This window comes from Gallinula chloropus, assembly GCF_964237585.1.
Source record: "Gallinula chloropus genome assembly, chromosome: 1".
Classification (NCBI taxonomy): domain Eukaryota; kingdom Metazoa; phylum Chordata; class Aves; order Gruiformes; family Rallidae; genus Gallinula; species Gallinula chloropus.
This window is the reverse complement of record NC_140085.1, coordinates 72,013,407-72,301,764: the sequence shown is the minus strand read 5'-3', so window position 1 is coordinate 72,301,764 and position 288,358 is coordinate 72,013,407. Positions and strand designations below refer to the sequence as shown.

The 288,358-nt window shown below is 42.6% G+C and overlaps 2 protein-coding genes across 5 annotated transcripts; one reads left to right on the top strand and one right to left on the bottom strand.

The window, feature by feature from the left end:
• Positions 1-6,623: 6,623 nt before the first annotated feature.
• On the top strand, positions 6,624-62,018 carry LOC311200658 (rho GTPase-activating protein 8-like). The gene is made up of 12 exons (XM_084274944.1): positions 6,624-6,713; positions 9,354-9,491; positions 18,269-18,356; positions 21,020-21,151; positions 24,525-24,611; positions 27,832-27,930; positions 29,057-29,167; positions 39,631-39,704; positions 51,421-51,498; positions 52,163-52,291; positions 55,020-55,123; positions 61,794-62,018. The coding sequence occupies exons 1-12, from the start codon at positions 6,677-6,679 to the stop codon at positions 61,989-61,991; spliced, it is 1,275 nt and encodes a 424-aa protein (XP_084131070.1). The 5' UTR covers positions 6,624-6,676; the 3' UTR covers positions 61,992-62,018.
• Positions 62,019-82,369: 20,351 nt separating this feature from the next.
• Positions 82,370-248,531, bottom strand: PHF21B (PHD finger protein 21B; the record flags this gene model as incomplete). Of its 4 annotated transcripts, XM_084263996.1 has the most annotated exons (15): positions 248,278-248,531; positions 247,560-247,592; positions 247,205-247,270; positions 149,537-149,863; positions 124,734-124,826; positions 109,233-109,583; positions 107,418-107,540; positions 101,933-101,984; positions 94,807-94,883; positions 91,692-91,746; positions 88,045-88,067; positions 86,486-86,644; positions 85,391-85,466; positions 84,282-84,385; positions 82,370-82,594 (listed from the first exon to the last, which is right to left on the bottom strand). In XM_084263996.1, the coding sequence occupies exons 1-15, from the start codon at positions 248,329-248,331 to the stop codon at positions 82,370-82,372; spliced, it is 1,818 nt and encodes a 605-aa protein (XP_084120122.1). In that variant the 5' UTR covers positions 248,332-248,531. The 4 variants fall into 4 exon arrangements, with proteins under 4 accessions (XP_084120122.1, XP_084120124.1, XP_084120123.1 ...); XM_084263998.1 differs by lacking the exon at positions 149,537-149,863; XM_084263997.1 differs by lacking the exon at positions 247,560-247,592.
• Positions 248,532-288,358: the final 39,827 nt, after the last annotated feature.

Sequence of the window (288,358 nt, the reverse complement as noted above, 5' to 3'; positions counted from 1 at the left end):
AGCAGCCAGGATTTCGAGGTGGCCCTAAGCTACGCTGGATGGATCTGGTTGTACAATGGTTTGTGTTTCAAATGTACAATGCAGATGTGCTCTGAGTGGCCCAGGAGTTGGAGGAGCAAAGCCATGTTTCTGTGTGGCTTCAAAATCCCAAAGGAAAAAAGCAAGTCCCATATTTGGGGGTTTGAGTAATTAAAGAATAATGCTTTAATGTTTATCCAGGACTAAATACTGAAAAGACTGCTGCACGAACTTGGGCTTCTTTCCAAGTTTAGGACAATATATACCATTGCCAAGTCAATGCTGTTCTCCTATTTTCCAAATGCTGAATGGATAAGCCTGGTAGAAAATTGCTTTCAGAGAAATCAGTGCTGTTTGATCAGTGTGTAACTTGGTATGATAGAGCACAGAGACTCTTGACAGGGAGACTGTCTTCCTTTCTTTCTGATTTTCAAGGCCATGTCTCAATCCATCCTAGGAATTAACCTTTGTGTGTGCCCCTTCTGATCATTATATGAAAAGAAGTTCAAAATCCCCCACAGTAATGTGATAGAAATAGGATGAAGTCTTCAGCTACTTTTTAAAGCCATATACATCTAATTTTTATTTTTACTCTCCTGTCACAATGCAATATTTTTCATCTTAGCCTTAAAAACCAGGTAAGTTGTAATGTTATTTCTGGGACAGAGTAGTGATGCTACAGCACAGTGCAATTTTTTGTGGAGATGGATAGTTTTAACCACTATAAATTCTTTACTGGTTTTGTTAATTCTGAAAAAGCAAAAGTATCAACTTAACATGTTTTGTGTTCTTCCATGAGAAATATTATGTGCAAGGTTAATTATGCGCTGAGCAGTTGTAGGAATATTTCTAATATTTTACTTTAAATTTTAGTATGATATTTTTGTGTATTAAGTGATATGGACATTTGTTTATAGAGATGAAATTTAAGAATAGTGTTTATATTTTTTAAGTTGATTGAAACATTCATACATAGTTGATAACCTTTTGTAAACTTTTAGAAAACTATTATCTAATTGTAAATATTAATTTACTAACCTGTATAACCTGTACCATCATCCTTCAATTTCTTTGTTGTTTCAGTTTGCTGACTTACTTTTCTCCTTTGAAAATGAATTTTTCATGGAAAGTTTGGTTAAAAAATGTTTTGACATTGCAGAGAAATGTTGCCAGTTCTATGAGTTTGTGTATATTTATCTTTACTGCACCAGAATTAGTGGAACTTGCTGCAGCAGTAAGGTTAACTTGGGGTTAGAGCCCAAATGGAAAATTTAATAGAATTAAAGCTGTTTATATTTTAATGAATTTCAGGGTTCAATACCACGTCATCAATATTGATAGGTGGAAGTAACACTAGAATATTTACTTTTCTAGGCATCGTAGTATTTTTGTTTTGAAAAGTGTATTTTGGTTCTGTACAAAACTGAAGACACAGCTGTGCAGCTTTGCTTGCTGTGTGCAAAGCCTTGTCCTTGAAGAGTGTGGGAGTCCAGGCTGTTGGCTGACTCTGTACTGCCTTTCAGTGTGGAAGGAGTAGTCTTTGCAGCAGGCAAGAGACCGCCTTGTTTTAAAAACAGTTTCATATTGTTTTACCTGCTGCCAAGTGAAATCTAAGTTTCCATGGTTTGATAATCTGTGGAAACTCCAAAGAAGAAAGGATTTTCCATACATTGACCTGTGATGCAGATCTCAAATAACTCCAATGCTAAGAAAGACTGGTATTTTAAAGTGAGTCTATATGCACTCTGTTCCCTCAGGTTGCCTGTTCCCACAGCATTTTGCACAAAAGTGGGAACAGAAGCAAGAAGAACAGGAAGAGTTGGCTGGGCCTAGGTGCTGCTGCAGCTGAGGCAGCTGGGAGATTGGGGCTTGCTGGAGGAAAAGGCTGGTCTGTGAAGAGGCGCTGAGTAGAGAAGGAACGCTGACATCAGCTGCGCTGCTCCTGTTAACGTCCTTGAGCGTGCAACTGCTCCGCTGCTGAACCAGAGTTTCCTTTTTAGAAGCTAATCCATATATTGCTTGTGTGGAAATACAGTAATCATGATTTTATTTAGTCTGTCACAAAAATGGGTCTAGGTTTTGAGGCACTGAGTAGGTAGGCAGGCTTTTCAAACTAGTTGAGCTAGGCCCAAATAAATCCTTAAGATAAAGGAGGCCTAAAGAACCACAGGCCTGGGCGCTCTCCTCTGTGTGGTTACTTCCTGTGCATGGCCTCGCTGATTTTCACCAACGTATTGCCAACAAAGATAGGTAGGTCAGTAAAGAATATGAAAATAAATTGTCAGATATCAGACAGGCTTTGGTTTTGGTAGACATTGTGTAGGAAACACACCAAGGAAAAATATTTAGTGGAGATAACCTATGGGAAGTAAACCAGGATGCTTTGAGTAGTTTTTTCATTACGCACTGATCCTATGTGTTGCTGTGTTTATAAATTCCATAGCAAAGTTCCCATGGTATTATAAATAATAAAATATTCTTCTGAAACTTCTCTACCTGGTTTTGTAGACGATGCCCCTTAGCAAATACTGGGTCTATGTAGAATTCTCATCCTATCAAAATGTAAATTGCAGATTGCCGTTACACAGTAAGCTCTGTCACACCTTTTAGAAGTAACAAAGAATATCAGTGGAAGGCAAGAACATTAGGAGGGAAAAAAGGAAGAGAAACCACGCTATTTAAATTTGAAGAAGAACGTATCTGACAGCTGAGTGAACAAAAAGAATAGGCATCAAAGACGTCTGCGCCTTGATAAATGTTGGGAGGAATCCCTTGCCTTTGTTTGGACTATCCATAGATGCGAGTTCATTATCAAACAGTTCTGTGTGCATGACTGCCTTTATTTTCCAGAAAGTAATGCTCTTTTAAGGGTGTCAGTAAGTAATAACCTGTGCCTGTGGAGGGATATAGGATGTGGTGTTTTGTAAAACACTTCCAAATTTCTATTATTAATGAAAGGCTTGTAGTTTTGCTCTATTCAGGGCTTTCTTTTACTGCCTTTTTGGTGGGGTGAGGTTGGGGAAGGCACTAAATCTGACCGTTTACTAGAAACGGTGTTACATACCATGGAACACTATTAAGGAGATTATGTTATCTCATAGGAACAGAGAATGCTGCGGTCAACGGGAAATCAATTTCCGAGGGTGCTACAGTAAATTTGTCTAGTAACTGGAAACTTTCTAATTGCTGCCCCAAGGGAACACTAAGCTGAAAAACAGGCAGATGGTTTCTTCCCCATTTCCCTTCTAGTTTGATTCCATCTAAATTATTTCTAGCTTCCTAGTAACTTTGTGTGTTAAACATTTGCAAATGTTTTAATGCCATCATAGTTGCTCTCACTTGTACAGTAACTTTGATGTTCAGAAGCCAGATGTTTTTTGGCAGATTTTGGGAGAGATTTAAATATGCCCTCTTTAGATGGAGCCACTGCTTCCAAGTACAGTGTACAATTAGTATGAATGAGAAATTGTTCTTTTATTCCATGCTATAGAGTAGGATTCTATCTTTTTTTTTTTTTTCTTCAAGAGAAGACTCAAGGAGATAGTGGGGTTTTTTTTGGTATTCCATCAGTTCATGAGACTTTCATTGCTCACATCACCTGAAAAGCATTCTAGTGTCAAAGATACAGCTTAGTTTTTTTGACTTAGGATTTTATTTATGAATTGCAGTTAAAATTCAATAGCGTGGAAAGGCCTTGTGTAAAAAGATACATTAATAGGAAGATAGTGTCCAATTTCTTTATAAAAGCTTTGAGAAATTTTTGGTTGGGATGAAGTCTGTGAAGATCAGATACATGGAACATTGGCTTTCTTTGTTCTAAAAGTTTGGCTGAATGCATGTGGTAGCTGGCAGTGGGTTGGCCCTGGCTGGAGGCCAGGCGCCCCTAAAAGCCACACTATCACTCCCCTCCTCCGCTGCACAGAGGAGAGAAAATATAACAGAAGGCTCCTGGGTTGAGATACAGGGAGAGATCACTCAGCAATTACTGTCATGGGCAAAACAATCTCAACCCTTCTTCCTGGGCTTAGCTTCACTCCTGATTTCTCTACTTCATTCCCCTGCAATGTCATGGGGGAAAGGAGAATGGGCATTGTGGTCAGTTCATCACACATTGTCTCTGCTGTTCCTCCCTCCTGAGCGGGAGGACTCCTCACACTCCTCTGCTCCAGTGTGAGGTCCCTCTCACAGGAGACAGTCCTCCGTGACCTTCTCCAATGCAAGCCCTTCCCACAGGCTGCATGCAGTTCTTCACCAGTGCTTCAGCACGGGTCACTTCCACAGGCTACAGTCCTTCAGGAACAGACTATGTTCCAGTGTGGGTGTCCCATGGTGCCACAGGTCCTGTCAGGAGTCTGCTCCAGCATGGGCTTCCCACGGGGTCACAGCCTCCTTCAGATGTGCCTTTCTGGCATGGGGTCCTTCTCTGAAAACTAAATTTAAAAACATAGCAGAAAAGTAAGCTATGAAGATCTTATTATGGTAAAGTTCCAGTTTCAGCAAAGAGCTGAAAGGCATGCTTGAAGTACTCAGTAGAGTTGGAGGCTGAGGTGTAAACACAAATTTGAACATTTTGTTAAGGAAAAAAAGTTGGGAGCAAATTGTTTAGTAAGGTAGAAAAAGACAGCTTTCCTTACTTTGCTTTAAAATCATTTTTGCTTAAAATTTGTTTATTCAAAGTAGATACTTCAGTGACATTTACCTCTGACCATCACAGGTACTCTTGATAAGGTAATGTAGCAAATACTTATGAGCTGAATCTGGGACAATACCTGCCACAAATTAGTTTCTAAATAAAGCAGGAATCATCAAAAAAGTTGCTAATTCTAAGTTCTAGAAATGTCTAAATACCACTCAGAAGAAGAATAATGAAAAATTAATTACTGGTTAGAATATCCATCACAAAGTGCTTTGTTTGCATCATAGTTTAAAAAGAACACTGGATTATCGTTTTGAATGCTATGCATTAACATGAAATTAAATATATCTGGCCTGGAATTGCTGTCGTTTGTTATGAAAATTGTTGCTCAGCAAGAAATTGCAAAAATTTCTCTTTTGAACTTAATGGGACTTTTCCCTCTGTATGTCATGTAAATTAAGAAAATTATTTTCAACAAGAAACAAAATAATTGTTATAAAATAGTTGGTGGGTGTGGGAAAATCTTTGAAGTTGTTGAAATATGTTTGTATTTTGTCTGAAGTGTGAGTTATGGAAATGCATGGTTGCCTCTGGTCACAATTACATTAGTATCAGGTCTGTGAAATATTTTGAAAATTTATGGAAAACTTTCATTAGATATCAGATGCTCTAAGAATGTTAGTGGGTACTTGTTTTACTACAGTGCTGAAGAGTTGTAGTCATATTCTAGGATGCAAAGGATAAACCCAAAGGATAGGCTTTGCCTTAACTGGTTAGAATCTGTCTCTAGTTTACACATGTAGTACCAAATGTTTAGTTGCTTTGTTGGTATGCGTTTTATTTCTAGAAAACAACTTATATATCTCTTCTCTGGTTAACAAAAGGGGTGTATCTGGCTTTCAGACTTGTGGGTCTGGATTAAACCTTCATAAGCTTTGGGATCTTCAGGGTGGGCGGTAGCAAGCAAGCAAATTGGTCTCCTTTTGGTCCAAAATTTCCAAGTTTCAGTGCTTTGAAGGAGCAATAAAAAAACAAACCAAAACAAATATCTTTGTGTATGCCTTTTCTCAACCTCCAAGTCATGAATTTGCATGTTTGCTTTTTATTTAATGTGTTTAGATGAAACCAATTTGAAACTGATATGAAACAGGGTGGTGTGTGTCTGTTCATTTAAATAATAATAAAAAAAGGGTTATAAAGGCTTCATTTATTTCTCACCTCCACACCCAAGTTTGGATTTTTAATTTAAGAGAAGTACTCATTTTGCCTTCTGGAGCAGCTGCTTGGGAAAGCAGATCTTCTAAATCATGTTCTTTGCTCCTGATGCTCGCTTTGGGTGTGTTACTTAGCATTCTGTTTACAAAGCGCTCCACGGAGGGTTTGACAAAAAGCAGTGATTATGCACAGGAACTGCTGCTTTTTTCAGGTTTTTATGTGTTAATGCTTACTTGAAATTTTCATGAAGCTCTTTCATGTGACATGTGGGGTAGAGACTGTTTCCTGTAATCGAACTGCTATAGAATAAGTGACTTGGGTGTGAGGGTGGGGAGTGTATCTATCTTCTTCAACAGAAGAATAAAATTAAGGAAAAGAAAATAAGATTTAAGTTGTTTCCAGATGTGAATTTATCTGCAGTTCTGGTGTTTATCATTAAAAACATGCAATATATACAGATTTTGAAGAACAACCTCCCTGAAAAAAAAATTAGGTCGGTTTGTTGAAATTCTTCTTATTATACATAGGTTTTCTTTATTTGATTGCTCTTTTAAAATACTATTCTAATACTCTGTGTTGTAAGAAAATGATGCCTGAATGCAGATGAGCTGGTTCCTCACCAATAACTGGGCAGTGGGATTTGTGGGTGAGTAGGTTGTTCTCTTTTTATATCTGTGTAGTGTGTATAATATGCCATAGTGTGATGACAGCTACTTTTGTTTATTTTTCTAGGACTGACCCAAGGACCATTTCATCCTGCAGGAATCAGTTAGCAAGATCTGCATAGGCTTGTTCCTAAGGGGAAACATGTCCGAGATTGACTACGAGAAGTTAGCTGAAATAGGTAAATATCTTTTATTATACTTCAAATGGCATCTGTGTAGCCTCACAGGTGATTTAATAGCCCATCTTCCGTAAGTGAGAGGCTTCACCAGCATTTTGTAATACTTCTTGGAGCAATCCAATATGAGTTACAGCTACTGTACTGATGTGTACCCTATTAAAGCCATTAGGGTTGAAGGTTAGTTTAATACATGCAGCTTTTATGAATTATTGGTAGACGTTCCTACTGCAATTCCAGGCTATTGGAATATCACCATCATCACATATTGTGGCACAAATGGGAGTCATTACTCCAAAGAGACAAGTATTGAATGAGCATAGAGATTGCTGTATTGCATGTTATCTCCAAAGATGTTAGTCGAGCTGAGCAATATGACCATGGCATTAGGGGCCTCATCATTTTGAAATATCAATGTTGCTTTTTTCTTTTTTTCTCTCTCTCTGAGTTTTTGAGGATGCCAGGTTGAACCACAGAGTAAGAGCCTTCCAGAGCTTGCCCCCCACCTCCTTCCCAGTCTCCCTTTCCCTGTCATTTACATTAGCTCAGATATCTCCACATCATGACCTTGAGTAGCAGCAGCTGGCTGGCTTTTTACTCCTAGGGCCTGATTCAAAATCTGCTGAAAGCAACTCTCCTCTTTGCCTTGGCAAGCTCTGAATCAGGCACAGTATGTTGTCTCCCAGCCTGTGTTGAACAGTGATAACAGTGTGAGTAGTAACAGATGATCCTCTGCTATGGGTCACAGAGCAGGGCAATAAACTCCTCCATCGTTTGCACGGGGAAAATGGACCTGTGGTCTTCCTCAGTCTGGAGCAATGAATCATCTTTTTTATTTGTGTTTATTGCAAATCATCTCTTGAGCTCCAGTCCTCTTGCTCACATGTTTAAAAAAAGAAAACCAAAAAGGAAGAATAGGTGAAGAGTTATCTTACTAGGTCAGGGTAAACTAGCTTTTAAGTAGCTGTTAGGATTTCTTTAGTCACTGGGAATGACTGCAGTACAAATGGGTGTGTGTATTTACTTTGTTTCTCTCCTTTGCTAAATCTCAAAGCTTTTTATTTATTTATTTTACAAACCTTTACCCCTGCCTTTTGGAACCATCTCTAACTTTATGCATAGTGCTAAATGTTTGTTTTTACAGAAAGAGTTAGGCTATCTTCCTCTGTAGCAAAGACTGTAGTTAACATATACATTTCTATTATGTTTAGCCTGAATATACATTTCACTTTTAATAAAGCCTGTTAAGTTTCAGTGAGTTCTAATAAATGGTATCAGTTTCTATTTCTTTTACTTTCTCCCTTTTGCAACTTTTTGTTACTTCAAGTGATTTTTTCTACTGCATTGTGCTTGTATTCTTCCTGGTGCTTGTGACTAAAACATTCTTTAAAGTGAAAGAATACTTTTCCATTTAAAGTTAGTTTACTTTTTCATATATGTTATGCTTTTAAATGGTAGAAAAAATACACATTTTGGCGATTATAATAAACATTTTGTTTCTTTTGTATGTATGAAGAGGAATCTAATGGCATATTTCTTGAAAGCAGATTTTTTTTCTTCCATATAGGGCTACTGATTTATTTTCTGAAGACACTTTAATGTGAATACAGACAGAAAGAAATGTAGAAGTAGTACATATGTTCCTGACTCCTCTTTGTCTTTGAAAAGCCCAGCCACTAGTGGAATTATTCATTCTTGTGAAACTCATTTTTGGTAGAAATCATGTTAAAAGTAAAAATGAGACAAAGTTTTCATGTGGTTGTTTATAGGATAGAAAGATACTGGGAACCTGTGAGTGGAAACCATTCCAAAATACTTAGTAGGAGTTTTTCTCTAGCACTGATCAGTTACTGGCACATAAATCTGGGTGAAATCAACACTTAATATTTCTCTGCCCTAGTGTTCCTTGCATGGGGTCAAGGCATAAGAAATATGGAGATAACCAGAAGGCAAAATATGCAAGTACTTCTTGAAGTGACACTACAAATAAAAATCTTTATTCTACTTTATTAAAGATTGAATGATGCACGAGATGGATGATGTACAGGGGGTGGTGCACCTTATCAGAACACTATTTTTTCTCTTTACTTGTGCCTTTTCTTGTTTGAAGCTACCAAGGCACATGTGTGTTAATGTGTCATAATATTATTCCAGTCAATTTGTAGAAAACCATTCAAGTAAATAGAGTAGAAATGTTTGTGATAGTAATTGTCCCCAAATCTGTCTTCATCTGGATATGTATTTAAGATCAGCTCTTTTTGAATCTTAAAACAATTTGAGAGAAAAAAACTTTGGGGAAAAAACCCAGCCCAAACCCAAAAACTCTGAAACAAGATTGATTGCCCTTGTATTGCTGATTTCAGTTTTAACTGAATTGCTGATTTCAGATTTAACTTGAAGATCTAGTACATCAGATAGTAATCTTAAGGAAGATGTCAAGGTAGCTTTGAGGTATTCAAGGGTTGCTTTTCCCACACATGACAGAAGGTAAAGAACAAGAAACTGATCTGAAACTTCAATGAATGGTGATAAACACCAGTGTTTTTGTCCAACTGATCTAAATTTCAACCCTTTGATAATGTGTCACAGGCAAAAGTTTCTCTTTATTCACGAGCACTTAAACATTCTTGCTTGCTCCTTCAGAACTGCAGAAAGATGAAGCAGAGGATACCCAGTCAGAACAGGAAGAAACATACGTGTCTCCACCACTTGAGGATCCCGAGTTAAATATCAATCACCCCTACTATGATGTGGCGAGACATGGCATCATCCAGTTAGCAGGTATGTTTGGAAAATACTACGGCTTCATGCTCACAGACCCCTTGCCACATTCTTCTTGTGTACTACTCAAGGTGATGCATAGGAACCATGTTGATTCCTTCATCCTGAAAAGCAGCTGAATGTGTGAACTCAGTGCTTTTCTGCCAGATGAATTATGACCCGAATATTTGAGCTTAATATTGCTTTAAAATATAACTGTAGCAATATATTATAATCTAAAGCCTAACTGTGGGTGTAACAGATCTTCACTTTATTTCAGTGATAAGATGTTTTGTTTACTGAATAACCTGAAGTGTTGTGTAGCTACACATCATCATTTTTCTACTCTGCCCTGGAAAGGGCGTGCAACTGTGAAGAGATATGGGTTACTGTATAAAAACTAATAAAAGGCAGAAAGGAAGCTGTTGATGTAAATACTAACAGCATTTATCACACGACTTTCTGTTGTGACATGGAGAGAAGCTGTGGGTACATAGCGTACGAGAGTATTGGATCATTATAATTAACAGTTTCTGATTCTTAAAACATTATGGCAACATATAAGACACATGGGCATATTTATGATATCAAAGCACCTCTTTGAAGTATGCTTCGTATATATTTTCCCTTTGGCTTATTTTTGGCATCAATGTGCTTGTTAAAATCGCATTGATAACCACGATCCTGCACTGGAGAGATGTACAGTAAGAAACAAATAGCGGTATTTAGCACTGCTTGTCCTAATGAAGTCTAAGACTGTGTTGCGTTGCACGTACTTCTTGTCCTTCATACTTGCTGAACCTGGATTTTGATTTTGCAGGAAAATGATTAATTCAGGTTATATACATTCGTAACTTCCTGAATTTGAGCCATAAACAGTGTCATCCAGGTGAATATGAACTTCAGCAAAACCAGTCCTTTAGCAAGGTATAATTGACTAGGACAGTGAAATCCATGGTAATTTGACTTCCAATTATAGCAGAAGGAGAATTTTACCCATATTTAATTTCTGTTTTTTGGAGCTAATTATATACAGAATAGTAGTTAGCTTTTACCTTCTTTGAACCCTGCAAAAATAAGACTGAAATCCATAAAGCAGTAAGAGATGCACATTCTTATGATTCAGAAGCTACCTGTTAACCCACTAGGATGTTTCTCACTTGAGCACCAGTTTTGGGATGTGGGAAAAATACCAAGATAAAGTTATTAATGAAACTATTGAAATAAAACTGAAAAACTGAGATAGATGTGCTAACAGACACACTGGATACACCAGAGTCACTGTAACTGTCCACCTGAGAACCTTTTCCTTCTGTGGTACTAGACAGTGCTTCTTGAAAATGCTTTAATGGAGATCTTCAAGCTTTTTTTTTTTTTCCTCCTATTAGTATACTCCACATTGAATTGTGATGGTGAATATATTTACTGCTTCAATTTTAATCGTGCACAGCTATTTAGTAAATGTTTGTTGTTGTTCCTTGTTCTCAATTCACTCAAAGCTGCCTTGGTAGTTATAAGCACTTGGAATTTGTCTGTTTTAGCTGATGTTAATTGTAAAGATGCCTTGTGTGTTTATTTCCCTTGGAAGAACCATCATCACTTTTACAGCTGTGGGCAGAGCTGCTGGGAGATGAGCTGAAACCCCTGAGTGTGCCCTTATGCAAAGCTCTTCGTCTCTCTAGACTGGGGAAGAGGGGATAAGTTGGCAATTGTAGAAAGTTCTTGACTGACCAAGAAGACAGTCCTTGTTCATTTAAAAAAAAAAAGTTTACTTACTACCAAGGCAAACAAAACCTTTAACTCTTTGTAGTGTCAGAAGGACTCTGGGTTTTTTGACTAGGAAGAGTTAAAATGGTGAGGGAACTCAAAAAAGGGGGAAATTTTGGAATGAGAAGATGAAATAGAACTGGTGCAGCTCCTTTTAAAAAATTCACACTTTTCCCATTTGTGAACCAGAGGCCATGTGGTGGGGACAGAATGATAACCAGCCTGCCCTTTCCTGAGCAGTCCCACCTGGCCTCATTGTATGCATTTTCTTTATTGCTGTGTTAAGGTATAGGAATGTGCTTCAGTATGGTGGATCAAAAGCCACAGTGGTTTTTAAACAGACCCACCTGTAGCTTCCATAGTTTCATCTTGTAACTTGCTCTGTATCAGTATTTGCTTGGAATAAAGTCCAAACTTTAGCTGTACTCCTAGCTTAAATTCAAAGCAAATGGAGGTATTCACAGGATAATCTTGGTTGTAATGTTGGATTATCTCTAATGGTTTAGACCTTAATAGTGTAGTCTTTTGTCTGGAGGTGAAAGGTCCACTAGCCATTGATTAAGCTCAGAAAAGAATGACTTTAGCTGCCATTTCAGTCAGAAATGGATGATGGGGTTTTGGAAGTCTCCTGGACAATTTACATGCAAAGCACAAGCCAGGAGCTGTGTTTCAGAGGGCAGTCTCTCTAAACCAGCTCTGGTGGTGGGATGTAAGAAGAGAATGCAGTGATGTGCATAGATATGCAGAGCACAAGGAAGGTGAAATATTGACCTGAAGACATGCTTCACCTCCACAGAATGAGACCTCTCTATCCCTAGTGTTAACTGGTGTAGAGTCAGGTTTGAGAGTTTTCTGGGTTTAGATTCAAGTGAGAAAAGGCTGAGAGAAAGACAAAAGCTCTTCAGATCACCCTCCCATCTTGGAAGAGGCCAGTTCCTTTTGAAACAAATAGTTTTTAAATTATTTGTACCTGGTTTATAATGGTTTTAGTAATCTCTTTGAATAAGACAAAGTATACTTTCAGTGTTTGGAACAGCTGCTTTAAAGCCATTCTGAAAGCTGCATCCTCAGTTTTAATTCTATGATTGAAAGATAATGAGATGTAGTGTTTGAAATGATTGAAGAAAAAGAAAGAATTCAGGTGAAAATATTTGCAGTAATTTATCCATCTCTTACAGTGATGTTGTTTCCAACCCTTGATATTAAAAAAAAAAAATCTAAAATTCCCTCTTGTGTCTCACAGATTAAACTATCCCTACCTGCTTTCAGTAACAACTGCTTTGACTGTATGCAAAGGAGATTATTTTTTTCAAGGTGTATTCATATAGCATGGAACTAAAATTATTTAGATAAGAATACAGAACATTTTAAAAAAAGCAAGCCTTAGTAATTCTTTATTAATGACTGATTTATGTCACTAATACCAGTGTGTAGCTAACTAAGGATATGTAAATGCAACAGTGCTGTAATGCTTGTTCTTTTTATTTCTATTTTGAAGGAGAAATTTCAATCTGTTGCCTAAAAAGAAACTCCAGATTATCTTAGTGGCAAAAAGAAAGAGACATATGAGGATATATGATGCATCAGTCTTCCTTATTTTCTGTAGTTTGCTTCTGTGATTGCTGACAATGTTTTGCAGTACCTTTTTTTGAATATATCCTTATTTAGGAGGACTGTCTCTGATGATTGTGTTTCCATGAACTGACACTGACATCCTTTTATATCTTAGATAAAACTTTCTGATGGAATCAAAGTCCATCGCTGTTTTAAACCAGCATTTCCCTTCTTAGCCTCTTATTGCTTTTCTAGTTATAAAGATACCAGCTATCCATCATGGGTCTTTGTAGAGACTATTTTTCTCCAAGATCCAGTAGATTTCATGCCCCTTTCTGATTTTGAACGAGTGCATAAGAAACTGATTAGAATAGTATTATGTAGATAAGACTGTGAAAGGTAAAGTTGTAATTTAGTGTTTGTAACATGTAAGGAGAAACTCTAGGGAATTACCTAATAACCCTAAGACACAAGTTCTAATAATTTCTAGTTCATCTCAGTGACAGCTTTGCTAACTTCAGGAGCAGATCTATGGTTTCTAGATTGCAGTGCCACAGGAAAGAACAGGGTTTAAAGATTATGTTTATTTATTATATTTATTTTGTGACACCATATTTCCCTGAGTTGTAGAGAGTAGGAGGAGGCTTGGAAGCAGAGTTTGTCTTGCCATTTAACTTAGTCTAATTGAGGTCCAGGCTCGCTTTCTCTTGCTAAAATACCATGAAAGAAGCAAATGTGTGAGCAAGTGTTTTCACTGTTGTGGCAGGTCCCCTGGATTTTGAACCTGCTTCTACTCCCACTGAAACCAATGGCAAAACTTCTGTTCACTTAAGATCTCCCTTTGCTGTAGTGTGATAATGACAAGCTGCAGCGAAGTGATAGGATATTTCACTTTTCACTTATAAGAATAGTATTGTTTAGTATCATCAAAAAAAAGGGTCTTAAGTCATGCTAAAATTACAGCATTCGAAAGATCTCATTTGTGAAGTAGAATGAGCTGTATCATTAGAAAGAAACTTTTCATTTTCCAGAAGCAGTTAGGAAGTGCTGTGCCATCCAAATTCTTAATTAAAAAGTAGAACAATATCCTTTCCCCTTTGCCCTTCCCTGTGTCTTAGCTGTGACTTTTTGTTTGTTTGTTTTCTACTGCAAAGTTTGGTATCAGAAGCCATGCATGATTCATACCTGTTTCAGTGAAATCCAGACAAAGAAAACCTCAGCAGATAGCTTGTGTTTTAACGTGCATAAATCTCATTCTGGACAGCTGACTCCACACACCCCACTTTACTCACCAAGCACAGAGGACGGAGGCTGGCGTCACCCTGCTGTGCTCCCAGGAGTGGCTCCATGGCCAATCCCCAAGGCTGCCCAGGGACATGTGTTTGAATGATAGCATGTGGCTAGTCCAAAGGCAGGTGCCTGCTAACCATGGGTGAGAGAATGCAGGTTCTGTCCATGAGGGCAGAATCTGAGCTAGGGATTTTAAAAAACAAAACCAACTGTAGGTAGGTGGCTAAAGGAGTGTGAATGCCCAAGCAGTTAAGTCAGTCTTTGGGAATGCCTCTGGAATATTAGGAGCTTAAAAACAGTGCAGAAGTATAAGGGAAGGGGCACATTTTCCAGAGAGGATAGAAAAAGTTACCAGCTTTCATCTGAAAGTGTTTGGTGACATCGGACTGTTGATTGGAGTAGGTCAATATGAAACTGGTTTTGACCTAAAAATGAGACATAGAATCGTAGAATGTGTTAGGTTGGAAGGGGCCTTTAAAGTGGAGTACATCTTCATCCATCAAGCCTGACCATGGATATCTGCAGGGATGGGGCTTCCACTACCTCTCTGGGCAACCTGTTCCAGTGATCCACCTCCCTCATTTCCTAATATCCAACCTAAATCGCCCCTTTTCTAGTTTAAAACCATTGCCCCTCATCCTACTGCTACATGTCCTTGTGAACAGTTCTTCCCCAGCTTTCTTACAGGCACCTTTCAGGTATTGGAAGGCTGCTGTAAGGTCCTTCCAGAGCCTTCTCTTCTCCAAGCTGAACAAGCCCAACTCTCTCAGCCTGTCTTCATAGGAGAGGTTCTCCAGCCCTTTGATCATTTTCGTGGCCCTCCCGTGGATGTGCTCCAACAGGTCCATGTCCTTGTGTTGAGGTCTCCAAAGATGGACACACTATTCCAGATGATGTCTCACCAGAGCAGAGGGGCAGAATCTCTCAATCTTCTGGCCACGCTTCTTTTGATGCAGCCCAGGATGCAGTTGGCCTTCTGGACTGCACATGACCATTGGTGGCTCATGTCCAGCTTTTCATCCATGAGGACCTCCAAGTCTTTTTCCTCAGGGCTGCTTTCTAGCATACCATCTCCTAACCTGTATGGATAATAGGGATTGTCCCAACACAGGTGCAGGACCCTGCACTTGGCTTTGTTGAACCTCATGAGGTTAATCTGGACCCACTTCTCCAGCCTGTCAAGGTCCCTCTAGATGGCATCCTATCCCTCTGGCACATTATCCTCGTCACTTAGCTTGGTGTTATCATCAGCTTGTTGTCAACATCAAGGAGCAAAACTAAAGTTGCACTTTGTTTTTGCCTTGTCCCCTGTAGAGAATGAGGCATCTTTCAGTTCTAACTTGTAATAGGTAATAGGTAATAAGTAATAGGGAAACAGGGGCTTTGTGGAATAAAAATATACTTTGTGTTGACTTAAAATCCACATGCTTCCAGTTGCACTCTCCTTTGAATGGGCACATAACTCCCACTCCCCACTTTACCATTCAAACTGCACATTCATGTTTGGGTAAAAATTCTATCCTCGAGGTCATGGGATTCAAAGTGTGTAAATGTGATGGGAATTTCCCAAGGTGCTCAGTCCCAGCCTTTCTCAAGGAGGGCAAGGGAAGCCTGCTTCTGTGTTCATCAGCCCTTAACATGTCATGTTAAAACCTGATGTTGTTCACAACATTATTGATGCCTGTGAAGACCTAACAGCTTATTCATTAATTGTCATCATTAGGAGGAAGCTGGCATTGCTTTATTTATTTTTAAAAGAGTTGATGTTCTCGGTCACCTTTTCTGGGTTACTCTTGTTGCTTGTGGGGTAGTGTAGGGTGGGAGAACAAGGTGCTTTGCTCTGCTGATAATTTTGAGGAAGTTTCCCTGCCTCAGTTTTCCCATTATTGAATCTGGGCAATTATGTTTATGTTCTGAGTGTGTCTCCAGTCTTTTACAAAGCTGGTTATTTTTTCTGGCTTTTAATTCAAGCAGTCAGATGTGACCAACAGTAACAATTAGTGACTCATTTAGTAATTGAACTGGAAACCTCTCTTAGAATTATTTTGCTCATAAAAATTGTCTCTAAAAATTTAATGTTCTACAGTGCATTGTAACACATCATTCTTTTCACAAACAAGTCGTGATTTAGAGAATAATCTTTTATTAATGTTTTAATCTAATTTTTGTTCTTCATTCATATTAATGCATGTCATTATAATGCCTTTATATGTACTCTAAGAATATCAAATAAGACACTTTAAAATAACTTCAGGAAATAAATTATTGTCTGTTTAAGAACAATATGCAGACATGCCTGAGTACATACAATGGTGGTGTTGCATATATTCTTCCCTTAGTGGTGCTCAAGCACCCTCCTTAACCCAGGAGTCAGAATTTATTTTTAACATGGGAAGGGACACCAGGCCTTGTGGGATGAAAACACATCTGTGAGAAAGATAATAAAAATAAGCAGACAGCCAAACAGAGAAGGAAGAAAGAAGCAGCCAGCAGAGAAAGCTGTGTTTTGGAAGTCAAACTCTACAGGACTAAAGTGATAATTACTAAAATTCGAGGTGAGTTAGATCTTTAAAGGATGTTAAAGCAAATAGCAGAAGGTTCTTTGGTCATAAATAAGAGAGAAGTGATCTTCTGCGAAATAAGAGCAGGATAGCCATCAGAGATAGTCCAGCTATGGCTGTCAAACTACATTAATAGTTCATCTTGGCTTTCAGTGAAGGCAGTGATGTTGATATTATTAGGAAATCTTTTTAAGTCTTGTATGTGATGTTTATTTGCAATGTGTTGTCTAACTCTTGTCACCTGTGGTTAGGAAAGATGTATTCAGACTGGAGCAATGTAGAGAATAGCTGGGTCAGGGAAGAGATTGAAGATCTAACTTGTTTACAAAGAGTAAAATACAGGCTGAAAGGGGATATGATTATTGTCTAGAGACTCCTTTCAGATGGTAAATAGCGCTGGAGCAGAAGCACTGCTTCCGCTGAGTGATGTCACCGTCACGCAAACAAATTTGTACAAACTTGCTGGAACTTCTAGACTCCAGAAAGCAGGTTACTGGTCATTGAAGCAATGAGCAGAAGCAGCAAGAAACAGAAAAAACCTATCTTGTTTTTAAGATAGAGCTCAACAGGTCAATGGAAGGATTATGTGGTATGGTTCCTGGTGATAACACAGGCTTGGTACTGATAACACAAAAAATGTCTCCCACTCCATGGTCATACACAATAAGTCATTAGGTGTTAATCTCACCTCTTCCTTTCCTCTTTCTGCACCTAAAATAGAATGGATTTAAATAGGTGCTGTCCCATCATGGCCTCTGTAAGTACCATTGAGCCACAACTAGGTAGGAACAGGACTAAGCAAACACAGGAATTTTTCTTTTTCTTAGCATGGAATCTGTCAGGTGAAGACAGCCTCCTCTTTCCGAGTTTAATGAAGAAAAGCAAAATACTATTGGTGGTGGGTTTTCATGGAAAATGTGTGCTTGCAAAGCTGGCAAGTGTTCTGTGTGTTCAGGTCGTGTAGTTTGAACTAGTGTCAGTAATACAAATCAGAACAGCTTAAGAAGTGGTCTGAAGCTGTTCTACCCGGTTTTCATAAAATGCTGCTAGGATTTTATTTATTCATTAAGTGACTCCATTACAGATTTAACTTCCCCCACTTTACTACTTTTTGTGTGTCTTTATTCCTTACAGATACTTACTTAATTAGGAGTGAAAGGGAAATAACACAACTAGAGAGAATATCTAAAAAACCCTAATGTGTGTCAAAGCAGATGCCCAATGTACTTGTAGACATCGTGGTATTCTTACAAATTCCAGAAATAAGGCATGAAGAGTTTGAAAACATGCCACCACCAAGACTACTAGGGAAAGCAGGCCTATTTTCTTACATGCCTGAATGCTGCAGGACCAGGAGCTGAGCTGTATCACCCATCTTTGAATAGGACTTTTCTCAGCTGGGCTTCCTCTGTTGCCCAGCAGCTGCTTCATTTCACTGCAGCAGAGGCCAAACCACTTTCTGTAGGCAACATGTGACTTGCTAGTGAAGTTTCACATTGTGTTTTGAGTAATGATGGGAGATACAGAAGTAATCCCACATATCAGAAGGTACAAGCCATGCCTTCAGGTCACTGAGGTCCCACAGCATAAGTAAATGAGTGTTGTCTTTACTGTTTTGTTCTCTAGGTGATGACAACTCTGGAAGGAAGGTGATTACCTTCAGTTGCTGCCGTATGCCCCCTTCCCATCAGCTCAATCACACCAGGTTGCTGGAGTAAGTTCCTCTATGGACTACTTTACATTTTGCCTGTGATCTTCTGCTGGCTTCTTTCCAGGTGAATGAGCTTTCAGAGAGGAGAAGCAGGGGACAGAGAGTGAAGGGAAAAAAGCAGGCAAGACCTACTAGTGTTAATATTACGTGAATGAGATGTTAATGAAATTGACAGTTACCTCACCTGGAATCTTGACTAGATGAAGCAATTTACTGTGTACTGAAATTAACTTCTTGTCTTGATTTCTTGAACTCTGATAGTATTAAAAAAAATAAATTTATAATGAGGAGCACTGGAAGAGAAATTCTAATATTTTAGTGGCCCCTACATATGTTCTCATGAATCGGAGTGTTTGCCTTAGTTTGCTATACTGTATCCCCTAAATCACTCAGCAAGAGAGTTGCTTAGTTATTTACCTCTTAGTGGTTTTCCTCTTTTTATAAAAAAAATATCTGCATTGCATACAGTATATTATGCTTAACATTTTCATAGGTATGTCACTTTGAATATGTAAAATCACAACATTCTTACATACAAATTTGCTGCAGCAAGGTGCCAGGATGTTTCTGCCTTATAGTTTGCCACTACAAGGCAACCTATTCTGCCATGAGAGTCCTGTCTTTATTAAACATTTTAAGACTATTTGGAGTTCTTGTACAGCCTCCATTGCCAAAACATTTGAGCACCTTTCATCCATCAGTACTTACCACCTTTGGAAAGGACCAAAGTACCGTTACCTCAACTTTTCAGAAACAGTGATTAGAAGGTAGGTTATTTAAGAGGCATTTTTGAAACCATGTTGCTTCAAGACCCATCTCTTAGCAGCTGGGATATTTCCACAGCCTTAAGCCAAAGCTTCCTGTGTACCATAGAGAGTTAACACCTGAGAGGAAGAGCCTCATCGATCAGTCCTCACTGTGCACCGATTAATAGGAGATGCCAAATAAAGGACAGTGGCAAGTTGTGGTGCCACCAGATGTGATAAACCCTCCTGAGGTCTGTGAGGAGGCACCTTGATGAAACTATGATTTCCAGCCCTCACATTCCTATGGACCTGAATATTTACCTGTTTTCCTGTATCTGAGCCCATATCAAATTCACTTGTAAAGGCTGTGTGAAGAGAGAACTGAAAGCAGGTGTCTGAGTGTGAAGCTAGCAGTGTAGCTGTCTGCTTGTGAGTAGCTAGACCCAGATGTTGAGTACTGAGGGAAAAAAATACAGAGTAGGCCCAGATGGTAGGTGTTTTGTGATGAAATCACTTAATTGATTTGGCAATGGTTTTCTAGTGTCCCTACAATTCTGTTACAGCAATGGAATGGGTATGTGACTGTACAAAAATACTGGTTATTTTATGCCCACAAAATTCTCTCAATTATTTTTAGAAGTACAGGCTTTCCTGTATGCAGCATGCCAAGGCATTTACATTCTGTAAAATAAAACATGAGGCACTCTGCATGTAAGAGTATCTGTTTGGATGTATTTTTTCAAACTCTTAAAGTCTTGTATGGCTGTTACCTCTACTTGTTCCATTAAAATACTTTTAACAGTTAAGTCACAGATCAAAACAGTGTTGTAGTAGTTGCACTGGCTGTCCTTGTCCCAGACTATTCGCAGTCGTAAGATTTACAGTGTGCTGAGGGAATAAGCAGATAAACGAGACTGTGGACGTAGAGTGTACCAGTAAAGGTTGTGCTTTTCCATGGAAAGGTGGATAGTCAAAATGGCCTTGATACTTGCAGATAGCCACAGCCTAATAAATGGCACACGGAACTATTCTACTGAATGAAAATCACATATATACAATTAAGAGCAATAGCTGGGGTTCTGTCGCAGAATAACAAGGTAGCATTGAGAATGACATGAGAAAGTTGAAATCTGACACAGCAAGAGATGAGGCCAGATTGTACTCCTCCATCATTGCTTTATTTGAATCATTGAGCTGTGTAATAGGCTCTACAGTGCTCTCAATTGTAGGAGAAAGGGAAGAGAAAAGCATCTTAAGCTATACCGTAAAAGAATGAACATGCAGAAATCTGCTTATAAAACGTGCCAGAATTATTTCAAGATGGGATAAGTAGTATAGCTCTTTAAATTAGTTTTAAGGGAAATGATCTATTAACTCTGTCTCCACAATACAAACAAGTGAAAGGCAAATTTATGCAAGAAAACAGTTTACAGTAACAAGTTGTAATTGGGAGTAATTAGAGCTAATGGATTTTTCAAGAATTTAAAAAGTTTTAAATTAGGAGAACCCAAGATTTATTCTTTATTATTTTGAAAAATCTAAATGACATAGCTTGGCTAAAAGGAAGGAATTTATAAAGCCCAGAAGAAAGCAAAATAGAAGTCACTATCACTTAAAAGCATCCTTAAAAAAATTTATTGGAAAAAAACTGTCCCATATTGTCTTCATCTGTTAATGATTCATGAGCACTATAGTTTTTGTCACTAAATAAATTCTTTCGAATTTCAGGCTTTGCAGTGATGTGGAATTATTGGCAGTATCGTCACTAGAGCAAGATGAAATTGTTGAGATTAAATAGAGACATGAATTTGCAGTCGCTAGCATTCTGTGTAAAAATAGCACATTTTCTCTCTTAGTTACTGCTCTAAACCTCTCATCCTGTAAACTGTCATAAACCCAAAATGTTATCTTTTTCCTCAGGTACTTAAAGTATACCCTGGACCAGTATGTAGAGAATGATTATACCGTTGTCTACTTTCACTATGGACTGAAGAGTCTGAACAAACCATCTCTGAAATGGTTACAAACAGCCTACAAAGAGTTTGACAGGAAGTATGTCTCCAAAATATTTGTTTTACTCTTCCGGTTATGTAATGCCCGTAAATTCCATGAAGGAAGCGTGTCATTCCTGATCCGCTTGCAGCTAACGGAGTTCATTTTGCCACTGCAGACTCTTGTAATGCTATCGGTATTGTTGGCTCTCTTGAAAGTGTCTTCTGTGCAGTACTGGGGAATGGCCTGAGTGGTTATCCAAAAGTATAAAACCCCTTGGGAACAAACCCAAGAGCCCTTCCCTGTTCAGTGTGCTATTTAACAAGATTCTCATGACAACTTAGGAGCCATTGTTCTTGATTATCTCAGAGTTGCCTTTGAACCTTTGATCATCCCAAGGCTAGGCTGTATGCAAAAAAGGAAAGATTAGTTTTTAACAGTCCATGTGTATCTCTCAACCCTTGTGCCTTGGTTGTTATATGTAAAGCCTTGAAGTCCTTGTACGTGCCTGGCCTTTAAAGTAAGAATGGTTATAGTTCATGGCTTCAGGCTTTAGCTGGTTAGGGTGTAGTGGAGGCCAAAGCTCCTAGATAAATAACATTTTAACAGTGTAAACTAAAGTTCTGATGTTTATACTCTGAAAATGCACACTTACCAGTGGAGCTTAAAGCTCCTGGTGAAGTCAGTTAGTCTTGTTTGCAAGTTGATACTTGATCTACTTGTTTGTAAGTTGGCCTCAGAGGACAGCGTGACTGAAAGCAGAAATACACACAAATAGCAATTTCCTGATAGTGAGGGTCTATGTACATGTGCATTTTGGATCATATATGTCTGATTTTTTTCCAGTTTTGGAGCTGGAACAAAAAGGAAATCTTATGAAAGAGACCACCAAAAAAAGATTATTGGGTGTTTCTAGTCTAGACTGAGACATAAGTCATAGAACCATAGAATCCCCTGAGTTGGAAGGGAACCATAAGGATCATTGAGTCCAACTTCCAGCTTCACACAGGGCCGGACTGGTTGGAGCATGGGACTGAGTGCATTGTCCTGATGCTTCTTGAACTCAGACAATCTCGGTGCTGTGACCCCTTCCCTGGGGAGCCTGTGCCAGTGCCTGACCATGTTCTCAGTAAAGAACTTTTTCATAATATCCAACCTAATCCTCTCCAGCTTCATACCGTTTCCTCTGGTTCTGTCACTGGTCACCAAAGAGAGATCAGCACCTGACCTTTTTCATAGGATTACACACCCTTCTTTGAAAGTCTAAGTTGGGATGTACACAACACCCCTTAGTGGTCTAGTGGCAGAGCTCAAGAGTCTTTTGAGTCTCACCCGGTAACCTCCTGAAACTCTAAATCTTACTAAGCAATATGATGAGGTTGTGCATAGCAGCCCTCAGAGCTGCAGCAGGCAGCTGTTAATCTAACTGTTTTCATGAGGTACGCTGCACTTTACTTGGCAACAGGCTGTGAAAGCTTGGGGTTTGTTTTTTGGTTTTGGGGCTTTTTTGCTATTAGGTTTCTGAATATGGTTAGTACAATGGATCTGTTTTTCCTGGGATTGGGTAAGGGAGAAGAAAGGCTAAAGTTCTCTGAAAATTTTTATTAGATCAGAGATTTGGACTATGATACTATTTTTGCTGTGTACAGACAATTCCTGAAAATACAGCACTGTATGGAGTTTGAAGCTTACCCTAGCATATTATTATCCTTACAGAAGAATCCCAAGCTAGATTTATAGTTGCTCCAGGGGAGAGGCAGTATGTGGGCAATATCTTCTTCAGTTTTGTTGCCTTCTGGCATGCATACATCTCAAGTGTACAAAGTAACTCTCTTTTGTGCCAGAAACCTGTTTTCTCCATTCCCCCTCCCAACCCAGAAAGCAGGAGAAGCAAAGAGAAAGAAAGAAGGCCAAGTAGCTGGGCAAAACCAGGCAACTGTACTCCCATCACTTTATTCACAGATGGGACTTTTTAGCATACTGTCACTGAGAAGCTTGAAGCACTGTTCACAGCCCAACACCCATGTTCCACTGTACTAGCCAGAGGGAAATATGAAAAAGCACCTTTCAGACGTCTTCTGTGTGTGTGTATTTTGGGGGGTCAAAGGAAAGAGGGTCCAAAGGAGACTACAAGGGATGATTGTAATTAGCTAGCACCATGAAAGCAAATGTTCAATCGGAAGAGGTTCAAAAGAATAGATCTGGCTTTGAAAGTCTACAGCAGACGCTCAGTAAAGTCTTGCGGGCATTTAATTGTCATCTAGGAAACCATGAAATACGTGAGTTTCCACAGGAGCGATGGCTTATGCCCACTGCTTCAAGGTACAAAACAAGCTTAAAATGGAAAGTTCAGCAAAGCAAGTCGAGTGTTTTGCATGTTAGTTTTTCATGTTGGTCTTGTGTTCTTAACCACAGTTGGTGCCACTTGCAGAGGGATGGCTGTTTGCTACTGTATGGTAGTGGCGTTGTGAAAACAATGCCTTTTCCGTTTCAAGATGTATGGGGCCCATTTAAACCCCAAAGTAGGAACTGTTTGTAATTGCTGAGTTGATTCCTTTTGCCCTCTTACCCTAACCTAGTACGAGAAGTTTTTTCTTAGGAGTTCATGATCACTTTTTTCCATGATCAGTGTTTTTCTTACAATGAATGGTGAACAGGTGGGAGGAGCATTTCCTACTGGGAAGAAAACTTGGCAAAGTAATAGGCAAGAATTCTTTATATAAACCCAGGATATTTCATTATGCGTTTCTCAGTTTCATTTTGTAGTAACATAGAATAAAAACAAAGTATTTTTTGTGCAGCCTGGTTTTCATTTCAGTTGCTGCCTACTAGAATCTATTGTGTATGTATCTTGATATGACACTGTAGAATCAAGCAATACTATAATGGAGAGGGGTTTTGTTTCATACAAAGGGGGCCATCCAGTGTAATCCAGCCTGCAGTTAGCTTCACCTTTTACTAATTGCTAGAAAAACAAGGCAAAAGTAGAGGTAAAAAAAAAAAAAAAAGAGATGAGGTGTAAATTTTACATCTGAAAATGTAGAAATTTCTCCAAGCAGAAAGTAAAGGGAGACTAAGGAAAGTTAATTTTTTGTAGGTTCTTTGATTTTTATTTTTTTTTTTTCCCCAAGTTGCCCAATTTCCTTTCTGTCCCCCTGGTAGTAAATGGGTGGCACAGCAGACATTGGTTAAGAATGTAATAGCTTTATCTTGGCCTACTATTGTGTTATCAAAACTAACCATTTTTAAAAATTGGGTTTGCTTTTTTTTTTTCATTTTACATGCAGTTTCTATTGAATTAGGTCTTTTTAATATATCTGAAAAACATGCTGAATAATTTTCCTGTAATAATACCTCCCATTCAGTTGTAGCTATTCAGTTCTACAGTCTATGATATTCAAAAGTCTTCTAACTATTTCATTTTTTTCCCTAGGTATAAGAAAAACCTTAAAGCACTCTATGTTGTACATCCAACCAACTTCATAAAAATCCTGTGGAATATCTTTAAGCCTCTTATAAGGTACTTGGCAGTTTATTGAACACACTTTCCCATTTAGTTTAAGGATGGTTTGTCCTCTACATTGCTTTTTAAAAGGCTTGGGGTAAAATGTGTCAGGTAACAGCACAATAGCCATTTAAGCTGTCTTGAACTAATGAGTAAGGTGAACTTAAGCTTGGCTATGAATAATAGGGTAGAGTTCTTTCTAAGAAAAGAGAGTCTCAATTCATTGTAGTTTTACTGGTATGTTAAAGTAAATATCACTTTAAAACATAGTTATTCTGTGGACCATGAATGACTTTTTTGTCCTGTTTGACAGCACTTAGCACAATAGAACTGAGTTCAGGACTAGAATTACTAAGTGGTATGGTAAAGCAGATAACAAATAGTTAACCTTCACTCTGATCCAAGTGCGGAGATGAATAGGTATGATACTACTTGTGTGTTCAAAGTTAATAGATAAGCCTTGAAGTGCCCATAAGAATTTTGAGGTGGAGGGTATAATGGTGAAGGTAGATGTATTTTACTGGTGCATTCTTCTCCTTAGCATGGTAAAAATTGGTGCTGTCTAGAAGGAACAGGCAACAAGGGGCAGGTATTGCTAAGTGCAAGGGTGATTGGGCTTTCTTAGTTTCTGCTCCTGAATTTCTGTCAAATTGAAAGTAATTCTGACATTTTGCAGATTATATTATAAATGTTCTGAGGGCTGAAGGACGAAAACAGCTTATCTTGAGAAACCATAATGAACAAACTAAAAACGTCCATTACAGTAACTTGCGATTGATTCAATTTCCAACTGGTAGAAAGCCAATTAATAAGAAATGGGAAGCTTAATTTCTAGATGGATCAGAGCATGTAAGAAACATGTGAAAATAAAAAAAGTAGCTACATCTAAAAAAAATTCCAGATTATGCTGTTCTTAAAACAAGGCTACTGACTAAGGATCTTAATTTTAACTGGCAGTAAAATAAATGCCAGAGATCCAGGACACAGACCAGAGGTGGGAAAAGTATGATAGAATCAGGAGGTCTAGTAGCTGATGGTGCCTCAGGAATGGGGATAGATTTTTGTTGTTGATTTTGTTCCTGTCTTGATATAGGATGGGTACAAAGAGCTTTCTAGGTTTAAAAAAAAACCCAAACAAACACAAAACAAACAAACGAATGAAAACCCCCAACCAACCTCCCCAAAAAAACCCAAACAATAAAAGCAAAAAACCTCTTGATGGACAGTACAGCACTTGAGTGAAACCCACTTCTTTCCCAGAGGCAGCTGAGAGCTCCTTGGGAATAGCTCCAGCATAGTGGTTTTGGGACACCAAAGATGGTTTTCAGTCTCTGCATGTTAATGTGTGCAATGGAGCCACAGCTGGACAACATCCATGCTGTTTGACTTTGGAGTAATAATTGGCTGCTAATTTACAGGTACCTGTTCCAAATACATACTTTCCCTGGTTGTTACTGTGTCTGTGTAAATAAGATGAATACTATTTTTTCTTGGAACAGTGTCATACACTAGCAATTAAATCTTTGTTTACTTTGGCTGTGAAAATGGGTGATCCTGATAAGCTTAAGCATTCATCTCTAGCATGGAAAATTCAAACCAGGACTTTTCATCTTAGAGGCGGCGGCGTCATCTTGACCTTCTGAACAGCCTAGTGTCATTAAGGTTGACTCTTCCCATTTGTACTTGACTTTTCCCACTGTGTACCTAGATACTTGTTTTGAGTCTAATTTAGTAACACTCTGTGTTGTTAAAATGTGACCAGCAGAAACACAGATATTTTTGAAAAAAAATAATTGAAAGTATGAGTAAACTCGGAAAAGGTCCACATGTCAGAAGGCAGGAATTAGCCTGCCTAATTTTCAAGCTCTGAAAGTCAGTTGATCTCCTTTCCAGTCCCAGAAGAGATGAGCAAGAAGGTAGTTAAGTCAAATGTATTTTTCCCAAACTGCAAAAAAACACCTGTAAGAGCAGCACATTTCTATGTGTGAGCTACCAGAAGCCACCCACCTGTTATCAAATTAATACACAGTGATGTGCCATTTCTAAGGAACAGTAATTCCTAATTGCCCACGATTTAGTTACAAATTATGTGTTCTGTGACATGTCCTGTATTACCAGCGTGGTGAGTTACAGAGAATTCTGCGCTAGTCCGTGACTTAGGGAAGACATTGAAATCACAGGTTCTTTTGGATAAAGACACACTGAAGAGCCCTGAAGTTGTACACGCACAGACTGATATCTGTCAGTGTCCCAGAACTGCTTATCTGTTAGGAAAATTTAGCTCATTTCTATTAAAGGTTTCTCAAATGCTAGGTGACTTACATTTGTACCATCTCCCACTAGAGGGAGTGTGTGTAGTGTATTTGACAATCCAGGGACAAATTCATTAATGTGAGAGATTTTTTTCTCCAGTTTTACTATACAAGTAAGTTGCAGCAAAGTACACTCTTATCATAAACACCTATTATTTTGCTTGGCACTTCATTAGAGGACAGATAACTTTGTGTTGTGGAAAAATCTGAAATTATTTCATACCGTGTGTATAAATGTGTCACCGAACCTTGTTTGAACACCTCAGCCTGTGAGTAGTGTATCCTGGTTGGAAACTTAAGACCTAACTGGTGATACTTTCTGCTCCGAATTTGGAAATCTGTTCTGTGCAACTTGGAGAAAAAATCTTATTATTCATGTTTTCTAGAAGCTCTCCAGCCCTCTTCAAAACAGATAAAGCTGATGGCCCAACCCTTCAAGCGTACACATCATCCACGCTTTGAAAATCTTGCCTGTCGCTTGCTGCTGTATAGTTTTGTGTCTACAGGCCCATGTTTTTTGTCTTGTGGCAGGGAGGAACAGCTAGCTAACACAAACATGTTGTTCTGTTGGCCATGTAACATCTTCTCCAAAGTTAACAGTTCTTCCAGTGAGCTTTCTAATGCTGTGTGAAAGCTGTTTTTCAGGGCCTTTTAAAGCAGTGTTTTCCATATCTATGCAAATCACAAAACATTCAGATGGAAGTCAGTTATTTTTATTCAAATCAGACTCTCGGGCATGCACTGTATATGTTTGATCATATGAAATGAAATACATCTTATGTCTCCTGCTGCTTCAATTACAGTCTAATTCTGAGTTGCATCAGCACTTACATTTTTGTAATAGAAACTAAACCCTTCGTAAATGTTCCTCCCATGCTGATTTTTATTCATCTCTGATTTTTTTATTTTTTTTTTTTTTTAAGCCATAAGTTTGGGAAAAAAATCACCTACTTGAACTATTTAAGTGACCTGAGAGAGCATCTCAAATATGACCAGCTAAATATCCCTCAAGAAGTCATCCGGTACGTGACAAGTTGAAAATATGTCGTCTTACCTTTTCTTGGGTAGTGTTGCATCCTGATCACTGTATTCCAAGCTGAATCTAATCCTATTTATTCAATGATTAAAAGTCTAATTTACTTATTTGTGCTTGGTTGGATTTAATTCTGAAAGCTGCATCGCCATTGAAGACGTGCTTAAGTGTGTCAGGTGTTTAGGGAAGAGAGTGCTGTATAGTTTCCTATGGATTTGGAGCATCTCCATCTCAGTTGTGGAGTGTTTTCTTAGCATAATTGCAGCTTCTGTGTGAATGTTAACAAAACCAATCCATATGTCATTACTGCTTATGAGTATCAGGTAATGTTCATGGGCAAAAAAAATGTAATCCTGACCTCGCAGCTTGCATATGGTAGCAGATTAAGTGACTTCCTTCTGCTGAGAGCATTCCCCGTCAGCGGTGTTGATTGATTCGAAGCTTTATGGATACATCTATTGTTAGCGGATCCATTACTTCTATAGCGTGCGTTTGTGTGCGTTAGGGAGGAGTGTTGGAGAGGGGGGCGGGAGAGGAAAGGAGAAAGAAATGCAGAGGGCTGGAATTGTCAAGTGCCAGTATTAGTATCAATAACAGTCTTTTCGACACAGCACTTTACATGGAAATGCTTTGATGTACTGACAGGAAGTGATTTTATGTCACTGCTGAATGAAAGTAACTGGAAGCTTTGATTATGACTGTTATTGATGCCTGGCGGGTTTTTACACACCTTTTGTGTAAATATGGAATAACAGAAAATACCTTACAGCTCTAAGGTTATAAATTGGATTGTATGGTTGCCAAAGAAAGGGGAGTTGTATTTTGAGTAGCAAATAGCTTTGAATTTTGCTGTTAAATTATAGTGTGTTCCTATTTTTTGGACACATTTATTACTCCATTGGCTGAAGCAAAAGAGCTCTTCTGTGTCTTGCTTAAGTATTCTACCACAAATACTACTTAAAGATTTCCCTAATGCTTAAATTAAACACAAGTTCTGTAAGACCAGCAGCATATACACCATTGTCAGGAAATCAGCATCATGAGCGATACTGGTAGCTGTATATATAGTTTCGACCGTGGTGCAGAGAAACTCAGTGATTTCTTGACTTTTGCAGACATGATGAAAATCTTCGACGGAAACAGAAAGGAAAACTGCCACCTGTGGTTAGGGTTCCTCCACCACGGCCACCTCTGCCTACCCAGCAATTTGGAGTCAGCCTGCAATAGTAAGCTGTGAGCTTTCTAAAATATGAGATTTCGCTACCCTGCAGCCTTCTTTAATGTGCAGATTCACCAGACAGAACATCTGCAAATATTTTGTTTATTGTATGTTTAGTTTCTCGTTCTCTTTGAAAACCATGGAACTATGAGGCTAGACAATAGGTGTTATGAATTTGGGATGTGTCAGTCCCTGTGATCTGCCTGGTCTTCATGTTTAAAGTATCTTAGTGGTAGTTGGTGCCAGCACAGCTGCGCAACTTTTATCCCAGTGGATAAAAATTTGCCCACATATGACAGAGCCCTGAGCAAATCTGTTGCTGGTGGATGCTGATAGTTTGAAAGTTGATAGTCTGCTGATAATTTGGAGATATTTAGATGGTAGAGAGCAAAGCCAAAGCAATTCTTCAGGCTCCAAAATGGCTGTGCAAAGCTAAAATGGATGCTTAAGCCTTTATATATTGTTGTTCTGTTGCTCACATATTGTTCTGATCAGAATTTTATGAAATGAATAAAATCACTCCCTTCTATAAATGCCCTGCCAGCTGCTTACATACATTACTGCACTGTATGGGTTATAAACAGTTATTTACTTCACACAAGGAATGGGGTGGCAATAGTACTTGCAAGATTCAATTTTGGTTAAAGAACAACAAAAACCCCCACAAAACCTTCTAACTTCCTACCTATAGTCGTTTCTGTCATCTTTCTATGGCATCCTTTTCAAAAACAGCTGAAGAAAATTGTTCATGTTCAGCAAAGGCAATTTAGGTGCTCTGATACATGGACATTTGTCGAACAGCCTCCCACCCTCAGTCTACTTTTCTGGTTCTAATCATTCAGCTGTAAATGAGATATAAAATATAATTTTCCCCTGGTTAAATGTTAAGCATTAGTCCTCTCTGGAAGGCCTGAAATTAACACAATCAATATCTATTGTGTAAGAGCTACTATGACATAAACTTTTATGATACCTCTTTAGAGTTCAGCCTAATGCTTAAAACATGGCTAACTCACTTCCCTAATTCAGAGAATATCTTGTAGGTGGGCTCCACTGGGCCATTAAGAAGAACAATGTTTTATGCAGCCACTTCAGTAGTAAAACCCAGACTGTTTGTAGGCATCAGGACACGCTCTGTCACTTGCCGCCAGCCCAGCCTGGCTGCTCAAGCATCTCTGTCGAACTTCTTGCAGGTTTATGTGATCAGACAGCATGTTGTGTGCCACTCTTACCATCTGCTGGTCATATTTTGTTTCTCTGACTGTGCCTGAACAGCAAACAGTGTCTTTTGCTGGGCTACACGTGGTGAGGGTGTGGTGGCCACTCTTCCTGGTTCTGCCACTTCTCAGCTGTGTTTCTGCCAGGAAACCACGTCCTTGCTGCATGTCTTTGCTTTCCCACGTATAAAAAGGGTAACTAACTACTTAAGAGCTTTTCTGTGGAAGATCTGTGGAAGGAGAAACACCAAGCAAGGCTTTACTGTAATTTTTGACCCAGAGATTTCAACACTGGCAATGAAGACGTGCACACAACTGCTGAGTTATGATCTCACTGGCATCACAGAGGCATGGTGGCATGTCTCCTATGACTGGAGTGTTGGAATGGAAGGATATAGGCTCTTTAGGAAGGACAGGCAGGGGAGGTGAGGAAGGGGTGTTACTGACTATGATAATGACCCTCTGGAGGACATGGAGCTCCTCATGAGGATGGATGAGGAGCTGACTAAGAGCTTATGGGTCAGGATTAAAAGGAAGGTAGGGACAACTGAAACTGTCTGCTACAGGCTACCTGACCAGGGAAGACCTAACGGATGAGGTCTTCTATACAAATATAGGAGCAGCCTCACATTTGCAAGTCTTGGTCCTCATGAGGGACTTAAGCCACCCCAATATCTGTTGGAGGGACAACACAGTAGGGCAGAAGCAGCCCAGGAGGTTCATGGAATGCATTGATAATAACTTCCCTCTGCAAGTGAGAGAGAAGCCAACAAGGAGAGGTGCCATGCTGGACCTTGTTCTTACTAACGAGGAGGGTCTGGTGGGGGCCATGATGCTCAAGGACAGCTTTCTCTGCAGTGACCATGAAATGGTGGAGTTCAAGATCCTCAGGGCAGCAAGGAAGGCACACAGTAAGTTCCCTACCCTGGACTTCTGGAGAGCAGTCTTCAGCCTTTTCAGGGATCTGCTTGATACAGCACCATGGGACAAAGCCCAACAGGAAAGAGGGGCCCAAGAAAGCTGGTTACTATTAAAGGATCAGCTCCTCCAAGCTCATGACTGGTGCATACCAACAAAGAGAAAGTCAGGCAGAAGCATCAGGAGTTCTTCATGGATGAACAAGGAGCTCCTGGGCAAACTCAAACAAAAAAATGAAGCCTACAGAAGGTGGAAGCAAGGGTAGGCAGCCTGGGAGAAATACAGAGAAATTGTCTGAAGAGCCAGGGATGAGGTTAGAAAAGCTAAAGCCCTGATAGAATTACATCTGGCCAGGGATGTCAAGAGCAACAACAGAAGCTTCTATAGGTATGTCAGTGATAAAAGGAAGACAAGGAAAAATGTGGTCTCTCCCTTGAATGAAGCGGGAGACCTGGTTACCTGTGATGTGGAGAAGGCTGAGGTACTCAATGACTTTTTTGCCTCAGTCTTCACCAGCAAATGCTCTAGCCACACTTCCCAAGTTGCAGAAGGCAAAGGCAGGCACTGGGAGAATGAATTAACTGCCTACTGCATAAAGAGATGAGGTTTGAGACCATCTAAGAATCCTGGAGATGCTCAAGTCCGTGAAAAAAGAAATGATAAGGCCCCTAGGCCTGAGGTTTCATCAGATTCAGTACTTCTGGGATGACGATTTTTATTCAGGTAGGAAAAGGTTGGTGAATGGGATTTATCCAAAGCCCTCCTAGGTGGCCTAATTTTGAGAAGATGTTCAATAATGGTATCCCAGTTATTCCTGGCTGTGGAAGGTGGTAACACTGTACTGTTTGAACAGACTTGATGGTACAATCATGTTTTATGGTTGGACTCAATGATCTCAAAGGTCTTTTACAACCTAGTGATTCTGTGAATGCGCCTCCCTAAAAGTAGTGGGCAGTGCTGTCACTGGTAACACTTTCTCATTTATCTTTTTTTCTCAGTTTATATTTGTTAACATGTTTGCTTTCCAGAGCTGTAATTAAAAATCAGAAGAGCAAAACTCAGCTAAACATTGGTTCAAAATGTCACTTTCGTCCAGCAGGCAGAGTGGGGGGGGAAACAAAAGTTTTGTTTAGGCAGCAAAATGAAGCTGAAAGAAGTTTCCTTCTAGACACTGATAAATGACTGTCTGGGACCAGTGCCTCATCGTGGAGGAATCTGTTAACTCACAAAGACATTTTTAACCTTGTAGACTCAGGTTTTCAAAATGACATAAGGCAACTGGGCATTTAAAAAAATCAAGGAAGGTCTGAGAGACCTGAGAGTATAACTTCTTGAAATGTAATCTATACTGAACCGGGTTTAATTTTTGAGTGAGCTGAAGGGTTTATGATCAGGCTAGTTCAAAGCTTTTATTTTTTTTCCTGAGTTGAAAGGGACCCACACTTATTTACCCCCTTCCTCTCAAGTTCCAAAATCTGAATTTAAATTGGCTGCATTTGATGTCTTTCATCCCTTAGTGTCACCCTAAACTCTTTGTAGGGAGGAAAAACCCAAACACGCCCTGAGCTGACTTCATATTAATATTCCTTCCAGTTTTATTTACATTTAATTGACTGTGATTTAAGCATGATAGGCACGTAGGTGAAGTGGAAAACCTTCTTCATTGTGAGCTTCCATGAGATTTCATGTTGGTCTTTGCAGGTAGAACTTATATCTCATACCAAGTTGTCCTGAATTTTTCACTAAAATGATGCTAATTCAAGCAATAGTAAATGACTTCAGTAAAGGCAGTTAAATCCTTTGAAGGGATATCTTTAGGATAAAATGTGAGGAACAAAAAAAAAAGGGGGGGGCATCTCCCTATTAATTCTGTGCTTACATGTACAGAGCAGATTTGCCCATCTTACTGACTGACTGACTGACTGTCTTCCTGTAGCATTTCTGATCCACAGCCTAGATTGCCTGGTTGCCAAATTACACCATTAAAGGTTTGAACTCACATTAAAAACTATGTGGTTTTCTTGTAAATACAAAAGAACACAACTGGATTTAATGTTCATCTTATGGGAATAGCAGACAGAACAGATCTGAGGAGGTTTTGTCCACACTTAATTTTTCAGTTGTAATTTAATGGGAATGCATGCTTGAATTTGGCAGGTATTTAAGAATGTGTAGCACAGCGTGGGTGGGATAGTTTGCATGTTTAGTGTTTCTTATGTCCTTCTCTAACTTGCTAATTCAACTTCTTAGGCGCAGATAAAGTGAGAAGAATAACAACAACTGCAATGAGCTGGTTTAAACGTTTATCCAAGTGTCTCCAAGAGAGGGCAATGGCAGGTGTTGGTGGGGAGCAGGGCTGTTAGAACAGGGCAAGTGCACAGCGATACATCGTCAGGTGTAATGTCCCAGCTTGTAGTGATCAGAGATTGACAGAGGAGAGTAATACCATGGAAATGACTTTCTGTTACTCACCAGTAGCCATCGCTTTTATAAATCCAGACATTTCAAAGAACGTTTGTACATTGTGTTGATAGAGTGAGCCTGTATTTCTGTTCATCCAGTGATGCTACCTTCGCACACAAAATGTAGAGCAGCGGGAATTAGTTATTCAGACCATGTCCTCTCTAGTTTGCGCTGCATGTCAGTGTGAAAAGCAGGATTTTTCTTCTAAAAGTAAAGATGTTACGTTTAAAAAGGCAAGGAAAATTTTGGGGGACCCTCTGCTTATGTTGATTGGATAAATACAGTTAAAAGGCACAAATGAAGCTTCCTAAATTTGCACACTTTAAAGGAATTAATAATGGACTAAACGGGCCACCTGGCATTGTTGTCATCTGCTGTGTGTTCAACAAGCTTCTATATACCCCTGTTGCTGCACCTGATTGCCTCTGCAATCAAGGAAGGCTACAGCAGACACCCAGCACAGAGCACAGGGTTGACCTTGACTAGCTATTGACATTGTTCTGATTTCTGTCACTGGTTTGAAAAACTAAAATTAAATATCTTTTGTGGGAAGACAGGAAATGTTTTGTTTTTCCATCCATCACCATGGATGGGGAGAGAGGGCAGAGAAAAATGCACAAAATTGCCACAACTGTGCAGCTTTTGTTTGTTGAATTGTTATCATAAACATTTCAGGTTGCTTTCCTTTTGGTCATAATCTTTCTTCTTGCACATGCTGTGCATGCGTGACCAGGGAGGAAGAATGCATTCTAAACCAAATCTCAGCATGTCTCAGCAGGGAAAAAATGAAAAGGAGAGGAAAAACAGAGAGAGAGAGAGAGAAAGATTATCAGCCAAGAATACTTAATGACACTTCAGAACAATGTGTAAAGGCCTTTCATGATAACTGTCCACTGTCTAGAAATGAGTCATCGGATATATAATGTGTTGCAGTAAGTAATCATATATCCTATAGCGAGGGGTACTCATTCTCCCTGGCTAGTGTGTTTACCAGAATAGATCCTTCTTGAAGCTGGCATGTTGCAGTAATACGATTCAGATCTGTGAGTCGGTTACAGAAGCTACACTGTGGGCTGAAATGCTCTGCTGTGCTCATCTCTTAGGCAGAAAGCGTAAGCGATCTCTCATTTCAGGTTGCTTTTAGTAGTGCCTGATCTCCAGTGTCGGTTTGCACTGGCCATCGTAAAGCGCAGCTGCTCACCGCACCATCCCGAGCAAGGCAAGAAAAATGCAGATTACTTGACACGATCCACAAAGAGAGGATAGAGGTGTAATTTCATTGACCTCTGAGCTGGTCTGATTTCCATTAGCTGAGGTAATGTCCCTATTATTTTCTCTCACCTTAGGCCCAGTAAACTGAACATTATGTCCCATGTTGTGAAATGCTATGAAAATATCCATCCAAGCTTTTCCCCAGTGTTGGAAAACCAGAAAAAAAAACCTTTGCATGTGACTTTCAGTGAATATCTTTTTCTATTTTAAAATACCATTTATCTTGAGGACCTCTTATATTGTATTGAGCATGAAACCTTTCCTTCAAGGGAAACAGCAACCTGGTAGAAAACGGTAGATGTGCAGAAACTGTATTCTTTTTTTTTTTTTCCCTAGAAAAAGAAAAATGATGTGTAGGTTTTATTATTACAAATTATAGCCCGGTTATTTGTCTCACCTCTCTGACAGATAAACTAGTGCTCAGCAGGAGCAAGTGCTGTAAATAATCAGTTTGCTATTTATACACTGAAATGGGAAACACATTTATGGGTAACAATAATAATTAGAAAACATTTATAAAAAGCTGCTGGGTTGCTATTTGGTGCCTCTGGAGTGAGCAGCTGTAAGAAAGCAAAAACAATCAGTGCAACTTCAGAGAGACTTAGAATGGGTTCCATGAGCTTAAATTGTCAATAATAAAGATGTAACAGCTTCCAAGCAAATTAAAGTCTTGATGATGTTCTCATTTAAGTGAATTAAGCTTTCGACTAATTTTAATAAAAGTTGCCCTAAATGTTTAGGGTACTGATCTGAATACATGAAACAAAATTACTTGACACACAAAGATTGTATTATAACTCCCCTATTAAAAAAGCTAAAATAAATGTTGGGGTTTTTTTTCCTTTACCTTGAATTGCTGCAGGCTTCTCCTCACTGGTGTCCTGAACGCTGACCTTGGTACTGACCTCATCTCCCACCCCCTTTTCTTGATTAGTCCCTTACCATGGGATATCATTTCACTGGGGATTTTAACTTTGCGTGCTGTGCAAAGCTCCCCTAGAACTTATTGCTTCCCGTGGTCTATTAGCAAGGCAAATTTATTAACAGGGCTGCAGAGCTGCAGCCTGGTTTGCTCTGTGTTCATGCAGAGGGGTTGTTGTACAACAATGATCTGCTGCAAGAGAAAATAATTCAGATAGAGAAGCTGCCTTTCAGAGCAGGGGCCTCATGTGTTCTGTGTTTGCACGGCTCTTCCCTTTGCTGTTTACATTTGCAGGGGCTGGTATGAGAGCTCATGGTACTGAAGCAAAGTTATGTGTTAATTTTTCCTCTCCATGGTCTAGGTGGAAGGCAGGGGGTCTCAGAGCTGGTCTGAGAGCACTGCACACCCCTTGCACATTGTAACACTACTGCTGACCTTCCACTCTACAGTGTCACCAGCATGCATGAAACTACTGTTGACATTGTTGAAGCTGGAAGGAGCAGGATAGCCTATAGAAATGACAGGATGCATATCCTGAAAAGGCTGAGAGCATTTTGCTGCTACAAGAGATACTTTATGGAGGTACCTGATTGTCCATATGGGTAAGAAGAGGATGCTGCTCTGAGGACTAGGTCAGAAGCTTGGTCCTGGTAGCATTTCAAGCCATGGCCTTCTCTAGTCATTGGGTTATTTTCATGAAGCACATGTGGCCTCTGGTTTAGCTCTTGTAAGATGTCAGTGATAATGGGGAAGATTGAGGTTGGACTTAGTCTTTCAAGTCAGGTCATAAATTTTTCTTCTGGCCGTTATTCTATTGTTATGATACTACAGAGAATGATTACTCCAGCAAGTCCAGTGCTGTTTCATATTGAAATTAATGGTGCCTTGCCAGTGTGTAAGGACAAGAAGGTGTATCGTTTCATCTAAAGATTGTACTTGCAAGCAGCAGCAAATGCTGAGGATTACAAATGTATTAAAGAACATCCTTTAGTATCAACTGAATTAAACTCATTCCTTGCTGTTAGCCTTTTTCTTCTTGCAACACATTGCATACGTTGTAGAATCTATTTGATCAAATGTCAAAAATGATAATGTTGTGGCCATGATTTTGTGAAACTTGGCTGTATTTTTATTTGAAATATTCCTGTTTACATCAAGGAAAACGACCCTTTCCTAAACAGTTCCTGTTAGACATAGATACAGCAGTGTCCACAAGGTAGCATCGACCCACGCATCGAGCGGTATTGAGTTTTATGCACTTTAGATTCTGGTATGGATACTTTGTTGAAAACGAGCAGGAAGAATTTGTTCAATGGATTGATTTTTAGTTAGGTTCACAGAAGAGCTATGGGCTTATGTGAACTAAATTTGACAGAGGAGTGGAGTTCTCAAATACTACAAGCTTTTAAAAATCATTGGCTGGAATTGTATTTGGTCTGCTGGTGCACCAGATAGTGTTCAGATGGTGATTAATTATGAGCTGCTCCTTACCTTACAAGGGAGTGTGAGATAGAGGTAAGGGAGGAAATGAAAATGCTCTGTAAGGGAAGTAGGAAGCAAGGTTATAGATAATAAGGAAATGATCTCCAATTGCTATGGTGAGGACAGAGGTAAAACATAGGATACAAATTCATAGCAGATCAACTTCCCTCTGCAGCTGAGGGAACAACTTCCTTTCAAACAACAGGTTGGTCTAGGTATTTGAAATAGTAGAATGAGCTCTGGGAGCTGGATTAACAACCACCTAACAAGTTCATCATTTTATATAGCACTGGGGGAACTGACAGACAAAACATGCTCAGTAGAAGGAAAAAATTGCAGTCTAGAAGAAATCTGGATAACATACAGACACACAGACGTTTGTGCCTGGGATTAGATTTCATGATAAAAATAGGAAAGAGGAAGAGTAGGGCAGTGAAAATGTAAGTGGAAGAAATGGCACTGGTGGCTCAGCATTGTGCCACTGGAGTGATGAATGAGGTCAAAATGTTTGATGATTGAATAACTGAACAGCATGAAGTATGTTCCCCTGTCAGGTTATGAGTAAGAGAGGCAAAACCACAGGGTGATTCAGTACTGAAGTCAAGACCCTTCTCTGAGTCTTCCCACTGGACGAACTCCTCCACCACCCCCATATGTAAAGCTGGGGGTGACCACCCTCCTCAGCTTGGAGATCCAAAATTAACCATTCCACATATCCTTTTCTAACTCCTGTCATAGGCATAGGGAGAACAAACATGCCAATGAAGGGAGGATTTGACAATTTCCCTACCCCTCTATTCAGACTTACATTGCTATAACATTTATTTTAAAGTAGATTTTTATGTGTAGTTAAAAACCAAAATATAATAGTGGATTGCTTGTTCCATGCAATAGTGTTGCAGAAGTCTTACCAAAAACACTCCAGTTGGTATCATTTGCTTTATGTTAATAAAGTAATAAGCAAGGCTAGACAGTAAGAGGGAAAAGAACAGAATGTGGAAAAGAAGAAGACCTAAGAGCCGTTCTCCCCCACAGGTGCAATCTCAGCTAGCAGCACTAGGTGAAGGCTGAGCTATGTGTTGTGTAAACAGCTCGCATTTCCTGTGGATGAGCTGCAGCATTCGCAGCATCTCATTATACACACAGATCTCTCTGCTGTTTTGTGCTGGTGCTTTGGAGTTTGGTGGTAAAGCTGGTCACCTTTTAAATACCAAATATGAAATCATACTCACATATATACATAGGAAGTTTACTTTAAAATCTGAGATTCAATTTTATTTGTTATTAATTAATATTAAAATGCAGCAAAATACTCAGCAGATACTGATTGTTTCTTTTGTTATACTTTTTAAAGTGCCAAATAGTTGGGTTTTTTTAATAAGGAAGATAACTTCAGAATTTTCTGTGCTGTCTAGATCAAGAAAATGCTATATTTGAATTTTTTTGCCTCAATCTCATTTCATGGGAATCATTCAAAGCATTAATAACCTCACTGCATCACTTTGCCTTCAAAATAAATAGTACAGTATCCTTTAATTATACATACACTGTGGCTTAAAGAGAGACAAACGACTAAGACAAATCTGCATGATAAAAGGCCCCTAAACTTGCAGCATCCCTTGATCAAGACTTATGAAGCAAACTCCTTCCTCGCCTGCCTCTGAGCTGCTTTGAAACCCTGTTCCACCAACAGTGTCCAGCAAATCAAATCGGAGCTGCCACCACTGCCATCACTGTGTCGTGGTTAAACATAGCCCTGCTGGGCAATGCCAAGTGGGAGGAAGTAAAGTGGAGCAAAACCGATCTCAAGTGTGGGCAAAGTTAGCTTGGAAGACCGTTCTGCTCCTCTGTCCTTGAATCCCCTTCAGTACAGTAGATAGCACTTATTTATTACTCAGCACTGTTGCAGTTATGTAGCTTTTCTAGCAAGAAGAAAGGGTATAAGAATGGCTCTTTGAGTAGGAGGCCAAGCCACTTGTTTCCGTGGCTCATTCAGCACTTGTTAGAGTTGTGGAGGACTCATGTTTGGTGCAGACATCAGGGTGTGGGATCCTTAATTTGTAGAAGTGAACGTATGCTCTGAGTTATCAATCAGGTTTTTGCTGATACTGTTGTGTCTTGGTTTTGGCTCTTTGTCTATAAACGCCATTTAAAAGCTGTTACTGTATTTTTTTTCTTTTTTCTTTCCCCTAACAGTATTAAGGACAAAAATAAAGGAGAACTAATCCCCCCAGTAATGAAGGAAACTGTATCCTACCTAAAAAGAAAAGGTGAGTCTTTCAGAGGATTTGTCTTTAAGAACAAGGACAGTAGTATGAAACTATATAATGCTCAGTATCTGTTTTGGCAACATTTACAACTACACAAGATGTTGATGTCCTGAAAACTTGAGTGGCAACTGGGTGCTGCCTTCAGAGCTTTGATAAAGAATGTTTATTATCAGATTATCATCATGCTATGAAAAATAAACCCCAAATTTTTTTTGCCCTTAAGTTAGAGAACAGCAAAATGAGAGAAGATGTCTTGAAATGCACATCATCAACCCATATCATATTGCTGGTTTGAAGTAGATCTCCCAGTAGTTTTTTTAGGACCAGTGGCCTCAAAAACTCACTGGAAAAACTAATTTTGCAGGAGCAACCCTGAAGTCTTCCCTTCACAAAATATTTTTCAAGTCATTTACAGACCGTTTGACTGCAGTCCACATCTGTAGTTACTTTATATAGAGATACAGATTACAAAGACCCACATTTAAAATGGGAACATCCAAGTCCAAGTTCCCTGTATCACCTTCCTGTACAGGGCAAGGTGAGGGTAGACTGAACCGCTGGCGGTATCACTAGGCTCCTTAGCACATATCTCACCAACATGAAGGACCAAATGTCAGGTGCTTTTTTTAGGGTAAGCACACTGTATTCCCTACAGGGACAAAGGTGTATGCAGGGAGAAAGTCAGAGATAGGGCTACAGTCTTGGAATTCCTTTTCCCAACATAATGGGATTTTACTCTTTGATCCCTGATTTTTAAGGCAATCACAGCAACATTGCCGTAGCCCTTTATGGTCTGAGGCCTCAGAGTTTCACAAATGTCTACTAAATCTTTCTGTACTAAATTTGTAGCCTAGGTACATTTGTCTTACAGGTGACAGAACAGAAACAGACCATGTGACTGCCTCAACATTACACAGTGGTAGAACTGGGAATGATTCCTCAGATCCCTGAAGGAAGGGTGTGAATTTTTAATAGATGCCTCTGTTTTTCAATAGTGGCAAGTGAAGAAAATCAAAATGTGTTTGGTTTAGTTATTTTTAAAAAACCCCACAAACTATCATTGATGTTTCACATGATAGTAAGTTTGGTTAGTGTTTGAACAAATTCTGAGTATCAGCATGATTTTTGGTAAAACTCAGATCTCTGTTGCTGTTAAATTAGTTTTATCTGAGGTTTTCCTCATTTAAAGAGCTACGTGTATTCACAGCTCACAAATAATATAAAATATAAATATTGAGTAAATTGTATTTTTCTGTAGATAGGACCACCCAAGAATCTATCTTTCACAGTATTCCCAATTCTTAATTTGTATCTTCGAGCTGCCATTATGAAAAAAGTAAATTTGCTTTCAATATTCCAATAGTATGCAGAATTGACCTCTGTTCAGTTTAGCTATTGGCACCTGGGTTTGGTCTGAGTTGGGGTTTATTTGAACCCAAAGTGAGAAATTTCAAACTTTTGATAAACTTGTACTGCATAGGCTTCATGTTTGTGAAGGCAGAGGGGGAGATGTCAAGAAAAATGGTGCTTCTCAGCTTTATTGCCGATTCTCAAGAGAAATGCTGGCTTCATTTAAATCAGTGAGAGACAATCCTGATTTAAATGACAGACTAGACACTTAGTGCCTTACTCTCATTGCTAGGCTATGCACCTTCGTGGTTTACCTCACCCCATGGTGAACAGGAACATCCAATACCTGCCTGTTTTATTTTTGTTTGGGGTTCATACCTTGGGTGAAGCTGATTAATAATATACAGAGAAGAAGGAGAGAGAGATCGACTGCATTGGATCCCTGCTTACAGTTTGCAAGCAGTGGGGCTTAACATCTCTAGGGATGGTTATGTGCAGAACAGCTAGCTCCTTGCCTCTTGACATTGCTGATTTATCTTCAAAATACCTGCAGCAGCCAAGGCCAAGTGCTGGAGTCTGGCCAGTTTTGCTATTAAAGGTATCTACTGATCTGCAGCAGATGAAGAGTTCCTAATAGACTTTATTGAAGGCCTCTTGGTCCAAATCCAGGATTTCCACTCAAGCCCATAAAGCTGGTCGGATGTGCTGTTTCCAGGCTGGTGCTAATGATGAAAACTTTGCAGGTGTAGCTTGTATCAAATATTATGGTTGGATGCAGGCAATGTAAATAGTTCACTGCTAAGAACGTTGAAGGCAAGTTGACTGGCAGCTTGAGATAATCCCTGTAATTATTATTGTAAGTGGATAATTAGAGCTCATGTAGTGTATCAGTTCATGCCCCATCTTCAGACTTTTTCATGTTTTAAATTGTTATGAAACAATCATCCTTACATATATTTAGCTTTATCTTAATAGGCAAATACCTCTTCCTCACTAATCATGGGAGTCGAGAGATAAACCGAGGGTGAATGTGCACTAACATCGTTACTTGTCACAGCTTTTGTTATTTAGAAATTGAGTGAAAATCCAGTCACTAAAATGTTAATTGATTTAAACTTTTGGCCATGCTTGGGAGGAGGGCTTCACACATCTGTTGTTTCCTTGGACCTATTTAAAGATTTTAAAGAAATAGGAGGTTTATGGCCATCATTATCTTGTCCTGGTGACCAGTAATTAGTAATTCTTGCACTGATCTGATACTAAACCTCTTCTATGTCTTGCTTTTGTTCTTTCTGGGTGTTTTGTCTCATCACTATTGCACCAGTCTCAAAATCTTCTCTTTCAACAGTTACTGAGTCCAGCTCAGATACCCATAGTTTTCTGAAGCAGCAACATTAACTGCACAGTGCAGGGAGGAAATGAAGCAAGTTTTAGCTCTCATGGTTGTGATAAAAGAAAGGGTTGGCTCAACCTTGTTGTTAGCGAATTTCTCCTAGAAGAAATGTTTGTTATTCTGAAAGCAGTAATCATCCTTGGGTTTTCTCCAAATTTCATCTTTTTTTGGCTAAAAATTCATCTGTTCAGAGCAGTATCAGCACAGTTTGTAAAGGACAGTCTCTGAAGGAGTGTGATGGTGCTTCTGAACAAAGCCCTTGTCCCACTTTGTGGATCTACACAAGTCAGTGACATGGTAATGTTGGCCACCGATGCGTAGCCCAGCCTACGCACTTGCTAACCACACTGTCTCTTTTTTCCTTTCTTCTTTATTTTTATTTCCCCCCCCAGCACTCTTTCCTTCTGTGCCTCCAAGTAAGGAAGGGAGGAAGGGCATGGGCTCTGTCAACGTTGATATTTTTCAACCAAGCCCAGGTTTGCTCAGAGCTGTCACATCCCCGATCATAAGGAGATCTCCACAAACCAGATTTCTAAGGAGAGATGGCTTGTCAGGTAGAGTGTTTTCTGACATTCTCAGCCAGCTGATGCTTGAAAGCCAAGTACCTGCCATGCCAAGGCTGTTAAGCAGTAGGTGATAGACATGCATTTTTTTGCACTTGATTATAAGTGTGCAGGTATCTGTTGTACCTGCTGTCTGCTATGATTTTAACTCTTTCTCTAAATCTGGAATATCTCAATGCTGCCATCAGCTTCAGCGAGTGTCGGTTCCTGCGCTGACAGCCCTGGGAGGCTGACTGGCAGCGTTCTTTGCACTCCAGACGTGTCCGTGAGCACAGTGAAAGCTTCAGTTCATCTTCCGGAAGTGACAAAAATTCACTGTCATTACCCTATTCCATTTGATTTTGGCATGGTTTCCAGCCTTGCAGAGTTAGCAGGCAGCGGGTTTTGTTTTTCACCCTAGGTGCAGTATTTCCTCTCTTTCTTCCCATTGCTCCATTTGCACATCTATGTAGTTGAAATCAGTTTCTGAAACTCTGACTTAGATGGCCAAAGCTTCTGTGAAATCGTACTTTGTCAACAGGGTTAAGATTTTTTCAAATATCAGAGACCCTCTGACATAAGTAAAAGTCCATTCTGCATTGCCCAGCTTATTTCTGGAATGGGTCTGATACAGGAGCCGTGGTGGTATTCAATCTAGGCACCTGCTTGCAATTGAGTACTACCAGGTGAAGGAAACTTCCAGTTCCTAAAGTTTACCTGACCTTTTTCATCTTAATGACACTGACTCCTTTGACAGATTGCTTGATCTCATGTTTTCCCTCCTTGATATTTAGATTTTCTGCTTCAGCTTCAGACAACATTGCTGGCAGAAACATTCTTCCCAGAGTGGAGACATCCTCACCTATACAAATGAGCCCAAACTCCCCTTCTTGTACCGAGTTATTGGGTGGGCTCTGACAGCAATAAGCATGTCCTCATCCCCACATGTAGAGATCCCTCTACATCTGTTTGTATTATATACATGAGGTCTGTTATGGCTGATGCCTCAGACACCATTGCAATAAACATGATAAACGAAGTTTCTTAATTTCTATAATAATGTTCAAGTTATTTTTTCAACAAAGGAAGGGAAAGTGGCCATTTCACCACTTTCATTCTATATCTACTTTAGGGTGAAAAATGTTTCTAAGATTTTTAATACTGAATTTTAAAAATGCTTAATTTCAGTTCCTGCTAACCTTCACAGGGAAGAACTGGTTTCCTAAAATGAGTTCTAAGTATCTGAGCAAATCATCAGCTAAGAGTTCATGTTCTGGAGCAAACCAGAGAAGTGCTCTTAATTTCACAAGTAAGGTATTGGTATTATCCTGAACCCAACTGACAATTTATGCCAAAGAGGAAGGAGAGGTTTAACATAGCACATTTGTCACTAGAGCTGCATAGTAACCAGCAAACCAGAGGACAGTTTTTCCTGTGCTCGGCCTCAAAACCACAACCTGTTCATCTGTCTGGTTTATAAATGGAAGGCTTGACTTGCACTAAATAAGACCACTTTCTTTTTATTTTCTATTACCTTATCTCTACCGTGCCATGAGAAACTACCTTGCTTATTTAAATATTCACTCTCTTGTCAGCACAATTCGTACGTGTTTCTAACCTGGTGTCATTCCTTTGGTAGTAATGGTTTGGTGCTTTGCTCACGGGCTCTTTTCTCCAAAAAGCCCAGCTCATGCCACAGGGCAGTAATTTTCTTTCTCTGATTAATACATTCCCACGTGTCCTCAGCAGCCTATTTTGTGCTGAAGTGATACTGTAAATGGGAGCTGCCCCTTCTACCCACCTCTTTTGGTAACCAGGGATGTAAGTAACTCCATGCTGTGGAGGATGCATCTTTGTGTGTACGGCTTCCGTAGCACTCAGGGACTGGGCTGTGCAAGCAGCTGCTGGTGCAGAGGGCAGCCCACTCCCTCCAGGACTGCCAGCCTCCCAGGCAGCCTTATCCATCGCAGGCTGGAGGATTCAGAAATGCATTTCTGCTTTTAAACTCCAGTAAGATGTCACAGCAGAAATTCTCTTTCATGTCCTTTAGTTACATGTCACTTTTTTTTTTCCTTCTCTTTTTTCCTAGAAAAGCAGGTTACAGACTGGATACAAGGTAGAGTGATAAATTAAAAGCTGTGTGGCTGGTGGGTTTAGCGTTTATGTAGGTCAGTATTAGTACAATTTACTATACTCTTTTAGTTTTTAAACTCTGACCTGCAGTTCGAGTGAACTAACTAAAGCTGTGTGGTGAATTCCATCTTTGCAACCCCCCCAAATTCTGGAGGTCGGAAGGCAGCTTTTAAGGGAACTTTTCTTTGATTCCTTATAAAGGTGAGTATAAACTGCATGGTTCAGACCTGCATGAAGATGTGAATTAAGTTACAAAGGGCAGAAATGTTGCTCAAGCCTATCTCAAATATTAATACACTGTCATTTGTTACTGGTCTTACGCAAAATACTAATTTGAAATATGTAGGTAGGATTATTTTTTTAATGTATTTTTGATGTTTTAGAGAGTATCCACAAAGGTATAAACTACAGATTTGTCAGTGTTTTAAACAATTTAAACTCAAAGCTTTTATTACAAAAATTTCCAAAATGTGATAACATTTGCATTCTGAGGAATGGCCAAATAAGGAAACAGCTACCAAAAAAAAAAAAAAAATGCATTGAGAACTGATAATTAAAGAGACCATGTGAGATCAGCAGTAGCTCAGAAGTGATGGAACAATAAACTCACAGTGAAGGAATCGCACTACAGAATTATAGAACAGAAAAGATAACTATCCCCTCTAGGAAAATTACCTTCTCCCATTGCTGAGTCTTTCTCTCTTACCTCATCTCTTCTGTTGGCTGGAACTGCTTTGCAGCGCAAAGTTCTTCTATGATGTAGTCTCGTGGTACCACGGGAGAGTCCTGTGAGATGACTAAGACTTCTAAATGAAATGGTAATAACCATCCTATAGAAGTTTAATGATAAAGTAATAAATGTCCTCTGGTATGATTATAGTGACAACTAAAGCTGCCTTTTATCTGTTCGGTAGCAGAAGCAGTGTTAAACAGCGATTAATCTTTCCTCCTCATCCCCTCCATGAAGCACAAATCTTGCTGATGAAGAAAGTTTTGGTTCCATTTTTTAATGTGAATGAATACATCCTGGTGGTGATAGTCAGGATGGGTAGGGATGGATGGTTATGCATACAGAATACATTTGGACTGCTGCAGCTTAGCGAGTTTGCCTCCTGGCCTCCAGTTCTTGTGATCAATCAAATCTCTTTTAAAAATGCAACACTGGGAAAGCTTGACATTGGCCATATAAACATATCTGAGTTCTTGGCTCTTTTGTTTTCATGGGAATGTTTTTATCTGGGGTTCATGGAGAAAAGATAAATCTCAAGACTGGCTTGTGTGCCATCAAATAAAAATGAACCTTGTAATAAGCGCAGTCTGTGTTTTTGGTGCTCAGGCATTGCAAATAAATTATGTGCAGGGGTGCCAAGTGTGAACTGAGAATATTCATTCATAAATCCAAGGACTGGAGGCTGCCATTCAGAACTGCAAGGACATGAGTACACTCTGGGTTCTGAAAGGACGCCTGGTTGTACATCCTGCTGCAGCTCAGCATTTTCATAGCGCTGGAACTGTCCCTTCTCTTCCTCTCTGCCCTTGGTCTGCTGTCCACCTTCTTGCAGTGCGAGTCGTCTTCACAAACTGCAGACATCACACTCACTTGTTCCATGTTCATTGCACAGAGGACAAGGGGAAGGAAGGAAGGAAGGCAGGCAGGCACGCTGGCTGTGCAATCTCCTCCTCAAACTTGCACTCTCTATTCTATCTTTAAAAAATAAATAAATAATCTCAAATCTGTTTTAAGCATAAAAATTCACAATTGCACTACTTTGTCCATTTAAGATGTTAGAGTGAAGATGGGCAATTAAAATATGCTATGAACTCATCAGTCCTCATATTGGAAATAAATCAGTTTGGTTTTTTATAAATCTTGGTAGAATTAGGTAATCTACAAGAAGATATCTAAATCTGTTATATTAATGAGAATAAAAACTGTTTCCAAATCAGGATGGACACTTCCTGAGACTTGGCAGGACCCCAGCCAAAAGAAACATTTCCAAACTGAATTTGGGACAGAAGGAATTCAGATGCTCACTCTTTGCTGTTTCTTTTCTGAAAGCAGACAAATTAACAAAGATTTTTGATGCCAGCAACCCTCAAATCAAGGATGATTGAAACAAAAAGAATGTAATTTTCTCATCTCTCTTTCTTTGACAAGTCTGCAGCAATGTGACAGCATATGTTGCTTTAATTTATCTTTATCAGTTTTGATTTTCTGTCTCTTTCCTGTGGGACAACTGATTGAGGGGGGTGGAAGGGGCTTAAGTATTTTTAGCAACAGTTTATTAATTCGGAGTGTGACACAGTTGTGTCATTGCACTGAAATTTTGTCTACTGTGGTAAAAGCCATCTTATTTCAACATGGAATGAAGTGCCTGCCTGTTTTCATTTATGATTACTGACATTTAAATAATTACTCAGTTAAGTTCTCAATTGCAGAATCACTTTTCATTGAATACAGATGGATACTTCACTAGTCACATCGCTACCTTTTTTCTGTATAGCACTTAATATTTAAAACTGAATTTCTCTCTTTTCAGTCTTGAGAGCTTTGTGCAGGGTAACAAAATTTCACTGATCTCTTTATCTGTGTGTATATATTATTTTTCTTTATTATTTTTAATTTTGGGGGGGCAGGGTGAGGAGCACGGAGCAGTTTGTGCTGAGTTATCTCAACAGAGGCTCTGCAGTGTGGGTATAATATATGAGAGTGACATGCAGCTGCGTGTTTATCGGGACTGGAAAGCCCAGGCTCATGTCAGTCATCCCCTCGCAGCATTCTGTCAAGCAGTGCTGCTCCAGGATTGGTATTTTCTATGGGCTGTGTTACCCAAGCTATTCATGGTGAAGTAGTTCAACTTGTACTCAGAAAAAAATATTTCTTTTTAAAGAGACAGCTGACATGAGTCATGCTGTAAATGGGATTTCATTGAAGAACACTACTAACAAAAATTAAATAGGCTACTTCAAAATACGTTTTTTTTAAAGGATAAAAATGAATGCTTTGAGCTGCAACAACCAGGATTGCCTTTAGCAATTGCCTTCACCCAATTTTATTTCCTCATCCTGTAACTCGGGTGGCTCTGGGCACGTGTTTTGTCTGCAAAAAGAAGTCAAAGTGATTAATTTTATTTACTGTAGGTACCTTGTGTTAACTTAACTATGGTAGCTTCAACAACTGGTGTTTTTTTCCCCTAGTGTCTGAAAAGGAAGAGACAGGTATTTCCTGACTGAAGAGAAAGTATTTCCCCACTGTGTGTAAGGGTGTGCGTTTATCCACCACAGTGGAACAACCTTTCCCATTCCTTATGAGACTACAGTTGGACCATGCAGCAATGCTGTTCGTGTTACATGACATGGGAAACACCAGTGTTCAAATCATGTTTTCAGGTAGCTTCCCCCCAAACACAGAAAGCACTGAGAGCAATTAAGACTTAGAGACTTCTAAAAAAAAAGGACCCTGATCGGTTCATGTGCATCACAGGAGTCAGAATAATATCTTGCAAAAGGGATGTCTCTGCACCCAGGCTTATCATTTTCCCCCTTCAGTAGCATAATTGCTGTTGACTCATATTTCTGTTTACCAGTAGGCTGAAGTTATGAACAATACTTTATTTAAAAATTGCTATACTATATTATTTTCTGGTCTGAGCATCTTTTATGGGGGAAAAAAAAAAAGTGACTCCCTTGCAGTTGGAGGTTGTTTGAGGTTTCTTTAACTTTAGAAGGACAATACAGCTTTCTCTTTTTTCCCTAGCAATTGCACTGACCTACATTTAATTAGTGTCACATTATTTGGATAGGTTGCCAGCAAATATAAAAAGGATTGGAGATACCTGCTTTGGTGCTTGCTACCTGTGTTCAAACGAATTGCTTGATATTGATTCGGTTCCAGCTGATGTGGAAAATGAATTCTGGAAGAAGCACAGATAATTGCCCATATCCCAGATTTCTGCAGATGAGAGTAAAAGTTGCTTTTTCCCCCTCAGACCTCCAAAAAACACATCAGGCAAGAGCTTAACGTTATGTGCCATTACAGTAACGTTGATGGGATGCAGGGCCAGACAAGTACAGCTGCTGTCGACGCTACAGATTAATGTCTTTAATTAGATTCTTGAAAGCTTAGCCAATAAAGGCATAAACATGTTAAAAATTGATATTTATTACAGTGCAGTTTATACAGTGAGATTCACATCAGATTAAGCCATTAACTATTAAACCAATTCCTGCAAACTGAATTGTGTTTATGATGTCCATTTTCTGAGAGACTTGTTCCTACAGCAAACCTCCAGTCTGCTGACAGGCAGCACAATATCCTCCAGATCCTCAGGAAATTACGGCATTTCTTCTGCGCCCGGGGCAGCGCCTCGGCGAGCTCGCTGCCCGCAGCTGCCACTTCCACACCCCACGGCTTTAGACAGGTCGCGCTGTAAATCGCAGGGAACAGTTTTACTGCGGCGGCGCCATTTGCCGTAACTTTATTCAACTGGAACGCGACCCGGTCAGGAATAAAGCAAGTGGTCACATAGATCATAATTATTGTCCGTTTGGTTCCTTCTGTAACCACACCTGTCCTCCTTGGATGCTGTAGCTTGGGATGTCCTGCTCCTTCCAGAACTGCGTGCGTGGACTGAGGTTTTAGTATTCAACTGGGCATTTCAGGGGCAAGGACATAAATGCTTAGAAAGTAACTAGGAGGTGTATCCAGCTAAACTCCAGCTGAGCCTCTAAATCGAGTTGGTGGAGCGCTTTCAAGTAGAGCTTGGGGTTCTTCGCAAAAGCCTCAAAAATGTCTCTGAAAATTTCCTTCAATAGTGCACTGTCAGTTCTTTTAGTACACTGATCTAAATTCGTCTACATGGTACTAAATGCTGTTTTGTAAGGAATGGCTTCGCTGAGGAATTTTGTATTAATTTATTCATTTTCATGGATAAAACATGTATGCAACTTCAGTGAATTTACAAGGTGGGGTATCGTTCAGTAATGCATGACTCCAGATTTTTCTAGAATACCGTAAAGATTCTTGGCCATGCAAATAGATGGACATGTACTTTAATTGAAACACACAAGCCTTGATTTCAGTCTGGCTAATTTCATGATAAGCATGAAAGAATTAAAAAGTCAGTCTCTTCTTCCACACACATAAAAAAGAATGCAGCAGGACCTTCAAATCAGTGGGTGGTCTGCCACCCTTCTCAAAATGCCAGAAATGTTATGTTTTGTCAGACCAGTAGAGAAAAATCTTTTAGATTATTCTGCTTCCAGTAGGAATCTCCAGTTGAGACTACATGTGAGTCAAACTGCAGTGCCTGCTGGGTGGAAGGAACAGCACAAACGGGAAGGAAGGAAAGAGAGAGAGGGATGTGCCGATATTTCCAAACTCAAATGCAAAAAGTACAAGTCTCAAGAAAAGTAAAACTTTCTTGTCCCCATCCTGTTTTGCATAATAACTCAGACTGCCTTGAAAGCTGTGGTCCAAATTAGATCCTTGATTGGATGCGTTTTATTGAGGTTTTTCCTCTGTAGCTGAAGTCAGATTTCAGTTAGGCTGAAGTCAAATGGCCGTGAATTAGATAGGTACCATCCAGGAGGTTGATGATAAAGGTTTCACAAGTACCTCAAGACTAGAATCAGGTATTTCACAGTACTGTGGGCAGACAAAGTCTTAAGTCCCGCTGACCTCCAGGGAGAGGTGGCAGAAGCAGTGGTCTGCCCCAAACTGCCTTTAAGCTAGGGAAGCCACTGTCCCTCTGATGGTAAGAAAGAGGCTCCTTGACTCAAAGATTCTATGAAACATTCCCCAGCCTGGTGGGTCTTGTCTCACCTGCTTATAGAAGAGGGAGCTTAGGGAGCCTTTGCAAACATCCTCTTTAGCCTGCTAAAGGTTTACAGTCATTTAAAAGGAGAATAGCAGATTTACAGGTGTGGTGTGGGCTCGGTTTGCATATGTGGTCAGTGAGAGTGGGTTCATAAGCAGCCTGGTGAATCTGAATCTCTGCTTCTTTGTCATTAGCTAAAAGTGAAAGCTACTTTTAAAGAAAAATGATGGTTGGCAAGACAGTCAAGGAAACGTGGTAGTGTTTCTATGAGAAATGTTAAAGAAAGTTCTGTAGGCAATGTTGCAATGTCATTTGATTGGATGTTCTGTTCTCAAGGACTTTATTTCCAAAAAATGGATGTATCAAGTGGGTTTGTTCCCAAGCCTTCTGCCTTTGTTCTGTTTTCAACTGAACTTGTTGAGAAAAACAAGAGAGAGCGCACTTTTTACAGATAAGACCTGTGTTAATTGTTTTTTCAGGACTACAAGTAGAGGGCCTCTTCAGAAGGTCAGCCAGCATCCAGACTATCAAAGATGTTCAGAAACTCTATAATCAGGGTAAGCTGTCATCATACCATTACCAGTAATAGTGTGAAGGCTCTGTTAGTCTTGGGTTTGTCAATGAAGTAGGAACGCTAGCTTTCTTGTAATTAGTTAATCATAAATCCATTTGCACTAGAAAACAACAACAGTAGCACAGAAACCTGAAATATAGCAACAGGTGCTTAACGCTTACTGAATAGCAAGTCATCAGTTGATGTCAGACCACAGCTGACAAAATCTGTAGCAGCTAATGAATGATAAGGTGTGAGTCAAAAGTGTTCTGGGTTTTAATTTCATTTCATTGTCTGTATGCTCTTTGAGTTGCTGTAGTTACAAGGTACAATGTCTTTATATCATTTTGTCTCTGGTGTTTTTCAGTGGTTACAGCAAAGAAATGCAATTTTATCTAATAATTTATGAAAAGTAGTGAAATCATTTTGAAAGTCACTGACTCCTCCATGAAATCATTTTATGAAATGCCTTTATGGGGAGAATGTCTTGTAGCAATATCAATAAAACTCTGTGAAAAATACAAAAAGATGATGCCAGGAGTTACCAGCAGCAGAAAGCCAAGAGGGTTTCTGTTCAAAATGTAATATGAAACAGTCTTTATGCAGTAGTTTGAAGAAAAAGTAGAACATATAATTGATCACCTTCTTTCTTCTTTTTCTCCTTTTAGGCAAGTCTGTGAATTTCGATGATTATAATGATATCCATATTCCTGCTGTTATCCTAAAGACTTTCCTTAGGGAACTCCCTCAGCCATTACTAACATTTGAGTGTTATGATCAAATCCTTGGAATCACCAGTGAGTATAAATAAGTTTTAGAAAAAATTATACAGCAAGTTGATCTGGATCTGGCTAACTCACAATCACTGCTGTTTGTTAACCGTGATGCAGTTATGGGTATATAATATTATCAGTGCTTCGCTGCCACCACAAATGGACAACCTCATGATCTGTACCAGAGCAAGGTGGTCACAGTTACTGGGACCCTCTGCTTTTTACAAGGTTTACTGATTTATCTATGTCTCATACTGTATTACTAAGAATTGGATCAGGCCTGTCACTGTCAGGGATCCATTTTTATGTCATGGCACAGCACTGAGTCAGTCTCAGTGATACAACTTATGTCAAAGTACCTTTAGTTTTAGCAACAGCATTGGCAGAACTGTGGGAACGCAGTTTGGTTGGTCATTTTCATGCTTCTTTCCTTTTTGTTCCTTTTTTATATTTGTGGGGAGGGGGTTGTTTTTATTGGAACTGTTCCCACGGTGTAGCATATTGGGAAGAAAGGATTTAAAGCTATGGGAAGAGAAGACATTGGTTATCTAAAATCTGACACCACACGAAACCATGAGTTATGAAACTTTAATCATATGGGCTTTGTGAGGGACTAGAATTTTACAGTGCTGGCAAGGCATTCCTAATAGGTGGGGGTTGACTATCTGAGATCCCAGAATATCTGAGATTTTGGTATTTTGCCATCCAGGCTATAGTCAAGCTACCAGGGAACCAGGAGAGCTTCCTGTAACAAGTCACAAGCCCACCTTATGTGTTATAATGGAATACAGCTTCCAACATGTTAGTATACCTCTCGTAACCAAGGGCTGATGCTGTTACAAAGTGTAGGTTATCATCACTATCATGACTCTTGCTATTTGGGTGGGTCACTAAAATAATTCAGTTTGAGGATAAATCTCAATGGTGAGATGTTTGTAAAGTGTGGAATTACAGCAAGTTTACCCTACCTAGATATACTGGGTCAATTCTAGGTAAAATTTTTTTCACTGTGTCTGTCAGTAGCATCTGCATGCACTGCTTCAAATCATTGAGTTTATTTATGTATTTCCATTTAAAAAGCCTAATCAGGTTCTGTTGGGAATCATCAGAATTTCTGTATGGTTTTGCTGTTTGCAAGTCTGTGTATTACCACCTTCCAAATCAAGGATTCATCTGTCTTCACACTAAAGAGCTCAGAGCATTGAGAAAGCGAGGCCTGTTCAAAGGAAAGTGGTAGAAATGGAGGGGCTAGTTGCTCAGAACTGGAAAGAAGAGGAGAAATTTGGAAAAAGGATGTCAAAATGCTAATTTTTACTGAATGAATCTTATGCTGAATCTCTGGACACGATACTGTTTTGTGATAGAGCAAGATGGAAAATGAGAACAAGTCTGAAAAGAGTCAGAGAACAACGCATTGTCCTAGGAGCACTGGGAGGTTTGGCTTGGCAAAATGCCTGGGAAATATTCATTCCATGTAATTTTTGTTCACTAGAGTTTTAGATGCTGACAAAATATGTTGAAAAGTGGAGTTTAAAAGAAATTCCCCTTGGGCTTTCTTCAGCGTGGCGTCCACTGTCTTTTCCTGATGCTGTGGTGATAGCCTGATCTTAAAAGATGTTAAGCTTGAGAGCCAGGCTGGACTGCAGCAAAGGCATGTTCTCTGTGAATACAGTGCAGAAGGGAGCTCTGAAGAGGTGTGATTGTAGACAGCTGCCTGGGGACGACTTGAAAATTCTCATTCTGTCTTCTGGAAGACGTCGGCGCGGTGTGTGATGTATCTATTACATCTCGTAACAGAAAGATTCTTGGGATTCGGATTATTGCATCTTACCAGTAGCTTTGCAGTAGGAAAAATGTCAACACAGCTCACCAGCTCACCACAGTGTAGCTTCATGTATTTAATCCAGAGCTGAAGGGCACATTTAACATGCTGGAATTTTGTCCATACACACACACACACACACACACATCTTCAGCTGTCTCAGGGAGAGAGAAATGCAACAAATGCAAACAAATATCAGCACAAATGGGCTGATTAGGTCAGGCACGATTATAATCATCAGACCTTTCTCCAATTTGGTGTTAAACTTCCAGTACTAAAATAATTACAATATTTTGGGGGATGGGGGAAAGTGACTTGGAACAGCATTTGAAATATTATCTGGTGTTAGTGTAATTATCACCCAGACTCTCTATAGATGATGCAGTTATAGATAAGTTTGGGGCCCAGTTCTAGTTTTGCCCATCTGTAGAAGTGAGTTCATAAACCTGCTTAGGTTTATCTCTAGAAAGTTCTTAGCCACTCAAGTGACCATCTCATAAATTTTTGCCAAGACAGAAGAATTTCCTGCAGAATCACAAAAGTGTTCTTATAGTAGAGTGCCAAACAGAATTTTGGCCAGGACTATGTCTCAACAAGAATAAAATCAGAGCATAAAAAGTATAGATGTCTGGATTCAGTGCGTGGAGAGAGAATGGGATTCAAATTGTGACCTTTGAAAGTCCTTTCTAGCAAAGACATTATATTGGTTATTTTACTGAGTTGAGAAAAATACTCTGAAAGTCAGTCTTAGATATATGATAATGCAAAATACAATAGGGTCATGCAGAGGGATAACCTTAACTGTTCCTGTGGGGGTGAAGGTCAGTTTTGCACATGGTTTTCTCAAGTGATTCCAGCAGATATAAATAAGGTATTATTTCTTGGTAATATTTTGATGTTTTGGAACTAAGACTGACTTTGACATTGCAGGTGTGGAGAGCAGTTTGCGAGTCACCAGATGTAAGCAAATCATTCAAGGACTTCCTGAGCACAATTACGTTGTTCTGAAATATCTGATATGCTTCCTCCATATGGTGAGTATAGGCAAAATTTCCAAAGCAGTGCCAGTCCTGTCTTTCTAAATCTGTTCCTGTTAATTCAACACTGAAAATCTCCACAGAAAATAAAGCTGAAGAATTTTAAAGGTATGGTGAGGTGGTGGTGCAGTTCTTGCTAATGGAGTAAGCTCAGGATGCAGAACCTTCCAGTCCTCACAAAAGTCAATGCTGAGCAATGGTCTGGACATCCCTTTCACCATGAAATCCTTTAGATTTAATGAAAACTACTGTGAAAAGTGAAATGGAACTATGCCTGTACTGGAATATTTTAAATTCCTGTTGTGTCCATCACCTTCCCCCCAACTCTACATTCACAAATGTATGTTTTTATTGATTAGTTTCTTGTTTTTTTCTGTTTTGGAGGGGAAAAAGCCTGAAAATGGTGGCTGTGTAATTTTCAGTGCCAAAGAAAATCTAGGTGAAATACCCCTTTTCCTCCAAAGTATAAATCTTGAGCAACTAAAACACCAAATAAATTAGTGTCATTTTAGAAAATTATGGAAATCCTTAATAAGCTTTAGGATAAAAATCAGCAAAATATGGTATTATTAAATCTTACAAATACCATTTTCCTGTTTAAAATAGCCTTTCATCCTGTAAGTTACTACAGTATTAAATGAAAACTTCAGCCATGCCATTTTGCAATGATTTTTGGTCTGCTTCAGGATAAGTGAATTTTTTTGTCCCACTTTTTGATTTGCTGTTTTTTTCTTCAACACAGTTTTGGAAACCCCACAAGCCTGAGGGTTTGGTGGAGCATCTTTTATAGTTGTGCAGTTAGCCTAGTCACCTCCTTTGGTTACCAGTTTATGTGCAGGAAAAGACAGTGATAAGAGTGTCAATTTCCCTTCCTCCTGCCTTACCCAATGCATTGCCTTCTCCAGACTGTGTTTTTGAAACCCAGTTGCCTAAAATTGAGTACCATGGTGTAGCTGACACCTGATTGAAGTGGTCTAGCCCTCAGAAGTCCTAAGGGCTCACCAAAGCAATTGTATACGTGGAATTATGCAGATGTTCACCGGTGAGGAATTAGCCCTCAGTAACTCTTCTCCAGCTACAATCATGTTTGCCATATTCTAGCCAGCACCATATTTCAGAAACAAGTACATTTAATCCCTTTTTCTATCAAAAAATGAAAGAAAATCAACATTAAAGGAAACACGTTAATATAACCCTCACTCCCGCAACACTTGCAAGGTGCCAGCAATACACCTGTGTTCATTTAATGTTGCTTAGCTGAACTCTAATGCCATTAAGGAAATCCTCGTGTCATTTGCTATTATTTTAGCAACTGATATCTCTCCTCAGTGTTATGAAACGTGTAAGTGACTTTGTTCCAATAATAGATGCACCATCTCAACGCACTTCTTAAGGGCTGAGCACTTGAGGTGTTAATGAGGTGTGCAAAAGTACTACACAGTGTTTTCTGTAATTGGGCAACAGAACACGGCGTTATATTTTACTGTGCCTTGTTATGTAAAGCACAGCATCAAGTTGATACCAGTGCTCAGATCTGCAATTTTTGCTGATCCATGGCTTTTCCTCCTTAATGTCTCAGGGAATATTTGCATTTGGAAAGGTCAAGGGAACGTGAAACAGTCTAGGAGCTGGAGATTTCTATTCACTGCAGATCAGTGCGCTGCGCAAGGTGCCACAATTCAAACTTTAACAGAGCACTCTACCAATAATCCCAGTTTTTACCTGCAAGCATCAACCTTCTTACATATAAGAGGCAATTTAATTCTCAGCCTTGAGTAGTGCAAGAGGTACTTGTGGTAATTTCATGAAGTGGGATGAATTGTAATCACTAGATACAGGTTTTGAACACTCAAGTTTGATACAGGCTTGTGGAAAAAGGAAAAAAAAAATCCCTATTTTTTCTCTGCAGTCTCAACCCCTTTACTTAATGAAACAGCTCCTTCTAGTCCAAGGGTGCTACAGCAAGACAGTGCAACTCCTACAGAAGTAACAGATTTGAATTTCAAAAATAGGTCTAAATCTTTAACCTTAGATTAACATTGATTTTGCCAGTAATGAGCCCAGCGTGCTGTGAAAGGTTTAAGCTGCCCATCTCCTTTGGAGTGCATCTGGTTGCTAGACAGGGATTTGCAGGGTCCTCTCCGAGCTGCAGTGGGCTGAGCTCCCTGGACAGAATTGGGCAACCAGAAGCAAGAGGGGAAAACATATTCAAAATGACAAATTTGGATCAACTAGAAAAAATGGACAGGGTTCTGGGACCCACAAGCTATGCTTCTGCTCTGTAACTGACACAGCAATGTTGAAGTCAAGTATAAGCTGGAAAAAAAATGCTGTGAATTAATGTTTTCTCTCTGTCACTTGCCCAACTGAAAAGTGTAATTAGCACCAGCAAAGCTTGGGGGTGGCTGGAGATGACGGGGCACATTGGGAAGCATTAGATGACTAAGCCTCATGGAGCAGATACAAGCAGTTGGCACGTCTGCAAGGTAGCTGAGAGTGGGGGATAGAGGCTTGCATTTCCAGTGAGTTTGTGGGGATGTTTTAATATCTAGTAATTTTCTTTTCAAAATGTTTTGTGGAGTTCTTTTCAGCCTTGCGACTGCGTGCCGTGGTTTAGCCCTAACCGGCAGCTGAGCACCACATGGCTGCTTGATTACATTTTCCTTGCCTCGATGGGATGGGGAGGAGAACCAGAAGGAAAAGTTAAAACTCATGGGATGGGATAAGGACAGTTTGCTAGGACAGCAAAAGGGAGAGGAAAATAAAAACAACACTTAGAAAAGAATATACAAAGCGGGTGCTAGATGATGTGATCTGCTCGCTGAGCAGAAACTGATGCCCAGCCCGTCCCCAAGCAGCAATTCTCCCTCCCTAGCCAGTCCTCCCTTCTATACTGAATGTGTTAGGGAATATTCCTCTGGCTAGTTTGGGCCAGCTGTCCTGGCTCTGTTCCCTCCAGCTCCATGTGAAAATGAACTCTAACCAAGCCAAAAAACAGGACACTGAGAAACCGAAGTGATGTCCTTATATTTTTAAAACATGATGGTAATTTGCTGTTTCTACACCCAGTATTTCACTGTTTGACTTTGTTAGGTAGCGTAGTGCCTGTCTGGTTTCGCCCCTGCAGTATCCATGAGGGTGCTGGGATGAAAGTATGTGGAATCCAAAAATCATCACAGTTTTTCTAGGGGCAGCTGAGTGTTTATTCTGGAATAGTGAAGACGTGTATTTTGCATTTGTTGATGTGGCACTACATTTTCAGTGTTTATTCCCAGTGATGAGTTTTATCTTTCTAGGGGACTGACTTTCAATATAGGCTGTCATTACTCAATGGCTTTTCTATACACGTTCCCATGAAAGGGGGGAGAAAACCCAACAAACTGGAGCTGTGTAGTTCTTCATTGCAATACTTTTCTGTGATGTTCAAATGATTCCTTCAAAGATACAATCTCAGTCTGTGGAGAATTGTCTTTTATTAGTTTGTCAAACTGACAGAGCAAGCGTAGTCTCATTTGAAACAGAGATGATTGTTACTAACTTTGTGAGGGGAATCAAAGGAGGAGTCACGGGGGTTTGTCCAAATGCTAAAGATGTCATTTGTATTTCTTAGATGGAACATAGCTTTGGGGTGCAGTTATGCACAGGGGTAGCCCAGAAAGAATTTGGAGGACTGCATGCTGCCCTCACATGGTCTAGTGCTGGAAGAAAACATCATCTGCTGCTGCTGGTGTTGTAGATGAAGTGGATGTGTTTATGTCATTTGAGGAAGAAATCTGGCATTGGAGGAGGAGGGGGTTGAGAAGGTGTGAAGCGTGATCCCCTCAGGGAGGGATAAAACCATTCCCACAGGTGTGACGGGGCTTCCTTGCCTGCAGCTCTTGGTGAGCTGGCTAAGAGTGTTGTGGAGAGAGTTGGATTCAGTTGCACACTTCTTCTTGGATCTGCTGAGGAAGGGATGGATCACTGTGCATTTTGGAGTGAAGCTGCATCTCCCTTGAAATCCCTGTGTCAGCCTCGTTGATGACTCACAGATAAGGCTTCGTGTAGCTGCACCTCAGATGATATAATCACTGGGTAATTTTATCTGAAAGGATTTTCTCTTTCTGGGGGGGCAGGGAAGCTGTGTCATGGGTATTTTTGTTGATCATCTCCTTGAAACGCTCCCAGAGTGGTGGTTTCATCTCGCAGTTAAATATATTATTTGAAATAATAACAAATTCTCTTTGGTCTAAAGAGAGAAAATGAGCCCAGCCTTACCAGCAAGTCGCAGTGATGTCACTTTGGGCTGAAACATCGGTCTTTGAAGGACACAGCTAGGTTCAGCTGGGTGTGTTTCAACTAGTGCTTGAAGGTAGCACTTGTACATGACTTGTGGGGTGGAGCATGTTGGGGACCATTCCAAAAACCAAGGGAAGACAACTGCAACAGTTAGTCTCCTTCCACCCTCCACTACTCTCCTACCACATGCTTCTGGGCCAGTGCAGGGTACTTTCCCTGTGTACACGTAAGGTACCTGCCTTAGGATATACAGCACTTGCCTGTGGGTTTGTGCTGTAGAAGACACAACACAATGGGCTGTAGCACTCACGTCATTTTAGAGACTTTCAGCTGAAAGAAATGCCATAAAAATGATTTGTCCTCGACCTGCAGGAGTTTCACACATACACCATTCTCCACACCGTGCGGATCAACCAGTGTGAGCCACTTCACCCAAGGGCCAGAACACAGTCCCTAACCTGGTTTTATTCATTAGTATCCAAACTCCAGCCTCATTCTCCAGCTACCTTCAGGGTAATACCTAGGTCTGTGTCTCCTTGTTAACAGGGTACTTACTCATCACTGCCCTAATCGTTTTCCTCATCAGTTATTTTGGTGGTAGCTCAGCTTTCGCTACACTGCTGTAGTATAATGAACTCTTGTTCGAGCTGATCTCATCTGAAGCAGATTAAATGAACAAGATGGGCTTGTTGGTTTTTCTGTGTAGTTAAATAGTGCCTTGAGAGCAGTATGTGAAGGTCAGCAGGTTATACGTGGTTCGTGCTCTAGAGAGAATGATGTGGGTTTTGCATAAGGTCATGAAGCAGGCATTGCTGTTTAATCTGATGACTTTTTATTCTCAAGTTGTGAAATCAATCCTTTGAAAACGTGGTTATGGCACTGGTATCTCCTTCCTTTATCCAGCCCTGCTTCATGACCTTAAAAACAATTGAAGCCTTTAATATTTGTAGCAGGAGTAGCATCGTGGTAGTTCTGATGTCCCAGAAGGGTAAAGCAAAGATTGAAGGGAAGAATAGTACCTGTTATTGGGAAAAAATTAATATGGTTAGGAAGAAAATGTTATGCATTTGTGCACATAAGTGCTTCTTTGTGTCCCCAAAGCAAAAGACTTCCACCCTGCTCACATGTATAAAGGACATTGTATCCCCTCATGGCTGAGCAAATAGGCTCCTTGCTGAGTAGAACACTGAGGAGGGTGGGAATGTGCAGCAGGAGGTAGCAGGGGACTGAAACCTGTGGTACTGGGCAGAGGGCAACTGGAGTTTATGCATACGGTAAGAAGTGTTCACGTGATCATAATGTTTCTTATGTTTTCCTCTAGTGCCCTCAGGCTTTCCATAGTGCTACAGAGCTCCTTTGCAGGAGGCTTTATGGCAAGGCAGAAGTGGAGAGACACTGAGAAGTAGAATTTTTGCTTTTCTATTCCATTTGAAATAGTAGCAGGAAGATTGAAATAGTAGCAGGAAGAATATGTGTGAGATTTTGTCCAGTGATTCCTTGTTCTGTTCTGAGATGATAGAGTCAGAGCAACCTGTACATGGCAGTTTGCAACTGCATGAGCTTCCTGTGATGGATTACTGATCAACATCTGCAACCATCAGCCTGGGAAGAACTGGCTGAATTACCTAGGTCAGGAGGAATCAAGAGCACCTTCAGGTTGCTGGCCCATCACAATAACAGAGAACTTGCCAGGTAGGACACCCAGACCATATTGGGCTGTAGATACCAGCCGTGGAATGCAGGAGAGCAAAACACACACAAATTCCCTGCCAAGCTCACAGGGAGAAAAAAAAATACTCCTGCTACTCAGTTCTGGGCTCACATCCACAGATAGAAAGAAGTAGGACACATCATCCACTTTCAGAATGGGTCTCAGTGTTGTGTATTTTACTAACAGCCCAATTTCATCTCGATTGCTTCAGAGGAATTGGGTGTATGTGGAGATACTTGGAAGTGAAGTCATGCATCAATGGAAGAAAGCAAAAATGCTTTTAGAAACCTTTACAACTTCAGAAGTCCTCAAGGTTTATTCTGTAGAGGACTTAGTACTGCAGCAGATGGGATGGCTGTTTATGCTGTCCTTCCCCAGCAGAGATAGCAATGGATTCCATATAGAAGGGTTGAAAGCAATTAATTTTCCCAGCATAAGGAAACAATTCAGCTGTTTTGCTTGACTTGCAGCCATCTGAGCTTGTACTTGAGGGACACAGACTCTGGTGGACCCACAGCTCCAGGCTGCACAGTCAGCCCTGAGGCTGTTAAGAAGCCAGTGACGCCTGTGGCCAGGGTCTACTCCCATCATGTGTTCATCCTCAATACAGGATGGTGTCTGGTCTCACTCTCTGGGGCACGTGTCTGCATGTACCCACTCATGTTTATGTTTTTCCAGGTTTCACAGGAGAGCTTATATAACAGAATGACAGCATCCAGCCTGGCCTGTGTCTTTGGCTTGAATTTGGTCTGGCCAGCGAAAGGAACAGCCTCCTTCAACGCTCTGGTACCTCTGAATCTCTTCACTGAACTGCTGATAGATTTCTACACGAATATATTCACCTCCCGAGCAGTGCCTGGTGAGATCTTACCTTAGTGCTCCCAGAAGGTAAAAGGGAGTATGGCTGCCTGTGGAACAGGTCTCCGTGCCTCAACTGGTGGGAGCTTTATGTGCAGGGCTCTCTCCTGCCAAGCACATTGCGATATCTTTCCAAATGCCAAAGACGTTGGGAGAAGCACGCAGTCTCCTCACAGGGGGGAGAACATGTACGTGAACAATCAAAGACCAACAGGTCAAAGTGAATCCCCTTACTAACTTGAGCAGCTGACAAAAACTGGTATGTTAAAAAGAAATCATGACACTGCGTGCCAGTCTGTCATTTCTTTGGGGGTCTGGAGACCTTTCTGGGTGACATTATTTTCTGCAAGGGCAGAGCTAAGTTCTGGACCACTCCTGAATGTACAGCTTTCATCTTTTCTTTTTATTTTTTTAAACATGAATACAAGTTTGTTATAAATTTCCCTAAGAAGCTAATAAAAAATAAATCCATTTTTAAGATACAAACATTTCTAAACTGTTCTTCCATATATTTAAGTGTCTTGTTTTGTACAAAAAAAAAAAGGTGTGGGCAGTTGCAGCACATCAGGTTTGCAGTTATCACAGAGAAGAAAGTGTTTCCTGGGTAAATAGAGTTGTGCAGACAGCTAAATAATTACGCTTGCAAACATCTTGCATAGGCATTTAATCACTGTAGCTGTACGTGCAAAGTGTGTGGAAGTTTTTTTCTTCCTGTAAGTTCAAATAGGGAGCAATAATCATGTTTTTTTTTTTTTCCCTAAATGCTTCAAACTTTCATCAGTGGAATTTTATCAGCGAGCTCACAGTACAGAATACAGACTAACTTTGAGAGGAGTGCCCCTAATGTTTGGGCTGTGTGCTTTTGAGTGGATAGAAATTAGCTCTTCAAATCAGCTTCTCTAGAAAGCAATAAGAGCAACAACTTGGATAATACACCTAATGACATTTTTATACAATGAATATCTATTATCAGTCCCAATGTGAGTAATTAGCCAACATAAAGGGAGAACCTCCAGTGTTTTCTAACTATGCTATTAATATCGCTTGCATTTGATGAACTGTAGCCAGTTCATTGTTTAACACTGATTGGTAACGGGGTGGCGTAACGAAGTTACCATTATAGTTGCTGGCAAAGCAAAAGAAAATTAACCAGCAGTAAAAAAACCCAGGTAAGTGGTATTTCCCCCAGTACTGTGGTCTCCCTGCTTCCGTGCAAAGCCGAGGGATGGTTCAGGCTTCAGTAAAAGCAACAGCCTCAGGAGGATGATTTAGGCATCCCTCCCATACAAACACAAGGTGTTCTGTAGGTTCTAAAGCATTAAGGGTTTGTACTTCTTAGCAGCTACGAATTGTCTGCCTCTGTAAAGGGTGCAACAAAGGCTTGGAGCAGCGGGTAAAGAGGATTCAGTTTTGTCAGCAGTTTCAGTAAATAACCGGGTAGTCAGAAGGCTGTGAACTGTGGGATGTGCCAGGCCTTCATTTGCCCAGTAGGTGTCATCTATAGCATTAGACAATGATTAAAATTTGAAAAACGCAGAGGCTTTAGAAGAGGTGTTAGGAGCGACTTCTCACATCACAGTTGTGTGTTCTCCCCAGTTCCTCAAGTGTCTTAAAGGCAACTTTTTGGATTTCAAATATCTGTAAGTAATGACCACCTATGGCTCCCATTTAACTAAAACACCTTGCATAATACAAAGAGAACAATTAACAAGTATTCATCGTGGTTGCATCTCAGCAAAAGGAGATCTTAAAGGGTAAAACCATCCTAGTTTTGTTTTGCAGCTCCTCGGTTTTACGTCTGAGCTATCAGTGACAGCAGCCTAGCCTTGCTGTGCTATGAGAACCAAACAACTGTGGTAGCACCACTGTGTGACTTGGCAGTGTGGCTCTGTGCATCAGCACCCCGTTCTGACAGGGGAGGGATTTGGCCTCTGGGAATTAACAAAAGCTGAGTTTATGACTTTGGTCAAAATACATGCGTGTTGGTTTTGCTGTCTGTAAAAAGAAGGAGCGTCTGGCAGTAGAAAAGCACTTTGGGGCTAAATGCAGGTAAGTCCTTGAAAATGGCTGTTTTCCATTTCCCCACATCATCTTCCAAACATCCATCAACAGGAAGTGGCATGTGGTCTTCAGGCTGCAGTGTGTAATGGGAATGTGAGTCCTGGATGATTTCAGCACAGTCACATACCAGAACGCTGTGAGGTGAAATCTTGAGTTCATGGAAGTCAGCTTTGCTCCAAACAGTCCCCAGAGCCTGGGGAGGGGGGTCCCTCGCAGATTTAGCTCTCCAGCTCATCCTAGGTTGGGAGAGAGTGGGAATTTGACAGCAGAAGTCATGCTGGTGACCCGAGTCCTCGGGGCACAGCTGCCTCTGGCACCTTTATTTTTACAGGTAAGAAGTACCAGTAACAAGCATCCCTTCAGCTGATCTGCCTGCCTATGGGCACACGAGATGACAGTTAAAGCCAGACACACTCTTTTGGCATTGGTCCCGTGCCAAACTGCAGGTCTCATAGTGCTTTGGAAACTGCCATTTCCCAGCGAGTTACAGCTCCTCTCGTTAGCGAATGGAGAGCACAATGGCGTTTTCTCCTCCCAAGGTGCCTCCTTCCCTTAAAGAACAGGTAATATCTGTTACCTGCCAGCACAGGTAGTGTGGTGCTGCTTGAGAGAAGTAGAGGCTCTGGTTCTGACTGCAGTTAGCAGTGCTGGGGGCAGAAGAAGGCAAGGGGACAGGGGTCCCGCTCCCCTTTACCTTCCTGCCTCCCCAGCAGGCAGCCTGGGACCTGGATAAGGACAGTGCTGACCTCCACCCCAGCCTTTCCCTGCAAGCCTGGAGGAAGGACCTTCCCAAATCTGAGGTACCTGGGTAGCAAAACCCTCAAAGTGATGAGTACCCAGCTCAGGTCCTCCCTACTCCAAAGGAACTGGCGAAGTCCCCCATCTGCAGCAGAAGCCCTGGTCTGTGTCCTGAGTGCCAGACTTAACTATGACATTAAATCAGCTCTCATGAATTATTCAGAAGGGTTTGGAGTGAAATTCATGTTAGAGAAATATATGTTTCAAATTTCCTGACTCTAAGAGGAGTCCTGGAGGTGTCCCCTGCAGTTACTTTGATAACAGTTTCTCTTTACAAATGATAATTGCACGATTGGAGCTTTTGTACAGTGTGGCCTTGTGAACTCTTCTCTCATATCAAAGAACAATTTTCAGATCATTTCCATAGCAAAAAGAAAGTGATTATGGAGATAATCTGTTGGAAACACACATGCTGGATTTCAGTTTAAAACAATAAAATGCAGTCATGGAATGAGAAATCAAGTGTTACCTAGCTGACAATATACACAGAATAAATTGCCTAAGCATTTTAGTTTACTGAGCTGTTAGGAGTTGAAAATTGGTCCCAAGATTAGTCTGATTATCAGGATGCCTCTAGCAACAAGCACTGAAGGGGGAAGGGAGTATGTGCCTACCCTGAATCTATGAAGAGCGGTGAGAAGATTGAACAATCTCATTAACCGAGGGGGGGTCTTTACAGTTCTTACCAAAAAACTTCCGTAAATGACTATCACTTCCACGTGTGCAGATGATCCTTCCGTGCGTGCCGCGCTGCGCGAGCAGCCGCCGTCGCAGCAGCTCTAGGAGCCTTAGGAGCTCTAATATATTCATCCACTAATCACAGAAAAGCCCCAGATATTTTACTCGTGTGTGAAATGTGTACTTAGGTAGCCAGCTGAACTTCTGATGGGGTTGATGGTAGAGTCGTGTGTCCCCTGCTTCCTTTCCTGAATAGTTTATCTTCACCACCCTGGAAAATGTTCAGTTTGCCAACACTCCCGCTTCTCAAGCGGCTTGTGGGGGTGTTGGGGTGTGGAGGGAGGAAGTCAGAGTTACTGCTGGCACCCGTAATTTGGGAAGTGGAAGCTCGTGGACAGTTGAAGCTCTGCCTGGTCAGTCACGTTCCTGCCCATAGTCTATTCATTTCTGACAGGTTCTGACCTACAAAGAGGAGTCAGAAGCCAACACGCCCTGCTTTAACCTGGCCACTGAAGCCAAAGGTATGACTGTGGGAAGTATGAAAATTGTGTTAAATGATGAATGTGGCTGGTGTGTGAAGGATCTTCTGCCTTTCCCAGTGGAGTAATGCTTATTTTCACCATCAGAGGAGCTGGATTTTTGTCTTTATCCATGCACATCCTGGAAAATCATGTCAGTGTCTTGCACCTAATGTAGCCAAGGATTCCAGTGTCCTCCAGCATCACCCAGGAGCAGTGGAGGATTGTGGTGAGGAGCTACAAATGCTATAAGCTTCTTTGCAAACTGGAAAGCATGAGAAAGGACTGCCTTAATTGATGAGATTACTTTGGGGTTAGGTTGGGGATTTGGACAGCGAGTTGGTCTGGAGGCTAAGAAGGAGACTTCCAAATGCAACCAGGAAAAAAGCTCTTTTCCCCAGCAGGCCTGTGAGTTCTACCCAGAATTGTCATTCTGAGGGAAGAGAGTCTTCGTTTGCCTCTCCAAGCTGGGGGTACATAAACACATGATGTTGAGTTCTCCTGTTTCTTCCTAACTGGGCTCTCTTGACTGTAGTGTTAGGAAAGAGATGCTAATTGTACACAGAAGGACTGTAGCCCTGCTATCCTGCCTGTTATTCTCCAGAATACCTGGCAGAGGTTCAGCCTCACAAGTAATTTACTGATTGGAAAAATATTTCCACTGGTACATGACAACTCAACAAAAACTTAAAATATTTGCTCAAAAGGCCACGTTTTGGTGCTTTTCTATCACAAATGGTGAAATCCTTCCAGAAAGCTGCCAGTGTGCCTCTAAGCCACAGACCCCTGGGCTCGACCAGTGCCTGGCTCTGGCTCTGCCAGCATCTGTAGTGCTCTGGAGCAGGGAAATGGAGCATCGCTGCTCCCCAGTCACGGTCTCTTTTGAGATGGCGTCCCCTTTCCATTGCAATTATTGCCAGAGGTAAGGAGGGAATTCTGCTGGAGCTGGGGGAGATGACACACATAGCTGACTGATCATTAAAGCTGACGGGGTTTCTTCTGCGGCCCTGATTTCTCCATGGTGCAATCATCGTGCAGTAGCTGCTTTCCCGACTGGCAGGCGGTCTGTAGTCTCCGGAGCGGGAGCTTGTCGCTCTCAGGGTTCAGGCTTGTTGCCTCAGAGTTGGGAGCGGCTGCATCTGATGCCTGACCCAAATGCAGACTGCAACATGCAAACATGCTTCCTTTCCTTTTCCTTCGGTCCTCAAAAGCTTCCTCTTTCCAGCTCCTGCTGGCTCAGACACTAATGCCAGTTCCCTCAAGCCTAATACTCTTAGGTCAGAGGGCTGGGGCACCTCTCCTGTGAAGACAGGCTGAGAGAGTTGGGCCTGTTCAGCCTGGAGAAGAGAAGGTTCCTGAAGGGGCCTACAGGAAAGCTGGGGAGGGACTTAGAAGGGTGTGGAGTGATAGGACAAGGGGGAATGGTTTAAATTGGAAGGGGTAGATTCAGATTGGATATTAGGAAGAAATTCTTCCCTGTGAGGGTGGTGAGGCCCTGGCACAGGCTGCCCAGAGAAGCTGTGGCTGCCCCCCTGCCTGGCAGTGTTCAAGGCCAGGCTGTGTGGGGCTTTGGGCAGCCTGGTCTAGTGAGAGGTGTCCCTGCCCATGGCAGGCAGTTGGCTCTAGATTACCTTTGAGGTCTCTTCTAGCCCAAACCAGTCTGTGGTTCTACGATTATATCAGCGTTTCTCTATTACATGGATTTTGTTCCCCTATACTGAATTGTAATCTCAAGTTATTTCTGCACTTCACACTTTAATTGTCTACAAAAGTAGTTTACAGCTTCTTACTCTTCTGCCATGAAAATTATCCCCTTAATTAATGGGACAATAAAAAGCAACTGTAAAATGCACCAAAGTGCATCATCTTTAGTAGCTGAACTGATTTGTGCAGCAGTCATGGCAGAGCCTTCAGATGGGTGGATTTTTTGCCACTTCACCCATGAATTCCTTGGCACAATGCTCTAAAAATAGTAAGATCTATAGTAGGGTACTTTGTTTTTCTGTTTCAAAAGCTTCCAAGGCATGTTTTCACCTTGCTACACCTGCCAGTGTTGTCTGGATTTTTTTCCTATTTATTTCCCATCTCTTTTATGCTGCATCCTCTGCCTATTGCCATTTGCATCCTTCATCTGCAGTTTGTCAGACTTCTGCATCAGTTTGGGGATGGTCATCACGCTCATGCATGTGCCCTCCACAGCATTTTTGTGGGCACAGGAATGGTCCAAGGCTCTCACGACCATTCTGCTGGTGGATCAGCTGAACTGAAGCCACGAGAGGTTTGGTTCTGCAGGGGAGTTTCAGAGTAGAATGTTTGGGTGAGAGAAGTTGCCCAAATCATGTTTCCCCCTTCTCTGAAGCTGAAAGAGGGTTATGCTTTTGAAAACTAGATGGAGCTTCTATAGGTAACAACCCAACACTTGTTGTGATGATGGGGACGTTAGGAAGATCTTTTCCTTTCCGTACTTCCCACTGCTCCCAGACTTCCTCATCAGCTTCTGTCGTTTGAAAAATCTACTGTACTGGTACACACATGAGATGCAGCCACAGCCAATGTCCCATAAGGCTGATATTGTATTTAATAACTGTGCCCAGAGTAGCAACAGCATCTCATCAGGCTACGTAGCTCTCCACTCTGAAGCCATGCATAGAGCTGAGCAAGGCACGGGCTGTTGGTGTCTGCCTTGTTCCATGTTAGGGGTCGTAGAGAGGACTGGCTTCCCTTTCTCCCTCGTACAAGAGCTCTCTCACCCTCACTGGGCTATGAAATAGCCCCCAGGTGCTTCCACGTTAGTCCCATCTTCACAGGGCACTTAATGCTGCTGCGAAACCACTACGCAAACAAGATGTCAAACTGCCACAAATCACTTCCACCTTTGCAGGAGGATTAGCAGACCGACATTCCGTTCCCATCCCCACATTCTATTCTGAAGCTTGAATAAATCTTCATTTTTTTTCCTTATCTTCAGCTTGTGGCTGACCTCCCAAGCCATACTGCAAGAAAAACCTTCCAGGGTGCAGAGCATACGCTCCCAGCCTTGATGGGTAAGTGGCCATGGCACAAGGACAAAACAAATCCATTCCATTCCAAAACAACATTAAAATGCAGTAAGATAATATCGCTGTCTTCTGCCCAAAAAGAGCTTTTACAAAATAATATAAATGAGAGGATGAAAATAATGAGAGGCTTTGTAGAGCTCACTCACGAGCCCTGACACCCGGCATGCTCCCGCAGAGAAGGCAATAAACACCCCATTCTCTGCATGTCACAGTATCACAACTTCTCTGTATAATTACCACTTGAAAGTTAATAGGACTCTGCTCCCAGCATGACGGCTGTGTTTTCTGTAGTGGCTGCATGTCCTGTATCCATAGCCATCACTGGGGACCTGGCTGTTGAAGCACCATCTTGGAGGACAAGTTGCGTGAGGCTTCCTCAGAAATCGAGCGATGTCCCTATAGGAAACGCCTTGGCGCTGGATAGTGCAGAGGTGGAGAGGCCATTCCTCCCCCTTGCAGGGGGAAGTGAAGCTCAGGAAGGGATGAGGCAGAGAAGGAAACCAAAGCTACCAGGCTGACATCGCAACCAGGGTGATAAACAAAAACAGCAGCAAACCCCTCAAGCTCTTAAAACTCAGCCTGGCACCTCCTGGCTGCTCTGTGCACCTAACCATAGGCATTGACACCTCTTGGTTCTCCTAAGCAACCAATGTTCTGGTCAATAGGTGCAGTGAAAACAAAGCAGGACACACTGGCCAAGGCTGATTAGAGCAGGCACAGTACCAGTCCCTTAATGACCCTTTAGTTCAGACTTCTCACAAGAGCTGCAAAAATGCTTTTTGGCCTAATAATTGTTTTGAATGGCCTTGTGTGTCCACCTCAATTTAATAAAGCACAGTAAAATCGTGCATGAGAAACACCACCTGAAAAGCCATCACAGCAGATGGAGGGTTAAGTGGTACCAATGCTAATGCAATGCAGTACCACGGGAGTGGGTTGCTTTGGTGGGGTTCCCTGGGGCTCTGCTCCTGGTGAGCCCGGTAAATCAGCTGCATCTGACACCTGTCACACACTGCTTGTGCTCCGTGACCATAGTGGTTTGGGTTGGGGAGGTTTCGAAGCACACATTGTCGGGACAGACAGCGTTTCAGCAGTTACACACCAGACCAGCCTTATCTTGTGTAAATACAACCACTGGCCTGAGTGTGTGGATCAGTGTCAGAGTCTGTCTGCCACAGCCAGAAGCCGAAGCTGCTCTGCTAGTCACCGAATCCAAGAGTCTGAACAGGTTGGTGTGAGATGTGGTATGCCAAGCTCTTCATATATTCTTTTGGTCTTTCTGTTAGGGAGTCCCAAAGTTGGACAGCAGAAGAAAAGACACCATTAAATTAATGATGTGCATCAGATGACATACTGTACACTTTGGTACACCCTTTATTCTTGGGCACATTCCTTCTGTCTCTGCACACACAGCTATATCCAAGTGTAGATTAACTGTTGATTTGATTGTCCTGTCATGTCAATTTTCTGCTCCTGGGGGGAGGGGGTTTTTTTCAAAGATACTTCTGGTTGGTCTTCATGCCAGGGCACTTCTCCATCTAGCCCTAAGAGGTTTGTGATGCCCTGCCTTGCCTCTTGCTATAAAGCGCCCCAAAACTGGCAATAGGCTGTGCTTGCTGCTCACAGCCCCTGGTTTCCTCAGCTTCTGAAGGAGAAGGTGAGGTGAGAAGGGGAAAGTACCTGAACAGACAGATTTCTGGTGAATACCTACTGAATGCTGTGAGTGGGAAACACAACCTTTTTCCTATGGCTAGTTAGGTACCTCCAGCTGTGCTGTGCCAGATTTGGCCCCTTGCACACTGGCACATCTTTCTTCTCGCCTTCCCCACAGGTACTGCCTCCTCATGAAGCCAGCCTTGGTCTTTAAACCAGTTGCTTTGTCCGTGCCTAATCCCATGTGCTCCCTTCCTTGGCCATGGAGAGCGAGGCTGGCTGATGAGCTACTCTCAGCACACTGGGATAGTTTTCATTCCTTCATCTTCCCTCACCCAGGACTTTGACCATCATTTTATTTACCAAAGACTTCCTCCTCCGTGTTGTACAGAGAGACATGACAAAGATGACTGAAAATACCCAGAAATCGGCTTGTAAAGAGAGTCAAATTAATTATCTTTTTAAAATTGAATTCCTTTGTGGCTGGTTTTTCTCTGGCTGTGCTATCAGAAACGAGCTATCAAAGAAAGCTATCATTACTTTCTAAATCGGGGTGACTTCCGAGAGCAGCTCCGGCGCGGTGGCCGATGCCTCCTGACAGCCCGCTCAGCTCTGCCAGCTGCCAACTGGCCTGGCAGTGGTGGCCCAGCCCAGTGGTGCTGGTTCCCAGGCCCACAGCATTGCCTACCTGCACAGGTGTGCCTGTGCCCACAGCCCCAGCTGTGGTGGCCATGTGGGGCACTTGTGTGTGCTGGGAGCAGCACTCAGAGCCGAGGCAAGAAATGCGCTGGGGAAAGACTGCTGCAAAATGTTGAGATGTTTTCTTTACACCACACAGAGGGTGGTTGGGCACTGGCACAGGCTCCCCAGGGAATGGGTCACAGCACCGAGCTTGGCTGAGTTCAGGAAGCATCAGGACGATGCACTCAGTCCCATGCTCTGACTTGGCTGGCCCTGTGTGAAGCCAGGAGTCAGATTCAATGATCCTTGTGGGTCCCTTCCAACCCAGGGAATTTTATGGGTCTATGATTTCTCTGCACAGTTGTTTAAGAGGCTGAGGCTGTGAGAAGAGTGTTCCCCATGCATCCCTCATGCCCAGGAACCCACCCAGCACAAGGTCCCTCCACCAGCCCAGTCTCATGTACAGCAGCTGCCGGCAGCAGGATGGTGCTGGCAGCCAAAGGTCAGGGGTCAAATCCCATGTCCAGTCAGGAGAATCTGAACTCAATGCCTGAGATAAAACATCAGTTTGGCAGCTCAGGCCAGCACCTGTGAGACAGGGGCATGCAGTGAGTGATAGGACGAGGGGAGAATGGTTTTAAATTGGAAGGGGGTAGATTTAGATTGGCTATGAGGAAGAAAATCTTCACTACGTGGGTGGTGAGACACTGGCACAGGCTGCCCAGAGAGGTGGTGCCTGTCCTCTCCCTGGAGGTGTTCAAAGCCGGATTGGATGGGGCCTTGAGCAGCCTGGTCTAGTGAGAGGTGTCCCTGCCCATGGCAGGGGACTAGACCTTGATGGTCTTTAAGGTCCCTTCCAGCCCAAACCATTCTGTGATTCTAAGGTGCTTAAATGCTTCATTTCTCCCTGGGCCTGGGAGGGGGCAGGATACAAACACTGAAGCAAAGCTTTACAGACACACTGGGCATCCCTCTGGCAAAAAGCTGCGTGTGCCCAGCCACCTGGCTGGGCTGTCACCAAACCTGGTGGCTTTGGTTCTACACCTAGAGTCAATCCCTCAGGGTCGACCCTGTCTGCCAGCACCAGTCCCAGGGTGACCCTGGGGAGTCCTTGGCCCCCTGGTATCTGCTGACCACATCACTCTGCAGACACCAAAGGAACCAGGGCTTAAGATGGTACATTTGATTTTAGCTGTGCTGTAATGAGGAGCTGGGAGCAACGACCTGTTTCTGTCTGGACAGAGGAAAAGCCCTTTCTGTAGCTTTCCCCAGAGCTCCAGCTGTTTGCCCAGAGCCACTAAAGGAGAAGCATAAGCCTGTCCTGACCGCCTCCAATGCTCCTGGCATAGCGCTCTGTTGGTCATGATGTAATAAGGTGGGTGCGTGCCTCCAGCTGTGCTAACAGCTGGAAAATAGATCTTGATGGTTCAAGAAGAGTCAGCTCAAGACTCGGTGCTTTAGAACCTGCCTGAATCAAAAATCCTGATGTTCATCGTAATTGCAGAGTAACAGGGTTGTGGGGAGGCGCCACTGCTGGGAAGCACCCCCAAAAACAGAGCACAGCAACCCAAAAGAGAGGCTTTTAGGTTAGCATTCAACTATTTTCTGAACTGTTTTCTTTGACAACACGTGTCTATGGCATTGCTAGCATTATTACTCTGCCCTGACAACACATGGGATAATGCTTTTTCTTTTCTTTTAGTAGACTGTGGCATATTTTTTCCAGGCTGTTCTGAGCTCAGAAATAAGGTCTGCCCAACCTGCCTCTGCTGATGGGCTTCAAGCTGGCACCATGTGGCCCTCTCATAGCATCACTGCAGAGAAACAACCCAGCTGGAACACTGCTGGTGGCTGAGGAGTTATCCCAGTGACCCAGCGCTGCCCCATGTGACCTCATCCTCCAAAGTTCAGAAGGGTGAAGCCCCGTCATGTTTCCTTGGCCCTCCTTGCAGCTGTGGATATTCCAACCACCATTAAGTGTCTCCTGGGGGCTGCAGCAGCTGGGGTGAGTGAACCAGTGGCTCAGCTCTGGTGAGGGACAGAGTAAGACCACCTTCTACCCAATGGTTGGAGAAGTTTGTGGAGCCATTCTTCCATCTGTCCTCAGCCATTTCTGCTCCTGGAAAGACCCCAATCAGTTACACACAGGCCAGGGCTAGCATCTCTACAGCATGACCTTTGCACACTCACGCTAACCACCTCCTCAGCAAGCTGCTGTTGCGAGTGCGTGGTACCCACATATCAACACCTCCTTACAGGTTGAGAGGTACATACACTCAGTGTAGCCACAGCAGCTCCTGCTTCTCTGGGCACATGCTGTTTTCATGCTCCCTGATGACACTGTTACATTAACATCACCTTTGCAGAGGCCACCAGCCCACACAACCAAGGCAGGATGAGCCCAAACTCAGTATGCCTCCCCAGGTGCCCTATCTGCCCCAGCTCTGCTCTCAGCCAGCCCTTGCAATACCAGTTCAAATAAACTAATTAGCTATTTCTCTCATTAAGCATGTCTTGGACCAAGGTAAGCAATTTGATGAGGGGAGGGGTAAAAGATGAACCCAGACAAACCACTTCACATGAAAGTCCAGCAATTGCCACCTACATTTCTGGAGAAAAAGGGGCTAATGCAGACTAAGTACCCCAGGATTAGGTGCCCAACCCATCACACGATGGGGTTGGGAGCACGTTCTGTTTATAAACCTCACAAAACCCCTCCTTCCTAATACACAGCCCAAAAAGGAAGGTTTGTTTTACTGTTTCACCATGAAAATAAACATTCATGTTACTTGCTAATGCTGCATCTCACCAGTATGTGGAGGCTTGATGGCATTTGTACAGGGATTTATTTGTATTTACAATTGTACAGCACTGATTCAGTGCTGGAAAGCCTCACCCAGCTCCACAGTGCTTTTAAATTTCCATATGTGGTTTCACTGCAGCAAACCCCACTACTACTTTTACACCACAGGTCTCCAGTTTTGAAGGCAAATTTGTGGAGTGAATGCAAATCGGGAAGCACCAAGTTGAGACCCCTGGAGGCAGTGACATCTGCCTGTCTTTGATAAGAATTTCTGAGAGTGAAAGTACTTAGAGTGAAATTAAAAGCTTTGATCTGTTTTTTTTTTGTTTCATTATTATTTCATGTCTGAGGCCTTTACATGTGCCTTTCAATTCTTACCTGGCCGCGGTGTTTAGCTACTGCTCCGGCACCACGTGGGCAGGGCAGGAGCTGGCAGCTGCCCAGCTGGTATTGGGCATTGCCAAGGGCTCACCTCCCAGCTCCAGTCTGAGCTCGGTCACAGACACATGTGCAGAGCAGCACTGCCTCAAAAAGATAAACCCCTCAGGCCCCAGCACATTGGGCACCCCTGTGTGACACAGCCCTTTGGCAGCCTCAAACGCCCAGGGTGCAGAGGAGAGGTGATGACAGACTCACACAATCATTTAAGTTGGAAAAGGTGTTTAAGATCATCAAGACCAACCATTAACCTAGTGCTGTCAAGTCTACCACTAAACCATGTCCCTGAGAACCACATCTATACATCTTTTAAACACCTCCATGGATGGTGACTCAACCTATCCAAGCCTGTTCCAGTGCTTGACGACCTTCTCAGTGAAGACATTTTTCCTAATACCCAATCTAAACCTCCCCTGGTGCAGCTTGAGGCCATTTCCTCCTGTCCTGCTACTTATTACATGGGAGAAGAGACCAACACCCACCTCTCTACAAGCTTCTTTCAAGTACTTGTAGAGACTATTAAGGTCTCCCCTCAGGCTTAGTTTTCTTGCTGTGGCTTTTGCTCATCCCAGACAAGAGCTCAAAGAGAGGACTGACCATCCGGTATGGACTCTGCTCTGTGTGTGTGTCTGTATGTCTGTCTCTGTCCCTTTCTTTGCCCAAAGCACTGACACAGATCACGTTTCACTTTGTGGTGCTGGACACTGCCGTGTGACATCCAGGGGACTCCCTCAGAGGAAGTGAACTGTGTGGTGTGACTTGGTTTATTTTTTGCAGTCCTGAAGTAGCTGAGAAGGTAAGACTATAACACACAGCCGGTGTGGCAGCTCATATTTTTTATGATGTAATTTTAAACCATTAGAAACTGTCTGAGTTATGGAAGCGCCTTTCAAACAGTAACGGAATTTCCACACCAGAATTTCATTTTTCTCAATTTGCTACTTCATGCACTCATGTCTAATGCCTCCCCTTCCTAACTCTCCTTGGGTTTTTAAGTAAGACAAAGCAGTAAGATTTCCATGGAAGCAGAAGGGGCCCCAAGAAGCAGATGAAGACAACTGGCAAGCGCTGCTGTGCAGAGAGAGGCAAGCCCGTCAGGGTGAAGGATGCTCATGTCCACGTCTGACAATGGCAGGGCCATGTTTTTTCTCAGCAGCTACAGCTTAAACCACAACTCTGGCAGCAAGACAAAGAGATGATCTAGATGACGGAGATAGGGGCAAGGGGGGGGCTTGGGTTTAAAAGATCTCCCAACTCCTCTGGCAGCGTAGAGATTGCCTGTGCTTGGCTACCAGGAGAGGAGGGCTCACTGCTGGTGCTGCCAGGGGCCTGTCACAGACAGGCTTGGAGCTTTGCTCACCCATGTGCAAGGCCCCAAAGTTCCTTTTGGGGGGGGCAGCGCGCGTCTCTCCTTCACGTTCCCCCTTGTGCTGCTGCAAATGAAGAGTGTGCCTGGGGGCCAGGGGGAGGAGATGTAATTTTTAAAGACATATTGGGCTCGCTTGTGAAATTATCGTTTCAAGCCTCCTCGAATGGAAAATAACGACCCCAGCAGCACTCTGATTTTCAGGGCAGTGCCTTAGCCATGATTCTGGCTCGGCACCCTGGGTTCTCCTCACATTTCCCTTCGGCTTCCTGAGAGGGAGGTAAGTGTGCGGGAGTTCAAGAGTGCAATGAATGAGCCAGACCCCCCGCTCGCCGGCCCGGCCCACCTGCCCGGCAGGCGATGGAGAGCCGCAATCACGGGAGCACTCCTGCCCCGCAGTCCAGCCACAACCGTGGCGGGGGGGCGGCAGTACACACGATCAACGGAATCAGCGCCGTCCCCATGCGGAACGGACACGGCGCCGGCACCGAGACGTTGGCGGCAAAGATGACATCACAGCAACCGGAGGATCGCTTTGTCACCAGCGAGCGGGCTGCCGGTCAGCTGTGTCTCCAGCCTGAATAGCTGAGGGGAAAGAAAGACTGTTTCTTGCTGTAGCTCCAGCCCAACGATGAACTGCAAAAGGGAATTACGATGTCCGCGGTAGCGGCTTAACGAGGGAGGCTGATAATCAAAGGCTGGGGTGCAGCGTTGCTGCTGCATTTAAACGGCACACAAGTCATCTGCAATCCGCCACGACAAATGCAAACAGCAACTTCAAAGAGCAATGCCATTTTTATTTTTTTCTTCCTTCTCCCTGGCTAGAACCTCTCTATGCCTGTGTATGCTTTGTAGTAGTTTTTCTATCATGACAATTTAATTTTTCCTTTGCTTTTTTAAGGGGGGGGGGACCCACGACAAACCAAAGACAGCTCTTTTGCTTTAATGATATTCACCGTGGTGAACTTAAAAGTGGCTTACAGAAGCAGAGTCTGGCATTTTCTGTTTGCACCAGTCAGTCGCTAGTGATTGATCTGGGAAGCCAGGCTTCGTTTTTCTAAGCAAAATAAGCTGCAGTTGGCAAAACTTGATTAAAGTGAGTGGAGGTTTATCTGATGTGGCTGTTGCCACTCATTTCAATGTAATGTCTCGCTTTTCAACTACAGAGGACCCACAGAATACAGAACAAGAAGTACTCATCAGTTTACAATGCACTCTTCTAGAAGTTTAAGTGTTCCTAATAGGCCATCAAACTGCTAGGAAACCAGTATGAGTATGTTGGCACATAAAATCAACTCCCAGTGTAGCTGTAGTAGTGTCTATGCCGTCATTCTTACACAGAGGTTTACCACAAGAGAAGCTGCTAGCTGGAGTAGCGCCACCGTTAAATGCATCACACAAAAAATGCTGCCAGTGATCATGGAGTAAATATTAAAAAAAAGAAAAGGAAATATAAGAAGCTTTAATGTTGAGCCCTAATGGCACAATATCTTAAGTATGGGATGCAGGGGGAATCAGCCAGCCCCTTTTCAGTGGTCTGTGGGGACAGGACAAGGGGCAATGGCTGCAAGTTGGAGCACAGGAAGTTCCGCACCAACATGCAGAAGAACTTTTTCACAGTGAGGGTGACAGAGCCCTGGGACAGGCTGCCCAGGGGGGTTGTGGAGTCTCCTTCTCTGGAGATATTCAGGACCCGTCTGGATGCCTCCCTGTGTGACCTGTCCTAGGGAGCTGCTTTGGCAGGGGGGTTGGACCCGATGAGCTCTTGAGGTCCCTTCCAACCCCCATGATTCTCTGATTCTGACTTCTCCCACCATGAGTAGGAAGCCCAAAAACATCTGAGACCCCGACACAAACCAGCCATGCCAGCCTTCCTCTTTCGGCTCTCTGGGAAGGGCTGGCATCACGCCATGTTATTTCCCAGCAGACAGAAGAGTCCCTTTTCCTCTCCTTCCCGAGGAAGGGGAGATGGCGAGGGAAGGAAGAGCAGGTGAAATTACATTTGAAGAGGTGCAAATATAAAACTGACAGGCTCGGAGACAACACGTTTCATTCGGATGGCTATTTGCAGAGCAGCTCCTCGGCGAGATAACTAATGGCATGTGAAAAGGTCCTACGCACAGAAAACAGTCTGTCATGTTAAAATAAAGAGCTCTGAAGCTGTGAAGCCTGGCATAGTCTGTAAAAATAACTTTCTCTTGGGGAGGGGAGGCTGGGAACCCTGCAGCTCCCGATTCTCTTCAAAGACAATGCTCGGTGCCGCAGCGAGGAACACGGAGGCTACGGTGGCTCCTACAAATCTCCACCAAAACCTTAATTTAAATTACTGTCAAAGATTAAAGGCTACCGTAAGCTTACAGTCCCTTGCAACCACATTAATTATTAAGGCAACACGCAGAGCTTTGTAATTGGCTCCTTTCTGATAGCACAGCACTGAGCTTACAGGTTAGGGTGGTGGTAGAAGGATGACGATGATGATTGCATATGATTTCTGGGTTTGCTCGTTGGGGAAGAGGAAGGGAAGGGAAGGGAAGGGAAGGGAAGGGAAGGGAAGGGAAGGGAAGGGAAGGGAAGGGAAGGGAAGGGAAGGGAAGGGAAGGGAAGGGAAGGGAAGGGAAGGGAAGGGAAGGGAAGGGAAGGGAAGGGAAGGGAAGGGAAGGGAAGGGAGGGGAAGGGAGGGGAAGGGAGGGGAAGGGAGGGGAAGGGAGGGGAAGGGAGGGGAAGGGAGGGGAAGGGAGGGGAAGGGAGGGGAAGGGAGGGGAAGGGAGGGGAGGGGAAGGGAGGGGAAGGGAAGGGAAGGGAAGGGAAGGGAAGGGAAGGGAAGGGAAGGGAAGGGAAGGGAAGGGAAGGGAAGGGAAGGGAAGGGAAGGGAAGGGAAGGGAAGGGAAGGGAAGGGAAGGGAAGGGAAGGGAAGGGAAGGGAAGGGAAGGGAAGGGAAGGGAAGGGAAGGGAAGGGAAGGGAAGGGAAGGGAAGGGAAGGGAAGGGAAGGGAAGGGAAGGGAAGGGAAGGGAAGGGAAGGGAAGGGAAGGGAAGGGAAGGGAAGGGAAGGGAAGGGAAGGGAAGGGAAGGGAAGGGAAGGGAAGGGAAGGGAAGGGAAGGGAAGGGAAGGGAAGGGAAGGGAAGGGAAGGGAAGGGAAGGGAAGGGAAGGGAAGGGAAGGGAAGGGAAGGGAAGGGAAGGGAAGGGAAGGGAAGGGAAGGGAAGGGGATCCCCCTGGTAACTGCAGCCCAAAATTATAACGGTCACATTGCCAGGAAGTAAAGACAAGGCAGTGCCTCCTCCCCAAAATACCTTTTGCCCTGGCAAAAGAAACCCAGCCCTGCTTCTGCTCTGCATAACCGTGATGCAATGTGGTTGGTTTTATGCTGCTGCAATGACATCTTGCTTTCATTTTGTGCATTTTGTTGGGAAGTTCTGTCATTTCCACTGGACAGAAAGCAGACCACTCCTGTGAGGAAACTGTGGCTCATTCTTTAGTAACTTTACAAAAACTGATTCAGAAACAACTGTACGGAACGGGCGCCCCGCTCATCTGAAGAGCCCCTGGAAGCATGGGTCTGGAATGAAAGCCCACGGGTCTGCCAGCAGACCTACTGCATGTCCTCTGTCTGCAGCAAGTGTCTCTCCAGTGACCTGCTGTAAGCAAAGACCACGCTGCCCACCACGGGCACAAAGGATGCATGGAGCGTGCACAGAGAGCTTGGCTGACGTACGGCAACACGTTACGCTGCCTCGGAGCCCTCGGTTTGCTCCTGAACCGACTCGATTCATCTCTGTTCGGGCCGAGCCAGCTGCAGCGTTTAAACTGTGGTGAAAACTTGAAAAACACAACCCACAAGCGATGCAAGAGGGAAAGGGAGAGATCTGAGGCACCGCCAACTTCTCTGTATACTGATCCGGGGAAAAGTGGCACGGGAAATTATTCCAAGAGGCAGGGGCACCAAGAAAGGGAGTGGACAAGGTGCCCCTGCCTGGGAGATGTGATAGCCCCGAGGAACAGGCTGTCTTCCTGGAAGAAGGAAAGCAGAAAGTATTGTAGTCATTGTGGCATTGCTTAAATCTGAAAGTTGCATCTCCTCAGCGGTAGATATCACGACGACAACAACGCCATTAAATTCTCAATCAAGTTTAATGCATCATAAAGAAGTAAAACTACATTGGCATATTTAAGACAAACACTTTTTTTTTTCTATGCACACTATCCACTGGACAGTCCCCTTTTCAAAATAACTACTTTTAACAGTCCAAGACACTTCTTCAGAAATTCTTCACATATTTAACCTTCCACGCTTTGCCTTTTTTTTTTCTAATTTTTTTTTTTTGTCTGAGAAGGAAAAAAAAAAAAAGAATCATTAAACCTGAAAACATTTACATTGCAAGCCACATTAGAATGCATAATTGGCATACAATAACCAATGTATAACAATTGTGTTTTACTTAGTTCACTTTGTTCATCAATAAAAGAATATAAAAATCTTGCTCGACCGAGTGTTGTGTATTAAAATAGATTTGTATAGTACTGCACAGTTTCTCCCGGAGTTGTGAAAATGGTTGAAGGGACCATGTGCTGCCTAGTGATGGGCGACGGAAAAAGCCAGTCCCTCGTGTGGTTTTTTTTTCTTATTTAAAACAAACAAGAAAGAAAAGAGATTCGGCACCATGTGAGATACGCTGATGTGAGAGACCAGCCTTGTGTCCTGCTCGGGTGGCTTCTTGCTTTCCTTAAGTACCTGTTGTGCTAATCCACGGAGAACTCATAAACGACAGAGACGATGGCAGCTGGGGTGTGTGTGTGTGTGTGTGTGTGTGTGTGTGTGTGTGTGTTTGTATGTGTGTGTGTGTTTGTATGTGTGTGTGTGACAATGAGAAAAACCGGGGTGCCCATCACTACCTTCCCAGGCAGGCCGCAGCGGGAGGGAAGGCCCTGTGGCCTACGGGTGGGCCAGGCGGGCCCTTGCAGTATCAGGAAGACTAGCTAGTGAAACAAGCAGGCGCGCTGGGATTTTCTCAGGTTTTCTAATGCTAAACGCTTCCCCCAATGTGCTAAAATCCAACAAAAATCTTAAAAAAAGAACCAAGTTTCCAAAAAAACCCCAACAAACACTTGAAATTTTCCACGGCCTGTCCCTCCCCTAGAACTCCTGATATTATCCAGTATGAGAAACAACCCCTTGAGGCAGTTTTTTAATTCTTTTTTCCTGTACCATTTCAGCAGATATTTCTGCAAACAAAAAAGAAAGAGAGTAAATAAAAAAACCCAAAAAAACCCACCCCGTGTTACATATTTTTAACAATAAAAATGCAGTACAAAAATGTAAAGTTATCTTTTTGGCATATTCTCTGTACTGGCAAGAAACAAACAAAAAAAAAATCAGAATAGTTATTTGCTTTTTTTTTTTCCTTAACAAAAAAAGAATCCAAAATGAAGAAAAAAGAAACCCCCCCAAAATAATCTCTTTAAAAAAACAGAAACCCAACCTGCCAAAGATAGCCACTATTATGGTTGATGCTAAATCTTGCACAAAAACTCCATGAGAAAAATACACCGATAGCAAAATAAGTAAAAAGGACCTGCAAAAAAGTAAGGAGTTTTACAGTCATACTTCTTTAAATACTTCGGAACGCATATACAGAAGCATCAGCATGAAAATACTTCAATATTTTACTAGAAACGCTAACTTCATACAGTTTCTTTATTTAAATATCTGCAATTCTCAACTCTAGTAATACTGAAAAAAATCGATCTTTTGTTTTGAAGGCTCTGTGAGTGTCCATGACACTGGTCAAAACGGCCCCATCTCCAGGTCACCTGAATCAACGGGGCCAACTTTGTTCCTCTGGTAAGAATCTGGTAAGAATCCATGTCGAGTCCTAAGTAGTTCAGTTTCTGTCACCTCACCGGTTCCCCTCCCACACATAGCTCTCAGCCCAACTACTTCTCTACTAGCTCACTAACTCTTTGCATTGAAAACTTCCCCCCTTGGGAGCAGAACGGGAAAACCCGCCCGCTCCCCACAAAAGGACACCCCGCTTCCTATCGGCCATTCTTCCCCTGGTCATCCTCAGTCATAAATACATTAAGGCCAACATAACGAAAAGAATCTCATAAGCACTGAAGGTCTCGGCAAATACAAAACCGCAGCGCAGCCCGCTCCCTGGGGACCCGCTGCCACAGTGACCTACAAACGGGACTGGGTGGTCTGCAAGTTCCTACGCGTATCAAAGCTGGGGTTGTGTTCCTTCCCCTCCTTCCTCGCGGTTTACTCTCTCCCCTCCACGCGCGTGTGTGTATAAAGTTTGGTGTTCCCCCCGTTTCCTCCGCTCCCTCGCAGCCGGCTCTGTCAGTTGTTACCCTGTGACTGCTGCAAGGCTTTGTGCATGGCAGCGGAGGCAGAGGAGGGTTTGATCCAGGGGACGGTTAGCAGGGAGGAGGTGGTGGTGGTCGTCATGGTAACCTGAATCATCTGCTCGTTTTGTATCAGTCTAATGAGGGTTTTGAGACGTTCCAGTGATGACTGAGTCCCTTTCTGCTGGGCCAAGAGGCTGGTTTTTAGCTCTAAGCATTTCTGTCAAATAAAGAGAAGGGGAGAGAGAAGGGAAGGCTAAGAATACATTCAAATTGGTGTCAAACATCTCTACAAACGTCCTTTTGTGTCTTGAGTGCACGTCCTGCTCAAATGAAGTATATTCTCCTTTGGGGACAGCAAAACCACAGCTTAACGAATGGAGTAACCACCAGTGCCGTGTATGCTGCAGCAGCTGTCTGAGTAACAATATTCATCCCAACCCAAATACATTCTGAGGGTGTTTCCAACCCCAATCCTGTAGACAGCCTGGCAGAAATGCCTTCTGTGCTTCAGAGAGATCACTGGGGACGGGACTGTAATAGCTGAGTTACTGGAAAGTGCCGAAGCCACACAGGGAGGTGCCGAAACCTCAAGTCAAGTTCTTTGAAAAGCACCTGCGTGGACCTGGGCAGAGGTTGGTTTAGCCAGGTGATATCTCAGGTGAAGGATAAACCACATTCTGGTTTTCTGAATAATACCATTCCACCCGAGCTGTGCACGAGAGTTTTCTCTTTAATGTAAATCTCTGTTATGGCAAATGACAGAAATGAAATTGCTCTGTCCTGGAACACCTGTAATTGTTTTTCTCCTTCCAAGTGGATATATCTCCAATAAATATAATCATTGACTGACATTACCATTTAAATAAGATAGTACAGCCCACTCAAGGAACCTGATGGTCTTTAGGTAGAAGTCTTAGTGATTTTGACAGTCCTGATACACACCTGATAGCTGACAGCATCACCAAATGCTTTTCTTTTTCCAAACAGTTCATCCCACCGTGCTCTCCTACCTACTAAAGATATTCTGTACCCCAGAGTCACTTCTTCCCACATGCGTGTGCTTCTGTTCCCCACTGTGCTGCCTTCTCATAAGTTATTGCTTTCCTTCCACTCTATTTTAAAAGTGATAAATATTTTAACGTGCCTCCTCTGGATAACTGCCATGATAAACCAACTAGTGACCAGTTACTCCTGCAGCTGCCACTTTGATTCTTCCAGCGTAAGGAAGTTTAAAATATTTATTGAGACTAACCCTTGGGAGAGGGCCTGAGGAAAGGTAACCCCAAATAAGTTCTTTCACCCATGAAGGGTAGGAATTACGCTGCCGGCCCACTCATTACTGCCAGAGACTGGTCCTCATAGCACGGTATGGGTGGGAGACATCTCTGGCCAACAGCTAGCTTTGAAACAAGCTCATGGCGAAAAGGAATGCGGATCCATTTTCGGTCATGAGGACGTTACAACGTTCAGCCTCTAAGACCTGTCACGATGGTTGTTTCTATCTAATCCCAAGAATTTTGAGCTAATGAACAAGCAGCTACCACTGGAGGACACACTAGTGACTGAACTTTTCACCTGGAGAACGGAACTGCCTTAAAGTCACCCTACAGATGAGCGATGTGCGTGGCTCTGTATGGAAGGCAGGCACAGCTGTGTTGTGGAAAGGGGGTTGCGTGCAAAAGGCATTCAGTCACTGGTGATTTCTCCTCCTGCCTGCCAAAGCAGCTTGCTTTTCTGCATAAAGAAACTCCATGTGTTCTTCCTCAGAGAGAAACACACTCACACCTGAACACCTGTAGCTTGGGAGCGTAAACCATTTTCTAGCCACAAAATAACCAGTTTTCAAGCATAAATTCTTTATAAGCATCTCTGCAGGAGACTGTGTCCCCAGTCAGGTGTCCTACCTTCACTGCATTGTTGAGAAGTCGATCTTTTTCTTCTAGCTGTCTATGCTCACTCTTCAGCTCACTGCTCCTCTTTAATAACTTTCGCTTCTCTTCTTCTTTGACTGCGGAACAATAAGATGAAGGATGCAGAAGTTAAGAAAAGGACGTATGGCAAAGCTGTGCTTGACAACACAAAGCAGAAGCACGTGTTTTGGGTGGTGAGCTTTGGGTCTCATTAGCCTTTTGTCAGCAGTTCCAGACAAATAAATCTGGAGTTTCTGCCTGCATGCCTGTGTCTATGTCAATGGCTACAACACAGGACAACCCAAGGAGCTATAGTGCACCTTTGAGACAAGTTAGAATTAATCCTTAGGCTACATGTGGTCCTGGAGGTCTCCCAGAAAGAGGTGAATGGCCTTTAAGAACAGGTCAGCCACCTGGAATGGCAATAGTTCAGTGACCCTGACACAATTGTAACAGTACCAGACCTTGGCAAAGCGCCTTAAAAATACAATCCAGTGCCCCAAACATCACTCTGAAAGAGTGCAACAAGGAACTAAAGAAGAGGAACAGTCAATACACAGATATCATACGACATCTGGTACTAATGACTGTGATATCACATGATAATGAAACAATTAGGAGCTGATATGACTGTAGTATCTGAGACACTAGTCTGGCATCACACTACATGCCCCACTGCATGGCTCTGCGAGGTGCAACTGTGTCTGCCTGCCTGCCAACCTGACAGTATTCTGCCCCAAAATCCTGTTTTCAGCCCCGCACTCAGGAAGGCTGCACTCTGATGAGAGCCTCCTCCACAGAGTGAAGAAAGATCAACCCCTTCTTCCTTTAAGACAGAAGATAGTGAAGGAGCAAAGTGAGGGCAAGGGAAGAGAAAGTGACCTGCTGTTCCCAGCCACAGGCCTTTCACAGAATTGTATGGGTTGGAAGGGACCTCAAGAGATCATGTAGTCCAACCCCCTTGTGGCCCTCTGCTTAACGATGCCATGATACCTGGTTGCATTACACCACCACTCTGACATTAGAGCCACGAAGGACTCAAATGGCATCACCGGCCCCTCACCAGCAAAGAATTCCTTGTCGTTAGCTGTGTCAATCCCTACCTGTTTTGTGAGTGACATAGGAGTGAACAATAGCCAGAGTTCCAGTCCATGGCACATTGTCATCTTTCTTTAACACCTATAAGCCCGGGAAACAACAAAAAGTTAGAACTCCACAAAGACAGGCATCAACTCCAGCCCCACAGCTCTGCCAGGACCACATCTGGGGTCCTTCTCTCAGACTTTGCAAGCTGAAAAGTAATGAGAAAATAACGTGTGCAGCAATCTCCCTTGGGCCTTACTCCTTTGCACAGGCCTATGAACTGCACAGCCAAACCGTGCTAACAGGGGCTTTCCAAATCCTCTGTTTCCTCTCTCTGTGGCTGGAAGACACATTCTGATCCCTGACCAGCAGACCTCCACACTGTCAGGAGAGTTGTCTTCTGGGCATGGGAGAAGCTGCCAGTCCATATGAAAACAGGACTGCTCAGATCTCACCCCGGGCTACTCTGCTCCCTGAAACCACATGCTAAAATTTCCCCCTGACATTTTCCAGGGAACAGACCAGTGATCTCAATGCTAAATGTGTGAGACACAAAATCCAAGCCTGCACTCTACAATTCAGTGGCACTGTACTGTTTCAGTAGTCGTTTCCCTGTTCACACAATCAGCATTATTCAACAGCAGCTAGACAAATTAGCGTTTCTGACATGGCTATGATGGATAGCTACGTGCAATAAACATGATTTAAAGAAAAGGAAGTGTCTTCCTCACAGCATTCAGATCCACTGGCGAACAGTGTCTCTTTTTGACAGTGTCTCCCTCATCTATAAGATTTACACTACTTGGCTGGCAACCCTACATCCTGGTGACTTTACTGTAAAGAAGAGAAATAAAGGGAAATGAAGAGGCAGCTTAAAGGGACAAATCTCAGCAGATGTAATTATGGGGAAGCAAAGGCACTCAGGGTACGTTCTAACCATAGGACAATCAAGATACCAGAAACAAATGCTGCAAACTACTAGAAGCCTCTCGGTGCCACTGTAGCTAACGCAGTCCCCTAAGCTGTGACCACGGGTTAGATTAGTTAAATGGCAGCCAAATTTGAGCTTTCTCCCACTTTTTTTCTCTTGGCACACTACGGTCCATGTAGCTTACCTTCTGTTGGCACTTTGGACAGACCCAAACCCCCTTGGGGGCAGTTTTGAGGGGTGGGTCCAAGCAGTTGAGGTGATATGCTCTGGGACACGTGCCGCAGGGCTGCAAGTTAACGCCCCGCTTGCAAGCAGTGCAGTGTTCATCGTGGTGGATCTCATTCTGCAAGAGAAGAAGGATGGCTTGGGTAAAGACAGCCCATCAAGAGCTTCTCTCCATAGAGCATTCAAAGTCACTATTGCAGCAGAGGGCTCATTCAAGTCAAAAGCACCCTGGCCGCTGTAGGAGTCAGAGGTAATGGTGTGTAATGGCAACAGATACAAACCAACGAGCCAGAAGCAGGTTACATAAATTGGAACAGATAGAAAGATTAAAAAACAACTAATCAAACACAGGAGGGAGTTGACTAATACAGGCAGCTTCTGACGTAGGAATTATTTCACTTGGTTCTGAGACCTTGTTGCTCCAACACACGCATCACCATGTGCAATTCTGTTTTGAAACGTGGGTCAAAGTCAATACCCAGGTCATCTGTCCTTCAAAGTCCAAAGCAGAAAGAAAGAAGCAAGGAAAAGGTTTTTTTTTGGGAAAAAGCACAGTTCCATGTTTAAAGCCCACTGCCTCAAAGAGCAGCGAGGAAAACAGTGTGCTCGAGTACCCCAACTTTTTGCTCTGTACCCTCTTTTGAGAACTCTGGAGGGTTCCTCTGCCCCTCTGTTCTCGCTGGCACTAATTGTTCTCTGTTCAGATTCGCTCTGACAACCTTCCTCCAACCGGACTGATTAGTACTTTGTCTGATGCAATATGTAAGATGAACTCAGACTCATCAACAAAGTTACAATGTCATGTAGTAAATTGCTATGCTAATCTGGTGGCAACGTTAATTACTCTTTGTATAATTAAGTGCATTTTAATAAAGGAGATACTGATTTTCAAATTCTCATGGCTTGTGAATCACTATAAAACCCCTGAAATTTTCCTAGTGCTTTTCCAAGAGCAGGAATAATAATTTTGTACTTTTGTTAATTCCAAAAGCATATTTTCATCATTAGGGATATTAATTATAATGTTTCGTGATAGTTTTAGTCAGGCTTATATCTTGAATTCTCACTCAGTCCTGTCAAAAAAAAATCAGTTTCCAAAATATTTCCAAACTTTAGAAGTTACCTGCTCAAAAAGTCTTAATTTTAAACTCAGCGTAAAGAGATTTGGCCTACACAAAATAGAATGGTTACTCATTTTTCTTAAAATGGTTACTCAGTTTTCTGAAAATTTTTCATTAAACACCCAAATCTGGACCAGCAATTTCTCAATCAGTGGCTTCTGCAAAGGGATTAAACTCCAGCCTTGCACAGGAAAGCCCAAGAGTTCACCTCTTTGAAAGTCTTACCTAGAGGCTCCAAGATTTAGTTGAGTGAGGAATGTTTCACACAAGCAGTATGAAATGCGAAGGGAATGCTGCAATTGTGCACTTTGATAGAGACTGCAACAACCAGAAGCAAGCACTGGATTACACAGTGATGAGAAAGACACCGATAGTACAGGATTTTTGCTACACATACCTTCCAGAACGGATCCTCATTTGCTAGCACGTGAAAAAAGGGCAGAGAACAGATTAGTGAGAAACACATCGCTGCAGTGAATGCTAGTTCTCAGCTATGGCAGTCATTTCAGTCAAGCTGTGATGCAGGACATCAGGACCCTGCCAGAATTAACTCTGGCAGCAAAGAAGGCAGCAGCAAGCGGTGAAATGAGCGCTCGAGATTTAAAAGATTACACTGTGGGAACCCCATGTCCAAAGGTCCGATGGCAAAACGTCTGGGTATGAGAAGCAGGCTCTGTTTTACCCCTCCAAAAATGTTCACGTGAAAGCTCCTCTCCACATGCCAGTAGACAAGAAGCCCTTCTTAAGGACTGCAGCCTGCTGGGTGATGAACAGTCTGGCCCCGAACCAGCAAGGCACTTAAGCAGGCGCTTAACTTGGAGAATGAAATCAGTGCCACTGACTTACCGTTAAGCACATGTTTAAACCTTCAGCTGATTCCCAGCCAACAACGGTCAGCTACTTGCGGGACTGAGCTTTACGTTATCATCACCACTTCATCATCCAGCTGCTCCCACCCAAAACGCCAAGCTTCTCTGACCTCTTGATGAACCGAGCCTGGAGTGATTGCGTTCACAGCCCCGATGGGAAGAAGAACCATCAGAGCTCACTGGAACGCAGGCCAAGCCTTTCATAAAATTGTTTGTGAAATTCATCACGCTTTTGTTCCAAAAATAAAAAGCGAGAAAATTTTCCCAGCTTTTGTGGACAGCGCACAGCGGGTTGTAACTTCTCCCTGCTGGTTTGTCAGAGGCTGGTGCATGCTGCTCCAGTGAGAAACAGCTGATGGAGAGAGAGGCCTTTCTTTGGGTTAAAGTAGAGACCACCAAGCCAATATTGCTGTCCTTCTGTCCTCCTCCAGCTCCCTCTGTGATCGCAGATGGGCATACAGCTGCCACAGTGTGTTCCCTCGCATGCAGACCAACCTGGGAGCTGCCTCCTGCTGCTACGCGTTCATCTTACACACTGGCGTACGCGTAACACGCGTGAAGACGCAGACACACCCGCGCCCCACGCACACGTGAGAAAGAGGAACGCGAAGAACGCTAAGGAACGGCTTCCCCCCAGGTAGACCAAAGGCTGCAGAGCCCAGCCTGCAAAGCGTGCAAGAACAAGGCAAGCACAAAATAACTGTTTCTACCACTCCAGAAGTACCTGCCAGACACCAGCAGCCTATGGCCCACCCCAACCTGAAGTTGGCATCGTAATTTTTATATCTGACAGCCTTAGGTAGATTTTTATTTTCTTCCTCCATAAAGAAGAAAGTCTCCTTTTTCCCCAACAACTGTAGCATCCTTTGGCAATGAGTTCCATAAATAATCACTGACTTTAAAAAAAAAAATCTGTAGATGTCAGTTCATATACACAAGGACATACAGAAAGATACAGCGCGGTATGACACTGCGATTACTCAGGGGATATAAATGTTATTCAGATAAACATGGGCTTGATAATTGAAGAGTCTTTTCTCCAAATGATACATGTCAGGAGATATGACCTCATTTCAGGTAAGACGTTTTCAGATAAATGAATCCTGATTAATTGACATTTTGCTGAAAATTTACAAGAATTGTTCTCTTCTGCATTTCTGGAAATGACAGCTGTTTCCTGTACTTGACAGGCTTTGGGTGGGGTTTATTTTAGTTTGCTTATTTCTCTTTTCAGCTCACTTTTACCATAAAGTTTTAAACATTTTAAAACATGTCCATTTCTGCCTTCCAGCTGCTGAAGAATTAAACCAAAGACCATTTTTTTAAATGAGTGTTTTCTAAGAGAAGGGGTGGTGAGCCCTGCACTGAAGCCAACAAGAACTCCACTGCACTACCAAGCTGTCTGGGGAAGCATCTGCCTTTGGTTCAGAGCTTACAGAGCCTCTTCTAGCACAACACTGCTCAGTGCACAAAGCTAGTAAATCCCAACTGAGGCGGGGAATCCTGCTATGATGAAGTCCAGCAGATAATTGTCAGAATTTGCAGAATCCCAGAGCCGATTCTGGATGCTGGGAAAACCAAAGATAAAGGACTCGAAGAGGAATTAACAATTAAGGAGAGCGAGTGCTGATCTCCGAGTGTCACTGAGACAGCCACATCATTGCAGCTCTGTCCTTTGCCTGCTTACTTGTAAATAAAATGGGAAACACGTGGCAGAAAGAAGGGCAGAGATATCAAGCCCTGACTTAAATGAAATCCATCCAGGGGCTAACAGCACAGCTTGCTAACGTTGCCATTCTCTCCTGCTTTTCCCCAAGTGTTTACATGGGAAAAACAAGTGCTATGATAAGACAAATAATAAATTATCATTTTAATTTTGAAGATAAAACTAAGCCAGGAATAATGTTGTTTCTGCTGGGGCTCACACAACCATGGGCTCCTGCTAAGAGACATGTCATCATAGCTGTTTACCGTGTAATAACCTCTCTTGTCCTCTGAGACCCTACGCATTAGAGGCATATGGTAAGTAGGCCAACTGCCTGCACCTAGCACATGAAGTTTGGAAGGTAGAGAGAAGCACCACTGCATTTCAGTCGGTGATCCTGCGGCTCAGGAATTCAAGGCAGGGCCAGAAAGGTGAATGTCGAGCACTGAGCCCGACACTTGACAGGGATATCAAGCAAACACTGGAAAACTGACAAAACTTCACATCTTAATTGAAATTGCCCCTGTAAATGCTTCTAATGGGGAAATAATATCTGGCTTAGAAAAAGGCCTGTCTTCCCTCACCTCTAACGCACCAACATGGAGCCCAAGGTACGCAGACAACATGAGGGGTAGGGCATAACCACATTTCTTTACTGGTTTTCTCTCCTCTTCTGAAATGCAACTCAAGCTTCTCACTTTCTCTCTTAAAATCCTGCATGGGCCTCATCTGAAGAATTCAAGTGTACTCAATGTTCTCTCTGTTTCATCTCCCACCTCTGAACTCTTTGCCTTCTCTATATGTTGCATGTTTTTTCCTGGAATGAGCTCATTCACGTGTGGTGTGAATCATCCCAAAATGACGCCTCTCGAGTTGTTCATTCTCAAAGCTTTTAACATGAAAGTTTCAGCAGGTCAGGTTCTTGTAAATACAAGATTGGAAGGCATCCTCAAGGCCAACAAATCTAGATTTATGGCTCCAGCAGTCAGAGTTGGAAAAATTGCATGAGTTTTCCAGCCCCTGATTTTAAAGCAAAAAGTATGGTGAATTTTTAGCCTTTGAGAATGGGCAGCAGTTTCTTAAAAAGCTGATGAAGCAAATTAAAACCCCCGAATAGTAACTATTTCTTAAATCCCAATTTTTCAATATATATTTTTAAGCCCTTGGTGTTGAAAACACTGCCCTCTTCAATCAGTCCTCTCACTGTGTGGTGCTTGAAGTACTACAGGTAGGATTTTCCACTGATTGCAGAGACTTCAGATCCGTTTCTCCACAATTCTGACCTCTAGCCTTATCCTTCAATTGTTTTTGCAGGGAAAATCATCTATTTTCACTGCACACTAAAAAGTGCAGGGACCTTACACAAAGGAACGCCCTGTGGTACCCTAGCAGTAATTCATGTGAAATCCTACTAATAAATATTTAACATCTCATTAGAATAGTAGTATATTCATATTAAAATATGCTTACCTCTCGTTGAAAGGAACAAGGGGTTATTCAAATAATTTGATGCAAGGCGTTTCCGCTACAAGGGAAAAGAAACCAACCACAGTGTCATTGAAAAGTGCTCTGGTTGTCTTTTTCCTTTTCACGTTAACAATCTCCACGAGCTTCCCTCCTACATAGCCAGCTATCCAGAAGCCATTTCTGGGACTTAAGAGCAGTTGCTGCTAACCCCTCAGAGAGTCAAACAGTTGCATTATGTACCCTTCTGACCATTCTTCATAGACCTGTTTGAGGTTCTATTAACAAGAGAGAAATGCAAACGGCTAATTTTATTGATTGAGTTCCAGGATATCATGGAACCACAGAATGACTAGGTTGGAAAAGACCTTTAAGATCATAGAATCATAGAATGTCTGGGTTGGAAGGGATCCCAAGGACCATACAGTTCCAACCCCCCTGCCACAGGCAGGGCCACCAACCTCCAGGCCTGGATCTACACAAGGTTGCCCAGGGCCCCATCCAACCTGGCCTTGAACACTTCCAGGGACGGGGCATCCACAACCTGTCTCATTGAGTCCAACTGTTCCAGAGGTTGGTGAGAGCAAGGCAAAAAGCAACAGTTAAGTCCAAGCCTAGCAGATAAACAAAGTCCATAAGGGAAAAATGATGCAATGAACCATCGCTGTGAGCCGATGCCCTCATTTACGCATATAGAAATGGTGACAGACTTCCCACCTGCAGAAGTAACGCCGCTACCTTCTGTGGTGTTTGCCTGCGGTTGGTAGGAACACATTTTGTTTGCAAGCAATGTATTGGGGGTCTAAGCAAAATATTTTCATTTTCAGAGTCGATGTGCACGACCCCTAGGAGCTGGCAGCAATTTCAGCCCGCTGAGATCACCACAGACTTTCGAACTTGCACACAACAGACCCCTGGAAACCCGACTGAGATGTTTAACTGATTTAATGCAGCCCATTGCCAACTTGTTAGATGGTAAAAGCTGGTGGTCAATAGCAAGCCGGGCTTTATTAACAGTCTATATAAGCCCTAATTGTTTCTCTGAGCCATCCAATAGTTGTACAGCAGGACTGAAAACAGCACCAGTTTCCTGCATTAGATGTTGTTAGACGCTGCTTGGGGGAAAATTAGAGAGGTTTTGCTAATAAATGATGTATTCTGTGGTGAGTAAAATGTTCTCTTATACACAGGTGCCTGACAGTCTGTTAATGAATTTTGAATTGATGTTTCTTCCCTCAAAAAAATTAACCCTTTCCTATGGGGGGAAAAAAAATATGAAAAAAAAGCGACCAAAGGTAGGAAAATAGAATAATATCTTGAAATCTTGTTTCTTAAAAAGGAAGCAAACAAATTTGAAAAGGAAAAGCACAACATTCAAGTGAAGACATAAGTCTGTGATCACATTGTTGTAATCAAGGAAGTTAGCATCACCACTACAGATGCTGAGCTCCTGTCGTTTCAAGGGGCATTGGCAAATAAAAAAGTCTTAATTTATATGCAATTTCAATTTAAACAATCATGAATTAAAGATCATTCAGTAGACTAACCGTAAATTAAACTGCACCAAAATGCCTGAAATGCCACAAAATACCTCAACTCACTGATTAGCAAATCAATCTGAGCAGCTAATTGATCAGAGAAAAACCATCTGCCTCCATTTTACTTGAACAGCATTCCCCATGGTCAGTACTTAATGACAACTCCTAATGAGGACACAGCTGATGAGCCACAGGACTCTTTCACAGACATTTCTTTCTCCATGCCGTCTTTCACTTTGGGATATGCTTTTGAGAATAGATATAATGAGAAGTATGAACTAGGGGTGCTGAAGACCTCCTCCACCATCTCCTCCATCCCAGCTCCAAGATAATCGAGTTTCTCACAAACACAGATCAGACTACAGCCACAAAACTCTGCTGCAAGTATCTTAATAAACTCATCAGGACAAAGAGGTTTAAGAGAAGACACCAGAAATGTAATGCTGGTGACGCTAAGGTTCCTATTGTGTTAAATGCGGACATATGGACATCAGTATTTGCTCTAAAGAGGTTGCAAGAGAAAAAGTTAAGGAGTTCTGAGGAACTGAAGTGCCCAGAGCTGCTCTGGAGCATAAAAATCTCCAATACTTTCAGAAATACAGAACAATCAAGCAACTAAGAAGCTTGACTACTGCGGTCGGTTACTTCTCAGCCTCATCTGTCCGCTGTCTGCCAACACATAAATCTGAAACGTTGTCGTAACAAAAATTATGGATCACTTGTACCTAAGTAAAGAAAAATTACTTTCTTTAGGCTTGAGGAACTCAGAACAGAGAGAAGTTTTGTTTAAATGGAGGGCTGGCTGTAGATCAGTTTCATTGCTGTAGGAGGTTCAAATAGTAACCCCAAACTGTGATGGAGTTTTAAAGGTGGAATTTTAATATGCTGAATAAATGCATATATGCCAGTTCAGAAACAAAGAAAACAACGATTTCAGGAAAAAAAAGTTAAGTCTACTTATATGCTACTTTTACACCAGGTTTACACTTCAGTAGTACATGGGACCAAATCTTGCCACTGCTATAAATATAATAGCATAAGTGTAACAGACAACAAAGATTATCCAGAGCATTTTATTTTTAATTATGCATTAATATATTTATTATGCAGGCTTCCATAACCCCTGCAGAGCACACTGATTCTTAAACCAACACACCCTTTTTATGAATGTCACTAATAAAAAAAAAAAAAAAAGCAAAGCTCCCCATTTATTATTTGGCACACAGGAAAAGAGAAATTGCAAGGCAAGTTAGAGGATAACTCATCGCTTCAGTTCTTCGGTTCTGACATAAAGGGACCGTCTACACGGGTAAAAGAGTAATTAGGTCCCATATTAATTTAGTCTTTTTGGCCTTTATTAAAACTCAGACAAATTCTAGTTTGAAGCAAGTGATGTGGTGGGGTGAAAAACCTGTTGCTTAGCTACTGAGACGAGATCTTGTCGTTCTTTTCCGCATCAATATCTCTTTACAAGTAAACGTGTGGGTCTGCATTCATATATGCTTTTGTAATAAGAAGCACTTAAACCCTTTATTGACATGAAATAGAACTGGGGTAAAAAAAAGAAGTGAATGATAAAGTACCTCTGTTTCCAAGAGTCCACTGTAGGCTGGATTTGCTGTGCTTCTTCTCTTTCTTTCCTGACGCTTGCTCTGGATTTCTGTAACCATGGAAAGAAACATGAATTGTGTGTTTCTCATTCACCAGGGAAAAATGTAGATCTAACTTGTTAAGCAAGATGCTCTTACCCTCAACCCCTTGGGTTTTGTGTTCAGTTTCAGTTTCTAAAGTATAATTGGGTTGCATCAGCAATGATATTTGCTGCAGTTCAAGGTTTGACACTAATAAGCTTTTCCTTGTAAGACTCAGAACACAGGCATTTTTTATTTTTTCCTTCCTCCAAGGCGGACTTCTGCTGCCCTACAAGATTTTTATTATGATCCCTTCAGACACATATTCAGCAAGCATCAACAGAGAGCTTTCAAAATACTATCAATGTCTGCTGTTAACAAAACCGAAGCATTTAAAGCAGTTAAGCCTTGTAATTTGTATCAGATGAAAGCACAGAGCCTTTTAAATTTAATTTACATTACTTTTCCTCCGCGGAGGTTGGAAAAAGCACGGTCAGAATGGGCTCCACTAGATTCAGTTCTAACTAGGGCGTGATGATTTATCCATCCAAAAGCATGCCATTTCATGATCCTCAGCATGCAAAGCGTTCTTACGAGCTGCACATGTATTTGTGTCACTGGAAACAGCAGTGAGAAGACTGGCTCGCTGAACTGCAGCCCTGGTTGGAAGAGGGTGAAACACAGGAGACCTCCCTTCTACTAAATGCTAACAACACCTACCCAGGACAGTGCTTGGTGAGGCAACAGTCAGTCACGTGTGTGCTTCTGAAGACACGCAGGGGAAGAGTGAGCGGATCCCTGGCCCGCTGAAATCTGCAGACTTAATGCTGCTTCTATCTGAGCTAGGATTTCATTTCCATCACGTGCAATTTCTTTTTCCGGCTCTCCAGTCAGCTCAGAACAGTGAGGTTATTCTAACTGTGTATTTTGGAGCCTAATTTTTATTTTGATAATAAAGTAAAGAGCAGACCTACTTTAGCAAGGAAAGCCACCCAGTATCCATCCCATGACATGAAGTGGGCACAGCTGGGCTGATGCTCTGTTCTAAAATGTTTCTTAAGTGAATATTCCAAGTCAAAGTTTAGACCCTTGTTAAGTCTAAATCCCCTCATGAGTGTGGTACTTCTCTCTGTCTTGCTGTAAATCAGTCTCTTGGAACAAGAGCAACTGGCAGGAGCACCAGCCCTTCAGCCCAGAGGACCAGGAGCACACCCAACAGAAGTGCAGGACGCCATCTGGTTCTGCAGAAGGTCCAGCATCTTTTGTCAGTGTTTGAGCTAGGGAGGTCTATCCCAGAACATCCTCAGGGCCAGAAAATGGCCTTTAAGATATTGAGCATCGACTCCCATTTGCAATTCCACAATAAGAGGCCGTCCAGCTTTCAAGTCATGATACATGGGAATAGGATTCCCAACATACAGTTCTGTTTTCCAGGCAGCCTTTCCAAATGCTGATCACTTCCCCACAGAGTAAAAGAGGCCACGTACCACTTTAAAGTGTTGCTACAGTAAACAGCATTAGTGTTGTCAGTCATGTCTCATGTCCCTAGAGATGAGGCCAACAGTCTGCATGGATTTTCTACTGTCCTCAGCTACAAGGTATTGATTTGGAACTTTTCGTTCATGAAGGACTATTGGCTAAGCCACCACTCTTGGAGTGACAGATGTATCAGAAGGAAACTGGATAGACAAGAAAAACAGAAGAGCAACTGCTTGCATATTCTGGCTGGGTTTCCCACTGGCACGGGAACATGTCACCTCTCACACTCAGAAGGTGTCTTCTAGGGCAATTCAAAGAGTGCAGACAGGTCTGTATTCGCAGTCTGACATGAGCTAGACATATGCTGCCATGTGACTTGGGGGAGCTATACAGAATCTCACTACCAAGAAATGTGTGATCCGAGACTGCGCCGAGATGTGCGATAAACACCATGGCTGTATCTTGTTAACATCCTTGGTGCTATGCAGACTCCACACCAGAGGATCTTGTTTGGGCAATAGTTTTGTCCCACTGTGAAAATACTTCCTGTGAACTGTTCATCTGGCTAGGTTGAAATCTCCATCCTGAAGCTTCCAGAGCCTTTGGCATCTTCTAAAGGGAATCAGGCCTCAGCAGCAGGGTAAGTGCTAGACATGGATCCAGTATCCTGCCATAGAGCCAACAGAAGAGAGATGGTTGTTCTTGATGTCAGCGCCAGTGAGTATACAGGGAATGCTCTCAAGGCCAGAAGGTGCCAGAGATGTCACAACAGAGGAACCATGTGCCTTGATGCTGGCAAGAAAACAGAGGAAGCAGACCTCTACTGACTCTTTACTTTGTTCTCAACAGGGTGAGCTGAAGCCATGGTCCTTGCAGCAACCAGCAGCAACACATGCTTTGTGGTCAGTGAATCCAGAGCTTGTAGCATCTCAGCACCCTTGTGGCAGCGTAGAGAGAATGCTGGAGTTCGGGCAGCCTGGGATTAAGTCTTTTAAAAGTGGTCACAGGGATGTAAGATGGTGATTTTTCACCAACCCAGAAAAAGAAACAAAGAATTTGACACAGCAGAGCTTTCTGTGTTCATAACTGGGCCAAATGCCTTCACAAGAGGACTGTGATGGATCTGTAGCTCTCTGCCCTTTTGGGTCCAAGGTTTAAGAATTTCTTTGGCACATGCACTCACCAAGGCAACAGAAATTTTTGATGGAGTTTGAATCACACATGTAGTAGTTACCTGGAACACAGCTTTGGAAGAGGCATTGCTACAGCAGAGACATAAAAGCTGGCTGGGGGGGGAAAGTAATAGCAGTGGGAATAGATGGAAATAAAGACAGAGAGAGAGTAATGAACTGAAATGGGCTCTGTATGTACTCCACCCTATGCAGCCATTGGGGAGGGAGAGCACAGTATCAGCACTTTATTTATGGAAACTGTGAACAAAAGATACCTGTGTTTGAGGTATAAGAAGTGTGTACATGTAAGAGTCTATCTGCAAATAATCACATGTCGCTACACTACAGTAAAACAAATTACGCATTTTTAGAACTAAAGAATTGTTTTGAAGTTTTCTTTCTACCTACTTTCTGGTTGTTTGTTTTGTTTCACTGTGGTAACACTGAAAGGTATTCTAAAGGCCTAGAGAAAGAGATTTAATATGTTACAACCATTCACGGTGTCACAGAACTGGGCTATCTTATTCCTTAGTTTATTAATTTAAAAAATAGAACCCATGCAGAAAAAAAACCCTAAACCCTCTGAACTGTAATACCTTTCACATAGATGAATACATTTGAAGACAGCTTTATGTAGGAGGCAAAACTTCAATGGGCTGCTGCCTCCATTGATAAACACTCTGTACGGTCATTCTACGAGGCCCGTAATGACAGTTCACCCTCAGTGAAAGCTGCACCTTGCAGAGTGTCAGTCAGTGGAAACATCTGCATTCATTTACAGGAAAAGGCCTCAAAAGATGCCTCACCCTTGGGCTGTGCAGAACAGAGCTCTTTTCCCAGTAAGGGGAAAGATGCTCCTCTGGACATCAGGTGGAAAGGCTGCTAGACTGATAGAGAAATCCGTACAGAAGTGGCTTGCAGCACCTTCACCACAAAATTAACGAACAAAATGAAGAAAAGCCGTAACGCTGTGAATGAATGATATTGAGTTGAATAAGCATTTAATGACCCAATCTCGATGGGGTTTAATTCCAAAAATGTGAAATAGAGAAATACATTAGAAGCACTAAAATAAACCGAACTGGGTAATGACCACTGCTTCCTGATAAATAGCGATGGCTGATCACCCTAAATATGACATAGCACTAAAATAATAACCTGTGGCGTATGAAAGCTGTAAGGGTACTTTTGTCAGCTGTAATCACCAATACTCATGAAGAAATACCCCTTTCCATAGCAAGCAGCTCTTGGTGGGAGCCATTTCTTTCAAGCTAGCAGGAATATAAAAGGGGAATGTGTCTGAAAGAATTGATTCTGTGGCATTAGTACCGGAGTAGTAAAGTTCAAAACGTGCGTCTCTGAGCTTGCTGTAGAACAAGGGGAGCAGAGGGGCACTTGGTGCTCTGAACGCCAGCGGTAAATCTGCACAAACAATTTGTTAGTTCCAATAAAATCAAAGGGCTAAAGAATTATTCAAAATTAAGTTTTCTCTGTTGTAAGCATAATTTGCACTTCAGCATAATTTCAAATGTTGTCCTATTTTCCCCAGACAAAGAAAACAAGAACCAGTCATCATTTGCTGGTTTTGGATTATAAATCTTCTCCCAAAATTGCTGTAGCTTTTTAATTTCCATTTCAATCCATTACCATTAAGGGATTAAAAAGGCCGATGGCTTAAAGTTTCTTTAAACTGCTTTCAAATTCTCAGTCACTGGGACATTAAATGATTCTCTAAAATGCAGATTTAAAGAGCAAAGACACTGAAAAAAGGCAAGACGACCAACAAAACACTTGCAGCGTATATTGAGGAGCCCACAGAATTAAGATGCTGTTTTCTCCCTAATTCACAGCCTTTCTTAAAACTGAGGAACAGAAGGCACAGGGAATCTTACTAAAAGGAAATTGAGTTGTAAAATGGTAGGTATCTCTTGAGTCAGCAAGGTATCTAAGCACATGCCTATCTCTAAAGCACATAAAACTTAGTGCCCTGGAAATTCTTAACTATTTTGCTGACAATGGTCAATGGGGTGGGAGGTAAGTGTCATTCCTCACTGTTGCAGTTTTGTGAGGCTGTGCTGCTGAGACTGTTTCTTTAAGCAGCAGTTTTCTGCCAGCCTAACTATAAACAAGGAGCAATTCAAGGCCAAAGTCGCGGCCTGAGAGATAGTCAAGCGCCTCTGAGAATCACATACAGGAGAAAACAACCCAGCAGCAGCTGCATTTTGCCACCGGAGAAGGGAGTGAGAAGATGTAACAAGCTGTGCAGACACCAAGGCCGGGAAAGGGCGGGGGAGGAGGTGGCCCAGGTGCTGGAGAGAAAGATGCCCCTGCAGCCTGTGGAGAAACCCATGGAAAAGGCCAAGACCCCACCTGCAGCCTGTGGAGGGGCTCCACGCTGGGTGGAGCAGGTGGAGACATAGAGAAGACGCTGTGACCCTACGTTGGAACAACCCTCTGCCAGCACTTGCAGTCATGAAGAGAAACAGAGACAGAGAGATGAAAGAGAGAGAGATTTGCACTGGAACAGGTTTGCTGGGGGAGGCTGGTGATCCCACAGAGGACTGGGACTAAGAGACATTGTGATTTATGACTGCCAGCCATAGCAGCGACCCACGCTGGGGCAGCTGGTGAATAGATAAAGCCCTGGGGAAAGGATTCATGTTGGAGAAGTTCGTGGAGGACTGTCTCCTGTGGGTGGGACCCCACAGTGCAGCAGGGGGAGGGTATGGAATGAATGCCTCCCCCCCTGCCCCACCGAGAGGGAAACCAACTTGCAAAACGGACTGACCGAAGCCCCCATCTCCCAGTCCTGCCCCCCTGTACTGCGAGCAGGGGGAAGAAGGGAGTGAGATCATGGCTACATTGAAGTCTGCTAAGAAGGGAGTGGGGAGGGAGGTTAGAGGTGTCTTAAGATCTGAAAGAGGAAAACAGCTCATGAAGAAGTAACCGAGAACCCCATTTTTTCCCAGTCCCTTCCCCCCTGTACTGCGAGCAGGGGGAAGAAGGGAGCAAGATCATGGCTAAAGGGAAGTCCGTTTAGAATGGAGGGGTGGGGGGAAGGTGCTACCGAGAACCCCATCTTCCCCACTCCCTGCCCCCCCTGTACTGCGAGCAGGGGGGAAGAAGGGAGCATAATCTTGACTAAAGTCTGCTAAGAAGGGAATGGTGGGGGAAAGTGTTTTAAGATCTGGTTATTTTTTATTTAAGATCTGGTCATGCTCTCAACTCTGGTTTCTTCACTGTTCTTTGTAGTTGTAGTGTAGTGTAATAAAGTAGAGTAGTTTTTCTCTTCTTCACTTTGTGTTGAGTGTTTTGCCCACATTGTTGCTGACAGAGTGATCTCTACCTGTCCTTATTTCGATTCCTGAGCCAATTAATATATATATTTTCTCCCCTGTCCAACTAAGAGGAGTAATAGACTGACTTTGGTGAACATCTGGCCTCCAGACAGAGTGAAACCATGACACTCATCAACACCTTTTGTGATCAAGAATCATTGTTAGCTGACACAGACACCAGATTTTTCTCCTTATGCTGGTGGAACCACACCAACATCATGTGTTAGCTGAGCATGTAACAAACACATCAAGCCATAGACTTTTTCTTAAAAATAGCTGTATCTTCTCTGTCCATAAGAACTACCCCATTCTGGCAAGAGACCCCCCTCACACCACTGGCAGAGTTGCCAAACAAGCTCTGGTTTTTTTCCCCCCTCCCCTATGTTTTCAGAAAGAGAAAGCTGAGGTGCACATCTGCCAACTAACTCTTGCAAGGTATTTTTGGAAGGTTGATACAGTAAACTTAACAGTATGCGATACCATGTTTAGTTTATGTGCAATGTTTGTTTGAACTCATATTCAGAAGCCTAGGAAGGCAGCTCTCACACAAAAACAAGATCAGACTGGGAAATTGTTTATTTTTTGGCTAAATGGGAGGAAACAGAGGGGAAGGAAGTCTTTGTGAGAGGTGGGGTTCTAATTTGCTTAAAATCATATAAAACAAATGCCAGATTTTCACCACTATTTTACACATTATTCTGTTGAAATCCAGAGATGACAGATGATTAACTCAAGAAATGAAAATCCACCTCACACGTGGAAGAAGAAAAGGGCACGTTTGCTACAGAAGAGGTGGGTAAACTTCTTGGAACCTTGCTGACTCCCCAACCAGATTGGTGCTAGTCAGAGCAGCCTTTGAAGACTTTTTGCTTTGCTATCATCATCCAGGATGTTGCTAACATCCTTTAAAGAACCATGGTGACTAAGCTTGTGCTTGCCAAGCTTGCCGATGCTGGCTGCAGAGGCGGTTCTTATGCCAGTTCTGCACAGGTAACGTTTGACCTCAGTTTGGATTGCCCTTTTGAGGACACCCAAGAAAAAAACATTTCACTCAAAAACGGAACTGTGAAACAACATATGTCATCTTACCTTCCAAATGTTCTGTTGTAACCAGTCCTAATGCTACCATGAAGGCAATTTTCTAAGGAAAAAACAAATGGGAATTAGATTTTCTAATACAACAATCATGACAGAAGTAGTTAAATAAATCAATCTAGCATTGACAGAATAAACCCAGTAACAGGCCTTTCAGAAATATATCTTAATTGAATGCAGAGTAATATGAAGAACTTTAACTGAAGATTTGTCCAGATATGCCTGGTCAGTCACATCCTACTTGTACGGCTATATGAAGTTAGCAGTTCAGAGACTAAGGAAGCCAATGCCATATGACTACTGATTTTTTTATTTTTTTTTAGAAGTAATTGTGTGTTATTATAATTATCTGGACATGGCACTACTTTTATTGGATGTGAGGAAGCTGTGTGAAGTGAAAAAAAAAAGACATGCATATTTGCACTGAACTTTACAACACTAAACAAGACATCTAGAGCATATGGAAAGTCTCCTTCCCCCAAACCCCACAGAAATTCAGAAATTTATTTTCCCAAGTTACAGAAAGGGCCTCATGTGCGTGAATTATGAAGACGTAGACCAATCCAATATTTTCCAACAAAGATTGAACAAACATCTCCCACTGACACTGGTGAACTCATTTTGCAGTGAGGAATACAATTTAGAGTATTGCTTAAAACTCTTGTACTCTCTATATGCATAAAACACACCTTCATACTAACAAATCTCCAGAACATGCAGTCCTGGTTTCAGCTGGGATAGAATTAATTTCTTTCTAATAGTGTAGTGCTGTGTTTTGGATTTAGGGTGAGAATGGTGTTGATAAGACACTGATGTTTTTAGTTGCTGCCAGGTAGTTGTAGTGTCTGCAGTAAGTCAAGGACTTTTCAGCTCCTCACACCCTGCCAGGTGCAGGAGAAGCTGGGAAAGCACAGCCAGGACAGCTGGCCAAGCCTGGCCAGAGGAGTATTTCCGACCCTAGAGCATCATGCTCCCATAATAACTGGGGAAGGGAGTCCAGAGGCAGCATTGCTGCTTGGAAACAGACTGGGCAGTGGGGGATAGGGGTTTTGCAGGTGGTAAGCAATTGCATTTGTGCATCACTAGTTGTATTATTATTAAGTAGTAGTAGTAGTATTACTACTACCACTACTATTGCTATTCTCTTCCTTTGTTATCCATTTAAACTGTCTTTATCTCAACCCAAAAGATTTGGGTTTTTTTCCTTTCTCCTCCCCACCTCCTCGCAGGGGTTGAGCAAGTGGCTGTGTGGAGCTTAGTTACCAGCTGGGGCTGAAACCTAACACACGCTGATGCAATAACAGAGCAAGTACTAGAGCTGATTTTATTATTTTTTTTTTTTTTTTGCCAGTGATTTTGTCATTGGGAAAATTTTCCTGGTGGAAAAAAATTTTGCTGAAGCTTTTATTCCATCTCTGTGATGGAAAACTAGAATTCTGCTGTGTTGTTCCAAGCCCAAACTGAGCTGAACTCTTTGGTCTTGGGTCATTTGTGTGGTACTGTGTGATATCAGTGATCTCCTCCTCTTGCTGCTGTGCTGAACAATCATATTACCCAAGGTGCAATTCCACAGGAGAGTCAATCTGACTACAAACCCCAAACTATTAGGAAAGAGAAGCAAGCAAAGCCTATTATCCAACTCTGATAAAGCTTCCAAAGACCACAGGAAGATGTAATTTTCATACTCACCCAAAATAAAATGTGCAGATTTAGATCAAACTAAAATACAGTCTTTAAGCAGTAGAAGGTCAAAGTGTTCTGTTTCAATCAAAGTAGTGTCCGGAGAACACATTTCAACACTTCCAAGTCAAAATTAGTTTGACCTTCCTGTTATGTTCCTTTTCCTTGTGAAGTTTTGTGAAAAAAGTTTTTATTTCAATTCAGGATAAAATCAACCGGTAAGACACAGGAACTACCATTTCCTTTGTGAATTCTGACTTTGGCATGGTAAAATTGTGAAATTATCCTCATTTTGTAGATGAAAAGATCTAGCTACGGGGTGGGTTCTTCAAAACCTGAAGCTCAGGATTGGACATCTCTATCCCTCTTAGATACGTGAAAATATCTCTGTCGAACAGGTGAACCAGCAACCTCATAAGACAGGAATATTTTCTTTCCACATTCTCTTAGTATGTTATTCTCCCTGTAGATTAAAAAAAAAGGGTGATGTAGGATTCCATCACTGGCAATTTACTCATATTAGTGCTGTAGTTCTGCCTTCCACAACTGTGGCAATGACAAGGACATGTGTTCATTTGCATGTCAGCCCTTGATTTCAGTAACGCTGACTCCTTGCGTGTCTAAAACAACAGCTAGACACAGTGGGGGCTCCGCACCTGAAGAGAATGATGAATATTTGATCCCAGATCCACTGTGCGGATCAGAGAAGAAAATTAGTCAATTGAGTACGATTACAAGCTTCGCCTCACTCCCACCAAAAAAGTAACTTTGCAGCAGCGCTCTGAGCAGAAGTAATAACATCGTTTAGGTGAGGAATCAGAAAGTTGGAACAGTTAAGGTGCAATTGTATTTTCCCAGCGGAGCGCAGAACGCCTGTATTACCCAAAGATTTAACTGCAGGGAGAGCATACATTTTCTGACATCTAAACTGAAATTATTTGAGTTCTGGAATGCTTGCTAAACAATTTCCTCTCTTCATGCTAAAATTATTTGAATACGTATCTAATTAAATGTAATGACAGCACACTTGCTTAACGTATGAAGAGCCTTCATAAATGGACTTGGTAATTATCTCACTGTTAAGCGCAGGAAGGGTTAGCTTTTACAGATATTTGAAAGATGGCTCCTCTTTAAAATATCCCAGTAGAAGCTGCATTCTTTTTTACAAGCATATTATATTAAGAGCATATTTGCTTTTATGGGTTTTGCTATTTTGCACTCATGTAGCTCGTTGGATTCAACTCAAAATACTACTTCCACTGCAACGCTCTCCTTTCAAATACCAGGGAGTATATTGTTTCTCCCCTGTGCAGGGATCCACAAAACCAAGGCTTCAGTTTCTCATTTGGAAAATCCAGGCCTAACACTAGCCTTTACTTTGCAATTGTAACGTGTCTCGCTTGTCCGTCTTACGTAGAACTAGAAACAGTCAGCTGAATAACCAGCATTTCTGGCAGCAATTTTTCTTTACATAAAAAACCTGCAAGAGTGTCCTGGAAAACGTAGCCAGAAATATACAAATTTACTAACATACCATCCTTAAAAAACAACAAATTGTGGTCAGAATCCCATTTCTTTCTGTGCTGAACTCAGGTCCTTTGAGGAAAACAACCACCCCAAACCCACAGGCATGTGTTCCTCAGAGAAGCAGCTCCCTTGAGTAACTCCTTCATTTCTCTGAAGAAGTCATTCTGGCAGGAGAAGGCCCATCACTAGACAGACCTCCAAATCCAGACAGGGATTTTACAAATTAAATTGAAAATTTAAACCAAATAAACCAGACTTGCCAGTACCCAGGAATCCTGTATGCACTTTCTCAAGTATGTCACCATTAGACTAAATCAAACCTCCTTGCATCCCTTGACTTGGCCACCCAGGTCCAGTGGCGAGAGCCCAAATCCCAGTCTGTCACAACTAACGTTTAGGTAGAGCCATATTGGAGTTCCTGCCTCGGTTTTGTGGCTCCAAGATAAATGAAGGTGTGAAGAGAAGCGCCTAGAGTGCTTATTTTCTTTTCTAAAGTATCACGGTATCTTTGTTACTCTTTGCTTTAAATTTAATCATCTGTTTAAAAGGCATGAGTGCTTTTAGAAACGCGCAGCGTGTCTTTTCATGAAGCAAAACAAAGATTTTTACAAAACCATTTCATTTTGTAATTACATGTTCTATTTATGTCATTATATGTATTTACACTAATTATGCTGTTAGTTCTAATTACACTAATTGCATAAATACATGATAATCAACTAAAGTTTACTTTCAAAGAACAAAAGAAATTAACTCTAGACCTACATATGTTTACGGCCGTGAAACACATCTATGAAAAGAACAGAACTGTCATACTTAAGGGCATAGCATCCTACCCAGAAAATTGTGCTTGCCAAGACCTCCAGTATACACCGTAGGAACAATGTTCTTGGTTACAGAAAAAAAAGGTAGTCAGGATATTCCAGTCAGCAATTTAATGAAAAGCTCATTAAATTTATGAATGCTGTATCAAAAAGCGTGCCCAGTCCCATGGTCTTTTCCTGCGTCTCTCTCCAAGACTTTTGCTCAATATTCTTTCCAAGGGGCAGAGGGTAAATCACAGGCAAAGTAACATAGATGTTTTTTCCCTGCATTCTGTTTTTAAGCAGGATCTACTAGCCTTCCTGCCCATAAGGTACTACACAACAAATAATCTTTTTGGAAATACCTCCATAAACAAAACAGGACTTACAGCCCCATTGTTCTGTGGCAATGAAGATTTGTATGAGGGTCAGATTTTAAAGTTGGGGGGTTTCCTAAGTGCAGTTCTGCAGAGCTTCCACGTAAAGCTGTGAGATTGAAGGCTAAAAGCCACTTTTCATCCTTAACGCTGTTTTAGCTGTGCAAACCTCTTAAAGCAGAAGAGTGAATGACCACCCATGTGCCCCAAGTAACAGCATAATTTTTATTATAATAATCCTCTTAAATCTACAGCTCCAAAGATGCTTTCTTGCTATACATTTATTAGGCTAGCAAGGTTAAGATTTCCCACCAGCTGAGCATTTCCACAACAGAAGTAGACTCAGTTTGTAAAACTTCTCAAATTGCCTCAAAAGTACACACAATCTTATGTGAATAGATCTAGTTAACAGCCCAAAATGCCTGGGAAAGAGACACCACATTTCTACATGGACTTCTGATGCATATTTTTAGTTTACTTCACAAATGCAGTTCATGAAAGAGATATCATCTCATAACCTGCTTTCTACTCTTTTACTCAATTTGAAGAATTTTAATGTACACCAGACTAGAAAAACTGGCGTACATGTGGGAAGAGGCGTACACAGTAAACGCAAGAAACTCTATTCTTAAATACAATTTAAAAATCACAAGATTCATTACAAAGAGATGTAAAAGCTCAGCTTACAAAGGAAATGCTAATTCCAACCATTGCACAGCCTGCAAAACCAACATTATGTATTTGATAACATAAAAGAAAGTATCTTAAGCTTGTGTACGTCTTCCACAAGAAGCACAGCTATACACATGCAAAGGGCCTAGATTGTTACAAGACAAAGAGTTCCTACATCTTGTGACACTGGGAGGTTTGAATGACGCAAACTGGATTTGTCAGAGCACTACACTGGCAGGAAACTCGCCCCCCATTTTGCGGAAACCACCCCAACTGCAGCGATTGGATAGAGAGATAAACAACTGGGAGAACCATAAGCACAATTGTGTATGCACATAGAAAAACTTTTCAGAAATATTCTCTATAACTTAAACATAATGTAGCTCATTTATTATAATAAATTAAAAAAAAAAAAATCACCTCTGGATTTTCCTCCTTTTTCTTTTTGGTAGCAGGGGGTCCCTGAGCTGACTCTTCAGGAGGTTTCTTTGTCTCCACTTTACTTTCTGTCTGGGTTTGGACTTGAGGCTGAATAATGATAACCTAAAAGGCAATGTACAAATAAAAGAAGAGAATTCACTGTATGAAACTGCATTTTTCAGCCTTCCACTTCTTTCTTCTCTGAACGGTTACTTGATACCTCTACAGACAACAGATAAAAGTCACAAGCCAAAACCATAAAAAACTGGATACCTAGGCTGGGCTTCTAAATCTATGCTTAAGTTTCCAAAAAGTAATTTTTATAGGTGCATTATAAACCACACTAAGGGAGCCACTTCAGCGCCTCTGAAAATTAGGGCACTTTCTATTTGGAGAGCTTCTGACGCTGACTCAGCAGCCTCACTTCAGCACTCGCGTTGTTGGTGATTTTAAGGTCTTCTCTTTGATTTTATTTTGCATCCAGGTAGAAGAGATGGAATTACTATGGATTCAAAAATCTCAGTTAAGTATATGGGGATGGGAAGGAAGATACTGATGTAACTGAGATCAGAGTTCAGTCCTCAGCATTTATGGGTTCTGAGCAGTGTGTAAACAAACCGCATGTGTTTTAAATAATAAACCCCCCCAAACATTCTGGTACAGAACCTACAGGAATTGTTTCCCAGATCTCTTATACATGCATGTATGTTAGTATATCTAGCTGCTCATATTGGAATTGCCATGTGAAGACTTACAGATAACAGAAACTATTAAATGAAAAGGAATGAAGGATGATTTCTGACCATAGACCTACACATGTAACTTTATACCCACAATCAAAGCTTCATGAAGGACTATGGAAGACCTTTCCAAGCTCATCTCCTTGATGAAGGTTATTAGATTTGAATGCTGGGCCTTTTCCATCTATTTCATTGCTAACTTTCAATCAATGTTACTTAATTGTTGGATACTTTATCTCAACTCAGGCACTCCAGAAGTTCTAAAAGCATAAAAAAGGGTGTTTTTCTGAACCAGCAGCCAATAACAGGAAAATAAATTATGTTAGAGAAGTGGGAAAGAGAGGCCTGCTTTTATTTACCTCACAAAGACATCTTACATACTGTCTTCTTTCTGAGCACTGTATGAGAATCTGTACTGCCAACAAGACCCAAAGCAGCAAGATCCCAGGAGCAAATTACAACAAATGTCTGTTGGGTATATTGGCAGCCTTTATTGAATCTGTTTCTGTGGTTCTTGCATTTTGGAACTGAAAAGCAGTACAAAGAGGAAACAAGTAACTCATAACTTGTTTTTTTTCCCTACTGATTCATCTACTGATCAGTTTTGAAACCCTGAGTTCTCATTTCATTTGGTCTTCCCCTGAACGTGTAGAAGGGAATGCCTGATTATTTGATACACTCCCCTGGGGTCAGTCGATATAACTAATATCACTGTATAATTGAAGAGGGAGTCCATAGGAAATTTGAGCCTGCACAGAACTCTGGGATATTATCAGCAAGGATTGGTTTAAGGAAATGGAAGATCATATGGTCCTATTAATGTCAGGCTACATCATACTGCTTTTGCTTCTCCGAAAAGTAAGTATGTACACAGATGAATGCCTGCTAGCATCCTTAAGAATTTTCCTATTGCTTTCTCATTATTTCCTTCAAAAGGAACCACTGGCATCACTCTGCACAGGGCTGTGGATGCCCAGGGGAATATCTTGCTTACATCTGCAGCGTAATCCCTGTGCTTGATAACCAAAGCAAAACAAAAGCAACCAAAAAAATTGCCAGAAGAAGCAGAACCTACCTTGCTGTCGGCACTAATGAGGAGTGGTTGCACTTTAATGCTGTCGTTGACCACAGAGACAGTCGCGCTGGTGCTGATAGGAGTTGCATTGTTGGGGGAGGTGGAAATGATGGCGTACGCCACACCTGCACTGCTCAAAGGTGATGAAATAGCTGTAGACTCGGTGACACTTTGTGACTGGCTGTTAGGCGTCTGTACATGGCTGACGGTGTTATTGGCAGTCGGGAGGGCAGGGCTGGGGTTTTTGATGCTGACTACAGTTGCCTTCTGGAAGGTAGGAGGCTGCTTGGAAGGTTGGTCTCTGCACGGGGAGATGGGGAGGCTGTCTGGAATCAGGGTCTTTGGCCTAACCTACAAACAGAGAGCTGGATGTTATTAGGCACAGCCTCACACCGCATTGAATAAATGCTGCATGCATGCACTCTCCCTGTAGAACCTCTAATTGCATCAACCATGGAAGGGCAGCATCTAGGCAAGCACAGTGTACCAATTCGAAGCAGGCAGCCATTCATTTACTTGTACATATATTCCCAGCACTCCTCAGTTGAGACATTTTGGAGTCCTCAACTCATTGCAATGCTGAACAAGAAGGGAGGGAAAAAGTCAATTCCTCACTTTTATTAGCACACATCCATACAAATGCTACTCAAGTCACGTCCAGTTCTCAGTAGGGATGGTTAAGCCAAAGCCTTTGCAAAGAAGCAGAGGCTCCAGCCGCAGTAATTTCCTGTTCTGAAGGACACAACTCTCTTGCTACAAATTAAGGAGCGGGACCCAAATCATTAAGGGAGTTGTAGGAAAGCATTTACAGGAACAGTAAACAGATATATTTACACTGGTGGATCACTGAATGAAGATCCTCACATTTTTAAGATGTGCCATGTCTAATGGAGAGGAGATCAATCATGCAATCTCCGAGTGGGAAGGGGAGGGAAGGGGAGGGAAGGGGAGGGAAGGGAAGGGAAGGGAAGGGAAGGGAAGGGAAGGGAAGGGAAGGGAAGGGAAGGGAAGGGAAGGGAAGGGAAGGGAAGGGAAGGGAAGGGAAGGGAAGGGAAGGGAAGGGAAGGGAAGGGAAGGGAAGGGAAGGGAAGGGAAGGGAAGGGAAGGGAAGGGAAGGGAAGGGAAGGGAAGGGAAGGGAAGGGAAGGGAAGGGAAGGGAAGGGAAGGGAAGGGAAGGGAAGGGAAGGGAAGGGAAGGGAAGGGAAGGGAAGGGAAGGGAAGGGAAGGGAAGGGAAGGGAAGGGAAGGGAAGGGAAGGGAAGGGAAGGGACCCAAAACCATCAAACTTCATATGCTGTTGCTGTAAGTGAAGAGCTTGTTTGCAGCTGCAGGTGAATGCAGAAGGAACTTCCATGGATGGAGGGGGAAAACTGCCAAGATGTGCTAAGGTTGTGGCTTTACCCAGAGCCTTGAATGATAGCTGCGAACAATTGTTTTCAGCTAATGTGATGTGTTTCCAGTGGGGTAATTAACGTCACCCTGTCAACGTGGCTCTGCCGTAACAACATGTTAAGCACAGTTCCAGGACTGGAAATAAATAATTTAAACCACTTCACATGAAGTTAACTTCACTCCCAGATTATTCGTTAGCGCGGCCACATGAAACAGTCGGCTTCCCCTGCGCTTATTTCATCCTGTCACTTCCCGCACCTTCCATACTGTGAGACAAAATGACAAGTTGTAACAGACAGGCATGGGAAACAGCTGCCTGTGTCACCGCACGGCGGTCGACAGGAGCCCTTCCAACCACGCCGACTTCAATCTTGAGCCTAAGTAAGCAATTTAATGAAAAGGCAGGGATTTACTGATGTGCAGAAAATCATCTCTCAAGGCTGGCCATCATCCTCCGCTGCGGCAGGGAGGAGCCATACCCCTTTGTCCCCGCAGCGCGCGGTAAGCGCGGCAACACGGGCATCGCCGGCTCTTCGGGCTTTGGTAACTCGTCCCCCAATGGCTGATAGGATCCTAAATACCTCTGGTCAGGGCAAAAGTGAATTTGAGGCACAGTCCTGGTCGGGAGCGTCACAACTGTCAGCAAGGAAGGTAAATGGGAAGGGAAGGAGGAAATGGGGATGAAGAAGAGCCAAGAGGAGGGTTTGCCCGAGGTCCTGCAACAGACCTGTGACAAAGCCCAGGAAGATGCTGACCTTGGCTCACAACTGCAGGGGAACACTGGAAGGCCTCGCAGGCCCTCTGCAAAATGATGCAAAACTCCACTAAAACACAGCTAACCATATTCCAGATACACCGAGTGTGTCATCTATCCAATCGCTTTATGTAATCACTATTTGATTTATTTATTTACAACACCAGATGAATACCCTGGCCAAGATGTTTAAAAGAGGAGTCTGTAATTAGCTTCATATCCACAATCAGTTAATGGCCTTCTTTTCAAAAGTAGTGGACAGAGGATTGGTTTAAATCCAACTCTGCCCAGGATCTCTGCAAAGCTGAAGCTTATAACATAAACAACAGCTCAGTGCAATAGGAGACATGATACTTACAGCAACTTGTTCATGCCTGTATCAGTGTCAGTTACACAAGCAAATCATGTAATATCTCCTTTAATATTTTCATAACAACATCCTTTCCCTCCTATGTTCTATCTTATGTAAGTCGCTCATATGTAAGCCTTGAACAAATTGCTCATCCTCATGTACTCCGAGACACCTTCACAGAAATAGTATCATTATTCAGAAAAGAAAGTCTGAGAAGCTTGGCAAAATACAGTTAAAACAAACTGTCATGGCTAAAAAAATAAAAAAATCCCACCCCAATTTAATTCTTGGCTGTTTGGCTAACAGCTAAATTATACCATCTCTCCTTCAAACAAAATAATTTTCCTGTAAATTAATATAACATCTGTTGCCAACAGAAATAGTGTAAGCACACAAACAGATAAGCACATACATACAGAGACAGAGAGAGAATCAGGAGTGCTTCAGATCAAAGATTCAATAGAACAGTCACACATCTTTAGAAAAAAAACAACCCGAGACTGACAAAAAAAATCAGCTCAGGAGTTTTTCGAGCCAAAAACTGTCATGTAGTCTACCAGGATCTACAGTATCTGTCACTCTTAATTGCACTTTTATATTTAATCAAGATCCTAATTAAAACTAAATGCCTATATATATTCCAGCTATACAATTATCTTTTCTACACTATTAGATATATATTGACTGTCAGGCACAATACCTCAATGAATCCCATACACACCCTTAACAGCACATCCTGCAAGTGGTGGATGACTGCATATTACTTTGCTATAAAATAACCTCTCCCTGCACAATTAAACAGACTTAATTTTCCAAAGCAACATAATCTCTCTGAAGCGCTGCACTAGCTGGTAGGACTTAACCCAAGCCATACAAGCACAGGAACATATGCTGGGCGTTTTCTGCCACCGTGTGCTACAAAGGAGGTATAGCTGGCTACACAGCCTAAGCCTCTGCAAATTTCCTAGCAAGTTCAGCTGACCTTGTGGGAGCTTATTTATTTGCAATTATAGAATAATAATAAGTAGGGTTGGCTATGGGGAGCATGGGGGGGTGTGGGGGTGTGGAGAAAAAAGTAACAAGAAAAAAGTTTCAGATGCTCCTGAGTTAAAGCTAAAATAAATTAACATTAAAAATAACATTTATTTCTGCAGCTTGTGGGCGTGAATCCAAAGCAGAAAGCAAGCAGAGAAGCCCCTTTCCCTCTGCAGTGCTCTAACAGCTATGAACCTTCCTCCCCCCTTGAACATAAACACCGAGTGTAAGCACTTAATAAACAGCTAAGTGAAAGACCTCTAGCAGAGCTTCATGTTCACATCCAGACTGCTACAGTAATCCACAAGAAGAGACAGTCTCGGTTGGGAAGAAAAAAAATGGAAGGAAGAAGCTAGTGTAAATTCCTTTTCCATGTGGCAAAACTGTAGCTAAAGTTTGGGAGGGGAAAGGAGGCCAGGGGCTAGAGCAGAAGTTTAGAAGCCAACTGTCAACAAAGAACTGGAGGAAAATGAGGGCAGGGCACAGACTGCACTGCACACGCAAGGTATAGGCTGCCCAGAGGGGTTGTGGAGTCTCCTCCTCTGGAGATATTCAAGACCCCTCTGGATGCCTATCTGTGTGTATCTGTGTGATATGTCCTAGGAAACCTGCTTTGGCAGGGGGGGTTGGACTCAGTGAACTCTGCAGATCCCTTCTAATCCCTACAATTCTGTGATTCTGTATTCAAAAATGAGCCTACAATTGGACAAAAGGGAGTCAGGTTGGACGACACCAGTCCCCACTGCAAGAACCACAGAAGTAAAAGGCGCAAAAGTTTAGCAAAGGAGGAGGAAAGAGAACAAATAACAGACAGCATGTATGTTACCAAGTGAAAACTGCAACTGTTGGCGAGCGCTGCAAATAACAATTCTCCTGTAGCTCAACCCTCCTCTCCCCAAATATCTTTCATTTAACTTCTGACAGCTGTCAAAACAGAATGTGATACTACCAGGGCTCTAAATGCAGGAGAAGAGAGAGCTGCTTCTTGAATCTAATGATTTCACAAACCCGTGTTGTTCTTGAGTTTCCTCAATACCCGCAGTAACAGAAACACTGGATTTCAGGCGGCGATACCCTGGTACTTCTCAAACAGCCTGCAGGTGAGCACACCGCTCAAGACCATGTTCCCAGACCTGAGAATTCACTAGGTGGGAGCTGTCTGCTCTTCCGACAGGGAAATAACAGGGAGCCCGGTCCTGTGGGATGTGCAGAGTGCTCTTTTGTTCAGCAACCTCTAATCTCATATATTTTCAAGAGCTTCAGATCAGGAGGGAATCAGCTCCTGTGATGAGTATGACTTCCTGTATATCCCATATCATTAAGATCCATCCAGATGTCCCAAGATGAAGCCCAAAGGCTTCCATTACACCGAAACATCACTCCAGCCCTCAAGAGCACAACCTGGTGAGTACCATAGAGGTGAACCTCTGAGTGACAGATGTAGGAAAGCCTAATGTGCGTGTCACCCTTGCTAAAGGCAAGTGTGATCATTGGCAATCTATTTCCTGAGCTACATCCCATCAGGTGAGCTGCTCCCACACCGTAGTAAAGAAAAAGAAGGTAAAAAAGAAAAACTCTTACAAAATAAGCCCTCAAGATCTAACCCAAACAACTATGGGAGGGAAGGAGAAGGGAAGGAAAGCACACAATTCCTCCCATCTCTATGGGCAATCCTGCGTAGTCCTAAAGGACGGGATTTAATTAGAACAGTTACTTCTGTGCAGATCTGCAGGTGCTATGAGAATTGTTAAGGGCAATTCTGGTAAACGTGTTCTCCTTATGCTTACCAAAGAAGGGAATTTAACAAGAGCACAAGGGATCATCATGATCTTCCATCTCACAGACTGGCCATAGAATTTCTCCCAGAAACTGAAGACTGATTTCAAAAGAAAATGCCGAAAACTTCTTAACAATGAATTCATCAAGAGCCCCAATAAGCTGGTATATCATTTTACTATGCTCATGACTGGCATTTTATCACGAGGTAGAATTTGCCTAACTTCAGCTTCCAGTCCCTGGATCTTGTTATAGCTTTGTCAGCAACACTGAAGAGCCCTCCCCCTCGCCAATATCAGATATCAGCTGGATCGTGCTCAGCATCAATCAGCCCTTCATACTGGCAGGGCCGATCTGTATGAGAGTAAATTTTTCAGCTCAACGCAATATCACATTGCCTTTGAGAGAAAGACCATTATTCACACTTTATTTTCACTTCACCCTTGTACTCGGAGCTTAAAAACAAAAACTCAAAATGGATTTGGCACAATTCATATGTCAGAGAGGCAAAGTGCTGGGAGCAGCAGACAGAGCTTTCATTCTTGAAAAGCTTTAGAGGATCACACAGAAAACATTAGCAATGGCTGATAAAATGAGTGCAATATGGGGTAATTATATCCTTCACCAGAATGAACAGATGCACACTGACTTCAGTAAAGCTGTGTCTATTTATGCCAGCTGAGGACCGACTCTCTCCCTCTCTCTTTTTTTTCTTAAGTCAATAAAAATTATGCAAAAGAAAAGGTTCTGCATAACTTTACACCAATGACACACCCTAAAACCCAGGTCACCCAACTGACCTGAATACAAGTATTTCCAGCTTGCTTAGTTTTTGGTTCCTCTCCTGAGAAGCTCCTATCCTCTTCAGCTTGGTCTGGGACCACAGTCCAAATAAACACAGTTTATTTCCTTAGCACGCATTTAAAAACAACACACCTGACTATAGATCCACACACTGTTCTGGGTTTTTTACCTCCTTCCCTTTTATGGGGGTCACATGAAAGGGAAGTTACTCTTCGGTCTGTATCACAAAGAAATCCCAGGCAAGATGACCCAGTTCAGTGAAACCCATGTCCACATGCAACATAAGCCTCCCCTTGGCATCCACCTGGGATATTAGCTTGGGGAACCACAAAAGAACAGTATGAAATGCAGGGCAAAACCCCAGTGACTTCTCCAGCCCACGTTTCCAGCACTGCTTTGGACAGTGATGACCAGGGAAGAAATCTTAATTCTGACTGAAACCAGGAGCAAATTGAAATAACCCAAATAATTCCAGAACTGCAGTGAGCACCTCAAAAGGAACCCTAGTCTCTCATTTTATGTGCCACGCCGCCCAAGAATCACTCTGTGGCGTTTTCACATGTACTTATATCATGTGTATTATATGGGATATCTTCCACTGGACTGTATGCTCACCGTGCTTTGGTATTTCAATTTGTCAGTCAGGGAGAGCCAACTTAAGCGTAAAGGTGACACACAGATAACGTAACCCCTGTGCAGTTTTTAGGAAGACAAAGCTATTTCATTTCAGTTTTCTTCCCCTTCAGCTTTGCTTGGTACTACAGAAATGGAAGTTTTGCTGAGAGGGATGTTTGTGTGGGAATCTGCCAGCTCTGCTTTCTGTGGATGTTGGCATAAGGCAGTCAGGTGGGAGTTCTTTATTAAAAATGTTATCAGTGTTTTGAACACAAAACTGTATTTTCACAGGAACTTGACTGACTTTTGCTAATGAAACGTACGTTTTCTCCTGAGCTACACTGACTATATTTTCTGGTTTGGCATTGCTGCTATTGAGTTGATGATTCATTAAGTGGCTCTTTTCCATTTGCAAAGGGGAAGACTACCATTAAACCAGCAAATTAAAATCAATATTATTCCAAAAAACAACAAGCAGGGGTTGAAGTTGACAAGGATTTCTGCCTTTTTTCCTTCTGCACAATCACTCTGTCCTTGAATATGCAGTTATCTATGTGCCTCTGAGGAAAGAATTTAATCCTTATTGTTTAGGATTACAATAGAAATATAAAAGCTAGACTGTGATTATACACACCAGTCAATAACTTACTGCTATTTCTCTCTTCACAGCATTACGAGTCAGCTTGCTTCTCTAGCAGATACCCATCTATGATTAACTTACTTTAATTTAAATATAAAGGGTCCATGAAGCCTTTAGGCACAAACAAGGAAGCATCTATCTGTCTTCCTCTTCTCCATATACTTTCATAGGCGAGCTGTGGACTAATCCACATAGCTGGGCATTCACTGGACTCACAAACTCTGGTGTCATTTTAAAGACCACGGATATCACAGCTCCACATTGTCCATCACTTTAATAGCTTTTCCTGTTTCTAGACATCAGGAACGGCACATTACAATGATGTGACCAGCCTCATTTACTAGACAAAACAAAAAAACTTAAAAAACAAAATTATAATAAACATAATGACAAAAAAGGGAGAGTTTTCACCTGGGGAAAAGGTACTATGTCAAGTGTTAAAATGCCTTGAATCTTTCTGAGGGGTTGTATGGGTACTTTAGGCTCCTACTTGCAGACAGTCGTGGAAATCAGTCTTTCCAGATCCTTTTCAAAATGTTCACCATGTTGATAAGATCTGAAGGAGGTGAGCATCAGTAACAGCCAGCTCTGCTTCTCCTTCCCCACCACCCTGGAGAAGTTCTCTCATTACAGAGAACTGACACTGAAACTCAAGAGAGGCAGAGAACAGAGGGGGGTACTTTGGAAAACTGGCATCTGGGGGTAGTCCTGCTTGATACACCACATGCACTCATCTTTGCCCATACTTCAAAAGATTGGATTTCTCATCAGTGGCAACCTCTGGCATGCCACCATCCATGAGGAACAGTTCTTACTGTACCACCTAAGTCACACCTTCACCAGTCCTGGCTGTACTACAGCAGTGTAAAATACATACCACAGAGCACTTCCAATGCTCCAACCAATCCACACCTCTCAGCAACAGAGGCCACCCATCAAACCCATCCACCAGTGACTTTTCAACAATGGACTGTGTTTTCATCCCAATTTTCAAAGGTCTCCCTGCAAAAAAACCTGAGTATGAAAGGTCAAGGTGGCCAAGTGTCTCAGGTGCAGGCAGTACCTACAGCAAGGCTGATGCTCATATAGGCAGGCGTCTCAACCTTTTTCTCTGCAAATTAAGGGCACAAACCTCATCCAGCTCTACAATAAACATTTTCTAGGGTATAGTCTTCTGACAGAAATATATAGTGGCATACAATTAATAGTAGCATGCCTGTTTAAAATAAGCAAACTGATAAAAAGAAACCTTAACCAGCGCTCTCAGCTGCTCGCACCTCTCCCCAAAGGGAAAGGATGAGAGAAGAAATAGCTTACAACAGATGTTAATCTTTGTGCTTAACACATTACTGGAAGATGCTCCAAATATAGTGACAAGCACAGCATAAAAGCTTATATAGAATAAAACAGATTAACAACTATATTTATTAAGGGCTACATTTTCAGTCAGGCCTCTGCCTTTCTTTTGAAAAAGCAATTTTGTTTCTGTTTTCCGCACGCACACAGTCCATGAATATTAACTACTGTGGCAAAACCCTTAGCTTGGTTATATACCACGCTGATTAAGTTACCTTGAATTAGATTATCCCTCTCCTCCTCCACTAGCATTCCAACACATCCCCCTGGATGTGCTGAGGGTTATATACCAGAAAGGTGCATGACATCCCTTAGGGGATTATAGTCCTTTTCTCCCCTGATATTGTAATTGTGACTTTACCCAATTCAATTATTCCATACTCAAACAAACAATAAAGAGCTCTTGTCTCTCCACTGCATGATTCTGTGCAACTTTTTTATGCAGACATGCGTAGCTGCCAGCTTCTTTTCCAGTTTCACGAAAGGCTGACTGGTGTTTAGTAATATTTTCCCATTTTCCAATGGTTATGCACAGTTTTAACACCTTAAAAATAGTTACTGGTTTTTTTTAGACTTGCACAATGCAGAGAGAGGCTTTGCCACAGGCTGATCTGTTAACACATTTCTTCTAGGGCACACAGTGGCATCACACAAGTCGGGTTCTGACTACAGGAACTGTATTCCTTTCAAGAAATCTCCCAGAAGCCCATCATGGAGAGAGACTGGAGTAGTGGTTGGTTTTGGTCCACACAGGAAGAGAAGCAGTGGCTACCAGTGGAAATGTGCTCATGAGAATTATCACAACAAAACTATAAAAATCAGGATGATTACGTTTGAGGAACATCTAGAGACCACAGTCTCTGGCTGGGCTCACGCAGTAGCCAGTGATGAACAAACACAGGGTAACAAAACAGCCCCAAGTCCCAAAGCTGAAAGGTGAACTCCTTTCACCTAAAGCAGTTGTGTGTACCTGTTCCTTTTCTCCACTAACATCCACTCCACTGCAGGCATCTGCTGCACAACCCTCTGCTCTACCCTCATCAGGAGCATCATGAGTGAAGCCACCCCAAGCCCTACCTTCAACCAGGACCAGAAAAATAGGTCGGGGAAATAGCATTATAATCTGATTTAGCTGCTGTTCAAATCATCACAGCCTCTCCATTAATTTGAAAGAGAATTGGATTGGGCCCAAATTACTGAATGTAAGGTTTATTTTAATGTCTTCACCAGTCCATATAAAATCTTCCATTTGAAGAACAGAAAACTGTATTTCCCACATGCCTTCAGGTGGCTGAAGTGAGACGTAAATTTTCAAGTAAAAACCAGTTCAAAATAGACTGTCTGAAGTGCAGCTGGAAATCAGAGCCCCAATCTGACATAAGGCCAACCCCTCCTTACAGCTGATGGGTGCCATAAAGCAGAGGAACACCTCAGGAGTAAGACAGTGCACTATCCACGTGTTTGAGCAAAGGATAGCCAGGATTTGCCTCAGAGTGAAGCAGAGAGTTTGCAGTTTCAAAACATCTCACCCAGTTGGAAATCTCAAAGGCCAAAGTAAGAAGGGAAGGACTATTTGGAATTAACTTCCTGAACATCACAGATCATAACAGAAAATTTATTTATTTGATGAGAGCAAAAATAACTTCATATTCTGAAAATTAAAAAAAAAAAGGTCTGCCAAAGAGGCTTATTTTGGCAAATAATGAATGCCAAAAGAAATATTGTTTGCATTGTGCAATGAACTTGTAATTAATGTTTGTTTGCTCACCATTTAATAGCAGTTCAGCACTAAGTGATGGGATTTTGCTGCCATTTGTGAATGTGTAGATTTTGAAACTTCATTCCCCATATGGAAGAGCTCCCAGGGGGTCATATCATAAACCCATTGAAATGAACAAAACAAACGACAAGTATCCATACAACTGTGGAAAATGAGAAAGCTGTGTGCATTGTTTTACATAAGTATTGTCAAGTGCCTCAGTTTACTTGTGTGCTACTTTCCTGCTTGACTGCATAGAGGTAAATCAAAAGAGCCTGTCTAAATGAAGAGAAATGAAAGCAGCAGAAATACAATGCTCCTTCAGATGTGATGAGGGGCCCTTAAATGAAGGAGTCCCCTGTTTCTTTCCAGCCAGCTGGGCAATGTTTATTCCTCTCATGCCTACATCTAAATCTAAAGGGAGTCTGAAATCCCAAAGAGATTCTGAGACTGGCTAAAAGGAGAAACGTCAGGTAGCAATCGGTGTGCTGTCAAGAACACAGACACTGACCCGGATTAATCCCACTTCTCTGTATCCACCTAAAACAAGTGCTATCTTCCTGGCTAAGAGAGAAGTTACTTCCAGACAAGTAGGCTCCTAACATGGCAAAGATTCCCAGAGAGATCCATCCAGGTCTTCCTCCCCTCCACAGACATAAGGTACAGCTCAAACCGACAAGATGAAGCCACTTAGGTGAAAAACTTAGCGGCTTAAGTTGGTAGGCATGCAGGTGGGCTTGTTGAAGCCTTTGCTGCTATGGTCTCATCGCTATTAAGGCCCTACACAATCCACTGTTAAAGCTAGACTTCACAGAGATGAAGGTCAGGGAAAGTTCTTCCCTGTTTGTAATCTAAATCTACCCTCTTTCTGTTTAATTCCATTACCTCTTGCCCTACCTCTGTCACGGCACTCCCTGATAAACAGGACTCCAACAGCTCCATGTCTTTCTTGTACTGGTGACACCAAAGCTGGACACAATACTCCAGGTGGGGTATCACGAGAGTGGAGTAGTGGGGTAGAATCACCTCCCTCAAGCTGCTGGTCACACTTCTTTTGATGCAGCCCATGATATAGGTGTCTTTCAGGGCTGCAAGTATGCACTGCCAGGTCATGCTGAGCTTCTCGTCCATCAGCACCCCAAAGTCCTCCTCATGGCTGCTGTCAATCTCTTCTCTACCCAGACAGTAGTTATGCTTGGGATTGCCCCAACCCACATGCAGGACCTCCCACTTGGCCTTGTTGAACTTCAGGAGTTTTGCATGGGCACACATCTCAGGCCTGTCAGGGTCCCTCTGAATGGCATACCTTCCCTCCAGCATACTGACCACAACACACAGCTTGGTGTCATCAGCAGCCTTGCTGAGGGTGACTCAACTCCATGGTACAACAAGTCCTACATGTTACCAACAAAGATGTTAAACAGCACCGATCCTATTACCGTACCCTGAGGAACAGCATTTGGAATCCACTTGGACATTGAGCCATTCACCCCAACTCTTTGAGTGTGTCCATCCAGCCAGTTCCTTATTCATCAAGTGGCCCATCCATCAGATCCATGTCTCTCCAGTTTAGAGACAAAGTTATTGTGCAGGATAACGTCAAAATGTTTTGCACAAGGCATTAGTTGCTCTTCCCTTATCCACCACTGCTGTAAGTCCATTGTAGAAGGCCACCAAATTTATCAGGTATTATTTGCCGTTAGTGAAGCCATGTTGCAAGTCACCAATCACCTTATTAGATTCCATGTGCCTGAGCACAGTTTTCAGGAGGATCTGCTCCAAGGTCATGCCAGGCACAGGAGGGTCTCTCTGGCCTGAAGTTTGCCAATTGTTCCCTTTTTTTCTTTTTAAAAATTTGGGTTATGTTTCTACTTTTCCAGTCAGTGAGAACTTCACCAGACTGACACAAGTTCTCAGATAGGATGGAGCATGGTTTAGCCACTTCATCCACCAGTTCTTTCAGGACCCACAGGTGTACCTCATCAGGCCCCATGGACTTGTGCACCTTTAGGTTCCTTGGATGATCCCAGACTTGATCTTCTCCTGCAGTGGGTCATTCTTCATTCTCCCAGCCACTGCCTTTGCCTTTCATGACTTAGGCAATGTAACTAGAGCACTTGCTGCTGAAGACTGGGGCACAGAAGTCATTGAGTACCTCAGCCTTCTCCACATCACAGGTAACCAGGTCTCCCGCTTCATTCAAGGGAGAGACCACATTTTCCCCCATCTTCTTTTTGTCACTGACATACCTATAGAAGCTTCTGTTGTTGCCCTTGATGTCCCTGGCCAGATGTAATTCTATCAGGGCTGTAGCTTTTCTAACCTCATCCCTGGCTCCTCAGTTTCTCTGTATTCCTTCCCAGGCTGCCTGCCCTTGCTTCCATCTTCTGTAGGCTTCGTTTTTTCTATTTGAGTTTGTCCATGAGCTACTTGTTCATCCATACAGGCCTCCAGGTTCTTCTGCCTGACTTCCTCTTCGTTGGCATGCATCACTCCTGAGCTTGGAGGAGCTGATCCTTTAATAGTAACCAGCTTTCTTGGGCCACTCTTCCCTACTGGGCTTTGCCCCATGGTGCTGTACCAAGCAGATCCCTGAAGAGGCTGAAGATTGTTCTCCAGAAGTCCAGGGTAGGGAGCTTGCTGTGTGCCCTCCTCACTGCCTTAAGCTTCATTGCCCCCACCAGACCCTCCTCGTTGGTAAGACCAATGTCCAGCATGGTATTTCTCCTTGTTGGCTCCTCTCGCACTTGCAGAAGGAAGTTATTATCAATGCATTCCATGAATCTCCTGGGCTGCTTGTGCCCTGCTGTGTTGTCCCTCCAACAGATATTGGGGTGGTTGAAGTCCCTCACAGGGACCAGGGTTTGCAGAAGTGAGACTGCTACTATCTTTGTATAGAGGGCCTCACCTGTTTGGTCTTCCCTGGTCAGTTGGCCTGTAGAAGACTGCCACTATTGTGTCCCTTGTCCCTGCCCTCCTGACCCATAAGCTCTTGGTCAGCTCCTCATCCATTCCCATGAGGAGCTTCAAGCAGTCCAGCTGGTCATTTGTCAGAGGGCAACACCCCTCATCTCCTCTACCCGGCCCTCCTGTAATCCCTCTTCAGGCTCTGGCTTCTATTGCTGGCACTGGCATCAACCAGCTACTGAGGATGGATTGAGGTTCCCATCACCCAGCAACTTTAGTTTAAAGCCCTTTAGTCAGAAGCCAAACTTTTCCAGTCATTTTTCATTTGTAGATGAAAATGTGGTCTCTCTTAAGAAAGCAGAAAGTTTTAATGGGTGGAGGGAGTTCCCCAATAGGAAGCAATACGGAAGTTTTAAACTTCCCTACAGCCTTTGAGCAGGAGAGGAACATCTACACCACATTGAACTGCCTGCCAAGGAGGACACAGCCTGTAAAAGGGGCAGCCTGTTGCTGAAGGAGGTATTGGCCTTTGGAAAGTCAGCAAAATCCCAGAATATAAAACGTGCCTCTGGTAATATGATACTACCTCTAGCTGTTTACTTCATTTTTAGTGTTGACAGAAATGAGATTGGTACGTGGTTATTTCCTGTGATATCTATGTGAAATAGAAAATTTAGTGAACTATGGCTCAGAGCTGCTGCGGAAGGGTTGGTGTTTCATTAGTATTAAGTATGATTGCATAATCAGGTCTGAAATTGAAGGCTGTTCTAGGAAAGGAGTGAAACAAAGTGAAATATACAAACAAGCAGATTGCCAGAAGCTAAGCAGCATGACAGAAAGGATATGCATTCTTTTCAAAAAGTTGAGGAAATCCCCTTTCTCCACTTTGGCCAATTCTTCAGGATTGAATCGAACACTGAATGAAAATTTTTCTACTTAACAAAAGTATAGAACATTGATGCTTCTCTAAGTGCAGCATTTGCAATGCCATCATCATGGCTGAAACATAACCTTAATGATAATTTAGGCCCCTGTTACAGGTCTTTCAGCTGCTCTTGAACCTCATCTATTTTCAGGAGCAAACTGCTCATCTTTGACACCCCAAAATGGCAGAAATCTGTGTGTTATTATGCTGTAAGAACAACTGAAGAGCAAAGTCTTGAACCCGATAAGGAAACTATAACCTTCTTTTATGTTCACAACTTTGCCTTCCACAAATGTAATTGTAAGAGAGAATTTGAGAACTTTATCTTGGAAATACTCCTTCCTCTAGGCAGATTTAGCTCACAGATCTTCTACTAGATTCTGCCACTAAAGAAAGTATTAGGAAAAAATAAAAGGAATGATCGGAAGATCCAACGGTGACTTCACTGCTAGAAAAGTGTTCATGTATGAGAAAAGGCCACACAAGGAGAAATAGACACTTAATGATCATTAGTCCTACAAACAAACAACAGAACTGCAGCAAAACCCTTGCTGAAAATGACATCCAAGCATTTTGAGAAAGAGGGCTGAAATGGGGAATAAGGAGCACAGGTAGGGAAACAGTGATGGATATTTAGAAAAGAAAACACACTTTGAAAAGACTTTTTAAAAAATTGTGAATCTAACTCTGCTTTCACTCCTACCCAGCTGACATTGCCTCAGTCTGGCTCCTGGGTTAACTGGGCCACAACTTTATACTGGGATTGACAGGGATAAGGCAAATAAGTCAATAAAAGAATGTGTGAGGCAAAATCTTGAACAGAAAGGTTAACACTTCCAGAACATTTTTAATTACAGAATTGCAAATTTTCACTTGTGATTTGTGATTCATCTTATAAAGCATAAATTTACAGTTCACCGTGTGCATTTTGTTCTTCAACAATGAATCTACAAGACATTTTATAGCATTTCATTGTGCTAACAGTATGCTCTCAGAAGTAAACTGGGTTATGTTTTTTTTCTCCTTCAAACTGGAGAAAATCATGTCTTTGCTGTTTGACTCACCGGAGGTGAGTCTTTATTCAGCAAAATGCATGTGTTGACCTACCCATGCCTGAGCACCAGACAAGAACAGACTAGAATACATATAAAATGACACAACTTCCCCATTGGAACTCTGGTTTGTACCTGAGGTAGCACTGCTGGTCCTTGTCCTGCCAACCTCTGCAAGGAGCTGACCTGAGGAACCTTAATGGGCACTGCAGTGATAGTTCCCAAAGTCTGTTGGAAGAAAAACAGTTGAACAGAGTTTAAAACATTTGCATAGCTTCCCAAGATAGTCTCTGCCCTACCCAGCAGCTCCCCTTCCAGGTCTTTGTCTCTTCCCAGCTTATGACAGAAGGGTATAATACACCAGCCCATTTGAAGCTCACCCTCTCACCTGCCTAAAGAGTCAAAAGTCTTCCTTCTCTTCAGCCTTCTTTACAAAGCACTGTTAACTAAAGCCCATTGTCTTCTGGAGCACTTTGTAATTCTCAGTGCAAACAGTCTCATTGCTGTGAGGTTTTTTTTGGTGCACAAATTAAATATAAGTGTGTTGCCATGGCTAAAGGCTGTCTAGGCACTTGCTTGTTTCCAAAAGAGACGTGAAGGAAGGTGAAACTTAAAAATTAACATTGCTAAGATGATGCATTTCATGGTAGCCAGGTCACAAAAGAAGTTCACTGTTTCTTAGTAAACAGTAAACACTGAATTATTAAAACAGAAAGCTACCTATAAATCTACTACAGCAGTCTGTAACATAACATTCAGCTAAGATGACATCCATCTGGGCCAACACAGCAGCTATTACTAGCCACATTTATTTTCTCTACTCACCCTTCTTTTCACTGTTTAACAAAGTTATTCAAAGCTCATTTAAAATAGAATAGAATAGAGTATTTCAGTTGGAAGAGACCAACGATCATCTAGCACAACTGCCTGACCAAAAGTTAAAGCATGTTATCAAGGGCATTGACCAAGTGCCTCTTAAACACTGACGTGTTTGGGACATTGACCACCTCACTAGGAGAACTGTTCCAGTGTTTGACCAGCCTCTTTGTAAATAAATGTTTCCTAATGCCCAGCCTAAACCTCCCTGGGCACAGCTTTGAACCATTCCTACATGTCCTGTCAGTGGATCCCAGGGAGAAGATCTCAGCCCCTCCCTCTCCCCCTTCCCTCCTCAGGAAGTTCTGTTGTCCTCTGGATGCATTCAAGCACTTTCACATCCTTCTTAAACTGCAGGGCCCAGCACTGCACACAGTACCCTAACCTGAGGCTGCATCAACGCTGAATACAGTGGGATAATCAACTTCCCCGATCAGCTGCTTACCCTGTGTTTGATGCACCCCAGGATGGGGTATGTCCTCTTGGCTGCCAGAGCACACTGCTGGCTCATACTGACCTGCTGTCCACCAGTGCCCCCAGATCCCTTTCTGCAGGGCTGCTCTCCAACCAGCCCTCTCCCACCTTAGACTTGTGTCCAGCATTACTCCATCCTAGGTGCCGAATCTGGCATTTTGACTTGCTGAATTTCATCCCATTGTTCACAGCCCAGTGCCCCAATCTATCAAGATCCCCCTACAAGGCCTCTGGCCCCTCAAGACAGTCAAGAGCGCTTCCCAGTTTGGTATCATCAGCAAACTTGCTAAAGGTGGATTCAACTCCTGCATCCAGATTATTGATAAAAATATTGAACAGAACTATCCCTAGAATTGAACCCCAAGGGTCACCACGTCACCAACAGAGATAACCCCATCTACTACAACCCTTTGAGCTCTGGCCTTCAGCCAGCTTTTCACCCAGTGCACTGCAAACCCACCCATCCCACAGCTGGACAACTTGCTGTGAGCAACAGCATGACAACCCTGCCTAAAATCCAGAAAAACTATACACATCACCTTCCCCTCATCCAGTAGGCAGGTGACCCTATCATAGAAGGATGTCAAATTAGTTAAACCAGACTTTTCCTTCGGGAGCCCACACTGACTGTGCCTGATGATCTCATTATTCTTCTACTTTTCAGTAGAACCTGGTATATGATACTTGAGATAGCTCCTTCTGTGAGCACAGAAACTCATAGCTCTTCTGTCATAGCTCATAGATAGTTCTTCTATCACTGCATTCTACATAAACTTTACCTTATAGATAGAGAATTAACCCAGTATTATCTTTAACCATTATGACTATAGTTGGATACCAGGAGTAAACAAATTATGTTTCTGTAATACAGATCCATGAACACACAAATCCTGTCCCACCCTGTACCCTCCCACCTAAAAATCTCTGTTTTGCTCCAACCCTTTGCCAACTTTTCATCTATCTGTAGTGATAGGGGTGTCTATAAATGTACATTCATACATTCAGTTACAGACAGTCTGAACAGCACCTCACCCACAGAGGGTCCTAAAATACTAGATCCAAGATGCTGTAAATAACTTGCACTTTATTTTCTCCATTAAAAAGCACAGATAGCTTATAAGTTTAAGACAGGGCCATAGGTGTAAAGAACATAGCTAACTTTCCCCCTTCAACCTCTTTCTTTCCTTCACTCCTCATTATTGTTCATAGTTTTGTTAACTGGCCAACTTTCTTAAGGCAAGGTTTTATAACTTCTATCTAAGGTTTCTTAATTGCTGTTGGGATGACATGGCACTATAAGCAAGCGGATGACTGTCATTATAACTGCAAGAGACACTTAGTCACTGATCACAAAAACTTATCAGGCTGCTAGAAATAGCTAATAAGGAAAGAAAAATACATTCAACTGAATTGCTCTAAATTTAACTCCTCTTCAAACAAAAAGTATTGGGTCACAGCCAGTAAAATAAATCAGGCTAATATTACCCCAATCTGGAAACAGAATTTGTCAATGGAAAGGAAAATATAATGTAATCAGCTTGAAGAAAGCAAAACCGTGTCAGGTCCATGCCGACAGGCTCTCCTCAGCCCTCAACAAGGTGGTGAACCAGTCTATTTCATCCTAACTAGTGTTTAACAGGAATACCATACATTCTGATGCAGAATATTTTTAATAAATGTGTCCTACAGAGTTTATATTTTTAACTGCTACTCCTCTTGGAGACATTTGGGGGTGTGATGTTATATATTCAGCAAAGACAAAAATTTCCATAAGATTTGCCTGAGTTAAACAACAAGGAAAGCTGCACAGTTATAAACATGCAAGACAATTTTTCCTGAGTACTCGTGGATTATCGGTATCCTGGATTTTCCACGCAAAAATATACTCCATTAAAATTGTGTCTTGAGCCAAGGGCAGAGGTGGGGAAGGACACAGGTAGGGAAAGCAGCATTTCCACCTGTGAATGCCAGAACAACTAAGTTATACCTTCCTGCAGAAGTAAATGTATTGGCGGCAGCGTAAGGAAGAGTAGGAGGTATTTCACAGCAGTCATCCCTACAGGGTGACACGTGGAATAAAACCAATGGGAAGGATACTATAAACTATCTGAATGAATAACTTCTTTGCCCTGTCTCTCGTATCACAGCCTCACGCGTTGGGAAGGACAACCTGATCAATTCCTGCATTCTGGAGAGAAGGAGAACTTGAGCTGCCACCTGCTGCTCTTGCTACTTAGACATAGCACAACTTCCTGCTTTATATTAGCATGAACTAGAATTAATTCAGGTCACTTACTTTGCCTTTTAAGTTGAGTATTAAAATGATCTTTCCAACCCACACTAGAGGAACTGAAAGTTTATTACACGTAAGATAAATATATTCCATTTGTCCCAACACTGTCTATAGATAGGTTGAAATGTCATTCACAATGTAACAAGGCCTGAGTTTTCCCTGGAAAAAACAGCAGCACCACAACGTCTCCTGGCCTCCACATATACCCTCTACAGAAAGTTGAAACACGATGATCTTACTTCAGAAGACCACCCCTGAAGTGTGGCTGCACCTCTTTTCATGTTTATATACGCTACCTCTGATCTTGACATTTTATTACTCCTGTTCCTCCAGGTACAAGTGGGTTTGCAAGGATTTTCAGACTGGACAACAGAATACCATGTATTAAAATCCAAAGTGCCAACACTGAGTGAAATTGGGAATTGACTCTAAAGATAAGAATCAAATTACTCCGAAGTCAGATAGGATACGGTTATCAATTGGTAGGATGCACAAAACCTCCACGTCTGAGCAACAAATTGCTTTTCTTGTACTAATTCAAATATCAATCACAGGAAAAAAAAAAAAACAAACCCATAATGAAACAAACAACAAACCAACCCTGTCTAGAAGAGAATGCCTCTGTCCTGTGAGGAAGGAGCTCATCTCAGCCTGGTGCATCCTTAGGCCAGTTCTGGTTTATGTTTCAAAACACTGAATGATTGAGCCAAAAGGAACAGAAACAAGAGAAGAAACAAGAAATGCCATAAAACTACTCTGCACTGTTCTCTTAGCTTCACGTGAAGACAAAGCCAGGATGTATTGTCTGTGGGTATCAGAGAAATGAACTATCATTTGTTCTGTCACCTGCACTCTCAAAAAATACGTCAGATTTATTTTCCTGTAGTTGGAGTTCTGCAGCGATCTCGAGAGAACAAAAACAAATTATAGCATTCTTAGGTTATGAAATTTTCAGTGACAAAGAAGCAGCCTCCTGTTTACAAATGTTTTTATAGTAAGGATCTGTTATTTAATATTCAAGGAAACAATCTCTGTATAAAAATCATATGGCCAAGGGAAAACTCAAAACTTTAGTCTCACATTAATAATAGCACTATAGTATGTTCAGACAGAGAAATATCTAAGAATCTATTATACTTTTCACTATTTACATTGTTTTGTTATTGTTTCCCAGCTTGGGCAATAAATAGTTCAATTTGTTGTATCAGCAGAATTCGGTGACACAAACCTCTGTACTTTTCCTGTAACACATTTCATCTGTTATCTCAGGGTACTTCACCTAGATCAGTATTATTGTCTACACTTTAGTGACGAAAAAAAAATCAAGATTTAGAGGTAAAAATAACGTTGTCAGGGCTGGAGTGTTGAACAGGTGGAAATGCAAGCCAGACTTCTAACTTCCAGTGTCTCATCCACAAGACTGATTAATCTCATCTCATCTGTTGACAGAGTCACATTAGAGTCGCTTAATCTTTAGGTCAGAGTTTAAGGATCAGACCTGGATGTCCCCATGATGGTGGGATGAAAGAGGTGAAGTATAAAAGAGAGGGAATCACAGCTATGGTCTCTGCAATGGAGGAGGTGCCCGTGCTAGAATGGAAGGGTGGGCAGTTTGGCTCTGGATACATTTTCAGAGCACCGCTTTGCTTCAGTTTGTGTGGTCAATAAGTGAGCTGAGAAAACCATTTGCCTGGTAAATAAAAGAGTAAACGACCTCATCTGATGTTCTTGGACAGGCCATGAGAACTGGACACACTCCCTCTGGCTCAAGCTGTAACAGGACAAATACTGCTCACACCCACCTTAAATACTTCAGTTCTAACTGGGTCCTCAGATCCAGCCCCCTTATTTTCACTCACAAACTGCCTGGGTTTGCCATAGTGAGCCTGGTGGATCAAAGGCCTGTCACTCACTAATTCCACACTATCATTTTGATCCATGTAGGCCTTTTTTTTTTTTTTTTCTTTCCCCCTCCTTCCTTTTTTTCCAATTTGTCCAAAGAGCAAGCCGGTGCACATTCTTATAAACCTTTAATTAACAAGCTGAAAAGACATTTTTCTGGCAATGCCTGACCTTTAAGCACTTTGTATGAATTTATCGATACCAGCAGAAACAATAATTTAAAAGGTTATTTTATGAGTGCTGAATAGTTTATGGCAGCACTTTTGTCAAGATAAATGAGTTTCTTATTACTACATTTACAGCTCTAAGCATTTTAATAAAAAAGGTCCATAAAAGTCAAAGATAACTCCAAATCTCTCCTTTATCTAAGTCTATTTGGGCTTTTTTGGTGACCCCTTGAAACACCTACAGTGTGGAGGGAGGACTGAAACGTGCAGGGACGGAGGAAAGGGAAGAGACAAGTTTCAGTTTGCTTCACAATTGTTTTGAAGCCAGATTTACTACCTTTATACTAAGACTTTTTTTTTTTTTCAAATAAAAGCAAATTCATCAGGTATATTTCCTACTGTCTAATTCACTAAATTTTACATCCAGCAGCCAAATTTTACATGCCAGGCAAGCATGTGGGCACTCATGACCCCTTGCTAACTCCTCACACCAGCCCCGCTCCAGGGCTGGAACAGGAACCTCAGCCACTGTGTCAGCCACTGTAGAAATTAACGGCTAATGAACACATATGGCTGCAACACAAACTACTTCCAAACCCCTGTCTTTGGTGACCTATAGTGAGCAGACAGCTATCCAGCATTCCAGGAACACCTTTTTTTGCTCGAGCAATCCACAGATGCCCTCAGACAGCAATCACAGCAGGCTCACTGTGTAGGTGACCTGCAATCTCAGCTCTTGGCTAAATGTCACCCAGCAGCATGCTCCGAAGGGTCACATTTTGAATTGCAAAAAAACAGGTGAAGAGAAGCAAATGAAATAATCTTTTTCAGTGGTCAGTTTACTCGCTGAGAAAGTGATAAGAATTTAAAAAAAGAAAACCAACCCCAAAGCCCAAAACCATGAGGACACAGTTGCACTGAAAGACAAAAAGCTGTTCCTCCCCTGTAACCAAAAGAAATGGAAAAATTTAGAAGGTACTGCCAAGTGTGGTTAAAAAAGAACATCACTTCTCGCCCTCATTTCTTCTATTAATATCCAATAGCACTGCAACTATTTGCTATATGTTCCTCCTATGCCTCTCCTGCGTTAAATCAACACCATCCCTAGATCAAGGCTCACAAGGAGAACTGAGGGATAGGAGTGTAGGGACAGTGGCAAGTAGAAGACATAAAAAGTGAAAAAAAAAAGAAGTATGGTATGGACAGAGAATAAGAATTCAAAGGATAGAGATGGTTGGTGGATAAAAAGATGCTTGAGGCAGAAACAAGGAAGAGATTTACATCGTCAATGATCAGACTACAAGCCATACATTCAGTTTCCTATGTCTATTATGCTGTGCCCTCCTTAGTCAATGCCTGAGTATTTAAATCCACAACTGACACGCCTTTGTGATTCTAGTAAACTTCTGCGTTTCAGCCCTGAACACGTATCTCTATATAGACACACATAGTTACACATCTCTATTTCACTGAAAGATATTTACCTTTTACTCAGTTTGGATAAATCCGTTTGTCAGACCATTGCTATGTTTGCTTTGAATTACAAATTCCTCCCCCCTCCCGCCTCCCTCCCCCCACCCCCCCTCCATTTCCCCATCCCTGCATTGGGATGTACTAACAAAAGCTTAAAGACCTGTTCCTACAACTCATTATCTGGCACAAATGGGTACATGAGCAATTTAGGATGAGATTGGGGAGGTAAAGATGTTCAGGGACACAGCTCCGTTCCTGTGCCAGAATTACACCAGCACAGACGAAATCACTGGAGTCAGTTGCTGAAGAGAACCAGGCTCCATGAGCAGCAGAAGGTTAAATAGCCACATAGTTTCAAAAGCCTTTCACTACAGCCTGTTACCAAAATAAATACTTAACTAAGGAACATATGGGTTTGTTGTATCTTTGCAGAGCAGTTCATTTATTTGAGTTCAACTGACACTGCACTGCTGTATTATTTGCAAACTATTTTCTACTGACATCAATACCGCGGCGCAAATACCGTGTTCCTACAATGCATTATAGAAATACTAATCTTTTCCTTTTTAAAGTGCATATGCATCTCTCTAAGATCTAGGTCTTCTTCATGTTGCAAATAAGACACCTAAGCTATTAAAAAAATGTTTTTGTCTGTTATGTGTTCAATATTGGCAACAACAGTTTTACAGAATGGATTTTTAATGTGGTAGTGACAGGGGAACAGATTGCTATGGCAACAGCAAAGATGAAAATTCTTAACCTGAATGGATCGTCACTGAAGTAATTGCAGGTTTTTTTACCCATTCTACATCCATTTTACAACTTGAATGCTGCATTCAACCTTGAGCTTGCTTTATATAAATGCCAAGCACTATATGCAACCTCCAAGTTCATTTGACTTAAAACTTGCTGCACCTTACCTCAATAATCCAGGATAGTTGCTGTCCTCTAGCTAACCTGAACATCTGAATGCCATTATTTTTTCATATAGTCCACCGGTAAAAGCACCGTGCACTCAGATAGAACTTTGAGGCTCCTGCAAGACCTGTGCACATGCTTTTTATTTCTTCCTTTCTTTCTAGACTTAACTTCTACAAAAATCTGTGGAAATCATTCTTCGTTCTCAAAGCACGGTGAAACCACTGTGCGTTGTATTTCTAATAATCTGGTGAAATAATGGCACGTTTCGGTCTCACACTCACACTGCATCCCAGGGAGACTGCAATCCAGGCATATTTTGTGTAAACAGTAGTTTAATTGGGATTTCGTAGAAACATAAAGATTTCTCTTCCAGCTTTTACAAGTGTTTGTTTTTTTACCCGCTTCCTTTCTCTCTACTCGGAATTCATTAATCACACTCTTGTATGCACATCTATTACTGTTACAGAGACAACCAGAAACACCACAAGTCCTGCTGCTTTTTTTTAAATATTGGTGTTTTTGAAACCACCCTTTCTGTGGGCACTGGAATTACCATTTAAACCAAGCACCACTGCAGCCAGTTAGCAATGGCTGAAGCTACACCAGATGCTTTTGCACTGCCACAGCCTACAACTGCTCCCACTGCCCGTTACAAGGCCCAGTGCTGGGGTAGCAACATGCAGCAGGAGGCAAAGCACCACCTTAAATTCCAAATCTGCTTCAAAAACTGCAGTGTGACCAAATTCTTAATTGCTGCAGAGGTATTCCTACTCAATCCCTTTCACTACCGCTCATCTGCAAAGAAACCCACAGCAGTTTCAAAGCTCAGGAGGGTATCAGAGGAGTATATGCAGAGATAAAACAAACAATTTTCTGCTTTTACCGTGGCTCTTTGGCTTTTCAGAGCACCATCTAATTTACCTCTGTTTTTACCGCAGCTCTCAGACTTTTCAGACCACTATCTCTACTTCTTGCCGCTTGCACGTCCCCATTGGGGTAAATTCAGAAAAACAAGCTGAGTTTAAACATGTTGTGGGCACATATTCTGGCAAAGGAAAAATATGATTAATAAAGCTTGTGAGTTTCCCTGGTTCAGAAAATCCCGCTGGTTACTCACTCAAGAGGACAGACCGCTGCACCGCATGCCTTTTCCTAAACACCACTTCCCATGGCTTAGCAGTTAGCATTTTCTATGAAGGCACCTGTATTTTTTTCAAGGGAAACAGCCAGGATTTTCCCTTAGTCATCAGATCACACTCTAAATTTCAGGGGGGTGCAGGGAGAGGAAAGAAGAAGCTTCACTATATGAACTACATTAGAATGCACATACCTGTCCTGTGATTTGAAGCTTTATTCAGAAATCAAATTGAGTTAATTAAGTCTCCACCTCCTGCACAAATGAGTATAGTCTCACTGAGTTGCAACAACACCACTCAGCAGCTGTGATCACACCTATAGTCTCTTGCTCAGCTGATTCATAAAAAAGAGCTGCTGCTTAACTACAAAACTGCTGCAGGTTGATGTTGTTTTTAATGACTAATGTCTTCAAATCACTTATTCCGTTTCCACAGAAATATTGCCGAGTAAAGAGAAAAGCGCCTGCACAGCGTGTCGCAGGACACAAATCCTAGTCTCTCTCCCAAACCAGTTTAAACGTGAGTAAAAATCTTCATCAGAGCCCCAGCAGTTGCTAAAGTAACTGCTGCCCTACCCCAGCTGCAGGACATGAGGATGAGGGTATGGGAAGAGGTGCTGGGAAGAGGAAAAACGATGGAGGAGACCACTGTCATTCCTTAATGATTTAGGCACGCCACCTATCAGAATGGCCCACGCAGCCCATTAGAAGCTACTGAAAAATTAAGATTATCTTCCAAATTATTCCACCTTAGCATCCGCAGGGCTCAGAGCTGCTTCTGCAGTTCCTGCTCTGAGTTTTTATTATGCATTCTTCAGTCACTCTGAAGAACTGGAAAACATGAGGGGAGTGACAGCCTGAGACAATCTATTCGCTCGCTGCCACACGGTCCCTTTTGTCAGGCCCTGAGCTGAGCTAATTCAGCTTGCTAACCAGGATAAAGAAAGTTTTCTGCTAGTTTAATTAGCTTAGGTAATTACCCAACAAGCAACAGAATAAATACAAGGGGAAAAGCAACATTTCTTAGCTGTGGGGGAGGAAGGGGAAGACAAAGCCCACAAAGACAGGGGAACATGAAAATGGAATGATAGTTCCAACCTTTCTGGAGAGAATGAGCTATTAGAGTGGCTCAGCCATAATAACTGGGTGCTGTCACCAAGAGCAACTTCCTTGAGTGTAGAACTTGGGGAATGAAAATGACTTTGCCTGAATCCCACACAAATATGGCTGATCTGAAAATCCCACCATCAGGGTAATTAGTTAGAAAAAAAAGGAAGCAATAACTTCCCCAAGAAAAATTAACTTGGATGTGTAGAGCACCCCAGAACCCTGCTTTATTTATTTTTAGGCAGGTTGCTCGGCAATCTTCAGTCGCTTGCCATTCAACAAAACCCATGGGAAAAACTGCTTCAGTACAGCACGGCTGAATTATCAACTGTTACTGAATGCTTAACGTGAGCATTGCACATAGGGCTGCAGCTGTGAAAACCCGTTGCAGATATTGCTACGTAGGTGCCGCCTTCTAATTAAGAGCAAAGACTGAAATACAGCAGCACCTTATTTAGTTTCGGAGGGTGACAAACTCTACAGTGTTCACTCACAAATGGAATTGATTCTTTGATGTTCCAAATGAAAAGGCTGATGGTTTATCTAGATTTACGTTCAGACAGGATTTGTCAAATTCATGCTTATAGAAATAATTACACAAATATTATTAATTCATAATTTAATATACATGCTATAGGTATGTGAATACACAAACACACAGTTCAGAACACAGTATTTTTCCAGAGTTAGAAGTACACTAAAACAAGCACCAGTGTTTCCCTACAATGACAGAGCCAGGAAATCTGAGGAGTTAGTAAGTAGAAAATCTCCTCTTTTTCCCTGTGGTGCATTAACATTAGTGCTAGCAGAACTAGCTTTATAAGCACTAAACTCAGCAAAGTTCTTTCATTTCAGAGCACAGAAATTGTATCTGTTTCTGGAACACGGAAATTCTAGGAAGAAAACTAGAAAAAAAAATCAAACAACAACTCTGGTCTACTATGTAGCCCATGTTCTGGCTCCTGTTTAGGATGTTTCATCCTGCTAGCCCCAGATAAACCTGGTTACTGGGTCATCTTCCAAGTTCCTAGTAGGCAGAGTTTCAGAGAAAGCCCCAAGGCGCTTGTGTCCAACAAAGCTCCAACTAGAGTTCAAAATCACCTACTCAAACCTCCCCCACTTGGTTGCTCTCAAGCCTTAAAAATAGTGAAATCCTCACGTGCTTCAGATTTAAGCATTAGTATTCTCTGGGAACCTGAAGGTTTGCCTCTTGGGAAGCCTGGAAACACCACCTTTGAGGTGTCAATGACTCAGTACCTAGAACTGAATCCCCAAATGCATGAAGGTATTGCACTTTACAATGTTCATCTCTCAGGTGCCTTACTGCAGTTCTTAATTAGGCATCCAAATTTCCATGTGTAGGGTACCCACAGAGTATGATGGGGCACCACGGGAAGAAATTTGCAAGCCAGCACCCTAGGGCAGAAGACAGAGGTCTAGACAGATGTGCTCGATGGGAGTGTTTTACTGCATTTCTGACTCCAGGCCTTGGTACGTGCTCTGAAAGAGACCTGCTTCATTCCCACTGGGATTCACCTTCCTGAGCCCCCCTGAATCTGCGTTCAACCCCTTTCATTCAAAACATGCTCCAAGAAACCTGTGCCTTCCTTTTTTTTCCTCCTTCCCATCTTTCCCTTTAACCAGTTTCTCAGGAGTTCAATTGCCTAGTCCAGAGAAGGAAGATTTTGGTTCCCACACCCACATGTGGCCCTGTAAGCCATTTAGCTACCTGAACATACCTGGGAGAAAGACTCATCTTCCAAGCTTTTCTGCTAAATTAGTCAGTGAGAGAAGAAAGAAGGTGGTCCCATGTCCCAGCAGTTAGAGGACACTTAGAGGAAAAGACAACCAACAATTCCAATCAATGCTTTGGCCACCTTGTCCAACTCTGTTAACATAACAGCAGTCCTCTCAATGCCCCAGCGCAAACATCTTGGCACACGGGGAATATGACTAATAGAAATAGAGGCATTTAAGGATTTCGTCTGTATCCAGACTTCAAAGCTGCTGAGCAGTTTGAGGATCTAAGTTGTGAACTCCAGACAGCTAGGTGCACTTCACTGAAGTACTTCCAAAGATCTAGTCTAAATCTCTCTTGCTAGAAATCAAAGGTATAGGGAGAAATATATGTCCCATATTTTCAGTCTGCATACTTTGCAAATTAAGACAGCACAACAATATTGTCTTCATAAAGCCAGAACCACGAACGTTTATGAGTCTTAACTCGGTTCAGGGAAGGTCTCTATATGTGTATCTATGTATGTATCTACATACATAGATCATCACAGACATCAGGACTTCAACCCAGCCATTGCCAGACCTAGAAATGGAAAAGCTGTTCTGGTTTTTTGTTTTGTTGTGTTTGTTGGGGTTTTTTAACTGGACAATAGCATCTTAAATCCAAAACAATTGCCAGAGAGATTCAAAGAGAATTTTATTACCTAAAATTTCTTTTAATTTTTTTAGACTGACTGGCCCTTACTCAAACAGGGTTATTTATATCATCCCATTGACCCAAAAAGCAAATTGTTGGTAAGGGATGCTACTCAGTTCCTCAGTTACCTGCTACTTGCACGCATGAAAGTTCTGTATAGTCTACACCCTGACACTGTAAATTGAAAAATTAAAAGAAAAAAAATATGTTGAACAGGTCACTGATTTTTTTTTTAATTAGAAGTTCCTTTTCAACAAAAATGTAATAATAATAACAACAATAATAATTATTAATGGCATTGTAAACCTACTGTATTGTTATTAGGAAAACGGTTAGAGACATCCTAGTGATGTAATCTCATAGATTAACTGGTATGGATCTAGCTTCACTATACTTGACTTCAGTGCAGCTATTCCAGATTCACACATTTGAAAATGCTCACAAAATATGTTGAGCAATACTTTGTTATTAAGAAGGTTTACAAACCTACATAATGTATATCAAGACATAGGTTGATTCTGGTCCTATATAATAACTTCTAAATTCAGAAGCAATTTCTGGACTCAGGCTCGAAAAGCCAGTTTGAGCTCTTCCTCAAGACTTGACAACACAAGTGTAAACACTTTGAGCCATCATAGTGGTGGTTCAAAGCCACTTACTCTGGTTTTAAAGCCCACATTGGGAACACAGACATAGCAGAAACCTGAAGCTTTTTATCGTCCCATTAGGGAGGCTAGGCTTCTCTTCCAGCAGCACTAACAAATGCAGTGTGTAATTTCCCATATAGCAAGAAATGTTAAAAAGTGATATGAGTTGGCAGAATACAGATGATTGCCTTATACTGTGAAAAGATGAGTGCAGGGGAAAATTAATATATGTTTTACTCTAGAAGAAAATGTTGTGAAATCAACAAATAGGGTGGTGGGATTTTATTAGAGAAAATGCTAATTAATTACCACACAGAGTCCTAAAACTATTTTAAAAAACCTCTAAAATCATGCCCTGTGGTACCCCTGCCGAATTTCTACAATATTCTCATCACTATTATGCCAAAATAGCTGTCTTTTGCAAGTATTTTGGTGTAGTGATTCTTTAAAGAGAAAGGAAGATTACATTAAATTAAACAAAGCTGACTTGTGTTTTTATGTTACACCCATAAGGACAGTAAGCATTCAGGTAAGACCCCTAAATCATCATTACCACTTCTGCAAACTACAAGAAACACAACGTTACTTAAATCTTATCAAAGCTGTCATGCACTTTCTGGTATTACCTATTCAATCACTGCTAGTTCAGTGATCTTGTACGTAAAAATGAACTTATCTCCAATCCAGCCAGTCTCATTGTTTGATTCAGTGAGGGGTGCAACAATTGAGGTGATTGTAATATCACAATCCATCACAGTATGTGCAAATTTGATGACACAGTCACTGAACTGGGGTCTCAATAAATTCAAACAGGAGAAACAGGCTAAACAGAGGTCTTTAGTAAGGATTTCACTGAGGGGAAAAAAAACCCCAACAAACCAAAAAACACAACAGTTGTACCCATTAACTAAATGTCTTGTATAAGATCAGTGGGGACATGTTCTTGCTTTCATGGGCCATATCTTCAAGGGTAATATTTGGCCAAAGAATTAGAATACTGAAAAAGAATAAGACCCCAGCACAGAAAAGCAGGTAAATACAAACTCAGTTACAAGCACACAATCCTACTGAAGACGTGAAGTATACACATGTTAAACTCAGGGTTATGCTCAAGTGAAGGATAAAGTTGAACGAGTTTTCTGAAATTATTTATATTGAAACCTGCTTGTAAGATTAACAAAAGAGAATTTTGGTTTGTCTTACCTTGCCTGGTACCTGGCTTATTTTTAAAGGGTCTATGTTTCAGTTTTCATAATGATAAAAGTCCAAGTCCAATGCAAGTCTCTTTACACAGAGGGCAAAAATGTGACTCGAGACTACAGCACACCTTCTGCACAAGAATTATCTGCACTGAAGGCACATCAAGCCCAAGAGTGATTTAAAAGCAGTCAAAGAAGAAACAGGCTCACGATAAATAAAAGTTAGTAACTAGTCTTTTCCCACCCATACACACATACATGAGTACCAAAAACACACGATAGAACTGCTAACAGGCATCCGCCAACACTCTGTCCTTGTCACTGATGGAAATTGAAATATATCTGTCTTGCCATTCAGCTATTCTCTAAATTTAGAGATGAACAAATTTGGTTAAATTTGGATCAGATCACTTTCTGACTCACATTACCCTGCAAGTTAGCAATCCCTCACACGTCACCCAAAAAAGGCCACTGAATGTAAAACACAATCTCTTACCTTTGTGAGGCACCGCACACAGCCAAAGCAAGGAGCACAAAAATACACAGCGCTAAGAAACAGGGAACCCGTACAAACAATTCTGATATGAACAGCAGAAGAGTGCTCATGTGTTGAAATATGCATTCAGAGAGCCAAATCTTTATACTAGTGGAAACTCAGATAACTCCATCATTTTGAGCACCATTCTCTACCTTCCCAGGCAGCGAGGGTCTGCCCTTCCATATAGGAATGTCTCCACAGACAGATTTCTTTTCTCTCTCTCTCTCTCACATATACACAAACACTTTTAATTGCTTATTGTGTAGCAATTTAACTTGAATTTTTATAAAATGGCTGTGATGTGAAGAAAAGATAACAACTAAACCCTAACATCAATAAGTGCTAATAAATATTAATATAACATAAGCACCACTTTTATTGCAATGTGAAACCAGTTTATTATCCACAGATGAAATCAAATTGCTGCCTTTATTACTGTCAGGAATGACTTCTAAGATATTTCTATTTACTACTTGAGTATTCATCAGCACTCTGTATTTACATCATCTAGTCTCCCTCTCTCTCTCTCTCCCTCTCCCTCCCCTCCCTGCGTATACGTAAAATAATTTAAGAGCAGTATTTTCTCATACGGTTTCCCAATTAATTTAAACACAGACACAAATGTACATTATGAGATTAAGCGGCAGATCAATTGCCAAATCCTGATACGGTCGTAACACCAACAGGAAATCTTATCATGCTTGGATTTGCAAATACGAACATTGAAAGGAGATAAATACAGAGTCTGCAGTCTGGTATCAAACACTCAGATTCCTGCAAATTATTCAACTACCCCACCAACTCCAGGGATAATGAAAAAACCCCACCTTTTGACGATAAATGGAACTAAGATGTTTGGCGATAGTCCAAAGCCTTTCATTTCCTAAAGTGGTGCCTTTTATTAAAGTAACAGTACATGTAGAATAAGTGGATGTTTTTATGCATCCTGTAATTTAGAAAAACCTAAGAGATGATTTCCCCACCCCCAAAGTTGATCATCTTTCATTATTACAAACTGCACTTCAAGTTTGAATCACACAGCCCTCAAATTTTCTATCCATCCCCTGGCATTCTCGCTCCCCCATTTTAAATAGAACTAACTTGAAAATTCTGACATTTTCAAGAATGCTTGCCTGGTAATTTCCGTGAGGCACAGACAGCCTCCAATTACAATGAAATAGCTACAGTGTATTACCATTTTTAGAGCATTCTTTGGTTTTTCTGAAGTGAATCAAAGCTCTCCATGGGAGCTACTCTGATTAGCGTCAAAACAATAATGTGCTACAAACTCTCGGCATTAGAACAAGGGACGTGGAACTTTGTTTTCACGGGTGATAGATAAGCATGTATAAAAATACCAGGGAAACTTCCATAAGGGGACTGCCTATATATTCCTATGTTTTAAGGCTCTCCTTACTAGGAAGTTAAAACAGCTCCCAAGAAAAGGCATGAAACTCAAGCATTTCCGTCCTTTAACTTGGTCTCTTTTGTCCCATTCTCTGTACACGGGCCAAATAATTACTTCTGGCTGTAAGGCCCTGACCATGCAAACAGGCCAAGAGCTCCACCACTCTCCTGCAGTATCAGGAATCATTGACAAAATACAAGTAGGCCCAGTTCACCTCCTTCCACAGGTGTTCCTCAATAGAGACTCTTCTCAGACACTCATTGGAGGAAACCCCATTCCATAAACACTGAAGTAGCGCGTCCATCCCTACACCCACTTCACACGAACCTGCAGTGGGGACGTCTAGTGACACGAAGGTTGCAGAGGACAGAACCATAGCACTGTCTCCAAAACTGAGACTGGCTATTCTTTTCCCTGGCCGTTTCAGTGTTTGCAGTGTTGGGATTTGTTTGCCAGCCCCCACAGAAACACGTTTGGAAAGGTTGTTCCCAGATTCTCGCAACGAAGCGTCAGGCAGCGTGAGTCCACTTCTGCTTATCCTTTCCTGCTGAATATCCACTGCCTTCACCAGGGATTTCTGGCTATGTAAGGAATGCCATGTTGGGCCTAATCAGGTTTCATTCAGCTGCTGAGAGTCTTTATTCAGTCTTTGGTACCAGTGGGTGCTTGTCCCTATTGTAGACCAAATGAAAAAGCAGATTGAGAAAAGCAGGAATCCGTGCACTTTAGATGTATTGACCATATACGTACGTCTGGGATATTTAAAAGGAAGCTATTTATAATCAGGAAGCATAAGTGCTTATTCTGAATCTGACATTTAAATATCCCATCAACAGCAACCAGCATTGCAAAACAGTTTAATTAACCTGAAAGGATGTAATTTTATGCTATTTAGCAAGAAATACAAAATTTAAAGTGCTTTTACGCGGTAAGGCCAAATCCTGCTCTTAGCTACCCATACTCAAATATGGAGTAAATTCATGTACCTCCTTTAACAAACCTGCAGCTGAGGTGGTGTAAATGCAAGCATTTATGTTATGCATCCTCTGTAATCCATCTCCTAAAATTACCATGCTCTTTACAACATCCTAATAGTAGACTTAAAACTTAGCAAAGCCCCAGTGACAGAACGGATCACTGGATGGTGTGTGGGGCTGTGAACCCTTGGGGTTCCCCCTCTCCTTGTCTTTTTCTTTATTATTATTTTTAATTTAATTTGGCTGAGCTACCTCTCCTCTCCGACATTTACAAGTATCTCCTGAAGACAACTTGCCTTAAAGCTATCAAAGGATAACCCAGGAGATACAGAATACAAATTACTGCATAAAATATTACAAAAAATTAATATATATCTCTATATAAATTATTTATATAAAATATGTATTTATAGAATAAGCCAACGTCTTTCTCCTACTCATGCTCACGATGTGGCTGACATCCTTCTGAAAGCCTGAGAGGTGTGGTGGACTGTGATGGATAAATCTCAGCTCTCTCCTGCAGTGTGACCCCAGAAGTCACTTCATCTCTCTGAACTCGGATTCACCCCAGAAATTTTTTCTCACCTGCTTGTATTTATCTGCTTTTTAACACAGACTCCCTCCAACAAGTGTCTGCCATGGAGACCAAACAGGAAGGCTAATCGAGTAGCTAACATGCTAATAAGACTCTGCTTCAACTCTCTGCTCTACGAGGGCATCTGTGTGTCCCCAGGTACCACGAGCAGAATTTCCAGTAGGATTTAGGACAGAGAATATTTTGGAGAATCTCAGTCTTCACCTCTTCCAGTTGTAATCTCAGCAAAGTTCTTGATGCAATATTCCCTACCTATGCTTGTTACGTTTCTTCACAGCTGTTCAAGTGGGATCCCAGAGAAGCGTTTTGGTCCTTTGACATCTCCACAGGTTCCTCTAACACGGCCCAGTAGGACCATACATCAAAATTCTTCTGCCTACTGTGACTCTGGTTTATGAACCCATGGGCTAGATGGCATGGGAGGTACCACAACCATCTCATCCTTGGGCCTGCCTGTTGAAAATCTTCCTGCCACATGCTTTCTGTGTAACTCTTTCCTGTGTTGTTATTTCTAGTACAACCCATACCACACCAAGCTCCACTCATAAACGGGCAGAAGCAGATAGCTCAGAGTGCTAATATGGCCCCAGCAGACCCAGCCCCCATTCAGCACTTTGGGAGATCATAAAAAGCAGTACAATTTGGGGCAAATCACCCACACAGCATAACCATTGCTCTGTTCCTGCAGGAGAGAGATCCAGAAACCAGCATAGTACCAGATAAGATGAAGCTCAGGTAAGCCCTCAACAAAACTCTTTAACATCTTGAAATCATGAGCCATCGCTGTTCCACACACACCTGGAGAAAGATATAACTGGTGTGATGGTAAGACCAGAAGCCATGGACTCCAGAATCATGATTTTTTTTGGTACACTACAGACAACCTGGTACACTTCTGATGCAAGCAAGATGGTTGGACACAATGATCTTGAAGGTCTTTTCCAACCGAAACCATTCTATGATTCTAAGACTGTTGGTCCTCCTGTAGATAGCCAAAATGACCATGGTATTCAGAATCCATAACGCAAATGTCTTCATTTTTCACCTTCCTTAGACCCATGTAGAGCCTCTGGATCTTTCTTCTGTCCTTCCCTGTGATCACAAGTTATCAGCTCCATCTTGGTACAATGAGATCATCGTGGGTGATGAAGATTGAGCAGCAGATCCAGACAATTAAGATATCCGGTAACACATCCAGATAAGCAGCAGATCCAGTAAGTATGAGGCAGATGGGTAAAGATCTATGGCAAGAGCTAAAAATGGGGCTGTAACATGCTCCAGAGACTTGTGGGACAGTTCTCACTCCCAAGGATGCCGTGCTCAGCACTGACCTGTCTGAGGCATGCTCAAAATGACCAAAAAGACTGGCAGTGGACCCTGCCTACCTAAGGCAACTCTTGGGAGCTTCCTGTGAAGAAGCATAAATGGATCCTTTCTTTCTCCATTTTCCAGCAGCAAAATGTGGAATAATGGCACCTTAGTCACAGTAACTCCATATTGTGAGGACAAATTGACTATTGCCATGTACTCAGACACTGTGCTACCATGGATCACAGAAAAAAAGCTACGTAGAGCCACATAACCAATCCGGATAAATATATCTATAAATAAAACCTCTAAGTACTACTGCAATACAAATAATAAATAAAAGCCAAAAAGACTTAGTCATACACGCAGGTGGATTTCCAATTATGGAGGAAGCACTTTTACAGAGAGCAGAGTGGAGCACATTAAGTGGGATGGTGAAGAGAAAGGTAATAAATCATTCTACAAATAAATTATTCTGAAAAATGGCCATCACTGGCAGAGGTATGTTCTTAAACTTCTGGAATGCAGTTTTTTCTAGTAAATTGAATATACAGATAGCTAAGAAGTATATATGAGCATCCTCCTACACGTATAAAAGCCTCTTTTCCCTGAAAAAAAATGGATACCCATGTAGCCTGCTCAATCTAAACACGGATACAAGTAGTTCTCTGAGCTGTGGAGTTAATGAAGCATTTGTGGAGAACAGTTTACTATCTTGCCAAGAATTTATAGCACTATAAATCCTCATACTGTATTTTACTTTGAAATAACCTCCCTGTATAGACAAGCCCCAAGACGCAACAGCACATGTGCATGGGGAAGCTTGCCAAACTTTCCTCCAGCTGACCCAGGGAATACGTGTGCAGGAAAGGAGCATGGAGAGGAGCAGGAGGCAGATTTTATGCCATTCCTTGTGGACTTCTGATGGACAGGGAGTCAGTGCCTTGCTAAGATGTTTTCTAAGAGCCACCCAGAGTAACAGGGGACAGAGCACCACACCAGAAAAGAGACAGCTCTTTTATTACAGCAGGGTCCACATGTTCTTGCACCTAATAATATCTGCTTTGCCATTTAGAAGTCTCTGGGACTTACAGGGGGTGACCAGTGCACATACAGCACAGACCGGTATGTACAGAGAACGCTGTTTATGTTGACACAGCAGAGCCAGCTCTGGCAGCTCTCGCTCCAGGGGCACGGGTCAGGTTTAAAGCCAGTGAGGTGGGGCTGTGTAGAGATAGCTAAGCTGTCTCTGGAGCTAGAGAAGTGGACCTGCCCAAGAGGCAAAGGTTACCTTGAGCAGCACCCAGCGTGCTGCTTCCAGGACACCGACTATCTCTGCAGAGCCACTCTGCCCTATGTTTCTGTGCAGCATCTTTGAGCAGCCTGTATCACGGTGCCCCGTGGCCCAGTGCCGATACGCCCTTGCAGTGCCTTTATTTTCTTCCTTCCACAACAGCTCCTGAAAAGAAGACAAGTGCTCTGACAGCTGTATTCCCCCCTCTTTGCTTGGTCTCCCAATAGCTGGCTGATCTAAGTGTCCCTCAAATGGCTTTCTGCTTTCCCCAAACCAGGTTCTGGGATGCCTGCTGGCCCTCAGCTTTGCTATTCGGGAGAAGACGAGGAGGTAGCAGAGGGGCTTTTTCTTTACCCGGTACATTGTTCCAGCACAGCAGATGGGACTTTGTCCTTCAGCAAAGCAACCTCAGATCCTGCTTTCAGTCGGGAAATGGTGGCCAGGATGGGAAATAGCAAATACCACATAAACACAGCTACAATAAAAATATAATTTGAGAGGTTTATATTATTTACGTTTTATGCCAAGAGTAGTCTGTAGGTATGGGCATGCTGATACCCCACACCTACCCAGTAGCTCCAGGCCATTCTCTATACAGAACAGCAATGGCTGCTCTCTGAAGGCAAAGCGCTCCTAGCGTGAACACAGCATATGCCAGCAAAATTCAGCTTATGCCAGCAAAATTCTGCTTTTGCCAACGTAACTCGCTCCAGATCACCCAAATAAAGCTGTAAGCTTCCTTTCTCTAAGCAGGAGAAAGAGCTATACTCGTGACATCCCTGCACCTACGCTTTCTCATCAATGTGGCTCCAGCAGTCACCCCGAAAGATCACCAGATCAACCCTGAACGGCTGCCAAGGAACAGTGTAGACCTCGTGCTAGTTTCTGGAGCTCGCTGTTTCCAGTGCTTACGGAATTCCATCTTTGTTGATATTGCGATGTCTCCTGCTTCTAATAAAACATGTGACAAGCATCTAAGCAATTGTCTGCTATCTGTTACGCATGTAGTTATTCAGGTGCTTTTTTCAACGCAGATATGGCTTCCATTACGGCCAACAACGTTTCCAAACCACTTTAAAAACCTGCTGGGTAAACAACAGCCCAAAATGAAAGTGCTGACACGCAGCTGCCCAAATGAAAATTCTGTAACAAACTGAGGTTTAATCCTATCTGTATCTGAAGGTTCTGTGTTCAGGTTACAGTGTTTGATGCCCTATTTTTTTCTGCTGAGTTTCACTTAGCATTTCATTCTTCCTGCTAGATACCACTTGAGATGACCGTATGCACATCCTGATCCCCTTAAATGCTTTCGAGCAGAAACCACTGTTCAGAAACTCATAACATTACATTTCATGCACTTGCCCTTTCCCTCACTTTGCAGATACAGAGGAATAGGCTGCACTACACCCGTAATCTCATTTACTACTATCAGCTTGCCACCTTAACCCAGTTTGCAGAAAGCTGTCATTATCCTCCATCTCACAAACTTCATACATTACACCAGAAGAAATGCCATGGAAAAAAGAAAGTAAAAAAAAAAAAAAAAGTAAATGCTTATTAATAAATGTCAACAATGAAATTTCCCTCCGACATGACAGTGCTAGTAACTACGGTGTTACTGCTATTGATTGGCAATCACCACTCCGGGAACAATCAAGAATACTGAGCATGAAGCAAAAAATCTATGATGGTTCTTTCCTTTTTTTTTTCCCTTGGACCAGAAAAAGAAACCTTGCAAAGCAAAGCAAATTTAATTTGCGTAGAGGAGTGATAATTAACATGCAATCCAGCACCATGCTTCTTGACAGCTTAGGACAGAAGGTCAGCTTGCATTTTTTTATATTTACAATTCAATATATATAATTGTTTTTATCCATGCCTGCTGACTGCTCTCAAAGGAAGAAACCGCTACAGTCCTCTGCTTCAGAAACTTGCCATGGCTCAGCTTCTTCCATAAATTACTAACATAATCACAGATACTAAATCAGGAAACCACAGTTGTTGGAAACTTGTGATGTGAAGACATGTCTAAAGAAGAACACTGGACCCCTTCCTCTAGCAAAACCAAGGCAAACCCCAAATGCCAGACAATATTCCCATGCTATTCCAGTAACAGTAAGCTCTGCTTAAAGAGTAATTCCAGGGCAAATGCTGTTTTGGGTTTGAGAGAAGATAGACTAGAAACACGTGCGCAAGCATCAGCGCTTTGCTCCAGCAAGCTGCGATGCACCACTTGGCTGCGGCACGTCTGGGGACAGGGAAGGTGGCAGTGGGACCTGTTTGCCCTTTGGAAAAAGATAAATGGGGAGCACCACAGATGATTCAACAGCTGGCCAGCTTACCGCAATGGAAAGTCTTCTCCTTGAACAACACTTGCAGAAGTTACAAGTTCGCAGGCAACTACTGGAACTGACACTGTTCTTCAGCACCCGGGGCTGTTACTTCACTGTTTAGGCTAAATACATTGACTGTTATTTCAGGCTTCTTCCTTTGCTGTTTTGATTCTTTCCTTCCTATGGCTTCTGACAGTGACAGTAAAAGATAGTCCTTCACAAAATGACAGGCCACTGAAACATTGAAACTTTCGTCTTTTATGTGATTATCGTTTATATAGTTATTTTCCAGGATTCTAAGAAATATCTGCTGGGATAGCTTCGAGTATCTTTTCAATAAAGCATAAACAACACCTTCAATAAAGGAAATTACCCCAGCGTGAATACAGAATGGAGATTCGAAATCGAATTCCCCACACAGCTACGTTAGTGCAACAGCTAAAGACAGCGCCATTTCTCCAGAAAAAAAATGACAGGACAATTTTGTTCCCAAAGTGGTTGGATATGCTGTCCCTGTCGTTAACGGGTGCAGTGGGTGGCGGTCATTCCTTGTCCGATGTTTAGGAAGGGGCTTCCTGGGTATTGAAAAACCTTGTGCATTCCACCATAACCTTGATTTACAAAAGTCTTCAGCTGCAGGTTGCCTGTTGCCCTTATCCACACGGGGTTATTCTTTCCCAATTCACGTCCTAAGCTTGTGAAGAGGAAATGAAGTACAAACTCAGACTACCGCAGCCTCTGTGTGCAGAAAGTAGAAAGGAAATCCACATTTCCAATGTTAGCAGTAATGCTTCACATCCTCTTCTCCACAGTTTTAGGAAGGCTTTGCCACTTGCTTCACATTTTGACTTCATCAGCACCATTTCCCTCTCCTGACACGCACCGTGACTGGAGTAAAAACTTCTCTCCTGTGGCTGTTAACAGACCGCACAAAACAGCGTCTCCGGCAAACTGCACCCTTTTCCCCCTCCTTTCACTAATTCAATCCGTTTATTTCATATGTAGATTACCGTGAACATAAGCATTAAACATACACATACATACATACATCTGCACCTGGAAGCAACAGCCTGGCAGCCTGCCAGCACCCGAACAGTTTGTGCTCTTGCTCCCTCTGCCTAAGCAAGGGAAGGTACCCTGGCACCGCACCAAGGATGCTTGAAACGCAGGCATAGCCAGGGACCCCCCCATCCCCACCAGGGGTAGGTAAGCTCACAGTGTGGCCACCGGCATCTCTTCACACATACCTTGTTGATTTTAAGAGCTGATTCTTAATCAGGAAAGTACCCACAGAAGGTGGACAACTGGGCTAAGCAGCAGCCAAGAGGCAAACAACTACCCTCTGCTCAGCGCAGATCCCATTGACCGGGGCGCACGTCCCGTCCACGCTGTCAGCAGTGGGGGCCCTACCCGTCCCCCAAACCTGTCGGACACCAGCAGCCCCGTGCTTCAGCCCACCTCCCCACTCCCCAGCCTGCTCAGCACCTACCCTGCCCCCGGCAGGGCTGGGGACCCCCGGTACCGCCAAGAGAGCAAGTACCCACAGTAGCTGTGGGGTGGAGGGTCCCCACAGCACCAAAAGGAGAAGCCCTCCCCCTTCCAGGGCTGCGGGGCGAGTCTCCGCACCCCGAGAACTCGTAGAGGACCGGGCAGCTCTCCCCCCCCGCCCGTCCCCCCAGCATCCCCATAGCCCTGACGCCACCCGGAGCACCCACAACACCCATCCCCTCGCACCCTCCCCCTTCCTTCCAGCCACCCCTCTCCGCCCCGTCGGGGCGCCGGCCCCGCCCCCGCCCGCCCCTCCCGCCCCCCGCGGCGGCGGAGCCCGCAGCGCACCGCCCGCCCGCCCGGCGTTACCTGGGCATTGGAGCCGAGCTCGGGCGGCCGGCGGGCTCCCACCAGCTTGGCCGTGGTCTGCAGGTTGATGGGGGCGCTCTGCGGGGGCTCCACGCCCGCGGCGCTGCAGCCCAGCCCGCCGTTGAGGTGCGCCGTCACCATCGCGATGGGAGCCTTGGCCGGCAGGACGGAGATGGCCAGGCTCTGCCCGGGGCTGCCGCTGGGGCTCCCGCTGCCGCCGCCGCCGCCGGGTGCCTTGAGGAGCGCCGGGACGCCGCCGGGCTTGGCGCTGCCGCTGGCGCCGCCGCCCACCAGCACGGCCGCGGGGCAGCTCCGCACCGCCAGCTTCTGCCGGGGGAGAGAAGGGGAGAGAGAAGCGGCATCGTCACCCGCCGGGCTGCAGCCGGACCCCGGTCCCCCGGCCCCCGCCGCCGCTCTGCCCCCCGGCCGGCCGAGCTCCCGCGGCTGGAGCTGCCCTGCCGGGCTCGGCCCTGCCAGCACGGATTCGCGGTTCTTGTCCCGTGGGGTTTTCTCCTTGGAAGGACCGGCGGGAGGGAGGGAGGGCAGGGGAGCGGCTGCGCTGCCCCTGCTCGCTCGCGAACCTGCGGTTTCACCGGGGGGGGGTCAAAGTTTTTGGGTCTGGGGTAGGGTTTTTTTCCCTTTTGGTATCTGTTTAATACCGGGAATTAATGATCCTGGCGTAGATCTAGATAACAGCGCGGCGTTATTTAATAATAAAAGGCTTCTGGACGTAAAGAATGTTACTTTCAACTTTCTTTTCCATTGGTCTGAGATTTCCATTACACGTGATCGCCTCACCCCGGCGCTTCCTCACTTCTCATATTCCTTCACCCTGACTTCCTTCGGAGTCTTTTTTGTTGGCTTGTTGGTTTCCCCTTTAACTTTTTGCCCCCCTCCCTCACAAACTTGCACCGTTTTCCCAGTGGTTTGGGGTTTGTTTGGGTTCTTTCCCTCCCCCCCCCCCCCCAAGCTCATTTTTTCCCGTAGCACCCATTTTTAACTCGTAGATCTCTTTAACAGCTGTACTTTTAAACTGAGTGGCTGTTCTGTCATCTGTAATAGGAATACATTGGTTACGATCTACTTACAGTATCTCTTATAAGACTCATATGTGAGATTTCTATAGGTGCTGTGAAGTTGCTGTACAGTGGAATGAAATGCCAGTGTCTGGGTGAAATGCTCGCTTTTAAAAAACAAACCAAACAACCAAACCCAACTAAAACTTCTATAAAGTTGTTGCACTTTAAATAATCTCAGGAGATGTTCCTATTGATGCTGTTTAGGCAGGTTAGAAATACAGGGGGAAGGTGAGGGGGGGAGGAACCCTGGTTCAAGGCTCTTCTGGTACTCTGAAGTCTTAACCATCTCATTTGTACAAGAGGTGCTTAATCCTGCAAAGATCTCTGCCCACGTTTAATTTTATTTGCTGCCCGGTCCTATCGGCTTCACGGCAACTGCATCCAACACGGACGGAGCCTTTCAGGAAACTTTGCCTGTCTAGGGCTGCTGCTGCTGCACTGTTACAGTGATTACGAGTTTTGTTGTCAACTTCACCAGTTTAAAATACAGTGTATGTGTGTGTGTGTGAAGTCACAGGCACACGCGCTTCCTCCTACAATCAAGACTGAAAATCATACTCCTGGGCATAAAGTAGAAGCCCCGTACAAAACTGACTGCCTGTTAAGAAAATGCCTTCTGTCTTACCTTTAAACACGCTATCTACTTTAAGGCTGTAAGGCCTTAACTGCCAAATAGTTTGCTCCAGGAGCTGTATGTAGTCTTCTTGTGTTTATATGAAAAAACCAAGCGTGCGCTTCATCAGAGATACAAAGAAATGACTTCTTTTATGGCATAAACTTCTTTTATGCCAGCCTTATTCTAGTAATGATGATTTCATATAAAAACCCTTTTTAAGCTTTGTTCTTTTCTGTCTTTACCTTGCACACTCCATTATCCCAAGTCACCCCAAGGAAGCAGAGGCAGTATGTTCCTTCAACTATGCTGTTGCAACGCCACAGATGTTTCAAAGAGGGAAGAACTTACTTTCAGTCCGGAGCTACACTCCTATCTGTTAGTTTAAAGTCCTCAAGTGAAAGCCAAGAAGCTCAGGTGTATCTCATGTGGGTGGAAAAAGCTGCTCATGATGAAATTCCATTACTCTACTCATTTCCTCTCCGTTGTAGCACCGTTTTCCACCGGTGTTCCTCGCCCAGGTGTGTTGCTACAGATGCAAAACGACTGCGTGTAGGAGAGAGCCTCTCCCCAGCTCCATTGAACACCACCTCCTTGCGCAGCACCTTGTTAACCCCTACAGTAACCTAAACCTTTCAGATAAAGGGTTCCTGGATCTTTGTTTTGATTTCTGTCACGTGGAAACCCTCCCAAACGCACGCACAGACTGCCAGAAAGTGCTGTATGCTTGGTTACAGTGCTACAGATCCGTTACCCAGCCCGAGTTAGTCCGGGAGTGAAATCCCAGCTCTGCTGCAGACAACCAGAGGTCTGCTGCTGACGTCAGCAGCACCAGAGTATCTCTTTTTCAATCTTTTTTTCTTTCTTTTTTTTTTTTTTTTTAGGTGGAACTGTGAGCTTACATGATCCCTGATAGGTCACTGTGCTGAAATATATTTAACTATCTGTCCTCAGAAATGTGAATATTTTGATTATGCAACAAAAAACTTCTTGGAGAAGTACTGTTACTGTACTGTTTCCAGATTTTTCACTTAAATAACAACTTCTAATATGTAATATTCTAATGGTATTAGTACAGCTTCCCTTTCCCCTCAGGTGGTTCAGCAACAATGAAAACAGCCAAGCAAACAAAACTCTGTGATCGCACAGAACACTCGGTAGCCAGGTGGAAAAGGCAAATAAATAAGCAGTAGATTGTGACTTTCCTGGCACAAATCAATAGTGATTGCTATTTACCTTGTTCCAAAGGAGGAAACTGTACCCCAAAAAATGCAAAATCGGGAATGCTGCAAGCAAACAAAAACCTTCCACACTGAAATTCCCATCCAGGCCAGTTACACTGTTCTCCTTGTGTGGATTAAGAGCGAGTCAGCTTCTCATGTCTGCACGTGACGTGTGTTAGTACCTTCCTAATAATCCAACAAAGCTGTCGATTCAGATGCACGTGATGAAAAAAGTTAAGGAAAGAGGGGTTACTGCTTGTTTCAGCCTAACCTCAGATAAATAGTCGATGCTTTTAAAACTGAACTTCCATCTCCTAAGGGAAAAAAAACCCTTTCATTTTCATTTAGGTTTTGGGGCTTTCTTAAGTGAATACAAGAAAGAAAGAACAACCAGTGTCCCTGTGATAGGCTTGCAAGGACCAATCAGCCCATGGCAGTCACCTCCCCAGGGAACAATGCCACGCAAAATTCATTTAAATAACTGCAAATTTTAGAAACTAGATATGGAAGCCTAATCAAAGGATCGGGTGCTCAAGATTACCTTCCGAAAGAGAGTTACAGAAAAATTGTCTGGTTGGGGAAAAGCTGCTACAGCATCTCTTCTGTGTCTCATTTAATCATTTTCTGAAGATGTACCTACCAAAACTTCAAAAATATTCCCCTTAATCAGATTAATGTTAATAGGAGACAAGCTAGTCTGCCGGTTTTCTTTGTAATGACTGCTTTTCTTTTATGCCCCCATGAAGACATTGATAAAGGAGTGTTGGCAGAAACAAAGATTATGATATGAGAGATTTAAAAAATCCTCAACAAAACCTACATCTGCTGTATTCTATTTCTGCCAGATTAATTAAAATAATAGTTTTGGATTTTAAAGAGGGAGAAAAATCTGCATTTTGAGAATCAGTCAGCATAACATATTCTCCGACACTTTTGGAATGATGAATAATAAGAAACGAAACAAGCTTTGGACACTGCAGCTGAAAACATGTGCTGATATAATGGAAGAGCCAAAAGAGAAAAAGAGAAAAATATTGGCTTTAAATGCTGGAAAGCAGGTCGCCGCTTCTCATCCACAGCATAACAGTCCTCACAATACACCAATTTTGAAGCAGCGCCTTTTCAATAGCAACACAACTTTCATTTTCACTGCAGGATGCCACAGGCAAACCGGAGTTTGAAATATGTATGCCAGTCACATGCAAACACACTACAATGTGCTGGAAAGCCGCCGCTTGTTTATGACTTCCCATCTTGTACGTGGCACGGTCTCAACTATTCAAAGCAGAGCTAATATTATATATATATTTTTTTCCCATATGTATCAAAATAACTCTGCCCTTTCTATTTATTTGTGCATGTGAGCCCTCTCCCCCCGACCCCTCCTTTCTATCGAAGCCCGTGCTGTAAGAGCTTTGCAGGTGAGGAGGCAGCCGGGCAGCAATTTCAGCCTCCCTCCCATCACGTACGGCGAAGCGCTCTGCTTAGTGGATAAAGAGATGGAAAGAGGAAGGGGAGAAGGGATTCGAAGGCGGCCGTGCCGGTGTGATACACACACTGAGCAACACGGTGACGCGTACGCGCACCCACGTGCGCACGGGCTCCAGCCAGCCTGGGCTCGGACAGAGCGTCGCTTTTGGCGTTACGGCTTCGGTTCCTTCATTCTCGCTCTGCCGCAGCTTACATCACCTCCTCGCACTCGCACCAATCGGATGTCAACTTTACTTTGCACGTACATCTCCAACAAGAACATGTCATACTCCGCAATAGGGGGGAATACTCTGCTGCGGGCTGCTCTTCGCCGCGGCAGTGATTTAAGGCAGGCTCCTGCCTCTCAACAAACCTTCACGCTTCCGTAGTAAAATACGAGACCTGTTTAAAAAAAAAGGGACCTAAAATTCACTGTCCATCACATTTATATTTTAACACCTACGTGCTGTAGATAGAGACTTCAGCCCCATTAATCTTTCTGGAACGACGCTCTCCTGACAAAGCAGTTTCGCTGTGAAAAACTGCGATTGGTTTCAGAGCAGTATCAGCTCTTTTCCTCAGCGGCCCCATGGCTAAGAGAAAACATTTGGCGTAGCCCTTGGAGTTTATTTAGCTTGTGGAACAACCGGCAATCCGCTTTCTGAACCGAAATGATGGCTTGTCAATTAATAATTTAACATTCGGCACTAATCTGAAGGCCCTGCATGCAAAACAGCTGAGCAGGCGTCTCCAGCAATGAGGGCCGTGACCTCTGTTCATTTACTCGATTGTCACAATAAAATTCTCTCCAACGGCGGAATAGTTAATATTCAAGGAGTGACAACACCCGAATGCACTGCAGACAGCTATGGCACTTCAGTGCAGCGTCTTAGGGTTTCGTTACAATCCCAGGAATTCACACCTATTTTTTTTTTATGTGTTTCCAAGTTGCTACTTACGGACGCGGCCGATCCGGCCTGGTCAGCGCCTTACGTCGCAAGCCAGCCACCCGCGTAACTTTACGCGCTGAAACAGGAACGAGCAGGGCTTTGGCTGCACATAGATAGGTCTGTACGCATACGTGGGCTCCCACAGGAGTCTGGTGGACGTTTATGGAGGCGAAAGGCTCCCCAGTCTCTGTTTTTATCCCTGGAATCCCACAAAAAAATGCTTCCTGTCACACCTGGCTGCCTGTGTCCATTAAAACGTGTTTCCATACAACCGAGGGTGAAGACACTTGGCGCGGAAAAGTTTTATGCACCGTTTCTGAAACACATGATTTGGATGTAATGGTGTTTGAGGCATGCAACTGAGGGGGAGGAGGGTTTTTGAGGAAGGCTGGGGCAGTTCCTCCTGCCAATCTCTGGGTAAATGACCTGTCAGTTTGATGCAAGCGCTCTCCCTGCAACGCCCAAGCTGGGGCGGGGGGAAGGGATGGGGAGAAAGCAGGGGAGGGAGGAGAAATTGCGTGACAGAAGTATTTTTAATGACCCCCAGGGAGGGGTGACCATGGCGTGGGATGATGTGCAGTACTGGGGGCAGGAAGCCTTCCTCCTCCTTCTTGGACAACCCTCCCCCTCAGCTGCTCTGTGAGCAAACCCCTATCTTTCCCTAAAGGAAGCTCCTAAACAAGCAATTAATAAATAAGAAGGGAGCGACTGCCCGACTCGGTGGAACTCGGGTGTTTAGTTTTTGTCAGGAGAATTAAAAAAAGAAATAGCTGAAGGAAATCTGGGACTCGATTGAAACAACCTTTCCAGGGGTGGACTCTAAGCTGAAGGATGCTGAGTGTGAAACACAGGCAGTGAGGTTTACGTGTGCTGAAGTACAATCTCAGCTTTATTATTTTATTTTTTTCCCCAAGCTTCTTTTGTCTGTTGGTTTCTTCTCCTTTTTCTCTTTCTCTCTCTCTCTCTTTTTTTTTTGACAACTTCCTGCCTGCCTGTCATTAGAAGTAAGAATGTATTCCTTTCTCTCTATCAGATCTCAGTTAATTAGCCATCGCTGCAGCAGGCTCAAGGATTTAAATTCAAAGTGAAACTCATTCTAATCAAAACTGCAGCAAACTGGGGGTTTTGTTTGACTTTAACCTGAAAGTCAGTTATTGTACCACTGATGTGCATACCACATTACCAGCTGAGTGCTTTCAGCATCCCTCTATCAGTGTGAAATATTTAATCGGCACAAGGATCCAATCAGCGCAGCAGAGGGGAATCTAGTGTGTGCATTAATTTACTTTCAGTTGAAAAGCAGTAAAGCAGGTCAGAAACATATAACCTTCTCCCTTCCCCCCCCCCCCGCCCCTGCCCTCCCAAACAAATACACAGCACATCAGAAGAGTTTTGGTGGCGGGGGAGGGAATGAAAGCCACCCTGTATGAATCCAGATTGGAGAGTCAGACAATAAATTAGTCGTTCTTGCCAAAGAATGACAAACACTGCCTGGAACAGAAGAGGGGAACACCCCCAGTCCTCCAAACATACCCCCCCAAAATCCCCTCTCAAATTAATTGCATTGGGTAATTGTTTGTTTTTTAATCTTTGACTCTTTTTAAGCTAGAAAGATGGCTGAATGATTACCCCTTCTGTGTATGACGTTAATTAGAAAGAAAGCAAATGCCAGGAAATAATGAAACGGTCTTTCTATTGAGGTGCAATGGCTTTGGATTTTCTGACCAGCCACGTTCTCCAGGAAAGGCTTCCATTAATGTTACTGCTATTAAAAAACCTGGTTTAGAAGCATTCCCAAGCTCTTCTACACATCAGCAGTTTTATATGTTGCAGAAGCCTACTGCAGCGTACAAAAGCTAAACTTTTTCCACTAACAAATCTACCCTGGCGTTTCTCACTCGTTCTCTGAAGACGATCAGGTTCCTTATCTCCTTGATATCGTAACGAGAACATCGACATGCTATTTCCATACAACGTGAACATTAACATGAACAAACTCATCCAATCCTGCGAGCAAAACCACCGTGCAGGGGTGCAACGACAGGCAACGACTGAAGTTGCACCAAAAAAATGCCCCCCACCCCAGCTCGACAGCCTGATGTGGCCAAAACTCTCGCCGTGGCTGCTTTCCAGGACAGGGCAGTGATGAAGAATTAGCAGATTTATGTAAAGAGAGAATTTTCCGAACTGGTAAATACTTAATAATGGTAACAGTGGGCTTAGAAAAGCACATATTCACTCAAGTGCAATTAGCCTTTAATTTCTGAAACCATTAAACAGCTTGCTGACTGAAAAAAACAACACGTTTTCAACTGTATTGCTAACTGGCAAACCACTCGTCAAAGCTCGGAATTATCTGCTTAGTGACTTGTAAACAGCACTTTTTAACTAACAAGGAGTAGGGGGGAAAAGAGGACGGTATTTAATGAGAAAAGTCAGATTCGTATTATGGAACATTCTGGAAGTGCCTGTGCATCTTGAAGGAGAGGAGGAGGGGGAGCTAGGGTGGGTTTTTTTTTTTTAATAACCTCACAAATAATCCCTCCTCCTTTCTCTCTCTCAAACCATGTCAATGATCAAGGAAATGAGAACAAGGCGCTTGATTCACAGCTGACTCTCTCTTCTCGTTACATCAGATCAAGAAGGAGCAGTCTAACAGGGGGGCCGATTTCTGCAGGGGAAACAAATCTACAAGCTGGCATTTTGTCTCCTACTCCTATTAATTAGCCCGCTTTTCTGTCAGAAACAGAGCTTTTAAAACTTGCAACGGAGTTACACGTGTGCCCACTCGCACACACGCTGCATATGTGCATCCAGAAAATCAAATATCATGCATGGGGGATAAACCCCTCCCAATAAATCTTCAAGGAAAGGGGTGGCTGGTTTCCTATTTTATTTGATGGATGGATCTCTATTCTTCCCCTTAATCCCAAGAAAAAACTGCATAGGAAACTGGTCATAGTAAGATGCTGCCTGCACTAAAGCCCCCGTTAATGACAGCCTTCGGATGGGGCGCATTGTGCTCCGGATCAGCTCCGTAGCGGCAAGACTGCGTCTCAGTCTGCACGTCTATGAGAAATGCTCCTTTTAAACCCAAACTTTACAACAAAGGAAAAGTTTGGCTTGATCTCTCGCTTTGAATACACCAGAAAGCACACAGGCATCCCCTTGGCAGGTCAGAGGAGGGTTTAAATGACTCCCTGCTGCGTAACATGGGTTCTCCCCTAGCCCCAAAGCTGGAGTCCTACTTGCCATTAGCAGCTCAAAATTTACATCCTTTTGCTGTTGCCAACTTAAGTTTCCCATGATTTGCCATGTCCCGTGCATTCAAGAGGACGGCATTCATCTGGTTTGTTTAACGCTAAAAAACCAAAAACAACTCTCTGCAAACAAACAAACCAAAAAAAAAAAAAAACCTGAAATTGTAGTGTACACCACATAAACACTAATGTGCTTCTAATTTAAGTTTTGAAAAAACAAAGGCAGAGTGATTAAAGGCCAGGAGCATGCAGCTCAGCATATGGAGCCACAGTAAGTGCCCTAGAACAAGTTGAATGTTTCCATTGTGTGAAAGACTCATTCATTATAGCTACAAGATGCAGTGCAGACATTTGCATTTTTAGAGGGGCATCTTGTCATTTTTAGATAAATCATGGGATCCAGACCCTTTCCGAAAGGCATCAGAGCTCGTGTTTCTTGATACCCTGCCTCCCTTTGTCTCAGTACTCTGCCTCACTATTTTCTTCTCCTACGCATGATTAAAGTTTGCATCCCAGTATGCCTCCAGACCAAGATGTGAACTCAGGAGCTTCTCGTTTTTGCTTTAAAATGCACTGCTGCCTGTGATCAAGCAAGGCAAAAGGAGATGCAACCGCATGCAATCAGAAAAATAAACGATATATTAGAGTATTTTATTGTATCCAGTTACAAAGCTGCTGCCTCCCGATTCGTATTCCCTCCCCCCATATTCCTCCCACCAGCCATCCTCCCCCCTCCCTGATAATATTTTCTTTGATTTCTCCCTCCTTCACCCCAGCTTAAAATCAAATTTGGAAATGCGTTTCTTCCTTGGTGTGGCAGGAAGAACTGGCAATAGAATAAACTAAGCCAAATCCTTACCCCACCCCCACCCATCCCCCCCCACCCCTTGTTCCCAGATAACACAGAATCCTCGTGAAATGAACAAATGTAACTGGAACAGATACAGACTTCCCATGGGATCAAACCATCAGTTCCTTGGTATACATATAAAGAAGAAAGAAGTTAAATGGTTGCATTTCCCCCAAGGGAAGGCAGAGCTTCAGTTGTGAAGTATTCCCATCAGAAATTCCGGGTAAGTTGCAAAGAAAAAATAATAATAATAATAAAAAAAATTTAAAGAAATCCCTGCCTCTCCTCTCCAGACCGTGTGTAGACATTTCCCCAGCAATTCTGCGTGCGCACATCTCATCCCGGCAGCACGAGCTTTCAGCATTACTGTGTTCCTCTGGAGTGATTACTGTTTTCCAACGGCAGGCATATTTGCATGGTAGTCATGAAACCGCTGGGAGCAACCTTTCAATTTCCCGACACTCCAAAGTATAGCTTTGGTGAAAGCAAACAAAGTGGAAGGGGAAATAAAAGAGCCCAAACCTCCAGCGTGCCTACGCCTAGGCACCGCCGTCCAAACCCAGGCTCTTGGGTCCGCACGGACAAGCCGCCAGCTGGCACAGGGGCAGCACCGGCCAGAGGCAAAGTCGCCCTGTGCACCCTGAGCCTAGGTGACGGCTCATTGTCAGTACATGCAGGAGACTGAGCTCCAGATTTTCTTGCAAAACCTGAAGAGAGTGCTCAGTTTGGAGGACAGAAGAGGAAGGCAACATTACGGACAGGTTTGTTTTGCAAAACTCATCAGCTGCTAGCACATCTTATTAATGAAAACCCCATGTGACTTGGCAGCAGAGTGAATAGCGTCCTTCCACCCCGGCCTCTGCCTCGACCTGTGTCTGCTTCTGGTTAAGCACATCAGAACTGAAATGTAATCGGAGGTGTCTTCTAAGATTCAGATAAATCCCTTTGCCTCAGTTTCCCAAGTTGATTTCTACCTCACAAAGCTGCCATGAAAATTAACTGGCCAGCATTTATTAAATACTGTTTGTTTATTATTAAAGGCAAGTTAAGTCACATGATCTCATCCCAATCCAGTGGGTTTATGGTTGTCCGATCATACTGTTTACCTAATCTTGCCTGCCAATATTTTCTAATGTCCTCCAAAGGAAACCTTGTGGAGATGAAGACAAGACTTCACAGCTCCAAGAATTCTTCTGAGTATGTGTGTGCCACATACTAAGTGGAGGGCACAAAGTTAATTACGTGTTTTTTCCTTACCTCAAATTGCATAAAAAAAACAATCTACATATCCAGAACTGTAGCAAAGCCCAGAGGCAGAGCTGGAGAACACACAAGTGATAACTATGCCTCTAAACAGTGGTGCTACAAGCCTGTAGAAGAAAGAAATTCAAAGAAGCTGGAAGGAATGGAAGAGGAGACACACTGGGGGCCAAATTTCTCACAGTAACTCTCTTGGAGCTCTGCTTGTCAAGGGACGGAAAAGGGCTACAGTTACAAGCCTCTCAGAGGTTTTCCTCCCATGTAATAAGGTAAAACAATTTATAATAAATAATGGAGCGCGAATGAGGAACAATCGTGCAGGTGCTTTGCAGGTATAAGTTACAAGGATGAGTTGACAATGGACACCCATCTCAAGACCTCCTGCTTTCTATTACACCTTAATATACAGTGAATGACAGCCTTGGTGCCTTTCTCTGTCCCTTCCCAGGATCTCTGAGCATCCCCACCCCGTTCATAGAAACCCCTTTGGAGCAGCAGCTCAGAGTGCCCTTGTGGAAGGAACCCACAGGAGCTAAAATTGAAGCCTCAGAGACACACTTGCATGATGGATCAAGTCAAAGCTGGAAACTGAAGCTTAACTTCACAAACCCAAAAATATAGTCAAGAGAGAACCCCCATGTCACTCTTCATCTTTGCTTTAGTTGCACCACTTGGCTTGCCAAGGGCTATCCAAAAAATAAACTGGAACAGCCAACTGCTCTTGTTTATCCAGCCTCACGGTTGAACGTGCAGGCAGGGTGGCTGTCGCAGCACTTGAGGCAGCAAGAGCAAGTGAGTAGTTTTCTCTCTTTCACAGAGGTAGATTAACAAACAATGGGCTACCAAAACCACAAGGTAATTTTCAAAACCTGGCAGAATCAATACCACCTGCTCAAATACCACCCTTACAGGAGTAGGCGATACTGGAAATTAGGAACTCCAAGCCCTCTGTCATGTTCTCAGACCGCTATGGCAATGCTCTACTTTGGGGTTTTTTAATGCGGGAGATACAATGGCCTCATTCCTCTAGGGACATGGGTGGTTTAGACAGATAAAAAGAAATAATAATTAACCTCCCCTCCCTAATCCCCCCCCCCCCAGTCTGACAAAGAATGCGGTGTGAGTGCATGCATGTGAAAATCAAACAAGAAACTTTTACAGTTTGAGAATCACAAGTAATACCACTTGACTAGATACAGATAATTGATCAGTCATCATAAGAGAGGGATACAGCATGTAATATTTTTCTTTTAATGAGACTTCAGAGAATGCATGAAAGAAGTATTTAGAATGACTAGAAGTATTTAGAATGACTGAACTGTACAAATATATTAGCAGATGTTGAAAATATATTGGGCAAATTTAAGAAACAAGGGAATGATATGCTTTCACTCTAACTTAATGGAAATGCAAATGATAAGATAATGCTTAAAGGGAAAGAAAGGTATACTGCAGCAATGTTGGGAAAGAATATTAAAAAGAGACAAAGGAGCCGCTAATGAAGCACTGTGTAGATCCTACGATGAAACTAAGACACTTCACAACCATTATTCCAGAGGCCAAAGAGAGAGTAACGAGCAATAAATAATGCAGATCATGCCAATGGCAGTAAATAAAATGGAATGCAGAAGAGAGAATGAGAAAGAACAGACTGGGCCCACTTCAAAACAACAATAGGGGAGGAACACAATGGCTAAGGAGAAAGCAAGGACGCACTACATGGTAACTGGGCCGCTGCCTTCACACATGAAGATGGGGATGATTATATAACGCGCAGATAAAGCGGAAATCATCTGCAAAAATTCTACGGTACTCTGCAGTTGTGAGGGTCTGAACTAGTTTCTAAACTACTCCCATGAACAGTGACAGGAGAAAGAAAGACATTTTGTATGATGATTTTCTTGCTACGGTCGTGGAAAGCTCTTCAGCCATGAGAGCTGTATCGGGAGCCGCGCAGAGTGACACAGATCTGTGTGTGTACTTAGAAAGGATTCAAGGGCACAAAAGAAAGGCAAGAGGAGAATGAGAGAAGCTTTGGCAAACTTTTTCACAACTTTGTTACATCTAAGGATCAGAATAAACAACATCCTCTTGGCCTTATTTCCCATTGTGTGTTTTGGAGTGCCACTTAATACAAACTCTACCTCAATCAGCCACTCAGATCCTTTTGCCTGGAACATTTATTGTGGCCGAGAGCTTCTGATAAAAGCCGTTCTGCAAAGAAGCTGAACACAAAAAATGACAGGGTGGTCAGTAAAAACCTGATGCTCTGGCTCTCCATTTCTGCAGTGCACCCAATTTTAAAAAAACCCAATTTTTTACACATTTCCATTTGGGCTAGCCTTTTCTTCTGCAAGAGCGGGACCACGTTACATCTCTTCAGAGCAGAAGGCAAGGATTAGGATGCAGCCGTGGAGTTCTGTGGCAGGTTTGTGCAGCTGCCCCTAGAGATCTGAGTTCAAATACAGGTCAGACCATGAGTGGGAAAGAAAAACTAAAGCCTTGTTCTAGTTCCCATGCTCCAAACTCACCTTCGGTGTAAAACCCCCACCCTGGGATAAGACTGGACTGCAGTTGTGTGAATCACCAAGGCACGGTGTAGAAAAAGGACAGGGCAAATAAGGGACAAAACAATGCTTTGCTCATTCCACTGGATTCCAGCTGAGCGGGAGGTGAGGATGTTAACAGCTCTCAATCGGGAAGAAGTAGCTCTCTGCACAGCTCCTCTATCGATACTGTGACTGCATCCAGCCCTGCATCATTTTATTCCTGCTTTCACCCCTGCTTTTATTCCTTTTCTTTCCTGAAGAACTAGAGCAGTTAAAAAAAAAAAAAAACAAACCTGTGGAAGAATAAAATAAAGCCTAATCATGATGGCCTCCTCTGGGAGCTGAGGGGAACAGGCCACGTTTTACCAAACATCGTACACCGATATAAAATGGCAGCACTTGCAGAGGAAACCATCTCCTGGTCTCCTGATCCTCCTCCTGTGCCATCCCGACCTATGTGACTGCACCAGCATTTATAGAGCCGTGAAATAAACCAAGAGCTCTACTAATTAAAGCTAACCGGGCAAAGAGAAAAGAAATGTAGGTTGTAAAGCAGGTTGGTTACCCATCTCAGTTCCCATCCTAGCTGCAGAAATAACTGGGCCGAGATGGCAGGAGGAGACATCAGGGAGGAAGAGTGAGGCAGGAGGGAAAAGCACCCTTCCAGAACAGCGCTGGCATGATGTTTGGGTAGCTGTGGGTGTAGGCTTGGCAACCTTGCAGCAAATCCTCAGGAAAAAGGTAAATACAAAAGACGGGATTAGAGACTAGAAGAAAGGAAGAGGACACTGGGGAGCCTGTCAGGACACCTTGGCCAAAGGAACTACATAAAAAGCCACCGTGCCCTTTCACTGCCAGGCCAACAAGTTGCAGTAATATTACTTCGGGCAGTAATCAACACTCACTTCCTTCAGTTGGCTGTTCAACAGCCTTTGTGGACACAGTCCTGTCTCCAGCAGAACGCCGCCTACAATATAACCAATGATTATATGCAGACTCAGCAGAGAGGCTAAAGACTGCATGGACACAGTGAGTAAATTACCCTCTCAACCCTCAAAGGCTTATAGGTCTCTGTCAAGTCATTTAGCTCTAAAATTTGACCTGTCTTGAAGCATTTATATCTTGCCAGGGAATACATTCTGTATCCTCAATGGCCATTTCAAGGAATATAAATTTCTTGATTATAAAAGTATTCTATTGTTCTATTTAATAATTCCAATAACTGCTACCTGCAAACAACCTTTGCTAAAAAAAGCTTATGCAACACAAGTTCACACCTCTGCATAATATATAATACACCCCCATGTAGACAACGTCTGCCCGCCCCGAGTGTAATGCTTCAAAAAAGAGAGCAATCACAATAAAAGAACTCAACAAATATTTAAAAAAAAAAAAACAAAGAGGGACAGCAAACAAGAAAGGAAACATCAATGGAAAGGCATTCAAAACTTAAAATTTTTTGACAGTATTTTTTTCCAGGAACCAAAAAGCAAGATGTGCTGGAATCCAGTGCTGTGCTGGGCTAAAGGGAAATACATTCGATTTCTCAACTAAAAGTTCCTCAAAGAAGTAAGTACAGCACCAGAGATGTTTCCTTAATGTGAAGGTGGACAAAATGCAAAGAGACAAAGAGACTGCTGAATTCAGTGGTAGCTAAATCTATAAATGGGGAAAGCAATCTGTAAATGGAAACGTTTCCAGGCTGGATAGAAAGTGAAGCTCCTAAGTATTTTAGCAGTGAGCATGACTGAAATCTCCTGCTATGTATTATATCGGTATCATCCATTAACATCGCTGCACTTAGGGGCTTATCAGCATTCCCATTCTAAAACTCAACATGATAGAAGTTTATTAGTTGATTGCTTATTGTGGATGAACAAAAGATGGCACATATGTTGAAACGGGGCACATATGTTCTCAGATGAGAGATTTGTTGGTTTGGGGTTTTTTAAATGCGCTCTAAGACATGTGAGCAATTTCCTGAGAGAGTTTGCTGGTTAACTTACAGTCTGTGAGTGTAATAGGACTTGCAGTGTCACTCATGCATAAGCTGCAGAAAACCAGAGCAAGCACAGTCCTGAACGACTGGAGTACAGGGGGAAATAAAGGCAGGGTTTTGAGCCTGACAAACGTGGCTCCCCAGCAGCCAGTACAGTCTTTATGCTGTTCCAAGAGCAACTCTAGGTCTGAAGAAAACAAAAAAACAACCCGTCTGTTTTGGACTAGCACATCTATATGCCCAGTCTAGCCTCTCTGATGGCAAAAAAGGGAGATGAGGTGCCCACATCAAGTCAGCTGCTGGGCCAAGGAGATTAAAACAGGGCCTCAGATTTTGTGATACTTGCTCATCTTCCTAGATTTAAGTCTCTGCAGATCCCTCCTCCCTGAACTTAGCACCTGCAGATTTACAACTACCATATACCTCCAGCTCAGAGCACTGCTGGACCACAATACCAGAAGAAACATTTACATTAGTTATGTGCTCACTGAGCTTTATTCTTCTCTCCTACAGCAGGCTAACACCTGTCAACTTCAGCAGAATTAGTCTTGGTTGAAACTGGCATGAGGTAAGAAATCCAAATGGATGTATTTAAATGGTTCTGCTACTTTCCCTCTGATAACTATTTTCATAAAGATTAGTTACAAGCAAGGCAGACTAGCTCAATGAGGGGCTCTTCACTGCCAATTGTGAGAACTAGCTCAAACATGGGGCAAAGCATGAGGTTCCTCAGTCACCCCATGGGGACCCTACAGACCCCACTCTGAGTTGACTGAACCACAGTCTCTCTGGGAACATCCTGCTAGTCCTTTACATGGGAAGAGATAAGCACCTCAGAGGGAGAACCACCCTACCTGATAAGTGGACTGTCCTCTGAGGAGGTCTGTCTCTCTCCACTGACATTGGGCATGTGGGCTTCTAATTTTATCATGCCTTTTAGGTAATGAATGTTGGAGAACTCAAGACCAGAAAACGAAACAGAGCACTGTTTGGTCACACAAATTCTCTCTTCTTTATCTTGGAAGACGTGTTTATATAAAATCAGGTTAACTCGATGGGAATGAGCCACAGGAATTCTCTTCCCAAACAACAAATCAGACTCATCTTTCCTTAGTCCAGGCCTTTATGCCTTAGACCTTGAACATCTCCTGATGTCCAGAGAAAACTCCTGAATAACTGATGATAGCATTTAGTATGGCTTCAAACATGTCAAGAATTAGTCTAAATGACAAAAGCAGAAGAATTTGTGTACAGATCTCAGGGACAGACAATTTAGGTACTGACAACTTTCATCCAGGTGTTCAGGTCCCAGACTGATGCAGGGGTCATGAAGGTGCATAACTTGTGATCTGATAAAACAATCCTTCCATGCCTAAACGGGATCTGCTGTCACCCTACACCAGTAGCAATCATTTCCCCCACACATGGGTGGGCTTCTGACTGGATAGCTGCTAGTATTCCCCAAGTGGGGGACAACATGGCCTGCGAAGCTCAGTACCTTCATCTTCTCCCCTTTCCAAGTTAGTTGTTCCTGCTTTTAAATGAAAGGCAAAATGCAAACCAGCTCCTAAGTCATGTTCCCCTTGGTACACGGGCGACACGCATGTGTCTCTTTGGTGCAACCTTGTGTAGAAGTCCTCCATGCCTTGGAAAGTTCTGGCTTTCCTTGAGAAGTTGCAATGCAATTTGAGAATGATTTCAGTTAGGACGTAGGCTGATACTGTCAAGGTTGCTCATGCTGAGCAATGAACCTCGGGTGTGACCTTATTAACAAGGATTTTTACAACTGTGCCTGAGACAGAGCAAAATGATCTGGACAAACTCAGTGTCTTGGCAGAGAACACAAGAACAAGCAAAAGCTGGCTCACGGAAACAAAAATCCACCCTCACATCACTGTGACTATAATTTAATGCCTCCATATTTTTTTAATCACTCATGATTCTTTTTAAGGGCTGGCAATAGGAGAGTAAGTGCCTTGCAATTTTACACAGAAATATTGTTAAAGTGACTTTTAAACTCTTGTCATGCTGAGGTAAAAAAAATAAAATAAATTCTTACAGTGCTTGGTTTCCTTCAACTGACCAGTAACTGACAGGAGATGTGCTGCAGGCTTTGGGCCCAGAGTGGTAAGAAAAAAATAAGTGAGTTTTAGGACAACTACCCTGCACCGCGTTACATTAAAATACCAAGAGGCACATACCTGCTAGACCACAAGCAAGCATTGAAAAGACATTTTTTATGAGAAAGACAAGCCCTTCAAGGGCTGTAACAAACCTTTCACAGCCACCTGCAGGAATGGGAATGTGTTTAACCCTTGCCTGCCACCACAGTTGACTCCCAACGCAGGAGACAACAGGAAGTTACGAGAGCGTGTTCATTTCCCTTGGCCTCTCACTGTTTCCTAGCACATGGGCAAGAATGAATGAGGGCTGTACGCACCTTGAGGAACTGCTGTCCCCAGAGGAGGCTATCATATCCTGCTGCTTATCACAGAGTGCTCTGGACACGACTACATGCACAGCTAAATGTCTTAAGGCAACTTTAGGATCCTTTAACTAACTGATCACATAGCAGCAACCGGAAAACCGAACTCAGGAATTCTTGCATGAAGCTTACAAATGCCTCCCAGAAGCCATTCTGTAACCAAAGTTAAATCTCAATTTAAGGATTTCAAGTAATAGCATCTACTGCTTTACTAGGTTAATGACTTTTGCTCTTAAAAATCTTCATCTTATTTGCAGCTTTAGCTTCCAGCCACTTAACGCCTTTTTCCCAGCAACAGAGAACAGCTGCCTGCTAGCCCAGATGTTCCTTTCTGGGAAGACAGACACAGTGATTCTGTTTTTTCTCCATGAGGACACCTATACCCACAGAGGGCATTGCAGTTGAAGCAGAAGATAAGGGAGAAGTTTTTGGCTGCTACAACTTATGTATGGGGCCAAATCAGCTTGTCATATTCCTGGGAAATGCAGTGCTTGCTCTGCTGATCCCTAAACCCAGTTCAATAGCAGGACAAAACCAAACAGGGCCAAATGACCCATCAGCGAGTTATATTTTACCTTCAGAATATTATGCACTGAAGCCAAATTCTCTTGATTCAGGTCAGGAGATTTTTCCCAAGATACAGTTGCCTCAAATAAAATTAACCCATTATATTAACTAATGGTGTGTAAATAAACCCCATTTCAGTTGCACTAAATCTATATTCAATGAAGAGTTATTCGTAATAAAGAGCTGAGTCAGAGGGATGCTTGCCTGTGGCACTGTGTTAAACTTTCAGCAAGATGCATTGCTCTTTGGTGAAATAGCTTTGCAAACTCTTTTAGCACTGGTTTTGCTTTTAAACCTACAAATGTAATAACAATATCTAGGAGCAAGTTAAAGGAATTTAAGCACATCAACCCGATACCTGTAACATGCACTATCTGCAGGCTTTGAAGATTTATAGGGCACTTACAGACCTATGGTGGGACTACATTAATTCCCATCCATGCAAAGACCCAGCAGTATAGTAGCAGTAGTAGTACTAGTTGTCATAGTACTAGTAGTAGCACTAGTAGAGCTGAAGGGAAGAAAACCCAGTGCACTGCCAATCACAGATTCTCAGGCAACAAAGGATGATCCAGTTCACCTAGTCTGACATCTCATATAACACCACCATAGATAGCATTCAACCAATTAGAGACTACTTATTTTCAGGTAAAGCTTGACCTTCCAGAGAAGGCATCCTACCTCGATATGAGGCTCTCATGAAATAGCAAATCCTCTATTTCCTTTGGTCACCCCTTCAAACAGTTGAATCTCCCCCTCCCCTCCTTACAGCCCTATGCCTGGTTTCTGATTTGAATTGCTCAGGAGTTTTACCTGCTGTGGTTGCTAGGTTTGCTAGGGCTGCTGGGCCTCCAGTACGGCCAGAATTTCTGACAGTTGCCTCCTTGCTCTAGCATTTCTGGGTTTTAATCAGACTTAGGGAGCCAAAGCAGGCTGAGTGTGCAGGAGCATGTGATACTCATGTGCAATGCAGCATGCAATCCAGCCTTTCGCCTAGCTCTCAGCCATTCACATTCTGACAACATCTCCCTTTTAAGTCCCCAAATACCCCCAGCCCAACAAAGAACAAATACCAGCTTCTGTGAAGCTACAGCAGAGAGAAAATGGTAGCTAAAAAAACCCTGCAAAAGGCCAACTTCAAAGTTGTTGAATTTGGTGCTTGGGCTTTGAAAAGCCTGTCATTTGGGAGGAAGGGTGCGAGGCTGCTCTTTCCCCCTCCTTTTCATTAAACGGCTCTTCAGAACTTGGGAGAGCTACCGCTCTCATTATGCATTCCTCCTTCTGGAAATAAATACTTGTGTGGGTTGTCACATTAGTCAGTAGATAGATGTCAAAAACAAATTACAGCCTGGCATGGAGCCAAACATTTTGTGTGTGTGTGTGTGTTATAACGGAGTATCTGCTATTAAGAAAGCGGCTGGTTCTGCATGTCAGAGGGTGGAGCTTTTTCCAGGAGCAGAAGTCTTATAATGAGGGACTTTCTAAAGAAGGAACAGAGAATCACGATCTTGTTTCATTCCTTTCCCCACAAGGAGATATTACACAAACTCCCCATATGGCTCATCGCTACACAGAGTAATCCTACTCCTTCAATGCTTCTTCCAAGCTCTGTGAAGTTAAAAACAAGCTAAGCAGTCCCACAGCTCACTACAGCCTTTAAATAAGCTGGGGCTCTCCAGAGGGTTGGGAACCAAGAACTTCTCTGTCCTTTCAAGGTCCACAGAATCTCTCCTTGCAACCCCCTGACCCCCTTTTCTCTCTCATTTTACAGGTTTAAATCAATTCTGGTGTCAGTTACGATAAGCTGCCACAATCAAATTATTTTTCAAAAATAAAAAAGATTTTAAAAACTCACTCAGCATCCAACTCTCACTCTGAACAACTGTTTTGGGTTTTTTTTTTTTGATCTGAGAGATCAACATCCTGGATTATTACCAAACTGGTCCCCTGTGAATAAGATGAGCCATACCATACATTGGTCCCCCCCATCCCCCTACCCCCCATTTCGCTTGTGTGTAGATATGCCACCGGGAACGTACTCAAAAAATAGTCAAAACCCTGCACTAAACCTTGATAAACACAGGAATGCTTTTGAGGACCTAAAGGCAGAGGAGCCTGAGTTTCATAATTAGATTATCTGATGAGACTATTTCAATGAATAAATGGAGTTATTTCAGTTATTCCTGGAAGAGTTTGAAGATCAGATGTTGTTATGACATGCCTTCCCACTTCCCCCAAACAACAGGGCTGTGCTACCCTAACTCCAGAACCATGCTGGAAACTAGAGCGCAGGGTCTACAACTGCATCATTTCTCACCAGAGCCAGAGAGATGCACAAGAGACCCACAGCCTTCCTTCCAGTTCAGCACATACCACGTCTCCAGTCTTAAGATACCTTTTACACCCTGGAGTGCAAAACGCTACACAGGATTTTTAAGAGGACTCCACCAGTATGGGCACTGTTCAAATACTTCTTAACCAGGTCACTAGTAGTGAATGTAAATGAACATCATTAAAAAACAAAACACAAGCCATCAAACAAACCCCCCTGCCCCAAAACTTCTTTACATAGCTTCATTTAAATTCAGAATATTGACAAAGCTCACATATTCAAAATATTGAGACTCCAGTTAATCACAGAAACAATTTAAAAATATTAAAATTTTAAAAAGCAATAAATTATAAGGTCTTTTTCTTTCCCCTCTAGCAATTAATTCTATAGGGGTGGTATTGCCAAACTTTCAAGAATAATCACTAGAAGTGCAATTATTTATACGAAGTGAGGAATTTACACAATCACAAGGTTCCAATAGCCACAGCTTTGAAATTGAAGTCTTGTGTGACACACAATACCCCTGCTACAGCTGGTGGTACTTCATTTATACGCTGTATACTCAAACTGGACAAGGAAATGAAATTTTCCAGCATCGTTTTTACCTTATGCAGCTTTTCAAAACTAGTATCTCGTTCCTTAGTCATTTTTGGGGAGTCACAAGCTTTTCAAGCTTTCAGATTCCACCCTTCTAACATTTGCGTATCAAAACGGGCCAGGGCTGCAATCACTGCAAGCAGTGACAGGGCACAAATGCTTCTGGAGCATCAGACATGCACACTTGCAGAACTCTGCACGGTTTATAAATGTGAATATTGGGTGAATTAACTAAACTGAAGCACATTTTGCACCCTGCAGGGAGCAATGCTCCTGGTTTTAGAGACTATGCCTGCCAGTGTTTGTCATCTTATGATATCTCAGCAAGGACACCGTGTCCTGGATTCACACAGAGGGGATCTTGAATTCGAAGTCCTAAGTGCATTTGTGACTCTGGACCTAAGTTTTCTTACAACGCTTAATACATTGAATTACCTGTGAGTGCTACTATGAAATACTAATATTATGTGATTAAAAAAATCCCCTCAGTTTGAGTAATTACTTTGCCATACTACACTCACACAGCATCACAATGTTTGCCCTAGCAGCAATTCAGAGTAACACAGAGGTATGTTTACTTGTAGGGGTTTTGTTTGCTTGTTTGCACAAAACTGCAACAATAAAAGAACTAATGGGCAGCATGACCTTTTGTTCACAGAAATATAATATTGCCAGATTTTATGCTTTACAGACTTTTGCTAGCTGCAGCAAAGCTCGGAAAGAATACAAAGCCATTTTTAAAACTTCTCTCCGTAAAAACAAAACAAAACAAACAAAAAAACCCCCAAAACAACCCCTAGCTAGCATCCACAACAGGGAACTTGGAACCACCAGGTAAGAAAGTATTGGGTCTATTACTATTCTTTTATTTTTCAGCGATCAGAACTAACTCCTACAGCCCATTACTAGCACAAGCATATAGAAAGGGACATATAAGAAGTGCCCTTGACTGCATCCATGTAGGTCTTTCTGTCTTAATGGTTGGTTTCTAATGAAATATTTTAAGTCACTGAGCTGTCTCACAGTATACTTCACACATAAATTCAAATGAGATAGAAAATATGAACAGTGTCTTTCAGAGAGCTGCAAGTCACTACACAGTATCTCCTCCTGGGTTTTTGTTGGTTTGTTGTGGAGTTTGTCAGCTTTTTTTACAAGAATAGTTAATTATGACTGCACTTGTAATGGTCATCAAGCTCTCTCTTTTCTCCTCACCACATCCTTTTCAGAGGCTCTAGGCTAAATTCCATGATATGCTTAAATTATGTGAGCATACTGATGACTTTTAGGAGAGGACTTGGCCTGCAGGAGCCTTTTTCTGGGTGGCATTACTTTCAGCCACGGGGAACAACCTAGTGAAGTGCTCTCATGTCTGAACATCAAATAAGATTTGGGGATCTTGAATACAGCGAATCAGATTACACCTCTCCCAATATCGTATTTAAAAAGGTATCTGGATGCTGGAATCAGGGTGGAGGAGTGAACGCCTTACTGTATCTGGCTTAATAATATTTTAAGTTCTATATTCTCCCTCTCATCTTTGGATGCATCAAAAATAACTTCGGCTCCTGAACTACCAAATCAAGCAAAATGCCTGCACTTCTTCTGCTGGGAACTCTCCATGGAGTGTCCTACAAAACGGCATCAACGCCGAATAGTCGGTCTCAGTGCGTAACGCCCAGGCTTTATCAGCAATGCTGAATTGGTTACTAAATAGGTGCTCTTGGTTTGGGGGACAGGTTCTTAACACTTTTTAGAAAAACCTGGATCAGTATACATAAAATAAGTCAAAGCAGACCGGATATTTCAGATAGCCCAGTCTCTACTGGATCCATGGATCTGCTGCTTATAAATTCAGATTATTCATATGGCTTCCAACTGTGGTCCTAATTCTGAAAATTTGGCAGGGAAGGCCAGATATCAGAAGGGGCATCTCACATGACTAAATATGTCAAATGAGGACATAGAGTGGAATTGGAAAATAGTAAGCTCAGCAAGGCCAACCTAGAGGTGTGTCTTTATCTTTGAGGGCTTATCCATTTAATAGGAGATTTGGCTGTATGGTTATCTTTCAAAGCACAGAGCCACAGCTTTGCTTGAGGGAGCTATGTTTTAACAGATATTCCAGAGAATCCTGATATGCCCGTGTTTCATGCCTGTGCACATCTGAAGTGCTTTTTTTTTTTAATTCAATTGCCTCTATCTTTCACTGAGGCCATCTTGGCATGTATTAACAGTTTGGGCACGATGAAATTGTTTTCAATGTTTTTTCTTCTGTTAACAAACCATTTGGATTCTAACTTTCTAAATTTGGTATTTTTTAATGGGTACTTTATCTGGTTCTTGAAGTTGTATACTAGGAGAAAAACTACAGACCACAGATTGTGAATATCTAGATAAAAAAGGTTCATCTGTGTTAAAGAAAAAAGTTAATGTGAAAGACAAATTTAAAAGAAAGAAGCAGCTCAAGAAAAACCTATAGACCATGCCTACTCCAAATGTAAGTTTTGCAAGGACAAAAGAGAAACAGTGTATTTATAGCATGCAATACTAAGCCACCTACATTCTCTGCTTTTCACTTTTTCTACTCTTCTACCATACTCTTCCCTCTTCTTCCTACAGAACCTTGAATCCCTCCCTCTCCCTTCCTCCAGGTCCCACAACTTTTAATTCTAAAGTTCTTCATTATTTCCTAAGTGGTGGGTTTTTTTCTTCTGAATTAGAAAAACAATTAAAGGCAAGGTTCTGTTGCAAGTCCCAACGTTCTGCATGCTGAGTACTGTTCTGATCCATCATCACAAAAGATTACTGTTAGAACTGGAAAAGCTTCAGAGGTCCAGAAGGTACTGAAATACCTTCCCATCATGACCAAAGGTAAGAAATACCTTTTATACAAGGAATGACTAGTATTATGAGTCTTTAGTATTGCATGGAGCTGACAAAGGAGAAAATGACAGAGGTTTGCTGAATGTAGAGTGGCTCAAGGAAAACCGGTGGAGACCATTGCTTATGTCTCATCTAGAAAGAACAATGGGCCATAAAACGAAACCCATGGAACCCAGGTTCAACATGGAGGAGCCTTTCGAAAGGACACTGTGTGTGCTGAAAGCTCAGATAAGGTCAGGGGAAGACTAGACATGTTCATAGTAGAGAATGCCACTGAGGGTGTCTCAATACATGGAGACTATGCCAGGCTGAGGAAACCAAGATGAAGTTGGTGCTTGGGGAGTCTTTGAAAAAGTATCCCATAGACATGTCTGGCTCTCCTGTTCGGTCCTACTCATTCACTTCTGGTTGTGAACGCAGACAGGATGCCGACCTGGATGAACATCCAGTCTGACTCAGCGCAACCATTATGATGTTCCTATAGTAGTAATCAGGCCTTTTGTTTTTAACTTGATTTTGTGGATGATGTGTAATTGAGAAGAACTCAACATGATTTGCAGAAAGCAGGATAGTTTTGAAGTTGCAATGTTTAAGAACACTATTTTTTTCAAATGCAAACCTGATTTTGAATCAGTGAGAGCTAATAAGTATGGGACTTCATGGTGCCAATTACTCTGAATCATTTTCTAAGGCTTAAAATGTGGATATTTAAAAGATATATGAGGAGGAGGAAGAGTTCAGCCCTTGCTGATGATGAAAAAGAAAAATAAAAATGTTTTAGGAGTCAATGGAACAACAGCTGCAGATTTCAGAAAGGCTTATTTCTGATTATGGTCAGTCAGAAAAATAGTTAATGAATCATTTTCTTTCAAGGAAAAAGTCTTTCTTTGTTTTCTAATGAATCTAATTCCTTTTGAAAAATCTTTCCCTTTCATCAAACGCTGAGTTATCTGTGTTTTATCTCATTGGTTACTCGGCTGCTTTCAGCCGAATCTCAATGAGCAGAACTGGAAAAAACCCCAAACCAACCCCCAAAACCAGCAAAAGAGCCTGTCAGGCCCATGAGCGGTTCTGAACCAAGTGTGAAAGCAGCTGTAAGCTGGCAAAAGTTTTGAAGCCCCTCCCGCACCTTCCCCAGGCTGACTGGGGTCACTGTGATCTCTCCTACTAGATTGGCATTTCTTCTGTTTCTGGTAGAAACTGAGGTGAAAAACATTGTGGGCTGTCCACGCAGAACTGGAGCGGAAATAAACTGAATGTCCTTTCGGTAGTACACAGCTGGCAGGTGTCAAATCTCTTCCTCATCTAAATTGGGGTTAAGTGACACAGTGGAGGCAGGGAAGGGGGACTTTTGTAACTACACATTAAATGGTAACATTTCCTGCACGAGTTCTACCTTTGAATACTCCATTTTTAACTCATTTTTTCCCCCAGTGAGCGCAAGCAACATTCCACTTTGATCAAATGCCAACGAGATTGTCAAGAAGCCAACAGCCCCCACCACTTCTGCACACGACATTTAAACAAATTAAATCAAGCTCAGGAAAGACCGAAATGTTTGACTTGTGCTGAATTGGGAGGTTGTAATCAATTAAAGCCCTGGCTGTGTCTTATATCCTGCTGTAGGACCCTGGCCTGCTTCTGCCAAAGTCAGAATTTCATCAGTAACTGCAATCAGATAGGAACCTTCACCACCTACATCCCTTTTTTTCCTCCCATGGAGTGATGCATGTGACCATTCAAAGGCCATCGGGGGGGCCCTGCTATTCCGCACCAGGGTGGTTAAAACTGTAACACTTCAAGGTCAGTCTTTACTCCATCAAAAAAGTTAACAAATATGTTTGCATTAGATTAGGACTACTACTAAAATGCATAGGGAGTTTACACATGAGACAGCAAACGTGCACCACCCCTGCACTATTGGCTGGTAGTTAAATGTTCTCAACGTCCCGTGTTTTTAGGTAACGTAATTACAACCAGGCATGCTAAGAAGTGACAGGTCAGCAGCATCTGCTGTGCTCCTAGCCTCGTGCAGCACATTGATTTTTCTCCCAACACATTTCTGAAAGAAACATCAGTACATACCTGTGAGGTAAAATGATTTTCAAAAGCTGATGGGAGAGAAATTCAAGGAAAAGTGTGAAAAAGTCTGCATTACGTTTCTCCTAACATCTCGCCTGGAAACAGAAAAGCCTTGGCTACGCACAAAACTATTCCAGTCAGGTGTGGCAATTTCAATTTACATCCTAACTTAAACAAGTGTAAACAAGCTGTAATGCTCTGACATTAAATAATGAGAACGAGGTGATAAATACACACACACACACATATATATATGTAGGTGCCTATATATTTATGTGTATGCCTGTATATGCTAAAGTGAACCACCTGAGTGATGTGTACTACGGTAATGATTTTTTTAATATATTTTGAGTACTTATTCTTACATTTTTAAAACAATGTACAATGGAGCTTGACATGTTAAGTATCATTTCAGTAATTAGGCTATAACTGCATCAGTGCCTCAATAATTGTCTCCCTACTTTGTCTTGCTGCTTTTCTGATATTAATTTCTTACTCAAGCATCTTAAATATTATTCATATGAAAAGATAACAGAAGAAACAAAACACTTGGTCTCCAAATACAAACTTTTTTTTTTTCCCCTGCACTTAATCTAGAAGTAAAAGTTTGCATCTGTGGAGTAAACCAGTGAGGCTCCTCAAAGAAATGTTTCGTATTTCTATACTGTGTCTTTTCTCCAGAGGGTTACAAAATAACATAGAGGATGGAGAAACTCTTGACTTTTCTCTTTGTCAAACTACCGCTTTTCTAAAGGGCCCCACACATGTTGTTTCTGACTCAGATTTTATATATGGTATTTGAAAGCGGATATATTTATATTTTAAGAACATTCCAATCCAGGAAAACAAAAAACATAAAATAGGCAATGCAATATGTCATTATTCTTCTCAGTCTTCCTTTGGCTACTATTGTCAATGTAACATAACAGAAGTGATTGATTTTATAGAACAAGAGTCTATCTCTGGTCTTTTACCTCTCTCATTGGCCATACATCCATACAAATTTAGGAAGAGAGGGGAGGGAAGGGGAGGGGGGAAGCAGCCTCCAAATGTCATGCCAAGAGAAATGCCAAGTTCATACATGACAGAATTACAAAAGAAGACGTGGGGCCATAACTGCAGTGACACACAAACCGAGCCTTCTAGCACTCCTCTCTGCTCTTCGCCTTTCTCCTTCCATATTCATCCCCTATTTTAAGGCGAACCCCACGAAGTAGCACTAGCTTGCTCAAATAGCCCACACTGAGCCTTTCTTGAGCCATGAATCCAACTACATAACCAGTTTCAAGGAGCATTCACAGAAAGACATTGGTAGCAGGAGCTACGCACACAGCCGACTCTGGGCCAAATGATACTAAACATTCTGTTCTTCTCTAGGTCTGTATTTTTAGAAAGAACAGCAGGTTTTACTGGAAATATGTAGCAAGTTAAAAATCAGCTTCAGACTTTTAGTTAAAATGTATCCAAAAAATAAAAAAAAAATAGTAAAAAAGATCTTACCACACTAAATATAGTTAAAGATTACTTTTACAGTTTTAGTTTGACTGAAAGAATCTCCAGTGTTTTTCCTCTGCCGGAAAGAATTGATTGGCCATTTTCTCCTGGGAGACCAAGAGTAGCACTGGCTGATTCTTCCATTCTTTTCAAGTACTACATAGAAATGCCATCCAGGAACTTTCCTAAAGCTTTATAAGTAAAAAAAAAAACAAACCGTACTGCTGTATTACAGGTACAAAAAGAGACTTTGGTAATCGATATGTTGATTAAAAGGCTTCTCGTGGATTTAATTTTATTTTTTTTAACTGTAGACTCAAATCTGTTCCTGCCACTCTGGAGACCAGTAGGATTTTCTTTGTGCATTATTAACATTTATTCAGAGCCCTTGTTTCAGCCCCAACTCTAGTCACACACAGTGGGTTTTGCATATGATGCAATATAAATACTTCACTTTTCTACCTTACTCTGACAAAGACTAATCCAATTTCTAATTTTCTCTTCCGATGCAGAATGTCATTCTGCTCCACTCTCCAGGACCCAGATTATACTCATACTATTTTACATTTTACCATACAACCACCCACTGGAGAAGCATGCACTAAAACTGAAAATTGTTTCAAATTTGAAGTGTGCTGTGTCCCTCTAGCAATACTATCAGAGGTTATTTTAACACACTCATTTTATACCTTTTAGCATCTCCTCAACACGAAGCAATCAAAAAAATACATGAGTTGGGGACAATACTAAATCAATGGCAACTGATCCAAATGAAAGAATGAAAAAAACCCCAACCAGACCCTGCTGACTCTGGATCAAGACTCATTCATGCAAGCAAAGCAACAGTGGATTGATTATTTTTTGGCCTCTTAGAACATTTACAGTTAAATTGCTTCATTTGAAATGGAATCAATATTTCTAATTATGTCAATTAGAGTATTAAAAATATAATGATCTACAGTGCAAGCGAAACCAGGATTTAACCTGGTAACAAATTCTGGATATATTCCAGTACAGTTTTCAGATCAAGATACATTCTTTATGCAAATGAAAATCAGAGCCACAGAAAATGCTGGGGCCCAGGGACCTCAGGCGGTCATCTCTGCACTCCTGCTCTGAGGCAGGCTCAGATGTGCTCAGGTATATCTAGACATTCCCCCGCAGATGTTTGTTTAACCTAGTCAGTGAAAGATTGATTCTACAGTCACATTTAAGTGACTGATGCTTTTTAATGCTCATTAAAATAAATCCGCCATCTTTTCCACCTCAGCTCCTGAACTGGCATTCCCTACTTTCCTCCTGTTTTAGAGAAGACAGGGGTTTTTTGAAGTGATCTTGTTCAGCAGCCTTTTTTAATTGCTCAAACTTAAGAGACCCTTGATTTCTAAACACTAAAATGTATGGCAGCATTTGCTGTGCATGATGACGCAGGAGACTGCCTAGGTAGAGCTCTGGTGTACGTCATGAGACTGCTACACAGCATGGAGTGCTGCGATGTATACAGAGCCTGCTCTATGCTGGCAGCACTTTTTCATGCATCTTCCATCCTGCAGACAAGCAATGTCTGCTACATCTTGATGGATCCACATCAGGTGGCTTCACTTAACGAGATGGAGTGGCTGAGGATGGTGAAAATCAGCCTGGCCATAAAGTATCTGCAGGGCATTGACTGAAGGTTTGGGTGCTGCCTATGGTCTTCCCAGAAGAAACAAACAAACAAACAAATAAGCCAATAAAAACCCAACCAAGTAAACCCAAGCAACACAAAACAGAAAGCCAATGTAAAAGCTGGAGCTCAGAAAACCAGCCTGAGAGACACAGGTAGCACGAGTGTATTCGGGAGCAAAGTCATGTTGGCAAAACCAGTGAAACTGCGGGTACAGGTGAAGAAAACAAAAACCCATCAGAGAACAAGCCATACCCAGGCATGGGGATCCCTGACTTGCTAAGTAACATCCAAGAGCACAGAGAGAACTGAACCAGGGTAAAATATATCCTAAGTATTCATTATTTTGCCAACACCTGTATATTTCTAGAGCTAGTTAAAAGGTGATTGCTTTTGTGATCCTTACAAAATCAATGTTTGCCGCTTTATGCAATGACAAATTCCCTCAGAAGAAAATTGTAAACAAGGTGTTCAATGCCCACAACTCTCCTGGAGACATGGATAGCAAATATATGCGCTCAGCACTGAATAAAATGAAGACATACTTGTCTGATGCTAATGGCCTTTACCAATCAGCTGAGGGGAAAAGAAAAAGGGGGAGGGGGTGCGCTCATCTGTACTTACTGCAGAATTTCTCTGCCCTACCCAGTGCTTTTACACACTGAGCACAGCTGCCAAGGACAGGATGAGGATGTAAATGCAACTCCACAAACCCAGAGCCAGGAAGTTCTGTTTCCCTTACAGTCGTGGAAGGGAGTGGTTCCACACCATACTTCTGGGCACACCCTACGCACTAATGACTTGCACTCTGTGCCCACATCACTAGAATTCAAAATGAAGATCGATCCAAGGGACTGATCCCAGAGATAGCCTGATGGTGAAACACTTGGCTTGACATAATTATTTTCACACCATATAGATTAATCTGAGTACTTAAATTCTGCTTGCGAGTTCCTAACTAACATTACTTGACTGCAGAATTTCTAATTACAAGAATTACCATTTCTAATCTTCTGAAGCTCTGCCTGCTGCGTCTGCATCCGAGTCATCACATTACAAGGTCCTCTATTGTCTCACTGCATTCTTCTCAGGCCTTCAAATGTTAATAAACTAGAATAATGAAAAAGGAGGATAACAGTAGGTCTGAGTGGGATGATTGTACATTTTAATTTTAAATCTAGGGCCTTCTAGGTAATGGGGGACAACTGAAAGCTAATGTGGGCTTAACATAGACAGGCATCAGGAAATGCTGAGATTTCCTGATTGCACCACAAAGAACCTGAGCTCTCTGAGCAAGCAGAGGAGAAAATAAAGGTGGAGATCATCGGGGAAATTTGGATTAAACTTATGGACTAGAGCGGCACAGAAATACATACAATATATGCCAGGAAGAAAGAAGTGAAGAAGCAAAGATAACTGACCCAGGTGTAACCAGCCAGATCCTTCTGCTGTAAATAACATCTCTGGCAGAAGTGGTATCACACGGGCCAGCGGGCGTCAGACGAGCAGCAGTAAGGACAGATTGAACCCGGGCTTCCAACTCCCCGTCCTTGAGTTCCCAGCTCTTTGCCAGACTTTGAAGTGGCCTGCATACAGCCCAGGAGACACATGGACCACCTTTTAGGTACTCCCAAACCCAACAGACAAGGAAGTGATGCGGAACGGAAGGCGTAAAGTAATTCTGAAATTTGTGGCAATAAAGCCTTATGTGGTATCAATCCAAATATGAAAATGCAGTAAAGGAAAGGCAATATAATTCCGGTACAAATCAATAGAGTATAACTGCAGGGGAAATATTAATGTTATTACACAGTTAATCCATGGCTGAATTTATCTTAGTGAATTGTTAATGTGCTTCCTAAAACAACCGGGCCAGGTCATTTTCCTCTTTATTTTTACCTTGGCAAGCTCCTTTTGTTACATCTCAGCATCCCTTCGAAATAAGCCACGCCGTGACTAGTTTTTAAATCTATAAAGCTAAAAACCTCTACAACGGGGAAGAGAAGCAGCAGAAAATTATAGTTCACATGAGTAAAGTACAGCCTGCCAAGAGGGAAAAAAAAAAAAAGTTTAATTTGTCGATGCTGAGTTGTGGATTTGGAGTGCCAAAATTATTAAGGTCAGGACACTGCACTGAGTGGCAGGTATAAGAGCTTCTCAGCGTACATCCACCAACCTGACTGTACACAGCACTGATCAAAGTCAGCTTTGAGAGGACACGTAACAATGAGATCGTCCTTCAAAGAGGAAAAGAACAGATTCTGTGGAAAGGAACCGGCCATACCCTCTATCATCAACAAGAGAAAAATGCTTGATCCCTTTGATAACAGGCCTACTGCAACAGGGAGGGAACTACCCGCTCATGCCGTGACTCCACATTGCAGTCGACTGGTAGGAACAATGCTACCACTTTCACCCTCCACCTGTAGCACTCAAGGTGAAGCTGTCACCTCTTGGAACAGGTAAAACTGGATCAAAACACATCTATCTATTCCACTTTCCTGACCCCACATCAGTCCCAGATGAAAAGACTGCTAACACTGCAACCACACGTTCAATCACTGAAGCAGCTTTATGCATGTCGAGCCTGGGGCCTCATCCTTAAGATTAACCATGATGCTAGTGAGCGGCTGATTTTATTGACCATTCATCTTGTAATCAACAACTCAAGACAGAAAGCTCAGTCCAAAAGACTTCCTGTAATATGTAATCACTGAATGATATCACGAGAGGGATAAGGTAAGCCTGTTTTGGCTTGCTTTAAGTGTGCATCTCTATAACTAAATAAAGCTTTAGGTATTCTTTGAGTTGACCTTGGATTTCCTGGTTTTACTGGTTTTATACAGCAACATCCTGAAGTGATTTTTACTTTAAGATTACTTACACATGCTTTCAAGGTTTAAACCACTTTACTATTCCCATCTGTAAGGGAACAACAGAGGAAGAAAATTTACACTTCAAAAATCTTGATCAAAAAATAGTGTGTTCAAATTCCATCTTTCTTATTTTCTGACCAATAATAATAATAATAAAATCTACTGGTGTCCCTTCTGTCCCATATCTCATTTCTTTCCCCTGCCTGTGAGATCTAACATTATCACAGACATATAACATATTCCAGCTCATGCAAACAAAAGCAGCACAAAGAATGCAAAGAAAAAAATTACACAGCAGTTTCAAATAATTCTTCACAAATAACACTAACAAATCATCATCCAAATGAGCTTGATTTTCACTGGCACCTTGATTGCCTATTATGCTAGGTAGATTTTTGTTTGTTGCCCACCAATTGCTATTTCGGAGTCACGCGGACGCCACAGTTCCGACATTTACACTGCACCGTCTTCCCCTGATATATTCCTCTTCCTCCCCTTCCTTTCCCACTTCATATCACTCTTTGTTCTGCCTGTGCTGAGGGCCCAGGCACACAGAAACCCAGTGGGACATGACTGGAGGCAATAAGGATGGCAGTAAAGCAGCAGGGTTCTGTGTAGTGAAGTCTGTTGCAAAGTCTATTACTTACCCAGGTGCCACTTAGATTGGCTCGGAGAATTCTTCCCTCTCATCCTAAAGAAATCTCCCCCAAGACTGAGCCACCTGGCTCGCAGGCAGCTCTGGAACCTCAACACATGATCGTGGTCGCTTTGGCCTGAATTCTCACGGACTGTGCTCTCTTGCTGAAAAGAGGCTTGAAGTGCAATGTAAGGCTCTTTTATAAGGGTTTTAAGACCTATTTGGGCTCAGACAGAGGGGAGTATAGGAGCCCTTAGTAAAAAAGAAACCTCTTTTCTAAGTGCCCAGTTTAACTAACAGTGTTTGTAATGCCACTACATCCTCTTAAAACCTTAATGCAAAGCGAAGTTTTTCCTATTTATGAACTCCTCTAAAATTTCCCAGTGCACGTGTTAATATCAGGACAATAAATTTAAGCATAGCAATAATATGATTGGCTTCCTCGGGCCTTCTGAGCCTTTTGTTACCTCTCCCAGGCCCCTCGGGTCATGCTGAAAATCACTGATCTAGTTACAACCTTTTCCACCGGGAAGCGGAAGCACTGGTCACAATAAACCACCAGCAATAAACTGAGTCCTAGTGAAGCCAATTTCTTCCTGGGATCTCCCAAAGAATTTCTCAGACACTGACGAATTGCATCACACCTTGTCCTTTACAAAACACCAGGATATGACTGCGATTATTACTTCTATAGAGGAGACAGACAGCTAGGTTTGGGATTATCAATGGAAACAATCTATAAAATGTGGTGTATTTCCTACACTCTCCTAAATATGTCCCAAATAAGCTACTGAGATCAAGCAGAGCTAAGGACACGTGGTACTGTGGTACATGTGGTACACGTGGTACATGTCTTTTCCAACCTCATAGAAAGAGGTTGTGCAGGAACTGAGCGAAGACTCTGCCGAGAAGTTAATTTATAAGAAATCCTCTACAGAAAATGGATCTGGAAAACCCAAATCCAGTGAAAGAGAGCTTCACAAGAGTGTTTCACTCATCTGCTCTGATTTGGGAATGACAAAACTCTTTATATCTCAGGTGATGTAACTGCTGCCCACATACTGATGTATCTTAACTACAGCAAAGGATCAGAAAGAATTAACCTAAATTCAAGCAAACGCTTTTTCTAGCCATTTTACAGTTATGTACACATTGCCCAAAAAGGATCTTTTTAAGCACTTTCCTTGCCTTAAAATGCGAAGACTAATGTGTGAAAACCGAATTTTCTACTGTTATGTTAAATCAGATCTGACTTTGGACTCTAGTTGGGAGATACAAGCGTGTGAATTACAACAGTCCCATTCTCATTCACATGCATAACGACACAGCTCCTATTAACATCACTGGAAACACAAACGAGCTTGGAAAAGGAGAGTGTTTTCTTCAGCCAATATAAGGTCACGTAAATCTATCGCCTTTAATAGCTGTAAGCAAAGCAATACCAGCGGAGGACCTTTGGCTTTAGATGTTCAGAGTTACAGCTGGAATAATACTCCCGCAGCCATTTAAAAAAAAAAAAATAGAAAAGAAAAAAGTAAAACAACACCTTACAAAATTTTAACGATGTTTTTCCTACTTGCTCCTTGCCGCCTAAAAAGTGGAGCGACGTTGCCCCGAGTGCCTTTTGAGAGCCTCCACCACGGCTGCACTCGCTTCTCCGCGTTCCTAACGAAAGATACAGCAGAGCACACGGCCGCCTTTGTCTCTCATCCTCGGGTTTTCAAAACTTACACACTTTAATTCCTGCTAGTTAAATCGGAATATCTAATAAAAACCGCGTTAGCAACCATAAAGCCAGGGTGCGGTGGGAGGGGGAGGAGAGGAGGCTAGCTTGCCGGCAGCTGGCACTTTTATTATGAGGCATTTAAAAAGCCTGACAGCTAATGCACTTTACTAAGACGCTGCGAACTACATACCTTCAGAAGAAATTATAATAGCTAATGAGGTTTGGGTTTGCTTGTACATCATATTCCCTGCTTTTCAGGGGAGACGGATGCAGCATTCTCTCCATGCTCTCCGTGCAATATGAATTCAGCCGGTCGCTGACAGGGATAGATTTGGAAGTAAGATTTATCTCAAAGTATGTTTCCATGTTTACACACTCGGCGTCGTTTTTCATATCCACCTTTAACCATTATTCCTCCTTGGCAGTAGAAGTCAGGTTCTTAATTATGTGAAATTTTTCATTGTAATGAAAGGAAACATAAAGATCCTTGTGAACACACTCACATTTATAACTTATTTACAATGTGTTTTCAGAGTTCAAATAATTCATGGTGCTTAAAGGTGGAAGACTCCACACACTAGCTGCAGTATTAATGCTTTGAAAAATTATTAGCCAAACTAGGAATTTTATTAGTCAGCTTTTCATGTTAGATGTGCTCTGCTGGGATTTTGCTTACTTCATGTTCTGACAATTTTTCTAACTAGCCTAAGATATTATTGTATTAGATGATGATTTACTCATTCTATTAAGCCCTGACACTAAATACATTTTATGCTAAATTAGTTCTTTCTTAAAAAGAAAGACTTTCTTCCTGCTAGAGAAAAAAAGAAAAAAGAACCCTGTTCCAATTAAGAGACAAAAGTATCTAGAAGATAATAAAGTTATTAATTGCCCACCCGATTTATGAAAGAAATACTTTACCTTCATGGGGGAAAAAAGAACCCCAATTGTGATTACAAGCTTTTGAGGACAAACTCATAACAGGATCTATGAATCTGCAGGTTTTCCTGCCACTGAGCATAATGTTGCAGGGAAGTCTCAGTTCCCCTTTGGTTACTTGTTCCTAATGTAAAAAGGAGCAGTATTTAACTGTATTGTCATAAAGGCCATAGGACATCAGGAGTCACAGTCTTCACTCTTGGGGTCTCCAACCAGAGGCAACAGAAGAGCAAGTCATGGCTCACTTAGTAAAGACCCTTACCTCTAGGCAAGCCCCCCAGGACCAGAGAGCACCAGCCTCAATGCTGGGCTGCAAAATCTGGGGGGTTTTGCCCATAGTAAGCCCTGTGTCAGCACCACCATAAACCAACGGCCTAAGATTCTGAAAGCAGGGTAGAGCTCAGCTGTACTACCGACGACAGGTAGGATTTTTGTACACATCCTCAAAGGACAAGGGCTTTAGCAGACATGGATCTAACAAAACCACTACTTCAGATCACTCTGCTCTTTTTTAAATCAAAAATTCCTGACAGTCATTAAAAACTTCCCTTGCTCTGAACGACTGTACTCATAAATGTTGATCAACCTTTTGCAGCCAGGTCCATGACAAAATCGGTAAAGAATCAGAGTTATTTATACATTGTTTTCCTAATGACAGAAATAAGTAACTACTTCTACTGCAATAATTACACCATTTACATGAGGAAAGCATTACTGGCTTCTTTCTCAGACTACAGTCACAGAAATCCACATTTTTTCTTATCAAAGAAAACATGGATCGATATGTCTCTTAATCTAAAAACAACAGAGAGAATGACATGAAGTGTCTGCCAAGGTATTCATCTTCCTATCATATTAAGGTTTGGAAAGGAGGCTTTCATAGTCCATTGTATGATTTCTACTTTTGAGTGATGGCTACCCAGCAATAGACGTCTGACCCTGCTCTTCCTTGCGTGCTGATGTAAAACATTGCTGCCAGACTGCTTCTGTAATGGGATTTTATTTGAATGCTGAATTTCTAAAGATCTAAGGACTTGCTTCCCCTTCAGGATATTTTGGCATAAGCACCTCAAAAATCAAGCATAAGATAACACAGCATAACACAGATCTCTTGTTCTTTGCATCCTCAGACAGGACAGACACATCCGTAGCCATGACAAACTAAGGCTACGAGATCTGAATCACACAAAGTCAGACAGAACAGAACCACTTCATCAACATTTCAGGATACCATGTGCTTTCCAGGGAACCTTGATAGTTCCTCAACTTGAATAAATCAGTGCAACTCCACTGATCCACCAATTTATACCTGCCAGTACCCTGTTTACTGACTTTTGACCAAGCATCTCATAGAAACCTCTCACCTATGCTTCCTGCCTCTGATTCTGGTTTATTCTCACAACCATGAACATTTTATAATGCGTTCTGATTACATAAACTGATACTTGGAGTAATTTATGATGAATCTGAGGTCTGGTCTACACACACAGAAATTACACCGATTTAACTAAATCGGTTTCTAAATCAATTTAGTTAAATTGGAGCAGCTCCCAAGCGAGGACACATAAATTGGTTTAAGAATGGCTACTATCATGTTAGCTTAATTCAGTTTTAAGAATGTCCGCACAAGGGGGTTGCAGTGATTTTATTAAGTTGATTTAGAAACCAATTTATTTCAACCAGTACTATTTGTGTGGAGGCCAGGCTACAGAGACAAGCGCAAACTGCAAAATGTAACATTAATTGTCAGTATTATTGCTCCCAGGAACTGAAGGAGGAATTAGTTAGAATAAAGTTTTAACTTAATCTGTTAATGAACAGCACACGTGCCAGAATAAGGCTAACAAACAATGTTTTGTTTACATGATATTTTTCCTCAAGGCAGCTGATATGCCATTAGTAATTAAAAGTCGCGCGTTGTTACATTACAGCCATAGTGTGAAAAGGTTAAAATGTAAATATATTGAAACATCTTGAGGCTATTGTGACTATTGCTAATTTTTACTTACATTGCAACACAGATGGAAAAAAAAATCCCCTTCACTTTCCATTTGTAATCTTTCTTTTTTTCCCTTAGTTGTATGTTTTGGATAAACTAATGCCTGAAGAATTTAATGCTTATTTATTCCAAGAGATATGCTAAGAAATTAGCCCTTTGTTTTAAATTATAAAACCTACAGATTAGTTAATGTTGTGGTGATAAAAGGTTGAGATGAATCCTCTTCCATCCTGATTGTCTACAACCAGCTAAAGGCATCTAAGTAGTAGTTAAAGTTGTACATAAAGTGAAGAATATCCAAACGCTTTCAGTGCTAATTCCAAGGCAAAAGGCAGATTTTAAGGTTCCTGATGTGAGGACAGTCCCCTTAGTAACATTGACCTGAGTCTGAAGAGAGGTCAAATGCCTTTTGATCTGGGGGATATCAGAAAATAGTAAGATTAGAAATCCCTTCTATTCCCTTTTGGTAGCAGGGATGTAATCATGATGTCATCTAAGAGAAAGAAGACATTTCTGTGAAATGCTGCCTCATGTTCCACAGGCCTTAAAATAATTTCACACTAGGCAATTGGAAGTGAGCGCAGAAAAACTAATTTTGTACCTCTTTCTCCATAATATACAGGAAGCCACTGAACAGTGATGATCACAGGCCATTGAAGTGTAAATGTCACTTGAATAGCCTGGACAGATGGGTCTTTTCATGGAGAGATTAGACTATGGCTGTATGTCCTGGGGAGAGAGGCAGACAAGGCTTCTGTGCGTGTATGGTAGCACATGCAATATCTCACGCCTTTTAGGTTCATAGATAGGAGCAGGTCTTGTTCCTTGCTCGGGATGCTTCCATCTCCTGCAGGTACTTTTTTTGATCGCTGCATTTAGAAAATGCCAAGACGTCTTGACAAGCTCTAAGAAGGCCTTAGAGGTGAACTGTTCACATCAGTCATGACATTCCCCCTCTCCTTTCCACCAGTCTCTCCCCAGCCCCCTCACACACACCGTATCCTTCCTAAGATTCCTTCCAGCACAAGACAGGTCTGTTCCCCTCCATCCTGTACACCTCCCAGCTCTACTCCTAGGCACTGCATGCTTTGTCGCTGCCTTGTGTCTCAAATGCTTACCTCACTTGGCTCTCTCACTGCCTTTTAAGGATCTGTTCACAATCTGATTAATTACTTAATGTTTACAAAGCACTTTGAAGATGAAAGGGACCACAATATCAATGTAAGTACCATGATTATTTACTTTTCTGGCTTCCCTCTCTTTCTCCTAGTAGAGGAAAAATTGGTGACCACCTACATTTTGATCTATGAAAAAGAATTGCATTTGGCCTGTGGGATTCAGCAGCACGTGACACGCGTGTTCTGTGTGTTCTCAAACCAAGGAGGCTCCCATTTAATTTCTGTCATCACATTCTCATGTCATGGCCAAGATTGTTTCCAGACAGCTAGAATGTTTCAGTGACAGGTATTTAACAACTAAATATCGCTGCTATTTTTACAACTGTTATTTTCTTACTTGACTGAGGACAGGGCTTAATTCTCAGCACTTGAGGGGCTGCGCACACATAGGGTCCCTACCAGCCCACAAAAGCAAGTTTTGGACCAAGCAGCGTTCGAGCAACTAGAATAATCTGAAAAACTTGGGGATGAGTCAGAAAGATACAACACAGATATAATATCAAGGAGAAGAAGAAGGAAGCAAAATGATGTGAAAGACAAAGGAAGAACTTTTAAGAGAAACTCAGAGAAGCTCTCACTTGTGTGTGAACACTTTGTCCCAGGATGGGCAGGTCCAGGTGTTCAAAAGACTTCTACCTGGAAGTGCAGTGTCCTCATCAGAAAATGACTGTGTAGTTGGTTTATGCTGTTTCATTCTTGTTCCCTAGCACACCTGAAACACCAAAGTCACAGAAACTTCTAGATGATTGCCATGACGACTTTAACATATTCAGGAATTACACTAAGCTTCCACTTCTTCACAGAGCATTTAGTACATGGAACATGTAATTTGTTTCAAATAAAAAATATCCTTTCTCCAAATTTCAGCCTTAATCTGAGGCTTTCTGAACACAGGATTAAAGAGGAATGTTGCAAAATGAACATTTTCCTTGAGGCGTTAAATGAGAACTTCCTTAAACCAACTTAGCTTTGAGCTTCCCAGGTAGTCTGGCACAGCCACTGGTTCTCTTGGCTGTGACTGCAAATCTCCTGATAGCTACTGAATGAGTGGAAAAATGTCACCTTTGATTAAAAAAAAAACAAAACCAAAACCAATAACAAATGGATCCTAACTGCACAGCAGAGCGAAACACAGGTGCCAGCATTAGCAATAAGTGAAAGAAATTCTGTTTTCATATTATAAGGTGCTGACTGCCACACAGCTTTACTGCAAGCGTAAGATGTGATTAGATGGAAACAAGTAGGACTGCTCTTGCTGAGTTCAATTATAAGAAAGAGCTGATGGATACACAAAGAACTTCTGTATGATTGCACATGTAATGCACGTTCAACTTGCCTAAAGCCAAAAGCCTTACCTATTTGAGCCATAAATCACTCCCCTGACACCACACTTAGACCCAAGGGTGTGGAAATAAGACTACAGGCAGTCCTTGGCTGTCTGTAACATGTTTCACACTTAAAGTTCTGCACGAGTTTCAGTCTGTAGTACTCCAGAATAACCTCTTTGGAATCAGATGGAAACGTATGTTCCAGATGAATTTTTAAAGAAACCAGTTAAAACTCCCTGGTGGAAGTGGGCTGGTGTTTTGCACTATTAAATGCAATTGTTTTTTTAAGTAGCTCCATACAACTTACATGAAATTCAGAGTTCCATCTGCATGAGGGCAAGGATGATGCAGACATTTAAAGGACTTTTTTGTTTGATTATGACTGAAATGCAGTTGCTCAACAAGAAGCGCTTGTGGATTTGTTGTTTAGAGTTGCAGCTGTCTTTGGTAATTGGGAGCAGAAGTCCATCTGCCAGAATGTGTTTGGTAAATCTCTTTGCAGGCTGCCATTTTGTGAGCAAGGATGTATACATCCCCCTGGGTGACCCCTCCCTAAAACCATTTGTATAACCTGCCAGCTGTTCCTTTCTCTGACTCTCCCTCTGATTACGCTTTAGGAGAGAGTGGAAAGGGAGATAAAACCCTGTACATGCTTACATGTGGACATACATGTGCACAGTAGTCATGAGGAAGATGAGTGGGACGGGGAGGCATCCCCTCGATGATGCCGACTGGCATTATTCTAATGAAGAAATGGCCAGGCAGCAAATCACACCTCTGCTGCCACTGCAGCAATGCAACCTGCAGTTTATCTTCTTTCCCTTATGCCTCCCCTTACTCCTTCATTCCTTCTAGAGGAAACCCATCCTTTGGGTGGAAGGAGGATGAACTGAACTAGAAGACAGAAATCCCAGTGAACAACTTCCCAGAATGAACTGGTGCAAAATTCTGCTCTGAATTATATTAATATTAAAAGACTCTCTGGAAGATAGTACAAGAACTATCGTTTCTGAACACTTCAATAGATGAGCATGCCTTTCCTTTTCCCACTTCAGAGTGCTCTTTATTAACTTTTTAAATGTTTTAATTGTTTCTAATGTTTCTTCTAAGAGGAATTTCTTGTAGTGGAGGAAAAATGTTTGGTTGGGCTTTTCATGAGTAATTCTCAATGGAAATTCTCATCATTAGAAATCTGACCTTACATTTAAAGAGCTGCAAGGAAAAAAAGCATAATTAATTAGTCACATTACTTTTCCTCCAGCATATTTTAAAAATTAGCAGTCATAGAATGAAGGAGATGGGGGCTGATCCTGCAGCCTTTTCACACAGTAGCTGTTGCACTGATGCCTTTAGGAATGCACATCAGGCCTAAGGCACAAACCAGGCCTAAGTAAGGCCCGCAGGTAGGCACAGACCAGGCCTCCCTAGTATCCTGAGCGCTCTTGTTCCCCCTTAAAGTAAATGGGAAAAGAAAAGGCTGTATGGGCAAGTTAGGGGGTACCTGATTTACAGTCATTAGCATTTTGTGACACGTGGACTTACCTTAGCAACTGGAAGCCCTCCAAAGAATGCAAGGCACTGCTTCTCCACCCCCCACACGCCAGTTCTATGCCTGCGCAATTCTATTGATTTTAATTACGTGTCATATCAGTTTACTCCAGCGTAACAGAGCTGAGAAGCAGGTCCTGATATCTAATCCACAAGCAACTGTACTTTGAGTATCTCTTTATTTGCATTCCTACCCTGAGTCATCATTTATCATGAGAACTATTTGGTACACAGGCTTTTTGGCTTTTATGCTCCTGACATTTCACCATTCCGGTAACCACCTCTCCCAAAACAGAGAAAAACAGCATTTCGTGATAGGAACCGTGTTCGAGATTTTGATCTAAGCCTCAAGATTCAGTTGTGTTGTCTGCTCACTGCTAGCTCACACATAGAGAAACACCTTCTATGCTTCAGAAATCATCGGTTTAGAGATCTCCGACTTTCATTCTTTTCATTCTCACTATTACAGACAGAGAATAACAACTTTATGGCTGCCTAGTTCATGCAACCAGAGAACAATGATTCAAATTAAAGGTCTGCTGGGCAGACCTCTAACTGGAAATCTAGATCAAGTGCTACTGCTTCTTTTAAACCTAAGGTACACCCCTCTCTGCTTCATTCTCCCATGTGTTAAAGCATAGAATCATAGAATTGTTTTGGTTAGAAAAGACCTTTAAGATCATCAAGTCCAACTGTTAACCCAACACTGCCAAGTCCACCACTAAACCATTTCCTTAAGCACCACATCTACACATCTTCTAAATACTTCCAGGGGCGGTGATTCAACCACCCATTGGTTGGGCAGCCCGTTCCAATGACTGACAACTCTTTCAGTGAAGACATTTTTCCTAATATTCAACCTAAACTTCAATTGGTGCAATTTGACGCCATTTCCTCTTATCCTCTCGCTTGTTATCTGGGAGAACAGACCAACACCCACCTGGCTACAACCTCGTTGAGGTAGTTCTAGAGAGCATTAAAGTCCCCTCCTCAGTCTCCTTTGCTCCAGGCTAAACAGTCCCAGTTCCCTCAGCCACTCCTCATACAACTTGTGCTCTAGTCTCTTCACCAGCTTTGTTGCTCTTCTGTGGACACATTCCAGGATCTCAATGTGTTTCTTGCAGTGAGGGACCCAAAACTGAGCACAGGACTCAAGATGCATTCCCACCAGTGCACCAGGGTACCTCATTCAGCTCAGGCTTGCAGAGAGACTACTCCAAAGTAGTAACATCACTGCAACCTGTCCTACCACCAACTGCCTTTCTATAGCTTGTGGATTTGAGATCTCATGCGAGGCATCTTTAGAGGCTGCTCTAGTAAAACTGGTATTATTTCTAACCTAGAAACCCAACACAAGTATTCTCTCTATCCTGGAAACTGTTCCAAAAGTTTTCAACATTTCTATGACCAATGAAGGTTTATTTTAAAAGAACCCTACAAAACCCAAGACAGAAAAGGCTTGCAATGTTCAGCCACATCAAACAAAATAGCCTGTGTGAGAATATTAAGATTATTCTAAAGTAGCCATTTCAGAGTCTGATTCCAACTATATAGTCCCAAGAAAAGAAGACTGACAACAACCACAGCAATCAAATATTGTAATTAACTACTTTTCCTTTCTCTCTCGGTGTTTTATGTTTTCTTTCGTGACACCAGTAGCTTTACTCACAATTTTGAATTAACACACACCAATTATCAAAATGCAAGGAATTGTTACAGACTTTAAAAAAAAAATCTATTCACTGTGAGAAATAGGAAGACAAGACTTCAGATGATGTTAATCAGCACAATTCCACTCCCTCAGAAGGAATTACATAATTCACACCAGCTCAGGATGTGGTTCACCATTTTAAATTAGAATCTTGGTTTATTTAATGTCTTATTGCAGAGCTCTGAGACTCCAAAGCCACTCTGTCCTTACTTTTATCTATTTACAGATAAGCATGTTTCCTTAAACAGCTTCAACTGCCACAGTTAAAATCTTAAAACCTGCTTAGGTCTAAAGTTATTACTTCCTGCCGGGAATGTCTGAAAGGAGTTGGAATATTAATCTCTTTAAATAGGTCTCCTGGGAATATATCAGTGTTTTTCCTCGATAGGATGCTTTCTGTGGAATTTGATAATCCCTGGCATTTCCAGCATTTCACACAAAGCATCATTCTTAAGGAGTATCTTATTATATGCTAGCTACAATGTTCAGAAAGGACTGAGAGCTGGTTCTACCTTTACCCTGAAGAAAAATTGTTATTTTCTTCATTCTCTAACAGCAATAGAGGCAGGATTGCTAAACGAGCTGTTTAAAGGAAGGCTACCAATAGGAAGTCTTCCATTTGTTGGCTGTGTGTACTCAGCTTTTTTTAAAAAAGGGCTACAGTTTCTCTTCTCCCAACTTGTTTTGTGTCTTTAGTCCTACGTTGTCTCCTTTGACTGCCATTGGTACCATACCAGAGCTCCTTTGAAACCTGCAGCTGTCCATCCTCTCTTATCTTCTGCAAAGTCATAGTTCTAAGAATTTGAAGTCAGAAAAGGGTTTGTGGTTCTACAGACTCAAGGCCAGCAGTGATTGTTTAGTCCTATCTTCTACCTTCTGAGCAGGCATCAGGGGCCACTGAGGAATTCCTGTATCTACTCAATAACTTCCGATTGGGTTCTAGCCCTATTTCCAAAACAATTAGCCCAAGTTTATAGCCCACTGATTATAACAGAAATCCACAGCTTCTCTGGAAACTATATTCTTGAAATGTGTTTTCAGCTTGAAAACAACTTTAAGTCTGGAAATGGTACTATCTGCTGAAGCCCCAAAATGTTCAGGGCTCGTCATGGTAGGTGGTTCAATAAAGTAGGGGGAACATTGAGAAGCAGCATGACTTTTAGAAAGAGATTCAGCCTCCAAGACAATGTTCAGAGATGCAAAGACAATGTTCAGAGATGCAAATGCTACAGCATATCCTGTTATCATGTATAAGTCTTTACTCGCTGGAGAACACGATAAGGAGTTTTGCCTGAGCTGGCCATTGACGTATTCTGTGTTTCCACATACTGCCAGACATTCTTCTGCTTCTCAGCTGTAGTCATTTAAAACTAGGTGTACTCAAGTATTGAACTGCTTGTTTTCACTTTGCGCAGTCCATATTGTTCAGGCTAATGGCAAAACTCACCGCTCTCACTTTATGCAAATTAAAATACTAAATGTATTTCATTGTGTTCTAATTGTATGATAAGTTCAAATTTTTAATGCTTTTTTAAATATATACGTTCACTTCCATTTCTTTTCAGCTGATCTAATTTATTAATTAATCAGCTGTCGTGAAATATAATCCAGCCACAGTGTATTTCATTTAATGCAATTAAAAACCCTGAATGTTTTCTGAAGGGAATGTTTCTCAACCAGAGTAGGTCTTCCCTCTGGGAATTGCTGAACAATTTAGAGCAATGTAATCCAGAGAAGACTGTTCTCACTGATGAATAATTTTGTTTGTCGATACTTTTCCCATACAGAAGCTCTTTTCCGGGCAAGGGAAAGGACAAAGTTCTGAAATCTTTACTAGGTTATTGAGTAAATCTTTCACTGAACTTGGTCCCCACAGTCCCTTCTCAGTTTACACTCAAACAACTTCTCAAGGAGTTCAAAGGGATTTCAGCCAAGGAAGGATACAGTGAAATTCACACAGTGCAGGTGGCCAGCAGCCAATCCAATATCTACTGTGTCAGTCTGACTTCAGCCCTCAAATCGCTTCTTAAATTGGAACCAAGAGGTGGCTTTGAGTCCTGAAGACACGTGAAACAAATATCATTAAGTTGCCTTAACTAAGGAACTGTGATCAGACAAAACTTTTTAAAAAGTGTGTGTGTTTATCCAGCCAACCACTGACTGTTGTTGACTCATCAGTACAGCAGAATACTATGACAGTACTGTTACTTACAGCACCAAGATTATGCCACAAACAGCACCTTACGGCCTCAGTTGTATAATAACAAACACTGGGATTAAATTGTGCAGTAAGTAAGGGAAAGAGAAAAGGGAATGGTATACTAATCACATACTACATACATTTGTCCTCTCTGTTACTAGCTTATCATGAATCACCAGGCAGTAAATGAACTTCAGATGGAACTGTCTCTAAAAAGCACAATTTTTAAGCTAACCTGCAGCTACCAGTGTACACACAAACTGCAGTAAGCAGAAGGCTCAACCTTGCTTTTCCTACAGCAGGGGAATTTTTTATCCAAGATCAAGAATGGACTGGTAAAAACAAACCTCTTGTACAAACCAGCAGAAATCTGCAGCTGTTCAACTTGCTGCTCCAAATCAGGGTCTGCACAGCCTTTACTTACACTGGAAACAACTAGTTTGGAAGGGTCACACTTTTTTTCTGGTCAGCCAGTAGCTGCATTGCTGTAGCGGTACAACTTTTAATTCCCAGGCATTATTAAGTCACAGAATGACTGCTTTCAAATTGCATTACATTGTTTAATAGATATTACCTGCTCTAGGAAAGGAAGGCACATTCTAGGTTATCATGGGTATGGTTAGTGTATTAGTTTTGCAGCCACTCAGTTTTCAAGTTACCGTTTTCTCTGTATTACCTTGACAGACACCTTAAAAAGAAATCTAAACTGCACCACTGTGGTCAAACTCAAAAAAATGTCCCAGCATTCAGAAGATTCCATTAGAACTGCTGGATACTTTGGAGAAAAAAAGGAAAAAGTCTGATCTGTGTTGCCCTGGACACATGAAATAATTCTTTATTTGTTACACTTGCAAACTTTCTGTCTTTCTATTTTATTCCTGCAGTCATCACTAAGTTCCATTTACATTTGAGCTGTCATCTCTAATACCTACCTTTGCAAACATAATTCATTTAATTAGCATATTATCTAGTGGCTTTTTTACCTTTTTTCCCCTCAAGGCTTATTAAACATTTGCCTGGAGCATCTTCACAGAAAGCACACCACACGGATGGTAGTTATTTGAAGACCTCAGATCCGCATTCCTTATTTCATATCCCACCTGGGCAAAGCAGGGAGGCAAAGCAAGTATCTTGCAGAAGCACAAACTTAATTTAGCACCTTTGCCAACAGACTAAGACGGGCTTTGCACACTGGACTGTTCTGTGTGCTCAGTGGAACATGCAAAACTTTACAGCAAGATACCTCCATGGTGAATATATTAGTTTAATTGACACAAGGCAGCATGCCTTTAAATCACCACCTAAAGCATGAATTTCATTCCAAAGAGGGTGCAGACGGCTGTCCCAGCAGATACTGGGCCTGAATTTGAGCTCCTTAACTTTGTCTGAACCAGGCACAACTCTGCTGAAGTCACTGCCCAGGAGAGCTGGTTACATGAAGGACTGTCCCTACAGAGGTGGGGCCGCAGTCTTACAAAGGGCTGCACAAAGCCAGCCCAAAGACCTGGCTCACTGCCACTGGCGACAGCAAACTGGAGAGCTCAGGCTCAGACGGGACCTCTGGACCAATGTGCCTGCACACTACAAGACCCACCTGGACAGGGCCTGGTGTGAAACAGCTTCAGGTCATCTGCAAAGTAGGACTCCCTGTGTGGGACATACCGCATGCAGGAGACCACCCAAGCACAAGGTCAAGGCAGCTGCTTTGATGGATACAGCCACCATGCACTTGTTCCAGCAGGTGCAGCCACACAAGGAAGCATTTGTGCAGGTGGCTAGCTAGCTGTCTGCCATCAGCAAACTGCATGAACACAACCTGAGTCACGCCTGCCATGCTGCAGCAAGGCTGAAGGAATCCCAGCGCTTCTTGCAAAGCCGTGAATGGCCAGAGTCACATCTGAAAACCCAATGCAGGGTTTCTTCCACCTCTTTCATTCCACAACTGATCCTCCCTTCAGAACAGCAAAGCAGAGAACTTTTTGCATCAGCTCACTTTTCTGCATCTAGGAATAGGAGATGGAAAGTCTGGGCCTGCTGCGATTTCTCTTCAAATAACAAACCAGAACTAAATCTAGGAACTAGGTCTCGTGGCAGCTGCCAAATTTAATGCAATGCCAATTCCAAGGAATATCAGTGTCATCATCCTCTGAAGAGCCAGCTGCCCTTTATTTTTACTGTCATTTCACATAGAATGTGAGCACGTTGCAAGGGAAAAAAACCCCAACTACAGACCTAATGGCTTAGCCTTAAAAGCCTCTAGATGGTATATGGCAACACAGACTGCTTGTAATTATAATCAAAGTCAGATCATAGGTTGTCTAGCAAAGGGACCTCATTTACTGTATTAAATTCATCCCAATCTTTTCTGTGTAGCTGAAGACTGGGATGCTGCAGATGCACGGAAAGAGAGGTCAGGAGTTGACCACCTAGAGCCAAAGACCTTACTTGCAGGAGAAAACAATTAGATAAGCAATAACGTAGCAAAGTTGAAAACCCAGAACGTATTAAAGGCAAACAGAACAATTTTAATAGTTTTTTCTATGCTTGCCTGTACATGACAGCTGCTTTTTAAATTTAATCATCTTGGAGCAGACTTCGTCATACATAGTTATAGCAGCATTCACCTGCAGAGAGCTACTAGTTTGAATGCGCTGCTGAGAGCCTCTATTTCATGAAGAAACAGGAATGCAAGAAGAAAAATGTCAGCATTGTGCAAACAAGGACCTTTTTCTGCTCCACACATCAGGAACATCCATTCAAATGAGAAGGATGAAAAGAGTTTAAAAAACAGTAAATTCAATTGAAAAGAAAGATTTAAATTCTACCTGTTCTCTGGGTTTTAAGCATGGGATGAGATCGTCCCCCTGCTCTTTGCAAAGAAGACCCTTTGCTGTCACTTAGAAACCCAACAATCCTGGGAGAGCTACAACTGGGAAATACCACAAGGAGTGGTGCTGTACGTGACTTGTTTGGATGCTAGATAGTGCCGAGCACCCAAAATGCCATGGATTTCCATGGGAGAGGAAGGCACTCCATGGGAATCAGGCTTTTTGTTCCTTTTTAAATGAGAGCCCAGGCCCCAAGAGACGAGAGAGCTTTCTGCTAAGGATGTGTGGATTCTAATAGAGTTGGCGAAGTAGTGAGTGAAGAGGAAGAAGAGGCAAGGACACCGCCTGTGAGCCTGCATTGCGTAACACTATCCCAGGCAAAACACAGCAGGCCCTATTGCTTTCCAAGATCAGCCTGCAGAAGGCAGCGTGGTTAATGAGAGCTCTGTCTGGCCCCTGGGCACAGCTGTCCTCTGCAGTGGAGCACAGGCCCTCGCTCTGGAAAGACGCACCGATTCCCTCTGCTAGCTCACACAAACAAATCTGCTGGAAACAGAGTGGGGTTGGATCTCTTGTCAGCAGTACTGAGGTTACCAGATCCTGCCATGCTAAAAGGAAGGCGAGGGCTGCAACAACAGCTGTTCCTAACAGCTTTGTTACAAATTTATGAAGTGGAAGTCCTGACACAGAAACCCAAGATGAAGTCAACTCCCTTACTCTGTCAAGTGCATATTTTTCTCATTATTCAACACTTAACAGGGATGACAGCCAAGATTAAATAGTCACTCATCTTCTGCACCATTATAGCTCCTGCATGATTGCTTCAAATTAAATCTAACAGTCAATGAAATAGTCAATATTTAATTTACTCATTGCAGGTGGCGATTTAGCTCCAGTTACGGTATCATTTAATGACAGAAATATTGGTATTTATCACTTTTTATGAGTCTTCAGAAGATATGGGGTTCCTTCATTAGGCAAAATGTCCACACAGCTTTAAGTCATACGTCACTCTTCAAGAGCGCGGATTTCGCACGCTAAAGGCCTCTTCTTCCCCACTTTTCGGAGTGCTCCCTGTCAGTGAGGAGGCATAAGGTGCTGTGGGAAGTCTCCAGACACCTAGTAAGCAAATCGTGCCACCACCTCTGCTTCTGTGCCTCTAAGAGCACCCACTGACTAGCTGACGGCTGGGCAGCACATTTGGATTTAGAAGAACCTGATAAACCAAGGACAGTCCAGGGCAATCAGGGTTAATTCCTACTCTTTTGACCTTGCGGGCTTACTTACATAAAAGCCATTACACAACCAGGGGGAGTCCAACTAGAAACATTTCGGTGACATTCATTACTGACCTTTTGACCACTTAGGAGTTCATCAACTGAAGACAGATCATTTTCATCCTGTTTCCAGAGGAGAAAACAAGCAGCTCTGTTTGCTCCCTTTTGCTGAACATGCTACATTTTTTTTTACTTTTTGTTAGCACTCTTTTGGGTGAAATAAAATATGAACTTCATCTTGCTGATGAGACAGACTTCAAGCTGAAGCCCTCTCCCCCTAAAAAATGGGGCTTCTCCATATACCAGCAGTACAGGATATCTGTCGTGATCAGTTTAGTTCTTGCTTAAAGGTCAGAAATTAGTAAAACAAAGTGCTACTAGGCTGAGCACCCAACTTTCTCTCATCCTCTCTCTCCCTGAGAAGGGACTGAGGAACAAGTCTGCCTTAATCCCCATGCACCTCAAAGGCTGTTTGCTAAAGATCTGTATTAAAGTGACTCCATGGTGGGGGACGGGGTGAAGGGGGAAGGGTGAATGAGGAGGCATTTGCAGGAGAGGGGGAGGCTAGCAAGCACCAGCTGAAAGCTGGTAGAGAGCATCAGCAGGCAAGCACAAAGACTCCAGCCCTTTTCTCTCCCCATGAAAAGCTACAGAAGCTCATCTGTGCTTTGAGACCGAGGCAGCTTTGTAGGGGGATGCCTGAGGATGGCCTCTATACACCCCCTAGTCCCCTGCGAATTTCTGCCCGCAGAAAAATGCAGCTGAGTTTTTCCAACATTGCCTTGAACAGCGTCCCTTCTGCACCATGAATACTGGCAGCACATTATTTCTCCCCGCACGCCGGCTCAGCTGCGGGAACTCACGTGCGAGAGGGCTTGGCGCATCCCTCGCTCCTCGCTCCCCACTGGCTTGAAGTGAGAAATCCCGTGCTCATAGCAGCCTCTGGCAGCCAAGGCTGCCCAAACCGAGGTGCTCCCACATAAAAAGGTGTCCCCTCCGCCGGCCTGTGAAGCAAGAAACAGCTCAGCCCTACCCCAACATTTACAACCTGTGCAATTACAGAGTCGATAAGGAAAGTTTCAGGAGATGTGCTTTCGTTTCCTGTAAGTGATTTAGCTAAAAAGCTGCTTTGGGATTAATTTGGGTAACAATCTGCTTTGCTAATCATGTGTTTGCATATACTTGTTCGGAATTCCATGTGTTGTGTATGTCATTATGCAGCGCAGAGTTATCATACTTTGCTTTCTGTTAACGTGGAAAGCACTGGTTGGGAACCAGGCACACTTCACAAAAATGCCTCTGAAATTTAGTCCCTCTTGTTTGCCATGCCAGGCACTTCAATCCATTGGCCCAGCCAGAAGCATTTGTACCAAACACAAACTTTGCTGGTTTTCATTTAGAAATTTCTCTCTTTATATTTTGAAAAGTATTTCTAATCTTTATTAAATTGACATGACGGAATAATGAGCTTGATACTACAAAGATTTTTATGCTTCACAACGCCAGGGAATTCTAATAGTTTTTATGGTGCATTGAATTTCCAGGTCTGAACACAGACTGATTATCACTGGGGGGGGGCGGGGGGCGCAGTGCAGCAGAAGAAGGGAGGAAAGATTTTTGTAGCCATATGCTCATTCTCGTAAAGCTGCACAGTCAATTAATGAGTTGAATAATTTCATATTTGTAGCTATTGGAAAATAAAACTGTGCTCATAGCCAAAGAGCTTTTCCTTTGGCTGAGATCAATTTTCATTTAGCTGAACTTTGAATCTAAGACCCTACAAATTGTGGGTGCGTTGTTTACATTTGTGCGTGTGTTAATGATCCCATGCAAAAACTACAGTGCTAACAATGGAGAGCCAGATTGTATCTTTGCCCCAAGCACTGTGGGTAAGTCTGCCTCCTCAGCATCAGCATCATCAGAAGAGAATCAAATCTCTGCCTCCCCTTTGCTCCAAGGGATAGTAATTTGCTGCTGATCTACGGCAGCAGTAAATTACTATGCACCAACCCCACTCAGTAGCGCTCACTGATACCCTCGGGTGACCGAGCAAAACCCTCTCCCCACTCCTCCATCCATCTGATCGTGGCCATGGGAAGAGGCAGGAGGAGGTGCACCACACCTGCGTGGCTGGATAGAAGCACTGCTCCAGGGATTTGTAGGTCAAGTGATGATTTAGCAAGGGTTTCCCCTACATTTACCACGCATGCATTTACAGTCTGACCTTGTGCTGGCCTACGGGTTGTTCAAGTGTTTACATTCATGGTATCTCAGGCTCAGCTCTGTCACCTTGGACTGCTCCAAGACTCCCCCACGCTTTCCAAATCGTCCTGCTGGCACACAGATACCTCAGCAAGTCCATGAATGGTGCACAGAAGTGTAGAAGGCAAAAGAATAGTTGGGCAAAAAAGAATAATTTAAGAATAGTGTGTTATAACTTATCAGCATGCTCTTCCAAGCTTCTAGCCATGAGTAACAAGAAAAGCCCCACTGTGAAGAACAAACCAAGTCTCCAGGCAGAAATGGTGTTCCTTTGGTTGGGAAAAGCAGCAGCAATAAGCTGCTCACCCCACAAGCAGCCCTGTGACTTGTGAGGGTCAGTCATGCACAGGCTTACTTGGTCTGCTTTCAACCCCACCAACTTGCTTCGCTCCCACTCTGCCAGCCACCACTCCACCCACATCAGCCACAACAGCTTGGGGCTCATTTGAAGAACCCAAGAGGACTAGAAATGACTCCTGAATGTCTGCCAGAGCTCCTCAGGCTGCAAACCTGAAGGCAAACCATTCAGAAACCCCTCATTAAGGATCTAAGGTGGATTTTCAAAAGGGCTTCAACATACTGGGCACTGTGCTGCTTAGGAGATCCAACTACATCTTCCAGTGAGAGCTTCAGGTATTGAGCACTTCAGAAAATCTGGCTGCAAATCCACAGTCCACTCCTTTTGTTTCGTAACCGGCTGTGGGGTTTAATTTTTTCCTTTCACTTTCTCCCCTCAAGTGTAATACTATAACAAAAGCAGCTGATACAGATTCACAGCCTGTGGTGATTCACACTTAGGAATACACTCTGGGTTATCTGATGGGTCCCTGGCCTTCAATATAAATATGCCTCCAAAATTATTTCAACTCCAAGTAGGCAAATGATTGCTTGAATTTTAAATAAAGACATTGCATTACAGAGATGTTAAAGACACCCACCCCCCTCCCCAGCTCAGGAAGTACCTGGGCCACAAACTGGGGAAAGCTGAGTGAAGTACTCCTGTTTGCCTGCCCTGCTCTTGTACCCATTATGGGCCACTCCACTATCAGAGGTGGGACTAAATGGACCTTTAATCTGACCTTGAAAGTCACTTTTAAATTCTTATACATATTTTTGCTTTCAAGAAGCCAGCATCAATACGAAGTGAGGATTGAAAAATTCCAACCCCAATACTGTTTCTATTTACCACCACCAGAATAAAAAATACCAGCTTGGCAGGCACATGACAAACTCAAACACTAGGTTCCCACTTGAATGGTACCAGAAAGAATGCCTAACCTTGACTTTCCAATCTTTCCCAGCATTTCCAGAGCCAAAATGATTGCAGATACTACAAAGAGTACTTTGGAAATTACATCTTAAAAGGCATTTATTTCTCCAAACATCACAGGCAAAAATAGCAAGCTGGATCCAGTAAATTGCTGTAGCTGCGACTGCAATTCAGAAAGAAAAAAGCTTCAGCTTATGTCTCCTCGCTAACTTACTTCCACTTCAGGGAAGCCAGCTGAATACAGAACATAGATATTTCTAAGTTCTTTCAGGGATTTTAGAAACTTTTCTTCCCTCCATAAGAATCTGACCCCTCCACTGCTTTCAAAGAAATAATAACCCAGGCTGTGAAGCTACAAGCTAGTATGAGGCTGGAGATCAAACTTTAAAAGGCATTTATGTGCTTGTGCTCTCTTTGGTTTCAATGCGAGTTGAAAACTACCTTATGCCTAAAAACTTGGGCCTACAATCTTGCAGTGGTATACAAAAAGCACCACCGGCAGCTCCAAACATTAAAAAACTCAAGACCTAGGCCCCTTTTCCACACACACAAGAACAGATGTGGGCTTGACAACTGTGAGATGTGAGCAAAGTAATTCAGGTGGGCTCCTGTAAATGAGTTGAGTTTTTGAGCTCCTATCCACCATCAGGTGAGCTAAAACCTTCTCTTATTTTAAAACGAAAATGTAACATTTGCTGACCAAAGCTGAGCCTAAATCCAAAAAGTATTCACTGCGGTGAGATCTGTAAGAAAACCACGAGAGCTGTCAGCCATGTAGGCCTCAGAGTCCCAGCATTTTAAATTAGGGCACCCATCTGGGTTTGGAGCCTGGCTTAAATCACAAGCAGTGTAATATGGGCTACATAACCTAATCCCCGTCTGTCAACATCCAAAAATCACAAAACATAGTGGGACAATGAGGAGTATCTCTCCAAAAGACCCCTGGCACTGCGGCAGCAGAATTTCTGTGCTCACATCAGCCCAGGATGGAAGGATACTTGCTAGGCACGTAGCCACGTCCAAAGCAAATGTGGCTCTTCCACTATTTCACTTCAACAAGCAGCAGACCTTCCATTAGAACACACATACAAAAGCGAGTACAATAATGGGAAAGTCTTGCTGACGTCTGTAAACTGCTGGAGGAAAAGTCATGGGGGAAATGTCTGAAAATGAAGCCAGTGCTTCGGATGTGCGCTCTGCGAGAATCCCAGCAGCATCACTGCCAAGCCAGTAAAGGTTTCGAGGTTATGCCATCCCTCTTTATAGCAGGGCAACTCTGCCACTGAACAAGATAGCGGTGGGAGACACAGGGGAGCTAGCCCACTGCCGCCGAACGTGAGCCAAAACTTCTCCGAATGAATTTTAGGTGATCAATGAACCGCGGCGTAATTTGCGCTATTTCTAGTCCTGCCAAAAACTCAGATTAGAGCCTCTCACTCCTGGAACTGACCCTGAAAACCCAGAGAGAAGCAAAAGCGGATTCTACTCTCACCCTCCCCAGCCCCTCACACTTGTCATCATATCTCATTGGGCTCCCCAGTAATCCTGCATCTCGCACCACCAGGACACCAGGTAATAATTGCACAGGAGTGTCTCCGAAAGTAAACCAGTGAATTCTGACAGAAAGAGTGACTAAACTCAGTGTGATTAACCAACACAATAAATTCTAATGACCAAGTAGCTTGGACCAATATTTACCAGCGCATGCTGTTGAGTTGATCAGAATACAGAACTCTTTGTGCATGGAAGAGATAGTCTGTTATCACGCCGCAGCTTGTCTTTCACACCACATGCACCACTTACTACACAACTGAAGCACAGCTTAGCAATTTTATTCAGCTGGTCTGCCACAAAAACTCAATTTAAAAACTGCATTATTGTAACTTGTGGATATGGATCCCATTAACTAGCTCCTTGTCACTTCATATAAGCACCATTTCTTCACATTTAAGGTACAATTTTAGTAGGAGCTTTTCTTTTCCCCTTCTCTCTCCCATGTTATCTCAATCTGACTAAACTTTTCCCATCTGCTACGCTGTACTTTTGCACTTTTGCAGGCCTCTGGCATTTTAAGAGAGGGGGGACTTTTTTAGAAGCCTGTTCATTCACTAGAGAGGCACATCCTTACTTAATTTGAAGGGAATAGGGGAGGAGTCCCTTCAGTTTCCATGGAAGGGGTTTAAAGATACTTTGTCTCTCTCCAAGATTACCCATTACTCAACAATATAGCATGAGCACTAAATAGAAAACTCAAAACCTGGCATTTTAAGGTTCTCAGTTCCAGGCAGATAACTTTATACTATTGGAATGTGAGGCGTGAGCCTCCTTTTAGCATCGGGTAGGCTCTGCAGTGAGGCAGGTGTTTACACATTGCTGGTCACCATGACATCCTGTTACTTCTGCTCCCCTATCTTCCTTTGCATCTCTCTGGTCTTTTTTTATAGGAGCTGAAGCTCAACTCCATGCTAACTCCATTGTCGAGGCTCTGCCAGCACTTCCCTTCCAAAGTCTCTCTTTTTTCTTTTTAATCTGGGACTTCTCTTTCAGCTGATTTAAAAACAGACTGCTCTGAGCTGAAAACGTGGGAAGTATTATCAGTCCTGTAATATTTTCATCCACCAAACATTAACTTGTTGTGCGCTTGGAAAAATGCTCTGCAGCACAGTTGTGGCTCCTACATGCACTCAGTAAGGCAGGGTCTGGCCATTTTTATAGTCCTTCTACTGTGCCCTTTTCAGTTTCCAGCTGGGACAGTGGCCTGAAGGCTGCTTGCACTTGCACCACAGCCTGAAAGCCAGGGAAAAGCAAACAGAGTGCCAAAGTGACCTACATTTCTCCTCACAATTCCTTAGCTTGACAGAAAATCAGCCAGACTTGAGGCCGGATCTCAAAATCCTTTGGCTTCATTTTGTGCTCTCAGAGAGCCACAGTGCTGAGTGGGGAATAATAAATAAGCAAGGTGCTCTGATAAGGAGTGTCCTGGCAGGCAGGCTGCACAGCCTGGAGGGCTTGTGTGAAGGGCAAGACCAGGACTCAGTCCCTAACAGGATGCTGTCGGCATTTTTACGGGATGTGTAGCAAGCTAAGAATAATGGACTAACACAAGTATTTCTTTGTATTATAAGATTACATTTTTCAAAACAAATGCTGCTAGCTGAAAGCTGTGTGGGTAAGGGGAATGCCTCATCCATCCTAATACACTGTCTAGGATAACAAGGCCAATAAGAAGTCGATTTTAAGTCAATAATATTCACTCTTCCTGCTGTTGGCTTCTATTTTCCTCAGTTTAAGCACTGACAGATCAGTTACCAGTTATAGACAGGTTGTCATAATACTGCTGGACACTGGAACATGCCACTAAAGACAGGTGAAGTCCTGGCAGTTAGTGACATTTCAGTTATTAGTAAAACTGAGATACAAGGAAAGAGCCAACAAAGTCTTGACTCTCAGAGTTTATTTTGAAAGAATTTGGTAACATCTACCCACAATGTATCAGTCAGCCCATTTTTGATGATTTATACTGCTCAGGAAAGAAATCAAAGACCCGTGACCCAACTTCTTTCCCCTAGCACTTAGTTTGCACAGGAAACATTACTCTTGTCAATGGGGTCATTCCTAATTTAAATACAACTGAAATGAGAATCATGCCTTAAGATGTCATCCTAAAACACTGTGTACTTAAGTAGTGAAGAGGTCACAAATGATGCATGGCAAATCACAAAGAAGACAAAGACAAATCCTTATTGTTAAAGCTCATGAAATCATGCTAGGATGTATTTCTGATTGCTGATGCTACCAAAGATCTCCTGAAGGATCTGCACCAAGATTTGACAGATGACTTTGGTATCTTAGAAGTCCAGAAGTTACAAAGTTACTCACAAGAACAGCTCAATTTTTCTTTGCCACAGCATCACAGCCAGCACGCAAACAGCTTTACCATGGTTGTAACACAGTAAAGTCAACAGCTTCAGAGGCATCAATGTGACCACCTGTTTGCCTTAATCAAAACACCTACTGGGTGGAGCAACGCATCTGAGTTTTGAGAGACAAAAAATGCAGAAGAGCACTAATAACTGTGATACACTGCTCTAGGGAACCCCTTCTTTTTCATACCTTTGATCTACCACAGACTCTACCAGACAGCATTTTCCATAAGCATTTGTGAACAGAGGATTTAAAACACCCAAGCTGCAGGGAAAATAATATTCTGTTAAGTAAAATTTGTAAACTCTACCTACATTATCTAGCCAGAGACAGTCTTAAGCTGGTGAAACGAGCTTCCAAGTGAACCTCATGTCCTGGGATGCCACATCTCCTATTGCTTGCAAAATTCCCTACATTCTTCAAAAAATCCTGCAGCAGTTGAGCATCATGATGAAGTATCAAGGACTTAAGTGTATCTGGTCAAGTTATTCCACTACCAGTCTGTTTGGAATAAATGGCATACCTAACAGTGACAATTACTAGCAGTGCATGTATATAGTCATCTTGCCCCCCATGCCATTCCTTTATCAAGTGAATAACAAAAGAAAAAAACAAATATTCTTTCTTGGACTTTATTTGCTCATTTAATTACCATCAGCACACGTATATCAGTATCTCTCTCAGAAGGAAAAAACTCTGACACTGTAATATTTTGAAAACAAAACTTTCAGTATCCCAGGCACTAAAAAGACAATATTTGAAATTTTTTTTCAAAGCAAGAACCACGTTGATCTCTTTGCTGTGGTTAATTGATACATTTTGGCATGTCAGAGCACCAGGGGGAAAGAGAAAAAAAAAAAAGAAAAAGAACAAAAAAAAAGACCAACAGCCTGAAATTCTAACAAAGGCCTAAGAAACCCTTTTCTCCTTCTACATCCTGCACTTATTCTTTCTGCTGGTCCTGAAAACAAAACCCCAATTTTCAAGGCAAAGGACACCTAGGGGGGCTTTATAAGCGAAGTATTTGTCTTCTTAAAGTACGCTTTCACAACATTAAACCAACGGGCAATGTTAATTAAGCCGAACAAAACCCCCTCCAAATCCATTCCCCTCATTAAAGCGCTGCAAGGACAATGACATCAGGAAGTTCCGCTCAAAGACCGTAAAACGGCGGAGTCCTAGTGCAAAGTCTGCTGAGGCTTTTACATCTTTCCCCACGTGAGGCTGTGGGGCTGGAGCCTCCATCACCAAAGTCCCCGTTCAGAAGCTAATGATAGGCGCCCCTGGGCTGCTGGAGGGACGGCGCAGCAGTGATGGCACCAAGGGCTGTTGGTAAGGCAGACAGATTGCCTCGCCGTGGTATCTGTTCAGCAGTTCTGCTCTACTCTGTCTCTACATTAAGGCAGTTTAGAAAGGGAAAGCTCTCTGTTTTAATCAGCTTAATGCAGCGGGCAGTTAAGAGGGTACATAAAAATTCTGGTCTTTTTAAAAAAAAATAAAATTAAAAAAAAAAAAAGAGATTCTTTTCACTTAGCTTTTAATTAAAGGAAGGAGAGGTGAGTTCTTTAGGTGGGAACGAAGCAAGCCTGTGGGGGGGATGCGCTCAGGACCCAGAGCGCAGCACTTAGATGCTGTCTTCCACACGCCAAGCCTGAGGATGGACTGTGACCACTGGGGTGCTGCGGCTCTGGCCTGATTTACTACGGCTTCTGCTTCAAGTGGTCGTCAAAGCAAGTTCAGGCACGGTTCATCATTATTATTTCATCAATTAAATGCACTATGCTCAGCTGGCAGCCAGTGAAGTAGGCTGTCACAGATGCATCCAAATCCAGGTCAAAGGGGGTCTTTGTTCTTCCAAAAAAAAAAAAAAGAAACATAAAAAAAACCCCCACCACGGAATGAGATGTTCCATGCTAATCAAAACAGAAATGGTGGAAAAAGCAAAACCTTAAGATCTAGCAGAAGTTGACCAAGGGGAAAAATAACATACTTTTGTCTCTCTTGTTATTCACTGGAAGCACACTATCTTCTTGGGTTCAAAGAAACTTCCATTAGGCAAAAATTCAATACTCATCACTACTTCAGCAAAATGCCCTTGCTGCAAAAGACTCGGAAAAAATCCCAGGCATTTGAGGAATTTTTTTTGTTTGTTTGTTTCCCCAGAACTCTTATTGTTTTGTTTTGAATGCGGGAGACAAATGAACTGATACTGCCCAGTCACTGGAATGCCCTCTAAACCTCGCTGCAATCCAAAGACTCGGCTACAGGCAGCTTTGCTCTGGCAGGGTGCTGATAGAGGTGCAGTGACCTCAGCAGACCTGAACCACGTAGGTTTTCTTCTCCTCTGAAACAGCCATCCACAAAATTCCTTTACGAGCCGTGTCACCACAACTGAAGAGCGACTGGGGCATTGCTGCTATTTTTAAAGCACACCTTTCCTTTGCCCCGGAATCTATTTTTACACAACCTCGATCTTGCGGATACGTTGAGTGGTCAGCACTGCTGGCCTTTGAAATCTAGCAGCTTTGGAGCTGTTTAATGTTAGTGCAGTGTCTCTTCTTACAGACTGACGGTGATTATTTGAGGCATCGGATGGATCACAGAGACTTTTCAAAGGAGCTCCATGCATTTTGTACCTCCGTTCTGTTAGCTCATATTATGGATATTCTCATTTGTTCCAAGCCATTGTATATGTGGCTTTATACAATGTTGATTGTAGGGGTGGGTGACAAATACGTTTTCTTTTCAGAGGTTATCAGCTGACAAACAACTACCATTAATCTTGGCTCTCCATCTAAGATGTAAGGATTTAGCTAGCCCCCATCTCCCTCAGAAATGTATATAGGAAAGCAGTTCAGAAAAGGAACGGGGTGTATCCTTCCTTGAACGGCAGCCAATGGACTAAGATCCTGTGCGGGAGGAGGAGAGCGCAGCCAGCATCATTAAACTAAAAGCCCAACCCACCCATCTGACAGGACTTCATTTGATCATGAGCAGCAGCTTAATCCCCACTGCAACAGCAGAGAGGCAGGCCAGCCAGGCCCCGCGCTGCGCTGCCCGGGAGTCTCCCTGTTAGGTTTTTTCCAAGTGGTAACACAGTCGATACTGAAAATGACAATAATCAGTAACGGTTCCAGACCTAATTGTAAGCCGTTCTCTACTCATACTAAACTGTCACGATCGTTAATAAAAGTATAAGTGCTCTGGTCTTCCTCCCTTTCCAGTCAATAGATTTCAATGGGTGCAGCTAGAGTTCCTGGTCACAACATGGTGGTGTTCGTCCTTCGTTCCTTTTCTTTTGTATAAAAATGGCATTCACAGCCTTGCTTCCACTAGCTACAGAAGAGGTCTGGCCTCAAAAATTTGTGATACACTAGTCATCTCCCATAATTGAAGAGAAAATAGCACATGCAATAACTTGGGTGGAAGTTACAGGGCAGCATTTTCCATGTAAGCATCTCAAAGCATTTGCACATTAACTACCATGTGAAAGCAGAGTTTGACTATTCTCGACAACAGACGGGGACACTGAGGCCAGAAACATGTAGTGATTTGCCCAAAAGTTAAAGCATGTTATCAAGGGCATTGTCCAAATGAGAGCCATCACTGCCTTGGTCCTGCTAGGGCATGGTGGGGATGGGGAGCTGTGCCTGTGCCCACAGAAGTGGCCCTGCACACCAGATCTAGGAGACTCCATCTGAGATCATATCAGAGGCCCTGTACAAACTCAGTACCAGGCAGTCCACTGCCCTGAGAATTTCCTTATCAAGACAGATGTAAAAAGCCAGGCTGCTCAGAGGAAAGGATGCACAGGAAGGGCACTGATGGATGCCAAATTCTAACTCAAGAGCAGAGTTGGAGACACTGAAGTGAGAGCACCCTATTTTTTTGGTGGTGGTGGTGTGGGTTTCTTTAGTTAGTTGGAGGAGGGGGGGGAACTGTGGGGTTTTTTTAGCTTTTTGGGTTTTGGTTTTTGTTGCTTCTTCACAGGAGTTTCAGCCCATGACTCTGAATCCTTACTAACTGTCCACAAACATGCCCCATCAAATGGCCCATTAAACCTAACCTGCTGGTACAATTTATACTGCTCTCTCCTTGCTTTCCCTCAAAGAAATAACTACTGCAAAAATAAGGTGCACTTCCTCTTGCACTTTACACAATAACACGAAATTGAAAACCTTCTGTGGATATCACCTGCTGAGAAAGGTGCTGTCATAATTAAAGATACAGGCTGCTGTCACTGGGCCCACCACCTACTGGTGTCAGAATTAACCAAAAGCTTGATACAAAGACAGCAGCAACTACAGACCTTCGAGGGATGTTGGGAGTTGTGGTCTCTGAAAAACGGTGATGCTTCCACATACCAACAGCCAATCCCAACTTTTCTCAACCTCCCTAGAGAAGCTACAGCTCTTGCTATCTCTGGTGACACCATCACTCTCCCTCCACTCCAGCTCAGCATCCTGGCATCCATTTCAGCTCCCACAGCTCTAGCCACAACAGGGGCAGACAATACCAAGAAATACTTTCAAACGCTAGCACCATCTTGAATCGCACGCTGGGAGAAGCAAGCATTTAAGAAAAGCACATCTATCAAACAGCTTATTTGCTAGCAGCACTCCTGCCTCAAGTTCTCCCCAGCTCTGGCACTGCATGTCCCAGCCACCAAACCAGCAAAGCACGGATCTGATGTTCTGCATCAGGTACAGATGATCCCGGAGCAGGACACTGGCCGCTGTACACTGCTGCCTTTGAGTGAGCTGTTCAGTCTGTGTGCAGGGGATAGGGAAAAGAGAGACCACTTCTGACAAGACCCTTCTCTTAGCAAGAGACTTGACAGGTCTGGATATCAGATGTGAGCTGAAACCCTCTGGAATCAATAGCACTGGCTTCCCCAAGCTTTGAATCTCACCCATCCAGTGCAGCATCTCTTTTAAAACTACTACTGAAGTGTTCAAGGAAGATATTAACAAACATTGTGCTGGGGACAACTTTGTGCTGTTAAGCTCTGTTTGCTTAAAACACACTGTTCCAACTACGCTTACCCAGCCAGAGCTCCCTGTGGTACACACTGACTACAAACTGCCCAGCGGAGAGGCGGCGTGATGAAAAGTCACTCAGCACAATTACCGGTCAGGGTTTCCATGACAAACTACTACTACTCCTTGACAACAGACTCCAGAATACCTAAGAGTTTACTGGAGTTTCCATATTGGCATTTTCACAACTGCGAAGAACATGGATCATTTTTCTTCATTCCAAATTAATTTTATTATTCATGTAAAACTATATTATCATGCTTGTCTAGAAGTCAGTTCATAATAAAAGTACCTCGTTGCATTAGTTCAGATCATAATACCACCATGTGCTAGTTTTTATTATAAATTAAGATAATTAAGCTGTAAGATTTTAGGACTGTATCTATCCTTTCTGTTCTGCATTTCTGTAAGGAGCTAGAGAAAGGATCTTGAGCTGTGACTGACATTCACAGGAATTGCAGCACCACTTAGAACATAACAAGAAAGTACGGATTCTGTGCTTTCATTATTTGTGCTAAAATGCCACAGCCGGTGCTATAGCATCTCTCTTGCATATTTCAGTACATTATATGACAGAAAATCAAACTACAGAATCACAGACTGATTTGGGTTGGAAGGGACCTCAAAGCCCATCCAGTTCCAACCCCCCTGCCATGAGCAGGGACACCCTCCACTAGACCAGGCTGCCCAAAGCCCCATCCAGCCTGGCCTTGAGCACTGCCAGGGAGGGGGCAGCCACAGCTTTCCTGGGCAGCCTGTGCCAGGGCCTCACTGCCCTCGCAGGGAAGAATTTCTTCCCTGCATCTAATTTGAACCCACCCTCCTTCAGCTTAAAGCAAGTCACCCTTACTTTGTCCCGAAGCGATAGTACAGACACAAGCATAAAAACAAGCAAAGGACAAAAGCTCTCCTGTGTTTTGAAACAATCGATCAAAACTAGTGCTACAAGCAGTAAATGGCAGTAATCACAATTGTATGGTTACGGCCAGACACTGCTTGAATACAGAGTTAAGAACATCCATGTGGATAAATGTTGCAATTCCATATTAAAACAAGCTTGATACACTTCCAAACTTGTTTCTGTGTATGTATAATAGCTATTTCTGGGATAATTACAAGAACCCTGCAATGTTTTACTGATTTTGAAATATGCACAAGATTAAAGCATATATTAACTTGTACTGCAAAATATGTTATAATTAATCTGCATGAACACAAGGAACTTTGTAACATTTAACAGACATCCACAACCTTTAGCATCAGTTAAGTAGCTGTACATGTGCACTTAATATAGCAAACGGCTATAAAATATGTATCTTGTCAGGGTTTCATTTCAATTTACCCTAGAAAAAAATGTATCTGCTAGTTCAGAGTTTTTCAAACTGCACAACAAACCATGCAAATGATAGTCTCAAATCAGAATGCTCTGTCTTTGTCCAAAAGCCATATGTATTCTAACATAAAAGAATCATCTATTGCCCATTAATTTTGCAAGAGTAAAACAAAATTGAAGCTCAATTAAAAAAAAGAGCCATTCCAGTCTTTTAGAAGAAGCATACATATTATATATATGGAAACTGCAGTACTGCATATTAAACACAGAACAACTGGAATTAAAGTACACATTAAATGTTCAACAAAATGGCTTCAAAGAAGCAACTCGTGTCTCCTGGATAAGAACACTCAGGTAACTACATTTAGTTAGGGACTTTTCTGGGCTTCCTGGGCAAATAATGGGCTCTAATCTCAGTTATTCATGATGAAAAGAAGGCAAAGTCGTAAAATGGCATTAAAGGCACATTATCTACCAATACAGCCTGCTCCAAATGTGATTATTACTTGTAGAACATCAGCTTTAACAAGAAACCCATTTGAAATCACTAGATTTTTTTTCATTAGTGTTTGTTCTGCCCTAAGTCAGTTACTTGTGATCCCTGCATCCCTCTTCTTCTTAACAGCATCAGAGGCGCCGCTGTCACAGAGGAGGTATGGGTGGTACAATACCTGGCAAATAGCTTGGGTGCTCCATGGGGCTGTAGTAATGCGTGGGGAGAGCTTTCCTGATGATGGGTCAAATTAAAGACTAATTCAAAAGTGCCTGTTATTTACCAGAGAGGTCTTTTATATGTCAGATTAAAAAGGGTTGAGTTTTCTTTTAAATATCTCAAGATTATTCAGTTACCTTTCATAAACTTATATAAATATATATATTTGGTATTGTTGTTATTTATATTTTTCCAGGCATACATTTAAATTCTTTTTCCAGGGAGCCTCTTCACACAGTCATTACTGGTCAGGACTGGAAGCTGAAGCTTTGGTAAGACAGATCTCTGGTTAGACCTCACTTGGCTCTTTTTATGAGGACCTGTTACATGCAATAAAGCTGTGAAAGCTGCAAGTCTCGTTTGAGCTGCTAAGCAAGAAGCCAGATGAGAAAAATCTATACTCAAGTGAGAAAGGTTTACCTGCTGCATCTTTATTTTGGGGTGTAAGATTGACACAGATTAAAGGACCTGAATTTCATAAACCATCGAATATCTACCCTTTCAAGACTAGGCACACAAGCAGGTTTCTGAAACATGGCTTGGGCTGCAGTGAGGGTCTACTGTCCAGTCAATGCGTGGTCCCCCAGCCCCACCTGCCCCAGCCTGTCTGCCCACTACACAACATGCATCCCTTCCTCTCTTACCCAGCACTGCAGTCAGTCAACCCCATGGCCAACAAACACGAGTGCTGTACAACTGCAAAAGCTGAAGGTCCTAAAACTCACTGTTTTCTGGAGATCACGCTGATCATCCTCACACCAAGCTGCTGGCAGAAGCTGAATGCAGTATCGTGGCTATTAAAATATTTCATCTTTCCATCCCTTTCCAAAACACCATGGCCGAGTAGATGCTGTTATACGCTAAATGTTCCCCCAGCACAGCATGGACCGAGTTTTACAGCTATGCACAAAAAAAAGCCCTTAGAAGAGCAGCACATGTGCTGACACATTTGGCCTTAACAGTGATTGCATAAAGACAACCCTGCACTGACAAGACATTAAAAGTTCTGGAAGACAACAGAGGTCCCAGAGCACAAGAACTCTGACAACTCTGACCATGTTTCAGGGGAGCGGGACTTTGGGAACTGGGGGCCTGTTGGTTTGGGCTTACTGCATGACATCCATGGATGCAGTGGTACCCAAGTACTGATCCTACCAGCAAATTCTGGAAGCTTGCTACATTTCACTCGACAGCAGACATATCCTAGGTCTTACCAACCCAACTGTCATATGGGATCCCAGGAAATTCCACAATAGAAGCCAGTGTGCATGGCTGCACTTTGGAAAAGGACACGTGCTTTGGGATGGCTGCTGTTTTTCTTCTGATATGTTACTGTCTTAGCTGAAACAGAAAGATAAAACAAAAAATGCTGTCATGATGTGACAGTGTGGCTCTTACTCGCTCCCCTTTGCAGCCGTTACTGTTTAAAGAAGCTGGATGAAGGCTGTGAGCCTTTTTTGTTAGTAAATAAAAGCAGCATCTATTGTGATGCTATTATCCTGCATCAGGACTGGATTATTTTAATGAAACAAGACTTACATAGAAAAAGATTCCTAATGACTACAATCACTCTGAAGTCCCAGTGCTGCCTTAGGGCAGCTGAAACTGCGAAAGAAGTTTGGAGGATTTGATTTCACGTAGCATCCTCAGGCTGAGCTAGAGCGCTTCCTCTTTCTACACGGTACGTACGTGCAAAGGGAGAGGGACAGTCTGTGAGAAAGCCGCAGGAAAGCCAGCGCGAGTGCACCACTCAATAATGACACCAGGGTTACTGTCACTTTAACAAGCTTCTACTATAGTGCTATTATCATTCAAAGCTCCTTATCACGCCAAGTGCAAATATTATGACTAGCTGAACATCTAGAGTAATCATTGCCGTAACTGTGTACGTATATTTGTATTTAATATTGAGGGCTGTTGCTGTCACCAGGCTATAAAAACCAAACTGGCATTAACATCAGTGCTGAGGATTTGCATAACGCTGACAAGGACAGACTGGCACGTTGCTTGATGTGCACTACGCAGGCAGCTTCCCGTTGCAGCGCAGAGCAAATGGCTGACCAGCACCGGCCAAGATTAGAGGGTTTCTCAGCAGATGCCAACTCGACAGCCGACCGAATAAAAAGAGGCACAGCAAACAAGCATCTTTCAAAACAGAGGGAGCACCATCCACAGACCTGGAAATGATCTTGCGACTCCCCAGCTCAGCAATGATTAAACAGAATCTGAGTTGAAACTCCCAACATGTCTGGCAAACAGAGGCCTCCTCACAGGCCTCTTTCAGGTGGGAAGCACGCTAGTGCAGGGACGCTTTGAGGACAGACCCCTACCAGATCACATCTACTGAAGCTGCCAGGGAGAATCTCAGAGAATACACACACTCACCAGCCAGATGTGCAAAGATGAAGTGTGGGTTCTTATTTCCCAGAAAAGGTCTGCCAGTTGGATTTTCTAGATTTTCAGAGCATGAAAGCTTCCAAGTTGTGCCTTAGCTATGGTCCACTGACGTTGGTTAACCCTTTGGATGCCATCCTGGGACTCAAGACAAGGGATGTTGCACCCACATCTGCCACAAAAGCTTCATCATCTCCCCCAGCGGCCAGGGGTTCCCACTGACAAAACCAGGGGGAAGTGTTGGGCATTCCTGAAAAATCTCTCCATTGATCTCTGAGCGCCTCAGTGTGTGGAACAATAACATCTTAATGCCTAGGAGTCTATTGGAAGCACTTGTGTCAAACTATGTCCAAGTTAAATTCAGTGACTTAGGTCATTGGCAAACATGGCTGCTATCATTAACTACGCTCTGCTTACAAACGAGGTGGATTTTTGCCCTTTCAGTTTCTTCCAGAACAACAGAAGCAAAATGTTCTGTCAGTGAATGCATAGCAGGATCACAGAAGCCTGTATCCACAAAGAGCTCATGGACACAGGATCACCTGCGACGGTTCCTGACAGCAGCACACCACTACAATGTCCATTTTGGAGAACTCACTCTCCAGAGGAAAAAGTGCACTCAGCAGAACAGTCAGACTGAAACCAAAGCGGAAGGAGCGCACGCGTTGTGGTGCTGGGTGTCTGTAACGGAACATGGGCGCTGTGTCACAAAAAACACAGGGTTGTTTTGGCTGGATTGTTTCTGTCTTGCTTTTCACTGGCACTAAATTCATCAGTATGAACATACACAGTTGAGAGCCCTCAACAGTGGCACTAATTAATTTTTTTTAAGTGATGTTAAATCCTAAATCAGATTTTGCAAATTGCTGCTTGGATCATTTTTGCTGGTACCAAACAAACTGAGTGATTGATAACAATGGCACTAATCAAATTCTGAAAAGCCAAGTGACCCCCTGCTCTTGCTTGATAACTGGGAAACAGTGCAAGAGAGGGCAGGAGGCTGAAAGATTAAAGTTAAAGAGGTTCAGGAGGAAATTGAAGCCAACAATACTTCATGTCGCTACGCTGTGCCAGGAAAGCAAGCCAGCAGATTTGCCGTCCTAGAAAAGGAGAGGGAATTTGCAGAAGTTTCCAGCCCAAAACTACCAGAAAGCAACTGTTCAGGAGTAATATATAAAACCATAGCTGTATTTCGCAAATGTTTTACTATATTCAAGTGTTTGATATACACCTGGAGGTTTGCAGTGCTAAAACACATCTGCGGCATTTCTAATGACTTTGGGTTCCTAATCCTGGGCACAGCAGTAACTGGCTCTGGAAAATAATCACTGGTGTAGCATTGCCTACCCGTGAACAGCAGCAAATGCCTGCTCTGACAGGTAACTTCAGACACTTCTAGGTTTTTATTCTTTCGTGACCTGATAGACAAATCTACACTGAATACAGGCCTTCTTCCATTTTCTCATACAGCTGCACGCAGATATCATAACGCACCTGGCGGCATCAGCTTACGTCTGTGTTCTTTTGGTCCCTGCTATCACCCCATGTGACCTAGCACAAGACACTAGGTTCAAAAAAAAACACTACAAAGTAGAGGAGAAAGAAAAATGGTTCTTTTAAATACTAGGCACCATTCCATTCCACCTAGAAGGGCACTTTAAATCACTATTTCCTAACTATGAGAGTAATTGAAATTTAACAGGGCAAGTATTATATAGTGAACACTGCTAAGTATGTTTTATATAAAGATTAGATCTAATAAGACACTTGTCATATATTCCACAAATGATTTTTAAAAACAGATTTATTGAGGGTGGCCAGCTGTATAAAAGACTGCATGACCTGTAACTCTGTAGTTAAAGAAACATTATCAGCTTCAAAAAACAGGGAAATTACTTTATCTATTATGGCTACAAATGGTGACTAACTCTGTAACAACTGAACTACACTAGCAAAGGGAAAACCATTCCCTGTATTTTTTAAAGTACATTCATTGTACATTCAACAGCAGTTTGTGTCTAGATGGGTTCAGAATTTTGCTTTTGATTAGTTGTCTCAGGCAGTAGCTATCTGGGGTTGCTATGCTCATATCCATTTACTTCCTCTTGGCAAAAGACCCTCAGAAGCATCACTGGGGATGCAGAATAAAGCTTTTATATTTTAAAATTACACATTTTAAAATAACTCAGTTGGGGCCTCTATTTTTAAGGACGTTCTCTAAGTCAGCTTCAAAGACTTAAAAATTTGCATTGACTCTAAGCATTATGCTCACGCTGAGATTACATACATATATATGTAAAGACACATGCATGTATATGCATATGCAAAAATTAATATACATAATCAAGCTATGAAATCCAAATGCAACTTCAGACTTTGATTTTTAAATGGTAGGAGGACTGTCATTTGGCCAAGTAACTCAGAAAAGATGTAGTCGTGAAGTTGGGCTCTGAGCTGATTTGGTTTCTCCAGGCTTTCCACCAGCTTTCTGGAATGAGTACAGCAGGTCAGGGCAGGCCCTTAATGCAACGTTCTGATTAGTGCAAGAATCCAAGAATTGTTCTTTAAAAACACAGGTTTTAATAGCTTGGTATACAGCTTGGTATAAAGCTGCCTCTCGTGTCATTTTTAGGCATCTCTCTAACTTTTAAAATTTTTGTCATTAAAGAAAATTTGTGCTCTTTATGTTTTAGAGCTTTCAAAGAAACAGTTGCCAGGGCTGATCACTAGAAATGTACACTGTCAGCATGATGCCATTATCACCTCTTCTTAAATTAATATCAGGTAGTTTACTCAATCTCAAGCATATATCCTGAGACAATCAATTTAATGGCCTATGCAGGTGCACTGCCAAAATCAAGACAGATAGAGCAAGACAGCCAGAAGGTTACCTTATGTCTTTCCTAATGCCTCATTTTAAGTTACCTTTAATTCTGCAAATACACTTTTTCCATATTCGAAGCTTCTTGCAACAAGATTTAGGTCTCCTACCCTTTTTCTCCTTTATTTAAACTTCCTGTTTCAGCTGACCAAAAAATAGGCCACCTTCTGCAATTCCAGTGAACCAAGTTTTCCATGGGCTGCTGTCACAACGTTGTAGTTTACATACAAATGCTCCATGGAAACCATGCTCTCACAGATGGCTTTCAACCCATTATGTCAACCAGCTAACTGTAAGCCTGTAAGACTCAAGCTAGAGAAAAGTATTCCATTTGCACTGGGAACATGCAGGAAAGCTCATATACTATTTAAAGAGATACTGTGCAGTTCCTGTTTGCTACAGCTGCAAAGCCACGTGAGCATAATTATTTCAGTGAAGTCTCTTCTGCTGACTAGGTAGATACCACAAAGACAGTGCAGCTGTTAGAAATAAGGTCCAGATCCATAAACCTATCTATAAGCTTTTGATTTCAAGGGGCTATTAGCTGCAGAATGCCTCCGTGGATCTGCACACAAGTCAGATCTCTTCACATCTCTGCCACAATACATGACCTTCATCACATCACTTAGCCTCATCCTCTACCTCACCTACCTGCGAACAGAGGAAAGGGGGACAAGTATTATCTACAACAAGGGCTTGGGGAGTTTGGTATTAATTTGTGCTTACTAATTGCTTGGAGAGCTGAGGAAGAGAGGGAAGTGTAAAAGCAGTCTTTTTATTAAAGGAATATGGAAGACAAAATTGGGACAACTTCTGTAATACTGAAGGAAGGCTCCCAATTGGGAAAGGGTGCAGAGGGAAAGGCAGCGATTGCAGTAGGGAGCACTTTGGCACAGTTGTCATCAGGTTTGCAACTAGTCAGCCTCCTTCCTTCATTCCTGCCTTCTACACAGTCCCCCACTCTGTTTCTTATGTACACCTCAGACTTACTTCGTCTCACATTTTGTGTTCTTCTCCCAACCTCTGTGATTGTCTTCTCCTTGAACAGGACCAGAACTGGCACTTTCCTCCTGCTCCAGCTCACTGCAAACTCTGGGCTCAGTCCTGCCAGGTGCTGAGCAGCATGGCCAGAGGGAGGCTCAGGTTCATCCAGCACCGAGGGTGCTCAGAGCTTTGCAGGAGGGCAGGATTCTACCATCAGAGAAAAACCTCAGCAAACAAATTTCTCCTAACATTTCTTGACAATGTAGGTTAGCTGATACTTCCTTACCTGCTGTACAGTTACCCTGATTTTACACTACAAACTAACAACTGACCTGGAGATCTGTACAAGGTACAAGTCACCCAGAATGATTCCCGAATGTCACAGCACAGGAAAATCCTCCAATGCTCAATGTTGCCAGAGGAGCAACAAGGAATAGGTGATCTGCCAAATGAAACAGCCAGAAATACAGCCTTATGGGTAGAGGATGTAAACATCTCCTCTCTTGAATAGCAAGACGGAGTCTACATTTTGGTTTTTCTAATTAAAATCTGACTCATAACTTCACCTGGCTGGAATTACGCTCATATTTCTAAAAGAGTTGATAGGCATGAAGTGACTGGTCACGCATTATTAGCAACCAAGGCCTTTTTTTCACAGAGCTGGCTCTCCAGAAATCTTCAAATGTTTCTGATGGGCAATTCCAGATGTTCAACCTCTGGTTTTTGCTACTACACTAATAAGTAAGTGCATCACACATTTGAATGATCCCTTCTGCTGTGACCTATCATGTCTGCCAACTGATAGTAATTCTTCATAGAGTCTGCAAGCCCCTGTTTTGAAATAACAGGCAAAACTCGTGTACAGTAATGCAGGATGCATGTTTGGGAGAAACCCAGAAACATCTGACTTGTACAAATTCCTATTTCTAGCTTATCTGCCCCCAAACAGCTCACAGACGGCGCACGGGTCTATATTAATACATACCATAATGCACTTTATTCTGGATGACTGATAATGGGATTACTGCTCATACACCAAAAGCAAGACATCCAAAATGGTATCAGTTTATTCCTAAGGAACTGAATGATTGTCAGAGCCTAATATGTTTATCATCATGAGGCTGAGCCAGCGAGGTTAGCTCTATATAGTTCCTGGAAATTAGAGAATAGGATTGTGTCACGGGATTCATAGTGGGTGTTTGATAGAGCAACCACCTACAAAAAAGGAGACCCAATCTGAAAAGTGATCCTCTTTGGAGCAGTACCTGTAATTCACAGGAATGTTTCAGGACCTTGTAACTAGCAAAGCAGTGAATACCAGGTAGTTTATAGACCCATAAACTGTAGTTCCTGAGTGCTCGTTCTCCTCCCCACTTGCTACTCAGTCTGAAAATGGCAATTTGGTTTCCAAGTTTCTCTGCACTGGTGGGCCTGAGCAAACCAGCTGAAGAGGGCATTTCTTCCCTGGGGGATGTGGTCCCCCAAAGGGTTTTACTGTACCTAATACAACCCCAAAAAGCATCTTTTTGCTTCTAATCCTGAGACCGCCAGCCATCCCGACTGGGTTTTACAGAGACCAAGGGCTGAACAGGCAGTGAAGCTACAGATGCCTTTCTCACTGCAGGCATCTGGATCCAATGTCTTCTGTAGTTAAAGGAGAGACTCTCAGGGAATTCAGTGGGGTTTGGATCAAACTTTACGGACAGGATTGATAGGCAGGATCAGGGATGATGGACCAAGCTGTAACCATTTCCCTGGAGAACCAGACCCCTTCTTTAGGGCTGTCAAGCATCAATATGAGAAGACACACCACTAAGATGTATTTTCCCAGTTTAAACTTTACTTTAGAAAGAGTATTTGCATTTGGAAAGCTACAAATGACAGTAGCCACAGTGGAGACTTCATTAGTAAACAATGACAAGATGAAGATACCACCAGAAGGAAAGCTAAGAAGCACCAGAAGGGTAAACCACCCTCCTATTCAATACCATACCACAGAAAAACATCTGTCAAACAGTATTGCAGTCTGAAGTAATCAGTGCAACTAATTATCACTAATTGTAATATAGTTTCTGTCTTGCTGCTAATACATTTAGACTTGCTAATCAAATCAAACTATTCCACCTTGCCGTGCTGCTTTCAAATAAACATTTCAGCAAGGATAAAAAATGAAGCTTTGTTCTCTTTTCTTTTTTTTTTTTTTGCTTTTTGTTATGGCTGTCTGGAGAGGCCGGTGGCTTTTCTCCCCATCTTTCACACTGCGAGGAAAGTAGTAGAAAACGCCATCAGGAAGACTATTTGGCACTCTGAATGTTCTCATTTAAAGAGCCAGAGCAGGTGAGCAGACGGGTACACAGCCCTGCGCTGCCTCGCTGCCTAACGCAGCCCATGAAGAAGGGGGCTGGCTCAGATCCTCACTCCCAGCCGAAATGCAGGTGAGCAGCATCTTTGGAGGATGTCTGCCCATCCACCCTGCTAAGGAGCTACTGAGTGACACCAGATTTAGGTGGTAGAAGGCGTGAATTGGAAGACAAAGAGGTGGTGTGGCTAAACCAATAGACTAGACAGAGAAACCCTGGATTTGGTTTCCAGCTTTGCTGCAAAACTTCCCAGCACAAACTCAACTGCCTCGCTAAATACCTCTGTGCCTCAGCTGCCTGCCTGGAGAAGTGGGATTATAGCGTGTCTTTGTCCAAGCTGATAGCTCTTCAGATAGAAAATGTTCTCTATTGCATTTCTGTGCCTAGTTCACCACAGAGAGATCCCTAACAGGCTTCTGGAAGTTCTTTTGATAAAAATAATTAAAATGTGCTTTCTAGAAATTAAATTACATTTGGAAATACATGATCTTCCTTCACCCTGAAAAAAAATAACGGAACTTCTTCCTTAAAAATCACACTGTTCTATAAATTTTCAATAGGTGCCCATCCTACTGGGGATTTTAAGGCATACCAGGGATTTGCATATTCTAGAAAGAAGATTCAGGCAGGTAAAAAGGCACTTTCAGAGTACTGATAATATTGAACTGAACTCTACTGTTCCACCCAGAGTTCTGCACAGCATACAACCCAAACTGCCACAGATGCACACTTAACACTGAAATTAAGGTCCAAAGTACCAATACCACCTATAGAAGTCTTTAAGGTTCCTGAAAGATCAGACTCTCAACCCCTCCTGGGTTTTTTGAGGACTTCCTACCAACCTAAATCCAACCACTTCCATGTATGCAGCCAGCAGCTTTCTGACAGAAAACCCACAGCCAACTCTCTGTATTGCATCACAACAGAAACACGTCCTCAAAATGCTGTCATCTGTAAATGCAGTCACTTAACTCCTGATTCCTAAACATTAGCTGCTATTTTTACAAATGCAAATGCAGAAAAGACCATAGTTATTGTAAGAGTGGAACTTTATTTGAATGTTTAGCAGTGCCTTAAAAAGCAATAACCAAATTAACTCTCAGCTACCATTAGTTGCCAATTTAGCACAAACATTTGACATTCCTAACAAAAAAGAAAGAAAACAACTAAATATTTTATTCTGAAGAGTGCCTCGGATTTTAATTAATTTTCAGTCTTTGAACTCTGCAAACAGCTACTTGTAATAGAGTTTACAAAGGCCACTTAAAATTGTGATGTTGATCTAGAAATCAATGCACTTTCACAAAAGGCAACTCATTAGGAGCAAACATTCGTAACTGCCAAGTTTTCCCCAGTACAAGAAGAAGCACCTGGAGGCTACTGAAGCGAACAGTAATCAGGGGGATTTAAAATTGTGACAAGATGATAAAAATTAGCTGCAGATAGACAGAAAAAAAAGTCTGACCTGCTTAAAAAGACTATAGTATTCTGAAAAAAATCACAGCCTGTAACTGTTCTCCTCTACATTCTTTTAGAACAATTGTTTTGGAATGTGAAATCTCTCAGGAAGCCTGACTCTGTGCTGCGAGAGGCACTGGCACTCCATGAAAAACGAGAGTCGTGCACACCACAGAGCAGAAATTGCCTGCCAAGCTGTAGACCAGTTCTGCAAGAGGCTTCCTAAGACATACAACACGTCCTCAGCTGCCCGCAGTTCAACAGGAGTATGAGGCACTCGGCATCTTCCTGATGTTTGACATGAGCAAGATAAAACCTCAGGCAGTGGGCTTGTGCGACTATGACTATCCTACGATTCCGAGTGCCTAAATTCCAACACCCAGACCACACCCATCTGAAGCCATGTAGGGTGTAGCTAAAAGGCTTTCTGAATGGCAGTGTCCATTGGAGTGTACAGCTCAACCTGCCAACTGCACGTACCTGCTGGTGCCAGCTAGCGTTGTGCTCTCACCAAAGAGCATATGCTTGGAATGAAACTGAAGCTCAGAGAGGTGCTAGGACGTGTGGTCAGTGCCTTCTGGAAAGATTCATCCCAGGATGACAGAAGCAAAGACAAAAACTTCACTGGGATCTCCATTTGGCCACAAAGTCCCTGCCTCCAGACCACCAAAATCAAATAAAGTCTATGAAGCAAGCCAGGAAACCAATACCAAATTCACCAAGCCACATAACTTGCAGATAATTCATGAATTTTACATAGATTCTTTATTTTTACAGCACCTAACTATGCACAGTTAAGATGAAAGAAATTTTGTAAGGAACCCTTTCAACAATGTAAATCACAGGAAGAAAATAATCAAACTTTCCCTGATCTGAAATTAATTTAACCGAAGGTGTGTTAAGGAACTGGAGGTATTCTGGCTTTGGGAAGGAACCAATGCTGCGGATGAGAGTTCACAGATGAGTGAGTACAAAGAAACTGTGTGGGAAGGAACAAGAGCGTGCACAGTACACATCTGTCAGCTCTATCAGATTTCCAGCTAAAACTCTTGCATCAATAGACGCCCCATGGATTTTGCATGACTTGTTGAAGGTCTATGCAACTGCAAATTACTGCGCTGATTGCACCAATGTATACATGGAAACGTCTATTTCTGGAAGACAGAATATGGATAATATTGCTCATTTGATTTTTTTTTTTTGGTGATTATTCATGTAAAAATTGAAGCATAATTTAATATTAGTTACAGAGTTATAAATAGCCTTTAGTTAACTGCTACAGAACACTGTGTGAAAGAAAGCAACCAAATGGAAAGATTTTACATGACAGGTCCGTGGGACTAATCCACTCTGTGGCACACTGCAAACCGATCAGTAGAATACCAGGCATGTCACGTGCTTTCTGCTTGCCCTTACATTGCATGTGACACTGTTGATCTGTGTGACTTGTGCCATAAAACAGTCCAGCCCAGTTCTTTTGTAGAAAATTGTTTGGGCCAAACTTCAGCAGAAATCCTACCTGGGTTTCTCACTAGCCAATCCACAGCCTGGGGTTTGAGGTTGGGGTTTTTTTTAAGGTTAGCTTTGGGTGAATCACAGAATCATAGGGGTTGGAAGGGACCTCAAGAAACAGAGTGTCCAACATCCCTGCCAAAGCAGGTTCCTTAAGACAGCTAAGCTCCCTAAGTTTGCTCATTACATCACTGCAGGAACATCACACCAAGGCAAGGTAAACAGTTACCACATTCTCATTTAACATAGTGCCCAAAAATGTGAACAATTGTGATAACTGTGCTGCTGCTGAAGAAAAATGAAGTTCTGCCACTGATGTCAGGGACAGCAAGAACTCTTATGAAAACATAGTTTCTTTTCCAGCTTCTAGAACAAATGACTTTGCAACACAAAGAAAACATTCCTCATAGCTTCATTTGGCCCTTGACCAGTGCATGAGTATGCAGCGAGCTTTTGACAATATATTGGCCTGAATCAGTCCACCAGGTTTTCAGATCTGTCCTCAAATCTTATTTCAAGACTGTCAACAGAAACAAACCAGTGAACAGCAGTGTGGTTGTAACTTCTGAAAAGAAGAAGAGTTTTTTTGCTGCCGTATTTTAGAGGGAGAGTGTTCTCAGTTTCTCTAGGATTTCTGTGTTGGACATCTTTGAGTTTAAATATCTTTGAACTCAGAATTTTATATGACCATGGCAAAATTACTCTTATTATCATTTATATGTATAAATGTATATACACTGCAATTGGACTACTCAGCATTCTGACGATGCTCAGGAACCTTGATGGTATTTATTCTGAAAGTATACTACTGCTGTTTCCATTTTAGGGAGGCTCAGGTGCCTGAAGGCACTGCCTACATTGCACACAGGAAGAAAACACCAAAACAAGGAACTGATCTTATCTCTCTGAAACCCAAGTCAACAAGACAGCTACTAGAATACTCCTTCCAAGTCATCTTGAATCCGGGGCTTTCCTATAGTTTCTTGTCCCGCCCTGTCTTTGTCACTGTCACAACTAAATCAAGCTTTTGCCTAGCTACAAAGTGGTCAACTGCTTTGCTGCCCTTACTCAGAATTAGTTGCTAGATAGAGGATGAAGATAGTAAACTGTCTGAGGAACAGACAGTTATTTAGACCTGCATCTGCAGCATGTTATAACTGTGCCTTAATTTTGGCTGGTGTATCACTCTGCACCTGAATAATAAGGCCAAACCAAAGTTATATGAGTTCCAAAAAACTTCTGCTTCATTCATGAGGTTCTTAGAGTGGCCTCTCCCAGAGAAGCAAGGCCAGGCTTGACCTCCTCTGCAGGGGAGTAATGCTTGGCCCAGTCAGTATGAGGGGTTTCCTATAGCCACTCCTACCTTCAGAGCTATTACCTGGATTCCAGAGGGAAAATTTAAAAGTTGTTCCATTTTAAAGTTTCCCTGCCCTGTGCAAATTCCAATTCAAAATGTAAAATACAGTTTTAGCTGCACGACCTGGTGGCAACAGTGCAGACAGAACAAAAGCCAGGCTCCACTGACATTGGAGGGAGCAGGGACATGGCCTGCAACTCCTGTAGCCTATGTCCCGGCCAAAGCCTCATCCTACAGCATTCTCAGCCCTTCCTGGGCACAGCTAAATGCCACTGCTGTCTGCTGAAATAAACCCACAACTAGAAATGTTGATCACCAGTGCTGAAAAGGGTGCAAAGATTCTTCTTATGACTTACTAAGTAGGAAACACCTCCAAGCTACTAATAGCAAGGGCACCTTTTCAGATCTAAGAGTCCACCACTCTCCCCAGATGGGAGATTAAACTCTTAGATAAGACTAAGCTTTAAAAAAAATCAATTTGTATCAAAAATAAGTTAACGAAACCACTTAAAACCCCATTTCCTAAGGAGGTGATACTTCCACAATTACAATGCCTTTGTGAATTACTTTGAACAATTTCAACTATTTCAACAAAACTGGACAGAAGGCTAGACATTCTGAGAATAGTAAGATACCAAGAAGCTTCACAAAATAACAAGGTTCAGTATTTGGCCTAACTGCAGGTCAGGCACCACAGGCCACCCCCTCAACAGGCACTAGAGAATTAAATTTGAGAACGCCTTTGTATGCCCCTGTCACTGCCAAACCTTGAATCAAAGTTTATCTCTTCCTTAAGCACCAAGATAAGGCACAAAACTATCAAAAAAACCAGTCTCCAAAGCAGTTATGCTCACAGAACAATATATTTAAGGGAGCAAAAATGTCATATTAAGCCTAAATCACCACAGCTATGCATTCACAGCAAGTTGAGACCCACATCATGTCGGTAGCCTGACTTAACTGAGCCATGTTTCTAAAGTGTTTTGAAGGTCAACTATATTACAGAAAGCCTCCTGCAGTGTCTGCTAAAGAAGCAAAACAACACCTATTATAATTCCATTTCCACACATGCATAACTTGGCCTTGGAAACATCTGTTTGCAGAATTAATTCTGACTCCAGGTTCTCAATCATATGAAACCTTTCTTTGCTTTCTTTTGCTTTGCAGCACCAGTGTTTCGCCCTCATCTGAAACTTCTCATGTCACTGCTTGACCTCTGGCTTTTGCCATTGGGGGTTTTCTTAATCCCTTTCAGATGTTGGTGGATGGAAGTATATTTTCCCCATTTTCCACCCATACTGTCTCAGCTGTCAAGGACAGCAAGACTAGTCTAAGTAAAGGCAGCAAGAAGGACTAGCAAGACTAGTCTAACCAGTAAAAAAGTACAACTGAATCCATGCTAGAAGCCAGGAACCTTTCACTTGACTTTGAAATGAGTTTGGATCTGTCCCAGCCTCTACTGATGGCAGCAGCACTGACTAAATCTGGAAAGAAGAAAATGTTAAAGGTAATTGGGAAAAAAGTCACTTTTGAACATCTTCCTTGGGCAGTTCCTACAAATTTAGCAAAGCTTAACGAGCATCAGTCCTACTGTCTATTGTCCCTTCCCAATCAGAAAACCCCAGGGGCTGCTGGACTAAAGTTGATGCTGGAGGATGGGAACTTCACTCATCAAGGGCTTGGGGACAGGGACCAGAGGTGCAGCTGTGATCAGTCCCTTCTGGGACAATGTACACACAGGACTGTAGTTACAGATAGGTTTCAACAAAAGCTCTCACTGCAGAAGTACTTAGTCTGGTTCAGCTGAAGTCAATAGTAAAACTCCTGTCGACTTCAGCAAGAGATAGTACAGGCCATTGTCAAGAGCTTTTGAAAATCCAATGCTGCATCATTAAACTACACAGCAAAAAGCAGATCTCTTGAGCAAGAAAAGTCTAGCTGCACACACTGACACTTCTCAGAGCAGAGCTGTGCTTAACTGTACTAGTCCTTATGCCACAAGGAATACACCAAAGCGCGTACTGCAGAGGCAATGCAACTACAGATAGAGAACTGCATTTAAAACCCTACTCCTTGTATTTCTTACAAGTTTCTGACTGTAATCCTGCAGTTAGCTTTATACATGCACAGTGTTTCTTCCCCCCACGGTGGTTAGAGTAGTTTCAGATTGAAAATTACACTTTGTTGAATCATCTGTAGACTCTTTATCCATGGAAGCATCCCATCTGCAAGGTGATTCACATGATACTACATGGATATGAAATCCCAGAATGATCCAACACAATATTTACTTCTACCTACTAACTAGGCCAATAAAGCTAGAAAAAAAAAGAGGGAGGAAAAAAAAGAGCCTGATGCAAACCTTTCCTCAGCTCTTTCAGACTGTGAAAATACATGGGCAGCTTTTCTAACCTGCCAACCACCACAGAATTCCAGCATCCTTAACAGACTGCCTGAGATCCCAGTTAAGATGAGTTAATCCAAAGAAGTTTGAAATAATTATCCAATGCCCAAAGGTTGTGGTCAACAGTGTAAAGCACTCGCTACCTCTTTACACACCTACATGCACCCAGATTCTCCGTGAAATAAACACACATCAAGCTTTACCCAGCTATACACCTCAAGGGGCTTATGTGTTTCTTTGCATCAGAACAAAGAGGTTACCACAAAAAAACAGAAGACAGCACCTCAGAAGAGAGGAAAAGTAGTGAACTGAGTGCAATCAATTGACAGTTCTGTTAAAATCCCACCTTTACTCATACCAAACCAAGTTATCTACTAGTGTAAACATACCAATTTCAGAAAATTTTAAACTAGCAGCAAGTATGACCCATCCCCCAGATGTCCTGGTAGATTCCAATGTCCCATTTGTAGAAACAAGCCTGCAGGATGGCAAAGAACCAATTCTGGGTACCTCTGTAAGTACTGTGGACAATCCAAAAGAAGTTTCAACAATACAACACTCTACCAACTTCTGCAGTTACTCCTGGTGTACATCAGAATCAGACTCTTGTATGAAGCTCTCTGCCTCAAAAAAATCCTAAAAGACCTTAAACTCAACCTGTCCTTAAAAAGGAAATACCAATCTCTGGGTAGCTAAGGATAAAAAATAAATATCAAAGCAACTATGTACTATCAACCTCAGCCACACAGTTCTATGAATTTTACAATGCAGTGGTTATCAGCTACATATGTTACAGGCTGAAATGATTATGGTAGGGGGGGATAGTTTTAACTGTTTCTTCTCTTCCTTAAATGGCAAGATATGCTTAATATCCGTACTAATTAATTCTTAACTAAGGATTTGTGCAATACTTTACACTTTTGTAGTTCTTTGCACTTTAAGAAGGCTAGAGAAATATTAACCCATTATTTCATAATCTTGACCTGCTGCACTGAAGTACCCTTTCATTAAACTGGTGAAAACCTATAAAATACACAGTGTGAAAGCAAACCCTGGGTCCAGAGAAGTACAGGCAATCTTTTTCTTCCTATATGTGATCAAAAGAAAAAATTCCTTTCAACTGTGCCTACATGCATAGCTGCCTTAGTAGCCTCCTTGTTTGAGCTTTTCAGACACCAAAATACAACACCAATGTTTATCTACTGGCTTAGTTCATTAAAGGGAATTTAACAGCATCTTGTCCCTTCACATCATATACAGCTCCTTTCCTGTTCTCTTCCTCCCCTGGGAGAAAACAAACACAATTCTCTCTCTGTTTGTAAAAAACAGAAGAAAATGTGCACTGGTCAGGCTACGGTGACTCAGAGAGCCAAGGCTCCACCAATTCTCCTCCCATGGATGGCAACTGGGACCCCTGCGCATGGACAGGAACAGCATGAGGTGTGGAACCTTCTCCTGTCATCCATGAAAATGTCCAGAAGCCTTGCAGACCCCTTTAATACTGCAGAACCCCACAAACACAGCTTTTTTAAAATACACTCCTCCTTTCTCCAACATTAAGATTGTTAAGATGAAACGAATACTATTACACCCTGAATCTCCAAAGTTAGCAGTCTCTGGCACTTCAGTTCAGACAGTAAAATAGCATCTCAATACCCTGTGTTCCTCACAGCATTTTTTCTGTGAGCTGAGGGGAGAGAAGGGGGAAGCAAGAGGGATAAGCCTGTGTCTTTCAGAGTTGAACTGACAGATACAGAGGGGAGAGAGAAAGTTTTACGTCACAAATCTTAAGAGAAGGTGCCGCCTCTTCCAGTTACCGTCAATACCCTTTTTTGTCAGGATGACCTTTCTGTGTGTGTTGCACCAAGACCACATCACACTTGTTTCTTTACATTTCTCCCTCCCCTTTTCTGTGCCATCCAAACTCAGAAAAGCATAGGCAGATAGGCTGGACTTCACTGCTGTCCCTTGCTGGCAGAAAGAAGAAATAAGGATTAAAATACTGCATGTTGCTGCTTTTCTTTATGACAGTGTTTAACACCCTACCCAAGATTATTAATAGCAGTTTCACAAGCTCACTCATTCACTTTCAAGCATGCATCTGTACAAACCATGCCATCTTCTGGTGCTTCCTGGCAGCAAAAAAGAAATACCAGTGTCAGAACTTAAACTGTCACCTCCATCTCTGACTGTGTAGGGAGCCCTCTCTTTGCCATCCTGTATCTGAGGGCAACACTGCACTTGGAAAAATGTTTCATGGCTCTTCCAGGAATCAAAATTACAAAAAATGAAGTGCCAAGAACACTGACTTATCATGAGAATATCAACTCTGTCCTACAAACTCAGTCAGCAACCTCTGATTTGGAAAAAACTCTGATTCCAAGTTATTAGAAAAGACACTCCTATGAATGATGCTGTAAGACCCAGAACAGAAAATGATTTTGAGAACAGTTTCCTACTATGTGAAAGCATCTGAACATCACATGACACCTGGAACTGGCTCTCCATATATAGTAAAAAGAGATTGGTTAATGTGAATATACCTTTCATCCCTTAACTTTTTCCCTGTATCCTGCAGAACTAGTTCCAAACATTATACCTCACAAACAAGTGACTGCTATGTGCAGATTCACCTGGATATTAGGAGACTGGTTGCTTGCTGCCACTTTCTCCATTGGAAAGTTGTTCCAGAACCTCATTCTTCTTGTCACTTCTCTGAAGCTAACACAAGACCCAGTTTTCATTTCTATTGTAGCTGCAGTAAGAGGACCACTCTGTTTTACCTCTACACACCATATAACTCATAAAGTTTTAAAGAAATGCTTGTTGCACACCACTATACACTAATCCCTCAGCATACTCAGTTCTCCAGTTACTTGTGCAGTGTAGTCATGTGTTTCAATTCAGGCTCATTACTGTGGAGGAGGAGGAGGAGTGTCACGCCATCGAAAAACATCCTGACAGCACAGAATCATGACTGTGTGTCAGACAGGAATCACACCAGCTCAACTATACCTGTAGTATCTGAGCACCTGCTGGGAAAATAAAAAAAAGAGTACTGAACTACATTATGGCCCAGCCCTCACACCACTAGGTCAGCGTGAGACCTACCCAACCTACACAGTCCCCAGTCTGGTAGAAGGAAGCACCACTGGCACTTCAATCCCCTACCAGGCTGCCTACACAGCTCCTAGTAGCACTGAAGGTCTGCAGTAGTAAAGTTTTGGGTAAAAGAATGCTACTTTCTAAAAAATAAAAAACAAACCAGGAACATTGGAAGACTACTCATTTGATCCCTTTTTTTTTTATAACAGCCAATATTATTTAAAATTAAAGAACAGCACCAGTATGCTTTCTTCTAATGATGTTTGCTTGCTTTTCTATAGGGAGCAAAATATTAAGAGTAAACTAAGCCAAGCGAGTTTCGACTGCTGTTTATGAATCACATTGATTTTTCTGTCTCTCATGTAGTGGATAATGCTGCAAACATTAGGAAGCTGAAAAGAGAGGGAGTATTTCCTACTGAAAAAGTGAATTGGTGAAATTGTCTTCAAGGAACGTAAGGGGTTCCAAAGTGTCCCTCTAATGCTATATCTAAGCAAGGTAACAAAATCGACAAGACACTAACTTCTGCTAACATAGGTAAATTAATTGCAGGCTGCAACCCAAAATACTACTATGCTGCGGAAGAGACTGTACAATTACTTCCACTACTCAAGAGCACTTTATAAACATCCACATTGGAAAGAGATCATTTTAGTCATGGCAGGTGTGGACATCAGATGCGAACGTGTCTCAGACAACGCTCATGTATTTTCTTACTCACACAACAAAATCTGAGGTAGGTTTACCTATCTAAATAAAAATAAGGGGAGGTCCCTCCTGCATTATGCTACCTCTTGGCACACAGGTAAGGTAAGAAAACCGACTCTTCCATTTTGGGAGCTAAGAATAAGTTCAAATGAAATGATTTAGCTTTAAGTTACTACAGCGAGCAGAGACATTGCAACTCTAACTAGAGGGTTAATCAAACATTTTAAAATGGACATCTGAATATGGAAAAGCTAGTAATGACACTCCAGTAGAGAAAATCAATCACATCTCCAGTTATAGCTGGTAATTAAGAAAAGATGGAGTATATTAGCCTTAAGAAATAAAAATGCGCAGCATTTTGACAATTCCAACCACTACTGCTTTGAGTCACATTAAAACTTAACTCCCCCCCACATTTCCTGGGTACACATTCAGAAAAGAAGTTTGTTCTGTGCAAGAATGTCACACCGATAAACAGTGGAAGACTGAAAAGTGTGCATACGACTATCGATCCTCATCTTAAATCCCCATCTAGCATCAAACTTGCAGAACAGAATCTCTGCCTATCATCATTAGCTAATTAGTCATAAAATGTTTGCTGCTGCTTCTGGGAAGAGAAACTGCTGTGGGTATGAATACAGTTACAAACTGCCTGTTGGCAGTTCCTTCACAGAAGCTCCTCAGCCTCCTCTTTGCTGGGAACTGGGAAAGACAATCACCTTCCAGGCCCAAATTTTTACCTATCCCTCTTGATTTGCCATGCCAATACTGGGGCCTCCCTGTTGTGTTCACAAACCTAGAAACTTCAAAATTTACTCCCTTTGTTCTAGATACCATGTCTTTTTTTCCTCATGCTTTTTGGGTGTTTAGATGTTCACACTGTCTGGAAACGTCTTCTGCCAGGAAAAGGGGATTTTTTTCCACCTTAAAATATGAAGGGTGCTTATGACAAAGCCCTTAAATTTGGCAGAATCTGTCCCTTGAAAGAAAAATCTCTGTGTATACTTCTCCTTCTAAGTCATCTCCACTAAAAAACCCCAACATTTTGGGTGCTCTTAGTCTAGGGAGCAGAGAGGTGTCTCACAATATGCTGGATGGGCTTGTAAAGCAACCAAATAATTTTTAAGTCTGTTTCATTGCATATTCAGCATTCTCACAGAAGTCCAGTACTTCATTAATGTTAATTTCAAGTGTTTCTAAGCTAAAAATAGTGTAATGATTTTGGAGGAATCATTCTTACCTAATGGGTTCTTAACCAGGGATGGTAAAACTCCTTCAGTGGATCACAGTCCAACAGACGGTAAGAGCTCTGAGCTCAGTTGTGTCAAGAATCTGCATCTTAATAAACCTCTGGTCAAGTTTGTGTCCAGTCTGAACTATAGCTTTAAAAAACATTATGCATTTCATGATAAATTACGACAGCTTAGCTGATGAACACTTAAGTATCTGATGATCAGAAGGTCTTTTTCAAGCAATCATGAATTGTTAAATAAGTATGTAGTAATTTTCAGCTATTAGTTATTTGGACTTGGTTCTAGAACAACAGCATTTTTAAAGCTATTTTTTAAAGAAATGACTGTATGTGACACCAAAATCTGAAGGTTTAGTCACAGTCTTTCTCTAAAGACCATAGTCAGAGTAACAGTGCCTTCAGTTGAAACTAGCTTAAAGAATATGAATCTGAGTGATCAAGTCACACATCGTATCAGTGTTTAGTTGCTTTAGGAACTTTCATATAAAGAGTAGTTTTGGGATGGTGGGGCAAGTTATGCCCACCTGATCCAATTGCTTGGGAAGCATCAGCAGTCACAACTCAACCCAACAAAACCAAAACCTTGACCTGACTGGTGTCATTCATACCTTTTCTTTTCTTTTTTAGTGGTGAAGCAAAAGGGAAGAAATTGCAATTATGGACAAAAGTTTTGCTTGACACCATGCCCAGCTAACACTTGTGGAAGTTAAGGGTGAAATACAGTAGAATGATGTTCAGCAAATACATCAGTGGATTTCAGACAGCTTTCAGGACATTGGTACATCTTAGAAAAATCCATCATTAACATTTGACTTAGTGTAATAGGTGGCTATTCCAAAGAGTAACCAAAGACTGGATGCAAAAAAAAAAAAAAAACCCAAATCAATTCAACTTCAGGACAATAACTGTGTGTATTATTTTCCATTAAACTATAAACATCCTTATAGGATAGCAAATCCGTAAGAGGTAGATGGGTGGACCACCTTAGCCAGCCTAAGCCAGGAAAATTCCAACTTGCTTGCTCTCCATTTGTAATGCATTTGGCAAAGACACTCAAAGATGAGTTTTGGGGAAAGCTTTTTCTGTCACTGTGTATGGCAAAATAGCCGCTACTGTTAACTTCAATTTATTACTCGCTGCATTACTTTATGGCCTCGGAGTCTTGGAAGAGAATCTCATTAAGAATCTCGCAGAATGCACATGGGACAAAGGAAGACCTAGATCTAAAGAGCTTATAGTTCAGCTCCTTTAAGAGAAAGACCTTAACTAAGTAAATGCAAAAGGAGAGAGAAAAAAAGAAAAAAAAAAAAAGAGAGAAGATATCTAACTATAGCCAAAATTTTTCAACCAAGGGGCCTAAAACCCAGAGCTTAAATCCAGATTTAGTCACAAAAATGATGTATCTAAAGGTGCCAGAAATATGAGTTCATACTGAACGCCTCATAAGCTGACTTAAAAACTCACGAATGCAAACAAAATCAGACTCACAGCCAAGAATACAGACTGACGCTCAGACTCTATTCTTAACAGGTCTTCGGCCTTTCCTCCACCTACCTAAGGCATATATTAAAGCTAAGCGTTGGCCTAGATTTCAACCTAAGTTCCATCAGTTTTACGAATTTACACCCGAGTCTCTACATCACTGCACAGGAGGTGCTGATGACTTCCTTCTTTAATCATCAGTGCTAGTCCTCTGTGTATATATGTTTGCACATACACGTTGGGGGGTTGGAGGGAGAAGGGATGAATCTCCAGCGTCGAAAAATCAGCTGAATGCTGCACTCCCACACTGAGTTTGGCATATGAAAATCATAGGCTTTTCACAACCCTCAGTTATATTATTCATGCAGAATGCACTCAGCTTTCTATTGTTCCTGCTCTCATTGTTTATAAATGAGTCTTTGCTTCATCTGGGGATGGAAGTTCCTTTAAGTTTCCCTTAGTAAAAGTACTTGTGTAATGAGGTGCGGTGCTAGCGCTCAGAGGGTTAAAGAAGTTTCTGGAAATGTTTGTCCTTCTTGAAAGAAAAAAAATTCTTTTTGTTGAAGGAAAAATTAAGAACCAGACCGACTTGATTTGTCTTGGCCAATCTGATAGACGGGTTCCTAACTGTTTCTTAAATGTTTCAGAAAATAATTAAGTTATTCATTTTGTTCTCTATTACTGCAACATTTGTGGAGGAAATAGAATTTTTGCTTTTACACCTCACTTAAACATTTCCAGCACTGTCATATCAAAAAGAATGACCTCAAGACATGGTCTTCAAATGTTGTGCATAGTGTAAATACTATTTCTCATGACAGGACATGAATTGAACTAGAAACTGCTAGTCCCTTCATTGTTATGGCCAATAGAGCTGCAGAAAAAACACATAACCTCTTTGTCTAGCAATATTGCGAATTTCATGATTTAGCTTGTTCAACAGTTCAGGCTGTCATCATTAATCCCAGTGATTGTGCAAGATTCTGATGCATTCCCCAGCTTAGAGTTTTTTCAATCCAATTTAAGTTAATAAACAGTGGACTGAATTGCAGAAGAAAAAAGTAAGTTAATCACTTGGCAACTTAATCGCTTTTGGCTTCAGAGAACATCCTTCTGTTTTGGGTCTAATATCACAGCATTTTAAAGGTAGGTGGAACTACCACATCTTTTACTCAACTGTTTCTGGTACACTTTCTTTTTTTAGTGTTCAACGGACTTATTTTATGCTCCTAAAAAAGCTGAGATATTGCAGATCCAAAGGGGACTGTCACCTGACATACAGAAAACGAAAAACTGGAGTGAAATCCATCCAGCCATCCATATTTTGGAGTGAAAAGGAACTTCTGTTTTGATCTAAGGACTCAAGACACGTGACAGGTTGCCAGCTAATGGAAACACACTTACATTTAACTAATATTAAGCAAAGAAACAATTCCATCTCTCTCAAAAACCACCTCCTGCCCACTGGCAAGTATCAGTGGATTTTATGAAATTGATGGGTTTTATCTTTTTAATATCATCTACTAACATATTAGCTCCTAACAAAAGTTTAATGAAACCACCCCCAAGAGCAGTATCTTTAGGCCAACAGTCTACATCTTCTGTGTGTTCTCCTAACACTCTGGATTGCCTTCATTCACCCTCTCCTCTCCTCACCTACTTTTCTCCCTCTGGCCAGATTCTGATTTTTATCACACCAGTGCAAACTCCGTGTAACTCCAATGAACTCCAGGGAAATAGATGTCTGGATTTAGGCCTGCCTAGCAAGCAGAAAATGTAAAATAAGCTGAATAGTATTTAGTTTGTTCATAAAAGGCTTTTTTTCCCCCCCTTTAATTTATGAGGAAAAAAAATAATGGTCTACATTCTATTGTTCACATGCATCTTCAGTAGTACCACATTCCTCAACAGACCCTACTGAAAGGAGCTACTCACAGACTTTTTCACTCAAAACATACAAGCAGAAGAACTTGGTCTGCAATTAGTAATGGAGAGAACAAAAAGTATTTCTTTCCACAAAGATAAGCACTATAGGTCATTTGAAGGAGTGACAGTAGTGTAGTATTTCAACTGGGTTTAAAACAACTGTTATTTTTTTCATATATTTGCAGCTTAAGTGCCAAGGTTTTGTCTGAGAAGAAAGAAAAAAAAAAAAGATAGCAAACATTCCTCTCACTGCTATATTCCAATTAGTTTTAGAGGAGCGAAAGACCATAGATTAAAACAACCCCCTGTAACAGTGACGAGTAAATAACCTACGAATCTGGGAACTCGCCTCTGTGTGTGTGCGCAATGAGGACTGGCGCCGAGTGGGACACGTACAAGGGAAAAGAAGAGCCTTGAAAAAAAGCTTTGGTTGTTTTTAATTTAAATCCATGCCTATTCAAAACAGTCATATCTGAATTTCTAAGAGCAAGCAAAATCACTATGCATTTACCATACTAAATGCCTTTCTCATCAACTAACAAAACAGAACAGATACAAATGAACCAATCAGGGATTTGGAGTGAGCTATCAGTGTTAGAAAAGCTACTCTGCACATTCCAGTTGAGTCACCACAGAGAAGTAGGGAAGGGGGAAAAAAAAAAAAAAGGAAAAAAAAAAAAAAGGAGGGGGGGAAATAAATTACTGTGTGCAACTCCATCTGCAAACTGCTTCTCCCGCACTGGTATGTAATAAAATGTGTTGCTAAGATACAAGCTGCTAAAGAAGTTCATTAAAGGACACTTTAAACAAAGCTGCCAGACTCTTTTCCCTTTAAAGACTGCTTATTTGGTTCTGTCCCTTGTGTTTATAATTAGATCCTCTATATGAGAGATTGTGCTCCATTCAAGCCCACTCAGCAAAGAATGTTAATAAAATAACGTAAATAAGGCACTGGCTTAGGTTGTATATATTTATGGGCTATGGAGCTGTTGATAGAAATACATCTGGATTCCACTTGTATTTTTAAACGCAAAAGAAAGCTTTGCCAAGTAGCTTCTCCCCAAGCTGAAGAGCGGAAACGTCATCTTCTGCACCCAGCACTCTAACCTAACTTTTAGAAAATACTTTCAGGCAAAGAAAACTGGCTTCTTGCCTAAAGTTTGGAGTTTCTGAGACGCCTCTCATGTAAGCTTTTATGTGCAAGCCTTTGTTATCTACGCTGAAATAAAGGCCAAGATTGTTTATGTCCTCCACTTGGCACTCTTTTGGTTTTTTTCCATCTGTATATGAGTTCCTGGACGTGTGTTAACGGTTTGCCTAATTTCCTTGATCTTAATACATTAATGACACGAGGAAGCCTATTTCGTCACATTTTACTGCCAGGAAAGATATGTTATCAAAGAGGTCTTTATCCAACCTTACACAAAATACTTTTATTCTCCCTAGTAACATGTTCATGGTAGGTGCGTTTTGGCTTTTGTTTTGGTTGAAGGGAAAAGAATGGGAAGGAGTACTTTACATTCATTGACTGTGGTGAAATTATACCAGAAGAAATAATTTCAGCATTTATCTGTTCGGCACTTAATAACACACGAGATGCATAAATCACAGATGAGAGTTAGTATCAGTGATTATATAGGAAATGTTACTTGTCACTTTGTAACCTGCATCTCATATTAAATTCTGTATCACAGTCCCCAGTATGTATATATTTTTAATTACATTTTCAGGCTCATTTACATGCGCATATTGGCTTTCTGCCTGAATGATATCAAAGAGAAAGACCTTATGCTCACACCCAACCACACACACACACACACACACACACAGAAGCACATTTATACACAGAGACTCTCAAGTCTGTACATTTCTGAGAATGGAAGCTTCTCTCCTCTTTCTCATTCTTAGAAAAGCTTCAGCTCACCAATAAATCTTTAGGCAATCTCAGCTGATTCAAAGCGCTTTAGAAAAACGGAAAATTACAGAAAATGCAGGTTAATCTCTGCTGCATGTCAAAAGTATCAATAATTCTCACTTGACTCGTGTTAATCAAAATGTAATATACATTTTCACTTTCTGTAACCTTGCAGGATTTGTCATTGATAGCTGCGTTTGCGCAGAAGGGCTATTCCATTCCTCCTCTCTGGGTAAGAGGCAAGCTACATCACCAAGTACCAACATGGTCAAGTTAAATCAATGTGGAAAGGAAAACCACCTATACACTATATAGATTTACCTTCTGCCCCAAGACCGATCGTATGCTTCTCCTGATTAAATGCAAGCAATCAGACAAACTTTCAGGTGAACACACTCTTCCTGCCACAGCCTCAACGCCCAGGCTCTTGGGACTAAATTCTGACTCTGAAAATAAGATCGCCTCTCAGAAACTCAAGCCACCACCAGCCATCACACCTACAGAGTTCTCAGATGCTTATTGTTTTGATTTTACTGCAGCTGCACTTAAGGCCAGTTCTCTGGTTTACTTTCACTCAGTCAAAAGGGTCGTTTTGCAGTTGAAACTCGGGCACATATTTAACTCGCGTATTTAACTCTTCCATGGCTTAAAACAGTAAAACACATCCTCCTATCTTTATCTCTGTATATTAACCAGAAGGGTCTGCCTGTATATGTGCAAAAAAGCCCTGTGGTACATATTAGATTTCAGTAGATGCTTACTATTGGCAGTTGCAGGTTGTAGCTAGAACTAAGCCGCATCAGCAATTTCATATGACACTCTGGAAATTGCTACTACATAACAATAAGTAGCTGATTCAAAAAAAAAGGAGGAGGGGGGAAGAATGTTTAAGGAAGTACATTTTGGCGTCAGAAGAACATTTTCAAATCACAATGTAATACCACCTTAAGTTAAAAAACAAAACAAAACAAAACCACCAAAAAACCAAACCATACATTTAAATACATGCATATAAGGGAAGTGTGTTTAAGGTGATTCAACAACGAGGACTGGATAGACCAAATATGAGTCTGGTAGGTTGAAATAACTGTCTACTTTAATGGCAGAAAGACAAATTTGCATTTCAATTAGTCCAATTCTTTTTTTGTTCTTTCTTTGTTCTTATCTTAAACTTGCAGCCCATTTTTGTACTTCCCTTACCTCCAACTACTCTGCCTGTACAAATTGCCCTCTTTGACATCATGGCCACACATACACCATTTACCACGGCCTTGTCTTATTGATTTGCAAACTTCTACCCTTTAACTCTATTGATTAGAAATTGTGTTGATGCTTCAGATTTTGTTTTGGGGGGAGGAGGGGAGAGGGAGGTATCATTTTATAATCAAGTACAAAAATACTGCATATTTTATCTTTGATCACACAGAGAAAGGCATAGAGGGAAAAGTTAAAAGTAACTCCGCATTAACGTGCCTTTATACGCCTTCATGCTTTCAACTTGAAAATCAAATCTGGAATGAGATGAAAAGGAATTTTCTGTACTTGAACATACCAGAAGTGTTTAGAGTGATGCAGTATCCCATTGGAAATGTGATTTAGAATCATAGAGTCATTTAATATCACCATTCAAAATCCCTTCTCTAGCATCACGCTACGGAAAGGAACCATTTAGAGACGTATTCCTCTTTCCTGTCACAAGCAGAATGAGCCTGTGGATCAGGTCCTGAAACAAGGTGAACTGGTATTCATGTGACACACTGTTCTGGATGAGCTGAACACATGGAAAGAGCCAGTGGAGAATCTCTTCCATTAAACCACAGCTCTAGACAAAAGCTCCTGCAGAAAAACTGCTTTTAATTGTCCAAGCATCTACTAAAAAAAAAAAACCAACCCAAAGCCCAAATTCAAACTCCAAGACCTAGACTTCCTATATAGAACTAAAGTTTCTTTGAAAGGGTCTCCCTGCCAAAGTATCATGTACATCTGAACAAATACCTGTTTGCTGCAAGTAAAAATTAGATATTTTACAATGTGTAACAGGTAGCAAGTACCGCTAGTGTAAAACCAGAAGTGAAATAAAAAGGTATTGTTGGTATAATTCCTTTTTCTGAATAGACAAAGGCATTGTAAGGAAAAAATTGCTAAATCACAGGGATAATCATCATAGCCAGCTCCTCTAATGAGGCATCATGGGATTACTGGAGTTATTATAAGAGTCATCTTATTGAAGAAATTCAAAGTTAATTGAAATCAATTGTACTGTTCTGACAGCAGGTGTTTTAAGTGGCTAAAATATCAAAGTGAACTCTTTAAAATGGTTAGAATGAATGTAACGTTCACTTTTCAACTCTTAGCCCTGCCAAGTGATATACTGTACAAGTACAGAAAAGTGTACAGGCAAAGAAAAACGCTGGAACGAAATAGCATTTCACATGCCAGTCAAGCAGCTACCAAACAAAAGGTGGTTCTAACCCCCTCCAGTACAAAAATTTTCATTACGGATGTGCAATTTCCATGAATCTTATAAGGGCAACCTAATGGAAGGCAGCAAGCCACAAGTACACACATTTCCATTGTGTTTCACCTCTATGAAAATATCCTTTATTACCCTTTTTCCCCCAACAGGAACAGGGCATCTCAATATGGTACTACAGAAAGCACAAACAGAATGCCAGGACTGCCATTATGCAAACTACATTCCCAAGTTTCTCTTCCAAGGAGCTGAAGGTAAATTCTTTTCTAGTTTTGTCACTTTTTCTACAGATGGCAAAGAAATCAATAAATTACTAGCTGATTATAGAAAGGGGGGGGAAAAAGAGGGGGTGTGGAACTGAAGCTTTCTGAATTACACTCCAGAACTAATATTTACTTTGATCCAATAAATTCATTTGATTCTGCAGTTGTTCAGGTTTCCCAGCAAAGTCAGCAAGACCTCAATGTGTAGAAGAACTGCAAAGCCAAGCCCATGTTTAATACCTGTTATCTTTGCGTTTAAAAACTCCACATATCAATTGAAGAGTTTAATATTTCAACTGGGAACTCATCACCCTGTTTCCCTAAACTTCAGACAGGGCTCATTAAGGACCTTCGAACCACATTCTGCCAGGATGAACAGGTATGGATGGAACTTTTGCCACAACAAACGGGAGTGCTGTGTACACCTCAGCACAGAGTTAGACATTATGTTCAACTTGATTTGGAAATGCCTTTCAGGTTTTACCTCAGTTTTCAACGAAGCTTATAACCCTTATTTTACTTCAACAATTTTGAAAGTACCCAGCCGTATGAAATACTGAGCTTTGGCAAATGTCAATAATTTCCCCTTTAACATGTGTAAACAATGCTGCCATTTCCAGGCACAGCGCAGCATGAGTTTCAACAAACCAAAAAAACCCACTTCCTCTTTTTCCCCAAAACAAAGATACAACATCAGTAAAACCAGACATCTTGAGCTAAATCGTTCCCAACAACTTGCGTAAGAACTGTACTTAAATTTTAAGGAGCCTAACGCTTTCCACAAACGGGCTTTGTTGGTGATCACCACAGGCAAAATACAGTCAGCGATTTAATTTCAGATACACTACCCAAAAATACAAACCCGCAGTAACACAGGCTGGGAGAGTCTGCCTGAAACTAATGTTGATTTTCTGCATAGATAGTAAATTATGGTAAAGAAATGAGGCAGCGCACAAGTGAATGGCACATACATAATGTCTCTCAGGAAGACGTATTTTTATTACTGCGCTCCAGGACAGGCTGCCTGAATTCAGAGTTCATCGCAGTTGAAAATATAGTAGCCCACACGTGCTCACTGTTAATTCTTAAGACCCAGCTTACCACCTAATACTTATGGCAGTTAACAAGTGACTTCCGACTGGAGGTTAAAGGTTTCTTTATTTGTTTATCTCGATCTATTAATTAATAAGAGACAACTTTCTAAAATTAAAAGACTCTTAATGACTCTTTAAGGACATAAAGAAAGCAAGAGACATGCAGCAGAGCACCTCTGGTGTGCTTTTAAGGCCAGTGCTGGCTCTTATGATAGCTCTTTTATTTACATATAAATGCTTGTTGCTTGACAATTTAGATAAAAATGTTACCGCTGCTCTGCATGTGCTGTAGATTGAAGGTGTAAAACCACTGGACCAACTAATGGAGTCTTCACACATCATATCTTGTTAAAGAAGAGGTAACCCACTCTCAAATGCTATTACAATTCATCAAAACTATAGTGCACAAAAGATACACTTCTAACAAAAGTCTAACTTTTGTCTTTCTGAGCTGGATGCCAAATTAAGTATTGATTGAAGCTGAGCCATTTCAATAATGAAAATGATGGCTCTACAGTACTTATTTGAAAACACTGAGAAAATATTAAATCTACATTTAATTCCCTATTTCTCTAAACCACCAGCATAAAAGAAACATTGATAACTGTCCAGGGATCCTTAATTAGGTTGCAACTTAAAATCTAACTATGCATAAAAGTCTTGTTTATACACCTACCTCGTGCACCAAAAGTTGAGTTTGTCATTCAGTTCTTATTGTCTCTATTTGTAACTTTCAAGAAAAGGAAATGCTGCTACAAATGTCAATGGCTACAATGGAAAACTGATGAATGTTGTACTGAAAGGCAACGCTCACTCCTGCTATATTTCTAACAGATGTGGATGATGCGATCATCCATTCATTTTACTATCTGTTTCATCATCCACATGTGCAGTTTAATTGAAATGCAATTTTAGCATCTTTTGTATTCAGTGCATGCACAATCAAAGCTATACATTATTGAATTATGAATTAGTTGTGCCTAAACAAATCTTTGGGAGGGCAAGGAGGGAAGGAATGTAAATACATATGTAAAAATAACCTCCCTACTTTCACTGCCTGCTTAAGTTTACAGCAGTGTTTTTGTTATAGCCACAAATGCGAGAGCTTGAAAACAGTGAATGGCTCCAACGTTAGCTTATCTATTGTCTCAGTAACCTTCAGTGCACCTTCTTCACAGCCTCAAGGCCCAGAAGTTCATTTATATGCCATTACCTAAGGCACAGCCACTAATTATAGCAAGTCTGCAAAGTTACATGATGGTTTTGTGACTTGGTCAAAGGCTAAGACCTCCAAACTCATTTCACTTGTGACCCAAGAAAGATTTCAGTTTAGACCTCCAGAGGTGGCAGTCTGGAGCAAGAGGACACCACATCATCGGCTAGTCCCTTATTTATAAGTTCTTGTTGCACAGGATGTTGAAATCTGCAAAACAAATCTAGGTTTCTACCTAAAAACAGTACGTTTCCTGCTAGGCCAAATTTTCTGTTTACAGAAATTTAGTATTATAATAACTTCATAGTTTATAGATTTATTTATAAGATTCTGAGAAGGGCAAGTCATAAATATACGACGATTGTTTACCAGTTAGTTTGGATTATGCATAAATATGTTGCGCAAGCTTAGCAAAAAACCCTTTTTCACGGAGCTGAATCAGAACATCCAAACTGTATCTTCAAATGTGTCTCTCTGCCTTATCTAAATTCCAACATGACACATAATAAATAACTTCTCATTTACTATCATCATAAAAATTTAAACAGCCTTGAAATAGTTGCTACAATACAGGGGGAAATGATCAAATGTATGTTCTAAATACCCACTTAGAACAGTAAAAGTATTTCCATATTGAAGAAAGAACACATAAAGATGCATTGTTGCAGTAAAGGCTGTTACCTTGTTTAAAAAAATAAAAAAAAAAATCTTCTCCTCAGTATAGTACTATTAGAGTCAACAACTTGCTGTTTTACACTGCAAAAAAGGACTAACAGCCCTTAGCTATCATGTAGTGTCAGATTTGCTTTAAAAAAGAAAGTATCTGATTTGATTCTATACAGTGATTAAACATCTTTGTGCTCTGCTGAGTAGGGTATTCTATCCCCTCCCCCCTCCAAAAATGGCATCAAAGCAATCAAAATGGTAATGTTCAGCATGAATGGGGCCCCATCCCCCACCTTCAAACTCTGCAGACTTTTCTCCATGTTAGAAGAAACCAACACCCCTTCCTCACAAAATGGAAGCTTCCACTACCAAATTGAGAGTGCTGACAAATTCTGATTACAATAAACTGGGAGGAAAAGGGTGGCGGATAATCACCATCACCTATGGGCACAGATTGCATATGCACGGATCACTTTCCAACTTCAACCACAACTCCAGCAAAACAAAAACAAAAGCAGAACAATTTTTTTTAAAAAATAAATTAATTAATTAATAAGGGGGGGGGGGTGGAGGGGCAAGGGGGGGGGAAGGGTGGAATAATCGCACACGTGCCCCCTTCCCCTCTCCCCTGGAGGTCCCTCGCCGGGAGGGAGGCGGCGGCTTTGGGGCTGTCAGCCCGGCGCCCCGCAGGCGCTGTCCCCGGCCCTGGTGCTGAAAGGGCTGCTGCATTCCGAAGGAACCGAGCTGCCTCCCGCCGCCGGCGGGGCCGGGAGCCGAGGGACGGGGAGGGGGAGCTCAGCACCGCCACGCCGCCCCCCCACCCCCCCCACACCCTCCCCCCTCGGGGAGGTGGAGGAGGAGAAGGAGGGGGTGGGGTGAGGGGGTGGGGTGGGGGAAGGCATGAGGGCCAGGGGAGTGGAGAAGGAAAGTTCACCCCTGGGGGGGAGGGTGCTCAAGCCAGCAGATCTCCCGTTGGCTTTGTCAACTGCCCTTCCCGCACTGGAAGTCCTGAAAGTGGGGCCCGGTGGGGAGGGGAGGAAAGCGGAGGGGTGGGGGGTGCGGATAGTTGGGTGAGTGTGAGTGCGAGTGGGCGGGCGTGAGTGTGCGCCCGGCGGCGCCCGCTGTCCGCGGTGCTGAACGCCCGCCGCCCCCGCCGCGCCCCGCAACTTTCCTCCCGGGGGTGGGGGGGGCGGAGGGCGGTGAGCGGGTCACGGGCGGAGCAGCGGGCCCGGGGGTCACTCGGCACAAAAAGAGAGAGATGAGAAAGTTTGGGAAGGGCAAGGGGGGGAGCGAGAGGGGGGGGGAGGGAGGGAGGGAGAAGGAGGAAGGATGGTTTCTGGTTTGTTTTGTTCCCCTCCTCCCGTTTTTTTTCTTGTAGGGATTTTTTTGGGGGGGTTATTTCCTTCCTCCCCCCATCCCCCCACCTCCCGGCAGCTAAAACAGGTTAATCTGTTTTTATTCGTATTTTTGGAAGGGGGGGGGGGGGGGGGGGGAAGTGAAAGTGCCTAAGTGAACTCGAATCAAAAGCTAACACGTCAGATCAGACCAAGGGAAGAGAAAGGCAAGTGGGGAGAAAAGAAAAGAAAGGGGGGAAAAAAAAAAAAAGAAAGAGGAAGAAAAGAAATAAAGTGATCAATAAAAATCAGTTTTGTAATCAAACGCAGAAATGGCTCCGAACTGGGCTCCAGCCTCCTCCCTCCCAACTCTTGCTCTGCACATTACACGGAAGTGCACAAAGTAGCCCAAGACAGGAGAATTTTCCATATTCCTAAAACATGTCGACCAACTCAAAATGGACGCCTCTTTTTTTTTTTTTTTTTTTTACGCTTTAACTACTGCTTATCTTTTTACAACTAGCACTAAAATCATTCTTCCCCCCCAGCAAGACATCCGAGAATCCGACCTCATTTTGAAAACATGCATTTTCTTACTTTACGCCTAGGAAAATGGATGTTATATTCTCTGCTGTCGGTATTTTTCAGCTAACGCAGACACTTTTCGGATGTTTAGAAAGTGCATTGTAAAAACAAGAAGAAAAAAACCAAACACAACTGAATCGATCCGTTCCTTACTTGTTTCTCATTAAGAGCTGCTATTCTTGATTGCCTTTCATGGATTTGTTTCTTAAGATCCCCGTTCTGCAAAAACGGCAATAAGATGCATATTAAAGGCAAAGTGTTAAACTAACCCCTGTAAATGAATAAACTTGCGATCTAGAAATTGTTCAAAGGCAAAACCGTTCCACCGAAGCCGTACGAAAGCATGCACACACAAAACACCCTCCTTAGTAAGAAAGCTCAGTGCAGACTACAAAATGAGATCTCTTACTGATAAAGTTTCTCATCCTGCTGTCCCAGCACAACTGCGCTTATTACAGCAGGGATAAAATACTGAAGAAGAGGAGTAAAAAAAAGGATCTGCATTTACCTGTGGATCTTGCTTCATCTGTGCAACTAGTTTCTATAAAAAAAAAAAAAAGCACCCCCAAAAAAAAGGAGGAATTAGAAACTGTTTCAAGTTTAATGGATTTTTTTAAATGTATGTATGTGTGTGGACGGGGGAGGGAGGGGGGTAAGGAACAAAGAGGCAAGTAAACACTGCGAGTCAGTTTCAAGCAAAGCTCATAAATATTCAAGTCTCGTCCTAATCTCTCCAACACACACACACACACTCACTCGCACACACTCGCTCACACTCACGCACACACACACACTCACTCTCTCACACAAGCACCGACCGCAAACGTTAACTCCGCATCCCCACAACACACATACACAGAGTCACACACACACACACACACACAAAAACCCACCAAAAAAACTCAGCCAAACAAGCCGCAAAACTACTTTGGCGAAGTGCTCGCCATTGCCGCGGGGGGCCGGGGGGGAGCCGGGGGAGGGGGGGGTGGCCCCCTCCGCGGCCCCGGCCTCTCCCCCCACCACCCCGGCCCCGGCCGCGGCCCCGGCCCCGCTTCTCCCCCCACCCTCCCGCCCGCCTCCCCTGATCGATAGACCCTGCGACAAGAAGCAAAGGCTACTTGATAAGCATGCAACACTGGCTCCCTTCCGATCCTCCTCTCCCTCTAAAAAGCACCGGGGATAGAAGAGCATTTTTTTATTTGCTTATTATTTTATTGTTTTTTTACCTGATGACATTGGATTTCCACTTTTAACGCCTCTTGCAAGCTGTGTAGCTCCATCCCTGCAACTTGCCAGGCACTTTTCCTGCCACTTTCAGATCCGAATGAAGTTTTTTTTTTGTTTGTTTGTTTGGTTTGGTTTTTGGTTTGGTTTTGTTTGGCTTGCTTTTTTTTCTTTCTCTCTCTCTCTCTCTTCTCTCTCCCTTTCTTTTCTCTTTTTTTTTCTTTTTTTGGCTCTTTTTTTTTTTTTTGCTTTGCTTTTTTTCTTCCCCCCACCCCCCCTCCTCTCTCTCTCTCTCTCTCTCTCTCTCTCGCTTTTTGCAACTGACCCGCCAGGCAGCCACCCCTCCCTTCACGGAAGAAAAAAAGATAATTAAAAAAAAAAAATTTTAAAAAAAAAAGAATTTAAAAAAAATAAGGAAAGAAAGGCCAGGAAAAAAAAATTAAAAAGAAAAAGAAAGAAAAAGGAATGGCAGTAACGACAACAATAATAATATATATATAAAAAAAAGCGACAACAACAATCGAAAGAAACAACTACTCAGTCTGCAAAGCAAGTTCTTTGCTGGGGACACAGACTCATCACTCACTTTCCGCCAAAGTAGGGGGGGCCCCTCCCCCCGCCGCCCCCGCCCGCGCGCCCCCCGGCCCCCCCCTCCCCCGCCGCCCCCGCTCCGCCCCGCAGCCGTTCCGCCGCCTCCCGCCGCCCCGCCGCCCCCGCCAATGGGGACGGCAAGGGCTGGAAACGGGAGGGACTATATTTCCTCGGAGTGCGCGCCTTGATTTCACTTTGCCTGGGGAAAAAGTTGTGCCTCGGCTGTCAATGCTAATTCGGCGGTGCCCGGATGGAGCGGGAGGGGGGGGGTATGGGGAGGAGGGGGGGGGCGGGCGGCGGGGAGGGTTGGGGAGGAGCAGGGGTGGCTGGAGTGAAGGCTTGCGGGCCGCGCATGCGCGCTGCTCCCGCCGCCGCCGCCGCGGTGGGCGAGAGAACAACAAAGTGCCGGCGCGCGCGCGCGTTCCCCGGCGCGAGGGCCCGCGGAGGGAGGGCGGAGGCATGGGGCGGGGCGAGGGCGGGCTCGCACCTCCTCCTCTCCCCCCCCTTCCCCCGCCCCCAGCTCCCCAGCCCGAGGCCGCCGCCGAGGAAGGGGCTGTGCGGCGGGGGGGGGAGTCGCGACGTTCCTCTTCGGTCCCGCGGGCGGCCGCTGGGGGCTACCTCGGGGCGGGGGGACGCACCCCCCACCCTAATCTAGCAAGAGACGCGTCCCAGTCACTGCGGAGGGGGAAGTTTGTTCCTGCTCTGTGTGTGTGTACCCCCCCCCCCCCCCCGTGCACCCCTATCCTGTTCCTCCCCGCGCCCGCTTCTCCCAGGGCTGGAGCTTCGCTCCTTCCCCGCCGTGGCACGGGAGTCGCTCCCAGCCGGGGCAGCCGGCCGTACCTTTCCTCGCCCCGTCCCGCCACAGGCCGCTGGCGCCTCCAGCTGCCGGGAGCGGGTCTGCCCGCCGGCGTGCGGCCGGCCGGTGGGCTCTGAGGGAGCCGGGCCCGGCCCCGGGCGGCTGCGAGGCGCTGCCCCGCCGAGGGACCCACCCCCACCCTCCCAAAAAAAAACTTCCCTCAACAGTCCAGGCTCCTGCCGCCGTGCCGGTAGCGCGGGGGAACCCGGCCGGGGCGTGCGGCGACTGGCACTGAGGGCAGGTAGGTGCTGGCTCTGCCACGAAGCAGGGTGCCAGCGCCCGGCGACAGGCAGCCTGCCGTCACAGCGGGTTGCTCGCCCTCTGCCAGCGCCTCACACCGAAATCGTGTCCCGCTTACCCCACCTTCAACCACCCGCTCCTACATCTTGTCCCGCTCACCCTTCAACTGTCTGCTCCAGGCCAGGAGAAGTGGCTGCACGCTGGGGTGGTGCCAAGCCCACACCCCAAAACGTGATGCCAAGCCCAAGACTCGTTCAAAACCAAAGTATTTTCGGGGGAGCTGAAGTCTTTTGGGTGGGCGAGTTGTTCACGCGTCTGCAGGTAACTGAGGAGCAACTAACTCACGTGAACAGCGAGTTGCAGCAGCTGAAGGGGAAAGGGATGGGACCCCTGGGGCACGCGGCCCATTTGGGCGGGCCTGACACCAAGGGACAGCAATGCCTTCAGAACCACACGGCCTCAGTTTAGCTTCCAAAGAGCAGCAGTGAGACTTCAAGCCGTCACAGAAGGATGTGCTCTTGTAGACCCACCAGCTTATCCAAGTCAGGCTGTGGTTCCCTGGCTGGTGGTAGCAGACACGCGTGCCACCAGGTCACCCTGGTCTAGATCGGGTGTGGACAGAAACACACCATTGTCGCTTGTGCATCGCTCTCGTTTCACGAATACGTGACCCAGCTTCACGTCACTTGGACAGTACCTGATTCAGCATCAGTCCTGCTGTCAACCTTTCAAATACGTTTGAACCAGCAGTGTAGATCTGTACGAAGTCAGTGTTTTGCAATCGAGCCGCAGCGTTTCCAATGCAGTAATAGGAACCGCGCAGTTAGATTTACTGTCATCCTGACACATGGCCAGCGTGGGGTTGGAAGCCCAAAATAATACTCAGGGTAATTTTATTGATGGCAGCAAAAATTTAGGGCACATTTTAACAAGTAGTTTAGTGATAGAGTGCTGGGGACAAGAACCTTAATGCGTCCATACTCCCATTCCTGCAGTGATTGAATGGTGATATTTTATTTAGACTGTGCTAAAACATTAAGTTGAAACTCACCCTCAATGATTAGTCAGTATTTAGAACACCACTGTGCTCCAGATGTGCTTGGTTGCCAATTTTAATAACTAATTAAAATAATCTCAAAACTAATTAAAGGCACCAAAACCAACTTACATCAACTATACTGTAATTAAAGCTGTTTTGAGATGTAACATGCTGGAAGTCCAAAATATTGTATTGAGTTTTCATTAAACTTCTCAAATATATCCCGTCCAAACATAACACAACTTATATTAAAATCATGTAAAGATTCATGATAATGAATCTCAAGTCTGCCAAAATTAGGAATAAAGGCTAAATTACAAAATTTCTATTTGCCTTACAATTAAATTATCATAGAATAGTCTTATTCAAGGTAGTAATGTTTGTTATGGTAACAGAATACACTTACAGCATTTGTTTAGTGTCTGAGCGTGGCTTGAACAGGTAAAATCAAGAAATTAGTTAAACTCTTTTCCTCAAGGTAGTTGGTTTCTTTTCCACAGTGTACTTGTTGCCTGGATTGAAGATATCAGAGGGTGTTTAATTTTCAGTCAATAAAATGGCTTTACTCTACTGAGGCGGGGGTGGGGGGTGGGGGGGGTGGGAGGGAGGTGGTGGTGGGGGTGATGTTAAAATCTAAACTCTACTCACATTTGTAAGGACAAATAGGTCAATCCTGCAGATACTGATGAATATGTGTGTGTTTCAATGAAGAATCAGTGTTAACATCTCACACATTATGCACAGAGGTATTTTCTAGTGCTAGACCCGACAAAAGTAGGGCTTTGCAAGGTACATAAGTACTGGGTAAGACCTGAGGTCTGAAGTAAGGTGTGTGAGTAGGCTAGTCTTCTAAGCAGCTATGAGGAAATTTAAAGTGGCTCTAAACAAGCTAATGGAGCATTTGAACTAACTTTTGGAAAATGGAAGCCAGAAGGTAAGTTCAGAATCAGGCCACCAACTAAAGCTGACTGAGGTAGCCAAGTGTGATTTCTTCATGAATTAGCTGTTAATTCATTGATGTTGGTTTGTTTTAGTGCGTGTTTCCTTGGTAGAACAAAGAGGCTTTTTCTCAGCAGTATAATATAGCTGCTTGTTCATCAGAGTAAAAATAGCAATTACCATTAGCCTAACTTCTTGCAAAGAAGCGTTTGGTTTCGTGAAGTGTACAATGTTATGACATTACCTGCAAGGGGCAACGGTTATTGTGTTACCCTTCCCACATTGGCGAGGTGGCAACAGGAAAAGTTTGGAGATTTGTTTCAACCAGCTCACCTTTCAAAAATCGTTCTACATGTCTGCAATGCTGCAATGGGTCACAGATTTTAATGCAAATATAAATTATAAATTATAAAACATAATGAAGTGCGTTGCTTTTCATTTATTGATACCGTTTATATTGTTTTCTTAGGGAAGTTGTGTAAAATACATTAATCTGTCAAATACATTTATGCAATAACATTATGCAGTCACCTATAAAAATGTTAACAGCTTTATGCAATTTACTTGGAGATTATGGTGGCAAAAGTCATCCTGCTAGCTGGAGGGGTGTGAGAGCTCCGTGAGCTTCCCTCCCACCTACGCATCTGCACAAGGGACACTTGCAGTTTAGCTGGAAAGTGCAGAGGGAATGGGAGGCTGAGTGGAGTGACTGGCAGCCTTGCAGAGGGGACTGCTTAAGCATGGAAATTTATTGTTGGTGCTAACAAAAACCAACCAAACAAAAAAAAATCATGCTATATGAAATGTGACATGTCATGTGATTAAGCACATTTTCCATTGACTCCTCAAAAGATTATCCTTTCTCATAGAAGCTGTAGAGCTTCGGAAGTCCTCCAGAAGATACTGTACCCTTATTTTCTCCTTGTGGTGGAGAGCATGTCTGGAGCCTGGATGGGGAGTTTTACACACCAAAAAACCCCTCTGCACTCCTAGAGTAAAGATGAGTAAAGTTCTACAGTGAAATACAAATGTAACCTCCCTGATTCTGAAAGTTTTGTTGTTTTCTGTACGATGTTGCTTGGATGAATAAGGACCAAGAGGCTGATTTTACATCCTCTTCTGCTCACAAAAAAACCGTTATGGATGTGTGCACAAACATTTCTAAACCAGGCTCTTTTTCTGCAAAAAAGTTACTGCAGAAATGTATTTGACAGATTGACCTACATTGTAGGATTACCTAAAAATGCACAGTACTATATCACTAGAAGACCAATAAATGACACATTCTGTAACAGTATTTCCTGCATACAGAGACTCGGGACCAACCATTGTAACAAGAGCACAACATACCCAGAAGTTTTTCCTTCTACTGCATTTCATTATAGGTTGCCAGGAATCCAGCTCCTGGGAGTAGAATCTCAAACTTCAAATCCCCACAGGAGGCAACAATGTTCCTCCTTATCAGACACTGTCACTAATTCAGGAGAAGACTTGAAGGACTACAAAGTAGAACTAGGCATGTAAATGCTTTTGCTAATGCCATATTACTGTTACATTTAACTTGGAAAGTCCACCTCAAGATGTGGAGGAATAAAGTACTGGACAGTGACCTGTAAAGACAATCAGTGGCCTCTCAAAAGCTTTTCTGGACCAGTATACTATTATGTCTCTTATAATACAGCTGATGCATCATATTAAGATGCCCTAAATTGCATCTACTACCAGCTCTCCTTCTTCCTCTCAGAGTTCCTCCTGTTGATACTCAGCTGTCCTGTCTAATGTTTCCCTAACTGGCCACACACAGCTCTCAATCCCAGTTACCCATTTACTGTAGATGTTAACTCTATGCCTTGCAACCTATTGCTTCTGTGTTACAATGTTGTAAACCCAGTCTTCCCATTGACTGCTTGACTAGCAAAAGGAGTAAAAAAGAAAGTGATCCCCTGCAATGATATTCTATTTACCAGGATTTCTAGACTTCCAGTCACCTTCTTCTTGGAAGGGGGTGGAAGTCAGGGGGGTGTAAAAGAAAGAGAACAGATACATTTTCTTTGTAATAATTCCAAATTTAAAACACAACTTGAAAGAGGTCTAAAATGCTGCTAGTCTTCAAAGAAGTATCAAGACTGTTCTGAATGTGTTTAACTTCTTGCTTTACTTTTTCCACATCCACAGAAATGACTTGCACATACTGACTTCCCAGAAATACTCCTAGTACCAGTAAGTACAAGATCCTTCCAAACTCAAAGACTCCAGAGGCTAGTAGATACAAACACACTCTCTTGGCTTACTCTGTGAGAGAAAGATCACATCCAAAACTAGAAGCTAAAGTGTCAATGTAACAGAAGACAAGATGTTGTTCTAGGGTACTGTCATAATCTAAAAGCAGATATGCAACAATTTTAGAGTGCAAACAAAAGACATCAGTACTCATTTTGGCCTGTCTCTAAAAGTTACTTCTACAGAACTGGCACCCACAGTGGAACACCTTGAGGCTTTTCCACAGTCTTTGTCCTATCATTATAAGGGCAAATTTCCTTCTCCTTGCAGTCAGGATTTGGCTTGTGGGATTTTTCTGTCATGCTACATTCATTCTTATCAGCTGCGTCCCAGTCCTGGAACACAGATTTCCTCCACAAAAAAGGTTTGAGCTCCCAGAAGACAAGATTTGTCAAGGTATTTATACCTCTGACTTGGATCCCAAGCACCTTTAGAAATCTGAGTCCTCCTGCAAAGCACCAATTCATTTGATTTTCAAAAGGTGTGAGGTTCCAATATACCTTTAAAATCTGTTTTTTCCCTTGAGGCAGGAGCTCCTCATCTTCTAGTCTCAAGCTCCTTGTTTGCAATGGAATGGTTTCCTTTCCGTTATCAGCTCAAAGCATTTCTCAAGTTGGTACATTTTCCTTTGTTCTCCCATTGTGTTGCAAGCACTTTCCTGTTCTGTCTTTCTTCCTGTCCTTCTATCTCTCTCTTATATTTCCCAGCTATCTCATTTTGTCCTTCTGTCTGGATCACAGGATCAGGCCTACGAAGCAGACGATAAATCTCAAGATAGGACGAGATTCTATTCAACGTGCAGACAACCCTTACTGACTTCAGTGGGAAATGCCTTGGTTGCACCTGCAGAAAAGACTTGTCCCTTTAAATGCAAAATGCTTTACATGACTTTAGTGCTTTACAGGACAGTGTAGATCATCAACTGGGCTTTCTCTTTCATTTCAATCCTTAGAAAGTCCCTCCCTGTGCTGTCATACCCACAGGTAAAAGGACTTCTGAAAAGATGCACAAATGCCGATTCAAGAAAAAAACCCAACCTGTTAAAATCAAAACTTTTGGCACATTTGCAAGTCTCAGCAGCACTGCCCCCATGCTGCTTTTATGAAAAACAGCTGCATCAGTAAGTGTAACATGGAACTTCAGGGGAAAGGCATAAACAATACATTTCCCTTTCTAGTTAGGAGTGATCAAGAAGATTTGACTTATGTTCTGTTACTCATGCCCCCAAAACCGCAAACCATGTACACACATCATATTTAGAGGCAAAGAAATGGTCAGCTCCCTTCTTTACCAAATTTCTTTGTATTCCTAACACCAAACTTAGCTTTTGTATGCTGCTTCTCACAAATCACATACTCCATAGTGCCTGGTAATGTAAATGAGCTGCTTTTTGGTAGCACAGTTCATTTTAGGGAATTTCTGTGATTGCTTTCCCTAGGAAGAGTTAAATCACATAGTTCTTAGTTGATTTGTTTTGGTGTGTTTTGGTTTTTTAAAGAATAGCATTTTGAATCTCTCAGACTTTTACATCCATGTGAATGACCATATGAAGCATAATACTGTGAAAACCCAAGCTCTAGTACTGTCCCTGTATGATCAAGCAGCCTGTGTGGAAACGTCGCGAAGCTCCACATAGTCCTGCACATCTAGGAAAAGCTGGTCCAGAAAATGTTCTTTCTGGAAAAGGCTAGCAACATCAAAGAATTGCACAGTATGACCAGGGCAGAAAGAGCACCCGAGTGTCATACTCAGAGGGGGAGATGTGCTTGGGTTGAACTGCTGAAGCAAGTCCTGAGAGTGTAACACACCCCTGATTTACACCTGTGGTGTCAGTGCAAAGTATAATCGCTGCCTGTGAGATTTAAATCAATGCAGCGTGATTTTTTTAAAAGCTCTCATACTGGGCTAACATCACAAACTTTGAAGTGAAGGGTAAAATTCAAATGAGCTATAATAATGCTGAGAACTGCTGAAAATCCCTCCCATGACCTTGAGGCTCAAGGAATACTTTAAAATTCGATCAGCAAATTCTGGGTGTTTCTCTTCTCTTGTTGGAAAGGGTGCTATCTTTTTCTTTTTTTTCTTTTTCTTTTTTTTTTTTCCCAGAGAACTAAGTCACTTTGAGATATATCAAGTTAAACACCTGAAAACAAAGAGTAGTCGAATACACTAGCTTGTTGTTTTGGGGTTGGTTTCAGTTTTGTTTGCATTTTTGTGGGGTTTTTTGTTTAGGTTTTTTTTTTTTCAATTTAGGCTAGAACTGAGGCATATAGCTAGTAAAGCATAACATTGTGTCAAAGTTTAAAGGAGCTTTCATCCTCCAAGTGACTTAGTCACTTAGACTTATGATGTTCTATCCCTTTCAGGATGTGTGCATTCACATTAAAGTCCCATTAGGTCACTGAGACTGGGCTTCTAACCAGCTTTGAGAAAATAACCCTTTCTGCTGAATATCACCTACTCCCAGACGTTTCACATTAATGAAGAATTCAACAGGATATTGAAGTTCATCGCAAGTTCTGTCCTCACTTTCAGTAGAACTGTCTCCTTCCTCAGGAATGATCAGTCCAAACCTTCCAGCATCACTCTCCAGAGCGTGCCTTGACCTCCTTTTCAGGCAGGAGGTAACGAGCCAACTGTTCCTACAAAATGCTTGCTGAACAGGTTCAGCTCCCAGTAGCACATGGGAAAACTTGGGCAGCTTTAACCACAAACCTGGCTAAAAATCACAGTTGACAAAAAAGAGGCAAAAATCGTCTCACACTAAGTCTGAGTTTTCCCAGGCTGCCAAGGAGATTTAGAAGCCTCTTTCCAACAAATGTTACAAATTCAAATAACTTGGGCAGTTTGGAAAATCCTTTATTTACGCTTTCTAGTAAGGAAAGATAGGAGAGAATAACCAACGATCAGCCCCAGCCTACTCATGCTTCAGCAATACTGTTATGGACAAGGTACCTGTGCCACTAGTGTCTTCAGTCTACCAAACAAGTCATCTGTCATAGGGGAAATTTTGGGCTTGTCCTAACGCCCTAGAAACCAGGCCTGAATCTGCAGAGGCCACAAACTTTCTGATCTCTGTCCTCTTCTGGTCAGCATGGAAAAAGCCTTGTCACCTGTCACCTTGGCTCCATCCCAATTGATTTAGCTGCCCGATGCCACGTTTTGTTCTCTCACAAAGTGCCTGCACACGTATTCCCAAGGTTTTGTTCCCCTGTCCTCTGGCAGCGGTTTAACCCAACGCCCCCTTTTACTTCAGATGAAAATACTACATTAATTTCTGTGGCAGAACGCAACAGGGCTTTGTAGTGCAATGAACAGCCCGTGACCCAGCAGGGAGCAAGAGTATTTCAATGAAGCCTTCACCTCTCTCTGGCTCAGTGCAAAAGTCCCCAGCAGTACAGAGAAACATTTTCATGGGACAGTCAAATTTCTGCTGAATAGGATGAAAAGATGAAGCAGCCCGTTTCACTGTATTCAGCAGGCTCCTGCACACAGAAGCCCTGGTTAACATTTCTGCTGAACAGAGCCCTGGGGCAGAAAATATATTGAACTCCCATAGTGGAGTACCGGTAATGGCTTTTTAAAACTGTATCAATTTGTATCATTTGCAAAGCACGAATATCTAATCTGGTTTTAATTACAGAAACCTCCTAGATATTGTATTTCTTTTTCTCTCTTCCTCCCCACCCCCTTTTTCAATTTCGTTGTTGCTGCTGTTGTCCTGCACTTCCAGCCTCGCTCTGTTTTGCAAGGCTGATCCAGTCACCAGAATCCTTTTATCACTCTGCTTTGAAAAAAAAGAATTGAATTTCTTTTGTACGTTGGGGTGAATTTGTAAATAACACTCGTTCAACAAATTTTGCTCCAAGGATCACTCTGGGAATATATTCAGATCAATATCATGCCTGTTAATATCACTTGAAAGTAACACTGCACAGCACCACGGCGAGGCTATGGGAATATCATCTTCAAAATAGGGGGTCTGAGAAAGCCAAATGAGAAGTGTTGAGCAATAGGATATTGTTCATGCAGTCCATGCACTCATTCTCCGGAGCAGGGCATGCTAATTATCTCCTAGTATTGAAGCAGCACACACATAGGTTCCGGGTATGACAACTGTGCTAGGAGCTGTACATGCTGAGGTTAAAAAAATGAAATGAAATGAAATATAAAATAAAATAAATAAAAAATAAAATAAAATATTATGACAGAAAGTCCCTGTGTTCAATGCAATTATTGGTCGCTGTGTCTTACTTAATGTGTAATCAAGGGGAACAGCTCCAAAGAATATTAAAAAGTACATTCTGCATTCTCAGGGTTTTTTTTTCTCTTCTTTAAATAAACATACTGAGGTTCTTTAAATAGTCCTCTCTGCACTAAGCATAAGTGCAACAAAAGATGTGCAAAGGCTGCAAAACACAACAGAGCTCCAGAAAAAATAGATTAAACCCGTGAGTGAGTGAGTCTTTCTCTCCTGACCACCAGTGTTCTGGTAGGGTATTAAAGTGCTTTCACCTCACTTACAAGCTCTCTCCCAAAAGCTAGTAAAACAAAAGGCTTTGGAGCACTTTCTAAAAGTCACCAGGGCTGTAAAAATAAAGATGGGGGTATATATTCTAGGAATATGCACCTAACACATTCCCCTTTCCTAGTCGGGCAGAGAAACACTTGAAGTGCCTCTGCAAGTATCTCCCGTGGGAAGACAGTGTACCCCAGCCGTGGCCACGCTACATAGATAAGAACAAAGAGGTTGAATTATATGCAGCCTGAAAGTTGATGCAAATCTTTGAGCTGCCTTTCATCCAAGTTGAGCAAAAAAGTCTACCGGTGTCCTGATACTTCCTATGTATTTTCCACACTAAATTCACAGTCTGTATGCTTTCCCTGTCTTTTTCTAGGCTAAGTGTCAGCCTCCCTGTCCTCGTCCCAGTTAAATATAGGTGAGTTGTGTAAGGATGCCAAGCAATTCATACTACTGTGTTCTGTAATGCCTGTTATACTCTGTTTATGTCTCCTCAGGAACTGTTTTTTACAGTTTTGCCCATTCTCGCAAACCTAGAGTTTGACTTCCTCTTTTGGATGCCCTTCATTCTGATCTTAGATCCCCCTTCTACTCCTTTTATTTATTGGGAAAAGCTTGCAAAAATATCCCAGGCATACAACAAAACCAGAATCAGAAAGCGAGCAAAAGGAAGCCCAAATTTACTTTGAGAACATCTCATGATTTTTTTATTCAGTCTCATGATTAGCTAGGAACAGGCTGACTCATGACGTCTGAGTGCCCTGGCTCAGCAATACTGTTTTTGCTGTCAGAGTGTCTGTGTGTGTCCTCTGGTCCCCACGCTCCTTCATCTCACCCTCAGCTGATTTGCATCACCAGGGAAATACATGATTACCAAAGTTGAAGGAGAGTAGTGAAAAATAATTTGGATCTGAAGAACACGACTTGGAGAGGCCTCTCCTGCACTGACTGGCTTCTGCTCCTTATGGTTTCCTTTCAAATTCCTCATCATAAATCTACACTGTAAAAAAGCATCATGAGAATAAATGTCATCTTACTAAAAGGCCTGGCCCAGTGACTTTTGACCCTCATTTTCCTTCAGTGACGAACCCCTTTAGGACTACTTTGCAGCAACACAGTTAAACAACCAAACAAGTTTGGTTGGAATCCAGGTCATCCCTCACTTGATTCTACTGGACTGGAAGTGAGCCTGTTAGTCTCTGCTCTTCCATTTCTTAACTGGCGTTGATTTGTTACCTTGTCAGTGATGCAATGCTTTGTGTTAAACGTTTTTTCCTAATTATGCTTGGCTCTGAAACACATGCCTTGCCTTGCTGAGTGCATACCACGCTCAGCTGCTCTGAAAGTCATAGGAAAATAGGAAATTTATTTCCCACAATCATTATTTTTGTTTCTACCTGATGTAAAACCATCTTTGGTTACTGGTTCAAATGTTACACGGAAGATACTAACTGGAAGCCAGCAGTTACGACAAGCAGAATAGCTACCACAGATCTAGCTTCAGGTCTGGGCATCGTTTATTACCATACGAAACAACACCAGTTCTGGAACCTGATTCTGCAGCTCACATGAATAAATCTTGACACGTGAGAGAGGAACCACTGGAATCAATTAATTCCTTTATTCAGCCTTAGAGTGCATTGGCTTCTGTGAGGTTTGCCTAAGGATACTCAGGGCTCATTACAGTGGTCCACCTGTTTGAGAGCGCGATCCGCAAGACTGGGCTTACGGCTCGCCTTTCATGCCAACGGTCCTCCTGATCCTTCCTAAACCTGAGAGATCTCTATTTTCATCAAAGCCAGGCCTGGGCTCAGTATGCCAGTAAGGCAGTAAAATTAGCTTTTTCAGCTATATAATGACAAGAACTGTTATTAAAATAGTAGCAGAACAAGGTAGAAATTCAGCAAGAACTGGGTAAGGAGAGTCATGTTTTTATTGACCACATGTCAAAAGGGAAAAAGTTTATATTTGGGCTTAGTCTTGAACACCTTAGAAGCACCAAATTCCCACTGAGCTTACGAGGAATTCGATCAGCAAAAGTATGGGATGGATGTCTTGATGAGATGCAGCTACGTGGAACAAAGAGCTGCAGAAAAAAACATATGTGGCAAAGGTGTTACACGGGAAGCCACAAAAGAAACTGTATAAACCAAGTGCACCTAACTCTTGCAATACAGAAGATTGACATGGAGAAACTCCCCCTTCTACTCAATTCTTCAGTCAGCTTTGGGAAATCAAAGAATTGTAGAAATGAGTCCACTCCAATCAACACTTTAGAAAATGTACCTTCTTTCCTTCTTAGCTTACATGTAATCTGAAGGCACCTGAATAGCTGAACATCTTCTAGCAGATGTTGGAAAATGTTCTTGATTTGGCTGTAATCCATAGTTCCTATACCAGAGCTAAAGAAGCCCTCATGCTTGTGCTATAGAGAGCGTATACCCAACGCTAGACTCAGGACAGTTTCAAAAATTCAGTATAAAGGTTCACCATTCAAGCAAGCATCCTTGCAGAGCTGTGTCACTACTAGATGAGTAGACTGTGACTCACACTACAGCTCAGCCACAGGAATCTAAGCAAACCCACCGTTACCACCACACATGCAGACAAAATGCACAAGAGCCTGGAGTTCAAACAGAAAATTGGAAGCTCGGATTTTTCTCCAGTGGAGCAAGTGGAAAGTTGAAGATGGGGGAATGGAGAAACCTGCCACCATCCCTCCATCACTCAGTGGATGGGGTCAGGAGGAATTTGGCAAAGGAAGGAGGAAGCAGCATGCTCTTGGGGCAAATTGGTATTTTTTTCTTAGTAACAAATTGGATCTTGGAGGAAAATATGACTCCAAGGGGCCCATCTGAGATTTAGTGCCTCCTTATCACCTCCTTATCATGGCTGGGGTTTGAAGCCACAAATCTGCCTCCAAACTCTATGTGTAATAAAATGATCAGAGCCATCTTAGCCCTGCCCCGTTGATATAAAAATACCACTTTGATACTGGTTTTAATTTTGGTGAAAACAATGCTGGTTGCTAATATGTTTTAACAGTCCTCAGTAAGGTTGAAGCTCAGGCTTCAGAGACAAAAGCAAAGGTATGATGGAGTGAAACAGCTTAGACTGTTACCTTTGTTACCATATAAAAGTGAACAGGAAGTACTAACATGAAACCAGTAGGTTCAAAACTGTTCCCGACAGGATAGTTACATGCGATCAGATGCACATGTAACATATATATAATAATTTAATATATCTGTAAAGATCTTTAAAATAAAATAATCATGACAAGGTATCCTAGGACACCAAGGGCAAAATACTGTGATGAAATCTACAGTTCAACAAGAATAATTTGCTCTGCCAAACCAGCAGAGAAGTTAATCTTTCTAGGTTACCATCAAAATAAAATTCATTAGTCTCATGTATATTGACATTATAGTTGTCTCCTATCACACAGACAGTTGTGTATATTGGCATTATATTTGCCTTTTATTGCACTGTAATTGATACACGGTGGGCACATGCTGTATATATATGTATGTATGTCTACACAAAGGCACACACCTACATAAATGCCTATGCACACAGATTCACACATGCATGCATGTACATGCTTACATTTAAGCTCTACTACTAAGTTTTGCTTTAGTCATTCAAATCTGGCTTCCAAACACATGCACACACGGTAGCGCACAACTGTGTGGGTTGAATCAGCTCCCCAAGGAGCAGAGGCTTGGCAAGCAGCTTCCTTAGTTCATTATAATCACCACTTCCAATCTCTTGTTAGAGAGAAACTCTATCACCAGGATTCTTTAGAAACCTGAGGCCAGCGTCTCTTCATTTAAACTGGCATCACTTTGCTGAAGTCAAAAGGTATAACTGAGAGGGCAGTGTTTATAGGCAGCCCACTTTAAAACCAGCAGTTTTTAACGTAGTTTCATTGAAAAAGAAAAAAAAAAAAGCGCCTCGATAAGGCTGCAGCTTCCCCCAGCTCTCTGTTAGCACTAACCACTCTTACACCAACAGGTTCGATATTAATTAAACAAACCTCTTTCTCCCTAGCGTAAGAAACACAGGGGCTAAAAATAAACCTGTTACAAAATATGCATTTTGTTTATACATATTTACACAGACCTCAGATCTGAATATTTGCAGTACCAGAAGGATAAAGCCATCTGATGCAGAAGATCAGTAAAGCAATCTGTAGGCTCTACAGGGGCCAGAAAAGAAACATTTGCATGGTGGCAAACAACATTATGTAAGACATGCCTGAGCTTTAGTTTGTGATGGAGGAATAGTTGCCTAAGTTGCATATCTGGAGCGACTGGCAACGATCTGCTTCCTCCCTGCACACAAAAGGACGAAGTATCATCTCTCCCCTATGTATTCATTAAGATTTCAAAGCTTAAGGCTACGTCCTGCCTACTTCAGGATTTAACTGTTTTGGCTTATTTCCTTTCTCTACCTACCTCCCCCCCCCCCCCCCCCCCTTTTTTTTTCTTAAACGTGAGTTTGATTTTGGAGACGGCAAGTTCTCCTTTATTTTCCGCGCTGCGCCCCTCGCAGCCCTGCCTCTCCCGCAGGCTCCCCGCACATGCTATGTCAGCAAAGTGGCTGCGTTTTGCATGGGTTTTGTTTCCCCTCGCTGAGGAGGAATATGATGGGGGAGGAAGAAAGATGGAAAAGGCTTTCTCTCCTCCCCCCTCCTCCCCCCAATTCCCCCCTTGTCCCTCCTCATAGTCCTCATCCTCCTCCTCTGTAGAGACTGCTGGGAAATGTAGTCCAGCTGCAGCTGCCTTGGAACAAAAGAGAGCCGGGCTGCTGTGGGGAGGGTCTCGCTGCTGCGTCCCTTTCCCCCAGCCCCCCATGCAGGGTAGCAACGAAGGGCAGCCTGCCGTGGGCATTGCAGCAAAGGGGGTGGGTAAGGTGGAAGAGAAGAGGCCGAAGAAGACCTCTCTCCCTCAAAGCACCTTGGCTTCATTGTTCTTGGGGTTTGGCCAACTTGATGGAAAAGCCTTGTCCATACATGGGAACAGCTGTGGGATGCTGGAGCTGGGACAGGGGTTATGATGTGCCACCCCACTTGGTGTGGTAGAGATTGAGCAACGGGAATTGCTGCTCCTAGTCCCAGGGCTGCCAAGCAAGAAAACTTTCTCCCTGCCTTTTGTTTTCAACATAAGAGGGATTTAATTTAAACAGGAGCAGGAAGACTTGTCCCCTGGATTTGATTTCATTTTTCTGCCTTCAACTTTGCATCTTATCCCGCCAGGACAACGCAGCATCCTTCTCAGCTTTGAGCACATCCATTTAGGCAGATCTAAATGAAAAATTAAGGGGGTATTCTTTCACCATTATGGCTGGCATTTTTAAACCTACAGCCAGTTGCATGATTACACTCTACATCACCACTACCCCTGGCCATCTCTTTATTTCTGTATTTATTGTCTAGCTGGGGGGGGGGGGGAGCGAAGGGGGGGACAGAAGAATTAAAAAGAGGCAAAGGTGAAGTAATTTCTTCCTTTTCTTCCTTTCAGCCTCCCAGGCAAGCAATCGTGGGGGTAGGAAACGCAAATTCTTGGAAGCCCTCTGGGATTTTTGTCCGTTGTTTATTTATTTATTTATTTATTTGTTTAAGCACACCAGGTGCTCGGCTCCGGGCTTGTAAAGGAGAGTGGCATCAGCTCCCGGCTGCGCAAAGGCTTTTCCCAGCTCTTAACCGGGAGCTTTCCTGGCGGTTCCTTCCCAGCGATTTGCCGCGCAGGCAAGGCGACAGCCCGGATCCCTTCCTCTCTCGCTCTTTCTTTTGCCTTGGTAATTACTTTAAGTTTCAGGTCCCCATCCCCCCGCCCCGTTAACCTTGGATCCGTAGTTTCTGCTGATGACTCTGCTCCTTCTCTCCAGTACATCAGCTGTTACTTTTCATTTCATGGCTCACTGGTGAAACTCTTGAACTCCTTTTCTCTTTACGTGTCCGACCTGCTTTCTTCCCCAGACGCTTTTGACTTTTCTCAAGGTCTCGTCTTTTTATCACATCAAAGCCGCTGGGTCCTCGTGTTTTAGCGGAGCGAGGGGAGGAGGAGGAGGAAGGGAGGGAGGACGGACGGACGGACAGCCGGGATGCCCAGCTAGCCGGGGATGGCTAGATCCGCCGGGCGGCTGGGGAAGTGAACGGGAAGAGGGGAAGGATGCTCCGGCCTCTCCTCCTTTGCCTTGCTGTGGCAGGTGGGAGTGGGGGGGCATGGCCGCGGCTGGCCAGGACGGGGGCTTTGTTCTACACCCAGGGCTGGCAAAGTGCGCCCGAGTTCAGCCCTCCCCTTAACGCGCCGACACCGCAGCCCTGGGCTTGCTTAGGACTGCTGCAACTCAAAGCGGTCAGGGGAAAGCAAGCTCCACCTCCTCCAGGTCCACGGGAATAATTTGGCGGCACCACGACACCCCACCCCATCTTCCCCCACACACACCCCCGCTCCATTCTTCGGGCTCAGCAGGAGGGGTGCGGATGGGTCCAGGTCCCCGCGGTCCGTACGGCTGTGGGCACCGCTCCGGCCGTGGCGGGGCGGGGGGGGTGGTGGGGGGGTGGGGAGGGGCAGCGGCCGCTTTATTTTATTATTTCTTTGGGGTTTTTTGCCTTTTAAAAACCGAAGCAGCATCCGGCAGAGGCTACATGAAAGGAATGATCAGCAGGCACTCATCTTTACCGTGTCAAGGTGGGGGAAGGGAGACACATCCGACTGATTTAGTGACTGGCTGGGGAAAACAGGCTTTGACTGGGGAAGGGGGCTGTTTCGGGGGGGAAGGGTTAGGGAGGGAGCAGCTGCTGAGATGAGCAGGCAGCCCTGGAAAAGCCACTCTGCCCTGTGTTCCCTGAGTGGGGCTGCACAAGCATCCCCAAAGCAACTCTGCATCTGTGGCACTGGCTCAGGGCAAACCAGGAGCTCATGCCACCACAGAGGTCCTGGAGCTCCAGCTCAAGAGAAACCATGAGCACTCATCGACTTTGTCCATCTGACAGCATCCTGCTGTCATCAGCCTCTTTCAGAGCTCCCGATAGCACCCACCACGCAGGGTTGGGGGGGGTATGGCTACCACCTCCTGTTCTCGGTTTAGGACTGCCCCTGATTTTTACATGTACTACAAACTTTGTAGTCAAAACCAAGATTGACATTAGGATTACTCCCTTTCCCCAACACAGTCACTCTGGCTGCTGCCATTCGTAATGTATACCTAGGTACTTTTTCTGTTGTTCACTGGTATCCCTCAGTTTCTCTTTCAGTGACTCAGTGTCACTTCAAGATGCTAGCCAAAGCCCTGGCCTGCACCAAGAAGGCTGCAAGTCCCACTCTGTAGCTGGCCCCAGAGAAATAGGGTATGGCAGCACAGCATATAGGAAAGCCACCTCCACCACAGAAGTGGGTGCTGTGCAGCAGCAGCAGCACCACCTTAGCTGGGAGTGCTGTGCTCGGCTCTCTCTCCTGTTTCTATTCACATGCTCCTGTTCCCCAGCACCACCTTCCCTGGAGCAGCAGCGCTTAGGGCTGGATGGTTAGCCAGTTCAGAGAGGCTGATTCAGCCAACCACTACCCTCTCAGCAAAGTAAACTGCTTTCCAAAGCAGATTTACAGCACCACCCCCCACCCCACCCCCACACATACACACATTCTCATTGCTTCAAAGTGCCTAACTAACACCAGCCATGGAAAGGTGGTCAGCTGGGGAGTCACCAACTACAGGAAGAAATTACCAGTTCTATTGAGGATGGCAGTTCCCTTGCTGGCATTAAAGGAATTTCGACCTCTCTTCCTTGCTCTCTCCTTTTATCCAGGTGTGTAAAGTAGCACATTTCCACGTACCAAGGTGGTGCTATGTGTAACGTGTATTAGCAACCTACAGTACTTCATTATACCTTGTGCTAATTCTGTGCCACCCTTAAGATGCAGCTGTACTTTGGTGACAAAAATAAGAATTTCTGAACACAGTGTTCAGTACACATGGCTACAGCGTTCCAAACAGTGACAGCAAGTGCAAACTTTTAGCAGAAATAAACGATAAGAAAAACAGACTTCTGGTGATTATAACTTAGAGTTAAGAAAAAACACTAGCAAGCTTGATTCCACTCGTCAAGTGGGTCCAATAAAGAGTCTCTGACATTCTTAAAAGGGGCAGAAAACCACCTTTCAACTAGTAGACCAGCCCTCTGCATGCTGTGGAAATAAGTGTGTATATGATAGATCTAATAATAGGTAGCTGTCATGGTGATGGGTGCCCAGAATAACTAATATTCCCCCCCCCCTCCCCTTTGCCTCTCTCCGTTTTCCTCTCAATCTCCCACTTATTTAGCTGATATGTTCACCCAACTTCTCATCAAACTCGGCGGAGACCCCAGATTACCTCATCTGTCCCCCTTTGCACAACTGTATCCTAAAGGGTGAGGTACTGTCAGGAAGCCTAGACTACCGAAATATAGTGGGCACAGGCTGTCAGTACAGAGATAAATGAAGCTGGCACAGTCACCAAAGGAAGCCACGGAGCTGCTCCACTATGAACAATGAGTGGACACAGCCATGGTGGAGATCAGGTCAGGCTGACCAGCCCAGCCTCTCACTGGTGTTAGAGCGGGAGAAGGGATGTGGAAATAGAGGTAAGGAAACAAAAGAGAGAGGTATAAAGTTTCCTCTGGCAAGCCTAAGGAAATATCTCTTCTGTGCACAGACAAACTTCAGGGTAATCTTTGCATTTTCCTACAAAATCACCCAACTCCAGCTTCTCTCTCTCTCTTTTTAAGGACATCAGTATTTTTCAGTCATAAAAGAGTCTTTGTAATGTACTCATTTTGTGAGGCCTTTTGTTACCTCCATATAATTCTCCCAGACAATTATTATCACAGCCATTGTTACACAATCCAGTTAAAGTAGTTCTTTTGCGCCTCCATCTCTTTCTCCTGCTACAAAATGAAATGTCTGAATGAAGAGTTACATTCCTCAAGATAATGAACTCTCCAAAAGGAAGGTAATGGAAAGTACATATTAATTAACAACACTAAATTGTGGGATGGTATTTATATCACATTGAGAGATTAAGAATGGAGGAAAAAAGAAAAAAAAAGTTTTGTTTGTTGTCCCTGGCACAGGCCATCTTATTAAAAAAAAGAAAAATGAAAAAAAAAAAAAGCCCTAACCCAGCCCAGGAATACACAGACCTTTTCTCCTATTTGGCTTCTCTGCAGGAATGGAGTCAGTGCATGCATTTCCTGTCAGCTGATGACTCCCCAGAGGATGCTGCGTCACTGACCACAGACAAGTGAGAAAATTTCCAATCTTCTCCTAGAAGTACCATAATATCCTAACCAAGGACATTTTACTTTGCTTTCTGCCTCACTGGAGTAGGCAGGAGAATTACAACAGCTTCGTTGTGTTTGAGGCAACCCTGTCCCCTGTGGTTATGCTCAGAGGGGCAGAAGGTTTGAGTTTCCTCTGTGCTTGGATGCCACTACACACCAAGACTCGTCCAAGGGTGGCACAGTACAGTAAAACCAGGTGCAAGCACAAGTCTTTTCAAATCACATTAATTATATATATAATCTGCCACTTTTGCTCCATGTTTTCCAGGTGTCCCAGAAAGCCAGCTGCATCACTGCTGGCAAAAGGGCTTTCTCTTAGTGCAAGAGGACCAGTCCCTCTGAGGAGCCTGTGAAAGGCATTTCAGGCTCTAGTCAGAAGAGACTGTGGTCAATACAACTGTTAACTTCCAGAAGTTTAGATCAGATCAGTGCTCAAATGCTGTATCTACATCACAGAGCATTTTTTTCATGCTGCTCTGACAGCATAATCGTACAGATAGAGCACTCTGCCAAGAGAAAGAGTAGCTGCACCCACACAGAATCACAGAATGTTAGGGGTTGGAAGGGACCTTGAAACATCATCTAGTCCACTCCCCCTGCCAGAGCAGGATCGTCACACAGGAAAATGTCCAGGTGGGTTTTGAATGGCTCCAGAGAAAGAGACTCCACAGCATCTCTGGACAGCCTGTCCCAGTGCTCTGCTGCCCTCACAGTGAAAACGTTTTTCCTTATGTTCACATGGAACCTCTTGTGCTCCAGCTTGCACCTGTTGTCCCTTGTCCTATCACTGAGAAGAGCCTGGCTCCATGCTTCTGACACTTAGCCTTTGCATATTTACAGACACTGATGAGGTCACCCCTCAGTCTACTCCAGGCTAAAGAGACCCAGCTCTATCAGCCTGTCCTCATAAGGAAGATGTCCCACTCCCTTAATCATCTCAGTGGCCCTGCACTGGACTCTTTCAAGTGGTTACCCTGTAGTAGTATGGGTGCACTAATCAGCACCCCCTGAGCGCACAAAGCAGTGGAACATAAATGTGAATAATTTCCCATTCAATTAGCAAACTGAAAAGCTTCCAAAGTTGTCATGTTTAGGCCACTTTAGGGTGTCAGTTTCAGCTGCCCTGAGCTCTTACTGGCCTTCTCAACTTACAGGCGTTCTGAACATGGGGAACTTCACCACTAAAGGTGTCTCAGTTTGGGACACATCTTCAGATGTTTCTTTTTATTCAAGATCAGCTTTTTTCCTTTAAGTTCCAAGCAAGTGACTGTGTTAAAACATAACTCTAGAAAAAAAAGACTTTAAAAGCTTGAATGCATTCCACACAAACTCAGCAATTTCTTAGCCAGAAGATTTTTAAAATATTGAGGAAACTCATGTGTCAAAACCCTCCTTTTTTTCCCCCCAAGAATACCAATTACTCTGAACATGTGACAATGCTGTAGCTATAACATGGGCAGAAGCCATCTTTTCTCCGTGTTCACAAACCAGGTAGCTACTTCTGGCTTTATGTTGAAAACTGACGTGGTTTCAACCTGTCCTAAACTCTACCTGAAGCCTCACTGCAGCAGTGGGAAGCAGACACTACTTTTCGTTACACCAGGAAAGTTCTGTGGTGCGACTCCAGATTCAATCCATCAGGAAAGCTCTGGTTTGTTTGAACGCCATAATTACTGTCTTTCTGACTGAGGATGATCCTGATGAGTGTGGCTGCTATAGACATCAATCCAAATATAGACAGGCTCCATGTGACTGTATGGCAGATGTCAATTTGCTATTTAAACCCTGCTCTCCCTGTGACTTGCAAAGAAGAAATAAATGGTCTAGAGAAGAGGGAGACTCCAAGATCTTACCTGCTTTATCCTGTGCAAAGTCAAATCTCCTCACAAAAGTTGCTAAAAATCAGTCACAGTAGTCGAATGGCATGGGGAGTGCAAATCTGAAGACCAATATGACTGATTGTGTCAACTTAAAGTGTATTTACCCCTCAGATAAGAGGGGAACGGGATCATGTGCAGCTCTGTCCACCTGGCATTCGCGTGGGGCAGCTGACGGCTAGTGCTGCTTGCAAAAGGAGCTGCCTTGCTCCCGCAGCACAGCCCAAACGGAGCAGAGGCAGAGGGGATCACGCACCACGGAACTGGGGCAGAAGCGAGAACAAGGATTCAAAGTTTCCATTTTTACAGCTATTACCTCCAAGTTCCATTGCAGCACTTTGACTTGAATTAGAAGTCTGACAGCAAGCAAGCAGCAGTTGAAATACTGAAGAGGAGTCACCCTAACACTGATGCAATACAGTGGAATATACCAGTGATTTTTTTTCATCCGTATGCCTTTTAACCTGAATTCCCCAAACCAAGGTCTCTTACTAGAGACAGTAAGTAAAACAGATAGTAAGGCAAATAGTAAAAGCGTGTTATTGATCATCTTGATTTTTTCTTTTCTATTCCCCTCCCTTCTAGGAAATACTGCCCCAAAGGAAGTGCCCTCTGTGAAAGACATCCTATCTGCAGGTCAGTTTTAGAAAGAAACATATTGCTTTGCCATACAGAAACAAACCTTGCACTGCCTTATATTTCACCCAAATATATTCACCTCAAAGAGGCACTAGTCTGGCAGAATTTTCTAGAGTGATGAATCCCAAATCAGACTTAGCAAGAGGAGTGAAAGAGAGGATGGTATGGGAAGCCCTGGATTTCTGCTGTAAGACCTGTGACCATTTACTAGAGACACTGCAGGTAACATCAGCAACAAAATTATGGAGAAGATTTCATTCCTCCTTACAACAGTCCTGTGTATCTGCAGTTGTCAGGAAGGCGGGTGTGCAGCTCTGAGATGGTGCATGCCCTGGCTTTCTTGTAGAGCATGCTGGATGCTGAGCCAAGGAAACACACCTGAGAGCTACACCTACCCGCCCAGGTATCTCTACAGACCCCCTGATTTTTTCATATAAATAATCACGTTGGCTTCATGGAGTAACCAAAAGGTCTTCTTCAATGATGTGCAATTTCCCCCACAGTGTTGGAAAAGAAAGGAAAAGGACCTTCTGCTTATGGTTTGTTCCCTGGAGTAGTTAAAGTGTAATGGCACCATGGAAACTATTTTAGGTTTACATCCAACAGAAATTAAATGAGAATCTGCCCCATTGTACCAGATAATCTAATAAGCCACAGACAGTGCTGACATTTGTACCGCTTATTCATTATAATTAATGGGGTTTTAAGTTATCAGCCAATAAAACTGTTCCTCCATTGAAGAAATCACTCCAAAGTTTTCATTGATAAAACCATCTTTTAAACTTATTTTCCAGCTTTGATAAAAAATTACTGTCTTCCCCCAGATAAAGTATTTTCACACTTCTGTATGGTGGCAGAACCTTAACAGTTCTCCTTGTATCCTAATGCATCATACCTGAGCCTTGCTCACCTGCATGAATGACAAAGCAAGAAAGGCTTCTCCACATACTTGACTCATCTTTATTTCAAAGACTTCATCTGTTTTCATTGACATAGTCTGAAGCTGAAAATTATAACGGGGCACCAGCTTCAATTTGTTACTGGACATACCTTAAATATTAATATGTGCTAGCAGAAAATATATGCTTTTTCTTTAAATGAATTTTGCCTGTAAGACTCTAAGAGTGGAAGTTCAATCACTTTTTTTTAACTTAAAAACACAAAATATGGAAAAATAATCAACAACCAACTAAGTGAAAATAGCTTAAAATACTACCAGTAAAGCACACAGGACAAGGTCATTTTACTTTGCATTTGAGCGGGAAAAATAGACATGGTCAATTATCACATCTCAGAGGGATAGTAACTTTCCAAAGCTCTTGAATTCAATTATTGACCACCATCTGACCACATCAAATTATTTTTTTTAATTTTAGCATGATAGATAGAAAGACATATCAGGTAAAAACTTGCTTTGTGTTCTGCCAAATGGGCATATTTTAATCATCAAACAGTATCTCCAGAAAACCCCAAACTGTACCGAACTGAAAACTATATTTTAGGTGCCAAAGTAAATACTTAGCTTGACCTGAAATGTGTCCTCCTGTCTTATTCAACTTTAGAAACAATGCTTCATTTGAAAAACACTGTTAAACACATTTCTAAATGCAAGATGGTAACTTTGTCAGTCACAAAGATTCAGGTTTCCCTACTTTTCCAGCCAAACCCCCATTTTTTCAATGAGTAAACTCTGTTTGAAAATTTTACTGGTTTTATCACTGAGAGATCTTCTATAAAATGCCATTTTTCTATGCAAACACTTCACCTCGTTTATAATGAAAAGAACACTGGCCCGAGCTGTCAGTCAAACTTAAAAGGGCCATTTGTGATAATATTAGAGAGACCACATGGGAAGGCTTTGTCATTCTGGTAACAAAAGCCTTGAAGCATGACTTTGCTTTAAGTGTGGGGACTTTCAGGATTGAATTTGGAATACGCAGTCTCTCAGATGCATTTGTCAGAAATGCTTTGTTTCAGGTAAAATAATCTTGGTTTCCATTTCTGTAACTAAACAGAAATTATAAAGTCTGACAGCATTTTTTTTTACTACTTGCTTGTCTACTCTCTCAAAAGTATTTTTGTAGGGCCTTCAGTAGAGAAAAGCTAAGGAAGATTTAAAAGCACTGACGCTGAGCACCCTGCCCATTATTCCTAAACTGCTTACACAGTTATTTACGTGCTAAATGCCAACTTGTCAGCATGAAAATTGCCTAAACAGATCTATGTAGCTTCCCTGCTTAGTGTTTACAAACCTGGCTTGCTCCGTAATGCCCATACCTGTTTTTTTCCTGGGATAGTTTTCATTCAGAGCATAGGGAATTGGCAGAAAAAAGGAAAAGCTGGAAAGGGGATTAGTAAAATCACAAAGATACGTTATCTAGCCTATAGGCTGCTCTTGCCCTGATGCTGTGGTAAACCCAGGAATAAGGTGGCCATGGTCAGCAGCAGTGGGGAGAGGAGAACGTTTCCCACAGGGTGGAGATGACAAGTCCCTTCCCAGGTGTCCCCAGGTCTGGAACAGGGCATTCCTAAAGCACCTGTCAGGACCAGCAGTGTCCAAGACCCTAGGTGAGATACTTCATGGTAAGAATGGGGAATGGTTTTATGCCACCTCAGGGAGATGGGCAGCATGCCTGGGGACTTCTCACAAAACTGAATGAGAAACTTTGAGAGCATGATAAATACAACAAAACCAGTGGAGAGAAGAGAGCTTAGATAGCATCAGTAGGAGTGAAGGGAAGGAGCTCACCCATCCACCACACACCACTTCTAAATACTCTTGTGGATGCCAATGGGAGCAACACTGGACTCAAAGGAGAAGAGTGACTCAGAGCACTCTCTGCTTTATGAAAACATTTTCCCTATCAGCAGTTTCATGGCCCATTTGCTTTGCCTTTTGGGGTGGAGTGTTTTTTTTTTTCTTTTTCCCATCTTCTCTTTCATGTAATTTTTGGAGTTTTCCTACTTCAGCTGAATGGTACAAAGAGCTGAGGTTGCATTTTTTTTCTTGCTTGCAAAACAGTTTAAAATATTGCAGGGCAGGAGCCAATGGGAGCAGAGGGGCTACAACAGCCAGTCGAATGAGGGAGATTCGCATATTTTCCATCTCATTAAAAAACCCCAGCAAATCCCTGTGCTCCAGCTGCCTGTTAAAGGTGCCAGGGCACCAGGCTCTTGTTGCAAGCCACGCAAATTAAACACAGAGCTGCCTGCAAGGAAAAGGAACCAACCTCAATGTCGTCAGTGGCATCATTGTCCCTGAAAGAGCCACAGCAATTCCACTTTGGAGCAACCCTAGCTGTTCCTGCCTCTCCGTCTTCCCTCTGTTCATTGTGCCTGGGAAACTGCACTAAGCCAGACTGCACATCTGATGGCCTTCCTCCTTCCTACTCCAAGGAAGTTTATGCAGCCATGGCAGCATTGCCACCTTTCAATCTCTCTTCAGAGCTGAGAAAGGACACACCACCTGCCCTGCCCTTCCAGTTGGCCCTCACGCTGATGTTGCCCACTTAAATTACAGGCAACTGGCAATCGACCTATTCCTTGATTTTACAAATGCAGAATATCTTCTTCACCTCCCTGTGCTGCTGCACAACGTGAAGCAGCATGAGAATCATCAAGATACCTTTTGGTCATAAAACATCAGTTATCAAAACTTTTCTTAACCCTACAACCCTGTGCGGACTCCAGCAAGGACAGCAGCCTGGAAGACACTTCATGAGTGAGGGAGGAGCAAAACCAGGCTGAGCTCCAGCCTCTGTCTTTACAGGGATTGCTCCAGCTAGGGAGATGTAGGGCAGCATCATTCGGCTCCCTTGCCTTTGCTCTCCCCTCCTACTTCCAGCCCCCCTCAGCTGTGAGGGAACAGGAGTTCTTCCTTAGGCACAGTGAAAGCTCAGGTACGAAAAGCCAAAAGGCTACTGGAGATGGGGAACCAACACCTGGGAGTAAACAGAGAGCCACAGGAATAAATATTTTGGAGGCAGAGCTGTTATGGTGGGTGTAGGCTGCTCATAACCTCCCCTATTGCCCCTCAGACCCACCTCAGCTAGGTGAGCAACATTGAATTTGCCACTCCAGTAATTACAAAGAAGTTAATTTTTTTTTCTTACAGACAGGGATGGCAAAGCTTGACATAAAGGCTACAGCACAGGAGGTCCTAGGGCAGGCTGAGGCTGTTCAGTTGAGCTCCTAGAGTGGAACTGCAGGGTCCTGGGAGGTGTTGTGGGGGGTTGTAGGTGAGAAGGGCTCTTTCTCTGTCCTCTCCCCCCTCTGGCACTGTGACTTCAGTGGAAGGACAACAGGATCTGCTCCTAAACGGCTGACACTGTGTTTGACCATCAGAGTGAGCAAGGAGAGGTACCTGCTTCTCTTGCTTTCCTCAAGTGCTGCTCCCCCAGACCCTTCCATCTTGTCATCCTCAACTTCCCCTTGGCTCACAGTGCAGACAGTCCCCAAACTATTAGCATTATTACAAACTACCCACACTTCAATACATCCCTATAAGGCTGCAAAACCCTTTCCTATGTGGACTTCTCTTTATTAACTTTTTATGTGTGTCTCTTAAATGTTTTTTTACTCTTGTTATTTTTCTTTACTTCTCATTTCTCTTTGTTTTTTCCCTCTCCTCATTATTTCTATGTTCTAGGACTTCTGTACAGTTCTAAATTTGCCTACGCATAGTCTGTTTAAGCAGAGTATTTTTAAGGTGCTAAAATCATTTAAGTTCATTATTAGAAATGTAGGGGAAAATAATCAGGAGAAGTTTACCAGCTGCTCATACTTCTGGTCCTTCCAAATAATTTCTAGTTAAAATAAATAAATACACTTGGCAGGTTTTTTTTTTTCTCCTCTAAAAAGTCTAATAGCATTTAGTAGTTTGAAACTGTCTTCTTACAGCAAATGAAGAGCAAATGCACATATGCAATAAAATAATTGTTCATATTTTTGTAATTATTATTTCTACTCCTAAGGAGATATTTACAGGGCTGATCCTGTGGGTCTGAAGCTACTAATAAGATGCAATTATTAGGTATATATTTTTGTGCCTGCGTGGGGAGTACTTGCAAATGTACACAAATAATTTGGGTAGAAAGGAACTTTCTCATGTCGACATTGTCTCCTCTTCACAGAGAAAAAAAAATGTATTAAAGAAATATTTTTAAAACTGTCATCAAAAATCCTGTCACTGGGACCTGAATGTAGATGGAATTTCTCCCAAAATCTTTGGGCTGGCTTAGAGGACTGAGCAGGGACAGTCCAGTGCTGAGGGCACTGAGTGATTCTGAGAAAGACATTTCACCTCATTTCCCCATATTTAATATGAGAAACATGTTCCCTTCTGTGATTTACTGATGAGGAAATCCATGGAGGAGATGAGTATTCTTCTGATTACCATTAGACTTGGTTATCTCAATAAATCCCCTTCCCCCCCCAGTTTTCTCCCCACACACTTGATTGTACGATGCTACAACAAGCAGAAACTCCCAGCCAGCTTGTTCTTTTCCCACAAAGACAAGAGCAGAAATGTCTAGTCTCCTGTGCTGTGATGATCAGATCTTACCATCTGAATTACAGTTTGTTCCCTGTGTGTACTGGTACATGCCCTGCTTCCTCCACAACCGCAGTGCACACAGCCCGACTGCTTCAGCTCCCACTCCAGGGGACAAGGCAGTTTGTTTAGGGGGGTCCCCAGGACCCTTCACTCTAGGACAGTGGTTTTTCTTTGGCTTTTATTTCCCTAAGTGTTGGTTCTTGGTACTAAGTGAGGTCTGGAATGGACACCTAAAGCATCTTTCATCCCTTTTGATTCTGGTAAGGTTGATTAAAGACCACAGGCTGCTCCCGAGACAGAAACTGCCAGGACCCCAGCCCCAAAGGAGAGGATCTTTCTGGTCCTATATCAGGTTCACACTGCAATGTAATCTCATTGCCTCCCAAACCTAGAGCTCGGACCAGACCATCCCATCTGATTACCCTGTTGTGGGGCTTCTGTTTCCAGCAAATGCAGACTACAAGAATGCCACCATTTGCTTGGTGAACTCCATTTCCTCCCTCAAGGCTCAATGCTGGTGAGACCAAGTGGAGCATCCTCAAATCTGTCTGGTGATGCCAGGCCAGCAGATCAGGGTCAGCTTAGTCCCTCTGCTGCTCTGGAGCTGGGAAGTAGAAAAAGAAGAGCTCTCCATCTTTGAAATATGTTTGTCTTTGATAGGACCCACAGCAGTTGCACTGGTAGAATGGTCTAGGGCAGCTCCTGGGAGGAGATTGCCATCAGCGAGTTTGTACGCAGGCTGTGTCTGGCATAGGATTATTGCCTTTCCCAAGCAAGAACCATAGAATCTCCTGAGTTGGAAGGGACCCATAAGGATCATCAAGCCCAACTCCTGGGTCTACACAGGACCAGCCAGGTCAGAGCATGTGACTGAGTATGTCATCCAGATGCTTCTTGAACTCAGCCAAGTTCAGTGCTGTGACCACTTCCCAGGGGAGCATGTGCCAGTGCCGACCACAGTCTCAGTAAAGAACCTCTTCCTAACATCCAGCCTAGGCCTCCCCTGTTAAGTAAGCATGTTTTGGTAGTGCCTGAGGAACTTCAGAGGACTTTTTGAGCATGAGGATGACACATACACTTTACAGATAAAAATCTGCCCTGTGTGCAGAGTTGCTCCAGTGCCCATGGACCGTCTATCTCTTGCTTAGTCCCATTTTGAGTGCTTCATGGCACATAAGCTCTGCCAGCTGTTGCCACCAGGTGATTTCTCCCTCTATGCTTTTTTTGCCCGCAAAGTGATGAGCTGTTGGCTCTAAAATCCTGAATGCCTGCAGCCAGACTCTGGCAAAAAAAGCAGAAGGGCAAATTAAAGGAGTGCACAAGCAGATGGGTGCCTTCCCCAAAACATCAGGCATTCGAGGGGAAGCTTTTGTCCCTTGAACACAGAGGAAAGATGGGTGTGAAAAGTATCCTGAGAGAGGGCTGCTGCTTTCACTGGTTTTGCTGCTCAGGAGAGGAACGAAGTGGCACTGGTTTCCAGTGGCAGCTGAGAAGAGCCCAGGGACAGAAACCTGTGACTGAAGGCAGAGGGGTGAGAGGAGATGATGGGACAGACAACCAAAGTCAACACAGGTACCAGCACATATATCCCTCGCACCTTGGCCCAAACATTTAGCTCAGTGCTCTTTTTTCCCCTGTAAGAATTTAACTTCTCCTACCATTATTTTGCAGAGGAATCAACTTCTGGCACCACGAGGAAGCCCTTGCAGGACTGCAGGCCTTTCACTTAGCTTGCCACCCTGTTTTTTCCTCCAATACAGACACATTGTTAATAAGTCCTGCAATCCCAATTCTGTACTGTGGAAACACCCACTGATCCCTCTAGGATCAGGCTGCAAAACTAATACTTTCAGGTGCTTTTTTGAGTAGAATAGACAAGCCAAACCTTTGCAGCTATGTGGGATCCCTTATTGACCCAAATACATGACACGGATGAGCAAACACGGCCATTCATTTAGATTTTGCATGGTACATGTAAATACAATTGTCACTGGCTAGGTTTCTCAAATAACACCTTAATAGCTCTGAAAGTCAGGTTTCTTTCCCCTCCTTTTTTCTCTCCATTTCATTATGGCCACGATACTGCCAAGACTTAAGCAGGTGCATTATTTTAATTCGTTATTCATGCATTATTTTAATTCATTTGACCTCGATGAGACTATTCACATATGTAAAGTTATGCACAAGCTTAAATCTTTGCAGAATCAGGATTTGTGGGCTTAATCTAAATCCTACTGAAGATGTCAGTTGGGTTCGAATCAGGCCCCTTTCCCTGCCTGCAACAGAGCTGCCTTTCTAGAAAAACCTATCTCTGAGACAGGGGCTTGGCTGAGGAGTCAGCTAACCTAGAGTCAGTTCCTTCTGGAGTAGACACTTGGGGAACTTTTCCACTGCAAAATAGACCATAGTTAAGCAGCAATTGCAGCTAATGGAGATCAGGGTACCAGCTAGGGTCTGTCAGCATTGGGCTACCTTGGCCCCTTCCATTCCCACCCAACTCTCAGTAGTCAGCCCTGGAGCAGGTCCGTTTTTCCCTGGAAGAGCCAGAGCAAGCCCAGGATTCTCTATGTGCTCCAGTGCCGATATATCTTTAGCACCTTGCAGCAAAAATTAATGTGTGGCTACATCCTTTTTTGGGGAAACTAAACACCTTTAAGTCATGAATGACTGCAACAAGTATAGACTAGAAGTGAGTAGTCAAACAACGTATCACAGTTCCTAGCTTGGGATCAGCATGTCTACAGGAACATCGGGGTTATTCCTTTGCCCAGGCAGTTCAGAAAGGCCTTGCAGAAACATAAGGAACAGATAAAAGTGTCATGTGTTTATGTACTTTCCTTGCTCTTTAAAATCTGTAGCCTTATGTAAAATTTTTGACATGCAAACTCAAAACTAACAGTAATTATACAATCCAGTGACAGTTGTGTTTCATTCTCCTACTACTCCAGTCCTTCTCAGTAGGCAATTAAAGACATTTCCCCCATACATGCCACCTTGAGGTGTTACAGTCACAGCAGTAAAGCTTCAGCTACAACCACTTCTGTTTCCTCCCTAGGAACCCTCATGTAGGTGTGTCTGCTGCCCTCAGACTCACCAGCATGATACTCTGGCTTAATGTCATGAAAACTCTGCCAACACGATCCACTCCTAGTCCACAAGCCACCATTTTTCCTGCCTGTGTAAGCCACACACAAACCACACTAACAAAAAGCTGGGAAAAAAAGGACAAATTCCAGAAATAGCTCAGAAGTCAGAGATGGTAGTGGTTCTTTGCTAGAGTCACAAAACATCCCTGTGGGCTATGGCAAGTCTGAGTGTACCACTTGCTCCTACGACAATGCATCAGCATTAGCCTCTCATGGCTTGTGTCCTCCAAGAATGAGGAATTCATAGACTCAGACTGGTATGGGTTAGAATGGACCTTAGAGATCATCTGGTGCCACCCCCCCTGCCATGGACAGGGACACCCTCCACTAGACCAGGCTGCCCAAAGCCCCATCCAGCCTGGCCTTGAACACTGACAGGGAGGGGGCAGCCGCAGCTTCCTGGGCAGCCTGTGCCAGGGCCTCACCAACCTCACAGGGAAGAATTTCTTCCTTGTATCTAATCTAAATCTACCCTCTTTCAATTTAAACCCATTCCCCCTTGTCCTATCACTACAATCTCTGATAACCAGTCCCTCTCCATCTTTCCTGCAGGTTCCCTTCAGGTACTAGAAAGCTACAATAAGGTCTCTCTGGAGCCTTTTCCAGGCTGAACAAGCCCAACTCTCTCAGTGTGTCTTCATAGAAGAGGTGCTCCAGCCCTCCGGTCACCTTCATCGCCCTCCTCTGGACTCCCTCCAACAGGTCCATATCCTTTTTGTACTGAGGACACCAGAGCTGGATGCAATACTCCAGGTGGAGTCTCACCAGAGCAGAGGGGCAGAATCAGCTCCCTTGACCTGTTGGTCACACTTCTTTTGATGCAGACTGGGACACAGTTGACTTTCTGGGCTGCAAGGGCACATTGCCAGGTCATGTTGAGCTTCACATCAATCAACACTCCCAAGTCCTTCTCCTCAAGGCTGCTCTCAATCCATTCTCTGCCCAGCATCTGGCTATGCTTGGGATTGCACCAACCCATGTGCAGGACCTGGTACTTAACTTTGTTGAATTTGATGTAGTTTGTGTAATCACACCTGTCAAGGTTCCTCTGGATGTCATCCCTTCCTTCCAGCATGTCAACCACATCACACAGCTTGGTGTCACCAACAAACTTGCTGCAGGTGCATTCAATACCACTGACCATGTCTCTGATAAAGATGTCAAACAGCACTGGTCCCAGTACTGACCCCTGAGGAGCACATTGTTGGTGTCTATTTGGACACTGGGCTGTTGAGCACAAGTTTTTGAGTCTGACTGTCCTGCCAATTCTTCATTCACTAAGTGGTCCATCCATCAAATCCACATATATTCAATTTAGAGACAAGGATGTCATGCAGGACAGTATCAAATGCTAACCCAGCAGCTGACAGCTCTGTTGTCCACACAGCCCTGCTGCCAGTGATACAGCACAGGAGCGGGTTGGGATCCTTATGTGAATTGCTCAGGAGTTTGAGCACCATAGGATAGGCACCATGCCTGCACTAGTCCCACTTCTGCCCCTGACACGCCAAACTCCAAATCATCATAAATTGAAATAAACAGCAAATAATGGTATTGTACCCACAGGTGGGACCCAATTCAAAACCAAGAAAAGCAGACCTTCTAAAGTTATCTGTGATACTGTTTGGAGGTACAAAGGGAAGTTCTGCTAAACCCAGGAAAGTCCCCATTGATTTCAGTGAGAAATCTACCAAAATAAGGTAAGTAATGCACTTAACACACGATTTAAAGGCTTTGGAGGTGAGTGCAAGAACTCCAATTTATTTGATTTGGATGAGACCCTAGACACCACAGGAAAAGGTCCTTTAAGAACAAGTGGAGAATTCGTAGGTGAGATTTGACCTTAGAATATTTAGGAGGATATTCACATCTCTTCCCATTTCCCATAAGGCATCCTGACTTCCACCAGCAGTGAAGACAATAAAGACACAGTGTGGTTTCTATAAAACCTTATGTTTTCAAACGCTCCAGTCTTTAAAAAAAAACCAAACCAACCATGACCGCCTTTTGTGATCAAACATTACAGGCATGGCCCTTAGCCCACACCTAAATTTTGGGTTGTTTTTAAAGAAACAGCTACACTGTCAAATATGAAAGCATGAACTTTTTCTTTAATAGTATAAAAATAATAATAATTGTGGTGACTTGCCCTGGCCTTTGCCCCTGCAAAAATAGGGTCCTGAAAGGATGGTATTCATTGGATCACAAAGGAGATGAAAATGCTCTTTCAAAACAAGAATATCTATAGAATTTTTCATTTATTAATTAAAACATGCAAAAGAGCCAGCAGCATGAAAAAGAAATGCAGACAGAAGCACACACAGCTGGCTCAAAAAGGCTCATGCATTTATATTAAGACACTTCAATAACATTAAGCACTTTGCACAAATCTAAATTTTGATTGCACGGGTTCTTCAAAAGGTACTATTGTCTGCAAAATAAATTGTTGACCTATAATAAGGTCTTTATGGCTGCTGGATCACTTAGTCCAAGCCATTTTTAAAGGGTCTCCACTGTATAATCCCATTAGTTAAAGACTTGGCATCTCATTTCTTTAAGTGTCTTCATGCTTTAACTCCTTTTAAGCATTATGAAAAATCCTTCTGCTTATTAAAGCAACAACTTAAAATGAGCAGCAATGCTGGAAACAGGAGGAGACATGACCTGCTGACTCTGTTGCCACAATTTCTTCTACGTGGTGTTGGCAAAGAGAAAGAAGGATCATCCAAGCTAGAGCCTTTTCTATTCCAGCTGACAAGGGAAAAATGATCCTTTCTGACCCAATATCCTCTCTTGGACTTGTGCTCTTCAAAAGAAACAAGCAAACAAAAAAGAAAACCCAAACATGAAGGAAACTGGAAGAAACTGCCCAGTTTTTGTTGTGTGTGTTTCGGGTTTGAATTTTTTTTCCTTAGGAGACAGATTTGACTGTTTGCTCCTGAGGCACACACACCCCTCTCCCTTCCTCCCTGTAGCTCTGCACCTGAAGTCAACTTGCTCTCCTGTCATTCAGGGTACAGTATTGCAGACTCCCATGTACAAAGATTCAACAGCTGGATCCCCAGACTAGTTGGAAGTAGTTTGCCTGGGACAGGATAAAATAAAGGGAGAGGGGGAAAAAAAAAAGAATCAAGTGTGCATTCTTTTTCTTTACCTCATCATTATTGAGATCTTGGGCTCCCTTTTCACAAACTAGAGTTTTCATACAGACAAGGGACAAATTTAGAACAAGCACCTTGGTGACTTAGGAGTCAAAAATCCCACCAGCTTTTAATTAGCTGAGGACTCCCAAGAATCTTTGTGAAAATTACAATTAGGCTCCTAAGGGCACTTCTGATTATTTTTTTTCCTTTTAAAAGTCTTGGAAAAGGTGAGAAACGGAGCCTCAGAACTCCCACGTACATTGGAGCTGGTTTTTAATAACAGGCTTGTATTTGTGGCTTAATCCATAATACATGCACTATGAATACATCTTAAAAGCTGTGCAATTAGTCTCAGCCACTGAAGTAATGAATTGTTTAATCTTTTTCTCTTCTCCCCTGAAAAGGTACACAACAGGGAAAAAAACCTCACTCCAGTGGGCTTGTCTACTGTGCTGCATTTCCTCACTGGCAGTGACAGTTCACCACTACCCATCTTAAAACACTCAACACATTCACTCCTGGTGATCGTGGTGCTACTCTGTAGTAGAACCTTCCTCCAGCCATGACTGGCTGATGGGTACTGGGCAGAAGCAGTCACACACAGGCAATGGGCTGAGCAGAGGAGAAATAAAATTGGGTGCTCAGTCCTACAGCTGTCAGACTCCACTGACACTTTGCCTGGCCACAGACTACAAAACTGATGCTTTTCCACTCATTATCCAAGAAAAATGAAGCTTGTTTAATTCTATAACAGCCACAAAGATGAAAAAACCCCACTGAGGTACATGACAGTCCCCATCCTCATTGATGCACTGGGGGTTGGTCAGGGGGTTGCTGAAGCCTGTCACAAACTTCTAGCCTCTGAACATAATCTCTTTGAGACTGATTGCAGAGGGGGACTTGTAACACAGCCATCAGCGGGATGGGTGCAGTTTTGGAAGTTAAGATAGGAGTGGTTTACTCAGAGGAACACATGGAGTTGCACAGTGCTTCGCTATGTCACTGGAATAGGTGGAAGAGTGATCATAGGATTATAGAATGGTCTGGGTTGGAAGGGACACCCAGGATCATAGAGTTCCAACCCCTCCCTGTGGCAGGGCCACCAACCTCCAGGGCTGTATCTACACAAGATTGCCTGGGGCCCCATTCAACCTGGCCTTGAACACCTCCAGGGATGGGGCATCCACCATCTCTCTGGACCATTCTCTGTAAAGAACTTCCCCCTAATATCTAATCTAAACCTTCCCTCCTTTAGTTTGAATCCATTCCTCCTTGTCCTGCCATTGTCTACCCTTTTGAAAAGTTGATTCTCCTCCTGTTCATATGGTCCCTTCAGGTACTGGAAGGGCACTGAGGTCCCTCTGCAGCCTCGCCTCCTCTCCTCTGAACAAACACAGCTCCCTCAGCCTCTCTTTGTAGGGCAGGTGCTCCAGCCCTCTAATCATCTTTGTGGCCCTCCTCTGAACCCTCTCCAACAGTTCTACATCTTTCTTGTATTGTGGACCCCAGATCTGGACACACTACTCCAGGTGAGGCCTCATGAGGGCAGAGTAGAGGGACAATTGCCTCCCTGTCCCTGCTGGCCACCCTCTTCTGACAGATACCAGGATACGGATACCATTGGTCTTCCAAGCTGCAAGAGCGCACTGCTGGCTCATGTTTAGTCATCCGTGAGAACCCCCAGGTCCTTCTCATCAGGGCCACTCTCAAGTAGCTCTTCTCCCAGTCTATATCTATGTCTGGGATTCCTTCAGCCCAAGTGCAACACCTCACACTTTGCAGTGTTGAAGCTCATTAGGTTCACCTGTGCCCACCTTTCCAGCCTGTCAAGATCCCTCTGGATGGCTTCCTTTCCTTCTCTTGTGTGATACACAATAATTTTGTTACTCTCTGCAAGGCAGGAAAGTTACTGGGCAAGCATAAGAGGAGCACACACAGTCTGCATCGTGTGCACTTAAACTGTGTTTTTCTGAAACCCTGCGTTTCAGTCACGCTGTGCTGCCTAGAGAGTTGTTTCCCTAATTGTTGTGAGTTTGCATGGCAAGGTCTTAGGTGGCAGGGGTGGGTAGCACCTCTGTACTAACATATTTCAAAAGGGAAAAACACCTGGGAGTGGCTATATTTTGCTACCAGAGAAGGGAGTGAGAAGATGTAAGAAACTTTGCAGACACCAAGGTCAGTGAAGAGGGGAGGAGGAGGTGCTCCAGGCCCCAAAGAGAAATATTTTCCTACAGCCTATAGAGAAGACCATGGTGGAGCAGGTTGTCCCCCTGTGGCCTGTGGAAGATGACAAGTAGAGATCGTACCTGCAGCCTGTGGAATACCCCACAGCTGTGGTGAGCTTCTGGCCTCCAGCCAGGGCCAACCCACCACATTAATAAATACATATCTTGAATATGGATTCTTTCATACCTTCTGAGAAGTTTATAGTGCCAGCTTTGATACCAACAGATGTCCAGGTTGCAAAGTATCATCTTAAAAGAGTAAAGCAGGCATTCAGCTAGGGCTGCACCATGCAAATACTTGTGATTTTTGTTCATTGACTGAACTAGAGAACACAGAGGAGGTTGTTTTGGATTAATATGAAATATTTTTGGTAGATTTTTTTTCCCCAGGGAAGTAGGAAAACTGCATATGGTGATCAAGTGAAAGCTGCTGTCCAAACTCCATGGTTTTCAACTTTAAAAATTATAAGTAAATGTCAAAACATTTAGATTATGTCAAAACAGAAACATTTGGGTTTTAAAAATGAATATTTTGAGGATGAAGCAACTTAAGAATTCAGCACTAATCCACCAAGCATTTTGGCAAAACAGGGTTCACATCTCCTAACAAGTGCAGCGTGGCAGCAGGAACTGCTCCATGCCATCACACGTGTGTCCCGGTCACACCTGGGGTCACTGTGATCTCCATGCTCAGCACAGGCTTACACACTTCACTTCAGTCACGATTTTACTTGAGTCAATTTCTGGCAGCATTTATCCAGATCAGCCAAAACCTTTGGTGTCCTCTACTGTTCACTGTTACAAAAAAATCTGTGGCGGACAGCCTGACTCTTGTGCTGGGGGGGAGGGGGTAATTTCACCTCTTTGTCCTGCTTAAAAAAGGACCACCCCCCTCCACCTCCACTCGGAAGGGCACAGCTACAGCCCTGTGGGCACTGCGATCTCCTGCGGCTCTTAGGAGATCTCTGCGGTGGCTACAAACCTGGACGTTTGTGAGGAGATGCCTGCGAGAGGCAGAGAAGAGTGCAGTGACCACTAGATGGCTTTCTCTGGCCAACCTAGCCTTCCACTGCGGGATGACGGTCTTCCACCTCGGCATACCTTCCCCCCCACCCCTTATGATTTTGGTAAAGCCGGCAAAAATAAAGCTTAACCACCCTTGCTCTAGAAAATGATCACCCTGGTGTTCCAGAGCACCCTTCTTTGCTGCCCTCCTGCAGCGAGCTGCGTGGAAGCGAAAGCTTCCCAGGCATTCCCTGCGGAAAGAAATCTTCCAGTCAGCCCAGAAACATTTTTACACTCTCCTGACAGACAGACAGACAGCTGATACGGCGACAACCTGGATGTTCAGATTGACTGTATCACACCTAAATAACTTACACAGCCCTACCTCCCCCCACCGCCATGTGATCAGCCTGTAAAATTAGACTAGACAAATTGCCGGCACGCAGCTATAATTATCAGGCCCCAGTGAAAAGAATAAGAAGGATTTTAGTCCGTTCAAAAACCAGGTAACTGTGTTTCAAGACACACAGTAGGAAAGGCAAAGACAGCAACTCGATCTTCCTGCAGCAGCTTTCTCTGTCAACTCCCTTCGAGGGGTGGAAACCACACTTGATGCTGCAGCCTCGCAGCTCTTCCCAGCAGTCGAAACGTTCACCAGTGTCACCGTCACCTTTCACCTTGATTAACGCTATTTTCATTTACTCTGGTGTCTGTTACAATTTGCTTTTGACTCAGCCAAACTGCAGTTGTCAGAGTTACCGTCCGCTCAGGTCCACGAGAAAAGGGAGGATAAACCAGATGTCTCCTTTCTACCAACATCTCTCTGGTGTTAGTGTTGGAAATCGAGATATATCTATATATAAACACACATATTAAAAAAGATAATATACAATTTAAGAAGAATTACTGCAATAGGACAACGCCTCAGAGACAAGACATTTGGAGAGAAGAAGGGGAAGGATTGCAGTATTGTTAATGCCATGTCTACTCTACATGGTATTTATTCAATCTTTCTTGTCTGTAAAGCCTAAAATAGTAATTTTTTAATGATTAAAAGGAACAGGTTCTGCAAGTAGGCAGAACTCAAAACCTCTGGAATCTAAAGTATTTTTGTTCCTGTAACATTTTAGCACAAGTTTCTCAGTTCCCCAAAATTTACTGATTACATTAGCTGGAGTGACTGATTGAGGTGACCCAGCTAACTCAGCTTAACCAAACTCCAACCTGGAGTCAGAAGGAACAGTAGGACCTGTGTAATCTCTGCTGTCTACAGGCAAACACTTTAGCTACATACATCGGTTGTTTCATAACAGAATAGGAAGAGAGTAATCCAAGTTGGAAATGACAGAAGAAAATTGCCTGCCACTTGGACTTCACCTTTGCAGTCATACCAGAAGGGATGATGAGGTTTTATAAGGCTGATTCCTGCTGCTCATACTCCTATTTTTCAGTAATCTGATGCTCCACCCTCTTACCGAATTTCAGCTGTCTCAGCCCAGATATGCCAGCTTCTGCCTGCTAAGATTTGGCCCAGTGGGATTATTGCTCAAGACAACCAAGTAAATCTGGAAGATCATGCTGTGGCTGCCAAAATTAAACAAGTGATAACAACTTCAGTACCTTCCTGACAATGAGTCCCCACCACCAGACAGCATTCATCCAAGTGTTCTCAGTACTCTAGAAACCCAGAGTTTCTGAAGGTACCAACAGGTACCACAGCCGCTTGGGGCACGACCTCATAGGCTCTTCCCATGAGAAAGTAGCTGAACTTGCATGTTGGAGTGGAAGAGTTTATAGGTTGCTATGAAATAGCCCCTGCAGAGACACTGTGCTGAGTACTATGAAGAAGAGAGAGACCCAAAATAATGAATAAGAACAGACAAGTGAATATTCTTAAATTGCCCCAGTCTCTATTTCTGCTCTTGCACCTTTTCTTGAGTAGCAGAGGTAGATACATCCGCACTCCAAAACAAATCAAGGAGCTGCTACTACTGAAAGACAACCCAGGGTTTTGGCAGGTTATTTTCAACTTGGATCAGTCCCCTGATCCAGGGTGTTTGGGATTTTTTGCTGGTGAAACTGAAAACAATGTGGGGGACAGAAAGAAGTTGCTTTATGCAGGGCAGTGTTTGGTAGATTGTTTGAGGTTTCTGTGAGTAAATTCATTAATTGTCAAGAGACACGTGGGGTAGAAGCAGTACTACAATCTTAAGAACAGCTTTTTCAAAGACCATCTATCAGACGCACATTTGCTATCTGCAGGTGAAGACACATCAGGATTTAATGACAGAAAAGATAAAAAGATGCACAGGAAACAACCTCTGTAGTCTTGTTTATCCCAGTGTTTGTTAGGAGATGATCAGCATGCTTCCTCTGTGGAAGACAACTTGTATCTATTTCATATGATGCATCCCTTCACCACCAAAGCATTAAACCAGGGAAGTCTTTGGTCTCTAGCAGCATATTTAACATTTAGTGCTGACTATCCTGATTTTTAAGAAGGCTGTCTCTGGCTTGTACTTCCCAGTGTTCCTCGGTGCCTCTTGTTCTCACAGCCGCTGCACTGAGCAGGCTGAAGTAGGTACCCAAGCTCCATCCAGCCGTTCGAATTGCTGGCATCTGCTCTGTGATGTGCAGCTTTTCAATATGATAATAAGCAATTAGCCAGGCATTTATGAACATGGAGAATGGAAGATTTG

What these genes read in the sequence shown, in the direction of transcription:
- LOC311200658 (XM_084274944.1), top strand. Translation starts at nt 6,677, where the DNA reads ATGTCCGAGATTGACTACGAGAAGTTAGCTGAAATAG. An exon ending in AATCACACCAGGTTGCTGGA is followed by an intron (nt 18,357 to 21,019) that starts GTAAGTTCCTCT and finishes CTTTTTCCTCAG; the next exon opens with GTACTTAAAGTATACCCTGG. An exon ending in ATCCCTCAAGAAGTCATCCG is followed by an intron (nt 27,931 to 29,056) that starts GTACGTGACAAG and finishes TGACTTTTGCAG; the next exon opens with ACATGATGAAAATCTTCGAC.